This window comes from Sorghum bicolor, chromosome 3, assembly GCF_000003195.3.
Source record: "Sorghum bicolor cultivar BTx623 chromosome 3, Sorghum_bicolor_NCBIv3, whole genome shotgun sequence".
Classification (NCBI taxonomy): domain Eukaryota; kingdom Viridiplantae; phylum Streptophyta; class Magnoliopsida; order Poales; family Poaceae; genus Sorghum; species Sorghum bicolor.
The window spans coordinates 1,290,052-1,565,150 of record NC_012872.2 but is presented as its reverse complement, the minus strand read 5'-3'; the positions used below and the strand labels follow the sequence as shown (position 1 = coordinate 1,565,150).

Genomic DNA, 275,099 nt, shown 5'->3' with positions numbered 1-275,099 from the left:
CTCGTGCAAGCACTATTAAACTCGGGGTGTATAGGTACTGTTGGCATCTGAAAGAGCATGCATGCATGACATGACACATGAGGTCCATCCCTCTATACCCAATCAGTTCATCAGGCTCTCACTCCTAGCTAGCAAAAAAGCTACTTCAAGTGTGGTCTCACAACTCTCATTGCAAGCTGAGCCGATGAGAATACATACGTACGCCTAACAACTGTTGAGTGTTCATATAGCCTACATCTCATCATCTTTGCATTGGCCCACAGTGAGCTCTGACGGCTACTGTGTATGTTAGATTGTTAGGCCATGGCGATCACGAGCTTAGCTCGTCTGCATGAGGTAAATGAAAAGGTAGATATATAGAAAATAAAGGCACACGTTCTTATATATAGACAGTAATAGACTTATTGGTAAATGTTACTGTTAGTACTAGCTAGTACATAAAGAAGAGGCAGAGAGTAGCTAGCTAGCAGTAAACAACAAACAATTAGGCGATATTTTGATAATTGAATAACATATCCTACGTACCGCTGGACGAAGGTGTGGAAGGGAATGAGTTGGACTAGGTTCTTTTTCAGATCCCCAAGGAGCAGTATATAGTAAAATAATACTAATATAATGCGGAGCGCATGCAGGGTTAGCTAGCTGCTGATGATCCCAAAGAATGAGCAAATAAACTAACAATCAGAGTAATTGACAGTGCGTGTGGTCTGCTGCTGCAGATGAGCATCATGCATTGCATGATGTGGTATTGACGATGGATTTAAGTAACCAACAGTCTGGCACTACTGCTGCATCATTATATTGGCTCCTCAACTTGGTGAGCGACCCACATGTGGCGCGGCACTCACTGTATATGCTTACGCATCGAGAGATCAATCGATCGGTCGTCTCGCGTGATTGGAATAGATTAGATTCTCTTGTACATGCACTATTCTAGCTATAACCGTAATTTAGTGGAAATTATATATACGTGGACTCTACTAGCTATGGACCTAAACTATACATCGTCTCCGTCCCTGCTAGCTAGTTGAGGACAAGGAGTAGCGCAAGCCTATTCGTTTGAGTTTATTAGCCGAATCAATCAATCATTAAATAATATATTTTTTTTATAATAAATCAGTCAATAATATTTTCATTACCGGCCCATTGCGTGCGCGCGGGTTGGACACGCGTACAAGCCATGCCATGCCAGGGCCCACAGGGAAGGCGCGCGCCGTGCCTGGCTCACCAGCCAGCCAGGCAGCCAGCTCAGCTATCTCACCTGCAGTGGCGCAGGGTGTGGTGCATGTGTGGACGTGTGGTGTGCGGCTGCATACATGTTCATGTATAAAGACCAGTAGTGTCCATATATATATATATATATACTATTAGTATATAGTACAGTATATAATAATACAGGTTGGGTTGGGCAGGCAGGCCCTGGATTTGTTCCCTTGCATTACGCCGTGCATGGTACGCCCGTGGAGCTAGCTAGCTAGACGAATCATGGCGGCGGTCCCGTCGTCCGGCCCGGACCCCGGACTGGGACTGCTGGACAATGCAAGCGCCGCCCCGGCCGTAGACACAGGCAGCCCCCTCGGCGAGCACCCGGCTGATCCATCCGCCCGGCCGGCACAGCGGCCAGGAAACCGTTGGAGTTGCATTGGCCACGCCCACGCCCACGCGGGTGGATCACAGAGGCACGTACAGGCCACTGTTTCCCTTTTTTTTCGCCGCACAGTTGCGCGCGCGCGCCGCTGCATATGCATGGCGCCATTTCCACTTTTCCAGCCGGCCGCTGCCGCTTCTTCTTCTTCCCGTTCTCTCTCTCTCTCTCTCTCTCTCTCTCTCTGATCTCTCCGATGTTGGCATCACATGTATGACGTCTCCACACCTTATAGTAGTAATAAGGATACGGTTAATTAGTTTGGTTATAGATAGTCAAACTAGACTAAGGCCTTGTTTAGTTCTCAAAAAATTTTACAAAATTTTTTAGATTCTCCGTCACATCGAATCTTTAGACGTATGCATGGAGTATTAAATATAGACGAAAATAAAAAAACTAATTGCACAGTTTGGTCGGAATTGACGAGACAAATCTTTTGAGCCTAGTTAGTCTATGATTTGACAATACTTGTCAAATACAAACGAAAATGCTACAGTGTCGATTTCTCCAAAAAAATTGAAACTAAATAAGGCCTAATATAAAGTTTGTCGAGTTTATGGGAAATAGTAACAACTCTCTAACAACCTACTGTTCGCATCAATTAAAGCTAGTTACTAGTTGGAGCTAAAAATTAGCCTAAATTATCTATAGTTGGCCGGCTAGTAGTTTGTTTGTAGACTTGTCCGGCTAACAAAAATTAAATCACGACTGGTGCAGTGCAGGACGGGGCATTAGCACCGGTCGGGAAGGGCCTGTTGCCCCGGTTCCCGAGCCGGTGCTGCCCTTTAGCACCAGTTTGTAACACGAACCGGTGCTAAAGGGTCTCTGCCCCGACAACACCTGTCAGTAGCCGTTGGGCAGGACCCTTTAGCACCGGTTCGTGTTACAAACCGGTGCTAAAGGGGTCTTTAACCCCGGCCCACAAAAAGGCCGAGGTTTTTGGTCATTTTGGGCATCGACCAATGCCTCATTCTGTAGTAGTGCACTCTCCAATAACTTCCTATCTTAACTTATAATCTTTTCGTACTTGGGAAAATTGATCCGATCGTGCGGAAATATATATACGCGCACCTATCAGACGGCTAATCTAGTTGTGCAAGGACGTGGAAAAGAATAAGGGTGTGTTTGGTTCACATTTAAACTACCTCCTAAAGTTTAGTTACCTCCTGTTTGGTTGGTGGACTAAATTAAAATGACCTTTTATTAGTCCCTTGTAGTCAGGCGTTTCGATCCAAATTGACTAAAAGGTAAGGCAGCTTGACTAAAATGTAGACTTTAGTCCTATTTAGCAATACTTGGATGACTAGTTGGCTAATGCACTTTTTAGTCCCATTTAGTCATAGTGTTTGGGTAAAAGTGACTAAATGAGACTAGATTTAGAAATTGAGTGAGAACCAACCACCCCCTAAGAGTAATGACACCAATCTAAATACACAAGAGAGAAAGAAAGCATACAAATAGTTTGAGTGATTTGAAAATGGTCTAGAATTTTTTTATGCACAATTTTGTGTTCTGTGTCTTTTAAGAGCGAGATTTTAGAAGCGGTTGAAGCAACCCAACAAATATGCTCACAACTTGATTGACTTGTCAATTGTTTATTTAACTACGGGAGAATAGTCCTATGCATCCAACATACTCTATAAGATTCCAAATAGATATCACGAAAATATACTTCATGACAAATCTAATGATATTTCATAAAAATAAGTTAGTCTAACTTAAAGATAATTTGACTTAGTACTTTTTTTAATGAATCGGGGAGAGAGAGAGAGAGTATATACTTATGCAAATATCCATGCTCATTTTCACTGTTTTAGTACACACAGATGAATGTATTTACTCCACCATTTTTCTTTCTCGCCTGGAATTTAGGTGGTGGTATACCATACCGACATGAAATGTGGCCCTGACTTTACCCTTGATCGATCCATCCATCGATTAAGGCCTCGTTTAGTTCTCAAAATTTTGGGTTTTTGGACATTATAGCATTTTTATTTTTATTTGGTAATTATTATCCAATCATAGATTAACTAGGCTCAAAAAATTCATCTCGCGATTTACAGACAAACTATGCAATTAGTTTTTATTTTGTCTATATTTAATATTTCATATATGTGCCACAAGATTCGATGTGACAGAAATCTAATGTTTTTGAAAAAACTTCTTGAAAATTGAACAAGGCCTAAACAAATTGTAAGCTAGGGCCTTGTTTAGTTCTAAATTTTTTTAGGAAATCGATACTGTAGTATTTTCATTTGTATTTGATAAATATTGTCAATCATGGACTAACTAGACTCAAAAGATTCATCTAATCAATTCCGACTAAACTGTGCAATTAGTTTTTATTTTCGTCTATATTTAATACTCTATGCATGCGTTTAAAGATCAATGTGACGAAAAATCTGAAAAATTTTGTAAAATGTTTTGGAAACTAAACAAGGCCGCAAGCCCGCGCGCACTCATGATTTGGCACACTCCAGGCCTTGTTTGGATGTTGTTGGATTCACCTCAATCCACATGTGTTGGAATGGATTGAGGTAGAATTTAGTTCAAGTTTCACTTCAATCCACTCCAACACATGTAGATTGATGCAAATCCGACTACATCCAAGCATGGCGCTGGAAAAAAAATCACAGGGTCCCAGCGGTGGGGGCAGTCGTCCCAATTTTTTATTTTTTGGCCTTTTTTTTTGAAAAAAATTCACGTTTAGCCCCTTCTGGAACTTAAACTCATATTTGGACCCAGTGGTTCGGCGCCCGGACTCGTGGCTCCAAGGTTACACATCTCGGCGCCACAGATCTTGGCTCCGAGGTGGTTAGTCGCGTACAGCCCAGCAACCTATGTGGCGCTGACGTGGCTGGCAGCTCGGAGCCACAGATCTTGGCGCCGAGCTCGGAGCCACAGATCTTGGCGCCGAGCTCGGATTTAAGGCTCACGCCCCAGCTTCCCTGACCGACAGTTCATACTTCTCCTTCTCGGCTTCTTCTCTCCTCTACTCGTCCAATCTTTAGTAATCCATAATTTTAGCCTTGAAAACTTGGATTTGATCCTTAGATCTTTGCTAGCAAGGTAATCTCACTTCCTTCCTTACTTATTACGCATTGATTCGATATATATTACTTGTATTTTGCAACTCTAAATATACTTATTCTTGATGGCGGTTAATTATTTTTGTATTATGTAACGGTAGAATGCCAAGGCGTGGGAAATCTAGTAAGCCAAGGTAATCTCTTATCATCTTACCATCTTGTTTATCTTTTGTTATGATGAATGTGCAACACATGAAACCTAGGTTTATGGTATAATGTTATTTGGTTTTGGTTATTTGAACGAGAAATATTTCAATTGTAGCTATGCCCGGACGACCGGGAGTCCTTACGTCCTAAAGCCGCTCCCTAGCGGTGTTCCAAGACCCATGTGTTTTTGTGGTGATCCTTGCAAGGTAGAAATTTCTGAATATGAGGAAACCTATAAGCAGAGATATTGGATGTGTTCCAATTTTGCATGGGAGCCTACGCCACAACAACGTCGCAGTAATTTTATTGTGAGAAAATTGTATTGTGCATTACGCATATTATGTTATATTCAGTATGATTTATTTCTTTTGTAACATATTTATTTGTTGCAGACCCCTCCACCGTTGTGTGATTTTGAGCAGTGGATTGACAATGAGATCAAGGAATCAGACAAGCGGCTTCTACAAGGCCTGAAGGAGTGGGATGCAGAGCGTGCAGAGATATTAGAGAAGAGACGCAAAGAGGAGGCTCTACAGAAGGAGCATAAGGAAGAGGAGGAAAGGAGACGTATTGCTGCATATAGGGAGGAGAGGGAGAAGAAGCTTGAGCGCGTGCGTCGAGCGAAGGCAGCGATGGAGGAAAACCCCGATGCCCAGAGGAAGGGAAAGTGGCCTCGTTGCACTCAGTAGTTTTCATTACTAGTTCTATGTTTGTTTCATGAATAATATTGTTTACTATCGGACTTTGCAATTTGTTATCATGTAATGCACTTTAGGAATGTGTTGTTTTATTTCCATATAGAATGTTATTGGACCTATCACTTTGGTTAATGGTTTTGTTTTTAGTAATCATTATATTGAGTTAAATATTGAAGAGACAATGAAAAGAGTTGAAGTAGCTGAAATAAAAGTTAACGAACTAACAGACTACATTCAGACGTGATGATTCAATGAAAACCCTAAATTCATTCACTTTTTCTGAAAAGTCTATATTCATGTACAAAATGCCTACGTTCAGGGCTACCAAAAAAGTGAGGCTCCACATCCCAGGCTGCTAGGTAACAACAAAACAAAGATAACTTGGGCGCCAGTTCGAGAAAAAGCAAGGTGAAATGTTGGTTGCACCTAGAAACCAGAGGCTCAACCACAAACTCAACCACAAACAGTTTTCGCCGAAGCATAATGCTGTAAAAAAATTCGATCATGTTTATTTATATATAAGTCTGACAATAAATTTTGAACCAAACCAACAGTAATGCTGTCAAACAACAGCTCCGTGACATCATGTTTTTATTGTCCAACTCCAAGTCAAAACACCACACGCTATGAAAATAGCAAACTTCCGATTGTTGTTAGAAAAAAATTGCACGAGCCTCCCTTGATTTAGGAGCATGTACTTGCCAAGCAAAAATGTACCATCAATGGATAACACCGGACGACAATGCCTGAAGGCCTCAACGCACTGAGGAAAGCACCAAAATGCTCGAAAGAATATCTGCCTCCCATCCTTCCATTCATTCGGCTTTGGGATATACTCATAATGCATGCCTGGATTTGCTACTTTCATTGCATTGAACATTGCTGGCAACTGTTCATACCCCTCCTCCCAGTCCCCATATATCATCTTCCAGACTCGTTGCTTTGCCCTCCATGCCTTACCATACTTTATGTCATACTTGAAAATTTTCCGAGCCATGTCCATAATTGTCCTAACCTTCAAGTTTGGCTGTTCCTTCAAAGTTGTGTACAACGCACTGGCAATGAGGGTAGAGGTCAACTGGCGGTGCTTCTGTTGTAAATCCGTCTGAGCACAAGTGTGTGGACCAACAATTCTGGTGATCTTAAACTGACCTGTGGCCTTTTGTTTGCGAGCACAGACCCTCCAATTGCAATCCGCCATTTCACACACCACCGTGTAACGGCGCTCCACATAGGAGTGCCTCACCTTGAAAGGTCTTTTACGTCTCACAGAATAGTCCTGTAACCACCTCCTTAAAGCGTGCAAGTCCTTGAAGACCATGCCCTTCTGAATCTCCACACTATCGCCTGGCTCAGGAACCTCTACCAACTCATCATCTCTTCCTTGACCATAAGCATTTTGTGAATGACTAAGGGAGCTAAACTCAGGAATGAGTGGATCACGATCAGGACAAAAACGTCTGATGAGCTCCATTTCTTGTTCACTCAAATTTGGAACGGGACGATCATCATCAGAATGAACAGCCCTTGCTGTGCCATAAGGCTCCTCATCATCCACAATCTCAACATCCACGCTGTTAGAGGCTATAAACCCTGGGTCCATGTTGGTTGATGGACGAACAGGGGCACAACCATCATTATCAGGATTGTCTCTTGCATTTAAACCAGAAACATGGCTACCTTTGAGACAAGGAAAGTAATGAAGAATAGGAAAAAACAATGTGTGAAGGCCGCACTTACTAGGATGATTCTGGGTCAAAGGAATCTCCTGAGGGGTAGCAAAACCATCAGCAGCGCCAAATGAGGCACGTACACTAGGACATACACCAACCTCATCCGGAGCAGATTGAGCATCAGGCACCGCAACCACATCTTCCCCATCCACCTCGCGGTTCGGTAATAGAGGCTCAAGGATTGGCAGATTATCTCGTTCTGGCAACAACTCATGAGTGGGTGAACGTCCATTAGGGGATGCATACCCATGAATGGAGAGATTATTGGACAACTTCCGTACTACCAAATCCAAACATTGAAAGTCATTCTTCATCACAGTTTTCACATATTTGTCCCATTGAGCCTCTGATGCAATGGGGACCAACCGCCTAAAAATACGACCCGATTTACCATAGTGAAGTACCCCCTCAACTGAGATGTCATCCTCATTAGCATTGCACTTAAGCTCATCACGAGCACTGCTAAGCACCTCAGAAAATAATGGCCGATCATCGAACATGAGAGGAACCCTTTGCATTCCAACAAAACTAACATTCCAAAACTCATCTCCCTCCACACTTCCTCCATAAAAAAGGTTGACTACGTTGTCCATCTATGGGGTATGCAAAACACCAAAGTTAATACTGGTCTAATACACTAAAATTATTAACTAACCTAACTACATACCTATCTAACTACCTAACTCTACATTACATAATAAGTATATAAATATATGTGCTTACTGCATTTCCTACATATAACACCTAAAAAACTAACTACAAATACCATGAACAAACCGAGGATAATAACCGAGGATTGCAATTTTTATCTTAGTTTGGTTTCTATATTTGTCTATCAATTAAAGCACTATGGATTCCAGATTATGTCATGTCACCGACACAAATATATTTTCAAACCAACTTCCAAAGTAAAAACTGTATTACAAAAAAGTTCCTAAGTATGGCATACTTAAGTTACTAACAAAACTAACTACATTACTAACCTAATAACTACATCTGGTACCTACATTGCACAACTAGCTAAATAAGCTAAATATGTATCTAAATTTGCGAAACATCCTTATATCAATAAATATTTATCTCAATTTGGTAAAACTGCATATAACTAAATATATGCGCTGACTATAAAACTAAATAGCTAAAATTGAATTACCTATATGTATATATACAAATAAAATAATTAGCTACATTCTACAGATACCTACACAGGCGGGAATTGGTTGGAGGGCAGCCGTGGACGCCGGCTAGCAGCGGGGGCCGCCGTGGACGCCGGTTCCACGGGGCGACCGCCGAGACGGAGGAGCGACGGGCGGCGGGGGCGCGACGGGGGCGCGACGCCGGAGCCACGACGCCGGTGGCGCGCCGGGCGCGCGAAAGCGGGCCCGCGACGGCCGAGACGGAGGAGCAACGGGCGCCGGGGGCGCGACGCCGGTGGCGCGACGCGCGGGGCCGCGTCGACGGGAGCGCGACGGACGCGCGAAGGCGTGTCCGCGACGCCGGCGCGCGCGACCGCGGGGGGGGGGGGGGGGGGCACGACGGGGACGACGGCTTGGACAGCAAAATTTCTTTCGGTCACGGGCGCCAGAGAAGGATTCACGGGCGCTGGGGTCTAAGTGGCTCCTAGCTCGGCGCCCAGATCTGTGGCTCCGAGCTCGGCGCCAAGATCTGTGGCGCCGAGCTACCAGCCACGTCAACGCCACGTAGGATGTCAGGTTGTACGCGAGTAACCAACTCGGAGCCAAGATCTGGGGCGCCGAGCTGTGTAACCTCGGAGCCACGAGTCCTGGCGCCGAACCACTGGGTCCAAATATGAGTTTAAGTTCCAGAAGGGGCTAAACGTAAAAAATTTTTCAAAAAAAAAGCCCAAAAAATAAAAAATTAGGGGCAGTCGTGGTAGTGGGACTGACAAAAGCGGAGGCACCCTTCGGTCGTCTGCTGCAGCTGCACCCGCGTGCGTGACGTAGGCTGACGCCACCAAATATTCCCCGCGCACAGGGCTACTCGTACTAGGCTGCTCGACTGCACAGGACACCATCATGTTTCCAGAAAGAGAGTCGCCTCTGCCTCTCTCTCTCCCCTGCCTGCAGACCAAAAAGGCAAAAGCCACCACGCCACTTGGCTTTCTGCCAAAACCAGCACCCTCCTCCCTCCTCGATCTCACAGTCACAACTCACAGTTCCATGCATGCATCTCTGCCACAGCAAGGAGTAGCTGCTGAGATCTGAATGAAATTATGTATCAATGTATGGATAATTATTCTATCATCACGCATCATACTAAGGTCTTGTTTGGATCCCTCTAGTTTTTAGTAAGAAAACTTAGCTTTTGAAAACTAGGTAAGATTCAAACAAGCTAGTTTCTGTATAGTTTGTCGGGGTCAGTTTTTATCATATTCTTAAAAACTAATAAGTTGTTGGTACACAAGTTTTACCAGTTTATTGTGACCCTGTGAGCAATAAATAAAGCTAGATTCTTAAAATCAGTTTTTCTTTTGCTCAGAATTCAAATTTTAGAAAGTAGAGGCAAAACCTGGGCCTTGTTTAGTTCTAAAAAAATTTGGAAAATCGACAATGTAGTATTTTTGTTTGTATTTGACAAATATTGTCCAATCATGGATCAACTAGGCTCAAAAGATTCGTCTCGTTAATTCCGACCAAACTGTGAATTAGTTTTTATTTTCATCTATATTTAATATTTCATACATGGTCTAAAGATTCGATGTGACAAGGAATCTGAAAAATTTTGCAAATTTTTTTGGGAACTAAACAAGGCCCTGGAATTGGAATTTGCCATTCGTTGGAGTTTGCCAAGTCCCTAAACGTTTTGCCAAAGGAAAAATAAGTTCATCTCCAAGTGTTTGGCATTTTTGACTTGGCATATCCCAAAATAGTGGACCCAACTATTTTTGTCCGGGAATCTTTCATCTTCGTGGGAAATTTTCTCGCGCGTCGTGCGGGCTCCCATCGCGCGCAATTCCTTCGCCCGTCGCCGCCAATTCTCTCGCGCGTCGCCGCTTGGTCCACGTCGCCGCTTGGTCCTTGTCGTCGAGATCCGATCGAGGCAACAGTCCCAGGGTGCACCGCGGCATCCAGGTCGCAAGGAAAAAAGGAGGCGGCGCGCAGAAAAAAGGAGACAGCGCACAGGGGAAAGAAAATAGTCACGCACGGGGAGGAGTCGTTTCGCGGGAAACTACCGTGACGTGGGGAGTAAGGGCACAACAAGGAGTCCAAGATTCTCGGAATATCAAAATTGCCAAGCCATTGTGCCTATGCAAAAATGCCAAGTTTGGTCCATCAAATGCCAAGTTTGCCAAAATGCATAAGTCAAATGCAAAACTGTTGGAGAGCAATTTTAAAAATTTTTGGCAAATTTTAAGAATGCAAAGTCCAATTGCATAACCGTTGGAGATGCTCTAAGAATCTAAAACTCATCTAAATAGGCTCTGAAAAACATAAATAATGCAGTTGTTTTTTCTCACTCTCTCTTCAGTCAGTACACACAATAACAGTAATGCATGACACCCTCCATCCATCCAAGAAGTGATGCATGGATATAGATGGGCAAAAAAAGGACCGGGCCGGTCGAATACTCGGATCCTAGTGAGCAGCGACGACACTGGCTGCTGAATTGTTCAGCAAATTAATAAAATCCTCGAGTCTTTTCAGGACGGATCGGTCGCGCCCGCCCACGCATGCTGCTGACATGGGCTACGCCTACTGCGCCCGCGCATGATCCGAATAAAGCCGGGCGATCTGAATTCTTGCTCAAGGGACCTACAAACACGCACCGTGCATGTCACAGAGGCACGAGGGTAATTATCTATCTTAAACTACGAGTGCCATCACATGCATGCATCCTTCCATTCAGTCACTTCTTCAATTCTCGCCTGCCCACTCCATCTCTTTTATATTAGTGTAATAATCACCTACGACTTCAGCCGTTATATATATATATCAGGGTTGTCGTTAAGTTCATGGAATGGAATAGATAACAAAAAACCAGAGCCTTTCTAGGAGCTACAGCTCAAATATGCTATATATGCTCCATGGCCTGTGTGATGACCCTGTCTATCGATCGTTTTATTTGCTGTTTGGATACAAGAAAAGCGTTCCTCGTCCTGCCTTTTGCTTTCGGCCTAGGTACCAAAATTAAATAAATTATATTATTAGCAACGCTCAAACAGATAAAGGGCAGGCCAAGGGGCAGGCCCGCATGCATGTGAATCCCTAGCTATAGCGAGGCATCTGTCTACATATATTTCGGTGCATTTGGATGATAGATAAACTAGGTGCAAGTGCAAGCTGAGGTCGTACGTCGATGATGGTTTTGGTTTGGTTCATCGGTGATGATCAAGTTGAACGTGGTTGTTTAATACTGTTACTGTTAGTTCAGACGACTCCAATTCGATTGGTTTCATTGTGAGAGTATTTCTGTTATAAATAAATGGCCTACTAGCTAGTAACTAGCATTCACATGCATGCATGGTGGTGTTTGATCGATTACAAGCGCTTTCTTCTTCTTTTCTTTTTTCTGGAATTGTTTTGATTACAAGGGGTTTTTCTTTTTCGGTTTTCTACTAGAAAATGGCAGTTTTCCCGCTAATAAAAAAAAAGGATTCAAGTGCCTTCTTGGCCAAGTGCAGCCTTCCAAAAGAGAGGGTGCCATGAAAACTAAGTTAAGAGGTACTCCCTCCGTTCCCAATATAAATTATTTTGACTTTTTTAGTTCTTCTATTTTATTATGTATTTAGACATATTATTATCTCTACTCTCTCTGTTCCATAATACAATGTGTTCTATGATTTTTAAAATAAAACACTGAAATGATACATTTACCCATAAATTATTCTAGTTATAGAGTTTCTCTCCTCATGGCTTCCTTTTTAACAAACCTTGTCAAATCGAAACATTGTCATTATATAGAATGTATTGTATTTTAATACAAATTTTATAAGTCATAATGCACTCTATTTCAAGACGAAAGAGTAAATACATAGTAAAATAGATTTATGAGAAAGTCAAAGCAACTTATAATCTAAAATGGAGGGAGCAACTTGAGTCATCCATTTATGTGTCAAAATGTGCTTGGCTTCAAGGAATGGTTTGTTGGCATTTGGCAACCATCCTATTGTTATTATTTAAAATGACTCTTTAAAAAGAAAGGTATGATTGTCCCTCCCAAATAATTAACGACTAGTAGAATTTTGTAGGAGTCAAGACATGTGAAGCGAGATGTGTTGTTCTATAGTTTTCAAAGGTCGCGAAGCCTTTAGGGTCAGATAAGATGTGAAGTGACTATTGATTGTCCAAGTGCTAGAGTGACATATACATGTTTTATGAGATAAAATTTTAATTCTAGAATGTCAATTTTTTTTAAAACGAAGGCAATACTGAATACCTTTGGTTTACTAATACGAAGTTTTGGACGTGACAAATAGCTCTTTTTTGCGAAGACTAATAGCTTGTTTTGACCATCTCAACACCTACTTTAAGGACTATATATATAGATGATGTATCTGTTGTTAATAACGAGATGTTTGTGATGACTTAATTGATTTTAGAGTAAAGTACATTACCTGTTCCTAAACTTATACTGTCGTGTCATCTCGGTCTCTAAACTTGCAAATCGACCATTTGGATCCTCGAACTTGTTCGTCTGTGTCATCTCGGTCTCTAAACTTGTTAAGCTGTGTCAATTCCGCTCCCTATACTTAGAAATCACTCATTTAAATCTTTAAATTTGTTCACTTGTGTTATCCCGGTCCCTAAACTTAGTTTTGAGTCTCATATGGGTCAAAACAACGCGATCTAAAAACTTTATATCAAAAAATAATTTATAACTTTTTCATAAGAACTCAAATGAAGACAAATTTTATATCAATGATGTAGTCCTCAACGCGATCTACAACTTTATAGTTGAATTTTTTTTATTTGAAGTCGTTTAGTATCACAAAATTTAATTTTAAAATTTAAATTTCAAAAGCTATAAACATATAAAAAAAATATTTTGAGACCCTAAATGATTTTAGTTTAAAAACTTTTCAACTACAAAGTTGTAAATCACATTGATGGCTACAATTTTGATATAAAATTTATCTTTATTTGAGTACATATGAAAAAGTTATGAGTTATTTTTCCATATAGAGTTTTTATATTCGTCTTGTTTTGATCCAGATGAGACTTAAAAACAAGTTTAGGGACCAGGATGACACACTGAATAAGTTTAAGGGCCTATGGGAGATTTTTAAACAGTTTAGGTACCTAAATGGTCATTTTGTGAATTTAGGGACCGAAATGACACACCCAAACAAGTTTAGGGACAGATGATGGACTTTACTCTTGATTTTATAAGATGTTTTTGCTAAACCTTTCAACTACTTTTATCCGGTAGATAGATTGACACCTAGTAGGATATAAGCTGTGTTTGGATCCCTATAGATAGTAGTTATCTACAAATAATCATCTCTTTTGGATCCAAATAAGAATAGATAATAAACTAACTAATTGTTAGTTAGACCTCTAAAATAACAACTATATATCTCATTAGTTAGATCAAATTAGATAATAGCTAGTATTAGTAAGATAACCATTAGCAGATAACAAATCCAAACAAGGCCATAATAAATACTTTTTTAAGACTATTAAAAAAAACTAGAATAGATTCTCCCTTAATCCTAAATTTTCAGACGTTTGACTTTTTTGACATAAAGTTTGATCACTCATCGCATCCAAATTTTTGTGCAAAATATCATTTCTTTTTATCGTAGCTTGATTTATTAATAAAAGTTATTTAAGATGACTTAAATTTAACTATATTTATATATATTTTTTTTGAATAAGATGAGTGATCAAACTTTGGATAAAAAAAAGTCAAACGTCTTGTAACAACTTTTTAATTTAGGATGGAGTTAGCACTAGATAGACCGATCTACTCGGTGGTCTTTTGTCCTGGAAAATCATCCGCTAAACGTGTCAAGTCGTCTCCATGAAAGACCAACATCGCCTGTGAGTCGTTCTCGTTTCCCCCATCCAAAACGTTGGGCAGAGCACGCCGGCGCCGGCTGCCGAAGTGCCGACTGCCGGCACGTAGGGGAAGGAAAACACCGAAAGAGGCAGGCAGGGGCAGCAGGCCACGCGGACGCGGCGTCGGCGTCGGCGTCAGGCGAGGGAACGAACGGAAGAAGCGGGCCTTGTTTCGGGGCAAAGAAAAGAAAGCGCCCAATCAACCCCGGGTCTGCGGCCCGCGTACTGCCGCTGTTTACTGCCGCCGCCGCCGGCGGCCTCGGCCTCGGTCTCGGTCTCGCTTTCTCAGTCGCCGCGGGGAGTTTGCCCGGCCAGGCAGGCTCTCGCGCAACGCAAGGCAGGCAAATCTACCCCGCTGGCTGCTCGGGCTCGGGCGCAGCGGGCCGCCCCACCTCACCTCCCTCGCCGCCTCCTGGCTAGCTAGCCTTCATCATTCCTTGCTTCCTCCCTCCCCTCCCCTCCCCTCCCCTCCCTCGGTCTCCTTCGCCCCTTCCCCTCCCCTTCCCTTCCCCTTCACGAGATCCCCATCCGGGCATCCCCACCTCTGACCGCGACCACCTCCCATGCCGCACTAGCCCGCTCGCCCGCCCACTCCGCACCCAGCCAGCGCCCGCCGCGCAGCGAGATCCAGCGCCGCCGCCGTCCCACGCAGGTGCTCGGCGGAATGTCCCACCGCCCGCCGGCGCCAATGCCGGACACCCTCTCGGACGCCTTCGCCGCCGCGGTGCTCCTCTCCTCCACCGACAAGCCGGACACGCTTCCCCCAGGGAGGCTCTCTCCCGTCTCCCCGCTCCCGCACTCCTCCTCCAAGCACCACCACCCGACCCCGAGCTCCTCCTCTGGCTCCTCCGGCTCCGTCTCCCGGGCCCCGCTCGCGCCCGCCTCCGGCCTCGCCTCGCGCCGGAGCCACTCGGGCGAGATCCCGCTCCCTTCCGACGCGCCGCCACGCGGGGCCGCGCGCCCGGGCCACCGACGCACCGGCTCTGGGCCCCTCATCTTCACATCAGGCGCCAGCGCGTGCTCCAGCTCCGCCACCTCGCCGCTCACCAACGCGCTCCCGGCAGGCAACATCTGCCCCTCCGGTCGCCTCGCCAAGCCGCTCCCTTCCTCCTCGTCCTCCTCCGCCGCCACACCGCCGCCCCCGCCCCCGCCCCGCGCCTCCCGCCATGACGTGCTCGGCTCCGGCACCGCCAACTACGGCCACGGGAGCATCGTCCGCTCCCGCGCTGGCGCCGTCGGCGTCGGTGGCGTCACCGACGATGACGCGGTCCTCAGGCGCGCCATGTCGGCTGCCGACCCCGAGGAGGTCAAGAGGGCTGGGAACGACCAGTACAGGAAAGGCTGCTTCGAGGAGGCTCTCAGGCTCTACGACCGCGCCCTCGCCCTGTGCCCCGACAATGCCGCGTGCCGGGGCAACCGCGCCGCCGCTCTCATTGGCCTCCGCCGCCTTGGCGAGGCCGTCAAGGAGTGCGAGGAGGCGCTCCGGATTGATCCGTCCTACGGCCGCGCGCACCACCGCCTCGCGTCCCTGCATATAAGGTGAATGGATTGCTTGGGCCTTGGGGTGGCTGCCAGTGCCTGGCACAGAGATTGCTTCTCGGATCTGAGGCAACTTCTCTTCTGCACAATGGGCTTTGCTTTGCTGTTTGCTCCGTTGATCTCATCCTCAGCTTAAGAAAATACAGTACTAGAGTGATTTGCCACCATAATGCATCTCGGCCTCGAATCTAAACTTTGCTATTTTTAGCAGACCTTGCAAAAACGGTCATGCTGTATGTTGCTTCAGTATTGGTTTGCTCATGGAGTGAGGACTATTTCCACAATAGGCTCGCTCAATGTTTTTGTTAGTAGGACCATATACTTTAGAGTGCTACTAGTTATCCATGCGGAAACTGGTTCATTTGACTATCGAACACTCCCTTGTCTGTCACTCCAGTTTCCATTCCCTCCATAGTTTGGGATTTTAGCTGCTTTTCTTCTTTTCAGACAACTAGTAATTGCTTGTTTTTGGTACAAAACAACAAATAGTAAACTTATAGACGATCACTACAGTCCTGTTTTCTAGTACCTTTTACTTTTACCTTTTTTTTCTCTCTCTTGTTCAGTATAGACTTTATAGTGTTGGATGTTGATTCTTTTCTGCATTATCATTGATCCTTTGTGTTGTTTTCATGAGTTGGATTGGACTAATATAATAGACTAAGTGATTCTTAAATTATTCACTCGTACCAGTTTTTTTATCTGATCTTACACCCTTACTGAATTGCAGGCTAGGACACATTGAGGATGCTCTGAAGCACCTGTCACTTGCAACCCCACAGCCTGACCTCCTAGAGTTGCACAAATTGCAAACAGTGGAGAAGCACTTGGGGAGATGTCTGGATGCGCGAAAGGCCGGGGACTGGAAGAGTGTGCTAAGGGAAAGTGATGCTGCTATTGCGGCTGGAGCTGACTCCTCTGCTCTGGTTAGATTCTACCCTTCAGGCCTTCACCTATTTCGATATTGGCTAGCTGACTCTAAACTTCAATGGCACACGCTTACCTAATTTACCCTTTCAGATTTTGGCTGCTAGAGCAGAAGCCCTTCTCCGTCTCAATTTACTTGATGAGGCTGATATTGCAATCTCTAGTGCCTCAAAATTGGATTATACATCTTCATGCTCCTCAGACGCCAAATTTTGTGGGTTTCTTGCCAATGCCTACCTCTTTTATGTACATGCCCAAGTTGACATGGCATTAGGAAGGTAATTCAGCAATTTACCATATTTCCTGCAATCCTGTTACATATATACAAATAAGTTTACTGGTCAATATGCTCCTTTTACTGCACTACCAAGTTATGTCATCTGTATGGAATTCTTTCTTTTTAATACATTTTTCCTGCTGTAGCAATGTAGTCAAATAACACTTTTAGTTCCTCTGAGCTTTGCTCTGAGGGTGAACACAGAAGTTCAACAGCCTTAAAAGTATTTTGACTTATCAGTTTCTTGTAGGTTACCTTACCTGCTGTAGCTTGATATCATGACTTGACATTTGTGAACATTTTGCAGGTTTGACCATGCGGTCTCCTCCATAGATAAGGCTAGAATAATAGATCAAGGGAATACTGAAGTGGTAACCATGCATAACAGAGTGAAATCTGTGGCCAGAGCACGCTCTCTAGGGAACGAGCTCTTCAATTCTGGAAAATTTTCAGAAGCTTGCCTTGCTTATGGTGAAGGGCTCAAACAACACCCTGTGAATAAAGTCCTGTACTGTAATAGGGCAGCTTGTAGGTTCAAGCTTGAGCAGTGGGAGAAGTCAATTGAAGACTGTAATGAAGCTCTCAAGATTCATCCCAATTATACCAAGGCTTTGCTCAGGAGAGCAGCATCCTATGGCAAGGTGGCATTTTTTGTTCTTCTACCCTTTCTTTTTTGTTTCTTTTCCCTGATTTAGAGTTTTGCAAACTCAAAAGCAACTTCATTATCGCTCTTTTGGTGGTTAGATGGAGCGATGGGCAGAATCCGTGAAGGATTATGAGATTCTCAGAAAAGAACTTCCAGGTGACACGGAGGTTGCTGAGGCCTATTTCCACGCCCAAGTTGCTCTCAAGTCATCTCGTGGTGAGGAGGTATCCAACTTGAAGTTTGGCGGAGAGGTTGAAGCGATTATAGGAATGGAACAATTCCAGATGGCTACATCTTTGCCGGGTTAGTCTTATAACCAGCCATATTCATTATTTTATAATGTTGATTCATGTTTTCTTTTTTGTTCATACTGCGAGCAAGCAACTTAGAAATCTTATATTGCCTATAGTAGCTCTTGAAAGATCATTTTTCATTACGTGTATATAGATACATTTTCCTAAAACACGTATCCATTCCTTTAGTTCTCATAGCAAAGAAGAATACCAACTTCAAGTAGTACCAATAAAAGCCTTCGATATGGAGAACAGCATTTGAATGAGAGCTTAGCCTTGCATTTGGTGCTCAACTTGTAAACAGCTCACCCAGCTAAATTTTACTAGAATCTAACTGAGTTGATACCTAAGCCCGTGAGTTTCGGCTAATCTCTGGCAGATGCAAAAGACAATGGTCTTTTAGCTAGTCATGGGCAAAGGTCTTTTAGCTAGTCATGGATTCACGATAGGTAATGCAACTGGACCACACAAGCAACCCCCCCCCCCCCCCCCCCCCTCTATTTTGTCCTTGTCTTTTTAGATTTACCTTGAATCCTTAATGCAGATAACATAATCATGTCTTACCACACAAACACCCTCTATTTTGTCCCCCTTTTTTTTTAACGATTTCATTGACGCAGATAACATAATCATATCTTCATTACTCGAGAATAGGCAGTCCCGTTTAACTGTTTTAATTAGCGTGAATTTCCAAATGTTCTGCTTCCTCTGCTGCTTGTTCCTTGCACATGCATCGCTGATGTTGACTTGCAGATGAGTAATAATTGGACAGAACAATAGTACGACGATCTTGACATTTTCTGATGGGCATGAGGTTGTACCACCGGTTGGCAGTACTTGTTACTGTTTTCTGACGTGCAGCAATGTTCACATGGCTTTTGTTTTCCTATCATTTCATTGTACTAATGCTGGTTGGAAGTACATAATTTGGTTACTCTTTTGTCTTTTACTATCTGGTCACTTGCTCTGTCAGTCTTGTGCTCTTGCTGTAATAGTAGTCCTTAGTTTTTCTTTTTTATTTGATGCATCTTATTGGTCTATATGAAACAGGTGTTTCAGTTATCCATTTCATGACGCCTTCAAATCAGCAGTGCTGTAAGATTTCCCCATTTGTGAACACACTGTGTACGAGATACCCATCTGTTAATTTCCTCAAGGTAACTAACACTGTCACATGGCCATCCACGGTCAACCATCCCTTATCTGTCCTTACATTAACATGCCATTTTTGTCTACACTTCAGGTTGATGTGAACGAGAGCCCTGCCGTTGCACGCGCCGAAAATGTGAGGACAATTCCGACATTCAAAATCTACAAAAATGGTATGAGAGTCAAAGAGATGATCTGCCCCAGCCAACAGCTGCTGGAATATTCAGTGAGGCATTATGGGATTTAGGCCATGAAGCCGATGATTTGATGTTTCCTTCTGCCTCCAGCTTCTGGAGCGAGCACAGGCTTAGCCGGAGCAGAATCAGTCAAGTTCATCTTGATAAGGGCAAGCGTGAAAATTGAAATGCGAAGAGCAACTCTTCCCCGGCATTTTCCACCCCCATTCTCCATTTGTTGATTACCTACTCAATTTATTCTTTTAATCTGTCTCGTCCGTACATCATTGTTGAAAATTTCTTTTAGAACAAAAAACATCTCCTGATTCATGTGAAGAATGACTGTAAATTTTTACTTCCATGTTTACCAGACAACTAAGGAAAGAAAGGTATAGATTGCATTTTGTAATCTCTAAAGTCAGTTATGCATACGGAAGCTAGGCTTCCTTTGTTTTTCACGCTCGGGTTCGTGGAAGCACCAACCTTACAATGGCCCAAATTCTAGTAGTACCTCTAAAAAGAATTTAATTCTAGGTTTGGATTATCATAAATTTGATTAGGGTTGTAAAATAGTATCAACATTTGTATCTCTAGATAGATTTATTATAAAATTTATTCCGTGATAAATCTAACAGCATTTATTAAATAATTAGTTTTAGTATATATTTAGATAAACTTTTATGTATTATAAGTATTAGTATTTTGTATATATTTGATAAACACACTATCTGTCAGTCCTGAATTGAGTATATTTCTACATGCTCTCGCAACGCAATTATATGTGATCTTTTCTTTATGGTAATCAGGAACAGAGGATTGACTAAGGCCTTGTTTAGTCCTAAAAAATTTGCAAATTTTTTTTCAGATTCTCCGTCACATCGAATCTTTAGATATATGCATAGAGTATTAAATATAGGCGAAAATAAAAACTAATTGCACAGTTTGGTCGAAATTGACGAGACGAATCTTTTAAGCCTAGTTAGTCCATGATTAGACAATATTTGTCAAATACAGACGAAAGTGCTACAGTGTCGATTTCTCAAAAATTTTTGGAATTAAACAAGGCCTAAACCTGTAAAATGTCCATGCACTGCAACTCCTATGAAACTATTTAAACTTGCAGAAATTACTATACAGGAAACCTTACAAAAAGTTAAGAGTATGAGCCTTCAGACTTCTTGGCCTCTCCTCCAAAGAAAATTATGCTTTTTCCCAAGATTCTGTGAATGGAAGTTTTCGCCTTTTTCTTTGGTTTGTAAATTCCGTTTCTGCAAATGCATTCCCGTTAGAAGAATATACTGGGTTCTGGGATTCCTCCTTTACCTGAGGACTGTTGACCGGTTAGTTCGTTGATCTCTGTACTTTTGGCACCGACACGTGGGCCCGGCATCCATGAGGCCGACATGTCAACGTCGAGACAAGGCCGTGCTGAGACTGGTTGCTTTGGCATTTCCTCTGCCTCCAGATGGAGAGATGGGCATATGCATTTCTGTCCCATCACCATCTCTCCATGCCCACATGCGGACTCGCAGTCCTTTCTTGTAGATCCAGAACAGGCCGCACTTCTTTAGCTGTTCTCTGATGCACCCTCTTGCATACAGCATACTATACTATTATAACAGAAAGGATCAGGGAAAAAAATGGATGCCATGCTGGCCTTTATTTTGTCAGTGATTAGCATTATCTTGCTAATTACTAGTATGTGCTTCCATTAACAATCTAGGGAGACTCCCTAATTTTCCAATTAATTTTTCTAATTCATGCTTTTGTCTATGATTAGGTGCCGAATGGCTGGTAGATTCAGCTCAAACAGACAAGCATAGAGTGCGCAGGCTCAATCAATTGAGTGCAAACAAATCAGGAAGAATGAGTACTACAACGGAATGATTTTACAGTCGTTCAAATCTCTACTATCATGTTTAGATACAAGAACCAATTGATTTCTGTTCAGTGCATGTGTCAACCACAAAGTTCAAAAGTTTGGACTCACAGGATGTGTAAGTTACAAATCAAAATGCACAAGGCATGATCCTAGGAATTAGAAAATGTAGTCTACTCAAGATCGCAAACGAGATTGCAAATGGTTATCCAAGAAGGCGTTCCACATGGTGTGCCACAGATTTTGCAAGACTGTCAGCTTCCACCTGTGTAGACGCCTCTGCATACACCCGTACCACATCTTCTGTACCAGATGGACGCACAAAGCATCGCCCGTTGGTGTAGTTGGCTGCAGTGACATCACAATTTGAATATCAATCACACTAACACAAAGTAAATTATACTTCAAAGAGTGTGATGCAGAACTGTTACACACTGCATGATATAACTAAGTTGGTGCTTACCAGTCTCCTTATCTATTAATTCTTGCAAACTAGAAGGCTGACTAACTTTTGTCTCTGCATCTGTTGTAACAATTACACTTTGATCTTTAACTTTCACCTGAAAAAGAGTGACAAAGTTATATGAAAACTTGGTTATGAGGGGTGAGTACTGAGTGGTTGAATGAAAAAAAAAAGGAGTGCAATATTTATGGTTCCATCATCTTCAGTGAACATAAGGCGAGGAAGTTCAGTCAAGAACTTACTTTTAGCTGTCTACTAGGCAAATCACTGTATAGTTCACACCAACTCTGAAATGACCATCCCTTATACTGTAAAATAGCCTCCACTAAAAGCAAACCACTCAGAGCATCACCTACTGCCTGATTGATCAGCTGACTTGCTAGCAACAATCTCATTACAGCACGATACTGTGCTGAACCTAGGAAGGGCATTAGATCAACCACATCAAACAAAATGTTAACAGGGAGAATAAGGAGATAGAACTTATGGTAAAGAGCTTACCAGTGGCAGCTTGAGAGGCGAGCTCATTGCTTAATGACTCTAGTTGAGAGATGAGGTCCTCTGAGAATACAACAGTCCCATGTCCATTGGCCTCAAAATATATACCAATGTCATACTCCAATGCCCTTTTGTGCAGATATTTCACTCCTGTAGGAGTGAATACCACTTCTAGGCCAAGGCTCTTTAGAAATTGTGTCGATGCCCCATTTGCATAAGCTGTCTGAACTATTCCAAGCCTTGCAGACAATGATTTGTTTGCTTGACCACCATTGTTATTAATAATATCTAGCTGCTCTCTGATAAATAGGGCAAATAGAGATAGTATCTTATCTCCATCAACAAGATCAATCCTATTGTCACTAGCTGATGACAAACGGAAGTAGACGAGTCGATCAGCATCACCATCCAAACTTGCACACCTAAAATGCTAGAAGGAAATGGTAAGTTGACTAAACAAATAATGATTGAAAAGCGTCAAGCATGAGCAACAACAGAAGATCATCTCACCTTACACCAACATCTTCAGGGCTAAACCCATGTGGAGTAACTCGCTCCTTTTGAACAAAGTCTGCACCACACATGTGATTTAGTATCCCTTCTCCTTCCTTGCCCGAATTCCTCACACTAATATCTAGGCCTGAAAGCTCCGCCTTTATTTGTTCGAGCTTCACCCCACCAATGCCATTTGCTCCATCCACAATTAGTTTCTTGGCAGCCTCATCCCCACCTTTATCTTTTGGCACTAATTCCAACATACGCCTGATGAAATTTGAAGCTAGACACTCATCATTAAAGAAATCAGTAGTTCGTGCGAGCCTAAAAGCAGCAGGAGAATGACCAGAAAAATAACCTGAACGATCCGATAAGTTGCATAAAATAATCTGACTCGGAAGCCTTGACACCTCTGTTTTTGCTCCGGACCATCCAATGCAGTTGAGGGGTGGTCAAAATTCCCATGTCAATTGCGCGTGCGCCAACTATAGCATTTATCCCCTAGAGTTTGATGAGCAACTTAGAAGAGCAATCCAATTTAGAATGAATTTTGAAGGAACAGATGGACATGGCATACCTGCAGTGCAGCATCAAGCAGATAAGCTCCTGTGGGTCTGGTATCTCTACCAAGCAGAACTTGCGCTGTGTCTTGGCCCCCCAATGGAATGCCCTCGTCCTTGGCAAACTGAAGCACCAACTGTGGAAGGGAAGAAGAAACGGTGATTTGCATCATTCACAAATGTTTGCTGGCTGCAATTTGGATTTGGATGCTCCCTCCAAGCATCGTTGTTACTTTTTTTACTCCTCCAAACAAGTGCTAGTGCTTATCTGTGTGGCTCAGTTCAGTTTCTGCAACGGATGCTGCATCCTAATTGAGGAGTAGACGAGGACTCATCCGTTACCTGGAGGAGGGCGTCGGGGTCGGGGGCGTTGGCGAGGGCGTCGGCGAAGGGCTCCCAGTGCTGAGCCATCATGCCGCCGTCGGGGTCGGCGATCTTGACGCCGTTGTCGCCGACGGGGTTGTGGGAGGCGGTGATGACGATCCCGACGGCGGCGCCCGCGAGCTTGACGGAGCGGAGCGCGGCGAGGATGCCGGCGCGGCAGACGGCAGGCGCCATGGTGGCGCCGTCGGCGCGGAAGCCCGCCGTGCCATAGGAGAACCTGCAGCCTGCGCCCCCGACCCCATCTCATCACATCCTCCGGTCTGTGCGGATTCGTTGCGTTGGTGGTGACACGGCAGAGTGGGGGGAAGCAGCACGTACCGCTTGGGAGAGGGAAGCGGGTCGCGACGGCGAGAAGGCGGCGGCGCTGCTCCTGCTCCTCCTGATTGGCAGCCATGGCGTCCTCCTGATCGGATCTGACGCGATGTGATGACCACCTGTCGTCAACGTGGGGAAACCGGCTCCACTACGTAAACGAAGCGGTCTGAAACTCCGAATCTGCCAATTCGACGGAATCAGATCAGAGACCAGATGCGCGGTCACAGATTCAGTTCAGTTCAAGCATCTCGGATCGCACTACAATGGAATCGCATTACAGGTGGAGCTGGAATTTTGTGTTCATCCCTCCGGCTACTTCGTCAGTCCACAGTCCACATGCTGAATGGAGAAGATTTTCTGAAAGTTCTAAAGAATATGCTAGCAAGCTGTTGTTGTCGGATTCTGAATTTGCGATGAAGAGGAGGGTTTAAGTAGAAAAGGGGCATCACTGTCACTGCATTATATTAAGAAGAAGAGGTGTGTCCTGATCATTCAGCTCCTTCTTCATACCACATATGCACACAAACTGATCTCACCATCCTTTGACAAGGCCTGACATGGGTGGTGTGGAGAAGATGAAGTACGTGGTGGTGACTAGCGGGGTCGTGAGCGGGCTAGGGAATGGTGTCGCCGCCAGCAGCATCGGTGCCGTCCTCAAGGCCTGCGGTTTGCGAGTCACCTTCATCAAGACAGGCAAGTTCTTCCATGTCTTCCTTATCTGACAGATCACTCACATAGCTCCCATGTCTTGCTTAATCCTGAACGGCAGTTTTCAGTTCACAATATGCATTTGTTCTACTTTCTCTTTTTCACTCCGCTAGTTCTGAACTGTGCTCTCCAAGGAATTAGAACTGTTTTCTCCATTTCCTTTTTCCTTTTTTTTCTTGAATATACAAGAATGTTTGCATATCATAGTATTAAGATAGAAGAGAGTTTTACAAACAGACAGACATGGCTAGTTCCTTTTCTCTTAGGTTTACTTAACCAAAGACATTTGGTTGCACCATATGCATCTTCATTTTACAGTTTCCACAGTTTCAACTTTTGTGTCTATCCTTGGTTGTATGTGCTTTTATTTCACTTTCTTTTCTCTGTAATATGTTGATTATGCCATTTTCACTTAGCTCATGTTGCAGATCCATATTTAAATACTGATTCTAGAACGATGTCTCCTTCTGAAAACGGAGAGGTATTTGTTTTGGACGATGGCAGCGAGGTAAGAAATCTGTGCCTGTGCACTACTTCAGTAGTTTTGTCATTGCACCAGTTGGACAAGGTGCTGTGGTGGAAATATAATTTTTGGATGAATGGTTTTGTGAGTGATGCTGATCCACAAAACATCGATAACAACGAGATTTCCTGTCTTCCAGGCTAATAAATCACGTTATTTTAGGTTGGCATAGATCTTGGAAACTACGAGAGATTCCTAGATGTTGAATTAACCGGAGACAACAACATAACAGCCGGCAAGATCTATCAGGTACTGAACATGTCATTTTCTCTGCAACCTCCAACGTGGGCAAGTTCTTATCCGTTTTCTCGGACGTGGTATGTCCTTGTCCGATTCTTGCAGCATGTGCTGGACAAGGAGCGAAGAGGTGATTATCTAGGGAAAACAGTACAGGTTTGTCAGTACAGTACTGCGGTACCTATTAATAAAAAAATAAAATTGCTGAACTCTCATATATAAAAAAATGCTGAAGGAAGTTATTACATGTATTTTGAAAACCTCCTAAGGTTATACCCCACATTACGGATGCGATTCAAGAATGGATTGAGCGTGTCGCCTTGATCCCTGTCGATGGGAGAGAAGGGCGGCCTGAAGTTTGTATAGTGGAGTTGGGAGGGACTATAGGTTTGGGGATTCAGACACAGTTTTTAGATGATCCTCTTGTGTTTGTTCATTTGAGAAAACGAGAATTTATCCCTAATTGTGCAGGAGATATAGAGTCAAGGCCATTTATGGAAGCTTTGAGCCAGTTTTCATACCGAGCTGGTAACATTCTCTGAATATTTGGTGGTTTGGTGATTTGCTCATAGTTTGATCAGGCTAATTGGTTACCTCTTGTTTTCAGAGCATAATAATTTTTGTTTGGTTCATGTCAGCCTTGTCCCTGTTATAGACATAGTTGGCGAACAGGTAGAACACTATTGAATATTAAATTTTGCCAGTTTCAATATATGACTTGTTTTTACTGAAGGTCAATGATACTGAGTTACTCTATCTGAAAAATGCAGAAAACGAAGCCTACCCAGTGCAGTGTTCAGAGCCTCCGAGAGCTTGGATTGAAGCCAAACCTTCTGGCTTGTCGTAGCACAACAGTAATACTGTTTTCGTTTTTGTTCACGTGTTTCAATTAAACCTTTGCTGGACATTGTAGCATCTAATTTATCAGCTATGATATGCAGCCTCTGAATAAAAATGTCAAAGAGAAACTTTCCCAGTCTTGCCATGTTCCGGTATGAGAAGCTGAAGCATCACAATTCATATTTTTATCTGTGTTTTGTATTGATTCTTCAAAGTATTTATTCAGGATGATTGCATTATTAGTCTCAACAATGTTCCAAACATTTGGCACGTCCCCTCGCTTCTAATAGTATGTTCTACGTTCCATATGCCTTGTACCAAAATCTGATGAAAAAAATACTGATTTTCAGACATCCATTGCTAATAAAATAATCCCATAATTATTGTCAGGATCAAAAGTGTCATGAAGCTATTATGGGAATTCTAGGACTAGCACGGTCAGTTGTTCAAATTCTCCGGAACAGAACCTAATTCCAAAAACCTGTTTCTGTTCTCATTTCTGTTTATATTACGCAGTTTAACAGTGGAACCTAAGTTGGATGCATGGATGAACATAGCTAGAACGTGTGACCAACTGCTTGCTCCTGTATGCTATATCTTATTTCTAGTATTTCTGTCAGTCTTTAGATTATCATGCCAATATATATCATGCTTCTCTCTTTTTTTCCTGTTTGATTGGAGGTCAAATTTATGCAGGTCAGAATAGCAGTAGTAGTTGAAAAATACACCAATGTTTCCAACGCATACCAATCGATCCTCGAGGTGAATGACGAATTTGGGTGACTAGTCTGCAGCATTCTCTTTCACCTTATCTTAGAACATGCTTAGAGTCATCTGGTCTTTTCAGATACTGGATAAGACCATTGATACTGACTGATTCTAGTAATGATGCAGTACTTCTAAGTCTCATTTCTACACAAAAGTTATTGGACAATCTTTTGGCAGGCAAAAATATGTCAGTATACATCAATCCAGGGTATATATATTTTTTATTTCAGGCTATGCTTCATGCATCGGTTGTGTGCCAGAGAAGGCTAGTTGTCGATTGGGTCCCTGCTTCTGACCTGGACGTCGAGACTGCAAATGAGGTTTCAACAAGTTCTGTTATATTCTAACTTTCACTGTCACTAGTGGTGCTGTCATGATCTAATCCTTATGCCTCTCTGAATGTGCTGTCGCAGTCACCTGACCTCCATGAGAAGGCATGGGGCCTACTGAAGGTGACACTCATGAAACTGCAAACTAAATATCACAGTCACACAGCACTGAACGTTGAGATTTCAGAATAACGATGTGTAAGGCACACCAATCACTTTTCTCAGGGTGCAGATGGAGTCCTAGTTCCAGGAGGCTGTGGTCACGGAGGAGTTGGAGGCAAAATTCTCGCTGCTAAATATGCTAGAGAAAATAATGTTCCGTACCTAGGAATATGCCTGGGGATGCAGGTTGCTATCATAGAGTTTGCACGATCTGTTCTTGGCCTGAAGGACGCCAACAGCACAGAGTTTGACGCTGGCACGAGATATCCTTGTCTGATCGAAATGCCTGAGGTAACAGTAGCGGCAGCGTTTCTGTGGACTTTTGCATGCTCTGAATGTATAAATACTGACTCGAAGATGCAGGCGTGCGTAGGATCAAGGAGGACTTTCTTCAGAACGATGGACTGTAAATCTGCTAAACTGTAAGTACCAAGGAACATGCATGCTTTCTTCAGACTTCAGATTAGGCCATCTCTATCTAGTCTCTACAGTCTACACTGTAAGTAGGATTTTTCTTTTGAGTGTGTGTTTTTTCTCTCTCAACAGCTATGGCAGTGTAAATTACACGGATGAACGCCATCGGCGTCGGTATGAGGTGACATAACATGGCCCACGTATGACATGATCCATGCCATGCCAAGAAACCAACTCTAACTCCCATCGTGTAACCTGACGATTTCTAGGTGAACCCTGACATGGTGGGCGAGCTTGAGAGCGCGGGTGTGGAGTTTGTGGGCACGGATGAAACCGGAGACAGAATGGAGGTAACAAAGCATCATGCAGCGACGCACAATCTTTCTCGCGGAATGGATGTTGGCTGTTCCTCAGCACGGAGATCTCACTGCATGCTGGGCACTGAATTTTCTGCAGATACTGGAGCTGCCTTGGCACCCGTATTTTGTGGGCGTCCAGTTCCATCCGGAGTTCAGGTCCAGGCCAGGCAAGCCTTCTCCACTATTCACGGGTAAACGATGAACCAATCTTCGTTTTTGTTTTTTTTGCTGGTGTTCTTGTGCTGTGTTGGTGTGTGCGCTTGTTGCGACTTGCGAGTGTGTTGTTGACAGAGGTCACAGAGTAGTCGTAATCGTCGTCGTAGCTATTGTTGGGTTGTCTTCTTCATCAATAGCCTTGTTTAGTTTGCAAAAATTTTGGTTTTTGGCTACTGTAGTATTTTTGTTTGTTTGTGGCAAACATTATCTAATCATGGAGTAACTGGGCTCAAAAGATTCATATCACAAATTACAGGCAAACTGTGCAATTAGTTTTTATTTTCGTTTATATTTAATGCTCTATACATACGACCAAAGATTCGATCTGACGGAGAATCTTGAAAATTTTTGTGAACTAAACAAGGATTAAGTTGTAGCTCTCATGCCCGATTCACAAGAATATATGGATTGCAACGTGATGACGAGCACACCTGTCGATTTCAGGGCTGATAGCTGCATCGTCAGGGTTACTGGACGCCGGCATGCTGCAGAGCCCTGCTGGCCTTGAGAATGGGAACGGACCTGTCTCCATGAAGGTCGCGTCGGGAGCAAGCGGAGGTGGCTACGCGAACGCGAGTGGCCTCGAGGAAGGCCTCCTGGGCCTGCACGTCTCAGGAGCAGCACTGGCACATTAGCACTGCGTCCTACTCCTTCGTCTTCTTTAGCGGTTGTACTGTCGAGGTTCTTTGCGTGTTTGGCGATTTGAATTTTGAAGCGTGGAAGCTCTAGTCCCTCAACTCTGGTGCTTTATTCGTCTATAATGTACTGAAAGATACGGTATCACGAATCATTTCAGCACTGTGTGATCTTTATCTTTTGAAATACTCTCTCTATCCCAAATTATAAGGCATTCCAAGAACTTTGAAGAGTCAAAGCATTTTAAGTTTGACCAATTTATATGATAATATAATGATATTTATGATATTAACCAAGTATCATTAGATTCTTTATTAATTATATTTTCATAGTATACCTATTTGATGTCATAAATCTTTATAATTTTTTCTATAATTTTGGTCAAACCTAAGATACTTTGACTCCCTAAAATTATTGAAATACTTTATAATTTGGGATGAAGAAAGTATTTGGAAGGAACACAAACATAGGGTCTTTAAAAGCCAATCACGTGGGCATAACAAGTGACATTGTAGGTGAAGGAAGACATTGTGCAGCGTAGAAAAACGTTTAGATTATCCATGTAGCTCGTGTCTCTCTAGAGACGGAGTTAGAGAAAATTCGAGGAGGATGCACTTATCTTGTAATTGCAAATACAATGAAAATTTAGTCTTTATTATTATCATGTCTGGGTCTAGGTCAGTAGCTAACGCTGACTGGTGGTCCAGGCTTGTGGAGGCCGAATTCGCGTCGCCGACAGCCAGGAGACCGGGACAAGAGATAAACCAGGACGACGTGGGTGGGCACTGTGCCATTGATGAACCTCCAGAAATCACTGGAAACGTGGCTGCCACGCAGGAATTGAACAGCTCCGATGGGGCGTCGCAGATCCAGCTGCGTCTCGAATCGGCAGTGTGCCTCCCTCTGCAGAGCCCTCTGCTGCGTTCGGCACCGCGTCTCAGGCGTGCAAGGACACCGGTGTCGGTGGCGTCCCTGCGGCGCAGTGGTCGCCTCGCCGCGCGTTCGCGTGCTGCTAACGCAACTGTGCAAGCGCAGAGGGTGCTGCTAAAAAAGCTGGGCGTCGAGGTTTCTGACAACGACCCGGACATGGACGTCGATAGCAAGCTCGTCCAGGCGTTCCGGGGTGGAATGTCTGATCTGAAGAAGGAAGCTCTACAGAACATACTGGGCAGGCGGGTTCGACCTTTCGGCCTTGAACCTGAACCTGGAGGGCCTTGGAGGCCAGGAGCTGTAAGCGCCTCCAGCCTCGCAGAAGCAAACTCGTTGCTCCAATGACGACGACACCTTCCGGCCTTGTGTGGAACGTGCGCGGTCTAAACGACCGTGCACGACGCTGTGTGATTCGTGACCTGTTGCTGTTGCATCGCCCGTCGTTTGTTTGCTTCCAGGAAACAAAATTAGCCCAAATCTGTAATGCTACTGCGCTTGAAATGCTAGGACCCAACTTTGATTATGATTTCGTTCCGTCGGTGGGGGTTGCCGGAGGAATCCTGCTTGCCTGGTGTACGAGTGCTTGGTCTGTGCTGAGTGTTGTCAAGGGCAGGTTTAGCATCTCGGCCAGAGTCCAGCGGCTCGGCAGCGAGGCGGATTGTTGGTGGCTCACTGGGGTGTACGGACCCAGGTTGAAGAAGAGAAAGTTGAGTTCCTAGAGGAGCTGCTGCTCTTCAGAGGAGCCCACGCTGGGCCTTGGCTGCTGTGCGGGGACTTCAATATGATTTATCGTGCACAGGACAAAAACAACGGGCGCCTCGACAGGCGGGGGATGAGGCGTTTCAAATGCTTCCTTAACAGGGCGCAGGTTGACGAAATACCCCTGCTGGGCCGCTCTTTCACCTGGTCCAACCGTAGGGAGAGGCCGACCCTAGAATTGCTGGACAGGATGTTTGCCTCCGTTGAATGGCTCGGTCTGTTTCCACGACACACGCTGAGACCCCTATCCTCAAACTGCTCAGATCATTGCCCTCTGCTGCTGCTCATACATGCCTTCCAAGGGATCAAAAGGCGTTTCCGGTTCGAATCCTTCTGGGTCAGGATCCCAGGTTTCAAAGATGTCGTCGCCGAAGCCTGGGCATCCGAGCCTTCAGATGCTGACCCATTTAGGGTGCTGGATCAAAAGCTAAGGAAGGTAGCCACCGAGCTGCGCCGCTGGAATGACTCCAGGATTGGCAACGTGAGATTACAGCTTGCAGTGGCCAGGGAGGTTATCCTCAGGTTTGATGAAGAACAAGAGCGGCGAGTGCTGGAGGGCTGGGAGCAGGACCTGCACCGGGCGCTCAAGCTGCGCGTGCTGGGGCTTGCATCGCTCCAGCGAACAATAGCGCGACAGCGGTCAAGGTTGCTATTCTTGAGAGGAGACGCGAACACCAGGTTCTTTAACCTACAGGCTTGCCACCGGAACAGGCAAAACAGAATCGCCGCACTGCGTGTACACGAGGAAACTGTGGTCACTGACCATGCGATGGGCTCGGCGTTGTATGACTATTTCAATGGTCTACTCGGTGTAAACTTTCATCGCTCCAGGCGTTTCAACTTGGAAGTACTTGGACTGCCCACCATGCAGCTTGATGCACTCGAGGTCCTATTCACAGAAGAAGAAATCTGGGCAGTTATCAAGGATCTACCCAATGACAAGGCACCCGGCCCGGACGGGTTCACTGCTTTGTTTTACAAAATGACCTGGGACATCATCAAACCGGATATCATCAATGCTTTCAACGCGTTTTGGTCACAGGACTTCAGGAGCCTACACCACCTCAATGGCGCCTTCATGATCCTTTTAAAGAAAAAAGAACATCCAGAGGAGATCAGAGACTACCGCCCCATTAGTCTAATTCATAGCTTTGGGAAGCTGATATCCAAATGCTTAGTGACAAGGCTGGCTGCGGTGCTGGGAGGGTTGGTTATGCCGAACCAAAGTGCGTTCATCAAGGGGAGGAGCATTCACGACAATTTCAGAGACGTTTATGTTAACTGTAAGCAGATCCACAGACGCCGAACAACCTGTGTACTGCGGAAGATCGACGTGGCAAAAGCGTTTGACACAGTTGCCTGGGTCTTCCTGCTTGAGGTCTTGCAGCACCTGGGTTTTGGCAGACGCTGGCGGAACTGGATCGCTGGCATTCTATCATCGGCAAGTACCAAGATACTTTTAAATGGCCAGCCGGGCAAGAGAATCTGTCATGCCCGGGGATTGCGCCAAGGAGACCTGTTATCCCCTATGCTGTTCGTGCTCGCCATGGACGTACTCAATCGCTTCCTGGTCTGGGTTGAACAAAATGCCTACCTGACACCAGTCGTTGGCCTGACGGGGCCTAGGGCGAGCCTGTATGCAGATGACCTGGTGCTCTTCCTGGTGCCTAACGAGGGCGACTTGCTGGCCATCACAGCTGCCCTGCGGATCTTCGGCTTGGCGTCGGGCCTAGAGTGTAGCCACCCCGATACATTGCTCTGATGAGGATGTTCAGCGTCTTCAGGAGGTCTTGGCCTGCCGGCTGGAGGGGTTCCCCACCCGCTATCTCGGCATACCGCTGTCGGTGCGCAAATTGAAGCGGTCTGATGAACAGGCGCTAGTCGATAAGGTGGCGGCACGCATTCCGGGCTGGAAGGGAAACCTTCTGAACGCGGCGGGGCGTACAGCGTTGGTCAAAGCGACGCTGTCCGCCATCCCGGTGCACACCATGATCGGCTTAGGACTGTCACGATGGGCTGTTAAATCAATTGACAGACTCCGTCGGGCGTTCATCTGGGCAGGATCAGATGAGGTGGGGGGCGGCAGATGCAAGATAGCTTGGGCGAATGTGTGTCGGCCCAAAGAGCTGGGAGGCTTGGGAATTTCTGACCTCACTAGAGTTGGGGTGGCGCTTCGGGTGCGCTGGGTGTGGAGGGATCGAAGAAGAGGTATCGCTTCAGTAGCAGATGAACACCCCGTCAGGGCACTGTTTAGTGCTGCGACTGTCATCAGCCTAGGCAATGGCGAGTCCACCTTATTCTGGACAGATCGCTGGCTTAATGGATCCAGCGTGCAAGACCTTGCGCCGACACTCTACAACGCCGTGCGTCCGAGGAAGAAGAGGGCAACAGTCGCGGAATCGCTGCCGGGAAGTGCTTGGGCACGTCACATTGCCGGCCCAATCTCTCTACAGCTACTCGTAGAACTTGATCACCTCTGTGACAGGCTCCAACAGGTGCAGCTGCAGCAACGCCCGGACACCTTTCAGTGGAACTTAACAGCTGACAGAGAGTACTCGGCTGCATCCGCTTATGGGGCGATGTTCTTCGGATCCACACCAATTCTTGGCGCCAAGATAATCTGGAAGACGGCCGCGCCACCGAAGGTCCGCTTCTTCTTCTGGTTGGCCATCCACGGGCGATGCTGGACAGCGGATCGGCGGTTCCGGCATGGCCTTCAACAGTCCAACACTTGTATTATTTGTGACCAGGCGCCGGAGACGTTGGATCACCTGCTGCGCGGTTGTTGTTTCGCCAGGCAAGCCTGGCACATCTGGGTTACTAGGCTGCATCTGTGTGTTCGCGCGCCGACGGAAGAGGGACCTGCGTTCGAGTGGTGGTTGTCGTCCAGGAAACTGATCCCAAAGGCTCTGCGACAAGGTTTCGACTCTTTCTTCATGCTGTTGGGGTGGCTACTCTGGAAGGAACGAAATGCGAGAACGTTCGATGGCGTGGCGATGAACGTTGTTCAGCTAACGGACGTGGTCGAAGCGGTGGCCTCCCAGTGGTGTCTAGCGGGCAACAGCAGACTTCGATTGTTCTTAGCGAGTTCTTAGTGTGTTTCTCTAGCTTGCTGCTAGACTTGTTCTACTGAGCGTGCTGGTTGTTCTCTCTGTTTAGGGTTCCTTTGGTAACCTTGTTGTTACCAGTTCGTTGGACTTTCCTTCTGCTTAATGAAATACACGTCGTCTGGCGTGCTTTCAAAAAAAGGAACTGAGAAACAAAGGGGGAGAAAAAAAGGGGCCGAGGCTAAAGGGGATAGTTGGCCAGGTACCGAGGGTGCGTCTGCAACCCTCTCCCTAGCCAACCTGGCCTTCTCAACTGGTCCAGGCCTGGCAAAGCCAGATCCAAGTGGTGCAGCTACTCGTGTTTGTGTCGATGTATAAAACGGGCCTGGCTCCAATGAGATTGTGTTTGTCTTCAGTTTAACTGGAGATATGGTTACCTTCACTCACATTTGGTAGCCTTACCACCACATGGTCAACATTCTATTCTCATCGATATTTCATCGAGCACCTGTCCTACTCCACCGCGGCCATGGCCATCGGTGAGCTCCCAGGCGCCTCTGCATCACCTCAACGTCGTGCCGGTTCGAACGTGCCCCATTGCTCGGCGGCGCATGCCACTTGGGCCACCACCGCGGCTCTCGGCTCATCTGCCGCCCCTGCGACCACGAGGTCCACCACGGGGACAACATCTAGCCCCAGCGCGCCGCCGTCCACGACGGGGTGGTCGTGCCCTGGCCAGGCGTGCGTCTCCGGCACCTGCCGCGCCGCATGGAAGTCGAAGTAGCTCGGCTTCGCGGCTAGGGACAGGGTCACCGGCGGAGGCGGTCGGCCACATCAAATCGAATCCACCCACTGCACCACCCCTTCGCCATGGAGTCTCCCAAGCGAGAGCGAGCTTTTCCCCAAGGTTCCACCGCCAACCCTAAACTGCTCGAGAGCGGCGATGCTGGCGGCCTTGTCCACCGCCTGCACCTGGGCCTCCACGCCGGCGTCGCACCGCACCACCAGCCCGGAGCGCCGCCTGCCGCGAGCGGCCACCCTTGCGCAGGAGGAAGAAAGGCTTCTGCTTGGAGCCAAAGGTTATGGGAGGGAGGAGATGCTCGGGGAGAGGAATGACGGCGGCGTTGGGGGCTGCTGCGGAGGTGACTCTATCCGTGTTGTGGGCTACTGCGAGCCGCGTGAGCGCCACAACGAGCATGGCCGCGGAGAAATGCAAAAAAATCTCGTTTCTCGGGGCACGGCTATGACTGCTTTAAATCTCGTGCTGGCCGGGCTGTAAACTTGGGCTAAGAGCAACTCCAGCAGTGGCTCCCAAAACAGGGCCCCTACTTTTTATTTGAGTGCTCTCCCTACTTTTGGGTGCCCAAAATTTTTGCTTCCGCTCCAACAGTACCACCTAAATGAAGGCCCCTAAATCCAAATTGGCAGACAATGACATGTGGGACCCACTTATCATTGCATCAAATATTTCGCTACCGCGTGGCCGCAGGATGGGGAGGCTCGACGCTCGCGACGACCATGGCTAGGGCTGCTCCCGCCCATCGAGGAGGGGCCGCTCTCACCGGAAGGGATGGAGGTGAGGCCCAACGGTGAAGGTCAGAGGTGGAGGGAGGAAGTGCGGTAGTAGAGATCGGCGCTGGAGGGAGGTGGGCGAAGCTGCGTCTGTACGGTGTGAGGAGGTAATGGCCACACCACACAGGATGGGGGCTGGGCTGTTGGGCCAACAGAAATAGGGTCTGCAGGGAAGATTTGGGTGCCCGCCCCAAATTGGGGGCTGTAGTAGAGGCCCTGCTGGAGTGCTGTTTTTAGTCTGGACACCCATATTTAGCTATGGAGGCTCAAGTATGAGCCGTGCTAGAGTTGCTCTAAGTGCACAAACATAACAAGTTGTAGCCCACGGACGCAAAGCTCAACTGAACCACCCTCACAAACACACTCTGAGTGGAGACTGTGTGTGGTTACGAGTTTAGTGGTTTGGGTCTCGAGGACACAACTTAGACACTAAATCGAAGTCGGAATAAAAAACTAAAAAATTGAGGTTTCAGTTCCGTTCGGCTTGGTCTTCTATTTTCGGCTAAACAGTGCCTAGTCTATCTCTATACTACTAAATTGTGAAAATTTCAGTTTGCCGTCAAACCCGAGTCCGCCCAGGCTTCCGTTCGAAAAAAATTTCTGCCGTCAAACCCTAGTCGGCCCGCTTCCGTCCGAAGGCTTCAACGTTGACAGGGAGAAAGAACAGAATAAAAGTTTTTTAAGGTTCCCAATGCAAAATCTGTTTTATACATTACAACACATTGAGAATAAAAAATTATAAGGGCTTAGATGCAAAGTGTTTATCTTATTAGTTTATTTTTCTTTTATTATTTAAATTGATTGATAAATACATAGTAATTCATAGATAAATCTAAAAATTACAAAACAAATTTTGTTCAGCTCCACATATGTAGATCCATGCAGTAAACAAAAAATATCACAAATTTTATTATATTTTCTTTGCTAGAGATGCTTGTCTATGCTTTTTAGTGTAAAATTGATCGGCTGAAAATTGATAAATGCGTAGTAAATCATAGTAGATCAATGCACTAAACAAAAAATATCACAAATTTTAGTATATTTATTTTTTGCTGAAGATGCTTGCCTATGCTTTTTAGTATAAAATTGAAATTGTAGTTATCTTGCTCTAATTATTATAAAAATTTTATGGTAGTCTATTTAATGTGATGCTTGATTTGTGGTAAAAGTTTTAGCATCATTCCTGCATATCTCACTAATTTACTAATTTATCTAAATTTATGCTTGAGGATGCTTACACTACCTTTGCACGATGTGTTGTTATGTCATCTAAACACTTCATAAGCTCATATATTCATAATCTACATACATTTAACTGATATATCATATTTCATAGGAATCTTAACGTAAATAAAAAAAGTTATCAACAAACTTCTCATGTTTGAATATAATACTAAGGTATATTAAGAGATAATATTGGAGTAAGATAAGATTTGACTAATTTCTATTATTATTATTATTATTATTATTATTATTATTATTATTATTATTATTATTATTAAATAAATATGTCTCCAAGCTATATATTATTGTAAATATTAACTATCAATACCATAGATGTCACGGTTATCAATAAAATAAATTACGAACTTTAAATTTTATAAAAAAAGATAAATATAAATAGATATGTAATATTATGTCACCATTTTCTATGACCATTTAATATTTTTCTTTCGTTGCAATGCACGGACATATTTACTAGTCCTATATATATATATATACAGAGTTTATGGACTATTTGTACAGTACTACTTAAAATAGGTTTTGGACCCAGAAATGAAAATTCAAAGTTGGTAAGCCTAATCGAGTAATAAAAGCTTAAAAGTTGCAAATTGTAATCTTTATTATGTAACTGGAGGAAGTAGATAGGATCTCGTGGCTGTACGGAATGGAACAGTAGCTGATCTTTGCATCGGTATCACCACCCTCGCCGCAGGGCGCAAGGCGACTAGCTCGGCGATCGAGTGCACGCACGCAGGTACCACCACGCCGGGGCATACATGAGTGAGACATGACACCAAAGTTTGGGGGACGTGGCCGGGCGTGTGTGTGCTAGTTGGTCCTTGGCCCTGCCAAAGCTCCCTTGTTTGTCACCTAGCCCAAGATGTGCTCCTCCTGCGCGGCCCGCACTCGACACGTCGACGCCCCATTTGACGTTCGTACGTGCCAGTACGTACCGTCCCGGCCGGCCACTGTCGTACGTACCTGCATACGACACGGATATTTTCCCGGCGTGCGTGCGTTGCGCTCGATCGCGCATTGCATGCAGGACATGCACGCTTCGACCGATACTCGCAGCCGCAGACCGCAGCAGCTAGCTAGTATCGTACGTGTAGCAGCCTACTACGTATCTGCACTCCAGAGAGGGGGTATGCATGCTGCAGGGCCAGAGGGGGAACGTGACGTGTACCCTGCTGACACGTCCACTCGCCTGCATCGTCGTCGTCGATCGATCCCTTTGCCTTTTGCACACGAGTGGTACCTATACGTACCTGCAGCGTGGCCACACCATCTGCTACACGTTTTTACTGTAGAGATTCTGATGCGACCAATTAATGCAGTGGGAGTATCTATCTATACAGTATATCTGTACTGGAGTATATATTCTCGGTACAACTGGAAATGTACACGAAGGGCTCTAAAAAATGCATGCATGCACACTGCACCCTCACACAAACAAAGAGCCATGATGAGATCGCTAATCTGTGAATGCCCATGAAGAAATTAGACCCTGTTTGGCACGACTTAAAACAACTAATACTCTTTATTACAAGTGTGTGGAGCGGTTAAAAAGGTGAAGCCAAAAACAATAATATATTTACCAGTTTTAATTCAGTTCATTAATGGGAAAGAAAATATGGCTCATCACGGCCGTGCACGAAGGGAGTTAAAGATAGAGCTGTTTGATGAGGTCTACCAAACGGAGCCATGCATGCATAGTCATTTAATGTTGATGCCCATGAAGAATTTAAACCCTGTTTATCATCAGCAACTTTATTACATAATTAATCTAGGACACACTTCCATTCTAAAATGTACAAGCTCTGACATTAACAGGAGTCTAAGCTCAGTGATAACCCTGCCCAATGATGAAGTCTGTACTCATCGGTTCATCGCCCTCCACAGCGATCTTGGCTATATATGCAACATCAGTCTCCACCGCTATGTTGTTCATCCCTAGCTACACTGCCGCTTTAACACCGGCTAGGCAGCCCAACAACTCCGTGTGAAGAGCATGCATCAAGCAAGAAGGCTTCTTTTCCTACGCTGGCCAATACCATCATGCCTTGATCATCTAATGATGAAGCCTCATCCCCTCGTACCAGTAGCAGGATTGAAGGCATCATCCGAGTTGATTTTAAGTTCTCCTTGCCGCAACTTGTTCCTAGGCCAAAATTTCTTGGAGGGGCTCCATGGCTTGAGCCCTCCTACCCTACCCCCACCCACTGCAAGATCTGCCCATGTCTCTATTATTGGCGTGATGACGTTCGTTCATCAAATCCTTTGACAACATGTATCTATCATTATTGCGTTCAATGTTGAGTTTAATTTTTGGGCGTTGATGTTTGGCGCATCTTCAACTTTTCTGAATGAACCAGTCAACTGGTGGTCATCCACGTCTCTACATAATTACTAGGCCTCCAAATACCCACTTGACCATGACGATCCAATGATCGTGATTTCAATTCTGTGGTCCTAAATAAAAAGTAGAGAATAACTATTGCATGACATTCGCAGTTACCCATCAAAAAAAGATTAAAAATTAGATAACGATGGCTATCCTTCAAATTTGCAAACCCATGTTTTTTTCCTTCTAGAAATACACAATAGACATCTCATATATACCCTAGTGGTAAGCATGTTGTCTACCACTAAAAGAGTACTAGTCATAAATGTGAGTGCCAATCCTATCTAACAGTTCAAATGATTTCTCCTTTTTCTCAAAAAGAATGTGTAGTTCTAACTTCGAACTTGGACAAGGGCTTGACCAGATTCAAAGTTATTTTAGTTTTGGGTGTGTAGGTGGGGGGGGGGGGGGGGGATGGAGAGTGTACACTTGAAATTTGTTAATTAGTTGGTTTGGAATGCCGAAGAAGATTTTTTAAAAAAATTAGGAAAATGTCGCAGAACTAGATTCTTTTTGGGATTATTATTCGTTTGGCACTGTTAGAGATATTGTAACGGGTCACGTGTCTAACCTAATTGATTTAGGATAAGAGTGCACACACATGATTAGCGCATAATAATCGCCTGACGAGACCATGCGACGTAACAGAAATCCAGTCATGACCGGAACGCGTAGCAATCTCTGGGGCGTCCACCGGAACGGAAACCGGGTGGGCAGGGGCAGGCACCGCAGGAGATCGACACGTCAAAGGCGGGGATTGGGAAATTTCTTTTACTGTGCGGGGTAAACGGGCGGGGGTGGGGGCGGGCACGCACGGCGTGTTGTTTGTTTAGTTCCAAAAAATTTTGCAAAATCGACACTGTAGCACTTTCATTTGTATTTGACAAATATTATCCAATCATGGACTAATTAGACTCAAAAGATTCGTCTCGCCAATTTCGACCAAACTGTGTAATTAGTTTTTATTTTTGTCTATATTTAATACTCCATGCATGCGTCTAAAGATTCGATGTGATGGAAAATCTGAAAAATTTTGCAAAATTTTTTTTAACTAAACAAGGCCTAATACCGCGGCGCGGGGTGGGGCGGGCCAGCAAAGTTCTGGCGGGCAGCCAATGGGAACTCGACAGAGGCGCGGGGTGATATGATGGGCCTGATGCCTACGTCCCCGGGTGACAAAAAGGGACCCCCCGCGGGCCCCCTCTTCCGTCCGTCCGTCCTAGGCCTTCTTTAGTTCCAAAAAATTTTATAAAATAGGAATAATTTTACTTTCGTTTGTATTTGACAAATATTATCCAATCATGTACTAACTAGACTCAAAAAATTCGTCTCGTCAATTCCGACCAAACTATGTAATTAGTTTTTATTTTTGTCTATATTTAATATTTCATGCATGCATCTAAAGATTTGATGTGATGGAGAATTTGAAAAATTTTACAAAATTTTTTTGAAAACTAAACAGGGCCCTACTGGAGAGCATCAGCACCCACCAATCCGCTGTCTCGTCAGGCGTCCAAGGCAGCAACTGATGAGCTGAGCTTGAAGTCTTCAGCTCTCTTCGTTTCATGTTTTAGTGAAATAATAATGTTTTTTTCCAAATAAATTAGCATCAGGTTTTTTTTTCCAGCCAGCCAAACAGGATATCTCCCTCTTCAGCCTTCACCTCAGGTTAATTTCTTTTTTTTTTTATAAATTACGGCAGACATGTGGTGTACAACTGCCAATACACTGTATGTGGTGCAGGAGATGAATGGAAATCACTCATTTCAGTCTCACCCAACTAACAGTAACAGCTGCAGTAGTAGTAGTTGGCCAGCTCAGGCCTTGTTTAGTTCGCAAAAATTTTTAAGATTCCTCATCATATCGAATCTTTGGTCGCATGTATGGAGCATTAAATATAAACGAAAAATTGCACAGTTTACCTGTAATTTGTGAGATGAATCTTTTGAGCCTACTTACTTCGTGATTGGACAATGTTTGTCAAATAAAAACGAAATACTACAGTATCCAAAAACAAAAAATTTTGCGAACTAAACAAGGCCTCAATGGAACAGTATCCTCCCTACAGTAGCTAACGTACGTGGAGAGGGCCGGGGTTGTTTGCTTTGGTGGATGGATCTGATGCGCGTGCATGTCTGTCTGGTGGCATGGCAGGCCGGGGCTGTCCTTGGGGTTTCCTAGACGAGCTAGCAAACAGCAGCCAGCTAGCGGAACGGACATGAAATTCCATCGCCTGACGACCGCCCGCTCGGGGTCGGCGGCTTGCATTGGCCTTTCCACCCCCACCCCCACCCCCACCGGGATGGACGCCGGCCGATTCCCCACTCCACTCGCCGCGCACGGCTGCGCGCGCATATCATCGACGACGACGGACGACGACAACTCCATCACCCAGGCCTGTCCAATCACCACCAGCCGCGGGACCAGCACGCCCCCCCCGCCGGCCGGCCCGCCCGGGCCCCATCTGCCCCCGCGCCCGCTCTGCCTGCTAGCTCGATCTCGCTCATCGATCAGTCGCGTGAGCAAATAGCTTGCTGAGCTACCTCGCTCGCCTTCTTCCGGGTTCCGGCGCGCGCCCGGCCGGTCGCCCCCCTCGCTACCTCTCTCTCTATAAAGTAGAAGCATCCGCACCGGCAAGAGAGGTAGCTAGCTCCCCTCCCCCTGGGTCGTGTGGTGCATTAACGACGTGCGCGCGCCGGCCGTGAGCTGGTGGCCGGCCGGGGTGGGGGCCGGTGCGGTCGACGCCTCGTCGGTCGGGACCCATTATTATATTCCTGTGGGCAGCCTGTGCTCTGGTCTGGAGAGGAGGAGGACGACAACGACGACGACGAGACAGCGCGGCAGCAGGGAGCGTCGTCGATCCAGCGATCGAGCGGCGACCATGCAGCGCGGGGACCCGCTGGTGGTGGGGCGCATCATCGGCGACGTGGTCGACCCGTTCGTGCGCCGGGTGCCGCTCCGCGTCGCCTACGCCGCGCGCGAGATCTCCAACGGCTGCGAGCTCAGGCCCTCCGCCATCGCCGACCAGCCGCGCGTCGAGGTCGGCGGACCCGACATGCGCACCTTCTACACCCTCGTACGTACTCCTACTACTGCTGTGCTATCTGTAATCCATTCTTTCACAGCATCGAGAATCAAGATCATCTCTACTGCACGCCCTGCACCTAGCTAGCTAGACAAATACTAAAAGCAGATAGATCGATTCACTGCATCTACTACTACATGCACATTAATTATTCCAAGCCAGCAATTAGCTAGTTTGCTTAACCGCATGCCTAAAAATCTTTTTTCTGATCTGAGATGTGCAGGTGATGGTAGATCCTGATGCGCCAAGCCCCAGCGATCCCAACCTCAGGGAGTACCTGCACTGGTATGCATTCAGTCCACTACTACTGCATGCTTCGTTCCTAGCTTCTCTGCAAGCAGGCCGGAACAACTTGAATCTTTTGTGCACTTGCATATGGTAACCGGCCGTAAGATCACGCTCACGCCATGTGATGAACTTGCGTGCTGTCCGGCCTTTCACCTGTCGCTTTCATGGAAAGGCATTCATACAAACACACGTACTGTCAGGATCTTATGCCTTGTTTAGTTCGCAAAAATTTTCAAGATTTCTCGTCACATCGAATCTTTGGTTGCATGCATGGAGCATTAAATATAGATAAAAATAAAAACTAATTGCACAGTTTATCTGTAATTTATGAGATGAATCTTTTGAGCCTAGTTACTCTATGATTAGATAATGTTTGTCAAATAAAAACGAAAGTGCTACAGTATAAAAAAACCAATTTTTTGCCAACTAAACATTCCAACTCGTACGCTAGTGCTGTGTACTGCATATAATGAATGAATAAACTAATCCAGACTTCCAGAGTCCAGCCTCCCGTCCCAGTTGTATATACTGTACAAGTGTAGATCAAAAAATAAATGCAAACAGGCGGTATACATTTCATTATATACTGTATTTTTAGGGACGATGCACAAGCACACAACGATTTTGTCTTAAGATTATTTATTATTAGGAACCGTCATATACAAAACAGTAATAAATTAACCCCTCACATAATAATTATCTAAAATCATAGTTTTTATGGCATTTGATATATATCTACCTAGAGTATTAAAAACATATCCAAGGGTATATTTGTAAAAATATATTATACCAAGTAATTAAAGACGTTAAACTAATTGCCCTGATCACACTAGAATGTTAGTTTATGCATTTTCAAATATTTGTCCAGAACCGTGGACGATATTGATGCATGCTACTACTGCCACATGATATGATGCATTACTAGCTCAAAAAGCACACAATAAGAATCATGCGTCAATATTTAACATGTCACCTTCTTCTCGGGCAAATTATGTGAGGTGCTAACTCATTCCAGACATCTTTTAGACTAGTGGTAGTTAAGTGCCAATGAAGATAAAGAGTTTGGCAGTGTGCAAGGCTTCCCAAAATCATATCAAATATATATACACCTTGCAAGTGCATTACATTTAGATAGTACTTATAACCATACCATTTGTAGGAAAATAAAGTGGATAATCTACAGATGCCCCAATATCACTAACTTGTCCTCCATCCATAATTCTTCGGAAACATCAAATTCCTAAACCATGAGTAGCCATGTAAACTATTGGTTCAATATATATTTTGTACTCAAGGGAGTTGAGTGGATACAATTATACTTTATATTCCCTTCATCTCAAAAGATGAGGCATGAACACATTTCAAAAGTCAAACTTTATTGTTATCTTGAGTCAACAATTAGCCTAATCATATAAAAGATTTGTAGTATGAAATGGTAACATTAGATTTGTGTTTAGAAAAACATTCTAGTCTTGTAGAGAAACTAATGGTCAAAGTGTGGTCTCGAAGACTGCACCAAGCCAAATCATACCTTCTATGTTTTGAGACAAAAGGAGTATGAAGTAGGATAAAATAATTCCTTCCCTAATTATAAGATTTTAGAGAACAAATAAATGAAATAAAGTAAGTTTATGTAAGAGGGTGGGAAAAGAGTTATACTATTGCTTTGAGGAGAAGTAAGCATAAGACCCCCACTCCCCACCCAAGACAGATACACCCAATAACATATTATGTAACATATCACTACTTAAAAAGGTACATTATGACCCAAAGAAAACACAACTCCTAAAGCAAACATCCAACTGTAAAAAGTCCCTAGCGCCAGTCAAACTCCAAAGATGTGCTTACTCTCTAGCAATAAGTAACAAGTAACGTTGGACATTAGGTGAGGCTCCAGTAAGACAATCATTCCAATGCTTCTAGGTAATCCAAGAGGACAATTAATGAATTCAAACCCTTCTTGAGTGTTTGGTTCATCAAGGAGTCGATCTTGATCTACATTAGGCAATAACTAAACATAACGTCCTCTAAACTTGGGTGCCAATACTTGGAGATCTACTTGCTAAAACATGTAGAACCATACACCTATCTACCTCAAACACACATGAAATGAGAATGTGTTGCATGATGTCCTCTTCTTGATCACATAAGGGCATGTTCTAGCTAGGTGTGGAAGTCCACTACATGTAACTAGGTGGTTCTTTGTCTAGCATCTATTATAGATAGCCAACCACAAATAACCGAGGCAGTTGATGGGCTGGCTGCCCGACCACAAATATCTGAGGCAGGCAACCGGCCCAACACCCTCTACATTTTTTGTGTAGTAGTGGATATTTTTTTAGGGGCTTGGATCTTCTGGATCAGCTTCCAGAATGCAAAGAAAACTGAAACAACAAAGAAGAAGGCCCAATGAGCTAATTTTATGAAGTATTAACTGGAATATGACAACTTCAAGGTTTTAAATCTCCGGCTATACCTATTTGAGGACTTAGCTAAGTTTTTCATGTACAATTTAGCTCTTAGCTGCCACTATAGCCCACTAAGCATGTTTTGGGACATAGATAGTAAAATGTGTTAGCCGACTATTTAAAACATTACAATTTCCATCGGTTGATCATCCCAAGTTCTTCACAAATTTAGCTTGAAAGACACTCTAGATAGAAGGTCCCTAATGTCAAGATGGTTGTACAAAGCACCAGTAGCCAACTAAGACCTCTTACACTGCACTTGTTGTCATGACACTTCAGTACCAAGCAAGACTAGAGCCCAATAGAGGTGAAATTGCCCCCCCCCCCATTGATGGCCAATGCTTCATGACTCCTACCTACTTTAACAAGGGTTGCTAATTGAATATCATAATGTACATATCAAGTATACATCCCATGAAACCATATCACCATACCCATTGTTCATTCATCATCTAGCTAGCCCAACAGCCTAATTAAGAAAACGTGCATGGAATCTAGCTAGGAGCTCACGTATAATTAATTTATCTTTATTTAATTTTACATTACCAATTGACTACCAGAGTATATCATATAATCTCTACATTATATACCAATGATTTGTGGGAAATCTATCCATCATTTTTGAACACCCTCTACATTTGGTCACTCATCTCCATCGGTACAAAGGTAGGGCAGATCTAGAATTTGGAATCACTGATGTCACTAGCATAACTATGATAGAGATGATGTGTCATTGTCTCTCGTGCCCATAGTCTTTCCATTTGAGTTTGCACAAATCATTGTTGTCAGATGACATCATTACTAACATTGTGGATCCGCCCCTAGTACAAGGAAATAAGATGGGCTGCAAGATCCGCAATTGAATTATTGCCAAGCCCCCTAACATTTGTATGTATTTTGGGAATGAAAACATTGTCCAAGGTCTATCTCTAATTACTTTGGGTCATTAGGTTGATCCAAAAACTTGCTCAAATGAACTAGAATGACATTTCTGATTGTGAAAAAACTAGAATGACATTTCATGTCATTTGGGCGAGAGGAGAAATGAGCTAGAATGATATTTGAGCTAACAGTATTCTGTTTTGGGGACATGTACTAATTTCCTGGGTCAGTCCAATTCAAACACGTCAACTTGCAGTTTAGAAAGAAAAACTTCAACTCGACTTCGATTTTGTAGAGAGAGAGAGAGAGAGAGAGAGAGAGATAGAATTGGGAAAACAGCTCATACCTCTCGGGTTAAGTGAGTTTTCATATATAGCCCGAATTATGGCTCGAAAGTAAATAAAAGAATCTGAAACTCATGATACTATGTAGACAGATAGAAAGAATTGGGAAAACACCTCACACCCCTAGTGTTAGGTGTTCTTTTCCAATATATAGCTAGCCGGAGACAGTTTATTTATGATTCTATACATGTTACTACAACACATATACATCTAATAGATTTCTCGAACCTCAGTCATGATCTAAATGATAGTATCCCATATACGAAGATGTGCGCTAAATCAAAATCCTTTTGATCTTATGTTGCAGGTTGGTCACTGATATTCCGGCGACGACTGGAGTTTCTTTTGGTATGTACTGCAGACGAGCTAGGGAACCAGCATACTCTCAGATTGATTCCCATTATTGGTAGTTGCTAATGCCATTGGATATTCTTGCTTGAACAAACAGGGACTGAGGTTGTGTGCTACGAGAGCCCACGGCCGGTGCTGGGAATCCACCGGATGGTGTTTCTGCTCTTCCAACAGCTCGGCCGGCAGACGGTGTACGCCCCAGGGTGGCGGCAGAACTTCAGCACCCGCGACTTCGCCGAGCTCTACAACCTCGGCTTGCCAGTGGCCGCCGTTTACTTCAACTGCCAAAGGGAGTCCGGAACTGGTGGGAGAAGAATGTGAACTCGATCCGGGTGAAATAAGATGATGGGTATATTGTATATAAGTGTGACAACATGGAGAAAATTAAAAAACTGCAATATGTCTGCTTAAAAAAAAACTCCAAGATGAACTATATATTGTCTGATTAGTTCAGTTAGTCCATATGGTAGCCTTTGGTTACATTTGGGTGGAGTGTATCTGATATTATCTGTGGCAGATTGGCGCATTCTGTGGCGCATATATATTTGATAACTATATGCATTTATTTATATATAAAGCAAGCAATATTATGCATAGAGGGCTCAGTCGCATCAGTCAACATGATTACTGTCTCTCCCTCACATTAACATCACAATTCACAAAAGGAGATGTATGTCTCTCCTTTATACTGTGACTACTTATCTAGATCATCTGATGACTACTATATGCTTGCTAGCCATGCATGCAGAGAAATGAACCAACAAATGTCGACGGGTACAAGGGAGATAGCAGCTGCTTCCTCTCACCATTTAAGGCTTGGCTAACCATGTGCTCAGAAGAAGGGTACATGAAATTTGTTGAGTGAGCATTTTACTGTTGTAAGGTAGTCTATGATCTGTCCGCAAAAGTTTAAATTTGTTGAGTCCGTCTTCAGAAATGGCTTGGCTAACCACGTGCCCAGAAAAAAAAAAACTAGCCACTCAATCGAGCAGACAGATAAATCATCTGGAGGACAACAAGGGCAGGGATCAGATGATGGATTGGGGAAGAACACGTGTGTACCTTCTCTTTCCTTTCCTTTTATATATTGGAGGGAAACAAACGACCGTAGTTGCCGCTGTTTTTTTTCTTCGAAAAACTCCACATTACCCCCTAAATTTTCGCGAAAGCCCATTTTTCTCTCTGAACTCCAAACTCGGGCAGAACACCTTCCTCCTTTTAAAATCATTCATCTTACCTTCCTAGTTATAAACGGTTTTGAAGACGGTTTTGTCTTTTTAAGGCGGTTTTGTCTTTTTTTAATTTGTTTTGGCTGAAACTTTGAAAATCGTAGTAAATAACAGAAAGATTATAAAATTAAAATTCCAATTTGGTTGAACTCCAAATGCTTTAGTATAAAGTTTTTGCTGCAGCTTTAGATCTATGTTTTCTGTAATTAGGTAGAATAATTTATAGCTGTAGTTTCTATGGTCCAATTATGGTAAAATGTTTATGGTGGAATAATTATTGTATGCTTAAATTGTAGTAAAAATTTCATACTAATTGGATCATGTATAACTTAGTTGATTTTAGAGTAAAGTCCACTACCGGTCCCTAAACTTGTGCTGTTATGTCATCCCGGTCCCTAAACTCACAAATCGATTGTTTAGGTCCTCAAACTTGTTCATCTGTGTCATCTCGGTCCCTAAACTTATTCAATTGTGTCATCCTGGTCCCTAAACTTAGAAATCATCCGTTTAGATCATCAAAGTTGTTCAGTTGTGTCATCTCGGTCCCTAAGCTTGGTTTTGAATCTCATCTGGGTCAAAACAAAGCGATCTAACAACTCTATATCAAAAAATAATTCATAACTTTTTCGTATGAACTCAAATGAAGACAAGTTTTATACCAAAGTTATAGTCCTCAGCACAATCTACAACTTTGTAGTTGAAAAGTTTTTTTATTTGAAGTCGTTTAGTGTTATAAAATTTAATTTTAAATTTTAAATTTTAAAATTTATAAACTTATAAAAAATATTTTGGGAACCTAAACGATTTTAATTTAAAAACTTTTCAACTGCAAAGTTGTAGATCATGTTGCTGCCTACAATTTTGATATAAAGTTTATCTTCATTTGAGTTCATATGAAAAAGTTATGAATTATTTTTCAATATAGAGTTTTTAGATTCGTCCTGTTTTGACCCAGATAAGACTTAAAAACAAGTTTAGGAACCGGGATGACACAACTGAACAAGTTTGAGGACCTATATGAGAGATTTTTAAGTTTAAGGACCAGGATGACACAATCGAAAAAGTTTAGGTACCTAAACGGTTATTTTGCGAGTTTAAGAACCGGGATGACACATCTAAACAAGTTTAGAGACCGCTGATGGACTTCTCTTGATTTTATATAACCTAATTGGAAGCGGACTTTGATTTGAAGAGAGAACGAGAAGAATGCAGGCCGTAGTTGCACTCGAGACCCCACCCAACGCCTGCTACCGGCCTTTAATCGAACAGCCCATGAGCACGCAAAATTAGGTCCAAGTTACGGCAACTCACGGGGGAGGTCGGCCCAACACACTCCAGAGTATAAGGACTGAAATTCCTACCACAGCTTCATCAAACCAAGAATCGAGTAAAAATCAGAGCAAGACTACATTACTTCTGGAATAAGAGCAAGTTAAGATACAGATCAAAGACTAGTAACACCAAGACCGTAAGTACTTGCATCCGAGTCATGTACATTCTATACTGTTCTCTAAGGTCTGAGTTCACATGGAAAGATGAGCTATCTTATCCTGCAGCCTGGGTCGGCCAGTCGTAGCATGACAACAATTACAATCTTGACGAACAAACTGAAGAGTAACTCCCAAAACAGTCCAACTTCAGCTTGTAGCACTATTGGCGGTACCTGACTCTGAGACAGGTGAGCCATACTTCTGGTTGGGGCCAAATGTTGGACGAAAACTGAGGAAGGGGCAACCCGGGGACAAATACTGAAGTTATCATGAAGGGAATGGAGAAGACTCTTCAAGTGGAAGCTGGTCTGTGGGCTTTAGCTCCCAGCTGCGTAGATTTGTGTCTGTCGAATCAGACTTCGAAATGTACAAGGCCTTGTTGTGGAACTTGTGAAGTGTTTTCCGGTGTCCAATGCTTACGTAAGTAATGCCTGCAGCTTCAATCTGACTGTATAGATGAGCCTGTGGCACAAATAAAACTAATTAGAGTTGACTTCAAAGTAGTTGTGGGTACACAGTACATTAGTCCTTTTCTTCTACTCTGTGATGGGGTGAAAACATTTGCGCCACTCGGTGGGCTACGAATCTAAGCCTACAATATTTCATAATAAGCAAGCAAAATAAAGTATAGCAGCATAACAAGAATTCAGTTACCTCGTTTGCTTCATCAAGTGCGCTTGTCGACTCGTCCAGTAGGACCAAAGTGGGTGTAGCAAGTAACAACCGGGCGAATGCGAGACGCTGCTGCTCCCCCAGTGAAAGAACACTGGCCCAGTCATGCATAGAGTCCAAGCCATTAAAACGAGGCAATATGTAGCCCAACTTAACGACCTCAAGGACTTCGATCAGTTCAGCTGTTGTGGGCACCTCAGATTTGGCACTGACTCCATCTGATGGGAAAACTTCAGACAGAAAAGGAAGACGATCTGCTATTCATTTTGAAAGAAAAAGATTTAGGATAAATGCACATGCATATTTCAAAAAAATCCTGCCATGAGTACTTTTACATGTACCACAAAATAGTTTTTTTCCTGAACACTGAAAGCAGATTTAAGTAGTTTTGTTCGACACCCTACAACTAACAACTTCGAACAACATAAGAAGACCTACCTGAATTTTGAGCATCATTATCTGGTGAGTGATGAACCTCTTCAGTCCATGTAGGATAGAGTAACTGTTGACGAAGTGTTCCCAGAACCATATATGGTCTTTGTGGGACGAAGAATATACCATTATCTCTTCTTTGCTTGGAACTTTGCAACAATTCTTCACCCTCTAAATTCATGTTGGATGGCTCATCAGAACTTGAATTTGTTTTTTGAAGCCGCATAGAACCTCTCACATGGTATATGATTTCCCCAGTACCACTAGTCCAGAGGCCAGCCAAAGCACGTAATAGTGAGGTCTTCCCACTTCCACTAGGTCCCATTACCTAAAGTGAAAATAAGCATAGCACCTCAGTGATCAGTCAAGTGTCAGAGCTAACATTTATTTTACCAAATGTGCAAGTAGTTAAAGAAATGAAATACCAATAGGTGGTCCTTTTCTTTTAGCTCCATAGTGAGGCCAGTAATAAGAACATTTCCACTTCTTGGTGTTAACAATGTCAAGTTACGAATCTCCAGAACCATGCATGGATCAGATTGCGTTAGTGATCCATTAGAACTAAGAACAGAAGGACCACTGCTTTTGAAAACAATGTTGATCCCATCAATGCTATCACGTTGAGATGATACAGATGGCTCATTTCCATCCAATAGATCATCAAATTCACCTATATTACGAAGAATTTATAGTTAACCACATTATACAGAGGGAGGGAGGGAGGAAGGGAGGCAGGGGAGGAGAGAGAAGTCACCTAGACGATCGATAACTGCTGAGAATGCACTAATTGACTGAAATTGGAAAACAATGAGAGAAAAATCACTAAGAATATGATTGAAAGCAGACACCGATTGGTTTATTACTCCAAACTCAATTTTCCCTGAGAAGTACATTGGAGCAACAACTGCAGCTGGCAGAATCTGAATTAAATATCGATAACCATTGGTGAAAAACTCCAGATTCCGAGAAGCTATCAGCAATTCCTGCAACATAAAATAAAATATATAAACTGCCCAGCCTGGAAAATATTTTAACATAGGAACTTATGGCTAAATCTAAAAATACAGAGCAGCTGCATGGTGATAGTTCAATAGTAAAGCACATAAAGAGCCAGTTACTCTTACAGTAAAAAAGAACTCAACCAACCTATAAAGAACTATGTGGCATGTAAATAAGAATAGAATAGGCACCCAAATTCGTGTTGAAGAGGACTCGAACCTGGGTGGTAGGGGTGTAGACCCACACCTCCCCAGGCTCAGTTCCTCACCTGCCACAGTATTGCATTATTAGCAGTTTGTTGGAATATCTTAGAATCAACATCTTGTATTTGATTATTACAAAAGAAAATGTATGGCCCAAGAGGTATGATTTACATGATTAACAGATCTTGTCACGGAGAAAACCATGATATAGAAATACAAGTAATCTGCTTTACTAATGCCAAATATCATTTGGCAAAAGCAAATGACGAAAGATATTTCTGCTAACTCAGCGCTTTTCTCGTATTTGAACAGCCCAAGCAAATTACATAATATTTGTTTCTAGAAAGACAAAGGAAAGACTGAAAACAAGCAAGTCCTATTTGTTCTAATTATGGTCAGTTGCAAGCTTCATAATCTATTCGAACTGCCATTAATATGGCTGCCATCACCGAAAGATAATTAGTTCAGTGTGGTTTCAATGTATTCGAAACTGAAAAAAAAAGGCAATGAAAGAATAACAAACAAGAGTAGATGGCAAAAGTACAGTAATGCTTACACTTAGGTTCTCAAAAGCCCTCCTGAACCGATCCAATAAAAGTTGTAATTCATTTTCCTCGCCACCATAAAAAGCAATTGATTCAGCATTTTCTCTAACACGGACAAGTCCGTAACGAAAATCAGCTTCTTTCTTCTCTTGCATGAAGTTCAAGTTGACCAAATTCTGTTCATGCAAGCATAAGTAACTATTGGTTGTGTTGACATAATTCTATGCAAATTATATATGATTGACAAGTACATACCTTACCAAGGAAGACACTAATAGCAGTACCCCCAAGAGAGTAGACAACAAGAACAATAAACAATGGTGGGTAGATTCCATAGAGGATGTTGCTGAATGATACCAAGTCCACAGCAGCATTGAAAAGTGTGAGAGAGAATGCAAGTGCTGTTCCAGTGAATGCGCTGAGATCATCATTTATCCTTTGGTCTGGATTGTCAATTATTGATTGAGATTGAATCTTGTAAAAAGTTCGGTTTTTAAAGTAACGCTTCATATAATAACTTGTCATCCAAGATCGCCATCTCAAAGAAAGAGTTTCTCTTGCATAGTCTCTCAAGACAAAGAACTGCATAACAGTGAAAGAAATTTTGATACAATGAGTTGAAAAAATATTAGGTTTTTACAAGCAGAGATAGAAGACACTGGAATATTAAACAAAGTAAGTTTGTCTATTAATAGATGCAAATACAAACAGTAAAAATTGCTCATAAAACTGCAAGAAACCACAAATGAAGTTTAAGCATGTGGCAGCTTAGCCATTCAGCGCAGAAATTAGAGCGTTCAGTGCTATGGCTTCTGCATGGACATATTGTGAAAAGGAGGAGATAAGCAGCTGGATTTCAGGAAAGAAAACTGCAAGCAACTTTTTAATGGTGTCTCTGGGACATCTGGGGGGAGAACTAAGCCTTGGGATCTAGACAGCCTAGGCAAAGAAGTGGTTTGGATTTTACAAACGGCTTCCATAAAACAGAAACTGCATATTAAGCCAAATTATTGTTAAGGATGCTTATGCATGATAGAGACAGCTCCTGGTTGAATATGAACCACTTGTGTAAACTGTTAATTGCAGATCTTTGGCCATGTTCCCTTCGAGATATTAGTACACTATTGTGCTACAGAAAAGCTGAGAGACTTGAGAGAATGGGACACACCCAAAGAACTATCTTTGGATAGGATTGCTGAGTGCATGAAAATCAGCAATCCACATGTCCAACCCAAGAGTTAGGCTATCTGTCCCTGTTATTGTTAATACTGGTACTGTTATTACCTCCCTCTCCCTCCCCTGTGGCTTTTGTTGGTAACAACTTGCTTGGGACTGAAAGGCTCTATTGTTGCTGTTGTTGTCATGTTGGTGTTACAAAATAGTCGCTGATAGGGAAATAAAATTTTGCATTATGTAAAATATTACTCAGATGCTAACACTTCGCTATTCCTGCCAAGGTAGTACAAATAATTGTAATGGGCTAACAGCATGAAGAGCAATACCTACAAAAGAGCAGCAATATGCTCACCGGAATTCCTCCAGCAAAAGCACCCAGGTAGTAGAGCAGTTGTGTGGTAAACTTTTCTTGATCCTTATCTTGCAAAAGAAAACACAAAACATGTATAAGCAAAACAACCGAAGAGGCTGTTGTACAACCAATTTGAATAGCACGAAATGAACCTTTAGCTATAAGGAGACTTGTGTTATTGTACAACCAATTTGAATAGCACGAAATGAACCTTTAGCTATAAGGAGACTTGTTTATATGGTCCAAATGAGATAATTTTTTTTTTTATAAAGAATAGTGTCTGTGTGTGTGTGTGTAACAATTTTAACAGAACACCAGACCGTACCAGCAAGGGCATTATAGAAGTCACGGCCGAGGAAGTTAAATCCAACACTAATCCCTGTGGTTCCCAATGTGAGAGCAAACACAGCAGCAAGCCTCAGCCTTGCTTGCGTTTTATCCTCTGACCACCAGTAGGGAGCTGCAACTTTCCAAAATCTTGTAGCCAGTGTCTTGAGGTCTGTACCAGCTCTCTGCAGGTACCAGCAAGACACCAAAAAGGAAAGTTCACATTCATCAGCACTTAACAAATAGCAACGGACCAGAAGTGACTTTTTAACATGATGAGACAAACCAAAAGTGACAGAGATGATCTATGTTTTGACATCTTCCCATCGAAAGAGGGGTGAGCAACCACAGAGAGTTAAAACATAGTCACGAACTAGAAATGTGTTTAAACTACGGTAATGTATCTCAGAGCTTGTAAAGTTTAACAATGATCCAATCAGTTGAAGCATGCTAAGACAACACCACAACAATTATGCATCCAAATTAGAACTTGACTTATTTTTTTTTAAAAAAATGCACAGGCACGAGATTGTGCCAATTTCATTGATAGAGAAGAGTAACTTAGCATAATTAGGTACGGGCATCTATCTACAAAGCATCTAAACAGTCACTTGGTCGCCAAATTTATTCTCATCTAGCACACACTGACACACCTCCAGCCTCCAGCCTCAGACCATACACCAGTCGAACAAGTCCACAGCGAATTCAATCTATCAATGCGGCGGACCAGCGGCACAAACTTGAACAAACCACTACTAGGAAGACTAAAATCGAAGTGAACTAAACAACGCGAAGGCCGAGCCGGTGACGCGCAGATGCCCAGAACCGGGTAAGTAGAGTAGAGAAGCCAGCAGAGCATCACCTTTACCTGGGAATCGGGGGCAGCGACCTCCCCGCCCCCGCCGGCGGCAGCGGCCGGAGGGGGCGCGGCCCTGCGGCGACGACTGCACCGGCGCATGGCGGAGGCCACAGACGGAGGAGGGGGCGGGAGGCCGCCGCGCCGCGCCGCTGAGCCAGGGGCAAGGACGGCCGCGAGGCGGTAGGACGGCCGCGGCAACAGCAGAGGCGGCGGTAGTTGCGGAGGCAGCGCAGTGGTGGAAGGGAAGCGTCTGGGAATGGGAGTAGATAACCGCATCCTTTTAGCCTTGCCTCTTCCCCCCTTTGCTTGTTTGGTAGGGAGGTGGCCTCCGCCCCCCGCCCGTGTCTTGCAGTGCAAGGCTTGTCGCTTGCGTGCTCTCGGCGTGGGGAGCAATGGCGAGTACGCCGGCAGCGGAGGCGGGCAGGGCAACCAGGCCAGGCGGGCCGCGCGGGTGGCGGAGGGAGGTGGCGGGAGGCTACGGTTGCTTGGTCTGTAGAAAGGTGAGTCACTGACGCGTGGGTCCCATACAGAACGGGGCCTCGTGTCGCGACGGGGACGAACGGTGGGGAGGTGGCAGCTACACCACACGTACCCTATCCACGTTCTGCCGGCTCGCACAAGGAGTTTTCTCGGCGGCCGTAACGTGAGGAAGGCCCGTTTGGCTCTGAGTTGTTTGGTCGAAGCCGTTAAAGTTTAATAGTTATGGTAGTATTTCTGTTTTATTTAATAATTAGTGTCTAATTATAAATTAATTATATTTAAAAGACTTATATCGTAAATTACTCTCTAGCTATGTTTTTAGTTTTGTAGATTGTCTACATTTAGTACTTCATATATGTATCTAAATATTCGATGTGATGGATGGTAAACTTTACCGCTCATAATCAAATAGGCTCTTGCCTCTCCCAGAATCATCAACATTATTTTTTAGCTAATTATTAAATAGTTTCTTTTTATAATAAATCAATATGATCAATAGCAGCCGCAGAAACCATCAGCTGAACAGTTTGTATAACTTTTTTTTTGCGAAAATCTATACTTGTACTTTGACATATTATAGATTCCGGTAGCCTTATTTAATAATAATTACATCTTTCAACTAGGAATAATTAAGGCCTTGTTTAGTTCACCCTGAAAGCTAAAAAGTTTTTAAGATTCTCCGTCACATCGAATCTTGTGGCACATGCATGAAACATTAAATATAGACGAAAACAAAAACTAATTACACAGTTTAGCTGTAAATCACGAGACGAATCTTTTGATCCTAGTTAGTACATGATTGAATAATATTTGTCATAAACAAACGAAAGTGCTACAGTACAGAAAACTTTTCACTTTTCGGAACTAAAACAAGGCCTAAGGCCTTGTTTAGTTCCAAAATATTTTGCAAAATTGACACTATAGCTTTTTGTTTGTATTTGACAAATATTGTCCAATCATGGACTAACTAGGCTTAAAAGATCCGTCTCGTCAATTTCGACCAAACTGTGTAATTAGTTTTTATTTGTGTCTATATTTAATACTTCATGCATGTGTCTAAAGATTCGATGTGACGGGGAATCTGAAAAATTTTGCAAAATTTTTTGGAAACTAAACAAGGCCTAAATTGGAAGCCTACCAGACTCACCAGAGCAACTGTTTGACGCATTTGTTTAGCCACTGTTGACGACAGGACACCACGCGCTGATCAAATGTGCCAAAATGCTCAGTGACGGTGGCCCCCTGGGCCTTCGAGCATTAAGAATATATGTACGAGCCGAAGCCCAGTATCGCTTTGCTTGAACAAAGGGCCCAAACGCATCGCTCAGTCCGCCGCTGCCTCCTGTCCTCCTCGCCCGCTCCGCCCTCACTCCTCACCGCCTCGCCTCCTTTTTACACCGCCGGCGGCCTCCTCGAGGTAGAAGTCAGCCGGCCATACGGATGGAGTCGGCGATGGCGGCCGAGCAAACCATCGTCATCGCTCAGGTAAGGTTCTATGTCATCTCTCTCCTCGCCTTCTGATGTTTTCACAGTTTAGTTACATGCTGATGTTTTGACAGATAGATACATATACCTTTTCTGGATAGATATGTACTCAGACTGAGATATAATTATCCTTACAAATGGTAATATAAATGGTGTCTTATGTCACTACAAGATTACGAATCCTTGTTAATTGTTAGTGCACTGCCAATGTAGAAATCATCATAGTTTCTACAGACATAATTGTAGTATCACCAAGCATTTTGCTGATGTGGCAATATAGTTATTGAAGAGAGATAGAGAACAAAAAATCGTAGAAACCGGGTCTAAGTTAGAAACCATGTCTACATGAGATTCAAGACATAAAGTGATATGATTGATTAAGAATAGAAAGAGAATGAATGTGATTGGATAAAAAATTATTCTATAAAAACTATCCATTGTGACCATAGTATATAGCTTGTAGTTTCTATCATTAGGACTGTCCTTAGATGATTCATAATATGGTTCCACTTTTAATTATTGCCTTTTACTGTTCTGTTGTACCACTGTCGGATCATGAAAGAAAGTATTGTCTGATTGCTAATGATTGTTCGACGTCTGCTTGTTTGGCTGATAAGCCATGGTAGAAAATACTGTTGGCTGATTTGTTGTGAGAGAAAAATATTGTTGAATGACTGACAGATTCGACTGATAAGCTCAAGCAAATAGTGTTTCGGTTGTGCAAGAATCATCTTCTGCAAAGATTCCTAGCTGAAATGGTTAGCTAATTTGTATAGACTTTGATCAAGCTGAAATAATTCTTAGGTCCATTCTCCAAGATAATTGAACAAGGCTAAGCGAGCAAGTTAATGTGTAACGCTATTATAAGACCATAGAATTATAGACATATTATGTGACATAAAATCGATATGTAACTAAGTGCAGTTTTGGGGGCCTTTAGCCTAAACTTGGCTTTTGGTCCAAAAGCTGGTTTTTGGCATTGGTTATTTTTTAGCTTTTTTTTTAATATGTTTATTTTTTTCATCAGCGTATCAAAAGCCGAAAAAAGCTCCTTTTAATGTGTTTTCAGTATTCAGTTTATTTTTAAAATATATTATTTTTTACTTTTCAAAAAACAACTTAACTTTTTGTTTAATAAGCCTTCAAAAATCTTAATAAACTAGGTTAATGCCCGTGCGTTGCTACGGGTTCTAAAAATTAGAATAAAGCAATGCAATTAAAAAGCTTTTACATGTTAAGTATCTTTGTCTGATGAATGCCACAACCAAGCAAACTATTCAGTGACTTATATGATCTATGATGGTACACAATTCAATATCAGTTCTGTAAAGCTAGTATTATCACTAAACATTGACCATTACCATGTGGTCAAGCCTTCGACTGTACAAGTGGACCAAGCATGTGGCAGAACCACTAAACTACTCCAGCTTATCCTAATTCAATATAATCAAATCAAAGCTGTAATCATGGGAACTAATCTGGTCCATCAATCCATCACAATATTTATTATCAAAGGCACGATAGTAACAATAATAAAGGTGACTCCTCTAGTACATGCCGGAAAGAAAGATTGGTTACTGGATCCTGCAGAGCTGACCTCAGTAATGTTCCATAAACATACTTAAATAGGACTGCAAACATATACAAATAAAAATAATTATAGATAATACCCTCTGTGAAAGGAATAGGGCTAAGAAATTACTTAGTTCCTTACCAAAGTGAAGAAATTTATCACAATAAAATCTCCACTAATGTTTGGGTCATTTCCAAGAACTTCTTCCACAAAAGATAATCATTGTTTTCTGTGTTCCTTCTGAATGGCCTTTTTCCACATTGAAAAGGACTCATGCTCATGACTTGATTGAATAGAATCTGCTAAGAAAGATGATTGCGTGAATATCTTTTTTTTTCAGGAAATAACTGAACCACATGTCATCTGAATAGTCTCCTGGCAGTGGCACTTGAGATATTCTCTACCTGTTCGGTGGCGAGGACAGGCAGGCTTGACAAAGGCATGTAACATTGCTGGCCGCTAGATGTGCTGGCAAACTCACCAAGTTCATTACATTTTGGCCAATGAAATAAACTGAAGTATGAAAACTGTTCCCCTTTAGCAAGCCTTCTTATCCAGTGCATTGAATAAGCGATGAACACCACAGTATACTCCTATTAGTTACACGAAAAAGTTGTAGCAAGCACTTACATAATGAATGCGGAAGGAATCAAATTGAAAGCACAGCCCTTCCAGCCTCCGAGCCTGTTGAGCTTGTGCACCTTAAAGAACTCTTATTAGATCATAGTTGAGGTAGCTTCAATCTTAAATCATCTAAAAAAAATGAATACCTGAAATACCAGGTTTGGATCGAGCGCCAAGTCAAAAATCATGATCCAAACAAGCAGTAAGAACTACAAAAATATCAATACAAAAAGATTTACAATTCATATGGTCGCAGAAAAAGACGCACAAAAATCTCCATAGCTCAGTCAAATCAAATAAGTAATAGAACAGGTCCCAAATGAGCCACAAGAGGGCTTGCCCAACACTTGCTAGCTGAAAATGATCAAGTATAAAAAACATGTTACTGACAACAGGGGCGTGGTGGATGCGGAGCCTGGGTTTGTTTTCTTTTTTTGAGGGATCAAACCATGGCTGCTCGGGCGTGGTGTGGGGCTGGTACGGGAACGGGAGCGAGCGCGTGGGCGATGCCGGGCGGGCATGCAAGCCAGCTAGGGATCGCCTCGCCTGTGAACAATTATTTTCGACATGTTTTAGAGGTAACTGCTCGTACATTGCAACGAGAATAAAAATAATGTATGACCACCTCAGTAGGCCGACATCATGTTTTAAGGGTGACATATTTATATGATGCTACTAAAGAATCATCTTAACCATTCATGATTATCGATCATGATTCCAATGCCCTTACAAGGGTGATACGAGCATTTTCCCATGGACTGAACATTCAGACAGTACTAATTGATCTATCACTGCATACTGCTAAATCTTTTTTACACAATGCAAAAAATTTTGACCATTTTAGGATCCTAGGGAAGTTTGCATCAATCAAAATTCAGAACGAACCATAAGATGCAACATGAAAATTCAGAGATGCGGCAAAACCCTAACGAATTCCAACTCCTAGGTGGTTTGCAAAGCAAAACAATGCAATTCGGGTAGGCTCGAACATACTACTCCTTGTACTATGACCTCAGATACACCTTTGAATATTCTGAAAGTTAACAGACAACTTTCAACACCAAAAAGATGCATTTGAGTAGAGGCTGGGATTCAGGGATGTAGGCAAATTATTAATTTGGAGAATAATGGGTTATGATATCACCAAATACATAATTCAGGATTAGAGTAGAGATATGTGACTGTATATATAACTCCTTGAAAAATCACATGTGGCTGCTAGGCACCTATTACCTGAAAATAGTGAGATCGTTCTGACTCCTTGAAAAATCTCATGTGGCTGCTAGGCACCTATTGCCATATACTGTACAGGAAATGTGGCATGAGACAAAGAAGAGAAAAAATATAGCATTAGTGCATTGTTTGTCAACACTAAAGTATCTATATGTAACTACAATAAAAATGTGGTAGTACCTGAACTGTTCGTCAGTCATCACCCAAGAGCCAGCAGAGATAACTGAGATTAATCAGAATGATCACCAAGATTAATCAGAATTGAGAGACTGGAAGTCTGGGAGGCATAAGGACTGCAAACAATAAGAATGTATTGTATATAAGCAAACATTCAAATCTGAAAATGTAGGAAAACAGAGTATGCTATTCAGTGTGAGGACTTCAGAAACAATAATGTTTTGTTCCTTTTATGCCACTGGTTACCTAAGGCCAGGTGTTTAACTAAAAGATTATTACTGATTATTATTCATTAGTTCAGCATGAGTATATTGCAAATAAATTGTCTTACGTAGACTGATAGAAATTAGTTCGGCATTCAAGTTCCAGGACATGTAAGAAATACATTTTTCAGATATTGTTTGGCTGCACAGAAAATCAAGATGCCAGTGCTGCATTACTGATTCTACCTTGATGGCATGAATGTTTGTTTCTGGACGTTCAATCCCAACTCCGGAGTGCTCGAGCTCGACTCAAACCAAGGATCTGAAGATTAATTAAAGGAAACACAAAAAGAATTAATTTCAGAAATTACCTCATCTATGAATATGACATCTTAGTATATCACCTCGTCAATGAAGTATTACTTGATTGGCGGCAGTGATATGAGCTATCTAAGTATCCATGAGTATCCGACCTTGGGAGATGCAAGCCAGAAACGATGCAAGGCATGGGAGGACGCAGTCATATGAGCAGGTTCCAATAGCACCTCGTTCACACAGGAACATGATTAAACAAATTTGCATGATCTTAAATATGCATTGATCATCTTATAATAGTGTTTCTCATGCTTATCCGATTAACATGAAATCATTCGCTAAGTAAGAAAATTAAAGAAAAAAAAGTCTATCATCCATAATAGGATGAAATCATAAACCACACCTAATAAAGCAGCTGCAGTCGGCTTGACTTTTAGCATGGCATCATTGAGGGCCTCTTCGCACTCTGCCTCCCGGTGTCCGGCGGTAGGCATTGATGGCCTGGCTGTTGGATGAGGACGACGAAAACAAATCATTGGACCTCTAAATGTCAACTCCCTTAAACTCTGAACCTCGGAATGTTGTACTATCTAAATTGAGGTCTTGAACAGGGAGGTTACCTGGGAAACTGCATGACCAGAAGAGATCTTGCTAACAGGAAGAGAATGGAGGGGAGAACAGAGGGGAACTCACGAGGTGTTGGGGCCACGACAGTCTGGGACACCGATCTCCAAAGATGAGGCGATTGACCTAGGAACCGCCGGGGCTGGGGCAAGGGAGCCGACTGGGACCTTGCCTCTCGCTGTTGATCGTGGAAGGCGTCTCCCCGCCGTGGTCGAGGTGGAAGACCACGGGCGCCGCCTCCACCTCTTCGCTGCTCGATGACGACTTCCAGACGGCATCTCGGTCGTAGATCCAGTGGAGGTACCATGGGTAGGTGTGGCCAGGTCGTTGTCATCCATAGGCGGCAGCTGGCCTAGGGCTCCCACGGCGGGAGGCGCGACGTCGGTGGCCGGCCGCAGGAGGGAGATGGAGGACAGCGAGAGGGGATGCGGCGTGGGAGAGGGGATGCGGCGTGGGAGTTTAGCTGGAGGCCACGACGGTTGCGTGTGGGGGGAGGGCGATGGGTCGCGGGAGGGGGGGCGATTAGCGCGAGCATTAGCGCGAGGGGGGGCGATTAGCGCGTGGGGCTGACGATGACTTGTGAGTCTTTTTAGTTGTAGAGATAAAGAAAATGTCCGTCTCCACGATGGCCTGTGGTCCATTGCCGTAGGAACCGACTAGGACAACCGACTTCTCCTCGGAGGCGCATCAACCTCGTAACCGACCAGAATCCGCGGCAAAAGGCATCGATAACAAATCCCACGCAGCAATTGATTCTGAACATCGATCATCAAATCCCCTTGCCCCAGTCCCGCCGCATCTTCCATCTAGTCTAGTCCACTAAACCCTAGCTAATCCCGCGCCCGCGCCACCGCCCATGGACGCGGTCGACGCGGAGCTCGCGCGCGCGCAGGAGGAGCGGCGCAAGGTGGAGGCGGCGCTGGCGGCAGGCGCGCCCATGGCCGTGTCCTCCGTCACCTTCGACACCGACCTCTACGGCGGCGGGGGCGCCGACCCGCACCGCTTCGCTGGCTACGACACCTCCATCGCGGCCTCCGAGGACGACGACGCAGCAGCGGAGGAGGACGCGGAGGCCGCCGCCAAACCCGCGCCGCGCCGGCTCGCGACCTACACGGGCCACGCCATCGCCGCCGCCGACCTCCCGCGCTCGACCGACGGCGGCGACGGCGACGGGCTGGGGTTGCCCAAGCGGTCCCAGCGCATCATCGACCGCGAGGACGACTACCGCCGCCGCCGCCTCAACCAGATCATCTCGCCGGAGCGCCATGACGCGTTCGCCGTTGGGGAGGCCACCCCGGACCCTGCGGTGCGGACCTACGCTGACGTCATGCGCGATGCGGCGCTGCAGAAGAAGAAGGAGTACCTGCTGAGGGAGATTTCTAAGAAGAAGGAAGAGGAGGAGAAGGTGAAGGAGGAGAGGAAGGCCTTTGCCGCGCCTGAGCAGCTGGCCGCCACGACGACAAAGCGCCGCAACAGGTGGGATCAGTCGCAGGAAGGCGATGCTGCTGCCGGTGCCAAGAAGGCAAAGACATCGTCGGATTGGGATGCTCCTGACGCGACTCCTGGGATTGGGCGTTGGGATGCCACCCCTGGACGTGTTGGAGACGCGACGCCTTCCGTGAGAAGGAACAGATGGGATGAGACACCGACTCCAGGGAGGATGGCTGATGTTGATGCGACGCCTGCAGCTGGCGGTGCGACTCCTTCCGGGGCTTGGGATGCGACCCCAAAGCTGCCGGGTGGTGTCACGCCAACCCCTGGTAAGAAGCAGAGATCAAGGTGGGATGAGACGCCAGCCAGTATGGGGATTGCAACCCCGGGTGGTCTTGGTGGTGCTGCAACTGCAACACCTGCTGGTTATACTCCTGGGCCGACGCCATTTGGTGCTGATAACCTTGCCACGCCAACTCCTAGCCAGATCGCTCGTGGACCTATGACTCTGGACCTGTACAACCAATCCCGGTGGCAGCAAGACATTCAGGAGAGGAACAGGCCTCTCACCGATGAGGAGCTTGATGCCATGTTCCCGCAGGAGGGCTACAAGATTCTTGAGCCCCCGGCTTCGTACCAGCCCATAAGGACCCCGGCAAGGAAGCTGCTTGCCACACCAACACCTCTGGGGACACCACTTTATGCTATTCCAGAGGAGAATCGTGGGCAGCATTTTGATCTGCCCAAGGAGATGACTGGTGGATTACCGCTCATGAAGCCAGAGGATTACCAATACTTTGGAACATTGCTGAATGAGGAAGAGGAACAGCTATCTCCAGAGGAGCAGAAGGAGAGGAAAATCATGAAACTGTTGCTCAAAGTGAAGAATGGCACACCCCCACAGCGTAAAACAGCACTTCGGCAGCTGACAGACAAAGCCCGGGAATTCGGTGCCGGACCACTTTTCAACAAAATCCTTCCCTTACTCATGCAGCCAACACTGGAGGACCAGGAGAGGCACCTTCTGGTGAAGGTTATTGACAGGGTACTGTATAAGCTGGATGAGCTTGTCCGTCCCTTCGTGCACAAGATTCTTGTGGTTATTGAACCGTTGTTGATTGATGAGGACTACTACGCTCGTGTTGAGGGCAGGGAGATTATCTCAAATCTTAGCAAAGCAGCTGGTCTTGCTACTATGATTGCTGCCATGAGACCGGATATTGATAACGTTGATGAGTATGTGAGGAACACCACTGCTAGGGCGTTCAGTGTGGTGGCTTCTGCTTTGGGCATCCCTGCTCTTTTACCATTCTTGAAGGCTGTCTGTCAAAGTAAGAAGTCTTGGCAGGCTCGGCACACTGGTATCAAAATCGTTCAGCAGATTTCTATTCTCATGGGCTGTGCTGTTCTGCCGCATCTCAAGTCACTGGTTGAGATCATTGAGCATGGTCTAAGCGATGAGAACCAGAAAGTCAGGACAATTACTGCACTTTCTCTTGCCGCACTTGCTGAGGCTGCTGCACCATATGGTATAGAAAGTTTTGATACTGTATTGAAGCCTTTGTGGAAGGGTGTCAGATCTCACCGCGGGAAGGTCCTTGCTGCCTTCCTGAAGGCTATTGGTTTCATCATCCCTCTTATGGATGCTGCGTATGCTAGTCTCTACACAAAGGGGGTGATGCAGGTCCTCATTAGGGAGTTCCAGTCTCCAGATGAAGAGATGAAGAAGATTGTCCTCAAGGTTGTGAAACAGTGTGTCAGTACAGAGGGTGTGGAGGCTGATTATATCCGGAATGACATCCTTCCAAAATTCTTCGAGCACTTCTGGGTGAGGAGAATGGCTCTAGATCGCAGGAACTATAAACAGCTTGTGGAAACTACAGTGGAGATGGCAAACAAGGTTGGAGTTCCTGATATTGTTGGGAGGATTGTTGAGGATCTGAAAGACGAAGGCGAGCACTACAGAAGAATGGTGATGGAAACAATTGAGAAGGTGGTGGCCAACTTGGGTGCTTCAGATATTGATGCTCGTCTGGAGGAGCTGCTTATTGACGGTATCTTATATGCTTTCCAAGAGCAGACTAGTGATGATGCAAATGTCATGCTTAATGGTTTTGGAGCTGTGGTTAATGCAATTGGACAGAGAGTTAAGCCTTACCTTCCTCAGATTTGTGGTACCATCAAGTGGCGATTGAACAACAAGAGTGCAAAAGTTAGGCAGCAAGCTGCTGATCTGATCTCCAGGATAGCCATTGTCATGAAGCAGTGCCAGGAGGAGCAGCTTATGGGTCACTTGGGTGTTGTGCTGTATGAGTACTTAGGAGAGGAGTATCCTGAGGTGTTGGGTTCAATTCTTGGAGCCTTGAAGGCTATCGTCAATGTCATTGGTATGACTAAAATGACTCCTCCAATCAAAGATCTTCTTCCTCGTCTGACCCCCATCTTGAAGAACAGGCATGAGAAGGTGCAAGAGAACTGCATTGATCTTGTTGGTAGGATTGCTGATCGTGGAGCAGAATTTGTGCCAGCAAGGGAATGGATGAGGATTTGTTTTGAGCTGCTTGAAATGTTGAAGGCTCATAAGATGGGTATTAGGAGAGCCACTGTGAACACATTTGGTTATATTGCAAAGGCTATAGGGCCACAGGACGTGTTGGCCACCCTGTTGAATAACTTGAAGGTGCAGGAGCGACAGAACCGTGTCTGCACAACTGTAGCAATTGCCATTGTTGCTGAAACTTGCTCACCTTTCACAGTTTTGCCTGCCCTTATGAATGAGTACCGGGTCCCAGAGCTCAATGTGCAAAATGGTGTTCTGAAGTCACTCTCTTTCCTCTTTGAGTATATTGGTGAGATGGGCAAAGATTACATATATGCTGTCTCTCCCTTACTTGAAGATGCTTTAATGGATAGAGATCTGGTTCACCGCCAGACTGCTGCCTCTGCTGTTAAGCACATGGCTCTAGGTGTTGCTGGCTTGGGTTGTGAGGATGCTCTTGTTCATCTGCTTAACTATGTTTGGCCCAACATATTTGAGACATCTCCCCATGTTATAAATGCTGTCATGGAGGCGATTGAGGGGATGAGGGTTGCGCTAGGTCCAGCTATGATTTTGAATTATTGCCTGCAAGGTCTCTTCCATCCAGCAAGGAAAGTACGTGAAGTGTATTGGAAGATATACAACTCTTTGTACATTGGTGCACAGGATGCGCTTGTTGCTTCTTACCCTGCCATGGAAGACAATGGGGATAACATCTTTAGCCGTCCAGAGCTGGTAGTGTTTGTCTGATTAACGTGAGTCTTGCTTACTCCCAAATTTTTGCGCGATGATATTAAAAGATCTGTTTTCAGTTCATTATCATCCTTAGACCATGCAGCTCAAATCTACTTGCATCAATGACTTCTGTATTCTAGTAACCAACCTCATTGTAGTTTTTAGTTTGCCGCTTTGCTTTAAGTGAAGTGATTTCTTATTCTTCTTTAATGAATATATTGGGAGTGGTGTGATGACTTAAAAACACTGATTCCAGTTTTGTCCCGGATTTTCGTAAGGCATCATTTATTATTGTTACGACTTAATGTCAAGGCTCTAGATAATTGCATTGCTAACACTTGTGGCACTTGACTGTTGTCAGTGAGCGGGGCACTTTTTACCATTTGAGCATGCATTATCAGCAGTAGTTTGTCTGTATTATGTTTGTTTTTGCTTTTATTTTTCCTGTATTCTCTGCAAAGGAAGAATCTGATATGCAAACTCATTGACAGGCTGGAGGTTCATGTCCATGTATCATCATCCATATTTTTGTGAAGCTTGAACTAGGTGGTATTTGAGTTAGAGTTTGTATTTAAGTTACTTGGTGACCCCTCTTGTGATGCATGTAACTGAAGTTGCATCTCTTTGTACTTGCAGGATTGTTCCTTTTGAAGGGGTTGCAATGTTTATAGGAAATTTAATTCTGGTTTACTGTAATGCAACTCTAAATTGCTCCCATAATCTGATCAACTAATCATTTCGGAATTGTTTTGCTTTCAGGGTACTTTGTGTTCAAGCTGCTGAAGAGTTCCACCAGATTTAGGATCAATACCAAGGCTGCAGCATATTTAGTTCACTACTGAGTAACCGTTAATCTATCAGGATCATATAGGTTGAAGAAATGACAATCATAGGGTGTTAATACTGTGTTCTTAAACTTTGTATTAGCCGTGGAGTTTGTATAAAGGAGAGAATGGTGTTTTCATATGGTTTGGTCATGTTTTCATGCTTGTTCTCTTTGAGTCTGAGGTTTCTGTTATAATCGGCATACGCTGCTGGATAGTTTTGTACTTGCTTACCTTGATACTGTTTCAAGGCTAAAACCATTACTATTTTGCGACTTTTTAGTTATGTTTGCTGTGATACTGGATGTTCCCAAATGGTGTCATGCATAAAGTAGCATCCTGTTCAATGCAACAAATAAATGTATGTGTTGTGAACATCCTGTGAACCCCACATGGTATCAGGTTTATTAAAACTCCCTCGGCTTTCCTAGCATGAGAGAGTTTGAACTTTGAAGCATCGGTGGCTCCTTCGCGCGAACGCGAGGCCGCTGTGCCTAGGAAACCAACACCGGTGTCTTCAGGCCTCCTACCGTTGCTGAGGGCACGCTGGAGAGTAGCGACAACAACCTGTTCTAGATGCGTACTGTCGAGGACTTGGAGGCCACCATCATCAGGTACGTTCCCCTACCCTCCCATCCCACCTCTCCGTTCTGAACTAGAAAAATGTTGCTGCAGTGTGCACTAAGTGAAATTTCATGGATGAAGCTGCAACTATTTCTCCTTTGGATGCCCAAATGGGTATTCGTTAGGATTTGTTTAATCCCCCTTGCTTTCGTTGCCATGTAATGGCGCACATGTATTCTGTCTCGTGTTAAAAGGCTTCTTTTGGGCTGAGACACAGCACGAGGCATCGCTTATTGGTGTTTTTGTTTTAGTTGTTCCTGTGGTCTCCTTCCTGAACTGAAAACTTTATATGATTATATATGTATGTCCATGTTTGTATTTTCTCAACCAAAATGGAGCTTACAACAATTGAGTTCATGAGTATGATGCATTTAAGGATAAGTGTAAATATTGACAAGTGCAGGTTTAAAAAACTCACAGATTAATCAAACAATGTGCCCCTACTTTAGGATATCCCCTATAAGGTTATAACACCTATATCAGTAGAATGCACTGGCCAGTGTGATGTCAGAGTGCATTTCTGTCAATTATTGTTTGATCCTTTACCACTCAGAACATTCTTGTTTGTATTAAAAACTAGAGTTCAACTTGTTACCATTACCACTAATAAATTTATCATGTGCCAAAATAAATAAAAAACTTACAAGGATGTGGGCTTTCTTTCTGTGTGAAGGCAAGGACAGGTTAATGACTTGGCCCTGCGTACATCTGTGCTATGCTTTTCAATTCTTGATTGTTGGAATATCCTTTTTTTTTGGTAGCTTTGCTTTGCTCCCTGAATTATTTCCCTGCTCTTAAGCCTAATCTTTCTAAGAAATTTAGCCGAATGCCTCTCTGACTTTTTAGTATTTTGTTGTTCTAATGCTTCTTTCTACGGCTTCTTGCAAATGTTTTTTTTTCTTTGGCGGTTTTCCTATTTTCTTCGTTATCTCTTGGTGCCTACTGTTTCCCTTCCTTTATTGACAGTGAATTCAGCTACGAAATGGAAGCACACATATAGCTCTGTTAAATAGCAGACTCTGACTAGCAGCACTATAGAAATTTTTAGTGGCCCCTGAACTGAAACTGAAACTGACAGACCCACAAATTCAGTATGACCAACTAAACCTGAACAATACACATCCAGGCATGAACTTCGGATACAGAACACCTAAATAGCTGTGACCACTCTCTGTATTGCAAATAAGTACAGTAAGTATGGTTTTTTTTTTCTTATTACCTGTTGGAACTTAGCTAAACATTAGTATTACGCTACTAGTTCGTGCTTAATATGGGCGGGGTGGGCGTAAGGGGCACGAAGCCAGCCATCGGCGATGCGGGCCTCTGTGAGGTGCACGCCGTCCGTCCCAGTCCGCGTAGCCGACGGGTCAACGCAGGCGCTCACGCCTGGCATGCTGCATAGGGCGGTAAAGTTGAAGAAGTACCGCCCGCCGCCGCTGCAAGGTTTCAGAGCACCGTCGCCATCAGTGCCGTTGAAGCCGTAGCGATCGGGAGACGTCGCCAAGTCGACGATGGGCGCGTAGAAGTCGGCGTAGATGAGCCTCGCTCCGGGTTGCGCTTGCGCGTCAGGGCCTGACGGAGCTGCCGGTTGTGGTTCTTGGAGAGAAGGTGGTTCAGATGGTCCCTGAGGCACCCCGTGCGTGGCTCCAGCTCTGTCCCGGTCTGGTTCGCCAGGTTCCCCGCTGCGCACCGTACCCCAGCGGCGGGATCCCCCACACCACCACCGTCTTGCCGCCGTCCTTCACCAGTTTCTGCAGCGACGGCGAGGCAGCGGGAGGAGTGTTTTGGTTCAGTCAGTTATCAACATATATATATATATATATATATATATATATATAAGCTCTTGTATGTAGATGTAAGGCACGTCACGTGAGATGCCGCGCCTCGACCGCGCCGGCAGGTCCGGTGGTTTTGAACCATGTGTGTTGCATGAATATTGCCGGAAGGGGACAGCGGCAAGGCTTGCCGATGATGAAGTCGACCGCCAACCTCCCGTCAGAGGAGCGGCCGGTGGGGTGCGCGAAGGAAGGTCATCCCGTACGTCTCGCGGCTTTGCTATCCATACGCTGGGCGTCGCCGGCCCGCCGTAGAGGATGACGAGGTTGCCGGTGTCAGTGTAGGAGTTGCCGAAGCTGAAGATCGAGGTGTCGAATATGACAAAAGCTTGACAGTAACAGAAAGATTTGCATGCAGAGAACTGCTAGGGGAGTAGGGGAGCTCCCAAAAGATCGGAATTGCAGGGTTCTGCTGTCCCTTCCCCTCCAATTTCCAGTCATATTTGCAAGGTTCGTTGGGGTTTATACTTTATTATTTGCATAGAGCCAACGCCCAACGCTCAAAGTACAATCTTAATGTTTTGGCTCACCATTCCTTCAGGGCAGGTTTCATCTGTTATCTGCAATAAGCTAATGTATCTTACATTCTAATTTAATCGGTACGTCCCTTGTTCGAAAAGGAATATAAAATTCTAGCATAATGCTGAGTCAAACTATTTAAAATTTTATTAGTTTTATACCAAGAAACATCATATCAAATAAGTGTTATTAGATTTATCATGAAATATATTTAATTTGTGTTGTAATTGATATTATTTTTTTATAATTCTGATCAAACTTTATTAAACATTTAATTAGAAAGAACTAAAATTGTATCTTTTTTGAACGGACATAATACATACATGATTTTCTACAAAGTCAAACATAATTTCAAAATGCGGCGTGCGTGGAAGAACCTATTTTATGATAAGGTGGGAGCACCATATTTAAGCATTGTTAAAGTGCGTTCAGATTCAACTAACTCTTCACCGGTTGACGAATAATATAGTCATGTTCATGACGTACGAATAACGATAATTTTTTTTTAAAAAAAACGAGAATGACAGATAAATTAGTAGTAGTTTGCAAGGGTTTTTGTTTTTTTTGGAGGAAGTAGTTTGTAAGTATTTACTACATTTAGGCATTTAGCCCGTTCCAGGGATGCTGATGACGCTTTCCATTTCTGCTGATCCGAGTAAAATTCACCTGAGGTGGCTAAACTACCGCACGGCGGTGTCATTTAGATTCCTATAACTTTCAAAATTACAAATGCAAGTCTCTAAACTTGCTAATTTTAGCACACGCTCTAAATTAAAGCCCTGCTAAGAGCAACTCTAAGAGCTTCACTATTCTTGCTATGGAGGCTATTTTAGAATTTGCATAGCAAAACAGTAGGCTCCAGCAGATGTGTTTTCTGGTTTTCTAAAATAAAAAGTTAGCTATCCCTTGATTTTTGATGGCTATATATAGTCAGTCACTGATACAAAACAGCAAGGCTGTTGTGGATTTTTTTTTCTTGTAAAAAAAAGTTTTCTATTTTACAAAATGGTTAAACAATGGAATTTGACTATTAATTTTAGTCAAGCTCTTTGAGCTGCTCTAAGTAGCAAATGCTTGCTGAATTAGAAACCAACGACGATCTATTTTTAAAACACTTTTTTTACTTTCTATTTTTAGGCAAAATACAGGATTATACGCACAACTGTTTTATACATAACATTTAGTGGGACAACTTATTCCACAACTTGACAAAACCTTTTTAGACAACTTATCATGCCAACGTTTCTACATGACTATTGCAATCCAACTTTGTCTATAAGGCCAGGCCCGACGCACCACCGTGGCTTGTAGCCTCGGCTTCCACGTCCGCACCAGACTGCCACCTCAACTCGATTGATGGCCTCGCAGTCGGTGATGGGATCTTGCAGAAGCAGCGTATGCTTCGTCAGGTAAAAGCTGCAGGCAGCTAGCAAGTTTTGCGTTGGATGAACGAGGCACCCAAATACATACTATGAGGAAGTCTGCAACCGAGTAAAAAGCAAAAGCAACTTCTGTGTAGGTGATGAAAGCAGTGGGTCTTCGTTGTATTGCTTTGGATGGGAGTTTTGAAGCCTAGAAATTTCATGTCTACATGGACGGTACCTTTTTGCTGAGGCTAATAAACTTGTTAGCCTCGGTTGGGGAAGCCCTAACTAGCGGACAATTCTTTTATAACAACTTTTCGCCATAACTTTTGTAGCACAACTTTATGCACACTATGTAACTGATGCATATAAGTTTTTGTTGTTTAACGACTTTCAAAAATTTTACATAACTTATACAATACTTTTCAATAAAAAATATTAATTTATCTAAAGTATGTTTCTAGACATGCATTCAAAGTTACTAATATACATCTAGAGACTAGAGGTTCATAACAAGTTAGGCCTTGTTTAATTCGTGAAAATTTTTAGGTTTGGCTACTGTAGCAACTTCATTTGTATTTAGTAATTATTGTCCAACCATAAATTAACTAGACTTAAAAGATTAGTCTTATAAATTATAGATAATTGTGTAATTAGTTATTTTTTAACTATATTTAATGTTCTATATATGTGTTCAAAGATTCGATTTGATGGAAAATCTTGAAAATTTTGAGGACTAAACAAGCAACCACAATGTTCGGAGAAAGTAGTCCATAGGGATTAAAGAAATAGATATCAGGTAGCTGATACATTGTAGCAGCAGTCCATAGCAAAGAAATAGTAAAAGTCACCCATTGCGCTATGGTCAGCCCGTAACAAAATAAAAAAACATTATTTTAACTGTTCATCTGACACAGTGCATTAAACAAAGGAGCCGTTGGCCTCATCTTGACGTGCTTGCTTGCTCCTCTACAAAACTGGAGGGCGTTGGCCTCATCTTCGCTTGCCTGCTTGCTACCTCTGCAAACTCAAACTTGAAGCTTCCTGTTTAATCCCAGCACCTGAGATCTACTCTAGAACACAACCTTCCAATGGAACGCCCCCTCCCCCCCCCCCCCCCCCGGGATTTTTTTAAACCTCCTGAATCAAGGCTCTCGATCCCAATACTCATCAGAGGGTAGTGGTCAGTTCTCACCTCCTACACCCCAATCTCAGTTTTCCTTTGGAACATCCAATATTCTACAAAACTTCAATCCTTTTGGTCCTCGGGGAACCCACCCACCAGGCCACCATATGGCCAATCTGCTCCCAGTTTTCAAGGTGTTCAACGACAAGGGAGTTGGCTTCAGGCACCTCCACCAGGCTTTCAAGGATTTCATCTTCATGAAAGTGTTGATCCTTCAAGTGCAGTTGTAGGCAATAGGCCACTATCAGTCTATCAGTGCTGCAATTCGCCCATCTTGGTGGAGCTGCAGCCAACGCTTCTTCTCACGGATCCGAGTCAAGTTCTCAATGCTCGGATTTGTTGGAGGCAGTGAGATCGGAGAGGGAGACGACGAGGCGGCGGCAGAACGAAGCTTTTCCATCCCCTCGCACGAAGGGATGAGGGAGGTTGAGGAACGAAATTTATTATATCTCACCTGGGACCCACCACTATTGACCGGTTCATCAGTATATAATGTGGCATGTAACATAACAACAGCCACCTGCTGTGGGACCCAGTCCTATGGACTGGTTGAGCAATATACATTGCTGTTGCTCAGTGACAGGTTTGCAGATCACCACTAACAGAAATCAGATCTCATTTTTGTCAGAGAACGCACTGGTACATTTCAAAAGAGGAAAAAAAAAACAGAGTCCACAAGTGCTAGCAGTGGGTGTCGAGGATGGGCGGGTGAGCGTAGGGCCCCCTGAGCCAGCCATCGGCGACGCGGCGGTTCGCCGCCTCGGTGAGGTGGATGCCGTCCCAGTTCACGTACGCCGACGGGTCCGAGCACGCGCTCACGCCGGGCATGCCGCACGCCGCTGTGAGGTTGAAGTTGTACCGCCCGCCGCCGCCGCCGCAGCAAGCGTTCAGGGCGCCGTCGGTGCCGTTGAACCCGTAGCTATCGGGAGACGTCGCGAAGTCCTCGATCGGCGCGTAGAAGTCGGCGTAGATGATCCTGACCCTCACGCCGGAGCGCCTGGCCCTGAGCCGCGCCAGCGCCTGACGGAGCTGCTGGTTGTGCTCCTTGGAGAGAAGGTTCAGGTCGTTGAGGCACCCCGTGGCCGGCTCGTAGTCGGCGGTGGCGTTCTGGCCCGCGAAGAGCACGAGGTTCCCCGTGGCGCACCCCATCGGCGTCAGCCCCGACACCACCACCGTCTTGCCGCCGCCGTCGATTAGTTTCTGCACGCAGCAATGGATCATCAGACTAACACTGACTGTCTTCGTGCATACGAGACCTGCAGATTGATCGGTCGCGTCGTAGTCGTAGTACCTCTGTGGCAGCGCAAATCGCTCCGACGACCTCGGGCACGCGAGACCGCGCTTCGTCAACGCTTTTGCCGGCGAGCAGCATGAAGCCGTAGTCGTTCCACCCGAACTCCCCGACGACGAACAGAGCCTGCGCGAAGTACTCCCGGCACGCTTGGGTGGAATCGCAGAGAGTGGGCTTCATGGCGTCGAACCACCGGAGCTGGTCGCCGACGGAGATGTTGTACGCCGTAACAGCTGTGTCGCCGTCGTTCACGAAGAACGTCCGGTCCAGTGCCGTGGCTCCGGCCACCGCGAAGTTTGCGCCTTGCTTGAAGCTCTGGTTCGCCGCCATCGACGGCAGCAGGAGCGGAAGCCCCAGCGCTTCAGCTACGCGTGCACGTTTACGCGCGTCAAACAAACAAATCCTCTAATCGTCGTCGTCGAGCATCGGTGCTGAAACGAAAGAAGGGAACTTACCGATGAAATCGATGGCTAATCTCCCGTCAGAGATGCGGCCGGTGGGGTGGCCGAAGAAGGTCATCCCGTACGGCGGTTTGGTGATGAGCAGGCCTGGCGTCGTCGGGCCGGCGATGATGGCGAAGTTGCCGGTGTCGGTGAAGGAATCCCCGAAGCTGAAGATCGAGGTGTACGGGGTTTGCGATTGGATGGAAAGGGAGAAGCTGGAGAGTGGCAGCAGCAAGGTCAGCAAGAAGAGGAGAATGGGCTTCATTGCAGTTGCAGCTTCCGTCGAGATAGCAGAATGCTTTTTCCAAAAGAAATGCAGCAGCAGGAGGAGGAGGTCGAGATGAGTACTGGTCTTTGACAACAGACAACAACTTGATTGCCAACTTGTACTGCTTGATTGCCAGCCAAGCCACGTGGGCCTGTTTGGTTCCTCGTTTTTTTTTTAACACCTATCACATATGCAAAGAGTACTAAATATAAATTATTTGTTATAAAAAAAATACAGTTAGAAAATAATTTACGAGACAAATCTTTTAAGACTAATTAATTTATAATTGAACATTAATTATCAGATAAACGGAAAAGCTACGGCTCTGTTTTTAAGCACATGATCTTATAGGTCTAGTCACGAACAATTAAGGCTAGTCCTAGAGGAAGTTTCATCTTATTATTTCCAAGACTCATATATGTTGGAAACAGTAAATTTATTTCGTATCTCTATATCACATCAGGTTATTTAATGCTAATGAAATTCGTTTGAAACCCCTACTAAGACTAGTTTAAGTATACTGGATATAAGAAAAAAAAAAGATAAAGAGAGGTAGAGATAGATATAGGAGTATTGGGGAAAGAGAAAGTTTGTATTGTGAAAAAAGAAAAGTGCACCGAAAGTGAGAAAGTTAAGTATTTGATGAAGACAAAATTAAATCCTTATAATATCATTTATTTATTTATTTATTTATTGAGAGAAATATAATTTATTCTCCTGTGTGCATATGCCCGATGTAATCTTTGGCTCCTGAGCTCGATTGAGCTTAGCTGTGAAAAGCGGTATTTTTTTTTTCGTCGCCCTTCGCTGCTTTGCATCGTTTCTGTTTGTGGTAGTCCATGTTTCGTTTGTGAAAATGGGATGGGCTTCCGACTCGTGATCATCGGGGGCAAAGGTGCGGTTGGGACTTGGAGACAGCCGAACTGCCCAAGAATCGGACTCCGATCAGCAACACGCCGCTATAAATATGGCATCGTTGAAATTGAAACCCCACGTTTGTTCACGGTCTCTTTGGCATCTGCCCTGCCGCGCCTCTAGCTAAAGGATGGCGCCGTTGCGCAGACGTGGCGCCGGGAGCGCCGCCTGTTGGCTATCGCGGAGGCGGAGGTGCCGGACTAGCGGGGTATACGACACAGGCGGAGGCGGAGGCGGAGGCGGAGGCGGAGGCGGAGGCGGGGCGTCCCTCGAGCTCGCGGATGACGTGCTGGCTGCAATCTTCATCCGGCTCCCCAACGCGGCCGACGTAGTTCGCTGCGTCGCCACTTGCAGGCGGTGGGCCAGCGTGGTGGCCAAGGAGGCCGACGCTCTGTCACGAGCCCTCCGCCTTCCGCCTCTCCCTGCCCTTGCCCTCGGCTTCTTCCACCGCAACCAGGATCGACGACAGGACGCCGGCGGCGCCGAGACGACGAACACGCGCAAGCGGAAACGCCGCCACGGCTCCACCGTCGACGAGTGCTCGACGCCACCGTGCTTCGTCCCGACGGCGTCCGGCTCTCGGCTGCTCGGCTTCAACTTGAACCTCCCCTCCGGTACCACAGAAGGCCTCCAGCACCATGGCGTCGACGCCTTGGATCTCTCTCGCCCAATCGCGTCACGCAACGGACGCCTCGTCCTCGAGCTCCACAGCGTCGACGGAAGCCTCAGGCTGTGCGTCTGCAACCCCATGATGGGAGACGACGTGGCCGTGCTGCCTCCTCTGCTCGGCAAAGACAGGCCCAAGGTCTACGCTTGCACACTGCTTACCGGCGCCGACCTCGACCGGCCATCCTCCGCCGACTTGTTCCGCGTGCTCATCGTCTACAACCGCGACAGGTTCACCGCGCTCCGTTCCTACTCGTCGGACACCTGCAGCTGGAGCAAGGAGGCCATGAAGACGTCAGGTCCCAAGCTCACCAACTGGGAACTCGGCAAGCTAGGCCAGGGCATCGTGCTCCACGGCGGCGTCGCCTACTGGCCGCTGAAAAGCTCGGCACTAGCAGTACGCTTCGACACGCCGGCGCCGCCGTCGCTGGTGCGCATGCCGCCGGACGGCGTCCCCAACAAGATCAAGCAGCTCCGCCTGCTCAGCGTCGGGCCCGATGGGAAGCTGTGGTTCCTGGACGCAGCGTCGAACGGCGAAGGATGTGTCAGTGTGCTGTGGACGGTGTTCCACGAGACAAGCACAGGCACAGGCACCGGAGAATGGGTGAGGGGAGGTGCCGTCAGACTGACACGGCTCAAGGTAAAAGGTGCCATGGACATCAACCTGCGTTGGTTCTGCGAGAAGAGTGGCATCCTCTTGTTCACGCTTGGCAGAGGCAGCAGTGATCCTGGAACCTTTGCGATGAACCTAGCAACCAAGCAAGTGGACAAGTTAGATGACTGCAGTTCATGGAGAAACTTCGTGGGATATGAGATGGATGGGGTCACTTATCTCAGGTCCATAGCCCACTGATCATATATATATATATATATATATATTTCCCTTTAATGTATGTAGGATCTTGTATAATGTTATAATGGTTAAAAATAAGGCGATAAGTTTTGCAATCCTCTGTTCCGATTTCCTTGTTCCCTGCTGCCACATGTCACTCTTCTATATATTACTCAAAATATACATACGTGACACAAACTTTGAACTAGTATGAGACCGACAAACTATATGCAAGTTTATACTCCCAAGTTATGTACGGAAGTTTAATATATGTAGCACAAACTTATGGAAAATTTATTTTTATATAAAAACTAATATGGGCCACAATAACAATTCTTATGTGAATCAAAGAACGTTCACTAGATTAGAATTTAAGGAACGATCTGACTAACTCTGCGAGTTTCTCTTTCTTAAAACATTCATTTCTAAACAAGTTTTTATTTTCAAAAGCTACAAAGTTATACTTCTAACTTTTTATACATACCATTTTGCTGGATGGAATTTGTCACCATAATTTATTACCATATGATTTTTGTCAAGACAAACTTGCGTGACAACATTTTAGCATGACGTTGTGTTTTCTTTTGTAATCGAAGGAGAGGGGTCTGTATATTACTCATAAGATACATACCTTAATATATATGACACAAACTTGAAATTAGTTAGTACGAGACAATATGCAAGTTTATACTCACAAGTTATGTACAGAAGTTAACTTAGCACAAACTTATGTAAAATTCATATAAAAACTAATATGGGCACAAAAACAATTCTTACGCGAAACTAAAATATGAGTCCTCTGAGTTTTCACACACACACACACACACACACACACACACAGTGAGTTTGAACTTTGAAGTATACACAACATGAATCATGAATGACAAAAAAAAAGTCGGTAGTACTATACTGTATACATGCCATAGGACAGGAATACAGGATGTTTAACAACAAAGTTATATTAGAAAAAAAAAAAGAAAAGGGTGTCGATAGGAAGCAATTCACAGCTACAGTAACTGATATACGTACAAAAGCTTCCTATTCTCGTGTGTGTAGAATATACGGTACCGGCCGGCCGCACCGTATCCGTATGTGGAGTGTTATAGCCGGCGGCTGTGGAGGCTGCAGCAGAGAGACCTCAAGGGTGGAGGATTGGCGGGTCGGCGAAGGGCCCGTAGAGCCAGCCCTTGGCGATGTGGCCGTAGGCGGCTTCGGTGAGGTGGGCGCCGTCCCAGCTCCAGTGGTTGGAAGGGTCCTGGCACGCGTACGCCCCCGGCTCGCCGCACTTGGACGTCAGGTTGAAGTTGTACTCCCCCACACCTGACGCACCGCAGCACGCTCGCGGCATCTGCTTCAGCATCCCTGCACAATTCCAAAAAAAAAAAAAACGCCCATCAGAGTGAAGCCCAAGTTGCAGAGCAGAGGCGCTGGAGCTGCAGGGTTCGTGTTCGTCATCACCCCCGTCTATTGATTACTCAGTTACATCACCTTTAGTTAAGTGTCAGTGTCACCTTCGATCACCTTCAGCCAACCAATGTATGCAACGGAGGCGAGGCGATCGAGCTCCGTCATGGCGTCATGCCGCCACCGAGGCACCACCAACACCTACCTTACGTACGCGAGAGCGAGACCAGCACGCAGCTGCCGCCGGCGTTCCTCAGTCGTCGTCAGCCGCTGCCGGCCGGTTCAAACACGAAACTTCGCAAACAAGTACGCGCGGAATTGTACTCAACCACCCCTGCGAATGAATTCCGATTTGCTGCTAGCTCGCCAACAAATGCACGCGTCGTCGTCTCTGCCCGCGTCACCCCTGTGGATCCCCTGTCTCCCGGCCCGGGCTGCTAGCCACTGACGTAAGGAACCGAACTTGCAACAGCCTTAGACGCGAACAGCTGCCGTGGCCACGGGGGCACCGCCGGCGCCGGCGCCGGGGAAGAGAGATCGACAAGCTGGAGTACGAGGAGCGAGGGACCAGCAGAGCAGCATGGAACAATTAATATGTAAGCAACTCACCGTACTCCTCGGCGTGGAGGATGAACTGGATAGCCGGCGTGTAGTAGTCAGCGTAGACGATGCGCACGGCGGGGTGCCTGGCGCGGAGCTCCTCCACCTTGCGCTGGAGTGCGGCGTTGTGCACCCACGACAGCGTGTTGAGCTCCTTGACGCACCCGCTCCGGGGACCGTACGCCGCCGCCGGCTTGTCGCTGAACGTGGACAGGAACATGGGGAAGCATCCCGTGGGGAGCAGCCCCGGTACCACCAGGTCCACGGCGCCCTCCGCGATCAGCTCCTCGATGCCCCGCGCGATGGCGCCCACCACGTGCGGCACCAGCGCGTCCACCTCCTCCAGTGGCCGGAACGAGAAGATGGTCGACCCGTAGTCGTTGCCACCGAACTCTCCCACCACGAACAGCGACCGCCGGAACAGCTCCCGGCACTCTGATGATATATATATATATATATATCATGCGTCAGACGCCATGGGTGACGTGAAGGATGTCAAGAATTCATGGAAACCTTGCGGGGAGCTGCAGATGCTGGGCTTCATGTCCCGGAACCACCCGATCTGGGTGTGGAGGGAGCCGGAGCTCCACACGGCGCGCGCCAGCCCGTGCTCCTCGAAGAAGTCCATGCCCAGCGCCGTGGCGCCCGTGATGGCGAAGTTGGCGCCGCGGTGGAACGTCGCGTTCTTCGCCTTGGACGGCGGCAGCAGCGGCAGCCCCAGCTCCTGCGCTGCTCACCACACGCGTGCAGACGACAGACAGACAGACAGACACGGTTCAATCTCCTGCGCTGCTCATGCTCGGAAACGGGGACGGATGCGTGCGTTGCCTACCGATGAAGTCGATGACGACGCGGCCGTCGGAGACGCGCCCCGTGGGGTAGCCGAAGTAGGTCATGCCGTACGGCGAGCGCGCCGTGGCGAGGTAGTCCGGGATGCCGTCCACGCAGAGGTTGCCGGTGTCCGACAGGGAGTCGCCGAAGCTGAACACCGCCGCGTACTCCCGCGCCACGGCCGCCCGCGGCGCCGCCAGCAACGGCACCAGCAGAGCCAGGCACGCCAGCAGCAGTCGGCGCCTCATGGTGCCGCGACGGTGGCTTCAGTCCCGTGTCGACGGCCGCCCTGCTCGCCCGCCTGTTTAAACTCTCGTGTGCGGACCGGGTCGCCGGACGGGGACACGGCAGGCCTGCTCGGTAAAACAAGCATGGATGATGGTTGGATTGGAGGGCAAAGAAGCAAGATTAGTACCAGTTCGTCAGTTTGATCAGGTCCTCTGATGCAGACATGGACACGATGGGGGTTGTTCAGAAAGGTCAAAGGAGTGGTTAAAATACTTTGCTGTCATAGACAAAGGCAGGCAGTCGATAGTATCGAATTGAGTTTTTCTTTTCATTTCAGAAGTCAGCATTCTTATCCTATCTTATTACAGCAATGAAAGAATTTACAATGGATGACTGACTATGGCTGCCCTAATTACAATTCTAAACAAAATGGTTCAAACCTTGGGTAGCCGCGAATTATAAACTTTTGATGAGTAATATAAAACGAGAAACTAACGAAAGAATTTCTGGGAAAATTGGCTGGCTTTTGGCTTCTGTAAGGAGTTAGTCTTAATCCCTGTTTGTGGGATCTGTTTACTCTTCTAGCCTTCTAGTTCATGTATCCACGACAGTTAGGAGCTTTGCACAGGCATGGAACCTTGCAGTCTTCGGATTCGTCAGGGTCAAACAAGTAGTCATAGCTGCACATTCAGAAGCAGCATTAGACGCCATTCAGGGTCTCATGTCAATGAAATTGCAAAAGTTGTGTTAGAAGAAAATGGCAGGGCTGAGGAATTACGTTAGTTCTTCTCCAGCAGAGACATCTCTCTTGGCAATAAGAATGATCTGGTTCCTGTCACCGCTGACAGTCATGATCCTAGCGTAGCAGTTTGGCATACACTGAAAGGACAAAACAAAAATTCAGTTGTCATTGTGGCAGGCTGCTACATCTACATATGGCAAGAAGATGTGAAACTGAGGTATGGAGGTTTACCGAGTGATTAATTAGGCGTGCTATGTTTCCCTTGTCAGTAGCATCGATGACAACATCTTCGCTTATCTTGAACAACTGCACCGCAGAATAAAAGAGACAATGAAACAGGGGGAGCAAAGCAAAATGTTCGGTATCAACCACACATAGGTTATGGCTCTTTCTTATATTACAACAAATTGCATCTGCAGCCTCTTATGTTTTCACCAAAATTCAAGACTACAAGTTTCTATTTTCTTCTATATATATGCTCTTCCTTGAACTTTAACAAGATTTGTATTGTAAGGCCTTGTTTAGTTCCAAAAACTTTTTGGTTTTTGAAACTGTAGCACTTTCGTTTTTATTTGACAAATATTGTCCAACTATGGACTAACTAGATTCAAAAGATTCATCTCGCGATTTACAGGTAAACTGTGCAATTAGTTTTTGTTTTCGCTTATATTTAGTGCTTCATGCATGTGCTACAAGATTTGATGTGACAGGAAATCTTGAAAATTTTTTGGTTTTTGGTTGAACTAAACAAGGCCTAAACCTCAAAACTTGGAGCAAGTATGCAATCAGCAAATTCTAAGTATCTATTTTCCCACTAATAACAGGCATTAGCAATACATGTAAGCACAATAAGTGATAACTCACATAGCAATCCTTTTTTTCTCTATGGTACTGTGCTTCCCTCAAATCAGCAACACACCGCCTAACTTGTTCACCACGATACTCAATAACCTGGCACAAGATAATTAAGTTGTCAGCTCACACATTATTTCTCAAACGAGTAGGAGAACTAGGCACCATTGCATTAGAGAAAGCGGTCAGATGGCACATTAAGGACGAACTCCACACTTGCAATGAATGGAGACCAAACAATTCTAGAAAAAATGGGATACAATTGTACTGTATTGTATGGATATAAATGTTTCCACCGATTATCAGTTGCTGAGACAAATGAGATCTATTTGGGGGGTTTATTAAGCTGAATACTCAACCGAGAAACAAATACTCCCTCCCATGGTTCTTAAAGCATTAAGGCATGGCATAGCAACCCACCATGCTCTTGTCACCTAGGCAGTTAAGGCGTGGCGGGAAGGCAGGCAAGGCGGACGCCAATAGTGCCATACATGCAGATAAGTCAAAAAGGAAAGGAACAATAAACCCCTTGAATAGGCTATAACCACAACAGCAAATGAACCTACTAGCTAAGCCCAACCCGAGCCAGCAGCCCACAAAGACCCATCCCCTCAGACTCCCATCTCACACTCCCTACCTCTGAAGAATAGAGCCCTGCTTGACCCCCCCCCCCCCCCCCCCCAACACACACACACACCCACCCACCCAATCACACAGTTAACACCTGCCTTTTCATATAACAAAGGTTATAAATGGCAGGCATCAAGCCATCAATTAAATGGTGAGGGAGAGGATACATAAATTAGGTAAAAATGCATATATTTGTGGATAAACTATAAATGTTAGGAATGCATACATTTGTGAACAGAGGGAGTAGTAAATTACAGAATCATTTCATTTGGGGCCTGCTTGGGAAGGTCGGATTTCAATCACTATTAAATTTGAAGTGAAGTCCTAAAATTAATGTCAGGAGCAACTTCCCTAATTCAGACACCCCTTGAGGCCTTGTTTGGATGTTGTCGGATTCACCTCAATCCACATGTGTTGAACTGGATTGGGGTGGAATTTAGTTCAAGTTCCACTCCAATCCACCCCAACACATGTGGATTGATGCGAATCCGACTACATCCAAACAAGGCCTGAGAGAGGTATGTCCATCTCTGGATATATATAGATATCATATATCAATGCCAGCAGGCCATCAATATCCATTTGATGGAACACAAGCTCACAGATTACCAACTGCACTCATGTTACCTAGACACATGAAAAGGTTATTGGTGGACACCTAACCCCAATTATTATTATTTAAAAAAAAACTTGTTTTCTTAGATTTTGAGCACACATTAATGCCATATCTGCATGTTCTTCAAATGTCATCATTGATTATTTGATATACCTAATGAACTGACTGGATAAGCTATGCAAATAACTAAACATAATATAGATGATACAAGTCAACATGCTATACCATTTGCCCCTCCTGAATATTCCTTGCAGCAAAGAGCCCCCATCCATGAATTCCAGATCGACCACAAGAGACCCTCAAATTTTCAGTTTTCTGCAACCATCAGTTTGTTTATCAGTGTGCTGGCACAACCTTGTAGTATCTAATGAACAGCAGTTACTCAGAGACTTAACCTGTAAATACCCAAGTCGCTCTTTAAATGTTGAAAAAGATTGATCGTCCTTACGATCCTGTTAACAAGGAACACGAAATAAGGTGAATAAATGAATCTGCATTCAGAAGTTGCTAAGGTGAAGAAAGTGCTAGCACTCAGAATGAAACAATTACCATGCACGCATTAAGGCCATCAATAAAATCCTGGGAGTGGTGTCGAGGTCCCATAATCCGGTGGGCAATAGCCTCTCCTGGTTCTTTCTGAAAAATGGAGATAACTTAGTAATTAGTATTTACTGTTCAGTACAATAGCCCTAAAGGCTGAACAGCAGGAACCAAAAATGAGACCAAGACAAAGATCCATAGGACACAATAACTGGTAATTAATCTGAAACAAGTCGATCACAAGATAACTAGAAACTAGCAGTAATTGCAACAATGCTCAATGATAAGAAAGCATGTGTGATGCATTCATGTTCCTGAACCAGCAAACAAGCCACATAGTTGAACAAAGAAATTATGAGTGAGAGAAAGAATGCAATATACAGAGGATGTGCTAGGAAATAATTAGTAAAAGTAAATGTTTAAAAAAGAATTCAAAATTCACCCATGACAATAAGCACCATCTTTTCTCAAAAATTAGGAATAGAGACAATTAAGAGCAATAAGCAGATGAAAAAAAACAACTACCTTGTATTTCGACATTTCATAGGTCAGGCACTTTGCGACTAGACAGTCAGAAACTATTGAAGGAAGCACTTTCTCCTGGTGATTTTCCTTCCTGACGAGTCTTGCAGCTGTCTGTTTCTCACCATTTTGGAGAAAAAATTTGGTAGAGAAAACACCTTCAGGTGTCTTCACTATCAACACATTGTCTGGGTCAGGAGTACTACAGAGGGGAAACAATTGCATATCAGGTGTCAGCCACGTATATTTGTGGTATTTAATACTTCAGCGTATATTGCCACTTTTACTTGGGATCACTATGAAAAAGACCTGAAAGAACACATCCACATGTGGCCATGACCCTACATTACAGTTTGTTTGTTTGTTTGTGTGTGTGTGTGTGCGCGCGCGCGCAAGTGAACTGAAATGATTTGACCAGAACAAAAGAACTGGGATTGGAAAGAAAGTGTTACCTGTGAAAATCACAGTAGGAAACCATTTTTATAGTGTGCCTGCCACTTCTTTCAGAGCATTGCAACTGCAAGAAAAAAAATAACAGTTCAATGACCTGTCTAAGAATATGGATAGGGAATAAATATTTCATTTTAAACAAATGTACAAGTCATGCTTAATTTACTCTAAAACCTAAGCTGCAATGGAACTATTTAGGAAATAAAAAAACAAAAGTACAAAACACGCAAAAAAAAGGTAGATTTTACACAACAAAATAATGATGGTTAACAATACTACCATACAGTTTGAGACTATGCCTAACAATAACATAATATCAACCTAATAAGCGGACAGGGCTCATCATACGTGAATAACATTTTGCATTAGGGTTAAGCACATGAAACAAGGAAACACAAACAATCTTTTTCATCAAAAATAGCCACTGCAAATTGTGAAGCATTCGACCTCCATGCGATATGCAGCTCTTGATGCACACATTGCATGGTAATACGTAGAGCACTTGTGGCATTGTGTGCAGGCACCATGTATTTGCTTGCATATGACGCAAGTCTGCAGTCAATATGAAAATGCAAATATTAGGTGAAATTTGAATGGAAAGCACAGAAGTTAAGATTTTGGAAGCAAATTGTGAAAATATCAATTAAAAATATCAACCTTCTTAAAGTACTCTACAGGGATGCTCATTATTCCCATAGCTGGCTCCATAGTCTCCTCAACCGGAAAAGAGACTTTAGGCTGAAACCAGGCACATGTAACATGAACCCACAATCCCTCAATATCTGTTGGCTTGAGAGCACCCCCTGTGTTAATGTAAATTTAGTAGTACAAGTTAATAGCTTCAAATAACAATAACAGACAGGACATCTGAAACAAATTTCAAGCAACAATAGAATATATATATCAAATAAGGAACAAAATTTTATCATGGTACGAGTGTCACTAACAAGCATCACTACAATGAGATTATTTGAAGAAAAAAATCTTTAATGGCTGGTGAACATAGTGAAACAGCTGTGTATATGGCTACAAATTCCAATTATAAGCAATACCTTTGACAGGGCATAGGCAGCATTCTCTTTTCTGTTGGGGGAATTCACATGCTCGACAAAGCCATGTTGTAAGATCTTGTACAGCTCGAGCTCCATAGCACTCTTGGTGAACAGCTATTTGGCACCTGAACAAATAGACATCAGAGTGGTAATGCAATCAATTACGAGTCAAACATCAACATGGTCACCTTAAAACATACAGTAAAATATAAAATTAAGGGAGCTATACAAAGCCAGGTCAGCAAGAACACCTGTTGCAAATTATAATTTTGTTGTAGTCCCAATCCTCAACCCATCGACAAACAGCACAGCGTTCAGTTGTCCATTTAGCACAGACAGGACTGTAAGCATTAGCTGCAGACATCAAAGCAATCAATTACATAAGGTCATATCACAACTGCCAGCTACACAACAAACAGAAACTCAAGCTGAAATGCACCTTGCAATTGTAGCAGCTCTTCTTTCTTAATGCCTGGGTTAGAAGACTTCGATGCCCCACAAGGAATATCATCCAGCTGCAGGTAAGTTCAAGAGACCATGTGTCAGTTGGTCTTGATGTTTGCTTGAAAAAAGGTTAATGAAGATCTACAGGGCTTACCAAATTAATGAGTGGCTCCCCTGTGCTCTTTTGTCTAATACTCATCTTCCAATTCTTTTTCCTTGAGCCAGTATGCTTCTCCCACTCATTCAGACTCATCATCCTTTCCTTGCAAGACTTACATTGACATAGTATCCTGCCAGCAATAACTCAACTCAAATCAGCTTACAAATACTAGCATGCAGAATCATTGCAACACACAGACTGCTAGTATTTCTCGGATGCACAGGAGAATGGTGCATCATTATATTAAAGTTGGTTGGGTGTTTCTGGTCTACATAGTCAACATTACACATCACCACTGACCCACTAAATAATCCTTCAAAGTGAGTATTCACATGACACAGAATGTGAGCCTACTTTAGCCTGCTCTCACAAGTCACAACACAGTGAATAATGTTCTAAAATTTGTGTAAATAGTATTGAGCAAAAAATAAGACACGGTAAAATAATGTAGAGTAATGGCAATTAAGAAGATTTAAATTAAAATGCTATGTTAAGATTCGCAGTGAGATACCACCAAAATACAAAATACTTACATGTGCTTCTCAGGTACATACAGTGCCTCCTCGCCGTTGCAGCAAACAGCTATCATTGCGGTCAGTTTTTCCTTTGTAGTGCTAGCACATCTGTGGAGAAATACATTAGGTATGAAGTGCCTATTTACTCAAGTAGCTTTGTATCCATAGGTTAGAGAGCAGTAAACAACTTACTCTGAGCTGTTGGAAGTATTCATTTTTTCTGTTGCTGGAACTGTTTTCCGTTTTGATTTGCAATCTGGACAGTAATAATCTGCCTTTTCCAAATCCTATGACACAATGCCAAGTTAACAAAAGATATTGATAGAATAGTTGGATATAGATATCAAGCAATAAGGACATCAAAATGTCATCATACAAAGGTAAGGAAATAACCTCAACATTGTTGCATGTCAGGTCACATTCAACATGAACCCAAATCTGGCACTCATCACAACAAACCTGGCACAAAGTGCCTTTCAAATCAGTACCCAGAAAATTCAAGAGGATATACAACCAAAGCATGTATTCTTCTAAGCACTTACCCAGTTTCCACCATCTGTGTGGTGCCAAATTTTCTTGCATATGCCACAGTATTGTTTTGACTGCAATAACTGCAGAGTAAATCTTATACACATGAGTCATCGAAAGGAAGAAAGGATGTGTAAAGAATACCAGAGATGAAGCATCTCACAACTGAAAAGGTTAGTCGCATACCTTTTCACAGTGCCTACAAAGCACCTGCTCACCCCCTTGCTTCCTTTTCTTTGAAACCTTGGATGGTAGGCGATTACCACAGCTATCACAAGACAATGCCAATTTGCCAACAACCTGCAATTAGGATTAAATTGAATCAGCGAATTAAATTGCGGCCAGCTAAAGATGTATCAAGCGAAGTAGCTTCACACTGAACTTGTACAATTTCACCGTATCAGGTTACCTGATTATCAGATTGGCACTCTTGCTCGTTATTTGAAGCAGCCTCTTCCTGAAAGCCATTAGGATCAGACTGCTTATTTACAGACTTCCGCGGTGAGCATACCCCATCCATTTCGAGATCAAAAAAACCACGTTCAGCAAGAAAAGCCTCCTCAATCGCTGCACGGAATTTGCTCGGTCTGAGCTTATACAGAGGCTGTCCTTGAAACCTGACAGAACAGAGGATCATCAGATACAGACCAAATTAGGAACACAATGTTCAGCACATTCCAGAATTTTACCTGTCTAGGTAGTCCACAAAGGGAAAGATCATTCCTTGCTTAACCCATCCATAGTCCTGCAAAGGGATGTGGCAGGGTAAGGCGGTAAGGACATGCAAACGACAAAAAAAAATGTTTGGTTTTCCAAGTATATTTAGTACTCCTGTTTCGGTTACATCCTGTGAAGTCAAAACTTTTGTCGGCTTTCGTAAAAAAATCAAAGTTTTATATCTTTGGTGGTATTTAACTATTTATATATATCTTAATAAGTTGCGGGTTCATTATTCGGTAACCAAACAGCCAACAGAAAGCAGCACAAGGAAATGATTAATTACCCTGCCATGCCCGTTAGCGGAATAACCGAAAAACATGACGCAGAGGGCGCCAGGAACGCAGGAGTTGAGCACAACTTCCGGCGCATGCTGCATGGGATCAATCACCAGCGCAGGCCACGTCGGGGACTTCTTCCCAGACCTCGCCCACACAACATCCCCAAGCACAAAATCCTCCGGCCAGTAGAAATCTTCTTTCTTATCACTGGCCTCCCTCTTGGGCTTGCACTCCACCACCACAGGTCTCCCCTCCAGCCCACCATTGCCATCAGCACCACCTTCCAAGGCGGCATTGCTCACTCGAACAGTGGTGCCCTTGCCACCAGCACCACCGTCCGAGGCAGCATTGCTCACTCGAACAGTGGTGCCATTGCCACCAGCACCACCATCCGAGGCGGCATTGCTCACAGACGTGAGCACACTACCACTGGCAGCTCCCCCAAAGCTGCCGCTCTTGCTTATGTTACGGCACGCACGGTACAGGTCGGCATCCGTGGGCGCCGGCCGCGCGGGCGTCCACACCGCGGTCTCCACGGGACCAAAGGAGTCGCCTTTGGGCTCGGCCATTATCACCTCGACGTTGTACACCTCCCCGTCCCTCTTCTCCACCCCCAGCCCGCCGCCCGGCGCGGGCAGCGACACGACCACCGCGCGCTTCTTGGCGGGCGGCGGCATCGAGTCCCTGAACCGCGACGGGACGACGCGGTCGCGGCGGCGCTTGGCGGGCGGCATGCTGACAGTGGGGCCAGGCTCCCCGACCCCCGGGACGGCGGCGGTGCAGCGCTTGAGCGGGATGCGGGACGCGGGCATGGCACCGGCACCACGGGCGGAGGGGGGCTAGGGCATGGGAAACCCTAGAACGTGGAATCGGGCGGGCGAATCGGGGAGGGATCCAGTCCAGCGCTTAGGGTTCCGCCTCCTCCGCGAGCGCCGCGTCGGGATTTAAGCGAGCGCGGTGGGGAGGGGGGTTCGGGGCCGCGAGCAGGGGATTGGGGGATTTGGAGATTTGCGGGGGGCGGCGAGTGGGAGGTGGAGACGGCGCGCCGACGTGGGGGCGAAAATTTGGGTTCCCTCCGCCCCAGTGTCGGAATCCGAGGAATTGGGGGGTTTCGAAAATTTCGAACGCGATGCGGTGGTCGGGGGAGACAGGGAGGGAGCGAGCGAGGCGAAGATGTGGTGGGGGGGAAGACGACTCGGCGGCGCGAGGTGGTGGGTCAGGTGGTGAGTGAGACTTGGGAGTTGGGACTGAAGCGAGGCGCCAGGTGGGGGCCGGAGTCTGGAGGGAAGCAAAAAGTTTTCGCGCGGATCTGGGCCTCGTTTACTTCCAGAAAATTTTCAAAATTTTTCACATTCTCCGTCACATTAAATCTTTAGACGCATACATGAAGTATTAAATATAAACGAAAATAAAAATTAATTGCACAGTTTGGTCGAAATTGACAAGACGAATCTTTTGAGCCTAGTTAGTCTATAATTGGACAATATTTATCAAATACAAACGAAAATGCTACAGTGTCCATTTTCCAAAAAATTTCAGAACTAAACAAGGCCCTGGAATTCTGGGAATGCCGGACTGCGGCGCTACTCTTCCTTCTCGGATAAGGCATTTCTAGGGGGTTTGCTCCAAAGAAAAAATAAGACCATTTTGTACTCTTATTAGATAATCTAAATTCTATTTGAAATCAAGAAAAATTAGAATCAAACTGAATCCAGTTACTATGACAGAGAGATCTGAGAGAGAAACCCAAATGAGAAAAGACAATTGGGATAAGGCATCTTTTTAAGACCACGGCCTTGTTTAGTTCACCCCGAAATTAAAAAAAGTTTTCAAGATTTTCCGTCACATCGAATCTTGCGGCACATGCATGAAACATTAAATATAGACGAAAACAAAAACTAATTACACAGTTTGTCTGTAAATCGCGAGACGAATCTTTTGATCCTAGTTAGTTTATGATTGGACAATATTTGTCAAATAAAAACGAAAGTACTACAGTAGCGAAATCCGAAAATTTTTCGAAACTAAACAAGGCCACGTTCTCGTTTTGAGATACGATATTTTTAGAGTCATGTGCAATCATTACTCTAAAGAGTAACTAAAAAGTAACTAAGTATACTTTTGTTGTCTTATTGATTAGGTCATGTGTAACTATTTTAGTTCTTGTTCTCAAATACGATTTTTTTTAAAGCCACGTGCAACCGTTGCTATAAAGAGTAACTAAGACTACTTTTTTATCGATTCGTTGATTGAAGACTAACGTTACAAGAAATACAATAAAAAAATACTCCATTCCAAATTGTAAGTCATTCCAAGAATCTTGGAGAGTCAAAGTATTTTCATGTTTGACCAAAATTATAGAGTAAAATACTAAGATTTGTAACATAAAGTGAGTAAAATATAAAAATATAATTAAGGAAGAATCTAATGATATTTAGTTGGTATCATAATAATTATTATTTTATCATATAAATTTAGTCAAACTTTGAAAAGTTTGACTCTCCAAGATTCTTAGAATGACTTACTATTTGGGATGGAGGAAGTAGGATATAAGAGCATTGGACAAAGAAGGATTTAAGATATAAAAAACTAGTCTGTGCCTAAAGGCCAAGTGCCATGTGCAATGAAGTAGGTATCTTTAATTTGGGTAAGGTGCAATTAGGAACATGTGCAAACGCTACTTAAAATTCTAAATAGGAATTAGGACCACTTTGCAATCTAAGACTCGGATATAACCATTTATAATGGGAGGAACTAAACTATTGTTAAGATTAGAGCAAATCCAGTCATCGAAGAGAGGATGAGCTAAAAAGGTAATAAAACCAACTGTGAGACAAAAACGAATGAGAAAAATAAAAAAGATGACTTTTGTTGTGGTGGTTTTTGTTTATTGACCTGAGTGACTATCCCTTGTAGTTATGTTGAAAACTAACCAACTGGGAGAAGAATAACAATCTAGTGCCATGATACTTGGTTTCAATGCTAGGTATGTGGCATTAGGAGGCTCTTACGATGTAGGGGTTAGACCTATTATGAGGATTTTCATTGGATTGTGTTGGTCTGTAACTTATCGTTAATATTTTTTCAAGCATGAGAGGGTTTCGATGAGATTATGGTCGAGACCTATATTTAGGTTGTCAAGGGTTTAGGCTCTAATAAGTTTCTCTCCATTGACAGGCTTAGAGGAAAGGTTGGTCATGGTAGGCTGACCTGGTAGAGCGAACCAGAGGGGAACAAGGAGGGAACCTAGGGCCCAAACAATGATATATTGTGATTGGAATGTCTCTCTCTTCCATCACTTCCATCCTAGCGAGGCCACTGCTTCATGCATCGCTCACCACTATTACTCATCACTCGTGCACTCTACTATGGTTAGTTATGTATGATAGATGAAAAGTGACCTAGTGTGTGGATGACATAGAAATGGCGAAAAGATAAACACCAACAATACATTGGCTCCAAGAGTCTATCTAGGTGGAGAAGTATAGACATTGGATGAACCTCGTAAATGGAATTCAAATTTAGATGTTAAGGACATAGGTGGGACTCCCGAAATGGTTCATAAACCCTGTGTAATTTACTCATTTTTGTTCAATTTTAAACTTAAAGTCAAAAAATTGATAGCAAGAGCTACACTTATGACTGTTGGAATGTGTTTCTCCCCATGGTTTATATTGTATCATCAAACATTTTTTTGTATAGTTTAGCGATGATGTGAAGCTTATGGAGCCATTGAGGTAGATCAATGGTGTAGAACAATAGGAAGTGCAAGATAGTGTTGTCCGGTGTACTTGAGGTCCCATCCCAACATATCATTGTCAATAGTTGCCTAAGCTATTTTGATTGCCTCATTTATTTGTTGTTATTACTGGATTCCTTGAGACTGTGTGTTAATAGTTGTATTGTATAGTCTCAACTTCTATGTTATTTTACCCCCTTCATCCATAAATGGTAATATATAGACCAAATAAAAAGTCAAATTGTATAAATTTTGATAGACAATTAGACAACTTATAAGCAACCTTAGAGCATAAAACATGCATCAATAGTTTACGTTCAAAGAGCCTTTGAAATGATATTGATTTTTTAGTATTTGACTACTATTACAAGTTAAGGTTCAGAATATACGTCCGTTGTCAAACTCAAAGCATACATGTGTGTTACTATGGGCATTGCAGATGAGTTAGAATGAAATTAGACTAATTATTTATATAAATAAATAAATTAGTATAAATCAATTAATGGTAATGGATGTCAAACTCTATAAATTTTGATAGACAATTAGCCAAATTATAAGCAATCTTAAAGCATAAAACATGCATCGATAGTTGTGTGTTCAAAGCGTCCTTGAAATAATATTTGATTTTTAGTAATTATCTACTACTATAAGTTAAGATTCAAAATATACTTCCCTTATCAATCTCAAAGCATACCCCACGCGGTGCTATGGGATTGTGGACGAATTAGAATGAAATTAGACTAAGTTACTTATATAAATAAATAAACTATTACAGATTAATTAATGCTAATGGATGGTATGGTATTAAACATATGTGACGGTGGATTGCTGAGGTGGACTGCCTACATGTCGAGGTAGAATGACTAGTGGGGTTTAGGATTATAACATAGATATAGCTCTAGCTATAGATATAGATATAGATATAGATATAGATATAGATAGAGGGATAATAGTTCCAACACATCTATGCATTACAATGGGATGTATTTTTAGAGTAAATAGGATATTATGTATGCATTGTTACCTATACGAGTTGTATCGACGATCACATCATTCGTTCCACTTCATTCGGGATCATTTTCTTCACCATGTATTCTGTTATGTTTTGAAAACTGACTCCGCACTATGACTCAACATACTATTCTAATTTGTATTTGTATGGTCATGAAATAGATTGAGCTTACCTGAATAATAGTTGCGAGTGACGGTGGACGAAAAAAATCTTTATCATTACTATCATGATTACATAAACTAATACTGTCCCCGTTTTATATTATATAAGACATTATTATTATTATTATTATTATTATTATTATTATTATTATTATTATTATTATTATTATTATTATTATTATTATTATTATTATTATTATTATTATTATTATTATTATTATTATTTATTAGTATACATCAGTTTTGCTATATAAGAGCCTATTTGGTTCTCCTTATTACTAAATTTTAATCAGTTAAACTTTAGACATTTTAATAGCTAAACATTCAATATTGACAAAATAAGAATTAAAATAATTTATTTTCATTAGTGAAAAAATAGCTAAAATAATTTTAGCTTACTAAAATTTAGTAAGAGGAGCCAAAACAATTGAGCTATCCTCCCCGTTCATCTTGCTGCGACAAAAGGAATTTTCAAAAATACAGAAAGAACCTCCATAGCAAATGTTCCTTTGACCATTGGTCAAGAGAGTCTCCGTGCCGGTTCTTACCTGCAGCCCAAGAAAGAAAACGGCCCATTAACCCCCGCAACTCCCCAGGTCGAGCAAGGCCAGCAGATCTGCCCCAAAACACCCCACCGCCGCCGCGACCGCGAGCACCTCCGATCGAGCCCGCGCCATGGAGGACGTCATCACCGACGTGCCGCCGCCGTCCCGCTTCTCCCCGGACGACCTCGACAACTTCGCCGCTCCGCCAGCGCAGCCCACCCCCATCCTCGTCGTTTCCCCCAACCCTAGCCCACCGACCCCGCGCCTCCTCATCGTCTTCATCTCCCCCACCTCCCTCGCGCTCCTCGCCTCCCCGCCGCCGCTCCACGCGTCCCTCCTCCTCCCGGACCTGCCCCTGCACCCGCACTCGCACGCGCCCATCCGCGTGTACCTCCACCCCTCCGGCGCGCTCCTCGCCGCCGCGCACGGCGCCGTCCCCGCCCACCGCGCGCGCGCCGCCGCGAAGGCCCTCGTCTCGAGGCTCCAGCCTGAGGAGGTGCTGGTCCTGGACGCGGTCCGGAGCGGGTCGTACCGGGGCCGCCTCGCCGCGGACGAGCCCGTGGAGGGGAAGCTGGAGACCCGCGCGGCGCGCGCGCGCGGAGGCGTGGGCGCGGCCAGGGCCGTCGCGGCGCTGGCCCCGCCTGGCAGCGTGGTGGACGGGCTCGGCGCCGCCGTGCTCGCGGAGTGCGAGATCCGGGGTAAGGCGGCCAGCATGGTGGTGACGTGGCCCGCGGGCGCCAGGCCTGCGGAGTTCGTGGTCACGCGGCGCGTGGCAGAGGAGATCGGCGTCGACACCGGCAAGGCTGCGGCGAGGGTCTCCGGCCGGCCAGAGCTGGATGCGTTGTACACTTGAGATTTCTCTGTTACTGCTTCTGATTTCGTTGCCTGTTGTCTGACGAGTGACGAGTGAGAGCTGGGTTTGAGACAATTTGGGGAGAAATCTGAGATCTGTCAAAAGAGTTGGTTTCGTGTTTGGCGTGATTTGAATATGAATTCTCGATGCCGATGAACAAATTCTGATCTCAGTTGTGTCATCACTGAGCTTCTGTAGTGATCACTGAAGTGGCCTTGCCTTTGCTGCTGCAGCATGCGAATGGATTGCCTTCCTCAGTAGAACGTGTTTCTAGCAAGGTTGTCAAAATCCTATTCTACTTAGCAAGGCATGGACACAAACTTTGGTTTGTCTGAGAACATTCACAATGGCCCTGTTTGGAGGTTAGATAGCGTAGGACTAGCCCTGAACAACCTCTAGCCGAGGTTAGAATGAAAAGAAATGTGGTTATCTAATCATTTGACTCATTTAAACCATCTTTCTATCCGAATTTGATGTGGCAGGCTCTCGTATGGCCTCCTTCCACTCACAAATGACACAAATAAATTATTTTTACAAATCAAGCATCTAAACCATAATGAATTTTAATTTATTCATACAAATGAAATGTCTCACACGAACTTACAAGTCCTCAATAAAGCTAAACAAAAAAATAATTACATTCCATGAAACAAAGCATGAGTAGTCGTCCGAGCCGTCTCTGTCCATTGTGAAGTTCTTCTGCATAGAATGGGCGAATATTAATACTTGCATAGATCGGTTGGTCTCTGTTGTCACGATGATGATGCCTGCCGCCGCTGACATTGACACCGACCACCATGGCGTGATCGGCCAGGTAGGGCGAGCAGGGGGCAGCAGCCATGGAGGGCACGCGGGGAAGGCGAGCAGGAGGACGCGGCCAGCAACTAACCTCGGTGGCGGCGGCGGCACCACAGTCGCTAGGAAGAGGATAAGTCGCGAGTTCGCGACCCCCATGTGTGATGAGGATGATTCCGTGCGGTCTGAGTTGGAAAAAAAAAGAAATTATTGTGGTCCTCATCAGAACTAGCCCAAATAATTACCTCTTTGAGAGAATAGTTTTTTTTGATGAGCTAGTTAAAAAAAAACTAGCTCTAACCTTCTTGTTTGACTACTTTTAGGCTAGTTGAGCGTATACTAGCTCTAGCTCCTGGATCAAACAGACCAACCTTGCTTTGCATATCGCAGTTGGGATTTGCAAATGCAAAATTACTACCTGTTAATTGTCATCCCTCCATGGTGAAGTAATAAAATTATCCGCAGAATGTGAAGGCAAAATACGGAGAAAAACGGAAATCGGGCCGGATTCTGTGACAAAATCCAGTCATGGGCTGTGCTAAACGTAGTGGAGTCCGGCCCAGGAGGTCTTGTCCCACTCCCATCCCATTCCAACTCCCCTCGTCTCGTCACCTACTCACCTCGTTCCCGACCACGCCAGCCATGGACGCCCTGACGCGCCTCCACCGCTCCCTCGTCGGCGGCGACGACGACGAGGATCCGCCGGAGGACTCCATCCTTGCTGACACCGAGGGCCTCTGCTCCCTCTCCCCTCTCCAGGTCAAGCAGCATCCCCCTCTCTGAGACCTCGGAATGCTCCAAGGATTTCATGACTCTAGCTTGCATCGATCTGATCCGGTCTTCCGTTTGCGTTGTTCAGAGGATCTACGCCTTCGCGGCATGCTTGGTGGCCGGACTCGCCCTCATGATCTTGGTACGCTCTTGCAATCCGTCGCCCGTATAGCTGTTAGAGAGTTTGAGCCGCTGCTAGCTTCTCCTGCAGGTGGAGAATTAGCCTTTTAGAGATGCTATATATTCCAGTCACCTGTACTTCATGCCTTTGAGAACTATAGTTGCAGCTGTCCATCTTGTTTTATTTGTTTCGAAACATTTGATTGACATTGTGGCTCAGCGAATTAAGTTTGATGTAGTACTAAATACTTCCGAATTGGTTATGTGGGGATGATAATTTGGGAACAGGAAATTTGGTGTTGGTCACATTAGTCTGTTCTTCATCAGAGTTGCCTGTATAAAGAAGCACATTGTTTAGCTTTTGTTCTAAGAGTGTTGGAAAACTAGTGCTACTGTAGCTCTTAGTTGCCGTGCAGCCAACTCCACATTTGTTTAGGAATCATATCACCAGAAACTCAGGACTTTGTGCTAATCCTTAAACCATGACCTATTGTACACTATTTAAGATAAATATCATGGCAAGATCATCTTCGCATATTTGTTAGGTTCCAGTAATGAATTTAAGCTCCTGATATCATGTGTAGTGCACTGCTTACGTTTAACTCTCTTGCGCAGTCTTTTATTGTCTTCGTGAGACCTATCAAGTTTGCAGTCATGTTTACGTTTGGAAACATATTGGCAGTTGGGAGGTAATAAGACAGTTTCTTCATTTGGAACTTTCTTTGGTTTTGCTTCCATATCAATATTTGTCCAGTTATCTGTACATTAAGTGTGCATGCCGATAAATATGACATCAATTCTTAATATAAAGATACACAATTCTCCTGCGTATTCGAGAAAAGAATAAATATGAGGTCAATACACTTGTTCTCTATTTGTGTTAGTTATTTTTCTTGAATATTTGCCATATGCTGATTTCAACCTTTGTTTGGCAGCACAGCCTTTGTTATGGGGCCACAAAAACAGATAAGGATGATGTTTGATCCAGTTCGTCTGTATGCGACAGCTATTTATGTTGGATGTGTTGTTTTGGCTCTAATCTTTGCTCTTTGGGTTCGTACTATTTGAAATGTCCATTTTCTTCTCACAACCTTATTCTCATAGTAAAAAAGTTGAATAGGAATATCAAAATTCCAAAATAACATGCTTTCTGAATTTGGTTTAACTGTGCAGATTCATGACAAGCTGCTAACGCTGATTGCAATCATATGTGAGATCTGTGCCCTATTTTGGTAAGGTTTCTATCCTTATAAATAATGCTAGTGACCTGTAAGTCATAAAACCACTACTCTACTATTGATGTTGAATGCAAATATGCCTTCCTTAAAGTGACCATGACAAAATAACATTTCGAATGTTACCCTTCCGAATGCCTCACAAAAGCTGCCATTTTTTTAATCTTTCTTATGAGGATAATAAAAAATTGTTATGCCCTCTTCTGTTTTCCATGAATCAACTGCAGCTGTTAGTGTTTGTCTATATTATCCATGACTTCCGCGATCATTTTATATAGTTAGCATGTTCAATCCATGTCAAATAAACAACCAAAGTACTCAGAGGACTTTTCACACCCCGTTGCCACCGGTGAGCACCACCGACGTGAGGAATGCAAGGGGAACGCGAGATCGGAATGACAGAGGAAAGATTCCCCTTGCTGAGTTCTATTTGTCTGAAATGCAATAGTTCCCAGAGTCTTACAGCGGTAGACTTAATACAGACTGGGTTCTGCCCTCAGGGCCCCACAGATGTCGCTTACATAAATGAACGGATACGTAATCATAAATGGAAAAAGCCTTTCAGCTGGTATGCTTCCTTAAGTTAGGCGTCGTCGTGGGCTTGACCGGACTACCTCAAACTTATGTACTATTAGTGGTCTGGGTACTGATAGCAGTAGCACCATTCTTTTGTGCTCTGTTACTCAATGGGTTTGACATGTTTAGAGGGAAAAACGTTAAGGCTAATTTGTATACTTACATAAACATAAACATCTGTAGAGTATTTTATGTGGTACTTTTAAGTGGTAAGTGACAATTGCAATTTGCAGAAGATGCTTCTAGTTTTAATACCAGAAATTTAATGACTAAGCATAGTATGAAAATCAAAGTTTTCTGAACTATCTTCCCAATTCTGGAGTATATGTTAGGTTGGCCACTGTCTGTTCATAAACAGCATGGCTGCCAGCTTACCAAAACTGTTAAGCTGGATTTTATAGAATTATAGATTGTGGCTTGTGACTGGTCATACCTTGTCTTTTTTGAAGAATGGGCACATAATGTGCACAGTGCACCATTTATATATTTATGAAGCAGAAGTTTACACGTAGGCAACCTAAGGAGGCTGCCTACAGGCTACAGGGGCACCAAAGAAAAGAATGAAAACAGAAAAGCAACTGTGCAAAAAACTATACACAAGATAAGGTGTCTTATGCCCCCTGCAACAAAGCTGCCAGTTCTTTTGCCTCAGCCAAACCCCAAATCTTCACTTCTTTGATTTTGCTTCTATGCTCAAATAGAACTGGTATAACAGATATGTACTTCTATTGTGGTTAAATAGAACTGGTATCATCTTCTATGCTGTCATACAATTTCATTTTTGCACAATGGCCATTTGTGGTTCTTAGCGATCACATGTCTTGGAAAACTTCATTGGGAAATTTAGTTTGAATGATTTTCTTACTACGTAGTAATAGCAGCTCTGTAGTTTTGACTGGTTTATCTACTCATTTTTTAATACTATATACATGTGGAATCATTGAATAACATAGGTTGGAAATTAACATCTCTAATGTGCTTCAGTTGGATTTGACCAAATTTAAGCAAATAGACCATTTTTTCCCAGGTGGTGATACTGTGACACTATAAATCTTGATCTTAGCAATTATTTTGCTGTTTGTTTGCATCTTGATCTCCTCTTTTCTTTTCAACTGAATGGCCTATTGTACAGCAAGAGAAAAATTTTCCGAACAAACCAACTTATTGTGCTTGTGTATTCTCCATTTTCTGCGCCCCAGGTACAGTTTGAGCTACATTCCATTCGCGCGAAGGATGGTTTCTGACCTGATGGTGAAGTTATGTGACACTGAACTTTGAGCTGCTGCGGGTAACATAGCACTCTTCGGGGTCTGTGAAATCAGGGAATAGAATGGGTGCTTGGTCCTTTGCCCATTTCCTTTGGGTTTAACATTGTTTCGTAAACTACGAGCTAGCATGGTACTTATTTTGTGTAAAAATGAATGCCACAATGCAGTATTTTGTAAAGCTTTTACTGCATGCTTAAAACAGAGATTTCTGGTCTTGTCTAGAGAATAATTTTAGAAAAAAATAAAACTAGTTTCATATTTTTTGGAGCTAAATCAGTTTCTGTGAATTTGCCAAGGCCACCATCAAAAGTGCTTGATGCAAAACAAGTGTTTTAAAAGTTGAGGGGTAAGGTAGTCGCCGCTCCTAGAGTTGCCCAAAGTTGATACAACCCACGCCGGATGTACATTGCCTGCACTTTCCAAGAGGAGACGGATAGTGGTGCAAAGCATATCACATATTCCGATGTCCAAGCGAGGTGAGGAAACTCAGAATACAAGACTATATCACAAAGTTCAAAATAGTTAATTACATATTATTTTTGGTATTTTGCTGATGTGGCAACATATTTATTGAAGAAAGAGTTAGAAAAAAAAATTCAAGTCTTATTTAGACTCTAAGTCCATATTGTTCGAGGTAATAAATAACTTTAGACTCTATAATAAAGTCTGTATTGTGAGTGCCCTAACCAGCAAAATGTCATCGCCATTAACATAACCCCAGTAATATACAGGTGCTGCGTGAGTTGTTCCCACCGAACAAGCAGAGTTGTTCCCACCGAACAAGTAGTGCCGCTGGCATGGGCCTACTAGCTGGCTCCGCAGATTGTGATAACTATAGTTTTAAATACACTAGGGATGATTCAAACGTGCGATGTACTACTCTTCTAACCACCTAAGATTACTAAATACATTCATCTAAACTGCAAGCCATGTGTGTTGCCGTTGATGTGGATAAAAATTTATTACCCTTGTGTGATCGGAAAAAAAACGAGGGGTTTATAAACCGATTTTAAAAGTTGAGTGTTTTGGGATTTTTTTTCTTCTACTAGCAAAACATGTCCGTGCGTTGCAACAAAAGGAAAAAAAGCTTTTAAACCTTAATGGAAAGGGATCGTAATGATATAATTTCTATTCATAATATAATCTTTCTATAAAACTTGAAATTTATAATTTATTTTACAGTGACTATGATATCCATAATATAACTTAGTGTTTTCATTAATATGAGAATATCTTATTAAATTTGTATCAAATTAAAATATAACCTTGAGATTCTTTTGGTGTCTTGTTCCAAGACAAAAAATAGATTTAAATTAAATATCGAGCTTTCTAACTTTTTTAGGACCCATAAAATGTTTAATTATAGTTCTCAAGGAGTTATTTTGCCGACGTGATAAGAATTGGTTTGTGCGATAATGATTATGACGAGAAATCTCTCTTGAATTTTTACATGGCAGTCTTCATCGATGATTCTAGAAATACATTTTTTTAGACTAGATTAAACAACAAACCACAACAAACTGATTTAGTTCATGGACTAGTGATCGAGTTAGATTTCAATGAAAACAACTTTTTGTAATCAATACTACATCAACAATTTAGTGAAAAAAAATCTTTTGTAGGGAAAATTGATAGTAACTTTTGACGTTTATATCTATACCTAATACTAAAGAGGCAAAAACTGTTTTGAATGGATCTAAAATCTAGATTTGGTTCCATGTATGTCCGGCCTAGAAACTACATAGCGATTTGATACTTTACCTTACGTGACACGGAGAGAGGAGTCCTATTTTTTTTTTCTCAGGTAGAGTCTGATGAGTACATAAGCTAAACATGGTATAATTAGCAAGGGAGGCCAAACCAAAAAAAAATACCAAACCAAAAAATTGGTTGAAATTTTGCCTATTCAACATCTTATTAGTGATAGAAATATTTATTTATTGATAGAATTATGTATAAAAAAAGAAAATACAAAAAAAACACAAAAAAGGGAAGCACGAGACACTATAATCTAGGAGCAGGAATTAATAGCACTTGATCTACCGAACTATAAACGGTAGAAAACGGAAAAGGGAGCGGCGGAGCCCGAGGTGGCGGTGTCCGAGTAGGTCGTTCGGCATAGCAGCGTCGCGGGAGGCAGCACAGTCTCGATCCATGACGAGATGTGCACACGACCTATTGGGACTCATATATATATAGGAACCCTGTGTCGTCGTCAGGTCGCCGCACGCATTGCGATTGCATCTGGTGGAAGGGAAGTGGTAATCGATTCTTGATGGACGACGACACGGCAATGACGGCCGCCGTCGCCCAAGCCCAACCACGGCCGTCGCCACCTCGCGCCGCAGGAAGTGGAAGGGGCTTCTTCGCGTTCCTCAAGGACGGCGTCCTGGTCACCACGCGCAACCGCGGCCTCTTCCTGCGGCTCGCCGCGCTACACGCCGCGCGATGGCTGGCCTGGCTCGCCGTGAGGTTTCTCGCCTACTGGTATCTAGGGCGCACCCTGGGCGGCGCCGCCTACCTCGTCGTGAAAGTGGCGATCATGGTCCTCGGCCTGGCGATCCAGTTAGCCACGTACGGTCTGCGCCGCCGTGGCCTCGTGCTCGGCTGCCTCCATCGACGGCGTCCCTGGCCGCACGACGACGCTAACGTTGGCCTCCTTGCTAGGGGAGGTGAGGCGCAACCTCAGCGGGTACGTGCAGACGTTCGTGTTCGTGCAGGTGGCGGGGTTGGCCTCCTTCGTCGCGTGGATGCTGGTGACGCTGGTGACGCTAGGCGTGTTAGCTGCGGTCGATGCCTACGCGGGCCGAACCCCGGCCGGCCGCATTCGCACTCGTCTTCTTGGCATTGCATCTCCACTTCACAGCGACCCTTGTCGTCTCCATCTACGACTACGCCACGCGCCAGGTGGCCGTGGTCGTGTCGGTGGCGGAGCCTGGCCTGCGTGCCGGGGGCGCGTTGCGGCGCGCGCGCCGGCTCACGCGAGGCGCCAAGAAGGCGGCGCAGGCCACGCTGCACGTGCTGCTGTCGTGGGCGCTAAACAAGGCGGTCTGGAAGATGTACGAGGTCGCCGTGGCGCGGGTGCCGGATAGCATAGCAGACGCAGCGGCGCCTTTCTGGCTTGGCGCCGTCCTTGTCTACATGCTGGTCGGCGCCGTCGAGGTGCTGTACAGGGCCACCGTCACGGCATACTACTTCGATTGCAAGAGGACCGAGGAGAAGACAGCAGCAGGCCACATCCACATGGAGTAGATCCATGCATGGCACGTACGGATGCACATCAATTTTGATTTCATCAGTCTTTTTTTGTAGACAAAACTTTGTAATTTTTTTACAGGAAGTTTTAATTCTGTTGGAAAGAAAAAAAAAAACTGTGTGTGACGATGTCATCGATTGAATTAGCTCTGGATTTGAACAAATCTCTGCTGTTTGGAGCGAATATTAAAATCGTGCACAGAAACTTTGTAAAATTTCTTCAGAACAACAACCGAAATCTGTGAAATTATTATTTTTCTTCAGATCAGGGTAGCTGTGGGCGCCTGCTACTTTACCCAACTCCACTGGGTGTCTTGGTCACTGGGTGGGTTAGTCTTGATTGATAAAATAAAACAAGCCATGTATTTTTGTATAAATGTATGCCATGATGCACTTATATGCAAAATTTTCACTGCAACTGTAAATCAGAATTATGGCCTTTGTTAACTTCTGCTTCTGAGTTGTTACTGGAACATACATTTTGACCACCTAGGTAACTAGGTTGTGTCTACTTATTACTCGATCGTTACATACTGATGATGAAAACAAAAAAATCCTTGAGATTTGTAACCTACAGGTAATCTCATGTCAAAAGAAAACATGCAAATTCCTTTTACTAATTAAGACCTCATTATGCCTTACTCTTTTTTTTTTTTTAAAAAAGGACTTCATCATGCTTTTTCAATCAGAAAGCAAAAATGAATAATACCAATCGTGTATTCGTGTTCAGTACTATACTGACTTGGTGGACCCACAAGTCAGTGTAATCACGATACCCTTCCCTTACCCTGCCGCAAGGCTTCCAGTGGCAGCCATTTCAAAATTTGAAATCCCTGTCGTTCCCCGGCGCTTATATATGCACGCAGTCCTCGCCAGCACGCAGGACTTTGCCCCTCGCCCTCCCACCGCTGCATGGGCAAAGCCATCTCCCTGCTCCGGCCACCGCAACCAGCTCGAGAGGACGAGGCGGAGATGATGGAGCTGAGGAAGCGCCCGAGGCCGCGGCGCGTCGACCCGGACTTCGTCACGTCCCCGCCTCCCCTGCCGCCGAGGAAGCGGGCGCGGAAGCAGGCAGCGGCGCAGAAGCTGGTCGAGGCCGCGGGTGCTCCGAAGCGGCAGCCGCCGAGGAAGGGGGCCAGGTGCGCTGCGGTGGGCATCGGGTGCCCCGTCGCGGGGCTCCATCCGGCGACGTGCAGCCGGCAGCCGCCGCTGCGCACGTCGACGCGCGTCCTCTTCCGCCCGCGCCATCCATTCCAGTGGTACGCTGTGTGTGTTCGGTGCTGAACTGGGTTTAACTTTCCTGGTACTGCGTGCGATCGGAATTGATTTCAGTTCTGACTCTCAGTGCTCTGTTCGATCCCCTGGTTATGATGTGTGTGGCTGTGTGCTTAGCGTAGGGAATTGGCACATACTGACTTGAATTTCTCGAATTTGAAGTATAGTGTTTCCGAATTCGTGATTGCATTTGCGTTTCGAGGGACTTTAATCCTCCTGCTGTGAATCATGCTTGGTTTTGAAAGCGATCGCAATTCAGAGATTAGCAGGTCCCGTATGTGTAAGTAGATTGAAGCTTAGAGATGATTCGTTGTTTATCTAGCTTGCATTGTTTTTTTTACTGAACCTGGCTTGCATTGTTAGAGTTCGAATCCGATCGAAGCCCGCATCTCTGTTTGAATCATGAAATAGAAGTTTGGCTGTTCGATTGGATGAATTGTTGTAGCACTTCCGATTTGTTTGAATTCAAAAGCGTCAGAACAAAGTGCTTATCCGCCAATGCCTGCGAACAGCTTCAGTTTAGCTCGAATTGCCTGCGGTTTCCATGCTTTTGAGAGTTGAAACCTGATATCTCTAGCGGTGGTGATGATACGCATTTCGAATCAGAAAATTTAGTTGAATAACTGTGCTCTGCGTTCAATTGTAAGAATTCGCTGTTCCCTTGTATGGATTTGTGATTTAAAGCTCATTATCTTACGTTTTGAGGATCTGTCAGTAAATGGAAGCTTAGAGATGATTTCGTTTCGTTGCATTTCGTTGTGTATCTGGATTGCATTGTTAGAGATCGAATTCGATCGAAACATGCATCTCTGTTTGAATCGTGAAATGGAAGTTTGGCTGTTCGATTGGATGAATTGTTGTAGCACTCCCCATTTGTTTGAATTCAAAAGCGTCAGAGCAGAGTTCTTATGAGCTTATCCACCAATGCCTGCGAGCATCTGCAGTTTAGTTCAAATTGCTCGTGGTTTCCATGCTTTAGAGAGCTGATTGAAACCTGAAATCTCTAGCGGTAGTGATGAAACGCATTTCGAATTAGAAAATTCAGTTGAGTAACTTTTTGAGGTTCTGCCAGAGTGCTAGTGAATTGTCTGCTCCTTCTGCTAATTTTCCCACAGCATTAACTGCTCACACCAGCATTACAAATCTCGGTCCAATTTTGCCACTGATTTGGTTGAAATCCTGAGCAAGCATTTGTGAATGCAGGTACGAGCCGGACATGTGGACGGAGGTGGCCAAGCACCTCTGCGGCTTCGACCTGCTCCGCCTCTCCTCCACCTGCCGCTGGTTCCGCCGCCTCCTCGCCGACGACTCCATCTGGCGCTACGCCTTCTTCCGCGACCTCAACCTCTTCGACACCAACCCGCGCGCTCATCGCCCGCTCTTCCGCTCCTGGCGCTGCCTCTACTTCGCCGCCTTCGGTAAGCAGAGCACCAAATCCATCCCCCCACCAGTAACCCGCTTCGGTTCTCTCACTGACAGCAGGTCCCGCTTACTGACACGTGTGCCCCTCCTCCTCACAGATGGCTCCCACGCCTTCTCGTTCTGCCAGAACGGCGAGCACCGAAGTAAGCGCAGCGAGTTTGCAGGATTTATTTGCCAATTTCGCCATTGCCTTCCACAATTGCGTTGTGATACAATCGTCAGTCTATGTGTATATTGACGTCGGTGAGATGCAGGTTCGTGGCGGATCGGGTCATTCGTGCAGGACTCGCCGGACATGGTGCTGATCGGGAGGCTGCCGCTGCCGAAGTGGCTGCCGTCGGATCCCGAGGACGCACGGCTCACCATCGCGATACTGGGCGCCTGCAAGCTCCTCAACGTCCGCCCCGGGATCTGGATCACCGGTACGTGGCCATATCCCATGGCCATCTTTGAGCCTTTTGCCGTCTGACCGTCTTCAGCTGGTCTGTCTTGAACTGTCTGATTATCCCTCACCATTGACCATTGTTCTCTGCTCCTGTTGAATGCTGCAGACATGCATGTGATGCGATGCCCCTTGTGCAACCGCAACAGCTGCCGAGGTGAGACTGCCAATACATATCTGTTGATCTGTTTTTGACTTCTTGTCACTGAATTTTGGTGGGGTGGAATTGGTGGTTCACAGGGAACAAGCAGATCCTGGAAGCACGTCACTCTGAGCTGTTCCTGGAGAAGGCGTACTGGGACGAGACCTTGGAGTACGAGAACCTCGGCGAGAACTTCCAGGACGAGGAGGTCGCCGCCGCCTTCTGTGCCGTCGTGAACGCGAAGCAGTTCGCTTCTCCATCCACTGCAAGTACGTACGTCCGGCAACCATCTCATCATTCCAAGTGCTGTTCTCTGCCCAGTCACTGTATTGTTGAATCGTGAATGACATGGTTGGCGTTGGTGTTGCCTTGTTCTTCAGCTGTTCTCAACAGGGCCTGGGCCGGGAAGCGCGATGACCCGATGACCAGGCACTGTGCTTCCGCAACCGCCGCCGCCATCCACACCAACCTCCAGAGCAACGGAGGTATGTTTTGTACGCTCATGGAACATGAGCAATGAGCTGCAGCAGCTAGTAACCATTCCTGGTCCCAGCACAGTGCCAGTTCTGAACTCTGACGTGATGTGTGTTGTGCTTCCGGCTGACAGGCCTGCTATCGACGTTCGAGGCGATGCGGGACACGGGCAGGGACGGACAGATCGTGTCCGTCAGGATCTCCCAGGTGCTCTTCTGATTGTACCCTCCACCCTGAATGTATTAAAGCTGCCTTGGCTGCTGTGATTTATGCTAGAGTAGGCCAGGCGCTCTGTTATTGGCTTATTATTGCTGCATTCCTGTCTATACTGTAGAGAGAAAGTTGAGCAGATTTCCGGCTTAATGTAATGCCGTACGATTTTGTGAACTTCGCGTGCACTGCGGTCCTTATTAGTATTGTATAAGTACTGGAATCTGCTTTTTTTGCTTAAAGGTTATACTCCCTCCGTCCCTTTAAAAGAGTCGTTCAAGGATTCAAATGTTGTTCCAGAAAAAACGTCGCTGAGCTGTGTTACAGGTCCTAGATTGCTTGTACTACTAGTAATACTTTTTACCAGCTATAATAGGCTTTTTACCAGCTATAATAGGGGTATGCAGGTACTTTATCACCTTCCTTGGTACAAGTGCTTTGCTCCCAAACGACAATATTTATGGGACAGAGGGAGTATGTTATACGAGCACGATTCTGCACGAATGGGTTTGTCATTGGACCCATATGCGATTTCTGGAGATGCCGTCGTCTCTGTTAATAAAATTGTTTTCTAAAATTGTTTGTTTTCTGTAGTGTAAGTCTGTGGAGACTCACCAGATATGAAGAAATGTATGTAAATGGCCAGTTACTAATCACGTGGTTTACTATATGTACTTCTAAATACATGAGTTGGGCCAAGTAGCAATAGTACCTGCCACACACACACGTGGTCTTTTATATTAATTGGCAGGCTAAGCAGAGCAGTTGTTATCAACTTGTATTGCTCTTTGCAAGCAGCCTAATCCAAGGTACCCAACTCCAACACAAAAGGCTCCTTGCCTTTGGAGTACATACATGGCTTATAACCATGCAAAATGCAATGGATGGCCTACTCCTTGTACTGATAATATTGGAGTAGTACTTCTCTGAAATGAACCGAAACAAAAGATCAAGGTACGACTGAGTAGGAAAATATATTCTACTCCGGGCTCCGGCCACAAACTAGTGGTACGATTGAGTTGCCTTTGCAGCTCATGCATGCTGCAACCTGCTTTTCTCCCACTTTTCCTGTCGGAATGTAGCGTAGTCATCCATGATCCACGCCACGCGTACGTGCGTGTTCCTGCTCAGAAATCTCCAGCCGACCCCAGCAGCCAGCACTACTGATGCAGCAGTGCCGGCATATGCAGCCACACAGTGGCAAAAATATCACACCATTGGCCGACTTGTTTTCTCATCGTGCCTCTGCCTTGGCATGCATGGACAATCGCTAACTGTCCAGGCACATTTGACCTTAAACTCTTGCGATGTAATCACTCCATTGGGCAGTGCCGGCAACCTAATCCTCTCATAGTTTAAGGCTTTATTAAGCCTTGCAACTGGGGTTATATAAGCACCATTCCTGCCATCGCCGGGGGCATTAGCCATCGTCCAGGCGTCCAGTCCTCTCCCTTTCTTTCCCCAAGCCACCAGCTAGCTCAGCCATACTCTCGGCGAGCCTGAAGCAGCCATAGGAGCACAAGCCGAGCACAAAGCTAAAAATGGGCAACATGCTGCCATGCCTGGTCCAACAAGCAGGCACAACAGGTGCTCTGCCGGCCAGCATGAACCCCAAGCGGAGGCTCATCTCACTCAAGCTCCTCATGAAGGCCATCCACAAGATGAAGAAGAGGCCCGCCGGTCCCGGCAAGGCGGCGGCCAAGATAGATAGCAGCAAATCGTCGTCGTCAGCGGCGGCGGAGGACGGGAAAGGAGGAGAAGTGCTTGATGAGGCGAGAAGCAAGGCCGCCAGCCGCACCAACAATCCCAAGGGTGCCGTGCTGAGGTCCAGGCTCCACGGCCGGAGAGGTGACCTGCAGGTCAAGAAAGGGAATAAGGGCGTCGTGCGAGTGAAGGTGGTCCTGACCAAGGAGGAGGCCGCGCGGCTGCTGTCCCTGACCGTCGGCGGCCAGAAGCACACCGCCGCGCAGATCGTGGCCGAGATGAGGAAGATGGAGGCCCGCCGCGCCGCCGCCAATGCCGCATGGCGCCCGGCGCTGGCCAGCATCCCGGAGGAGTCGTCGTAGGGAAGACCGGCCGATCGATGAGCTCGTTTGTTAACATATACGTAGCTCTATGCATGCTTTCCTAGGCAGTCGTGCTCTGCTCCATGCGTTCATGAAAGCTCAGAAGCGGCCTTGATCTCCGGTGCTGATAGCAGGAGACTGGAGAGCAAGAGAAGGAGCTAGAAGAGACTTGGGTTGAGAGGCGAGGCGACGACGGCGTATCGTACGCTCCCCCTCCCATGCACGCGGCCGGCGCCGCCGGCGTAGATCCTCGATCGCCGTGCCGGTGTACAGCTAGCTTCCTTTTTTTAAAAAAGCTTTTGTGTGTGTTCTCTCTGTTACAGTAATCGTCTCGATCAGAGGCGCCTTTGTAGTGTCACACCACAACTAGCAATGAAAGAAATGGAATGCAAAAGTTCAGCTCTTTCTCATGAAATGTTTGCTATGTACGAATGTAGCAAATCCAACTGCATCAAACGTAAGTACTGAATTGGCTGTTTTCATACGTATAGTACTTTCAGGTTTTCTAAGGGGTGATGTATATATACATGTACGTTTATATAATTCATGAATCATGACTCCTTTAGACGATGCTGGAGTACTACTACACATCACCTTTCCATAGATATCTCTGAAGCTGCAAATGAATCAGTGCGTCTCTGCGCGTCATATACTTCGCAAAAACAAGTGGAAGAACGAAGGGATAAATAACGAAAAGAAGGAGCCGTTTCAATTCAGAGTTTGTTGGCCGAGCCTGATTTGAATACTCGATACAGAAACAAAGCCCGATTTGAGTAACAACGACGCAATGCAATGTGTTTTGTCCTGATTGAATCGATCGCAGCTACTAGCTCCGGATCGGGCAACACTGATTGGGTGCATCCGCATGATAGACGGGCGCCCATGTGCAGTTGTTCTCTTCTTCTGCAATACTATATGATTGCTGCTAGCTGATAAACAATATATGAGGGCTAGCTAGTGGATTAGGACTTGGGAAGCATAGACAAACCCTTGCAAATTGCAGTAAATTAACAAAGGGCTTTACATGCGCTAGTGTTGTGGTTGAGTTGCGGTGGACGGTGGTCTCATCTCGGGGCTCTTCTTTATTGCAAGATATTTTTCACGTTGCCTTTTTTCGCGGATTATATCGTTGCATTTTTTGACAAATTTAAAACGTTGGATCCAGCTAGCTGTACTATGAGAATATATCTAGTTTTTTTTTTCACGATAGGCCGGGATATTGTAGCTAGGTTGCTGAAAATGCATGAATAACATGTTTTCTTTTGGCAAAAATCTGTATCAAATAAAGTTAGCATACTGTATTCTAATGGGCATGAACCAAAACACAGCCTAAATGAACGGGATTGAACTCGTTCACCCTAGCTGTTAGTCCAAGTCCAACCTTACTCCTATTTTAAAACAGACAAGGGAAATAGGTTGAAGTGTTGAACGCTTGGATTTGTTAAAGAAGAGGACGACGGCGAGTACATTTTCTCCTTCTAAAACATATAGTAGCATGCATGCATAGATCGATGCTCACAAACATGGATGTATACTATTATCCCGCCTGTCTAATTTTATCTTTGAAAAGTTGACAAATCTTGAGATTGATAAAGTCATTGGGCTCGCTCTTTGCGTACCATTGAAAGAAATACTAGCACTATGGTCATTAAGTTGAGGGCTTAAAATCTAAATGAGTAGGTTTACCTTAAGGAAACTAACTAGCTAGTTGAGGTATACGCTTCGCTAGCTCCGGCGAGAGTTCAATTCGTTTCCGCCGAGTGCTGCCAAGTATTAATTCCTGGAAATTTAACTATATAGCTGGAGGAGTAATAATAGATCATATAATTAGCTGTACCTAAAAAAAAATAAAACTTGGGCTTCATGTTGCAAAATAAGACACACGATGTAGGCATCAACCAGAACACACGCCCTAAATCAACGGGATTCACGTCTCCACCTCACCATACAGGGATAGGGAGGAAAAAAAACAAACCTGTATGTATTTCCTCCGCCTTGTAAAAGAAATTATTAGGAAGACCTAATTAAGATAACATGCATATATATAACGACGATTCACTACCCGCCAAGTGTCGATACACACATTCTACATACTCTCTTTGTTTTTGATGAGTTCTCAACTAAACCTCTACTAGCTAGCAAGCAGCAGGTCGATGATGGCCGGATCAATTTCAATGGAGTTGACCCGGCCAGTAGTTGTGTGGTATATAGTAAACTGTAGTAGTAGAAGCGACAAGCAGGGCGCAGGGCAACTGAACCGAGACGATGGACGGACAGAAACCGATCGAAGACGACGAGGACTGCAGGCACCCGGCCGGGAAAGCCGACGGTGGTTGGGTGGGTCATGCATGTGTGCGTCTCGCGGGGTGGGCAAATAAAGCCTCTGCTGGGGCCGCGGCCCGGGGGTCGCTACGCTACAGCCAAAACCGATTCGGCGAGCGCATGTGCATGTGCCTGCCGGGGTCGCCCTCGCCCGCGCAGCCCCGGCGCGTGATATCGGGGGTTTTCTCCGGGGCCGACCACCAATGGATTTATTATTCCGGTGGTGCGGTGCAGGTGGCGTCGTCGTCGACCGCGCGAGCGGCAGCTAGCAGTGTGGTTGGTTGCCTGCTTGCCTTCGCCTGCCGCGTGTGGGGGCTGATCGGCCGGGGCCGCGCGCAGCTGCCGATTCGTTTGGCTGCTCTGAATCAATCCTACGTGCCGTGGCATGATGGCGTACGTGGGCGTGCTCCTCCCCCGATCGATCGAATCGAATCCCACCCCTCACCCGGCCGGATCGCTCGGAGTCTCGTCGGCACTGTGTATGGGATGAGGGTGGATTCGGCTTCGCCGAAGGCACGTACATGCGCGGTTCGTTTATTCCCGATCGATCGGGTTCCTAATACAATACCGATCGGGAGGTGGGTACCCGGCCCAGACACGTACGTGTCCTTCTGCGAGGTTACTAACGGTCCGTCGCGACGTGGTATGGGGGCTGGGTTTGGAGCTGTTTACCCTCCGGATCTCTCTACCCGATCGGCCGGTTTCGATCGAGTGCATATATCGTGTCGGACGGGAATCATTCGATCAGTCACGATGCTCCGGACGGCCATGCATGGCATTCGGCGCCCAGACCCAACAATGGATGCATCGCACCTTACTTATATATATAGCTTATCACTATTGCCTGACCTCCTCCGCTAGACTGCTCTATAGTAATTATCGTAACTCAAAGTGACTACAAAATAAGTTATTTTATAGCCAGCTACAGTGTTTTATATATATATATATATATATATATATATATATATATATATATATATATATATATATATATATATATATATATATATATATATATTTGATAGATCAGGTAATGTTTAATTTTTTTCTCAAATGTTTATCATAATCTTCTATTACTTTTTCTAGATTAAAAAATACAGCCATCTACAGAGGCATCTAGAGTGTCAAAATTTCGTGGGTCTTAAGGATGACATGCCATTCCTGAGGTTGACCTCAAACACTGTGATGCTGGCGTTCTAGCCTAGAAATTCTTATAGACAGGTCTCCATCCTAAGACCTAACCTTACCGAATTAAAAAAAATCATGAAAACCACGTGTACAATGAATTAACTCTGGCACTGCACAACGTATGGCAATGCCATCATGGACACCTGTAGCAGCTGCAGGTGTGGAGATCTAGCGTGGTAGTGGGTTGGATATCCAACGACGGCGGTGATGAGATCCATTGGAGAAGAGACTTCACGCGATGGAGGTGGTTGGAGGGTCTCGATGTTTTGGTCGACAATGACATGTAGTGGGGCTCTGGTTTGACCGAATTTGGCCAACTTGTAAATTTTAGCTCTAAGCCAAACTACTTTAATGGCCTCTTTGGTAGGGCTTAGGCTTCTCAAAAATGATGAAGCCAGAAGAAGACACATTTTTTTTACGACTTTAGCTTGTGCCCAAAAAATAGCTTTGACTTTTTTTTGTCTTGGTTTTGCCTTTAGAAGTTGTTCTCGTATGCGCTCATTTGGTATGGCTTTTTTATTGAACGGTTTCGTTCGCAAAAAAAAGAAGGTATAGGTTTGATCAAATTTATAAAGAACATAGTATCATCGGTTCAAAAAAAAAGAACATATAGTATCAAAGTGAAACTAATGTGTGTGTGTGAGAGAGAGAGAGCGCATAAAATACATGGCCCTCTCTTTTAATTTTTCTTGACTTGGCCTTACCAAGCCGCGGGCCCTAAATGGCTCCCAGTGACAAATTAATTATGGGCTGAAGCTAACCTGATAATTCGAACGGGCCGGCTCAGTTTTTGCAGGGCAAGAGGTGCTTGTGCTTTCACCCTGTACTGCACCAGGCCAACCTATGAACTCATATACGGCACGTCTCTCGGTTCTCACTCACGCGTTCTGCCATCCCTAACTGCCCTGCCCAGTGACAACCACCGGGCAAAACCTCACACCGACGACATGGCGAAACAACTCGGCACATGCATGCCACTTGTCACGTACACACCGTACGTATAGTATACATATATATCTCCCATCACCCACGCGACAAGCAGCTAGGTAGCTCGTTAGCCGGGCCGGTCGGCGTCGAAGCTACACGACGTTACGACGTACTACGCTCCCCGGCCGGCTGGCCCCGGCGTGCACGTCGTCCGTCTCCCGATCCTCCAACAATTAATCCGAGACGATGATGAGCGACGCCAGACCATCGTCGGCAGCCGCCCTCGCGGTGCTGCTCGTGGCGGCGGCGCTGGCGGCGGCGGCCTTTTCCGCCCCGCCGTGTGCGTCCGCGGCGACGCTGCAGTGCGCGCAGGTGGCGCAGCTGATGACGCCGTGCATGCCCTACATGACGGGCGCGCCCGGGATGACACCCTACGGCATCTGCTGCAACAGCCTGGGCGTGCTCAACCAGCTCGCCGCCACCCGCGCCGACCGCGTCGCCGCCTGCAGCTGCGTCAAGGCCGCCGCCGCCGGGTTCCCGGCCGTCGACTTCGCGCGCGCCGCTGGGCTTCCCGCCGCCTGCGGCCTCTCCATCAGCTTCACCATCTCCCCCAACATGGACTGCAACCAGTACGTACGCTAGGCCATATATATATATATATCGCCTTTGTTTCCTTGTCGATCGGCTTCATTTCGCTATGCATTTGACGTCGTCGTTGCGTGTTCTCCTGGCAGAGTTACAGAGGAACCATCACACTAACCGGGCACATCACATAGAATACAAGCTGAAGAACCAAGCTGTTCAAGTTGATCGAGTTGCTTCATCTTCCAATCCAAAAAAATAAAATGAAGAAACGCTACGCCCATCTAGTATCTTGCATCTCTTGCTGTTTTATTCCTTCAGGTCTTTTTTCTTTAACCAAACCTATTCATTCAGTTTGATGATGATGTGATCTGCTATCTGGATTTTGTAAACGAGTTTTCGTTCCTGTGGTTCTGAACTGTGTATGATCGTGTGTGCTTTTTAATTCGCCGCATAGTAAGTAAAGTTCAAACATCTATTTTACCGAAAACTCCAAGTCCATGAGAACGAGGTTCCAAGCTCCTACCAAGTTTAATTTCACACCAACCAAATGCACGAACGACATACAACAAACAAGACAGACATGGATATGTAAACTGATCATACATCAGTTGGTTAGGTTCTTTGTGGTGGAACCTGCCCACCCGGGTTAAAGTCCTCGACTTGGCATGACCCGGTTCAAGTCCTCGACTTGGCATGAGTGTTCGCATTTTCCTGGATTTATTTTAAGATTTAATGACGTCATACTTTCAGTGGTAGGAGATGCCCCCCTCGACAACATGGTGTTTGTGATGACTTCGTGATTCTCATATTTAACAACGTTGCGCTACCCCCCCCCCCCGGTGTGCTCCTCGCGAGCGACATCATTGTTCAATTGTTGCATCTATTTAATGGTTGTTGGTGGTGTTTTGGAGAAAATAGGTGTTGCATGGCCTTTGTCTTGGTAGCACAACCAAAATAAAAATGTGGCCCAATAGCACTCGCTAAGGCCCATTATAGTAACTCAAAATGCCCCCCTGCTCCACCACTCTGAGAGACAACCAGATTTTGTCTATGGCACAACTATCAGTCCTCTTGCTCCGCACCTTGACTTGGTTTTGATTCATGACTTTGTTTAGCAGCATCTTCATCACCTTCTATGTTCCCTCTTTGTTGCCTTTGAGCCTGGTATGGATCATGCATAATCCTCTCATCCTTGGCCTCAGCTCTGAGTCTTCTCATCTGCCCCTCACCACTCGTGATACATCAACACAAACTTATGCTTGACCTTCTCCCTTACCATCGACTATCAAGTCTTCCCCAACACATTCCGCACCACACCTTTGGTTAACCATAGCCCATAAGCAAGATCAACTCAACTGAGAGGACTCACCTCACTTGACAATCACTCATTGCCAGAATGCAACCCATCTTGTCATCTCATATAGTTGGTTTGCATCGTCTTTTATTAAAGGCAGTGATTCTTTTTCCTTATAAAAGGCGGTATACACATAGTTTATTTAGAAGTTGGTGCAGCTGATGTTAATTATATATGGGCCCAATTGAGTTATCTTTGAGAAAATAGGGCCCACACCTACAAACCAACTTTTCACCTAACACGACCGGACCTACCGTTAGATTGCATCCAATGGCTTAGAATGATTCCAGTGCCCTATATATATTCTTCTATGTGGTTCTCGTTATTAACCCTAAACCTCAAACATCACCCACTTGGTATTTCGCCGCAGCCACAAAACACACCCTCATCTTGCCATCATTCAACTATATGTGCCCTTCCATGCTATTGCACAACCAAAATGATTTCTGTGACCTCCGACAGGGCTTGAAATTCTTCACAAATTATGTCAGTTCTTATCTTTTAATCATTGTTTCTACTTAATTGGGGTTTTTTTGTATTACAGACTTGGATCTCAATATGCAGTTTTTTTGGATTGCAGACTTGGATCTCAATATGCAAACTCTATTTGGTGACCAGTCACGTGCTTGCAACGCACGATCGAGCAACGCCACCAAAATTAGAGAGGGAGGGAGGGGTGGATGGACTGGCTCACAATTGTGGTGGGGGTTAGGGTTCTGGGTTAGGGATTTGGGGTTCTCAGGGGACCTCCATTGCCAGTGGCCTTAGAAGGTGATGGGTCCTCAGGCGGCAGATGGACCGGTGATGGTATGAGGGGCGGCGAGCAAGGCTGTGGGGCGCTAATGAACGAGCGGTGGAAGAAACCAGTAGGGAAGAGCTTGAGGCTGGGGCGACCAACTGTTCTTCCTCCTTCGATAGAGATTAGTGGAGGGTGGGCGGTGGGTGAGGGGGGCAGCATTGTTGGGTGCGCCACTGGCCAGGGCGGTGGGCAAGGAAGGTTGTTGTGGGGGGGGGGGCCAAAGACGGCACGGTAAGGAAGAGCACTAGGTCACGTGCTTAGTAAAGCACAACGGGTCCTGTATTAACCTCCTCCATCTTAACATCCTACAAATGCTAATTCTATGTTACAGTCGTTTTCACGTGATTAATAGCAAGGAGATGTAGCGGCTTCATCAACTCAATCGTAAAATCATGGTATAAATTTCTCTAATATCTCAGTGTTTCTTGCTAGAACACTGAAAATTTTCAGACTGCCCATTTGATTTTTTTTTGTCTATGCAAATTTATTTTGATTTAGAATCATTTGTCGCTAATCGTTTTACAAATCTGAATTTATACTACATTACTGAGCGGGAGGTACGAGAATGAGACGATATGGCCTCTTTGGTATTATACTGCTGTTCAGGACGACTGCTCATCATTTGTTTACATTCTAACTTACTGAGGAAAAACACAAATCCATGAGCAACATGGTTCCAAGCTCCTACAAAATTTAATTTCACACCAACCAAATGCATGAACTAGCAATGCAGTGCGAGGAATTGGAGAAGAACAGGAAGGAAGGAAGGAGACAAACAGAATTTGGGGATCAGAGGAGGAAAGATTGTATTAGGCCTAGACTTCTCCTGTTCTAGTGTTCTTTCATGTTGTCCACTCTTCTCTCATCTCTCTTAAAGTACTACGGCTATCTGCCACTCGGGCCCCGCGTACTGGCCACTTGTGCAAGTCTGACGAGTGGACCCCTGCTGCTTCTTCAGTTGCCGTTTGGGCTACAGGATCCTGAATGACACTTGGTCCTTCATGATTCAAGGAGGCTTGAGGGTTCAGAGTGCTAACGCACTTGCTGCCTTGCTGGCAGTGGCAGCCTGCGTGTGCCGGATAGCCCAGAAGTCCCTGAAGATGACGATGCCGACGCTGATGTTGTCCCGGCTGCCGGCGTGCACCGCCTTCTTGGCGAGCTCTTTTGCGAGCAGCATCGGCATGTCGTCCGTGTCGGTGATGTGCGTCTCCCACGGCATGATGATCCGCGAGGTCCTCCCCAATCTCTGCCGGACGTGCGCGCACGCCGCAGCCGGCGCCACCTTGTCCCAGAGCGCGGCGCTCCCCAGGATCAGAAACTCGTCGCGCGCCTCCCGTTCCACCACCACCACGTCGACGACGACGCCTGCGGCTGCCGATGCCGGCGCCGGCGCTGAGCTCACCGACGCATCGGTGGCCTGCTTGGACTTGAATCACAAAATCTATTTCAAAATTCAACAGGAAAATAGAACAAAAGCAAGCTTGCGAGTACAACTAGTCCAGGAATTAACCTTTTAATGGAGCAAATGCAAGAAGAAGAGTTAAGTTTCACTTACCATGTGTAGGGACTGGGAATCGGAACTGAGCTCCACGAGCTCGCCGTCCCGGGATAGCACGGCCTTGGAGGCGCCGTGGTTGCCGATGACGAGATACTTCTCGTGTACAAGCGCGACGATGGCCGTGGCGGCGGGCGCGTCCACGCCGTGCTCACCCTGGCTGCAGGCTTCGTGGAAGACTCGGAACGCCTCCCTCAGCGTCGTCGCCCACCACCCGTTGTACGACATCCCGTCAAGGAACAACCGCGGGCTGTCGCTGCACATCAGCTTCAAGTAGACCTGCGTAGCGAGAGCGTCGCGCAGCAGCGCGACTAGGCGCTCGGACTCCTCCTCGCCGCTGGCAGCGGCAGCGGCCGCGCCGAGGCCACGGCCGTCAAGCACGGCGAAGAAGTCTAAGCCCACGGGAGGCGTAAGCAGCGTGAACGACGGCGCAGCCTCCACAGCGTCTGTCAGCACAGGCGGCATCCCTTTCATCGCTACCATACCATAGGATAGGTATAGACGCGGGGGCGTGCCCCATGCCAGCGCCTCCTGCATCATCGCCGCCATCATCTCCTCCTCCGTGATCGGGACGGCGTTGTCGCTCGAGCCCGACATGGGCGATAGATCTAGCTAGTGAATGAACACTACTCGCTACCACTACCAGTTTGCTTGGCAAATGGCAATTTTTTTTTTTAGGAAAACAGATGGCAATTGTGTGTGCGCTAATCGAAAAGATGGAACAAAAGAGACCTAGCTAGCTTGGACCAATGATGCAAATGTTACTCCAATCCTATATATAAGGTTGTCCTGTGCCTTTCGCGGTGACGAATTTACATGCTTGACGATCCAGAGGTCTAAGAGTATTTTGAGATTTGTACAATTTCGCGCATATATAGAAACTGTGTCAGTAGAGAGTTATCTAAAATTAAGATTGTACAAGGATCATCCTGTAATTCGGCCTAAACCACTGTTTCGGGGTAGGTAGGGTAAGGTATAATTTCAGTAGAGTCCTCTTCAAAAGAAAATTCAAATTAGAGGAATTTGCATTGGAAGATCGCCAACGGTCACCATCCTCATTTCAAACGCAAAGAAATGGCAGCCGCTCGATTTGGAAGTTTGCTCCTCAGGACATTTGTTGGACAGGCAAATCACAACTGGAGCATGGTCACCACACCCGCGTAAGAAGATCCCAGGTTAATTGATATGCTGATCAACTCTCTTCCACTCATTAATTGTTTTTTGAAAGAACAGCCACTCATTAATTGTTGGGAGCGCAAACGAAATCTCAAAGATCCAATTCAGATTTCAAAAATAAACTCTTATAAGGTCTATTTATTTGAAACCTGAACTCAATCTCAGGGATTTCATACGGATCAAAAACAGGCTCTAACAATTAATGAATGGAAGAAAATTAATAAGCAAATCAACTAAGCTGGGATTGTCCTAGGGGGATGTGATGTCACACCTATGATGTCATCATGTACAAAGGATCATCCTACAGAGATTTCTATATGCTTGTATTTTGAAATTTCCTGCAGTGCTCATTCAGTAACGTAAAACAAATTCAGATATGTAAATTGACTACAGACACATGAATCCAAGTCCAAATAAAATCTGAATTTGCATATCACGATATCAAATGAGCACCGTGAAATTTTTTAGATGTGTAGCAAGAAACGAGACAAGAATTCTTTGGGCATGGCTAGTACAACTAGAAATATCTAAGAAAACATGTTCCAATAATTTCAAAGAGATCTCTCAAAAGAAAAGTTCAAATAAGATAAATAACTTGCATCGAAAGATCATCAATGGTCGGCATTCTCGTTTTCAAACGCAAAGAAATGGCGGCCGCTCGATTTGGAAGGTTGCTCCTGATGATGAAAAGGCAAATCACAAGTGGAGCATGGTCACCACATCCGCGTAAGAAGATCCCAGGTTAATTGATTTGCTGATCAATTTTTCTCCCACTCATTAATTGTTGAGCTTGTTTGGAGTGCAAACGAAATCTCAAAGATCCAATTCAGATTTCCAAAATAAACTCTCATTGATTAAGGTCTATTTATTTGAAACCTGAATTGAATCTCAGGGATTTCAACTAGATCAAAAATAGGCTCTACAGTAACAATGAACGAATGGAAGAAAATTAATAAGAAAATCAACTAAGCTAGGATCATCCTACGGGGATGTGATGTCACACCTCTGATGTCATCTTCTACGGGGATCACCCTACATAGATTTGTCCAGTGGATTTTTGCCATGTTTTATATATGCATGTGTTTTGAAATTTCCTGCAGTGCCCATTCAATAACGGAGAACAAATTAAGATATGTGAATTGACTGCAGACACATGATACCGAGTCCAAATAAAATCTAAATTTGCAGACCACATATCAAAGGGGCAGTGTGAAATTTTTTGAGATGTGTTAGTTAGCAAGAAATGTGACAATAATTCTTTGGACGTCAAAAGTACAACTAAAAATGTCAATAGCAAAAAAAAAACAATGCTAATTTATTCGTGCATATCACCAAATGTTTATCCTAGATGTATCAACTATCCTAATAACAAAAAAAATTGCAAGACAGAAACTTATACCATGAATTTTGTGGTTGAGTTAACGAAGCCACTACATTTCCTTGCTATTAATAACCTAAAAATAATTCATAAAATAGAATTAGCACACATCAGCTATTGAAGATGTCAAAGTCCTTAGCCCACAAAAACCACAAAAGTACAAACAATGATGAGAACACAAGACATAATCGAAGATGAACCAGCATAGTATGTGAAGAACTTGCCTTATGGAAGGGTATAGAAATAGTCTTGGTTGTGTGATAGCGTGGAGGGACACCTGAGGGTGTGTCCAATGGCGGCGGCGAAATATCGAGAGGACGATGTTTGAGATTTAGGGTTAATAGTAAGAACTACGTAGGAGAATATAAAGGGCAGCGGAATCATTCGCTGACGTTGGATTTGATCCAACGATGAGAGAACACCGTGTTAGTTGCGACCCTATAGGTGGGCCTTATTCTTGAAGAAAATTCACTTGGTCGCGCATATAATTGGCGTCAATTGACTTTGTACTTACTAATTTCCAAATAATTAACCTATGTGTGTGTCATTAAAAAGAAAAATCTCTACGTTCAACATATAACCACACAAATCTACTATAAATCTAATAGTTAGATATGTGGTGGACAAAAATCCTTTGAAAGATTAAATTTGTCATATGGTGTTTTCCAAAGCACTAATCCCATTTGGTTCTAGAACTAGGCTTGGTTTTTGAGGCTGCATTGGATTAATTCAATTTAGTCACTTAGATACAAAATTCAACTTGAATTTCTTTGAAGGACTCATTTTCATGGTAGTAGGAACAATTGACTCGCCCCTCATCATTTCAGAGACTCAAGCTTGCCATGACACTACACAAGACTTGGGTGTTCATTGGCAATGTGTAGTTGAAAGGGTTGAATGGTCCTAAGAGGTGAGGTTCAAATGGGGCTCTAAAAAATTAAAGCATGAACTTCTTATGTAGCAAGATTCTACTTCACAGCGCCATAACAATATTGTCCTTTGGAGCAAAAATAGAACATATGAACTAAGAGCACACCATGAAAGGACCTAGAGGTCACTCAAATGTTACTTGCACACCACACCAAACAAAGAACTAAGCAAGGTCAATACTTGATGCAACAAAAGAGAGGACAAGATAAAACCAAATCCCCCTTAGAATTAGTTGCAAAAATGAATCCACAGTCCACTTTGGAGATCGAACAAGGTATAGAGTAATTGTTCGTAGCGTAAGCGTGGTGCTTAGGCTAGAAATACTCGTAGCTATCCCCTGTCTGGCTGGACCGGTGTGTAGTTGCATGGGACGTGGCAATCCCGTTGTTACCTTAGGAGCCTCCTCCCATCAGAAGGTTTGGTAGGACCTAAGCCCTGGTTAAGCATCCTCTATGGTGTCTCTTTTTCCAATGGTGTGTCCCCTTAGACCAGTAGTTTCAAAGCTTACCATAGGTTAGAATCAGACTATTGTAGTAGTCTTCTCGAATCGCTTATATCTTCACCACCTTGTAGTGTGACCCAGAGGTAATAGTAAGGACTTGGTTAGACATCGCATGCTTTCTCCTTGTGGATAAAACAAATACGATAATCTGGACTTATCTCTCGGGTGAAGTGCTCACCGATATGTAGTTGGTTTGCGTTGTCTTTTATTAAAGCCAGTGATTCTTTTCCTTATAAAAAGTGGCACACAGACAATTTATTTGGAAGTTGGTGAGTGTGAGTATCCTTTCAGTTGATGCTAACAATATATGGTCCCAATTGAGATATCTTCGAGAAAATAGGGCCCAGGCCAACAAACCTACCTTTCACCTAACACAACATCCTCCTACCGTTGGATCGAATCTAGTGGCTAGGAATATTTTTGTTGCCCTATATATTCTCCTGTATGGTTCTCGCTATTAACCCTAAGCCTCAAAGATTGCTCGTTCGATATTTCTCCGCCATCGCAAAACACACCCTCATCTTGCCCTCATTCAACTATACACGGCCTTCCATGCTATTGCACAACCAAATGATTTCTGCGACCTCCGATAGGGCTTGAAATTCATCACAAATTATGTAAGTTCACTTATTTATTGTGTTTTCATCTCTATTTCTACTTAAGTGTTTTTTTGTGGATTACGGACTTGGACATCTTTAATAGCCTCCGGTGCTAACTAATTCTTTGTTACGGTTATTTGCAGGTGATTAATGGTAAGAAAATATAGCGCTTCAACTCAATCACAAAATCATGGTATAAATTTCTTCCTTATATTTTTTGTTATTATTTCTCGAGGATAATTGATCTATCGAAGCGAAGTATTTGGTGATAACGCACGAGGGTAACATGTTTTTCTATGGGTCATATGTTTAGTTGTACTAGCGACCTCCAAAGATTAATTATCGCCATGTTTCTTGCTATGGATTTTTTTCTATTACACGACCGATCACATGACCCATGCACCCGCGCCTGGTGACTTCAGAGAGGAAGAAGAAAGTGGCTAGGGTTCCTGTGAGGAGTTCACCAGCAGTAGGATTCCAACGGGGTTAGGGTTTTATTCCCCTATGTCCTTAGAAGGGGGTTTAGGGGGCGGCTGTGACACAACGATGGAGGCAGGTGAGACGGCTATGAGGCTGGGCGACACGGGACGACGGTTGGCAATGCTGGCAATGGAGATGTCATAGCGAAGCTTGTCAGCACTCTGCCTTGGGTTTAGGGTGGGCGGGGTCAAGGGATGGGGACAGGAGGTGGTTGGCACGACAAGGCGGGGTAGGGGTGAGGGCAAGGATGATGCCAGCAAGCTTCCTTGTCTTTAGGGGAGGACAGGGTCGATAGGCGGCACGGTGAGGCGTCGAGAGCCACCAGCTACTGGTGGTGGAGGAGGAGAGGCGCACAGAGGGAGAACAAGATGGGGAAGAGGGGGTGAGCGCGAGGAAGACGATGGGGCGTGCATTAACGTGTCCTTCTTGCTAACACATTGGAAATTTTCATACTACCATTTGAGTTGTGCTCTATACAAAATCAGATTTCATTTTGATTTATAATCATGCGTCACCAGTCTAGTACATTTACATATATATTACTGATGAGCTGTAAGAACATAGAAATGTCCTTTATTAGAAGAACACCCTGCACGTTGTTGCGGGAAGTACAGATTTGTAATGAAATTTAACTATTCATACAATTCATAGAAAGAGATTAACTATTATAGACTAATATGTTAGTGGATAGCATGCCATACTGACGTGGACAACTAAATGTATGTTAGTGGATAGTGTGTCTTGCTAACATGGATATCATAATTATTTGTGCTAGTGAACTTTAACTGCGAGCGATAGTAGATTGCTAAGGTGGACACCTTGCATGTCAAGAAGAATCGCTAATAGGATTTTGCTTCATAAGAGTATCAGAATTACTGTTTTTTGAAATGAGTCACGGGGAAAACATTATTGCTCACCGGTCACCACGACGTGGCAGGGTGCTTTGTCAGTTCGTTGTTCTATTGTTGTTGCCTCAAAAAGGCTCAGGACATCCTTAGCATTCGAACGCAGTAACGTACCCGCCGTCAGTCTTCTAGTCTCATCATGCGCTCCCCTAGATCCTTCATCCACGCATGTCGAGTCCGAGCGACGTCCCGGACGCGGCGGCCGCCTGGGAGCAGCTGGCGTGGGGCACATCCCCGGGGCCTTAGCTGTCTACGACATGGCGGCGTTCGAGGGCACACGTTCGGCGCTGACTCACGCCGTGGAGGCCACGCACGTCGTCGTTCACGTGCTGTCACCGCCCATAGGCCTGGGCTACTTCACGGTGTTTGACGGCAGCCGCCGCCGCCGAGCCCGATCGAGGAGGAGGCGCGGTCGTCGAGAACGTGCCCGCCGTCGTGGTGGTCATCGCACTGGTGTTTGGAGAAAAAGCAGGTTCGTCGTCGCGAAATACGGCCCCTGCATGGCCGCGATATATCCCGCGACCACGCGTGCGATCGAGCTGGATCCCTATTCCCTGGAGCTCATCTCCGAAGCACATGCTCGTCACTAAGCTCCACAAGCTCGGTCGCCCCCGCGGGATCTCACGGCCATGCAGGCGTCGTCGTTCGCGATGACGAATTAGTTCTCGAGCACCAGCGCGGCGATGGCCGTCGCAGCGGCGGACGGACGGGCGCGTCCTCGCCATCAGTTTGCCATGGCTGCAGGCCGCCACCTCGTCTTGGAGTGCCCGGAATAGCTCCCGCACAGCACCGTCGTCCTCGTCCACCAGCCTACCACGTCGTCGCGTGACGTCCCGGCCGTCACCGAGCTGCGGACTATCGCCAGACAGCTCTATTGTTGGAACCGAACGGCGTTTCGGAGCGTGAACCTGACGACGCTAGACGGCGTTGACCACGGCGAGAGCTAGAAGATGAACTCAAGATAGAACTGTTTAGGCGCTGCCTAACGTAGCAGCTTTTCGGTCTATTATTTATGCTTTTATATACACATTATGCAGATACAATCTTGGCTTACTTGCCAAGGACTCCCCACGCCAGATCACGGTCGTGCGCAACTCCGTTGCACTGCGGAGCGCGCCGCTGGCGCTGGACTCTGACTGACTCAGCCCGGATCACGATCCAGCACGCCACCGATCGTGTCCTAGCCCACTACGACTAATGCATAACCTAAACAATAACTTGAATCAAAGATTACATCCGTTTGCTATCTAGTTTAGCTAACATCTATGTCGACCTGCCCCACGACTGCCGTAGCAGCGCAAGTAGGCGTTTGATCGGGCTCTGCGCCGGTGGCCACGCACGCCGAGGTGGCGGCCGTCCAACATTGAGGGTGGAGTAGTCGAGCCCCATGGGCGGCGAGAGCACCGTGAACGACGTCGCGGCCGCCACAGTATCGGTCAGCGCTGGTCAGATGCCCTTGATCGCCACCATGCCGTACGATAGGTATAGCTCCGGGGACATGCCCGCCTCCGGCCTTCCGGCGCCGCAGCCTCCTCTGGAGTGTTGCTCGTGCTCGACATGCATGGATGATGCATGGATCTGGCGAATTAATGGACGCTCGCTGCCACTACCAGCTTGGCAATTGTGCGCTGAAGAGATCAAACATGCATGTTTTAGTACCTACGGCTCAAATTAATAAAACTCGCCGTTCGATGAAGGAGTGTTGCACGACGTGATTGGGTGGGTGGGAGGTCGGTATATACGGTGATGCAAGATGCGTTCATGACGAGGACGACGCGTCCATGACGAGGTGGTCACCAGCTAGCGTGAACCCAGCGAGGACGACGTGACGGCCCTCGTCGCGTTGGTTCTCGAGAAGTACGTCGTCGTCATCGTGCACAAACGGCGGCGGCTCCAAGGCCGCGTCATCCCGCGACGGCGAGCTCGTCGATCGTGATCCTGGAGCGAGCAAATGGTGAAGCAGCTTAGCTTTCACCGACCCAGCTGCAGTGAGCGACCTCGATCCACGCATACGTGCTCGCGCTTGCGGGATAACACCGGCCGGCTTGGAGGCGCCGTACGTGCAGTGCCTAGTTGCCGACGAGCGACAAGGTACTTCTCGTGCACCAGCGCGACGATGGCCGTCGTGTCCTGGCCGTGTTCAACCTGGCTGACCGCCACCTCATCATGGACGTCGACGACGTACTTCCGCGCATGACGGCTTATTCACTTGTCTTATAATCAGCGAATAATATTTTCAGTCATGATTTTTTTAGACCAGTGAACAGGCTGGCCGTCATCCACCACCCACCCTACCACGTCGTGTGGCATCCCGTCGCCGAACCCCAAGGTTGCTTGTCTTGTCTTGTCGCCGGACGGCTCTTCGATGGGCAATTGTTCTGCTCCATGTCAATGGGCGAGGCGTGTTCAGATTCCCGAAGCTGCAGGCTGCAGCAGCATGCACAGAAGGAAAGCTTGGATGGATCGGTCATCTAGCGGGCCGCACGACAGCCAGTCGACTGGCCCATCTAAGCCCACGACACCACACGTACGCGGGCCAAGTACGCAACTGGTCGCCATGGGCGTTTTTTCTCAAAAAGAAAAAAAACTGGTCGCCATGGCCCATGGGCCAGCCTAGCCTGTCCTTCCCCTCCGCCGCCGCCTTGCTCGTCGCGTGACGTCAGCTCGTGCGTCGGCCTACCTCTCCTCGCTGTTTCGGAGCCCCGGGGCCGGGGGGAAGGCCAACCCGACCGTCCCACCGCGTCGTCTCCCTCCTCGTCTCCTCTCCTCTCCTCTCGCGTCCGCAGCTTCCCTTGCAGGCTAGGGTTTGCAGATGACGACGGCGGCGCGCCCCACCTGGGCGCCGGCCAAGGGCGGCAACGAGCAGGGGGGCACCCGCATCTTCGGCCCCTCCCAGAAGTACTCCTCCCGCGACCTCGCCGCGCACACCTCCCTCAAGCCCAGGTATTCTCCCTACCTTCCATCTGCCTCTCTCAACTTTCCTCGATTTTTGGGGCCAGGATTTTCGATTTGGGGGCCGATTCCCCGATTAGAGCACCTGCCGTCGGTTTGATGCTAGCACGAGATAATCGCCATGGTGTGTCCGCCTCATACGCCGGTGCCCAACCCTAGCCTTTAGATTTTCGCGCTTGCCACGCCAATTGCCCAGTACAGGATGCTTAATCTTGCTTGATAGCCTTTTGTTTTCTGTACCAGGTGTTATCTATTACTCCTTATAAAAAATCGAATTACATTTGGTGCCCGCGTTAAGGCTTCAGAATCAGTTTTTTTTAGTGCTGCAAAGTATATTGAAATATCTATAAGAGGTCGTGGTTTTAATTTCTTCCTGCATCATTTTCTTTTCGTACATCTGTTCGGAGTTGTTTTACTGCTACATTACAGCTACCACTACTTGAATAGATTAAGATGCCATTCAGTACAAAGTAATCTCTACCTGCCGCTATCTGCTGATGTTGAGGCCGTTTGACTATTCATTTCACTGGGAGTGGCATGGTTTTCAGTTCATAAGGGACAAAAAAAAAGTTAAACATGCCATGCTGATATATTAGTTATAATCTTTGTAAGTACACAAGAAACAGTTATTTGCAGAGTCTACCCTGTCTGCTGTTGTTCAGTTGCCATGATCATCTACATATTGCAACCGACATCCAGCAGGACATCTTGCTTCTACAGCATCCACTTTTCACCAGTTTACTGTTAAGATTGTAGTCCGAAAAATGAAGTGATTGAAGAATTTTTGAGAAATAGAACCTGACAGAAATTTCCTTAAACCTAATCCATGTAAACATGTTATATTGTCGGACCCATTTGCCTAATTAGCCATTGACAAACACAAAGCAAATCATTTTAGGGATCCTGACTTGATAACAGGATTCATAGTTAGCTGGCAAGATGCAGGATATGCAGTTCCTAGTTGGTATTTAGGAAAGGTGGATATAGTGTGGTGCATCAGGTATTTCTAAGACTTATCTATTTTTTGCATTCATGAGGTGCACAAATTTAATTCATACTCTCTTTATGCTTGATTTGGTCGAGGGACCTGAAGAAGCGTTCATTATTTTCTTCAACAACCTCTTTTAATATTCGGTTACATGTAGATAGCTGTTCATTTTTAAAGATTCTGGTAAGGCATGCATGTTTTACTACACTGAATTGGTATGGTGTCTCATAGGAGAACTATACAGTGCTTAATCCCGCTTGTTTAGCTTGTCATGCATAGTGTTTTGCGTCGTAAAAATAGTCTCCAACGGAAGATCCATACTAGACATCCATTTTGGATACGAGGCCAGTAGGAACGCAAATATGCGTTTTCTAGAGAGAAGATGCAAATCTCTGCCACACGAGGAATGGAGAAGGTGGATGAAGGAGAGAGCACCGGGTGTTGCCATCGGGCGTGAGCTCGGGAGAGACGCGGCCGCCGCCACGCGCGACCTTGGGGAGCCATCGCCGTCGGGATCTGGGGGCCGCCGTCGCCGGGATCCAGGGGGCCGCTCCCGCATGCGAGCTTGGGGAGCCACCGTCGCCGGGGTCCAAGGGGTGCACGGAGGAGGAGGAGGAGGAGGAGGAGGAGGAGGAGGAGGAGAGGCCGAAGAGAGAAGAGCTTGCCGAAGGAGGCGAGCCGCTGCAGAGGACTGGAGGAGGCGCGAGGCGGGCGGACGAGGTGGAAGAGAAGGGCTCTCTTTTTTATTTTGCGTTGTGTTGTTGGAGAAGTGATTTTATGCATGCCTAACTTCTCTCGTGTGCGTGGCCCAAACCGTGAAATGGATCTCTGATTTGGGTCCGTATTGTTGGAGATAGCCTAAGAAGCGCAAACTTGGAGCATCAGGCCAAGTCAAAGTGCTGATAGAGAGTGGCAATTTTGGAAAGGGAGTCAAAATGCTGATAGAGTGGCAATTTTGGAAAGCAAGTCAAAGTGCTGATCGAGAATAGAAATCTTGGTAAACCAATCAGTGACTTTGACTTCAAGTGAACAAAATTCCACTCAAGAAAACTTCTTGGGTTAGCCTATTCGCTTGAGCTTATCAGCCGAATTTATCAATCATTTAGCAGTGTTTTTTTTCTCATACAATAAATCAGTCATCAATACTTTCTGTCATGGCTTATTAGCCAAATAAACAAAGAGATCAAACCGCTCCAGTCTTTTCAGAATCTCAAATTCCATTATGTTGTAGTTGTAGCATACAATTCATCTTACTATTCCAATTCCAATCACCACACAACTAAACAAGCAACACACTATAGCTGCTGAATGCTTCTATATTAATGGACAATGAGGATGACCGAGATCGTTACTAGCCCCATCACTCGTTGCCCCCTTTTCTTTTGTAAACCTCCATTTCACTCCTTCCACATAATAAACACACACAAAGGGCACTCGCTACTTCGGGTGCCGTATCAGAGGAGCTTGTAGCCGGTGACCCAGACGTCGGCCGGCGGCGCGGCCTGGACGTACACGAACGAGGCGCTCTTGCCGGCGGGCAGCGACGGCAGCCCGCTCGGGAGCACGTAGCCGTACCGCGCCTTGTTGACGCCCCACACCTGGCCGTAGAGCTTGGAGATGCCGATGTGGAGCTCGTGGACGGTCTTGATGAGCGACCTGTTGGTCACCGTCACCGCGTACCGGTGGTACGTCTTGCCCCGCTCCGTCCACGACGCCGTCGCGTTCTGCTCGATCTCAATGGGCGACGCGTGCTCAGGAGCTGCTGCAGCATGCACAGAACGAAGCTCGGATCAGTCATCGCGTCAAGAGAATCTTGAGAACAGCGATGTATAATCAGATGACATGTATGTTCATGCAGTTACTGCATCAAGAAGTAGAAAATTTTGAGTGATTACCCGGAGTAGGAGATGGCAGTGAGGTCCGATTAATGGCCGTGGAGGAAGAAGCTTCTGCAGGCAAATCGGCGGCGACAGAGTGGTGACCAAACCTGCCGCCGCCGTGACCGGCGGCCAACCGAGCGAGCACGCCCATGAGCGGGGCGTTGTTGTAGGTGGTGGCCTCCGTCTGCTCGTAGTTATCCCTCTCGTCGGCGAAGTTGTCGTACTCGTCGGGCCCGCCGACGGTGGCGCCGTCGAGCAGGTTGGGGTTGGCGCTCCGGCGGTGGTACCAGCTGCTGTACCCGGCCTGGCAGCTGACGAACGAAGGGTTGGCCTTGACGGAGACGATGGAGGCGCCGCGGTGGTGCGCCTGCCGCGGGTACGTTGCGCCTAAACCCTAAACCCTAAACCCTAAACCCTAAACCCTAAACCATGTAGCTCGTCGCCCTCGGGTTGCTGCCCAGGATGTAGTCCACCTGGGACCTAGCGAAGGCCAGGAGCTCCGACGGCTGCGCGGACGACCCGCCGGACGGGCACTGCGCGGCCTGCCCCGCTGCGGCGAGGTGGTCGGCGTAGGCGGCGAGGAGGAAGGCGGCGCTGGTCACGAACTGCACGTTGTTCCAGCTCTGGTGGTAGACCATCCCGCCGGGCGTCCGGCGCACGCTGTTGGCGCCGCCCCTGCCGAGGCAGGAGCACGCGAACAGGTCCGCCTTCTGCTTGTACCGCCGCAGCACGTTGGCGTGCGCTCCGGCGTTGCCGCCACGCCGCAGGAGGAACATGGCGGCCAGGACCTGCACGCCGGGGTACTTGACGTCCCAGCCGAACTGGTTGATGGACCAGCCGGTACCGCCCAGCGCGTCGGCGTTGGTGGCCAGGTAGTCCAGGTACCGCGACTCGCCGGTCGCCTCGTGCAGCCACGCCGCCGCCCACAGCAGCTCGGCGCCGTACCCGCTCGACGAGGCGTAGTACTTGCGCGCCACCGTGATGCTGCTGTCGTACCGGCCCCGGTACTTGTCGGCGAAATCGAACAGCTACAAACATATTTCCATCGTGTTCGTCAACAATCTTGGTGAAAGATGCATGCAAGCAATCGTACAATTGGTGCCCGCGTTAAGGCTTCAGAATCAGTTTATTTTTTTTAGTGCTGCAAAGTATATTGAAATATGAATAAGGGGTCGTGGTTTTAATTTCTTTCAGCATCATTTTCTTACATCTGTTCGGAGTTGCTTTACTGCTATATTACAGCTATACAACTACTACAATAGATTAAGATGCCATTCAGTACAAAGTGATGTCTACCCGCCGCTATCTGCTGATGTTGAGGCCGTTTGACTATTCATTTCACTTTACATATTAGTATTTCTATTGGTGGGGTTGGGAGTGGCATGGTTTGCAGTTCATAAGGGACCAAAAAAAAGTTCACATTCATGATTACAAAATATGCCTTGCTGATATATAGTTTTAATCTTTGTAAGTACAACAACAAACAGTTGTTTGCAGAGTCTACCAAAAACCGAAGCAGATGGCTGTCTGCTGTTGTTCAGTTGCCATGATCATCTACATATTGCAACCGACATCCAGCAGGACATCTTGCTTCTAGAGCATCCACTTTTCACCAGTTTACCGTTAAGATTGTAGTCCGAAAAATGAAGTGATTGAAGAATTTTTGAGAAATAGAACCTGACAGAAATTTCCTTAATCCTAATCCATGTAAACATGTTATATTGTCAGATCCATTTGCCTAATTAGCCCTTGACAAACGCAAAGCAAATCATTTTAAGGATCCTGACTTGATAACAGGATTCATAGTTAGCTGGCAAGATGCAGGATATGCAGTTCCTAGTTGGTATTTAGGAAAGGTGGATATAGTGTGGTGCATCGGGCATTTCTAAGACTTATCTATTTTTTGCATTCATGAGGTGCACAAATTTAATTCACACTCTCTTTATGCTTGATTTGGTCAAGGGACCTGAAGAAGTGTTCATTATTTTCTTCAACAACCTCTTTTAATATTCCGTTACATGTAGATAGCTGTTCATTTTTAAAGATTCTGGTAAGGCATGCATGTTTTACTACACTGAATTGGTATGGTGTCATAGGAGAACTATACAGTGCTTACTTTTGCTCCTCCTCCAACGATTGTATGACTGCCACCATGTATGTAATTTGGATTACATATGCAAATCGAAAAGGGCCAGTGAGTTTCTTATGCAAGGTTGAAGATTTCCCAATATCCAGCAAGTAACTTGAGATTCTATATTGTATAGGAAAACAAGGCATAAAATATAGATTTTGCCATTTTGGTTACATGTCTGTTGTATAATGTATTATTGTTTTTTTTACTTTGGAGAGGTGATGATTGTGTCGATGTCAACTGTAGTCATTTACGAATCTTAATCTTTGCCTTTGCTTCATTAAGGCAAAGACAATTCCAGCATCACCAACTTATTGCTTAGAAAGATGTATATGCTCCCTGTTAGTATCTGGGAATCACAACTAGCCCTCTCAGACATGGTTAAGATATATATTTACGCTGGCTGTGAATATGTCAGGCTGAGGTTTGTCCCTTCATAACTCACTATTTTTGCCCATTTATACAGAAAAGATGGTCAACAGACCCAAGAGGAGTTACAGAAGAGGAACCTCAGGGAGGAACTTGAGGAACGCGAGCGCAAGCACTACTCTTCCAAGGATAAGTCCTATTCTGGTACACCTACTTTTTCTGTCTCGCTCTTTTGTTTTCTCCCTTCAGGATAAGTTTCTGACTGGTATGTACAATCAGTAACAATGTGTATCTTCTTGCCTGCAGAAGAAAGAGACCGGCGGAAAAGCTCAAGCCAGCTACTCTTAGAAGGTTGGTGGAACGAACACAGCATCAATATCTGTTTATGTTGTGGCTTAGTGGTGACTGATTCCTTTCTTGTTGTAACTCATAGGTTCAAAGAGAGAGGCAGAGGATAAGATAGTTCCACGAGAAATCGATGCAGATGACTCTGATGTGGAGCCTAAAAGTGATGATGAGAGGTCTGTACCATTGTCCTTCTCAGTGATGAGTATTTTATGAACCCTTTTCTGAAATGCTGCTAGGATTATTCTTTTGTTAGCAGGATGAACTTGACTTGCAACTGCATTAACTATTTTCGAGAATGGTTTCAATTTTTTTTCCTGTGTCACCTTCAATAAAAATTTCGATAGCCACAAGGCTACTCAATTCTGGGGTAGTGGTTCGTATACCCACAAGGCTCTCTGTTGCCCCCCTGCACAGATAAGCAGCTTGCTTACCAGCACACCCACACACTCACTATGGCTAGAGGTAGAACAAGAGGTGAACACAGCACACACACACTCTCTCTCTGTCTCTCTGAAACTCTGAATGTGGCAACTGAACTGCCCTTTTTCATTGCATTTGAGGTAGTATATATACAACTACATGTCCCTCTACCAGGTACACTAAGGTATGGCTGATTATGTCTTACATACTCACTTCTGGAGTAGTGGCTGTTATACATTATTGCGCATTGCCTAGCATAGTGGCACGCTTAGTTTGCTTTGATAAGGCCGCCTTCACTTCAAATTTGCACAGAAGATAAGGCAACATCTTTCTTGACATTGTTTAGGCAAATATCTTATTTCAGTTTACCACTTCACTATGCTTGGTTGCTCTTACACATTGAATGCCAAATTGTGTTCAGTGATGAAGATGATGACGACGACGACGACACTGAAGCTCTAATGGCAGAGCTTGAGAGGATTAAGAAAGAAAGAGCTGAGGAGAAGCTTAGAAAGGTTTGTTATCTTTGCATCTTTGTCGTTGTGTCATGATTTTATGTTTTTGTACATTGGATTATGGAACATAACAAGAATTGTTCCATTCAGGAGCGGCAACAAGCAGAAGAGGAGGCCAAGATGAAGGAGGCTGAACTGATGCGGGGAAACCCTTTGATTAATATCAACAATCCTGGCTCCTTCAGTGTTAAGAGAAGGTGGGACGATGATGTGGTTTTCAAGAACCAAGCACGTGGAGAGACCAAGACACCGAAACGGTTCATCAATGATACCATCAGGAGTGATTTCCACCGTAAATTTCTTCAGAGGTACATGAAGTGATGGTACCGCTGTGTACAACTTACATGTCTCCGCTCCTTGTATGGGAGAGCATTGGTTCAGTTGGGAGCTCTTATCGTTGTTATGTTTGTGTACGAGTGAAAGACCAGCATAGCATTGGTTCAGTTGAGAGCTCTCATCGTGTTAAGTTTGTGTACGAGTGAAAGGCCATTATTGTGTTGCTGTATGAAACAAAAGTATAAACATCTGTCGGCATCTTAACAAAGCTGTACTGAGCAATACATATCTTATCTGAATGTGCCAAGGTCCTATTTTTCTATATTTCATTTGATGGTATTTGATTTAAATCATATTTAAGTATGATGTATAGGAGAATATATGAGTTTGATTTAAATATATTTTTCTATCTTAGTGGTGCGGGCAGATTAATATTGATTTAGACCTCATGTCATACGATTAGTAAGTTTAGGAGCTTTCATGTCCAGTTTACAAGTTTGGGACCTCGATGGCATCCTCAAGTTATTGTGATTTGGACCTCACATTATACGATTAGGAATACAGACTTATTGTTATTTGGACTCACATTATACAATTTGGGACTTTAGAAGTTAAACTTGTGATTTAGACCTCACGTTATGTGATTAGGACTTTTTAAGTTTCAGGACATGAATGACACCCTAAGTCAAGTTCGAAGATAAAAGCAACTTCAGCAATGACTTCACAGCTTCTTCTCTAACGGTCACGCGACGAGGAGAGGAGGCCGCAACACTTCTTTGGTGGCCGCGCTACGAGAGGAAGATGTCGTGCTACGGCTTCAAGCTGGCGAGGAGGTTGGATCTAGCGGCGGCAGGGGAGGCAGCGTGCCCGGGCGAGTAAGCAGCGCACGAGTGGGTTTATCAGTTTGGTCTAGAACCCGAGTTGAGAGGAGGATCTAAGGCCTAAGGGTTCTCAGAGTCCCGTTAGAGTGCACTTTTATTTTGTTGCCTCTGAGCCCTTAAAAAGTATAACTAAGGCTCAGGTAGGACTGGAGCCTCTATAAGGCTGTCTCCAACAACCGATAGCTAAATCGGTGACCCATTCTACGATTTGGGTTCCCTGCACCAGATGGGTCACAGACCTAAAACCGTGCTTCTCCAACAACGACCCCAGCTTCCTGGTGAACTCCGTCTCGCCCCCGTTGTTGTCTTGGGCCCACATCACCGTCGTCGTCGGCTCCCTTGCCGGTGAGCGCCCTCCCCTGCACGGCCTCCTCTCTTCTTCCCTCCCTCCCCTCCCTCCCTCCCTCAAGCGTTTCCTCCCAGCCCAGATCCGGGGAGGCAGCCAAGCCGGCGGCTCCAGAGGTGCTCCCATGGCGCCGCTCGCCTCCCTCCCCACCTCGCCGTCTTTGTTGCCCCCCCTCCTCGTCGGCGAGCTTCCTCCCCTGCGTGGCCTCCTTCCTTCCCGACGAGGCAGCCAAGCCGTGCGGCTCCGGAGGTGCTCCCATGGCGGCGGCGCCTCCCTTGCTGCCTCGCTGTCGTCAGTCCCGCCTCACCGTCGTCTTCAGGCTCTGTCACCGGTGAGCTCCCGCTGTGTTCCCACCTTGCACCCACCACTGCTCCACCTCGACCCCACCACTACGGGCGTCGAAGACTTTGCGTCTTGCAGAAAGACGATGCAAATTTGCGTTGTTGTTGGCCTCCACCCAAAATGACTACTTGCTTTGAGTCTTCTGTTGGCAGCGACGAAGCCAGCAGGGGGGCTAGGGGGGCTCCAGCCCCTCCTACCGCTGCTGGCCCAGTGGAATTTTTAGTGCTATTCTTCTAATTTTAGACACAAATTTATAAGGTAGGGTGGACTGAACACTTTATTTTTTAGATATATTTTGTGAATTTCATCGTTAATCTATATTTACGAAGAGTAATAGTAGAGCTAAGTTGATATATAACTTTTGTTCAGCCCCTCCTAAATTTTTTTTCTGGCTTCGTCCCTGTCTGTTAGAGCCAGTTTTCATCACCTATTTACACTGTGCACTACCTATTTTAGGTTTAGGTCTCCCTTTGCATGAGCTGTTGGAGACAGTCTTAATGCGCAAACTTGGAGCATCAGGCCATCGACGAAGATATCCTTTCAAACTCGATGAACCGTTGGATTTGGAAAGCGAGTCGTGCTGATAGAGAGTGGCAATTTTGGAAAGCGCTGATCGAGAATAGAAATCTTGGTAAACCAATCAGTGACTGTGACTTCAAGTGAACAAAATTCCCACCAGTATGCAAATAGTACAAACTTAGCCACTGAAAAAAACTTCTTGGGTTAGCCTATTCGCTTGAGCTTATCAGCCGAATTTATCAGCCATCCAACAATGATTTTCTCTCATAACAAATCAGTCATCAATATTTTCTGTCATGGCTTATGAGCTAAATGAACAAGACGGTCCAGTTTTTTTAGAACTCAAATTCCATTATGTTGTATTGTAGCATACAATTCATCTTACTATTCCAATTCCAATCACCACACAACTAAACAAGCAACACACTATAGCTGCTGAATGCTTAACTTCTATATTAATGGACAATGAGGATGACCGAGATCGTTACTAGCCCCATCACTCGTTGCCCCCTTTTTTTGTAAACCTCCATTTCACTCCTTCCACATAATAAACACACACACAAAGGGCCACTCGCTACTTCGGGTGCCGTATCAGAGGAGCTTGTAGCCGGTGACCCAGACGTCGGCCGGCGGCGCGGCCTGGACGTACACGAACGAGGCGCTCTTGCCGGCGGGCAGCGACGGCAGCCCGCTCGGGAGCACGTAGCCGTACCGCGCCTTGTCGACGCCCCACACCTGGCCGTAGAGCTTGGAGATGCCGATGTGGAGCTCGTGGACGGTCTTGATGAGCGACCTGTTGGTCACCGTCACCGCGTACCGGTGGTACGTCTTGCCCCGCTCCGTCCACGACGCCGTCGCGTTCTGCTCGATCTCAATGGGCGACGCGTGCTCAGGAGCTGCTGCAGCATGCACATAACGAAGCTCGGATCAGTCATCGCGTCAAGAGAATCTTGAGAACAGCGATGTATAATCAGATGACATGTATGTTCATGCAGTTACTGCATCAAGAAGTAGAAAATTTTGAGTGATTACCCGGAGTAGGAGATGGCAGTGAGGTCCGATTAATGGCCGTGGAGGAAGAAGCTTCTGCAGGCAAATCGGCGGCGACAGAGTGGTGACCAAACCGGCCGCCGCCGTGACCGGCGGCCAACCGAGCGAGCACGCCCATGAGCGGGGCGTTGTTGTAGGTGGTGGCCTCCGTCTGCTCGTAGTTATCCCTCTCGTCGGCGAAGTTGTCGTACTCGTCGGGCCCGCCGACGGTGGCGCCGTCGAGCAGGTTGGGGTTGGCGCTCCGGCGGTGGTACCAGCTGCTGTACCCGGCCTGGCAGCTGACGAACGAGGGGTTGGCCTTGACGGAGACGATGGAGGCGCCGCGGTGGTGCGCCTGCCGCGGGTACGTGGCGCCGTACCCGACCATGTAGCTCGTCGCCCTCGGGTTGCTGCCCAGGATGTAGTCCACCTGGGACCTAGCGAAGGCCAGGAGCTCCGACGGCTGCGCGGACGACCCGCCGGCCGACGGGCACTGCGCGGCCTGCCCCGCCGCGGCGAGGTGGTCGGCGTAGGCGGCGAGGAGGAACGCGGCGCTGGTCACGAACTGCACGTTGTTCCAGCTCTGGTGGTAGACCATCCCGCCGGGCGTCCGCCGCACGCTGTTGGCGCCGCCCCTGCCGAGGCAGGAGCACGCGAACAGGTCCGCCTTCTGCTTGTACCGCCGCAGCACGTCGGCGTGCGCTCCGGCGTTGCCGCCACGCCGCAGGAGGAACATGGCGGCCAGGACCTGCACGCCGGGGTACTTGACGTCCCAGCCGAACTGGTTGATGGACCAGCCGGTCCCGCCCAGCGCGTCGGCGTTGGTGGCCAGGTAGTCCAGGTAGCGCGACTCGCCGGTCGCCTCGTGCAGCCAGGCCGCCGCCCACAGCAGCTCGTCGCCGTACCCGCTCGACGAGGCGTAGTACTTGCGCGCCACCGTGATGCTGCTGTCGTACCGCCCCCGGTACTTGTCCGCGAAATCGAACAGCTACATATAACATATATACATATATGTTTCCATCGTGTTCGTCAATAATCTTGTTGGAGAATATGACATCAAAGTACAATGCATGTCGATCCTGGTCTCCGCCATACGTACCTGCTTGGAGTGCTGGAGTAGAGTGTTGCCGTAGCCGGGGTTGGAGCTGCGGAACACGAGCGACGCCGCCGCCATTGCTGCCGCGGTCTCCCCGGCGAGTTCGGAGCCGGGGTTCTGGGGGTCAAGGCGGTAGGCCTGACGGCTCGTCGTCATGTCCTCCGGCCGCATCCAGCAGTCGTGGTCCGAGTCACCATCGCCGACCTGCATGCATGTGACAGATCATCAGCAGTGTTTTTAGCTTCAGATTATCTGTCAAATCTGTCTCACATTCAACGATGGTTTTCTCCAAATTAGCGAACAGTAGTCATGGTTTATTAGCGAACAGGAAAAAGTTACCCAACGACTAGTGCATGCATGCAGGGTGCAGGTGAATAGGTGATGGAATCATGGAATGGAATGGAATTAAACGGGAGGGTTGACAAAGCAAGCAGAGCGTGACGTGTCAGCCAGGCGGCGCGGCGGGGTGTAGAGGAACCAACCAACACACCTCTCCGTACAGGACGTTGGGCTCCGGGTGCGCCTTGACCAGGTAGTCCGTGCCCCACTTAATGGCCTCGACGGCGTGGCCGAGCTCGCCGGCCGCCGCCATCTGTTTGCCGTACTCGAGAACGCTCCACGACATCATGGTCACCGTGAACGCCATCGGCAGGCCGAACTTGACGTTGTCGCCGGCGTCGTAGTAGCCGCCCACAAGATCCACCTGGACCAAAAAAAAATAACGGCAGGTGTAAATGTAATCCATGGCAATTAAGTGGAACAATGCTGGTTTTAGTATCCATCATATGTAGCCGATCGAGCTATATATAGAAAATGCTGATGATTTGTTTCCAAATTACTAATAAATGCCAAGAAAACAAATGCGCGCGGGACGTGCATGTGCACGCAAAGATGGTAAGTATCCAAGAACAAGGAGAGCAGGTCGGATCCGTGACGCGTACGGCGTACCCCGTTGGCCTTGCCGTCGCGCAGGCCGGAGTCGGCGCGCCAGGAGACCCTCTGGCTGCCGGGGAGCCGCCCGGACCGCTGCGCCTCGAAGTAGAGGATGCTCTTGCTCAGCGCCTGGCGGTAGTCGTGCCCGGCGGCCGACGCCACTTGCGTCGTCGCGGCGGCGAGCGCCATGGCGAGGCCAATAAGCACGACGGCCATGGAGTCCACCACCGCGCCGCGCGATCCCCCGCCTCCTCGTCCTCCTCCCCTGGCCATGGCGGAGGGCGCCCCAGAAACTAGCCGAGAAAGGAAGGAAGGAAGGGACGACGGCGCAATGGGCAGCGATGATCTCCGTTTTGGGTGGAGGCAGTAGATGCAGACGAGGGCGTATTTATAGCACGGAGCGCTGGGGAAGAAGAAGCCGAGAGGGCGACGACGATGAAGCGAGGAAAGGAAAAATTTTGTTGCATCACAAAGGCAAGGCTGATGGTATGTCCGTAAGTATGTGCTTGTGCTCCCGGACTCCTGGTTTCAGGGAGTGAAGTTTGCACCAGTCCCAGCCTCCCAGGCTACTGATGCGCTTGTCATTTGCTTGCTGTGATCCTTCCAAAATCTTTGGCAGACGGTTGGTTGCATTTGTGCGAAAGATGACAACGGCTACTGTGCTGAACTCCTGCGATGATTCGGAAGTCCAGCCAGGCACTCTTTCTGAGGCGAAACTTGGGAGTGAAAGCCACACCACGCCTGACCGCCATTTACGGCCGTAAAATGCGCCATTTGCTCGACTCAATACTAACGTTACCTTTTTTTCAAATCAAATTAAAAAAAAATCCTAACGTTAAAAGCAAAAGATTTTTTTTAAAAAAAACGTTGGGATAGGCCGCCGAGTTAGTTAGCAGTGGCAACGGTAAAAACTTTTTTTTCGCCGGGTAATTAAAAACGTGTTAACGTTAGGGATTACGAATTCTCTACCACTCGTCTGAAGTTAGCTATCGCCGGTTGGAAATACAGTAAGATCTTGCATCGGAACCGGATTTGTGCATTTTTCTGGTTGATCTGTCGGATAAACCTGAGCTCATACGTCTGAACTGAACGTAGCTGATGAGCCTAAAGCTAAGCTAGAAGAGGAATGGAACGGAGTGAGTGATCTTCTTCTGAACTTGTTGGCTCTTTGCCCACTCCCGTCAGGGAAACAAATCCATTTCCGAGAAACTGATGAAACTTGGCTGCTGGCAGCTGCAGATGCAGAGGGGATCAGGAGATCATCAGAAGACAGAAGAGGCCGTACGTTTCTCTGAGCTCTGAAAGACGGAAACGGAAGGAAGAAAGCGACGATCGACGACAGGCCTTTGGTCCACACTTCGCTGCATAATTCCTGTGTCTTCACTCACTGTTGGACGCCCGGCCTGGCGCCAAGAACTAACAACAATTATTCCTGGTGGTCTGGGGATATGGGAGCGTTGAATATGTATGTATGTTGACTCAAGCAGGACTAGATCGTCAGACTATTCTTGGTGGTCTGGGTTGACCACGTTAGCACACTGCTGATATGATTCATTGTCAGGCTCGCTTGAATCGCGCTGCGGACCTGCAGCGATTTATGGTGCGCGGCATGCAGAAGACAGGCGATGGAAACATGCAGAGGAAATCTTGTGGATTCACGGTTACGGGGAGGACGTATTTACGGCGCGTGAGGACGACGCGAGGCGTGCTGCGTGCAGGCCGGCGGACAAGGCCCCGGTAGCGCGCGCTAGCTAGGTCAGTACGCCACGCCAGGTGAAACACAGCCTCGTCTCGCGCTGCAAGTGCCAAGTGCCACTGCCATCCGTTGCGGTTGCGTTGCCGTTGCGTGCTTCGCCTGCCTAGACGGCAGAGTGACACTGACGGCCTATTATAGAAATGATGATGAGAAATGACACTAGCTACTGAGAGCGTCCGGACGTCGGAGAAGGAAGTGCACGTGACCTCTCCCACTCGCTACGTACGTTGCACCGGCGTGCCCGGCCGGTTCACATTTCCTCATTTTTCATTTCACAATCCCGTGCGTCCGCGCGTGTGGTGTCTGGATTGAATTTTTCAACTTTCCGGATGTAGCGCCCGGAAGCAGGCACGCCTGGTTTTCTGGTGCGGCTGCAAGCACGCACGCACTTTGGAGAATTTGCTTGCTTGCTGAGGCATGCATGCAGCTCCTGCTCCTCGCAGAGCAGCTGAGGCCTTGTTCAGTTCGCAAAAACTGGTGAAAAACGGCACTGTAGCACTTTCGTTTTTATTTGACAAACATTGTCCAATTATAGAGTAACTAGGCTCAAAAGATTCATCTCGCGGTTTACAGATGAACTGTGCAAATAGTTTTTGTTTTTATATATATTTAATGCTCCATGCATGTGCCGCAAGATTCGATGTGACGGGGAATCTTGAAAAATTTTGCGAACTAAACAAGGCCTGAATGAAAGGATGTACCGGTGACCACTGAAAAGTGAGATCAACAGTGACGTTTTATTCGTTTAAGCTTATCTGCCAAATCTGTCAGATAAATTAGCGAACAATACTTTCAGTTATGGATTTTTAGCCAAGTGAGCTGCAGGGTGTGAAATATGTATATTGCTGTCATTTCTCATTTGGAGCTGCTAGTGTTGAGTGCCGCGTCAGATGTGGGAGCTGCCTGCCGATGCACCAGTACTGGTGTAGTGTAGGAGTACTGCGCTGTGGCGAGAGCAGGGCTCGCCGGCTCGGACAGGCAAACCAAATCCCCCCTGATTTGGGCGCAAGCTGCCAGCCGAGCCCGCCCAAGGTTCCAGAAACCAAACGGCCGCATCACGCCGCCGCCGCGTCCGGACTCCAGATCGCCCGGAGCCCCGTGGTGGTCGGCCATGATTTCTGCTGCGTCCTGCGGGCTGCGGCGCGCCCCCCGATTCACGCGCCGTAAACGGACGGGACCCGGACGCACGCGATCTGTCCTGTCCCGCCGGACGCCCGGTGCCGTCGATGTAGTCGTGTAGATGATGATCTGGTGTTACAATTAGCGAATAAACACACCCGAGAGGCCTAGCGATGCCATCAGTCACAGGCTTATACTCGCCAGTCGCCACATGTGTCAACTTAAAACCTTCCAACTGATATGTGTTGTGTTCATGTTCCAACCTACCTGAAACAAAATCCCAAAGTACACCAAAAAAGAAAAAACCACGGCGGCTAGCTCATCCAACCATCAGTCGCCAAGAGAGCCCGGCAGCTAGAGAGCACAAACACCAAATCTTTGAAGTACCACTCCATACTCATTTTGCCAACGGTTGCAACACCAGCAAAGTTCAAATTCAGCTCAGACATTGTTTTAAGATACTGAAAACCCTGTCCAAACCAGAAGCTAAACTTTCTACGCTAGACCATTCCTGTGCGACGTACAACTGTGAGAGGCAACACAAGGGAGTGAACCCGTACCAACTGTTTACTTATGCAGAAAATACAAAAAAAGAGTTCCTGTGGTTTCAGAGTCACCAGCTGTGAGCTTTGCATCCAGAAGCATACCTAGCCAGCAACACTACTATCTGGCCATCCCAACTACTTATTCCAAAGAATTAGAGGATTTTAATTAACCACTACAAAATTCTTTAGTGGCAGAGGCCCAATTACTGGATCAACACCGCACAGGGGGCACGCGAGCCAAATACACAGTTAGATTTGCCGCGGCGTTGCAGCAGGCTTACACTACATGAGAGCAGCAAGCTACGCTACATGAGATACCAGGCTCGACAGCCCTGCCTGAACCTGAATGCATGGGGATGGGGGCGTCTACGAAACTATAGCTTAGCTATGATTTCTCTTCATCTGACGGAGACCCGTTGATGGCGTCAGCAAAATATTCGACTGCAGAAAAGAATTGACATGCACGGTGACGATTCAGCAGGGTTGCTACAAGTGTTGAATGAGATAACATACATCGAATGAGAATCGAAGTTACCTATATCATCTTGGTCTGGGGAATCAAGCAAAATGTCTGAATCTGAAGGCAGGAAAGGGGTGCCAGTGTAGTTCTCCAACACGTCCAAATCTGCTGTGAATAGAGCAGATATTTCATTTATCAGAGGGGGATACATGTGTACACACAAAGGAATTGCTACTACCAGTCTACCACAATGCTGATTCTTCTGGGGGAAAAATCATTACTGAAGTATTCAGCACTCTAGATGTGTGGGTTTACGATTCTACCAATAACATATGTACTTCATGAAAACAACAATGCACCTTTATAATATACAAATGCATTTTTCTCAAAACATGGTATACAAATGCATTTCTAAAAGCCTATTTCTGTTTTCTTTCTCTTTTTTTAATGCACAAATGTACAAATGTATTTATTTACCACAATCAGCAGCACTACATTATCCAATCAAGCAGAGTATATAAATCTTTAGATTATGCAATAAGTTAATTTTAATCCCTTAAAGCATGGCTGGAGTCAGCTAACCCCTAATATATGTTTTGATATACTTAACCCCCATCTTTTATTAAACTGGGCCATTTTTGACATTTTGCGCCTAACTTTCTCAGCTTTGCTAACATGGATGTAAGTCTGCATGGTTTTCGCAACAAAATCAACTTGTATCAATGACTGCACTCTTGTATCTGTCCCCCCTTCTACTCACTGTTCCTTGGCTTGAAGTTGTGCTGCAAGGTCAGCAGTCACACAACTTTGTGGATGGTACAACGACCTAGAACAGAAAACAGATACTTGGTGTTCTACATAATTTCAAAAAAAGGAACCTACATGAATTTTAAAACAAGAAAAACCTCTTGTTAGTCTAATCGGGCCAGTTTGGGCCAATATCAATGAACTAATCAGGTGGGGATCCCCCCCCCCCCCCCCAAACCCCTTTCAGGGAAAAAAAGGAAAAAGTCTACGTAACCCCCTCAATTACAAAAAACTAAACCAAAACAAACTTTAGGGGGTTAAGCAGACTCTTGCTGGAGTAAAATGTGCTTCTTCCTTTTAGTTTTGAATCTAATATCAGTAATGTTAACTTCATAAATTCAGTGATTTCAGTGCTGATTAACCAAAAAAACATATGGTAAATTTCTCAACCCAGAAGGTTTACCTCCCAAACTCGTCAAATCTGCTGTTAGATCAGAGAGGCTGAAATTCCAGAGCTGCCCTAAGGATCTAATAGAGTCTCTTGATGAGCCATCTGGTCCTAATTGCAGAGATCCAGGATTCCCCACATCAGATCCAAATGCCGAGTCTAGGGCTGATACATCCATGGTCATGCCTGGTATCTCTGATGGCGTAAAAGGAGCATGGTTGCTTGAAGCCGCTGATGAGGGACTCACAGCCATCTCAGATGACATAGCACTACCGGTAGCAGCAGCATGTGGTGCTTCAGGTGCTCCATTGTCCACAACCATGCTGCAGCAACATAAGAGCACATCATAAGGGTCAATAGTGTGAACAGAGCAGAAAGTATGCCCCCCCCCCCCCCCCCCCCCCCAAAAAAAAAAAAGACAGGGGCAACTTTAGACAATTCGACAAGTGCATGGGCAACAACACCAAAAAAAATCAATCCAGCCCCAGAAAAAAAAATCTCTAGTCCATAAGAAGACATCAAACAGGGGATAGAAAAATAAATAATTAGGAAAATCAGCTTGACATGAAACTGGATGGCAAGGGAAAAACTGACAAGGAAATGGGGTGTCCAAGTCAGGAAACCAGTGGATAGCAACATGTGTCATTCAAAGTGCAAGTGTTGCAGTAAATATGTGTTCTGTATTCTGTAGCAGCCTGATTGTGCAGTACTATCATATCAAGTTAACAACTACCACCCTCTGTTTCAAATTATAGGTTGCTTCGACTTTTCTAGGTACACAGCTTTTGCTATGCACCAAGATAAACGATATGTCTAGACACATAACAAAAGTTGTGTATCTAGAAAAGCAAAATCAACCTATAGATTGGAACGGATGGAGTAACAGACCACTTCTAAAAGTAGGCTTAGAAACTGCATATTGTATTCTAGAATAGAAACAGGCACTGTCAGTGTCGGTTCGTTCAAAAAAGAAAGAAAAATGGTAAATGCAGGATATGCTTTTTCGATTGGCAGAAAAGCCACTCATAAAGCACTATCAGTGTCGGTTCGTTCAAAAAAGAAAGAAAAATGGTAAATGCAGGATATGCTTTTTCGATTGGCAGAAAAGCCACTCGTAAGATACAATAAATTGTACTCAGGATCATGATTAAACAGATATGACATAATAAAAAGTTTAGAATTTAGGAAACAAAAACAGAGATGATAATACTTACTCATTTCCGGAGTTCATGCGCATTGGATGATAACCACCTGCAGGTATTCCATTAACCACATGACCACTGGACAGACCACAGGCCATTGGATCCATGTGAGGCTGGCCAGGAGCAGGCATGATAGGCTGCTGAAGTACTGGATACCCCATTGGTAAATTGCTAACTGCACTGGAACCAGGTTTTCATTAAATAAGAATGATAACAGCACCTTTCTACATACATGTGTAAATTTGTCAAGGATTAAAGCTGCACTTGTTCTGTTACTAAACCATAACGACGTGTTAAACAAGGATTTTTGGTACATAAAATTAGATCGTAATAACACAGCTTACAAAATGGAACAGGGATAAAAAGTATTATTTTGCTAAGCAGGGATGAAAGTATTAATGTGGTGAATTCTACATTAACAACACAGCTTACAAAATGTAACAGGGGTAAAAGTATTATTCTGCTAAACAGGGATAACAGCATGAATCTGTAATGAATATAAATTTAACTATCATACATAAAACAGTGACTAGACAGTAAATGCTTGTCTATCAACAGTGCAAGCCAAATGCATTCCCAGATATAGCATGACAAGTGTCTACATTGTGCCAACATTGCACCAATGAGTGAAACCAAGAAAGAGAAAGAAATTGTCTAACAAAAAATGTGAAGACTTCCAAGTCGTAGGCAAGGGCAGGGGCAGTACATTAAATTTAAGGAAAACATGAAAAATGCAAATCCAAAATAGAAGCCTATTAATTTAGCCATCTTTCCAAGATAGACTTATAAACAGGGACATTACCTGGCATATGATGAATTCCATTTTGTATTGGAGCCAAGGGTATATTTGGAGGTGCTGGATATTTCATCAAATTGTACTGGTGTTGCAATAAATGATTGAACAAGATGATCTGCCTTTTCAATTTCAGCCGTATATAGTAAGCCCTAAAGAACTCAGAGTTCTCTTCTTCAAGTTTCTGCCATACTGAACACAAAGAGAACATTAAACAAAATGAGTAGAATTAAGAGCTTAGATCAGTATCGCAGAGGCTGAGCTCAGAAAGCATATAAAAATGTTTGTTTGTTCTGGGCGGTCATCATAGATCAACAGGAAAATGCATGTACAACCGAAGGAGAAACTGCACGTTAATGTTGAGAAAATTTTTAGTCGCTAATGTGATTGGGCATGGTTATTTAAGACTAAAACAAAAGGTCGATACTTCAAGCAGTAGTGCAGTATTGAAATATTTTCCCTATCCTAAGCTTAAACATGCGAAAATAAAGCAAAGGGTGACATAAATGTCCCACCAAAAGCCCATTTTGGGGGTGGGGGGGGGGGGGGGGGGTAGTGAATACAGAAAACATATAAACATGAACATCGTCACCTAAAGTAGTGAATATAGAAAATATAAACATGAGCACGTCACCTAAAGTAGTGAAGCCAGGTTCTATTCTAGCACGAGTAGAAAGAGTTCTAACAACTTCTCCTTTGTTCATGTATAGCTGTAGACAACGCTCTATCAAATTCTGAACCTGCAACAGGATGTAAAGCTCATTTAGTTGGTCAAAGCATAAAACTGTCAATGTAGAGGGGATGCCGCTAGATAGCTAGAAAGCTTACAAGTTCAATATCTTCGCGAGACACCTTCTTATTGTCATTACTAGCTACAGATAAGGAACCCGAATTTCCTGCAGGAGCATCAGTGGCCATAGGGTTTGGTTGCTGACTTTGCACTTCATTAGTACCTTGTGCTGATGACTGCAACTCTGTCGTGCTCTGAATATCCTGTAGAACAAGTACTTAAGTAACATAATTCAACTGCCTGATGAAGGCAAAAAAAGGGAGCAAAACTGGTAGTATCGAAAGCAGCATCAGTCCATTGTGCGCGTATCAACCAGAAATAAAAACTGGACCCTAGAATTAAAGAGGGAATCATTAGAAAGGGGAAGAAGGGATGAATCGTTTAAGCAAGATTATAGAATTTCATCATCAACACCACAACTGTTAAATACATATTGTCATAGCATAAAGAATGTATTATCTTCAGTGCAACACCAATTTTTTTATATGTAAGTGCAAAATTTGAGTATCAGCTACAGAATATCCCATTGAAAAACTATAGAAAAAAGTAACTGTTTAATACACATTGCATATCACTAGCAGTCTGCTGAAGGAAAAACTGTCCACACTTGCACTGTATAAATCAACCAGCCATCATGTTTATTGTAGATGACAGGAAAAAAAAACAAAAAGTAACCCAACTCAGTAATGAATGAAGGGCTGAAGGCAAAAGCAAGCAAACTCACCTGAGAATCCTTCATTGGAGGTTATACATAAAAAGAACTAGTCGTAGGAACAACCCTTTTCTGACAAGAAAAATATAACAGTGGTTATTCTTGAGTTCATGTAAAATTGTGTAATATTTCAGCAGGGAGAAACATAACCCCATAAAATCCATGTATTTACCCCCCCCCCCCCCCCCCCTCTCTTTCCAAAAAAAACACTTTCTGGCACTAACTGTGAAACAGTCATATCACTATATCAGCTATCCCATTTTTATGTTAGTATACCAACGAATTTCATAATTCTAATCAAACAGAATCAGTATAATAACTTAATAGAGAGAATGCACTATGGCCTACGGGTCCTTTAAGGTCATATGAAATCTACTAGGTTTGGGGGTTTCTTATAAGAAACTAGAATGACTTTTTTGAAGTTTACAAGGTTAAAACTCATGAGCTTTATAATATATAATCATGTTCACCTCACAGTATCATAATATCGGTGGCATCACAAAGATGTAGCAAAAAAAAAAAATAGCAAACCTTATACTAATGGGTAGCAATGCATTGTTGAGTGTGAAAGTTAATTTATTTGTGAAAAACTAGCAGTCTAGCACTGGTGCTCACTAAGGAAATTCAGATTATAACAACACCCCTCATAGGAATTGCCAAGAACTTTGGAAAGGTAAGGAAAGAAACAACAAGGTTTGTTTAGAAAACACAGGGGCCCATGTGACTCAGCCCCCCAAAAAAATGATGAAGGAAAAAAAGATCCTTCCTGCAAGCTTACGGTAAAGTAAGAACCAGTCTTAGAGAAAAGTACAGATTTGCAAAGTAGATTCTTTACGATGATTCAAAAAGAAAGGAATAAGAAACACACTAACAGGGTCGCAGAATCTAAGCCCTAGTAAAGATTTCGACTTTGCAGCAGGGGCTGACAGGTACGTGGCCGCCTTGTACATGAGGAACCCGTACGCCAGCACCAGGAAGGGGGTTCCCGAGCACGGTGGTGGTGCAGGGGAGAAAGCCGTAGGACTGCTCGCACTTCTCCTCGGCCGCCGCCGCCGCCCCCCGCGGCCGGCGGGGAGCCCGAGAGGAGGCGGATCACCGAGAGGAGCGGCGCGGACGGGGCGCCGTCGGAGATGAGGCGGCCGTACGCGGCGGCCGCCAGGAGGGAGAGCAGGAGCCGTAAAAGGAGTAATAAATAATAAATTTAGGGATTGGGTGCTCGGTTTCGCTTAGCGGGAAGGGAAGAGAAGGGGTGGGCATACCTGGTGGGTGCTCGTCGCCGGCGAAGGGCCGTGGGGCACCTAGCGAAATGCGGCGGGGGCAGTCAGTCGCCCAGTCGTCGCCACGAGCGAGAGAGAGAGAGGAAGGGAGGGAGAGCGCGCACGCGAGGTGAACGGGAGAAGATAAAGCAGGTGGTTAAGGCGCCGTTTGGCACTTTGGGCACAGGGTAGCTACTAGCTAGAGAGCTGGCATCCGTCTCTTTTGGTTGGGACTTTGGGATGGAAATTGGAATGGTTGGGGTGTCCAAGGGACCAAGGATGGGTTGCATTTGGAACCCATGAATCTTAAGGGAGCTGTATAATTTCATAGAAATCAGTTTAATGTTATAAACTTATACTTTAAATGGAATCTAAATTGAATTATAGGATAGTCTAATAAAATTAGGCCTTGTTTAGTTCGCAAAAATTTTCAAGATTCCCCGTCACATCGAATCTTTGGTCGCATGTATGGAGCTTTAAATATAGACGAAAATAAAAAATAATTGCACAGTTTACTTGTAATTTGTGAGATGAATCTTTTGAGCCTAGTTACTCTATGATTGGACAATGTTTGTCAAATAAAAACGAAAGTGCTACAGTAGCCAAAAACCCAAAATTTTGCCAACTAAACAAGGCCTTAATGGTGGTATACTCTATAGGGCACCTACTAATATATTTTCAAAAAATCAAGTGTTGCGACTTGCGAGTATGCATAACTACAACCACAAGTCCACAACAAAACACTATTTATACAAGAATAGCTCAAATGCACACCCCACAAAAAAATAAACAAAGAGGAAGTTGCTCGTCGTTCCCATATACATTCACCGACTCTCAAGATATAGACCGACAATGGGCATGCCTATAGACTAATACAAACATCCACGTTTGAGCCATCACCAAATAACTTTTCATCAAGTTTTTTGCGACACTTTTCATCAAGTTATGATAATCAAGACATAGTCCCATGATCTCTGAATCAAACACCAGGAATTGTATAGGTGAAAGTGATCATGTTCATGAGCTTCATTTTTTGTAAGTTTGAGTTTGAAAACCTACATCACAGACAACAATCAAGAGCATGCTCATATTGAGTGTAGCAATTCAAATTGATTGAAACCCCTGTAAAGGTATACAACTTTTCCCACGTGATTACAGAACCAACTGCCGCACGCTGAGCCACATGTAAGTGTTGACTCATGAAATTGACCTTTCACGATTTTTTAGCAAGCCACCTATAGACAGGAGCGGATAGGTGTACTACCATTAGTTACACCTCACCAAATCATCCTAAACCATGTTGAATCCAAGTATACAAAGGTGCTCAAGGATTGTCGCAACAAAAATGTGCTTCTTGATCACCTTAAACATGCTTTATGCCATTTGGATTTAACTCCCAACGTGGCCTTACTACCTGCTAAAGACTCAAGTCATCATTTTTCATTGCCCATATTTTAGCTCGTTCTCAGCGGGAAGTTGTAATGTGTATACATGACAATTCCTAAGAGCTCACGAGTACTGGTGACCTTGCCACTTTTCTACTTCCACTCACAATAAGCAAATGAAGTGAGACACCAAAGACAAACATGTTTAGTAACATGGTAAAGCCTATCAAGGGGAGGATCATGACAAATAGTACTACTCAAGCATATGAATTTAGGCAGAGATAATCTCATGCACAAGCAATTATTGGATTCAACACATTTGATCAAAAGGAATGTCTTGATGTCTTCATGGCATGGCTTGGTATTTGCACTTATTGGTGCCTTGATCCCTATACATGTGCATTTGAAACATAACAAGAAAAATGTAGGAGAGTTCCCATGAGCCATGGCAAAGATGAGTAGAGTGAAGATCCGGTCAAGTTCTTTCAGGATCTCTGATAACTTTTGTCTATTGAGGTGGAAAAAGGGCGAATTGGGGAATTTCTTAGTTTGGTTTCTTATCACTTTACTCCTCTCTTCTTGGGCTTGAGATGGAAAGAGATGGGATAAATAATGGGAGAGTGAGAAAAGGGCTAGGGGAATGGTGATTGTGTGGTGGCGAATTCGGGCTAACATATGGGGGCAAAGGCTAGGGGTGAGTGCCAGACATGTCGATTCTTGTGCTAGCCTTAAGAAATGATCTAATCACAACTAGGTATGGTCCAAACACCAGTGCTTCCATGCCAACATGGTTCAGTTGATAAGACCAAAATTGGCTCGAGTTAGTGGATGTTGGCGTGGCTTCGAATTGACCACTATGGGATCTGATCAGATTGACCAAGGAGTAGAAAACAAGCTTGGTCTAGAAAAAGGTATACTCCTCTACTACTTTGGTTTATTTTGGGTCTAAAGAGTTCTTGCCCGAGGTGATGGTTAGAGTTCACAGGAGAAATTTTGTGATAATAACTTAGTTAGAGTCTAATTAGTGTGGTAGGAAAAGGTTATAGAGAAGATGAAAGATGATGAGGAAGAAAAGGGTAAGACAAAAGGTGATGCAATCAATGAGAGAATATTTAGAAAAAGACGCCCACTGTTTAGTGGACTTATTTTTCTTTAGCTATCAACATGTGTGGCTAAACACTTTTGTAAAAGTTAGATCGTGCCAAGCCTCTGGTCCGTTACAACATGTAACCCATACTCTAACTTGGTGTCCATGGACTGTCCTTTTGGATGATTGGCATTTGGCATGTCATGCCTTTTGTCTCCAGTTCTAGTTTAATCAAGTTGTGTTCCATTATATTGAATGCCTTTAACATCATTCAACCGGAGAGAGGACATGTAGACTCTTAATTCAAAGAAAAAAAATCATGCGTAACCATTCTTTAATAAAATAATAATATAGTCAAGACTATAGAAAGATATCATATCACTATTATAGAAAGGTCTAAAAAAAGACAATAAAGAGTTAAGATAGCTCTACTACCTTTGGTAGTATTTTCATGGTATCAATTTTACACTTTACTTTCATAGTAATAATAATGTTTGTCATATTAGTTGGCATGACCATGTTATCATCTAGCTTGATCTATCTTGACCCTTAATGTTAAGATAGAAAGGTCAAAAAAAGACAATAAAGAGAGTTAAGATAGCTTGACCCTTAACGTTTATCAAGCTTAACTCCATGTTGTAACATGTTCTATTCTCACCTTTTAACTACTGATCTATGGAACCCAGGGCCTAGCGACCTTGGGACTTCGTCCAAGCTCTCCAGCATCCAACCTCCCTAGATGTTATTACTGCGTAGTCCATATATAGAGAAGTTTAGATCTACTTTGCTGCTTAGTCAGCTAAATGCCGGAGGTCCTAAAAACTTTTGGGTCCAGTTCACCCAAGTGGCCATGACAACTTTGCCGTGGATCGACGTAAAGCTAGCTACCAACAACGTACAATGCTGAAACCTAGCCAGGAAAGGAAAAGATTGCCTTTTCATTTGTTGAGCCGCAAGCATGGAGGAGGCATGCCTTTTTTTTTTTCCCCTCCCCTCCAGCTGCATCTGCATGGCATCTACAGCGGCATAATGCTTCCATTCCATGGTTGGGCAGTTGAGCCGAGGAGCGTCCTGCTTGGCTGGTTCATCACGTACAGTACAGAGTACACCGTGGGGAGTCAATCGTCGTCTAACTGACCTCGCTTTCCTCAATCATCAAACCTAAGATAGGAAGCTAAAAACTGCCCGCCGGAAAATCAATAATTATTAAGGCACGTCACGTACTCACGTGTGACGTGTGCACCACACATTTTCCCCTTTCGGCCGACTCTTTTTTCTACCCCAATTTCAGCTGGAATTAATTTGGTAACAGCTCAGTGCCACCAACACAGTCATTATAGAGAAAAACAGCCTTGTGATTGTGAGCGTGACAAACCCCTGTGATTGTAGGTGGAGGTGGACGGACCCGGCCGGATCAGCCGCCTGCACAGTGGTCAGTGGTCACAGCCTGCTGCCCGGGTTCAGAAAACCAGAGGAATCGAATCAGATCGTCTCGCAGCACCAACCAACCACCGCTCTGATCACTGATCAGATCTCCATCATCAGCTGGCTGCTGGCACGTCCCAATGCAACAGAACACTCCACAGCATAGATCGATCAGCAGAGCACACAGAGACGTACGTACACTGACACAGTGCTCCGGCTCTGTGTGTGACCACCGGCCGTTTCGATTCCGTTTGTGACACTGCTCCATACCATGCATCCGGTCGGCGCGAGCAGTGTCAGCGAACGTGGCCGTGACAAAGGTACGCGACGAATGAAGAATCTGCCGGCCTACAGCAGCAGCTGCGGCTCGGTGGTGGCGCCGCCCACCGGATCGAAATCTCAGCGATCGAGTGGCTGCAACGAGTGCCACGACAGTGCGCGAGCGCTTTGCGTGCTTGCCTGGAACACGTACGCCGGCCCGTCGTTCTCGGCGACGGGCACCACCGCGCGCTGCGTCGTCTGCCGCCCTGGATAACTACGGGATTTGGAAGCTGTGATGGGCTCGCCAGACGTCGAGGTCAGTCGCCTCATGGGTTGCTCTCGCCCCGGCCAGCCGACAGAGAGGAAACGCGCAAAAGTCTCGGCGCTAGATGATATTTCCTGATAGCTGACGAGAGTGAGAACGACCAAGAGATGGTGGAATCCATCCATCACTTGGACAGCAACCGCACGGGTTTTATTTTTTTCTGTATACGTATTAGGAAACATAATAACACCTAGTGCTTACTCACTCCATAGTCGTTATTCTCTCCATACCCATGCAACAAGTCGTTTTAGACAACGTTTGGGTTAAACATTGGGATAAATCATGAATAACTTTTAAATGTTGAGTTTGAAAATATGAAAACTATATGAATAGATTTGACTTGAAAAATACTTTCATAAAAATATATCTATACCACTTTTTGATAAATATTTTTTATAAAAACAAAAATCAAAGTTAGAAGACTGTGTCATTGTCCAAAATGATTTGTTTTATGGGTATTGAAGGAGTACTTTGTTTTCCAGAAGCACTAGCAAGGAGGCAGGCCTAAAGAACCTGACACTGAAACTCGGTACTGTATTTATTTTGGTTGTCTGAAGTTTGTTTAGCCCGTTTAATAAACAATTATATAAACGCTAGATATAGGGTGGTATACCGTTTCTGCTTGATTGATTGGCAGTTTAATCAATCTAAATATGGTTTTAGCCCAAAAATACTAAATGTGCTTCCTACCTACTCCCTCCGTCCCAAAAAGAGTGACGTTTTTTACTTTGAGAAATTATGTTTGACCGTTCGTCTTATTCAAAAATTTTATGTAAATTATAAAATAAACAAATCATTAGTAAATTATATCTAATGATAAAATAGGTTTTAACAAAATATATAATATTTATGTAAAAATTTTGAATAAGACGGATGATCATGTCTGAAATTCTAAAACGATACTCTTTTTAGGAGTGAGGGATTACTATTTTAGGGAAAGAGATAAAGAGCTGCCATTTTTAGTATGGCGAGGAGACGGCGGCTGAAAATATAATCAATTAAACATCATTCTAAGCTATAAGGGTGTTTGACTCATACAGCAGCGTTAAAATTTTACACCGCATCTGTGGCAGGAATTGACATTGTGAAAACATGTGGCTGCCGCATGTAATGAACAAACCAAACAACAAGTCTGTATCGTGCCCACAGGTTAAGTGTGGCGTAGTATGGTGGGAAACCAAACACCCCCTCAAGGGCATGTTTAATCTCATATGGCTAACAGTGAGTAGCTGCTAAAAATCACCCGAAACATATTTAGATTCTTAACTAATAAGCCTGGTAGTGTCTTATTTACCACTCACTAACAATTACTAGTTGTTTTTTAGCTAACATAGGCTTAATTTATTTCTCAAAAAATTTTAAGATTTCTCGTCATATTAAATCTTGCAGCACATGTATGGAGTATTAAATATAAAAAAAATAAAAACTAATTAAACAGTTTATCGGTAATTTACGAGATAAATCTTTTAAGTCTAGTTAGTCTATGATTAGATAATAATTATAAAATACAAATAAAAGTGTTAACCAAAATCTAACAATTTTGCCAACTGAACAAGACCTAGCTAATAGTGCATAAAAAGACCCTAAGGCTAAAACAAAGAAATCAGTCAGAGCATTAATGTTACGCTTCCTTAAAAACTATAGCAATAATTCCGCAACAAACCTAGTACCGACAGGGAGATGTACCAGCATGCCTGATTGCTGGCCTGGCAGCACCATCCGGCCGGTCCGGTGAGGCGTGAGCGTGAGCGAGCTGAGTGAGCTAGTGGTCCTGCTACACAATCACATGACGTTCCTCTACGGCTTCAATTATTGGACAAGTACGAGCCACTCAATTGCACAAGTTGTGAACTGAGACAATTTCATTTTGTACTATTTCCTCCTTCAGGAAAAGAATGCATTTCTAGCATGGTACTCTGCCAAATCATTTTTTTTGTTTGATCAAAGTCATAAAAAATATCAATGTCTCTGGTATAATTAAGTGCCATTTGATTCGTCATGATATTTTTTATAGCATATCTATTTTTAGTTATAAATATTGATACTTTCTTATAAATTTAGTTAAAATTAGAAATTTTGATTAAAAATAGAGCTAAAATTGTATTCTTTTCTAATTGGAGACTGTATTTATATAGTATTTAAGAGACAAAGATAGAGGAGGAAAAGATGCGAGACATATCACTGTAGTACTGGATTGGATAGAATATCCTGTTCCTGACCCCCCCCTTTTTTCCCCCTAGTAACTAGTACTTCCTTGTCTAGAAAATAATATAATTCTAGCACGGTATCAAAGTAAAGTATTTCAAGTTTGATTAATTATATATATAAATATTCATATTTATAGTATTAATTTGTTATGAGATATATTTTTATACTATATTTATCTGGTGCTATAAACATCGGTATTTTTATCTATATAATTGGTCCAACTAAAACGTACCTATAATTGCATTTCTTTTCAGAGGTAATACGGTAACTGATTGAATACTCTCTTGTCCAACAAAAAACTTTATGTTTTATGATTTTTAGACTACAAAAAAAAAACCCATGTACCCCTATCTATTTAAGGTCATCCACACGAATTGAGGAAAAACAGCTAATTAAAAGTAATGCATGAAGATATGCATATCCAAGAGCTAAACACATCAAGTCTTTTAGAACAAATTCTAAATCCTAAATAATAAAGTTTTATGGGACTATAGACTCAATCTATGCATGACCCCATTATTCCCTTGTTGAGTTGAGATTTCAGATAAGAGCAGTAGATATTGCGTGTTCCTATCTTCAAATCAGCTTTATTTTTGTGGTAACAAATTCGTGTAATCATACACACATATGTACAGAAAAGTAGCCATACTTTTTAGAGACGAAAGCAGCCAAAAGCTGTGTTCATCATGGGTGTCGCTCAATACGCACAAAACTTTATTTGGAAGCGGAAAAAGCGAGCAATCATGCACGATGATGGCCACTGGCCCAGCAGGGGCTATACACCGTACCTCTCCGGCACACGGGTGGGGATGACGGACGCAGAGCCGCGCCCTCTAAGGCCTTGTTTAGTTCCAAAAAATTTGGAGAAATCGACACTGTAGCAATTTCGTTTTTATTTGACAAATATTGTCCGATCATAGACTAACTATGCTCAAAAGATTCGTCTCGTCAATTTCGACCAAACTGTGTAATTAGTTTTTATTTTCGTCTATATTTAGTACTCCATGCATACGTCTAAAGATTCGATGTGACGGGGAATCTAAAAAATTTTGCAGAATTTTTTGGAACTAAACAAGGCCTAAAGTCAACCGGCGTCACCGGCAAGGGTAGCAGCAGCATGCAGTAGCACACGGCACGCAATGCCATTGCCATGCATGATTTTCCGATCCAGGGCGGCATGGCCTGCGCCGCCCGGAATCAACGTGGCCGGCCGGATGCCCACTGGAGAGAGAGAGAGAGGGAGAAGCGGCGGCAGGATGGATACCGGCCGGGCCATGCGTGCGCGTGGCAGGCCATGGGCAGGCAGAGGCATGTGGTGGTGGCGGCGGCGGCACGCAGAGGACCGGACGACGACGCGCGCCGCGAGCGCGGGATCCGAAATCCGATCCGGCGGAGGGCGACGTGACGTGAGAGCGCAGGGAACCTTGCTCGCCACTGCCACTAGCTGTCCTGGGCGCGGTGGGGCCCTGCACTGCATCTGCATGCAAGCTCCATCGATCGGCATGGGCATGGGCCGAGGGCATCGATCTCATATCCTAGCGGCTGGCAAGCCGCCGCGCCGTCCGTCCTTCCGTCCGTTCACCTCCGATCCCCGGCCGGTGCCCGCAGTGCTCGCGCGCGCGGCGACAAGTACGATATGCCGGCGGCCCTGCCATGCATTTGTCTGTTCATCACGCACGTACAACTGTACTAGCAAGGACTAGTGTGTGTGTATATATAGCGTCGCGCGCGCCGCCTCCAGCGATCGAATTGATCTGCAGCGTCTCACGTCGTCGTAGCTAGGGAAGTAATAAGAGGATCGGACGGCGACGCCGTACGGCCTTGACCGGAGATATTGCTATTGCTAGCTGCTGCTCAGTACAGGCAGAGCTTTCCGTGCCAGCTGAGAGCAGGCGCGAGACAGGGGGACAACAAGGCGCCAAGGCTGCACAGCGACGTACGCGGCCGGGGCGCGGCGACGGATCGTGGCCACCATTGGCGCCACTCGTCCCGGGGACCGGATCCGGCCGGCGTCGGGTGGGGGTCCCGTCCCGTCCCGCCCGGAGATATCAATCGCATGAAAACGGTACGGATATTTTCCGACCGTATTCGAGACCGAATTCGCTGTCCGTATCCGAATCCGAATATTCAATATCCGATACCGTATCCGTATCCGAATACTTAAATCATATATTTGTGATGTCGACATCCAATCATATCTTATCCGACATAATTGATATTATCCGTATTCGAATCCGAATCCGACAAAAAATATGAAAACAAATATGATATCAGTGACATCCGTCCGTATCCGATCCGTTTTCATCCCTAATCATCCTGCTCCGGCCTGCCTGCCGTCCCGCGCGCGGTGCCACAAGACCACCAGAGAAAATCACCGATTCACCGTCACCGCCGGCCCGGCCGGAATGAAGAAAGAGATCGATGCTTTTGTCGGCATCGATTTTGCGGCGTCACCCGTCCATTCTTCTTCTTACTAGCTCGTCGTCTCTGATCCATGGACGATGGCGACGCACACCATCGTTGTTTAGTGCTTACAGGGACTTGTTTGGTTGTTCATCTCTGCACATACTCGTCTGCCGCTCCGAATCCCCGACGTTCGGTTTCCAGCGCCAGGACAAGAAATGCTCGCCTGGCATGATGATAAGAGTAAGTTTAGTTGTCTCAGAGGGAGGCTACAGTCCAAACGAGTTCTTTTTTTTTGGGCAGGGATGGATGCTGAGTCTGCGTGTTCACCCATGTGTGCCTCTATTACATAGTAGCAGTTTTTTAAATACACTTACTTAGCTGACGTCGGATTGATCCCGAATTATTACACTCCACACCAGCGAATGATTAGTACACCATGACGGCTGTAGCTGATCGTTCTTTCAACAGTTTTGCATTTCACTCTGATTTCCTACGTGGAAAGACCAGATCTTCAAGTCAACAGGCACACAGCCCAGACCAGGCCAGGCCAGGCCAGCCCAGCCCAGTTACGCCCATCAACGCCCCAAGGCCCAACAGCCAAACCCCCAACCAAACCTCTGTCGCTTCCCCGACGCCTCCCAAGCCCAGCCCCCAACCAGTTCGGAATCGTCGACGTCGTCGGCGGCGGCGGCAGAGCGGAGCGGAGCGAGCGCGAGGCGCGGGGCCGCATCGAACGGGAGGAGGGAGAACGCCTCGGCTCCTCCCCAACACCACACCTCCTCTTTCCGACAAGCGAAGCGAGATGCCGCTGTACGACTGCATGCTGCTGGTGAAGCCGACGGTGACCAGGGAGGTCGTAGCGGACCTGGTGACCCGGGTGGCGCGCCGCGCCTGCCAGCGCAACGGGGTCGTCACCGACGTCAAGTCCTTCGGCAAGGTCAACCTCGGCTACGGCATCAAGAAGCTCGACGGCCGCCACTTCCAGGTCCGTCCGCCCTCCTTTTGCTCCACCGCTCCACTTCTCCGATTCGCCGCCGTCATGGAGCGGCCCCGCGTGCTCGTGATCCCGGCTAGGTGCGTGTTTTTAATTGTTGGATGGTGTTCGAGGGAAATGCCTAAAGGAACCGTGGCATTGTGGGGTTTCGGACTTGTGACTTGCTGTGGATGTGCCTTCGGCGTGCTCGATGAAATGCCCAAGTAGGTTTTTCCCTAGGGTTCTTTAGTATCTATTGTCATTGGCCTTCGCAGTACCTTCGGAATTGTTCTCTGGCGAAGAGGGTAGTGCTTTTGTGATTGTTCGTTTGCATGGTCGCAAGTCTGAAATCATATGATCGCACTGACGGAGTTTCTTAGATGACATTACACTACTCTACAAATGAATGAACGAAACATAAAATTATGTTCCTGAAGCAATATTACATGTTGGAAAAGATGTTTTTTTTTTCACCTTGGTCATGCTTCCGCAGTCTTGTTTGTAGAATCAATTGCTCACATCTTTGTATCAGAAGAAAGTTATTAAGCTACAGCATTCCAATCTTTTACTTACCTGGATAGAAGTTTTCTCAGTTGCGCAAAGTGCAATATTGAACATGACAAACAATTCATCAGTTCCAAGCGTGTTTATGTTTTTACTTTGCATTAAGAGCTACACTTCTCAGCCAGTAGGGCTTTTTTTTTTCAGACTAAAGGACTAAACTTGGACCTACTTGAAGCCTTGAACTGGAAACTAACAAAATTACTGTTGCAGGCACCAGATTAGGTCTTAGGAAACTCAGAACACTACCCAAAAGCATTGTTTCACAGGACAATAATACCATTTCAACTGAGTTTAATTTCAATCCTCTAGTGCTACCCTTCAGTGCCGTATACCGAAATTGTATATTGCTTTAGCTAGGTACATCAGTTTAGTTATCTATTTCTTTAACAAAGGTTTATGATATTGCACCTTCCTTGTAATTCTCTCTCTGCTAGGTTGACAAAACTGATCAAAGTAGTTGTAGTTTTTGGGATTTTTGTCTGTAGGACACTGATTTGTTAGTTTCCTGCCGACAAAGTTTCTTTAACAGCATTCTGCATGGTCGCATTAACTAGGGTCCTGCAGAGTAATTTTCTTTATATTTTTCTCTTTCAGCTGTGGTATCCTTTTCCACTTCATGCTATGAGTTTTTTTATAGGGACTATTGCTTTGCTACAACATTTTTCTAATTCAGATTAGCATTGTGGTCAAATTTTAAGTATTGCTCCACATTGTGATGAGATTTTGGTTTATCGGTTATAGCATATACTGTATGTAGGTTTCTATCAACATTCCAAGATCAGCTGATTGTTTGTAAGCACTATTATTTTAGTTTTGACAACCCTGCTTTTTTAGCTTGTGAATTTCAACTCGCAGTTTTTTAAAATCTAACTGTAACAATCTAGCACGTGGATTGTTACAATCTGGAACCTGTTTGTTTCAGCTTTCAGGTTTTTGTTTAACAACATGCAAGCTGCGGTCCACAGTTTGCAAGATGATACAAATAGTGCCATAGCGCTATTACTATTATGGTGTGTTGGGATACAGCCCTGGCCTAGGAACGTGTGCCAGGCAGGCGCTCGAAATCGAACGCCTTGGGAGCGATGCCTGGCGCAGGCAGCTTTTCTACACTGCCATGCAAACAGGCCACAGAGTTTCATTTTTCGAAACATGGAGTTTAGGCATTTATTGTGAGATAAGTAGTTGAGTTTACCTTCCAGTGTCTTTTGAAGATTAGAGAAAAAAAAGTGCTGTGCTGCATCATCCTCTAGACACCAGATGTTGTGGCTGTTACTCCAGCTTGTAGCTTGTATGCAACTGTGATGGGTTTCAGTATAAGAAGCCATCGTTGGGTCAAGTATGACTTGCTGGCTTTGTTCTTGGTCCCTGTCATATTTGTATAATGCCATCCTCGGTTGTCCTCTTGGTAACCTTAACTGCCACGATTGAGCCATTCTCGTTAAACACAATATATATGATAGTGATGCTGGAACTTGTTAGCTTGTTCTAATTAGAAAGGGAAACTGCACTGTTATAACTTTAGAGAATGTAAGGGCTGAGTGTTTTTAGATTCAGCAAAGGATGCTCAACTTGTAACTGGCTTGCCTAGGACATAACTATCCCCCAAAAAAACAAAAAAACAAAAAACCAATAAGTAACCAAAACACTTCTAAGAATCATTGGGTGCTAATTTAAGCAGTGTTGACATGCGAATAGAATTTATTAGTGCTTATACTTCATCATGATTAACGAAAGTACTTTGTTATGAGATGATTTACTAGCCAAAAAATGATTTACCTGCTTTAAGGTGAACTTTGGACATTGCTATGGCTTTACCTGCATGGCGTGATTTATCAATTCCTCTTCTAAGGATTGCCAAGCAGCAGAGCAGATGAAGTAGAATGGCAAAAGCAGCTGATAGGGGCACGATGGATGTTTTCAGTTTGTCTGCTAACTGTGAAGCTTAAACCATTGCCAAGTTTTGTTTGAACCTTTTGCCTGGACGAAAAAACGTGATATATCTCGACATAATTCTCTTTTTGACCTGCTCTTGTGTATACCTTAAGAACTTGCTCATGTGTACTTGTCTTAAAGATCGCTTCCCCATTTACAGGGCCAACTTATGCAAATGACCATGATGGTTCCACCTTCGTTCCCACAAGAACTTCACTATCTGAACAAGGAGGACAGGCTGCTTCGCTGGCTGGTCGTCAAGCACAGAGACGCGGTATATGGACTGGAGTTCATCAACGAGGATGACGGGAGGAACGAGCTGAGCGGTTACAGCCAGGCTCATACGAAGGATGACTATGATATCGAGTTTGACTCTGATGATGACCGCTGGGACGACGATGACTCAGACGACGACGACGAGTATGCAATCGAGGAGGAGGAAGAGAAGGAGGAGAAGCAGAAGTAGAACTGCTTCGCCAGGTTTCTGCAGTCTCATCTGTATTGGCAGATGCGTTTTCTTTGAAACCAAGTGTTGTCTTTGTAATATCTCTTGACTTTTTTTATAACGTTGTAGGATAGGATGAGAGGCAGAACCTATCAACTTGATTTTAACACACTTTTGCATTGTCGATCATGCTTGTCATTAGATGTTTCAGGCGTGCTCTGCTTCTTGGTTGGAAGCATGGTGTATAACGTCGTTCTACGGCTGCTGACAGTCACTACCAGGTTCTACAGCAGTTTGAATGTTTGATCCATTCATAGTACAACAGCACAGGTGTATCATTTATTTCATAAATCAATATACAATTTTGTACAAAGAGGTGTTGCTGACAAGGATCGAAGCATCGGAATATGTCTGCCGGCAAAGAGGTGATCCGCCAGCCTCCAGAGCCACCGGAAGATGCCCGTCTTTGTCCTCGTCGTCGGAGTCCGAGTCGCAATCAGATTCGGAAACGGAGTCGTACGGCCGCCGCCTCTCGCCGTCCTCTGCCTTCCCCGACACGGCCGTCCCCGGCCAGCCCCACCCCTGCTCCACCGTCATCGTCACCTCGGAAAATTTTTTGGGAGACACTTTGGAGCACAGAAGAGCCCGCCTCAGTTAATCTAGGTTGGGCTGCCGGCCTCAGTTAATCTAGGTTGGGCTGCCGGCCCGACAACCGCCATAGATAATCAGTTAACCGTGGTGATCACTATAACAAAATCGTCACGGTTAATTTCTTATTAACCGTGGTAGTTGACCTAATTAAACCGCCACGGTTAGTTGTTTAACCATGGCGGTTGCTCTAACAGAAACCGCCACGGTTAATTAGCTATTAACCATGACGATTTTTGTAATGTGCCCGCCACGATTAAGGTTGTGCCTATAAAAGCAGTAACTCATTTTTCTTCTCCGTGACTCCTTCTCCATTTATTAAGGTTTTAACCTCAAAATCCTAATATTTGATATCTTAGAGGAGTAAACGTTTTGCCCTTTTATTTGGTGAAGGGGAGCACCGCAAAGGTGGATTTCTTACTCTCTAACTCTCATTTTCTCTCTTTTGCATTATTTAGGTGGTTTTCAGCTAGATCTAGATCTAGATCCAAATGGAGGAGAGAGAGAAAATTAGATCTAGGGCTACTCACATGTTTTCATATGGCTTTATTTATTTTTCTCCCTTTATGTGTGCAAGGTGGTTACGGTCATTATGGATAGGGAAGAGTGAATGTATAAGACACCAAGGGTCAGCAACAATTTGGCTTTTCTGGGACATGTGGGAAAGTTTGTTGCCGCTGCGAAAAAGCACCATGTGCGTTTGAGTCGAGAACGCATCATTTGTCCATGCAATAGCTGCAAGAACAACCTTCTCCAGGAAGATAACGTGGTGCAGTCTCACTTGATCCGGCATTGGCTTCGTCAAGGACTACACCGTCTGGAAGTATCACGGTGAAGAAGTAGATCCAAGTGCGACTGGTGCATCCGACAGAGGTAACTCGTCAACGGTGAATGATAGGGGACGACAAACATCTGCAGCGGCAGGTGGTGATAGTGTGAACCGTGATTACATCAGCCTACATGATCTGATTGGAGACGATGGCCGTGATGATGATGAGCAGGGTATGAGCAGGGTAATGTTGTCTTGGGTCTGAAGATGTGGAGATTTTTTTAAATGTTGCTAACCGTATGGATCAAGATGACGTCCTCGGAGCTATGGGCTGGACCTCTAATGCTGACACCACCATTGCTCGCCTCCATGCGGCCAGCCGCCGGCGTCCTCCTCCTCGGGCACAGCAAGCGCGGTGGCGCCCTGCTCATCGGCGGCTACCTCAGCGCAGTCTGCGAGAGCCCGCACCGGCTGGGGCAGGGGCTTGCGGTCGACGAGGACGACGGAGTCGGCCACTCTTGCTGGCGGATGGTCCACGGGACGGTGTGCTGGCGCGGTGGCCACAAGTAGGCAGCAGACCACGAGGGCGAGCACGACGGCGGCACGGGCCATTTGGCTAAGCTAGCAGCTAGGAGTGACGAGGACGAGTAGAGCCAACGAGAGAGGGACGGTACGTGTAATGGAGGGGGTCGGCAAGCATGAGATTAGTATCAAGTACGTATAATTTAGGGTCGGTTTGGCCAACTAAATTTTAGTTAGTTAAAGTTCTAAATATATTGATTAAAAAAACTAAAATAGTTTAGTCCTATTAGTCACTCAAGAGTAACTAAAATAATTTTAACTAGCTAAAATTTAGTAGAGGAAACCAAAAAGGACCTTAATGGAGGATTTGGCGCTCGATTAGTCGCTAATGGAGGAAGCTTCCTGTTGATGCAAAGACTGATCTGCAAACACAAAGGGCTAATACCCGATTTAAACGTTAAGGCGTGCCAGCCAATTTGACCTTGCTATCGGCAAAGGTGATAACTCGAATACTTTAGTCCTGACAACAGCGATGCGCCCGGATGTCACGGCTAAGAGGTACTCACGCGGAACTCGAGAATACGCCGAGCTTAAGTCGACGAATTCTTAAGAACTCGTAGTAAAAGAGAAAAAAATATGACGAAGTCGTCGAAAAGTAGATGCTGGAATATGAGTAAAAACGTGTGTTTGATTGATTGATCATTACAAGGCCCTAGGGTTCATATTTATACCCTGCTCAAAGAGCTACAACTAAACACGACTAGAATTCGAATTCCAAATTACACGGAATCCGTATACAAAACGACTTAAATAAATAAGGAAATAACAAAGCTATCATCCGTGACGAACTAAAATTCATTAAACCGATCAGTGGTTTCCGGACTCCTCCTCCATATCATCGGCAGACTCCTTGCCATAGTCATCGGCAGATTTCTGGCCATGGTCATCGGCAGACTTCCCCATTATAGCCATCGACATAAACACATTACTGCTACAGACTTAGTCACATCCGACCTCTCCTTCATCGGCAACCATCCTCATCGGCAATTCATCTTTGTAAATAGTATACTGCCACCTTATCCTGCCATCCTGGACACGTGCTCAAAAACGGTGTCAACACATGCCCCCCAATTTCGGAGTATAAAACTATTAATGCTCCGAAATTCTCTGCAGTAATGATGCCTTTTTCTCGCAATTAATGCTCCTAATCTGGTAACCGACAACCTCAATCTGAACAACTCTGATCCTATTCTCCCACAGATTCCTCGAAATCCCCGACTTCCTAAACGGCTATTTCTCTCTCAACCGTACATCGGCAATAATACCGTTACAAAGATCTGCCGATATACTGACCAGGACGTTTGTTCAAACGGCTACCTCCCCTTTATTCGCCCATCGGCAATATGACCGTTATAGAACGCTGCTAATGGACCGACCAGGAGATCTCGCACAGTAAAATATCTTCAGATAATGACCGCTTCCCGTCAAATCGCCTGCGCAATCCCTTGATTACCGTGCGAACAGTTACCATATCTACCTGAGTACCCTCAGATTTCTCGGAGGCGGCAAAGAGATAAGTCAGATTTGCCCTTTCCCATTTTATCCTATAAATAGTTTCTTCTCGGGTACTCCTTCCCTATCACATCATTCCATCACCCAAGTTTACTTTCCCAGCGGCGGCGCCATTCGAAACTCCAAGACCTCCGACAAGCACTCCTCCTCATCAACTCCGGCGCCCTCAAACGCTCTCTTCGCGGCAAGATGGCCATTGGCTTCGTCGTCCCTGAGGTCAGATCTCCATCTCGTCTCCTGTATTTTTCTTCGTATCCCTGTTCATCCGTAATTCATTTTACTGAATATCTTCCTTTTTCTTTTCTTTGTATTTCTTTTATTCCCCAAAACACTAGGAGTTGTCCAATAAAATTGTCATCCCCACCGATCAACCACACCTCCAATGTCTCGGCCCTCTAGGGGATCCAGATCCAACTAACCTTATCAATGCAGAAACCAACAGGATTCCCTTTAGAGCCGAAAATTTTTCTTTAGATCTGTGGAAAGACACCTTTCGCTCTTGGCCCAGCCCTACTGCAGGGTGGAAAGACTGGTTCTTGAGAGTCAGCAACTCGAATGAAGTCCAGTGGGGTGAAAGGAAACTAGCCCAATGCATCAGGCTATCTATTGCCGATATGCACAAGAACGAGTCATGTTGATAGCTGCGTCTTATTTTTGGTCAGATACCCTTAATGCTTTCGTCTTTGGCCACGGCCCTGTTTCTCCCACTCTTGCCGATGTAGCTATGCTCACTGGTCTAGACGTCTCTTCTGCCGATAGCACCCACTTCTTTGATACCGCCCCTAGTGCCAAAGTGGAGACTCGCGCTATCGGCGGTTGGTCGGGGTACATTCAGAAGTACCGTGGGAAGGGGCCTGTCACCATAAAGGAACAAACCACCTTTCTGAACATGTGGCTGGACAAGTTCGTATTCTGTGGTCGATCGGCAGGACCGACTTCTGTCTATCTATCGGCAGCAGAGAGACTGGCTAACGGTGGCCAATTTCCTCTCGGCCGATACTTGCTTGGCGCTGCTTACCATCTTCTCCATCAGGTAGCTCAGAAACTCCTGCTTGGTCAGTCTATCGGCAACTTGGGAGGTCCCTGGTGGTTTATTAACATGTGGCTTAATCTGCACTTGCATAAGCGCCTTGACTTCAACTTGTTCACACAACATTTCCCAAGAGATATAGCCGAAAATCACGTGTTGGGCGAAGAGGAATCGGCAACACGTGCCCCCCCTGAACTTTGGCGAAGCTGCCATAGTTCTACCTGGTTCAGGGAGTAATCCGGATCAGATTGGCCAGTTTTTCCAGACTCTGTATGAGGGTTTAGCCAGAGATGAACGACCATGGTTGGCTTATGATGACCCAGACAGCATGCTCCCTCTAACCTTCAATCCATTCGATGAAGCCCTTGATAGGGATAATGAGGTGATGATGGCAATTGTGACTCCCAGAGCCATACCAGTGAATTTCTTTGGTAGCACAAAAACCTCTCCCCAAACCTATGAATTTTACAATCCATCGGCCTTAGCCCGTCAGCTAGCTTTCGGCCAGTTGCCGATTGCACTTCCTTATGCCGATGTGATAAAACCCAGGGAGCCCATCGCCAACTTTCTCGAGTGGATCCGAGTAGCCCAGCTACCACCAAATGCTGATACAGATGTAGACTTGTCAGAGTGGGTTCCGGCCGCCTTCATTACCCAGGCGTACAAACTATGGTGGGCAGAATGGAAGGAGCATCTGTTCTGCAAATCAGCCTCCTCGTATCGCGGCATGATTGATCCCGAGTACCAAGTTCCCGATGACGCTGTAAGTATTCCAAACCGATATTCCATTTTTTTTATATATCGGTAACTCACCTTCGTATCCCTTTGCAGGTCGACGACATCCCTCTATCGGTCAGCAGAAGTGGTAAGCCGATTGACCTGTTTCCATCAGGTCCAATTTCCTCAATCGGCCGCAACGCTCCCACTCTGGCTGCCATCGTGCACCGGGGTGTGCGCCTCAAGAAAGTTACCACCAAGAGGACTCAAACATCATCAACGGTAGCCGCTTCCACTTTGGCACAAGCTTTCAAGGCAATTTGTCAACCCATTTTTATTCATACCAATCACTCTTATATCGACTGCATTTATACTCATAAACTTTTCTTGTCATTGCAGCAAACCAGTGCATCGGCAAAAGCCACACGCCAAGGTGCCGATGCCCCCAGTCCAGCCAGCCAAAGAGGAAGGGCGCCAAGAGTACCAGGGCCGAAACGAAACGCCAGAAAGTGGCAACTCCCCCTCCTCCTCCGGTATCTCCAATTCCGGTGGAGTCTTCCCCTTCTTCTCCAGACGTCCAGACACAGCAAGCACCATCTCCCCAACCAATGCAGGAAGCACCACAGATGGAAGAACCCCAGCAGGAAGAACCTCAAACAGAAGGTACATCAGCTGACGTGGGTGAACAAACAACTGGCCCGGCAGGTCCAATTATATCATCGGCGGTTCCTCCGATTCAGACAACTGTTGTTCCTCCTCCAGGTAACATATTTCAAAAATACTTCCGCCGATAAACTTATTCTCATTTAGTCTCATAACCCTTCCTGTCTTCTTTCAATCGATATCGTCCCATCGGCAACCTTAGCCGATCAACCTGCATCTCCATCGGCATCTTTCAGACAAAGGCAGGAAATAGCCTTAAAACAAGTAAGCCACCCAACCTTTACCAGTATTATTTGCCGATTCTCCGAGTATGAACTAACTTTGCTCTCCCTCCCAGGAACAAGATTCTCCCGACAGCCTGTGCTCCTTCGCCATCGATCTCTCTGAGGAAGAAGGCGAAGAGGCAAGCTCTTCTCAGACAGTTGGCATTACATCGGCAGAGATCAGGACCAGACTGGAGGAATTGTCAGCTCTCCTTCACCAAGACACAGCGCAGTTGGTTGACGACTCCGACCCTACCAAGACCCTGTTCAGAACTCTCAGAGGCCAAATCCCAGCCGATGTCGAAGAAACCCTTTTCCAAGCCGCTCATCTGGAGAGTCGCCAGCTGCAGTACCAGAGAGCTTCTCGGCGTCTTGCCGATAGAGCTGCTCAGACTCAACTCTCCGACGAAATGAGGAAAGAGAAGCTCTTGACCGATGAGAAGCACAAGAACATCGGCATCCTGAGATCCTCAGGAGACGCGCTGAAGCAGAAAATATCCGATCTATCGGCAAGAAGAGAATCCTTGTTGGCAGAACTCAAGGAAGTGGAGGACGCCTTATCCCAAGCTCAACAGGAAGAGAGCCAACTGCCAGAGACCATCAAGCTTCTTGAGCACGAGCGAAACGTTCATGGTCGCAAGGCACTTCAACTGAAGAAGAAACTGAAGCCGATAGAGGGTTCTGCCGATGATGACATTAAGGAGATAGAAGCAGCCAACCAAATCCGGCTACGTGCTATATCGGCAATCCAGGCGCTGCTTAACACATAAAGTTTTCATCGGCATCATATCTGTGCTTCCCTGCTTCCTCAGCTTTTAGTCTAGCCGATAGGACTGTTATCGGCATCCTTTGAAACATTAAATCCATCCCCAGATACACTTTAATCCAGCCGATAGGAACGTTATCGGCATTTAAACTTTCATGCATCGACCCATATGCTAGGATGGTACTTCTTTAAATACTTGCCGTTTAATGCTCTGGGAAATTCAACTCCTTCGAGAGTTTCTAGAATATAGGCATTACCAGGAGCCGATCGACTTATCCGATAAGGACCTTCCCAATTAGGAGACCACTTTCCAAACTTCGAACTTTTAGTCCCGACTGGCAAAATTAATTTCCATACCAAATCCCCATCGGCAAACTCCTTAGCCTTCACTTTCTTATCATACCATCTAGCAACTCTCTTCTTATTTTCTTCTATACTCATTAAAGCTTTTAACCGATGCCCTGCTAGATCATCCAATTCATCGGTCATCAAAGTGGCATAATCATCGCCAATTAATTGATCTTGAAAAGATAATCGCCTAGATCCAGCCTTAATTTCCCAAGGCAACACCGCATCATGTCCATACACCAATTGATAGGGTGACACCTTGGTTGATCCATGACAAGCCATCCGATAAGACCACAATGCTTCATTTAATAATGTATGCCACCGCTTAGGATTTTCTTCAATCTTTTGTTTAATAAGCTTGATAATTCCTTTGTTAGACGCCTCGGCCTGCCCATTGGCTTGAGCATAATAAGGAGAAGAATTCAACACTTTAATCCCCATACCGATTGCGAATTCATCAAACTCCCTCGATGTAAACATAGTGCCCTGATCGGTAGTAATCGTTTGAGGGATCCCAAATCGGTAAATAATATGCTCCTTCACAAAATCAATCATATTGGCCGATGTGACTTTCTTCAAAGGAATAGCTTCAACCCACTTAGTGAAATAATCAGTGGCAACCAGAATGAACTTATGCCCTTTGCTAGATGGTGGATAAATCTGGCCGATCAGATCGATAGCCCATCCCCGGAACGGCCAAGGCTTTATTATAGGATTCATAGCCGATGCGGGTGCTCTTTGAATATTACCAAACTTTTGACAACCTTGACACCCCTTGAAATATTTAAAACAATCCTCAAGTATGGTCGGCCAAAAATATCCATTCCTTCGAATCATCCACTTCATCTTAAAAGCTGACTGATGCGCTCCACACACTCCTTCATGGATTTCTCCCATCAAACTTCTAGCTTCATCATTACCCAAGCATCGGAGAAGAATCCCATCAATAGTTCGATAATACAATTCATCTTCAAGGAGCACATATTTGGTTGCTTGAAATCGAACTCGTCTTTCAACTTTCTTGGATGGATCCTTTAGATAATCAATAATTTCCTTCCTCCAATCATCGGCACCGATTGCCGATATTGCATTAATCATAGGCTGATATCCCGAGGCATGCTGAGCTAACCGATTGGCCTCTTCATTATGCAATCGAGGAATATGCTTTAATCGGAAATCTTTGAATTCCTTCAACAGTCGCATGCTTCTCTCGAAATGAGTTATGAGAACTTCACTTCGGCATTCATAGCTCCCGGCCAATTGACTTATAACCAACATAGAATCCCCAAAAATTTCAACAGCATCAGCACGAACTTCTCTTAACAACTCCAATCCCTTGATCAGAGCCTGATACTCAGCCTGATTATTTGTTGACGTAGCAACAATCGGCAAGGAAAACTCATACTTCCTCCCCTTAGGGGAAACTAATACAATGCCGATTCCTGCCCCCCGGTCACAGGTAGATCCATCAAAGAAAAGTGTCCAGGGTACAATTTCCAAGGCTTCCACTACACCGCAATGCTGAGTTACAAAATCGGCCATAATCTGCCCTTTGACTGCCTTGGCCGATTCGTAACGTAGGTCGAACTCCGACAGCGCTAAAATCCATTTACCGATCCTGCCACTCATAATCGGCATGGATAGCATGTACCGGACCACGTCGTCTTTGCAAACAACAGTGCATTCGGCCGATAGCAGGTAATGCCTTAGTTTGATACACGAAAAATACAAGCATAGGCATAGTTTCTCGATGGCCGAATACCTGGTTTCAGCATCAATCAACCTCCTACTCAAGTAATAAATCACCCTCTCTTTTCCTTCAAATTCTTGGACCAAAGCTGAACCGATAACCGTCCCGTCGGTAGATAAATACAATCTGAAGGGCTTTCCTTGTTGAGGTGGAACTAGAACTGGAGGATTTACTAGATATTTCTTGATTTCATCCAAAGCCAACTGCTGCTCTTTTCCCCAAATAAATTCTTGATCGGCTTTCAATTTAAGAAGAGGACTGAAAGCACGAATCTTACCAGACAGATTGGATATAAATCTCCTAATAAAATTTACTTTGCCGATCAAGGATTGGAGCTCAGTCTTGTTAGTAGGGGCCACTATTTTATTGATGGCATCAATCGATCTCCGACTACTTTCAATCCCCCTTTGATGTACCATGAAACCAAGAAACTGCCCTGCCGATACACCAAATGCACACTTATTGGGATTCATCTTCAACCCATGCTTCCTTGTGCACTCTAACACCTTTTGTAAGTCGGCAAGATGCTTTGAGAAATCCCCAGACTTAACCACCACATCATCAATATAGATTTCCACCAGCTTGCCGATGAACTCATGAAATATAAAATTCATGGCCCTTTGATAAGTAGCACCAGCATTCTTCAACCCAAAGGTCATGACTATCCACTCAAATAACCCAACATGACCAGGACACCTAAATGCGGTTTTTGGAATATCTTCCTCTGCCATGAATATTTGATTGTATCCTGCATTGCCGTCCATAAAGCTGATGACCCGATGACCAGCCGCAGCGTCAACCAATAGATCGGCAACAGGCATTGGGTATCCATCCATTGGCGTAGCTTTATTGAGATTCCTGAAATCAATGCACACCCGAAGCTTCCCGTTTTTCTTGTAAACCGGAACAACATTGGAAATCCATTCGGCATACCGACACTGCCGAATAAACTTAGCTTCAATGAGTTTGGTAATTTCGGCCTTAATATCAGGTAGAATGCTAGGATTACATCGGCGAGCTGGTTGCTGATGTGGCCGAAATCCAGACTTGATGGGTAACCGATGTTCAACAATTGATCGGTCTAAACCAGGCATCTCGGTGTAATCACAAGCAAAGCAATCTTTATATTCCTTTAACAAATCAGTTAATTGTTGCTTACACTCAGGATCTAATTTAGCACTAATAAAAGTAGGTCTAGGCTTATCACCACTACCTATATCTACTTCCACCAAATCATCGGCCGATGTGAATCCCTGGCCCAATTTTCCATCATCGGCGAATCTATCCATTAAAAATCGTCGTCAGAACCGACTGCTTGGATCGGTGGAATCTCGTAATCGGCAACTTTGAGAAAATCTTTCTCCCAAACTTCCCCTGAAATGCACCTAGTCCTCTCATAAGTATCTGCCTCTGCCGACGCAATAACATAAGAAGAGTCTCCTGGGACAATCTCAATCTTGTCACCTACTCACTGAACCAAGCATTGGTGCATTGTAGATGGGATGCAACAATTGGCATGAATCCAATCTATCCCCAACAATAAGTTATAAGCACCTTTTCCACTGATCACGAAGAAAGTTGTCGGCAAGGTTTTGCTGCCGATGGTCAACTCTACACATATTGCCCCCTTGACTGGAGACACGTTTCCTTCAAAGTCCTTGAGCATCATATCGGTCTTGGTCAAATCCTGATCTCCTTTCCCAAGCTTCCGATACACTGCATACGGCATAATATTAATAGCAGCCCCACCATCAACTAGGATTTTGGTCATTGGCTGCCCATCAACTCTGCCTTTGACGAACAAAGCTTTGAGATGCTGTCTTTCATCATCAGCAGGTTTCTCAAAGATAGCTGTCATAGGATCCAGAGCCAGCTGAGCTATCTGATCAGAAAACTCTAACTCATCATCACTGGATGGTGCAAGAAACTCCATCGGCAACATAAAGACCATGTTGACTCCTGCCGATGGACCTCCCTTCTTAATGTCTGATGGCTGCTGACTTCCAGAGTCCTCGCCTTTGTTTAACTCCTCTCGCCTTTCACGTTGCAATCTCCTTTTCTGTGTCTTGGTTAACCCTTCAGGACACCATGGAGGGAGTGGTTTTTGCCTTGCCGCCGGGCGTCGGTTCTCCCTTGACTCCATACGATGCGTGTTAGCATCCCTACAAAATATGAACTCATCGGGAACCCGCACATTAGCCATCTCCTCAAGCTCTTCCTGATTCCTGGGAAAATATTGGACACGGTCACCAAGCCTATCGTGCACGCTAAGCCTGCCCCCCAGCCGATCGTGAACTGACGCCCTTCCTCTGATTGGTCCATTAAATCGCCGATCATTGTCATGATAACGCCGATCGGTCCTGTCGTACCGATCATAACCGTTGCACTCAGGGCAATCTCTGGCAGTGGGAAGCTTGATATTTTCCTCCCAACAATGGATGAAGAACGGACAATTCCAATGATCCCGTTGCCGATTCCACTCCTGTCGGCGTCTTTCTTCTTCCCATCGGTAATCTTCTTGCCGGCGCTGATACCGATCTTCTCGTTGCTGCCAGTTCTCTCGAGGCCTTCTATGAGTTATAACGATGCCAGACCGAGGAGGCCTACCTGAATTGGTTCCTTCCTGGACCAAACCTTTACCTTTTGCATCGGCAGTAGTAATCTGATGCTGAGGATCTACCGATGCACTTTTCTCAGCTGCTTCTGATGTTAAAACCTTGGCCTTCCCCTTTGCATCCAACATATTTGTCGGGAAAGGATGTTGGTCAATCTTCATCGGCTTCTGAGTCTTGGAACTATCAAATTTAATTCTCCCAGACTCTATTGCCGATTGCAGCTGTTGTCTGTAAACTTTGCATTCATTAGTGTCATGAGAAGTTGCATTATGCCACTTGCAATATTTCATCCTCTTCAACTCCTCTGCGGATGGGATCACGTGATTAGGAGACAACTTGATCTGACCTTCCTGGAGTAGAAAATCAAATATCTTATCGGCCTTAGCGGTGTCAAAAGCGAACTTCTCCGGTTCTTTCTGCCCAAAAGGGCAAGACATCGGCTTCTTGTTTTTCACCCATTCTGCTAAGCCGATGACTGATTCCTCGTCAGAATCTGAGCTTGACGCTTCATCGACAAATGACACTTTCTTATTCCATGCTCTTTTGGGCTCGAAAGGCTTGATGTCTTGATCAGAAATTCTCTGCACTAGATGACTTAAACTTTCAAACTCCTGAGAGGCATACTTATCCCTGATATGTGGCAATAAACCCTGGAAGGCCAAATCGGCTAGCTGCCGATCATCTAGAACCAGACTGTAACATTTATTCTTAACCTCCTGTATCCTCTGTACGAAACCTTCAACCGATTCATCATTGCGCTGTCTCAATTTGACCAAATCGGTGATCTTTTTCTCGTGAACTCCAGAAAAGAAGTACTTGTGGAATTGTTTCTCTAGATCGGCCCAAGTAATCACTGAATTAGGAGGTAATGATATGAACCAGGTAAAGGCCGATCCAGACAATGATGATGAAAATAAACGAACCCTCAATTCGTTCCTGTTACCAGCCTCTCCACATTGAATGATGAACCTGTTGACATGCTCCATGGTTGACGTGTCATCCTGCCCGGAAAACTTGGTAAAATCCGGTACCTTGTACCGATGTGGAAGCGGGATCAGATCATATGCGGGTGGATACGGTGTCCGATAAGAGTAAGTGTTGACTTTGGGTTTTATCCCAAATTGCTCCCTCATTACTTCAGCGATCTTATCGGCCCAATATGCATCGGCATTCTGCCGATGGGGCGGCTGCGGATCCGGCACCTGGTGGCGAGCCTCCACGTGTCTGTTTGGGGCATGATCTGCACGGAACACTGGGTTGATCACCTGGCCTCCAATCTGCGGACCACCGAACTGCTGTCCACCGATTTGCTGCCCCCCGAGCTGCTGTCCGAAATTCATTGGCTGGTTAGGAATCCCCTGACCTTGGAACCCGGGATAGACCTGTCCTTGCTGGAACCCTGTGGCCTGGTAACTCTGCTGGGGCGATTGTGGAAAGACTTGCTGTCCAAGCCACCCATTATTAGCGTTCATCGGCATAGGCGCTGCCGATGATTGGTAATTGGGTACCATCATCGAATTGACATACCCCGACTGGGCCATAGACCTCTGTTGCATCAGCATCGAATCTGCCGATGCATTAGGCATCTGGAACATTGAATATTGAGGATTCCCAGTGTGAGGCCTTGCAGTAGTAGTTGTAGTATACCGAGGACTCTGGTTCAACGGCGCATTGGGAGGCGCCGATGTCATATGAGCCTTGCCCCTCATGTCGGTTATCTGCGATGTACCTGGCGTCAATTCTGGAGGCATACCATAACCCCACCAATTAGGAGGAAGAGTCAACCCTGACATTGCCGATGCCAACATGTCTGTTGTCAGTTTATTCTGCCCACTTGAAGTCTGTGGGTTGGTTGTCATCGGCACAGATAGTGCACCAGTAGCTCCCGATGTACTTGGAGGGACGGCAGATTGTGCACTTGCAGCCGTCAAAGCAGCCGATGGAGCCGTGACCTCTGGTGCTGTTGGCTGATGATGAGAGGGGCCCACATAATCTGGTGAGATTTGTCCTTCCTTGAAAGTTCTTGCCACGGCATTGAAAACCGTATTAGACAGTACACCGGCTTGGTTGATCAAAGCTCGGTTGATAGCACTGTCAACCATATCTTGAAGCTTGCCAGGATTGGCTTCGAAGGTAACATGACGTGGTGCCGGCAGTGCATCTTTCTGGATCACCTCGCCGCTCCTGCTTATGCTGAAAGACCTCAGGCTTGGAGCTTGAACTCTTCCATGGCTTGGGCAATAGCCTGCTTCTGCTCATCCTTGAGATTGGCCTCCGTCACGGGGATGACGTTCTCCTGATCGAGGTCAGAGATCGACATGTTGATCTTGATCTTGAATCTGGTCCCACCAGGCGTGCCAAAAGATGTGTTGATGCAAAGACTGATCTGCAAACACAAAGGGCTAATACCCGATTTAAACGTTAAGGCGTGCCAGCCGATTTGACCTTGCTATCGGCAAAGGTGATAACTCGAATACTTTAGTCCTGACAACAGCGATGCGCCCGGATGTCATGGCTAAGAGGTACTCACGCGGAACTCGAGAATACGCCGAGCTTAAGTCGACGAATTCTTAAGAACTCGTAGTAAAAGAGAAAAAAATATGACGAAGTCGTCGAAAAGTAGATGCTGGAATATGAGTAAAAACGTGTGTTTGATTGATTGATCATTACAAGGCCCTAGGGTTCATATTTATACCCTGCTCAAAGAGCTACAACTAAATACGACTAGAATTCGAATTCCAAATTACACGGAATCCGTATAAAAAACGACTTAAATAAATAAGAAAATAACAAAGCTATCCTCCGTGACGAACTAAAATTCATTAAACCGATCAGTGGTTTCCGGACTCCTCCTCCATATCATCGGCAGACTCCTTGCCATGGTCATCGGCAGATTTCTGGCCATGGTCATCGGCAGACTTCCCCATTATAGCCATCGACATAAACACATTACTGCTACAGACTTAGTCACATCCGACCTCTCCTTCATCGGCAACCATCCTCATCGGCAATTCATCTTTATAAATAGTATACTGCCACCTTATCCTGCCATCCTGGACACGTGCTCAAAAACGGTGTCAACACTTCTCTCCTCATTTTCGTGTTACGAGAGGGGAGACGACTGCAGACGGAGCAAGCACGCAGGCAGGCAGCGGGGAAGCTCGGCTACTGCCGACGGACCATTGCTATTCTGTTCACAAGTCAGTGACATTTTGGACATGAACATGGTATTTAAATATCACTTTAATTAGTATTTTTGTATGGAATGTCTATAATAATAAAACATAGCAAAAATATTTTTTTTATATAACTAAAAGTCCAAGACAATCGATTTGTATTATTATTCAAACACCCACAATAATCAACACACCAAAAATAACATACTACAAAAGTCTGACATGGTTGACTTAAGGTAACGCCACTTGTTTGTGACCGTGGGGTTGATATGATAGAAAATAATGGTTGAAGCTTGACTTTGAAGATCAAATATAATGGACTGTCCGTGTTTAATCACGTCCTATATTTTTCAAATGAGCCATCTACTTAAGAAATCTGTGATCTGTTAAACATAATGAATTGATATTGCCTTTGTCCTCCTTGCATTTGCAGACGTATAGGAGAGATGATTGACATATTCTTACAGACTTTCAGAGCTTGGGACGACATGGCAATTTTTTTTTCGAAATCGTGCGCTGCACGTACTTCATTAAGAGGATAGGAGTTTTGAAAACAGCAAGACAAAGATCCTTGGCGAGGAGCCAAAGCAAAGCAGTAGCCGCCTGGCTACGGAAAAAGGTCACAGAAACAGAAGAGAAACATCAGCCGAAGGCTCCGTCTGGGGCGAAGACATTTAAGCCGTTGAACCCAGCCGCAACGCATTCACGGATCTCGTCAAGGATGGCGCCGCAGACTTGGACTGTCGTGCGGTCTCGGCCGTTGAACGTCCTGTCGTTGCGTTCCTTCCAGACGTTCCAGGAGACGATGATCACCATGGAGTCGAAGGCGCGACGGAACCTGTGCAGGATCTGCTCTCGCGAGCTGATCCACCAGTCCTGGAGCGCGGAGCCGTGGGTGGGGGTAAGGCGTAGGAGGCCAGCTCGCATGAGAAGGCGAGATCAGACATCCCGCGAGAAGACGCAGGCGATAAGAAGGTGATCAACGGTCTCGTCATGCTGGCTGCACAATGCACAGGCGGCCTCCGTCTGCAGTCCATGGCGTCGCCTACGCTCCGCAGTCCAAAGCCTCCCGTGGAGGGCGAGCCAAAAGAAGAATTTCATCTTCGATGGAACCAAGGCTTTCCAGGCGAACGTCGCGCCCTCCATCTCCACCCGACCCAAGAAGAAGGCTCGGTATGCCGAGGACGCTGAGTACGATCCGTTAGCCGTCCACTTCCAAACAAATCTGTCTGCGTCGTGTGGCGAGAGATGCAGGGCATCCACCAAGTCCCATACTTGAAGGAACTCCAGCAGTACGTTCACGGTGAGCGCCCCAGTGATGTCTCTTGTCCATTGCCTATCCGTGAGTGCGTCCCGCACGGAACGGCATCTGCGCCGCTGGCCAATTGCTTGGAACAGGTTTGGGGCGAAGTTACACAGAGGCCCAGTCTGCAGCCAGGAGTTAGTCCAGAACCTTGCCGATGTACCATCGCCGATCTGGATAGAAACCGAAGCCTGGAACATGGAATGGACCAATGACTCGTTTGTGGGGAAGTAGAGCCCAGGCGACACTCGGGTCCGTGCGCCGTTTCTATTCCCATCTCAGTCGCAATGCAAAGCCAAGGGTTCGCAGGTCCGGTAGACCTAGGCCGCCGAAATCCTTTGGGGAGCAAACCACCGGCCAATTTACTTTGCACTTTCCGCCAGCCACCGATTCTGTGCCCGCCCAGAGGAATGCCCTTCTGCGCTTGTCAATTTCGCCAATGGCCCAGGTGGACAGGCTACAGCAGATCGAGACATGTACCGGTATCGCCGAAAGTGTGGTCTGCGTGAGCGTCGTTCGGCCAGCAGCGTTCAGCAGTCCAGCCTTCCAGCTGGGAATCCTGGCCGAAATCGAGTTGACGATATGCTGTTCTTGGTCGCGGCGCAGTCTGCTGATGGATAGCGGCGCTCCCAGATACTTGGCTGGGAATTCCAGTAGCCTGCAGGGGAATGCCTCCAGGACGTCCTGAATTTGCCCAGCTGTGCAATGGATCGGAGTGATTGTGCATTTGTCCACATTGCAGGATAGTCCCGAAGCTCCGGCGAAGAGGTCGAGGATCTGCCGCATGCAGGCGAAGTCATCGACCTCTGGGGACAAGAAAATGACCAGGTCATCAGCGTACACAGATGCACGGTGTGTGATGACGTTCCCAGGCAGAGGGCGTAGCACTCCACGCCGGTCGGCCTTCGAAATTAGGGCGTTGAGGACGTCCATGACAATGACGAAGAGTAAGGGGGATAACGGATCTCCCTGGCGCAGGCCCTGGCGTGATGGATGCGTCTACCTGGGCGTCCGTTAACGAGCACCCTGGTACTCGCCATGCCGAGGAGTGCCGATATCCAGTCGCGCCATCTTAGCGGGAACCCTATGTACGCGAGGGTCTCCAGCAAGAATGGCCAGGCGACCGTGTCGAACGCTTTGGACAGGTCAACCTTCAGGAGCATCGCCGGGTGGCGAGGCCGTGCAGCCATTTGCAGGTTAGCTGTACTGTGCGGAAGTTCTTGTGAATTTGGCGGCCCCGGATGAATGCCGACTGGTTGGGCTTGACAATGGAAGTCATGAAAGGCGCCAGACTGATGGCAAGGCCTTTCGCGATGAGCTTCCCGACCGAGTGAATCAAGCTGATTGGGCGGTAATCCCCGAGGCTAGCCGGCGAGTCCGTCTTGTGGATCAGGACCATTGCGGCCTCATTCAGATGATTAAAGCTTCTGTGATCCAGTTCCCAGAACGCGTTGAATACGCGCACAACATCGGCCCCGATCACCTCCCAAGCAGCTTTAAAGAAGGCGCCAGTAAACCCATATGGTCCTGGCGCCCTGTCGCTCGGTGTGGCTTTCACAAAGCCCGCTACCTCCTCTGCCGTGAAGGGCTCAACGAGGGTGCTGAGGTCTAAAACCGTTAACTGTAGCTGGGACAGGTCAATGCGGTGCTGCCTGGTGAACGGAGTTCCCAGTAGGCTGTTATAATAATTGAAGACGATGTCGGCTTTGGCTTCATCCTCGCTGAAAGTATGACCATCATGCGACAAAGCGAATAGGTAGTTTTTCCGCCGACGGTGGCAGGCTTGTAGATGAAAATATTTCGTGCAAGCGTCTCCTTCTCTTAGGTGACGTGTTCTTGCCCTTTGCCTTACCATGGTTCGCTCAAGCGAAGAGAGACCAAGCACATTCCCCTTGAGTTGCCGCCTGAGGTCCCGTTCATCCGTGGAAAGAGCGCCTGACTCCTACGCAAGATCGAGCTCAAGGATCACTGCTCTTGCCGCCGCAAGCTGGAGCCTGATGTCCCCTACGCAGGTGTCACGCCAGCTTCTCAAAGCTTTAGCGGTGGCGCACAGCTTCATGTCAACAGCACGGCAGGCATCAACCTGTTCCACGTTGGTGGCCCAAGCCATGCTAAGAACGTCCAGAAACCCTTCAATCCTGGTCCAGAAATTCTCGAAACGAAACCGCGGTCGGGCCCAGGGTGAAGTGTTGAGGACTAGTAGAAGGGGTGCGTGGTCGGTGCAGTCCGAAGAAAGTCCACGAAGATGGTGGCTGGGGTACTGAGTAAACCAGTCTGTCGACGCGAACGCACGGTCCAGGCGTTCCAAGGTTGGGACGTCCCGGCCGTTGTTCCAAGTGAATCGTCGATCGGACAAGTGCACCTTAGCTAGTTCCAGGCCATGTTATTAGGACCGGACCGGACCGGCGGTCCGACCGGTAAAAGACCGAACCAGAGACTATAACGGTTCGGTTCATTTTAAAGACCGCTTATGCAATTGGACCGCTAAAAACCGGGCAGACCGGCCGGTTTTTTATAGAACCGGTGAACCGGCCGGTTCCATTCAAACCGGAGCGGCTCGAAAAAACTGGCGTGCGAAAGCGTGCTCTGGCTGCTGGCGTGCATGCAACTGCGCCTGGCTGCTGGGGAGGGTGGACCATGCATGGCCCGATATCTACTGTTACTCTGCCACCTGGTGATTCACGATTGGATTGGAGATTTGGAGTACTGAACATTTGCATGCATGCGTACTGGACTTGTGGTCTTGGTGGTCCTGCAGCTAACGTGGATGCTTCCTTTTCATTTTCAAAAAAACACTTTTTAATATGAGCTTTGAACTAGTCAAATAATATATTCATCTTAATTATTTCAACGAGCTTGCAATAGTTTAATCTATCTCATCTAAAGATTATTTTTTATAACAATGAATATTTAAATTAATATTCAACATCTAAGATTGTTTTTGTAACAATGAATATTTAAATTACTATTTGAGTTCTTTTTTCACCGATTTGTAAGTTGTAATTTTTACCTATCTTGTAAAACAACTCTAAAGTTAGTTATATAGTTGTGTGTTTTATCATTTTATGTGTGCATTGATTAAATATATGTTGCTAATTATTTGTTGTATATTATTAAATTGCACCGGTTCAAAGTATTTGTGAGCGGTTCAATTCATCCGGTCCAAAGTAATCGAACCGGCGGTTCAACCGGTTCTTAACGGTTGGACCAGTGAACCATTGAACCGAAGCTCTCACCGGTTCGATTTTCGGTCCGGTCCTAATAACTATGGTTCCAGGTCATCTAGGAGACCTTGGAAGCGCCTCATTTCTCCCCGGTGTAGTCTATTGTTGTTCTTGTCTGCGGCTTTGTAGATCATGTTGAAATCACCGCACACAAGCCAAGGGCCAGCGCACGCCGCGTGAGTGGCCCGCAGCTCCTGGAGAAATTCCAATTTTTCCACAGTGTCGGTCGGCCCATAAACATTGGTGAGCCACCAAGGGTCGCCGGGGCCGTTTAGAGGGGTTAGACGGATCGTTACTGAGAAACGGCGGGTGGTGGGCGACGAAGCAGCCCACAGGTCCCTACGCCAGGACAGCACCGCGCCCCCAGCAATCCCAACAGCAGGTAGGGAGACGTAGTCAAAATCGCAGCTTGATACGTCAGTATTCATGGTTACAGTGAAGAGTTCAATCTTGGATACTCCTGTAAGCAAACGATAGAGGCCTGCTGCTCGGCCACTAGGCTACGTACGGCACTGCGGCGCGCCCGACAGTTTAGGCCGCGCGCGTTCCAGACAAGAAGGTGGTTTGCACTCATGATAACAGATTTTCCTCTTTGGCATGGCTGGCTTAGAGAAGCCTAGGCGCGGTCCTCTGACCGCCCGCAGCGAGCCTAGGGAAGAGCTCGTTCATTGCATCTCTTTTGGAGCAAAGAGATGCACCTCGTGGAACTTTGCTGCGATGGAGGCATCAGGCGTCGTTGGACGCGGCTATTGGCGCCATTTGTTGAGAAGGACGCGCCTTGCCTGCTTTTCAGGCTGCGGGTCTCGGAAGATAGACTTCGCCGCGAGTCTGTCACTACGCCGCGGTATCCAGGCTTTGGGAACCTTGGAAACCCGCACGCGCGGCGCGGACAGTAGCGGTGTGGCAATCGGCAGCCTCAGAGAGTCTGCGAAGCTCGTCTTGGCTGTAGGCGGCGTCTCCGGAGGAGGCGATTCGCTCTCACTGTCATCGGCCACCGGCGTTGTTGGGGGCGGTGTGGATGCCTGGTTGCCTTCCTTGCCATTCCCCGAAGTCAGGCTGCAGCCCAGCGTCATTGATTCGGAGACGAATTCTTGGCGCACCAATTCAACCCACCAGTCAACGGGCGCCGGGGGAGTCGGGTCGCTACTGGCGACCAGATCCGGCTCCACAAAGTCAGCCTCCAAGACGTTGGGCACTGTCAGTGTAGTATCTTCAGTACACACAGCTAGTTCCACGTATCTAATTGTCATTGGTTTCGGATTGACTTGTCTTATGTCATCGATTCCTCTACACAGCCCTTGTTCGTTGCGGTTAACGTGTCGTCTGTACATATGATAATTCAAAGCTTTGCCTACACAGCACTGAGCACTTGTTCGTTGTGGTTAACGTGTCATCTGTACATAGGAAAATTGCTGGTTATTCATTAGTAGGAGTAGCATCTTAAAAAGGTCGGATACAGGCAAAGCGGACACACTTTTCCAATGAGGGGAAATTCTATACCAACAAGAGGGGCTACAAATTTCCTAGGAAAAATCTTAGTAAAGATGTATGTACAACAGGTTCTTGAAGCGACGTGAAAAGTCCAATGAATGCTAGACGTTAGCAACCGAAATGTCGAATATAACAATGTTCCTTGCTAGCTATGAGAATATTGTTCCGGAAACATTTATGTTCCCATAGTACAAAAATATGCTTTATGTTCCTGTTTCATTCACTGCTATACAAATGGCTCTACTATCCAGCCACTCCTACAAATCGTAAATCTCCCCTATATCGGATTTTTTTAGAGGCAATTGGTGAACCGCTCCTACATATCCGCGATTTGTAGAAGTGGTTTGGTAGGGACGGTTGGCCAAACTGTCCCTATAAATCACCTGGAGCCGTACCTACAAAAGCTTTACATAGTAGTGATTTTTCATTTCTTTTCAAAAACATGGATACTAAGTACCGCACTGTTTTCTCTTGAATCTTGAGTTGTTTAGCCACAATTGGGTTGCGAGGCCATGAGAAAAAACCTATTATTACTTACCTAGTCAAAAATTTAAAGTCTAGTCTATTATAAATCTACATGCCATCAATATGAAACTTGCATTTTGACTAGTAAATATTTAAAAATATATATACATTGTCAAGAATACTTTTCAACATATATAAAACTTTATATACAATTTTTTAGTGAACTTCAATTGTTGATATCTTTTAACAGGGGGAAGAAATAAAGTAAACTACCGTTGAAGCTAAGGAGGACTATATGTAAACAATTGTTTTTGATGGGAGGTTTACAAGGTCTAGAGTGGGAACTCCTCCAACTCCTCGATCCCTAATTGAACTAGCAATTAGGCCTAACCTGTTAGGATCCATTGTACAACCTCACCAACAATCTTCCTAACCAAGTGACCAGAAAGAGTGAACCATTTAGTCACATGACGTTAGAAGACGCTATCATATGTTTCTTTCCACAACATCCAAGCGGTCGAGAGGTCGATGTTGACATCAATTAGAATCCAAATCCAGATGTACTTACATTTGTGATTGGAAGTGAGGTAACTGATGATGCTGATGATCGAATTTTGAAATGCCAATGGGCCTAATATATGCACTTATTATGTTGACATCAATTAGAGACCAACAGAGAGAATAAAAGAAAATTAGAGAGTTGCTATATTTCAGGTGCTTGAATTTCCATACAACAATATTACATAGACAAATAGTACAACTAGAAACAACTCACAAGAGACAATTTGTAATTTTTTCTATAGGCAAACAAACAATACAATTGTATGTTGTCTGAACAACAATAAAAATATATCAGACACCAATAAGATACATAGTCTTTGTTATACACCGTTAAAAATTGTTGGTCATCGTTTTAGCTTTTTAAGATACATAGTTTTTGTTATATATACACCGCTGTATATAGCAAAAACTAGGCACCTATAAGAGCCACTTGTAATTTGGAGAGGGAGAAGATAGAAGTGTGAGAAAATAAACATATACCCTATTGATCGCCGTGTCACCGTCTAGGCGCCTAACGTGTCGATCAGTAGTAGTGTGATGGACTGTGCTCGGTCTCTATTCATCCAGGAACCCTGTGTCGGCTACAGCTCCGGCAGGTGGCGTATATATATCACATATGTCCATGCATCTACATTGTACTACTGTCTCCTAATCGGGCATTTGTACATTGTCATATTGTGATCTAGGGCCTATACACGCATGCATTCAAAGTAATTAATTTTTGATCGACTGTGTCATGTATGTGTGTGTAGATGTAGAGGTATGTAGTATGTCAGTATGTATAATACACACGGATGACAGTTGGTAAAACAGGTGCCATACATACGCACTAGCTAGTCCATGCACCATCCATCGTCGTCTAGCTCCAATCATATATCCTCCCCAGACAGACACACAACTTTGCATGCATCACGAAGAGAGATGTGCTTTTCCATGCACGCTATTGTTGTAGCTCATCAGTCCAATGCAGAGGCCGGCATCGATAGTTTAGTTTTGGCGCCATGCATGCATATATCAAGACCTCGAAAGCCTTGCAACTGCCAATTAGGAATCATATCTCTGATCTTCTTCTCAAGAGGTTCGCTAGCTCTTCAATTCTTGTCTCGTTTCAACAACAAGGTCAACCGATGCAACGCCTCAAATAAAGCACACGCCATCACATTCTGCCATGCATATGTACCTACATATAGGCACCCAAAGTATCCACATAGCTAGTACATGTATGCATATTATATACATATATACAAAGAAGTTTACACCCAAAATCACACAGTACGTGAGTTCACACTGATGCACATTAATTTGTGGACACTGATTGCTGAAGCCACATGCATGACTGAAGATAGTTACACAGTTATGAGTTTACTTATTAACACAGTACACATATATAGCTTTTGAACAAATCACAGCCATTGCAGTTACAGGTCGATATAGAGTTCAGTATAGTCGTCTCGAAGTCGTCGATCCTCTGATGATGATCATAGCAAGCGAAGAAACTATATTATATATTAGGGTAGTACTTAGTACTACTAGCAGCAGCTAAGTTTGACTAGGGAGTCAACAAAGCCATATGCATGCATGGGAGTTCACACACTCACGCACAACTAATACACCATTGACTAGCTAGCTAGGAACAAGAACAACTCAACGACTCTGCTTTACCTTAGTAAACAACGTACGCTTATATATATAAAGCTTAATTAGCTGCATATATATATAGCCATATAGCTACCAGCTGATGCGTGTCAGAGCATCTATACATAAAAATATAGTCCCATCCGGCCGTTTGACTGAGATGATATCATCATGCGAGCTCCTGGTTCTTCTCCACTACCCTCACCTCCTTGGCCGATCTCAGAACGCTTGCCTGTCGTCATCATGATGTAATAATAAGTTCACAAAACACACATATATAGATATATATATATATGGCTGATCAGAGAATGAAGGTGAAGAGAGGATCCATGCATAATGCATTAATGCTTGTAGGATAGTTTGGATACACCCATTCTCCATATGAGGGTTGAAGAGGATTAATTGAAGGAGCTAGCGGTCATGACCTGATCCTCAGTTATCTCCACGGCGAAGCCGTCGACGATGGCGAGCGACGACCTCTTGCAGTAGGAGTCAGGCTGGAGGAGCTTGGCGAGCAGCTTGTCGTGCTTGTGACTCAGGTACGCGTCCAGCGTGGCCGACCCCTCCTTGGACCTGCAGACGAAACCAGCATATATACATATATATAACAGCATCACATTATATATATGCTAGCTAGCTAGGCCTAGCTAGCTAGAGGACCAAGAACCACTGGAGTTTGGAACTTGGAAGCATGAGGAAACTAGCTAACAGTAATGCAAGAAATTAAGTGGAGTAGACTAGTGTTACCGATCAGCTCTGAGGCGCTCGTACACGGGGTCAAAGTTCATGAACACGAAGTAAACCTCCTGCTGCTGCTTCGCCATTGCTGCTTCTTGAGCTAGCTCGGAATGTGACCTAGCTTGTTCTATCTTGTCTCTGCAGTTTATACTAGCTAATACTGCAGTTACAGTGGAGAGCTAGCTAGCCAGTTGCTTGTGCTCCTAGGGATGATGGAGAGCAATGCAATGCAACTAGCAGTTATGCTTGTTGCTCGCTTGGTTGCATATCATTGCAATGGCCGGGCCGCTATTTATAGCCGGCTGCCGGCAGTGGAAGTGTAAGAGCTGAGGTTTGTTAACGTACCCAGATTAGCCTAGATCTAGCTAAGCTGATGAGTTAACTAATATAAGCACATCACAACAAAAAGCAACTACGACCATTCTCACCAAGGGCTGATTTGGTCAAGGACGCGCCGCGCTGGAAGGAGAGCATCTCGCATAGAATAAGCACACTAGCACATGTGTCCCCCAGTCATCGATCTACCACTACTCTTGTGCCGGCATCAGGCCGAGATGCATATGATCGGTCTGTATGCATGCACAGCAGTCAAGCAAGTCCGTATATATTTTATGCGTCTTGCTGCAGAAGCTTGCTAGCTAGCTAGAGTCAAGAGAGATGCATATGATACGTTGCCAAGATATATATATATATATATATATATATATATATATATATATATATATATATATATATATATATATATATATATATATATATATATATATATATCCTTGTGTTTTTGTTCATTCGTGAGGGAGAGAGGGGATATCCAAAAGAATGTCTTCGATGCAATCAGTACGTCTGGGTATACCATTGCAACGGATGGATAGACGACGGACGATGGAATCTTGCACAGGGCGAGAAGAGGTCAAGGACTCGATATCTCTGCACCCACTACGTACTGCGTCTTCTGGCAAGCTGACCAGATCGACCAGATCAGAGAGAGAGAGGAGGTGACGTGCATGCATGCATGGCGCCCATGACCATGGGCGATGGGATGGGCAGGCGCAGCTGCAGCTGATGCCGCCGGCCGGCCGGTCTCAGGCAGCACGCAGACGACGCAGCAGCTGGCTCCTGGCCCTGGCCATGGCTGCGCATCTGCATCATGGCAGGGCCCGGACGCACGCACGCGATCCGGCGCAAGGAAAGACAGGGGGATCTCTGCCTCTCTCTGCGACCGATATGCCGTGTCGTGCGTGCGTGCATGCGGCGAGCCGGCCTTCACTCCGTTCCATGCATGCACGTACTGGAGATGTACTCAAGTTCTTCTCGCGGTAAAGTATGTGCTAGTGCTGTGTGCGACATGTGCATATTCACAGTCAGCATGTATGTACTGCCACATTGTGACCGCGTACAGTTAACTGAATGCACGGTTTTCTGGGACGGGAGTGAACCAAAACACTGCGTATATATGCATATGTCACGACGACGACGCCATGCATGCATGTCTTTCTCTCTGGCTCTCTGCTTCTGATTCCGCTTCTGGAGAGGTTTTGGATGTACGCGCGCGCGTGTGGACCGACTTATTATGCATGTATTTTTTTGAGACAATAGATTTGTACATCATTACAATTTTTTTAGAGCACGTCTGGGCGCGTATTTCATTAAGCAAGAAGAGTTTTAGAATACAACCACAATTGTGCTAGGTAACCATGGTTACACTAGCCAAGAAAGATCGCTCTCCTCACCCCTCCAACAAATTGGATTACATTTTACCGAATCCGCACCACAGTCTAACCTACACGAGCAGCCAACGCGACGAGGCCCCTGTACCCCGTTGAGCACCACGAGTTTAGCTCTTGATGGATATTATCAGCGAGCCTCGACGCTGTCCTCTGAACCCCTTGAAAGGTTCAAGCGTTCATCTCCTTTCATAGGTTCCAAGCCATCAAGAAAAAAAACGAGTCGAAGCCATCCCTGAAAGCTTTGTCGATGGTCTTCCTTGCCTACAACCACCATCCGATGACGGGCTGCTCTTCGATAAGTAGGTGTCCAAGGTGTAATCTTCACAGCAGAATGTCCAAGACTTCCCGGCTGAAGACACAACCTAGGACCAAGTGATCCATTGTTTCAGAGCTCTGGTCACAGACGATGCAAGCATTGTTGGTCTGCAGCCCGTGACGGAGCCTCCATTCCGCCGTCCAACAGCAGGCATGAAGGATCAGCCAGACAAAGAAACGAACCCTTGGCGGGGCCCTGGTTTTCCACAACTGCTTTGCTCCTATGACTGGTGATGAACCGAGAAACATTGCCATGTACACCGACGCCGCCGAGTACTGACTATTCGCCGTGAGGCTCCACCGGAACGTGTCAGGCTCGGAGGAGAGGGCGATATCTCAATTCGATCAAACAACTGGCTGAGCTCAAGAAGAAGCTATGCGGTGACCGGACCACGAACATGGCGTACCCAGTCATCGTTTTCGAGAGCCTCCGCCACCGTCGCGTTTCTCTTCCTGGGCTTGACGGCCTGGAGCACCGACGACGCAAGATCCTTGATACACTGGCCGTCTAGCAATCTATCTTTTTAGAATAGGGTAGACCTTCCGTTCCCTAGACTCAGCACGGCAGCCGCACGGAAGAGTGCTAGCGCCGCTGGGTCGGCCTGCGCGGACGCACAACCTTCCAGGCGCTCCCGCCATATCAGTGGCGGATCTAGGATTTTAATCATGGGGGTACGAACGAAAACGATATAGTTTATTGATATGAACATAACATAATTAGATTACTAAATGGTGATAAAATAGTTGTGAATATAGAGTGTTAAGGTTGTTATATAAGCTGAGTAGACTAACAATTATGTATAACAATGTATTACATGTATATATTATTAAAGAGTATACATATTAAATATTTTTCAAAAAATTTTGGGGGGACAGCTGTCCCTCCATGCTACTACTCTAGAACCGCCTCTGCGCCATATCCATCTCAACTGCAGCACGACACCAGCACGGCGAAGATCAGAGATTCCCAGTCCGCCTAGCTGCTTGGGACGGCTGCAAGTCGGCCACACCACCTTGCATCGGCCGACACTGACTGGCTCAGTGCCCGTCCATAGGAAGGCCCACCGCACCTTATCAATCGCCTTAACTGCCCAAGGGGACAGGCAAACCGCGATCATCGTGTGCACGGGGACAGCAGACAGCGTTGCAGAGATGAGCGCCGTTCTCCGCGCAGCCACCTTGTCGATGAGCGGCTGCATGTCTGCGTGCTTTAGCTTGTATACAGAGAGGGGGATCCCCAAGTACGTAGCGGCACGGGAACTGCTCGACTCCGAAGGCCAGCACGCTCTGCACTCGCTCCATGTCCTCTGCTGAGCAGTGCATCAACGTAGCAACGCTCTTTTCAAGGTTGGAGAATAGCCCCGAGGCGAGTCCGAAGATGTGCAAAGCTACCTTGATGACCTCTAGGTCTCGCTGCTCTGGTGTCACAAAGAGCACCAGGTCATCCGCGTACAGACTAAGTCTGAAAGAGCCGAGTCCGGGCGTCGGTGAGAGAAAGCCTTGCTCTTGAATCCATTTGAAGAAATGGTTAAGGACGTCCATGGCGATGACGAACAGCTTGGACGACAGCGGATCGCCCTGCCTCAGCCCATGCGCATGGCACACTCTTCTGCCGGCCCTGCCATTTAACAAAATCCTCGTGCTTGCCGACGACAGAGCCGCTGCAACTTCATTACAATTTTTAGACGCGCAATTTGGTCATAGATATTAGGCAGCCCTCAGCAACACTCGCTTAATTGGATAGCTGACGATTCACGAATTATGCATGCATGAATGCCACTGTCTCCATGGATCTTTACTATATGATCGAGTAGCTAGCGATAACTCTGGAACTTGCGTAGCGTGTTGCTTGTCTCTTTGTTCCCTGCCGTGTTGCCCCCCTCTGTGCCTGTATTTTGGCAGCACAATGTGCAAGTGCAGCATGCATTGCTATTTTTAAATTCCTTCTTTTGTTGTATAGCGCGCCAGACGGAGACATATGAATCAAATTAGTATTTGTGATGTGACACTTGTAACTGTTGTTGACGCTGATTTTGGAGCCAAAATGAGGGATAGATATGGATACAAGCTACAACTCACAGCTGTAAATTATTTCATACATGAGCTATTCTTTATTATAAGTGATACTCCCTCCGTTACCATTTATCAGGCGTGAGAGGAGAGTTTCGATTAGCAAGACGCTCCTAGAAATATAGAGCGTGAGAGGTGAGTTTTCAGTTACCAAGATCCTCCTAGAAATATAGGCAGCATACTCCCTCTCTTTTCCTTGTAAAATATGGCAGAACAAGCATGCATGCTGATGCTCTGTGATTATTGAGTAGGCAAAGTAATGACGGTTCCCTCGATACTCTCGTCCGTGTCTGCTATTTTGGCCAAACCAAAAAACGCTTCCACGCCTGCTAAATGGGAACGGAGGGAGTAGATATTTAATAAAGCATACTTATTTTTTTTTATGAAACTTGTCCACATGAGTTCAAATCTTTGCCGGTATATAATTATTATTTCAGTGATAGATGACATTGATGTCTGACAACAACAACGTTGCTAGCTTGCTCCTTTGGTGATTTGTTCAATCTAAAGATATGTAAATCTTTCCTCGCCGCTTGAAGGTGGTCATAGTTGGAGTGTGTGGCGTGGCCCACATGTCATCTTAGAGAGAGTTTAGTGTATACTTTTATATATGTGTTGGACTGTGTTTTAATAACGCACGAGACATACTATACACGGAAAAAAAGCAAGCAAATTAACAAACTGATTGCGTTTTTTCCCCTTTTGCAAAGTAGGATTAGTTTTGCCTTTTATTTGCGACGAAGAATCAGTTGGCTTTTGTGTAGCTGTAGGTTTCCTTTGGCCGTTTTTGTGTCAAAAAAAAAACATGTGGCGGCCCCCGGCCCGGACCCGGAGGCTCTGAGACGACCAGGGTCACATGCATGTGTTGGACACGTAGCACAGCAGCCATCCAATGCAATGTGAGAGCGTCGTCGGAGATGTGGGGGACTGGTTTCCTCCCGGGGAATCACATGCTTGCTTGCTGCTGCTACACCTTCCATTTGGCTGGCGCCAGGCCTCCCCGGTTCCAAACTTTAGGGTCATTTCCAGGGTCCCAATAACTCGACAAGATAGGGTTGCATGGCTCTTAGCTCCATGGACTATATGCATGCGTCCAACCCAACAAAATCTGAGTGGCCATGCAGTGCAGGCAGCATCTAAAAACCCAAAACTTTACAAGATTCCGCATCACATCGAATCTTGCGGCACATGCATGAAACATTAAATATAGATAAAAAAGATAACTAATTGCACAATTTACCTATAAATCACGAGACAAATCTTTTAAGCCTAGTTATTTTATGATTAGACAATGTTTGTCAAATAAAAACGAAAGTGCTACAATGTCAAAATTCAAAAAAAAAATGGATCTAAACAAGGCCATATATGTGCATAGTTATGTTATCTTCTACTAGATCAGCATGGAAATCTCGAGTCGCCAGGAAGGTAACATATATATATTCTTTTTTTAGGCTCTGTGCTTCAGAAATGGGTTCAGGATTATTATATCAAGTCAATATATAATAATGATCTTTTCCTCAAAAAAATATATAATAATGATCTTGAATTAATAAAATATTTTCTTTTCCAAAAATATGGCCAAGCAAAAAAAATTATGGTTCATCTGTATATAATATGTGCTGTTGCTTTTCATTATGTTGAACCAACTTTGACGACTGAAAAGAATCGTTTATTAGACCAGAAATTAATAAGTACTAGTACTGTTTAGTGTTTTGGAGCAGAAATCATCGTTTTTCTTCTTTTTATTATTGGTGAACTCCAGCATCATTTTTCTATTTTTATGTACATTTGCAGAAATTAATAGAAAATTGTAACATTATAAAAAGTACCTTTTCAAGAAAAAATCTAGCTACACATACTATTTATGTTGTCGTATTGCTGTTATGGTGACCATTCAAAAAAAAGGTATTGTTGGGGATTAGTTTAGATAGTGTGACCACAAGATGATTTTCCCTTCAACTATACATTGTGTGTATATTTATATGCATTGTATATATGCACGTGATATAGGAGTATATTGGAAAGGGGTACAGGTAGGGTTTTAGAATCCATTAACTTAGTGTATACGCATGTTAAGATTGAGTATTGAGTTGTGGTGGCTATATGTGTATATTATGCAACTGGGATCCTGTGCCTTGTGGTAGTGGAGTATGCAGGTCATCTCCAGGGATTACCAGAGTTGATTTAATTACTTAAGCTGAGTTGGTCAAGGGGATGAACTTGGTTTAGGTAGATTAACATGGAAGGTCCTCGCACTAACCATATGGAGTAAATGGTAATTGTCATAACCTAATAAGGACTGATAAGTATTTTGTCATAATCTCTAAGTATTTAGTCATATAGTATGAATAAATGAGGAAAAACAATTTTGATTAAAGCACTCAACTTAACCATGAATTTCTAACACTTATGTTTCTTAAAAGTACTAGCCTGTGACGTGGTGTCTAAAAACTAAGAGTTAGTCCTACAATATTCAGGGGTGCATGCATACTTTTCTCTAGCTTATATAAAATTAAAAAAAAAAACATGCTGAACTCTCAAAAGCAATTGCATGCATGCGGTGGTTATTAGAGTTCCAAACTCCAAGTACCGCTGATGTATGCATGCATGTTAAGAATCGAAGAGGATATATATATATGTATGTGCAGCTAGCACGCACTTCGGGTGACAAAGCGATCGATGCAAGTTGGTGGTACGTACGTGGCGGTACATGTAGCGCGAGCACGCCTGGTAGCGACGGGACATTAAAGCCCAATCATGCACACATAAGTGGCCAACGCGTCCACGTGGCCTCTGCAACGGGACGCGGGCCCTGCATGAACAGCAAGCCAGCAGACGACGAGCTCCACCAACACCAGTCCACCATGGGCCACCGTAATGTGCCCGGCCGGCCTAGCAGTAGCAGCCATATATAGCTATCCAGAGAAGTCGTCGTCAGTCAGTCAGTTGAGATTAGAATAGTAGAGACGATGTGCAGTGGTTGCAGTTGCAGAAGCCAATTAACCATGCATGCGGGTGCTCGCTGTTTGCCGACATGCAGGGGAACCACTGGTCACACCCGTTCCAAAACATATCGAAACAGGGTGGTAACTAGCTAGCTATAGAGTATAGTATATATGCACGCATGTATCGTCGAGCATGCAGATTGATGCAGATGCAAGCAGTGTGTGCAACTGTAGCCACACTCTGTAGGTAGTGGATAGATACCTGTGTATTACTGTGCTTGAACCTTGTCTATTGTGGTAATGGCCGGGCTTTGGATACTTTATTCAGGGAGTTTGTTTAGTTGTTGGGGTGAAAAGTTTTTTTTGGTATCGTAACACTTTCGTTTCTATTTGATAATTATTGTCCAATTATAGATTAACTAGACTTAAACGATTTGTCTCGCAAAATTGCAGAATTAATTATTTTTTATCTATATTTAATGTCTCATGCATGTGTCTGAAGATTTAATGTGACGAAGAATCTTGAAAAATTTTCGGGTTTTAGTTGGAACTAAACAAGGCCTCATTCTCTTGACGAGTACGTAGCTAGCTGGACCTTGAATTGTTGAGAGACTGTTGAACGCCATGAACGTTGTACCTACGTAAGTGCTCCAAAGTCCAATCATATCTACGCTCCATCATCAGCTAGTAGTGCCTAGAGCTGTGTGAGGGCACGTGCGCGCGTGCGCAAGGGTCAACAATGGCTGGCAGTGGATGCATGCGCGCGGGAGCGCAGCTATAGCTAGCAATGTCGGCGAGAGCTAGCTAGATAGGCCGGCCGGGGACGACGACGCGACCACACGACGCCGGCCTGCAACCACGAACCGAGACAGGGGGGTACGGTGACACATTGGAAACGAAACGACGACGACGACGAGAGGCGACGGGCCGGGCGGCACCGGCACACACGCATGCTGAGGACCGAGATCGACCGTCCAAGGTGCGCGCGGCGGCCGGGGACCGGGCCGCGGTGCAGTGCAGTGCAGGAACTGGTCTCATGCTCGCCGGCAAGGCGGCCACGCAAGAACCAATGATGGATAGATAGATGGATGGATATGCAATCCGCATGCAAGTCGGCGAATCATGCAGCGATCGAGTGCGGTGTTGGCTAGTAGGCTCCATCAGCCTCAGGTTAGGTATTGCTTGCATTGGTTCCTATACACATATGCAGTGTATATACATGCGGGCATAGTAGAAGAGGTCGAGAGGAGATAATAATGGTAATTCTCCTTCTCGACACTCTTGGGCCTTGTTTACTTCCAAAATTTTTAGCAAAATGAGCACTGTAGCAATTTTGTTTGTATTTGACAAATATTGTTCAATCATAGACTAACTAGGCTCAAAAGATTCATCTCGTCAATTCCGACTAAACTGTGCAATTAGTTTTTATTTTTATCTATATTTAATACTCCATGCATACGTCTAAAGATTCGATGTGACGGGGAATCTGAAAAATTTTGTAAAATTTTTGGGGAACTAAACAAGGCCTTGATGAGCCATAATCTAGATTTGATGTGGCGGCTAATGTGACGACGATAGGCAGCCACATCAGTCGTCGCAGGCTGCAACGGCACCATTTTCCGAGGGCAACTTCATTCTGAGCTTCTGCTACCATTATTTCATTCAGATTCAGAGAAAACACATCAATCTGCATCTGGTTCTGCACCCAGTTATCTCCTGCATCTCTGCATCTGCATGCATGCGCAGGCATGGCTATCACTACTAGGCCTTGTTTAGTTCACCCCGAAATCCAAAAAGTTTTCAAGATTCTCTATCACATCGAATCTTGCGGCACATGCATGAAGCATTAAATATAGACGAAAATAAAAATTAATCATACAGTTTAACTGTAAATTACGAGACGAATCTTTTGATCCTAGTTAGTTTATTATTGGACAATATTTACCGCAAACAAATGAAAGTGCTAAAGTTTCGAAAACTTTTCAGTTTTCGGAACTAAACAAGGCCCTACTTGGCCATGTATCTTCTGATCGGTGTCATGCATGCGTGGGGCTTTTTCACCAGTCTGCACCTCCAGTCGCTTCTCCTGTACGTATACATGTACACAGTACACAGGTGCAGACTGCAGTAGAGCAGCAGCAGAAAGATGCCCTTTCGGTAGCCGATAAACCTTGGGGACTGTACACATCAGATCAACAAAGTAGAAAGAAGAGAGATGTCTCAACGTGTAATCAAAGTCCTCAGTCCTAAAAAGAATATCACTGCACGTAGCTATAATTCTAGATAAATGTTTGTCCAAATTCATAACTAGAATTCCTTTTAGGATGAAGGGTGTAAGTATTAAGTTATGCACGCCGACAAGGGCCCCCCCCCCCCACCCCAAAAAAAAAACTAACTTACAAAAAGATATAGACAATTCACATCTGACTATTAGATATGGCACAAGCATATGCATGATTGAAACATCCCTCCCAAGGTAAACATATATATGACCATCATCCACAAAGTAATGGCCATGTGAAATAATTGACCTTTTCAGACCACTTAACAACTCTATCTTCTACTCTGCGTTGGTATATCAAACGTGCTCCAAACAAGGGGCGTATAATTTTATAAAAAAAAATAATTCAATGGGACAGTTCCTGTAGAGCAGCTTTGGGCATCCAACTTGGATTCACGATACGTATCCATATGTTTGCATCTACATGGGGACTGTTGCTTAAATTTAGAAGAAATAGTTGGAAAGGAAAACTACATCTCTTTCATATGTTGGGGACTGTGTTGCTTAAATTTAGAAGAAATAGTTGGGGATGCACATGCATAAACACGTGTCCTGAATCCACGACACACATCGACACGTGCCCATGACTATTGCATGGGGACCGTTCCTATTTTTTCAATTTTCCTAGAGAGTTTAGAGGGAACGACCTTAGGATCTTTGCGGGTTGATTGTCAGCTTCTTTCTTTGTCCCTCCTTTTTGTTCACACTGGGTTAGGGACATGATGGGAAGGGGTTGTATTTAGGGGTCGTTGAGGTCAAATTGGAGATCCCCATGGTTAAAAGGGATGGTTGGGGTAGCAGTTGGGTTGGAGACGACATTTGCCACTAGCCATAGATGGTGATAGTGGTGGTGGTAGTCAAGTGGAAGATGGCCATAGGGTGTGGGCAGGCGCATGACAGTTAGGCTCACTACACCACAGCCTCAGAATAGCGACGTACGGTCGGTCGTCATAGGTCGCTATAGCGACGTTCCATTGGTCAGTATAGATCTATACCGACACTTAGCTGGAGACGCTGAAAGTGGCGTCGGTATAGCCTATACCGACCGACATGGTTATAGCGACCAACGGTCTGACTCCTTAGGGGTTACATATACCGATACATAGTTTGAGGCTATAAATACTTTTAGCAACTAACAATCCAACGCGATATATATGTTGCTAATCAGCAGTACATAATAACCCAAAACTGATATGTTATCAATGCACACACATTCATTACAAGATATATTAACCATATAGACATGGAATATCATAAAATATATGAGCACAGAAACCATTGATCAATAATTCATTCATATATGGCCAATGTAAGGTCGGTAACATCATAAGTACAAAATAGATTAGAAGCTCGCGAAGTTTGTACATGAGCAAGCCATCAGCATCCCTACATCTACCTCATGTGACCAGAAGTCATACATCCACCACTTGTGACCAAAATCTTAGCTCACTAACACCCAAAGCCACAACTCAAATTTCATTAACAGTGAGCTCATAGTCATATATCTAATAGGCTCAAAATAAACACAACTTCGATGAGCACTTTTAACTTGTGGACACCAGCAGGTACGTTGCCTAGGACCTTGCAGGAGCAGGACAACCTGAAATGTAGTATGAATGTCCACTTAGCGGCAAGCATATAGGAACAAAAGACACATCTGAATTAAATTTACTAACAAAAGAATATATATTTTTTATTTGTTTCAGTGATATAGAGGAGACTGAGTTTATCTACGATTGACTAACTCAGCATCATCAAACAGTTCTTATGAGCTAGTAATTATAGTGTATCACAATCACAAATAGCAGTTTGGTCAAAGTAAAATTCAAGGAAAAACATACCTACAGTAGACTGGGATGAATGTGATGCCGTTGTAAGCTTTAACTATTAGAAATGTCATTAATTAGAAACTTTGTTCACTTGTCACAAAGATGAATAAAAGAAACAAAGCAAGTCTAGTTTCTTACTCTTTTGTATGGCCACTGGACTGGCATTGACATAGCATCAGCCAAAGTCTCAATGTCACCATAAGGGCGAGGTAGCGTTGTATTCCTCTTAATCACAACCTTCACAACAACTTCACAAAATAGCCTTCCAAGAGGCTGGCCTCCTAGTACATTGCTTGGATTTGTTGAAATAACTACTGCCTTAGCCACAACTTCTGGGCGCAACATGGCATATAATGTGACCTCCTTTCCAACCTGAAATGGTTTATGCACTTGTCAGTGAAAATTGAACTAATGTGTGGAGCTGCTAGAACTGAGAGCATGGTTATATTAAGAAAATTACAAGATCATCACGTGAAACATGGGGAGCTTTATTCTACTTTGATGGGGCTACAGTTGGTAGCGTTGTACTCTCGATGAAGATCAATTGATGGAGCACGCTTCGCAGATGGGGCAGGAGCCAGCTGCGTGGATGGGGCAGCAGCAGGCTGCGTGGATGGGGCAGCAGGCTGCGCAGACGGAGCAGGAGCTAGTTGCGCAGATGGGGCATGAGCAGGCTGCACAGACGAGGCAGCAGCACGCACAGATAAGGCAGCAGCACGCGCAGATAGAGCAGCAGCACGCTGCACAGATAGAAAATTAGCATGCTGCTTAGATGGGGCAGCAGTATGAGTAGGAACAAGGAAGTAATTATCTTCATCATAGTCGTTAGAGTTTTCATTAATATCTGCAAAAATAGCATCTTCAAATGGCTCAGCATGTTGTGCCTCATTAATATGTTCTTCAGACCTTGAGCTCTACATAAACAATACAAGAGAGGTAATATGTATTATTCACATGTCACCATATTATCCAACATAGGAAACATAGATTATTTAATCATGAGTTATGTAATTCAAAGTATTGAAGTACTTTACCACATGGTTTCGTGAATTAGAACCATTCTGTGAGGCGATTTCCATATTTCTTCTTTCTTGCATTATCCTTGCCTCATGCAGTTCCTCTTCTAATTTTTGTATGCGTTGTTCTAGAGAAGCTTTGTGACTTTCAACCTTTTTACGAGCTAGAACTTTCATTTGTAGCCTTGTTGGCTTGTAACACTTCAGACCAGGGGTACCAATATCTTGGGGAGTTGGTCCTAGACCCAAAGCACGAACACGCCCTCTTGGCTCCTTTTCTCCACAAGCAGCAGCAAAGACATCACCTTGCTGAATTGATCTTTCTGACAACTCTGGGTGGGCTTCAATAATTGATTTAAGTTTGTTCTTGCAAAATAGAATATGGATTTTTTTATAGATTAGAGAGAAATATTACAAACTAAAATTCTTTTATGGAAAAGAACTTACAATTATTGGCCCTGCTTGTTGGGATGGAACTCCTATTTTTCGTGTATGTGTTTTGATATATATTTCATCTCTTCGAGGCACGCGTCCTAGCTGTACACCCTGAAATTGTTTTAATTAAGTACTAAAACTGCAGCAACATAATGCACTAAAATTTAATGCAAGAGATATTTTCATACCATTTCATGCCTAGAACAAGCAAAGCTCTTGCTTCCTGATGTACGATGTATCCCCAACTTTGCACGATTAGCTTTGGATATTTTCGCTCGAGCCTAGGATAGAAATTGTTAAATTCAGCAAATATAATGAAGTACATAACTCCAAATACGCATATATAAAAATTTTACTCCCTACTTCATATTCAGGAGAGGTCCAATGCTCAATGAGGAACTCCCAGTCAGTATCTTTAACTCTGTCACCATGTTTTCGCTGCAGTTCCTCATTTGTTATTGTTTCATCAAAAAATTGGTCCTTTAAGGTTGCCTTAAATTCCTTCCATTTCTTTGCAGCACTAACCAGAAACCAATCTTTGGCATCCTCATCAACGTCAAAGATTTCCTAATTTTCCGTCGAAAATAACATAGAAGATCAATCCAGAAAATAGTACAGAAATACTCAGCATAAGAATGTGAGAATGGAACAACCCAGTGTCCAAAGAATTGCAGAGGAAAAAATACCTTTAAAGCATCCCACACTTGGTCTTTCTTTTCAACGTCAACAAGCCTCCAGTCCTTTTTTGCAACTGATAATGTCTTTCTCACTAGACAACCAATGGCACTAGAAAACAGTCTAGAATTCTCTCCAATAGGCTGATGATACTCATTGAGTCTTATCTTGATCTTAGGCATGCTTGGTGTTCTTGCAAATAAGTTGTCCATCCTAGTAATGCTTCTTGCTGTCCTCTTCTTTGGCGGACTATTATGAAGATCTATAGAAAACAATTTTAAATAAGAAACATGTAATATAACAAGATAATTGTGAATAAGCAAGTCTCAATCTACAAGACCTTCATCATCGCATAAAACATCTCTAGTTGGCTCATACTCAGGATCTTCTTCAATCTGCTCATTTGCATTTTCAGCATGATTTCTTAGTGACCTGCGCAGATTGTGACCTTCAGTTGCTGCATCACTTGATCGTTGTGTTTGCTACAGAAAAGGCACATGATAGTATTTGTTAAGAAATATTTGTTAAGAAACATGCATGATTGACATAGTAAATAAAAGTATATACAAATACCTTTGCTCTTTTACTAGGTTGAACATTCTGTCCTGAACTGTTCATACGAGGCAGATTTAGAGCATCAAGCCTCTGGTTATTCATTTCAATCTGGTCATTTCTTTGTTGCTCATATGGATTTACATCCTTATTGTTTTTTGTTGGTCTTGGCATGTTTTCTCCTGAGAATGGAAAAACAAATTAGAAATATTCGCAAGAAAATAGTAGACACATTGCTTGACCAGACTTACTTTTTAGAACCTTTTCTAGACTTTTTTCGATCAACAACAATACCATCTATGTATGTTCTAACAGAAGGAACAACCCCATTAAGAATATCCACAGTCACATTGCCATTTAGACTAGGCAGGTACACAACTAGACCATTATCATTATTTATGTGCTCATCCTCCAAATTATCAAAATCAAACACATCTCTTGGGACTGACTGAACAGCAGCAACCCACTCAGTATCAATTGCTTCAGGGACATAGTATACTTGAACTGCCTGTGATGCTAGAATGAAAGGCTCATCAGATATCTTTTCACCTGTATTGAATAAATGCCTAAAATTCACGGTAGTGGTCCCAAATTGATCTGTTTTTACCCATTTGTTTTGCACACTGTTGTCAACCCAATCACACTTGAAAAGCACCACATTTCCTTTGTGGTGATAGTTTAGTTCAAGAATTTCAGTTATAATACCATAATATGCCTTGCTTCCTATTATAATGTTATCATTATTGCCACTATCAAAGATTGATGACTCAGCAACTAGAGCAACCCCACTATTTTGAATAGGTCTACCCACATCATAGGATATTGTATGAAAGTTGAATCCATTTATGCTATAGCTACTATACTTATGTGCAAACATCGCAGGACCCTTTGCTAAAATTTTTATCTCATCCGGTGCTTCCTCTTCCACTTCTTCCACCTGTGATTTTCAAACTACAATTAATATAAATGCCAAATCCATATTAACTAACTTGTATTAAGTTTTATTAATACTTACATGCAACCTAAACCACTCATGAAAGGATTCATGATTCATGCGACTGATATCTCGTCTATTTCGAACACCAATTGATGATAGATAGTCTGCATGCTTGCTGCAAGGTCCACCGTTTTATCACTTTAGTATGCGAAGTAAACCTATCATGTGATGTAAAGTGTGACAATGGGTCTAGATAACTTACTCCAAGTAAGGTTGTATATTGTCATAGTTGAACAAAACATATCTATGGGCTTGCAGCCATGTTTTGTGATCTATATTCACAAGGCACTTTCCAGCCAATCCTCGACCAATGCTATGAAAGAAAGTAGTTGTACTACAATCTTCATTTCTAGATTGACGGCTACTTTGAGTCCCATCATGTAAGTAGCGAGAACAAAGTGTAAGGCATTCAGTAAAATTAGACCACTCCATAATTGAGCCCTCAGGGTGGCTTTTTGTACGAACAGAACCCTTCAATCTCATCAGATACCTATACACATACATAATAGCCAAATCGATAATGTCATAAAACTAGTAAGTACCTAATTTAGTTCAGTGAGCTACGCTATGGCTAACTAAATTACCACTCCACAGGCCACATGCTGCGAAAATGAACTGGTCCAGCTATCTTTGCTTGGGCAGGAAGATGAACCATCAAGTGTACCATGATATCAAAAAAGGAAGGAAGGAATATAGTCTCAAGAAGGCTCAAGGTTTTAGCTATCTCAACCTCTAAACTTTCCATATCACTTATTCAAATGACAGGGGAGGAAAGTTTCTTGAAAAAATTACATATACGAATCACTGCCGCACTCACAGTTTCTGGCAATATTTTTCTCACAGCTAGTGGAAGCAAGTGTTGTAAAATAATGTGGCTCTCATGACTCTTAAGCCCAAATATCTTCCTCTCATTAACATGTACATTATGACGTATATCAGATGCATAACCATCAGGAAACTTCACCCCTTTTAGTACTTGACAAAATAATTTCTTCTCATCAGGACTCATTGAGTATGGTGCTGGTGGTAAATATAGTTGGTCTTCCACTTCAATAGGGTGGAGATCACCTCTAATACCTAGAGCTTGAAGGTCCAAACGAGAATTCAAATTATCCTTGGATTTCCCTTTTGTGCCTATGAATGTATTAACTAAGCTTTCACTCACATTTTCCCTATGTGCATGAAGTCAAAATTATGTCGCAGCATCAAATCTTTCCAATATGACAGTTGAAACCAAATAGATCTCCTTTTCAATATGACTAATGGCTCTCCTTCCTTGCGTTTCTTGCTTGCTGGTTTCTTTCTAGAAGGATCCTTCCCAAAAACTGTATTAAGGTCTTTAGTGTGCTCCAAAATCTCCTCCCCGGAAAGTGGAGTAGGTGCTACCCTAAACTCAGTTTTACCATCAAATTTATGAGCATCAAACCTAAATGGGTGGTTTTCAGGCAAGAATCTACGATGACCCATATAACAAGTCTTTGTACCATTAGCAAGTCTAAGTGAACATGTATAACTATGACAATCAGGACATCCGGCTTCACCAGATGTGACAGACCCAGACACATAGCCTAAACCTGGGAAGTCAGTAATAGTCCATAGTACCGCTGCCTTCAACTGAAAGAACTCACCCTTCGAAGCATCATATGTTCTAACTCCCATGGTAAATAAATCTAACAGATCCTCAACTAGTGGCTGATAATAGACATCCATATCACTACCAGGAGCTTCTTTACCAGGAATCAACAAAGAAAGGATGAAATTTGATTTCTTCATGCACATTGAAGGTGGAAAGTTGTAGGGAATACAAATACCAGGCCAAACACTATAGCTAACATTCATGGTTCTAAATGGATTAAAACCATCAGTGGCAAATGCTAGACGGATATTTCGGCTATCTGCAGCAAATTCTGGATGTTTCTTATCAAAGTCTTGCCATAGTGGTGAATCTGCAGGATGCCTAAGCAGACCATCCTTTTTTCGGTCCTCATCATGCCATCTTACTAGACTTGCTGTTTTAGAGGATAGAAATAACCGTTTTAGACATTTCTTTATTGGAAAGTAGCGAAGAACCTTTTTAGGAACCTTATATACATGTTTTCCATCTAGGCTCTTCCTTACTGATTTCCACCGGGAAGCCTTACATTTTGGACATGAATCCAACCCCTCCTTATCCTTCCAAAACAGAATGCAGTCATTTTCACAAGCATGAATACTAATATATCCGATTCCTATAGAATTCACCAATTTCTTAGCTTCATGAAAGTTTCTAGGCAGTGTCGAACCCTCAGGTAGTGCATCATTAAGTAGATCTAATAGCAGGTTAAAACTCTTATCACTCCACCCTCCAAGGAGTTTGGTGTGGAGTAATCTAATTAGGAAACGCAACTGTGTATATTTCTTGCAATTATGGTATAACTCTTTGCTATTCTCTGCTACTAACTTTTGAATGGCAACTAGCTCCTCGCAGGGCTCTAGGTCTGAATTGTTTTCATCAAAATCCCCTTTATCATCTAAACCAGCAGCTAAGTCTCTAAGCAAATCAGAGATGTTATCATCTTCATCGTCAGTCTCCTCCATAAGTTCAACACCATCATAGTTTCCATGATTCACAGAAGAGCTAACTTCTCCATGTAAGGTCCATGTTCTATATCCTTTTAGAAACCCATCACAAATCAAATGCTCACGTACTTCACTACCCTCTCTCCAAAATGAGTTAACACACTTCCTGCAAGGGCATAATATCTTGCTTCCTACTGCTGAATTCTCAAATGCAAAAGCTATGAAATTGTTCACCCCTTGTTGATATATCTTGGTGTGCCTACATGCAGTTTTTAAGTTAATTCCCATGTTAACTACATATAGAACTTTCAATCTTTGTGAAATAAGTCTGTGTACCTAGCATCATTATCGATCCATGATTTATCCATTCTCCTTCGTGAAAGATCAAGCAGCTTTAGAAATGAACTATAAAATAATAAAGAAAAGACCATAAGCAGCAAAGAAGCTACATACTAGGACAGTCATGCTCATATCCATGAATCCACAGAATGGTTTTAGTTTAAACACGATTGTTGGGTTCATGTCTACAGACAATGTTAAAAAAGATGGCCTACAGAAAGAGGATCGTACCGTTTTGCACAAGAAGAGCAACTACCAATGTTGTGAATATTCTATCTTCAAAAGGTTGCAAGTTCCCACTTTGGCTCTAGGCTGGCATAGATGGTCCTGTGTACATTCTTTCAGCAACACCTCCAACACACTAGTGCAGCTGTAGTGGGAATACACATGACATGTACAAGTATGTTGAGACCTGAATTGCAAAACACTGTGGTCCAGTAAGTAGATTAGGCCAAAAAAATGAGTCTGCATTTCTGTTTTGTATTACTTTGTATGGCAACTCATAGCAAAGGGGGACACATAGATACACACATTAACAACTCATTGTTTGAGTTTGTGCATTGTAGCAGGTTCAGTAGTTGTGGTATGATTCCTTCAGACCATAACTGAATGAAATTTGTTTCTATATTTGTCTGTCCTCACAGCTATGTTACCTGGGCCATCTATTCCAGTGTTGTCACAGGTAACTTGTCTATATATACCACTGGTTCAATTCTGATTACTTCATACGTGAAGCTTTCATTGTGGGAGGCATGAATCATGTATTGCCTACAACTTTACATATAACCCTGTAAATGCTTGTCAAATGGATACTGTTTTCGCAATTTCTGTTTTTAGGATTGGCAGGCAATATAAGAGACTTTGCATGTGCCATTTTAGTTTTTGATGTGGCTGAGAACTTGGCTTTATTAATCTGTCTAATCCTAGAACAATGGCAGCAGTAGAACTTGATTGCCCTCCCTAGGAGGCTCTGATCATAAAAACTCTACCTCTGCTTATCCCTCTTTGCTTAGTAATGGCCGACTCTCACCTAACAGAGTCAGTAACCAAACAGATGCAGATCCTAAACCCAAACACATGCAGATCCTAAACCAAGTGCATGCAGATCTATCGTTTAGCCAGATAATTATGGCTATTTTTAGCCACTAACAGTTGCTGACGCCTTCGTCTTCTTTGCTGACTAGATACCTGAAGTCTAAACAACTCGCCTAAATAGATTCTGATGTCCACTTCTTCAGGGAAGCTCTGAAATCATCTACGACCGAACCCATAAAAATGCATCTTAGACTCTAGATCAAATTCACGAACATGAACAAAAGCCAGTGCCAAAACCAATCTAACAGTTTCCACATCAAACAGGAACAAAGCCAGTGCCAAAACCAATCTCAATGGACTAAACCACCGGCGTTCTCACCTCAGCGTTGGAAGGGTGTGCAGCCAGCTTCTTCACCATGGATAGTTTCTTCTCCTTGGTACCTTCTTCTCAGCCCACACACTCTTGCTGCTCCCGTGGGCAGAGGATTCAGGCAGCCGTCCAGATGAGCTTCTCTCCGGTGAGGGAGTCCTGCAGCGCGTGCAAGGGAGTAGAGAGGCAGCAGGCGATGGGGATTTGGAGTATGGTGACGGGATTTGGTTGGGCGCAGGGGAGTAGAGAGGCAGCAGGCGCTGGGCGGCGGCGCGAGGGAGGTGATTTGGTTGGGCGTGAGTGACAGTGCTAGGGTTTGGGGAGGAGTATTTGGGCCTTACACTTTTCCTATGAACAGGCCCTTTTTCTTTCCTGCACACGCAACGCCCTATGCCGACCGATTGCCTGTCTTCCTATCACTCTTTGTTGTCCGATCGTAGGATGGTAGAGCCAAATATCTATACCGACCAAGAAGTTAACGCTAAACATATATTCAGCGACATTTGATTTGTGGGGAATCTATACCGACCAACGGTTCTATGGTATTAGTATATTTATAGCGACCCACATGTGACGGTATATTAGTGTTGTGGTGTAGTGGCTAGTGGTAGCTTCGGATGAAGTTTGAAGATGTGGGGGATTGGGAGAGAGAATTAGAGATCTATGATAGATTGTTCACACTACTCTCGATGCCAAAGAACACAAGCCTTCTCACCCCTAAAAATGCGTCGGAAAGAAGTCTCAACTCATCCTAGTACTCTTATTTCTTCCTCCCTTCCCTTAGTGCTCCACTCTGTTACCCTCCCCTTCCAAGGATATTGCTAAGTATTCGATGTTGTGTGCCGAGTTGTGGGTCTAGTAGGTTTTAAGATTTGAACTTTATGACACATTATGACATCACAAATGATCATGCACACAACATCAATAAAGAACAAGCAAGGTCAGTCGAAAGACTCAAGTGGATACAACCATGAGGACTGAGAGAAGAATAAGAATGAACCCAAAGATTTTCTAGAAGTGCGAGATAGATGAACAACTTCGTGATAACCTTCTTAGCATATATCTAGTAACTCCATATTGGCAATAGATTTTATCATGTTTTTTCATAAATGAATTTGGTGCATTTGGTCCCTATATATGTCATGGTTTAATATGACATTCCAAAATTATTGTGATATAGAAGGATAGTTATAAGAATGGACAATAAAAAGAGAGATGGAAGAAGAATAATAGGATCTGAGGATTTGGTAATGTTTTTGTTTTTATGAAAAGTTTCGACAACCTGTTTAGAGGAGGTGATCAATGAAAATGAAAAGATGCATTGCAAATGATATGGGGGTCAGCTTATGTTCATTCTTTTATGTGATAAACTTTTTTTCTATTTGTTAATCTATTGGAGATGGACTGAAGGACCCACCGGGCAGGCACCAATTTGGGAGGGGATGGGGGACTTCAGAATCAGTGAAAACACAAGTAGTACGAGCTTCCTCACAAATTAAAGTAGGTACAACCTCCGCACTCCCCCGTTAGGCCACTCTCAATGGGGTTTAATTAGAGTTTCATGTACATTAAATATGCGATGTAACATTATATTAATAAAAAGAGAGAGAATAATAATTTTATGAGAATAGAGAGAGTTTCATCCTCATAAAACTCTCTGCACTGTTTCTAAAATATGGATGTATTGAAAACTGGGTAATAAAACCTCCATTAAGAATGGCATTAGGCCAGTCTCAATGGGATTTTATGGGAGCTTTCATGCACATTTAAGAGAGTGCCACATTAGCAAACTGCATGAAATGAGGAGAGGAGAGAAAGAATTCGTTTCATGGCCACGAAATGAGTGGGGCGGTGTTTCCAATGCCACGAAATGAGGATGAAACCCGCGTTGAGGAGGTCAGGCGTTTCATGGGAGCCGCTCGACTTCATGCGGGAAGAGATGGATGAGAGGAAAGATAAGAATGAGAGAAAAAAAATAGTAAAATAAGCTATGAAACTGTGTAATAAATTTTTACACTGTGAGAGAAACTCATTTTATGTCAACGTTTCATGCGTTGAAAACTTGGAAGGTAAAACTCACCGTTGAGACTGGCTTTAGAGCCCGTTCTCTGTTACATGTGAATGTGGCCAGGAATCATTTCAGGTAAATAAAAGCTTTGTATAAATTACCAAACCTGGCCGGAATTTTTCCTAGTAGCTATTCCCTGGGCATTTGTGACATTACAGCATGGAGGGTCCCTGCTGCGTGGCCGTACAGCCCATGAGCCCTACTTTCTATTAATTCGCCTTGGAGACGGGAAGTCCAGTGAGGTGTTGGCTTGGGCCGTTGGGCTGGGCCGCAGACTGAGGTAAAGAAAGTCACAGGTGATTTTGATTTCAGACATTTTGATTGACCCTACTTGCTTGCATCAGTTGTCTCCTGCGGCTGCACCAGCACGGCCATCGGCACCGCTGCTTTCAGGCCCTTCTCCTCATCAGCGGCGGCGCCATGCACACGCACCTCTGCTTCGGCTGCTGCCCCGTGGTCTCTCCTGTAGATGCAGTACAGCAGCAGCTGAAGCATGCCCATCGGAACGCCGATGAAGTTTGGCGACTGCAAAGGATCAACAAGACAACAACAAGCAAGCAAACGGAAGCGTCAGGCAGGAGTCCGGTGGTTAACTGGGTTCTGTACTTTTGTATGTATATGTTTTTTATTTATCCATGAACATGTGAACTTGACCAGAATCAGATCCAGATGATGTGCTAACCGCGATGAAAAAGTCCCTCCCGAGGAGCCCGTATATCATCCAGAGAGCGCTGGACAGGAAGGAGAACAGCGACAAGTAGAACGGCATGAACTCCACGCTTTTCGTCTCTATGACTCGCTTCTGCAATAATCACAGGTGTTCATTCCAGAAGATCCTTATTGGTTTAGAACACTTTACTGCAGTAGACAAATAGTGTTGTCAAAGTGGAAAACTGAAGATTTTTAGTACGCTGTTGTCTTCATTATATTAGTTTGATTTGGTTTCTGTATTAACTGCCGGTGAATCTGACGTTTATTTACATGACAGGTCGGGTCAGATTCAGAATTTAGCCTTTGTTAATTCATCAGGACAGGGTTTTAGCATGAGCTGGTATTCTGCTAGTAGTTGTGTTCTCCAATTGGACATTTGCTCTATGTTATTCATCAGTGTAAGCCCGTCTGCCCGTGTATAGTACTACTACTGTATATACTTATGACCGATAAATACTCACAGCAGCCACCATTGGAGAGCTGTACATGGATATGGAAGCCACCAGACCAACACTCCCCACAAAAACCTTGCGCATGTGGTGCGTATGCGCCATAAAGCTCGACAAAGCCGCTGTCAAGGCGAACAACGCCAGGACAGGAAGCACAAGCTGCAAGGCAAACCTCTGCAAATCGAAGATACCATCAGGATCAGGCGATATAGCTAGCACACCATTCAGCAGTTCAGGCTCACGTACTCATCAGACAATATGCGTGAATAACGAATGAAAGAAGATATGTATAATGCGTCGTCGGCAGAGCCACTTGCCTTCTTCTCTGCTGGAGCAAACCATATGTATATGCCGATGAATGTGATCTCTAGCAGGATGCCCAGTCCGTTGATGGTAGCGACGGGAAGGTTCTCCCATCCGGAGCTCACTACTGGGAGCCCGTACCAGGTGTATAGGAGGCAGTTGAACAGAGCTAGGATGTATGGCACGCATGAGAATTCCTCCACGTTGCCCTTCTTTATCACCCTTCTGAACGTCAATCTGGTGGAAGTGGAACGACATTTGTTGCATAGCATGTAAAGGTGATAATAAGCAAGACTAATTGTTTCCGATCATGCATAGTAATATAATTCAGGATACATATATATGATGCATACATAGGGGCTGCGTAGAGGAGCATGGAAGCAGCATTTCCTGCAAGAGAGACAGTCAGAAAGAGAGAGATGGGCGTCGGCTTTACAGTATCATATGATTCAAACAGCATGTGGTAGTTGTAGATGTGAACTACTGACCTAGGATTCCTACTGCTACACGAACTGTATTTGGAACCATTCTTGGTTGCTGTCGCTGCGAAAGTTTGCAGTCTCTAAACTGAGCGTGCGAGAACTGATTGTGTCGATGGCTACCTGAGTAGCATGTTTGCCTGAAATGGAGGCAACCAATTTATACTGCCTCAATTGAACAATGAGTGGGTGGGTGTAGCACAAGAAGCAAAAGACCTGGCTGCATGGAACTTCGATGTGTGGCTGCAGTTAGCCTGAGACAACGATGACCGTCGACCTGTCGTCAGTTAAGGTCATTTATTTGTCCAGAAAGATATATAGAGATCCCTGCAGCTGACTAAACAAATTTTTAGCTTTTGTTTCTATGCGTCCTATGCATGTCCAAAGGTAAACTGATTATATATATACTGCAGTCGAAAGAAATCAAGTGATTGTTGCGTGGACGATCACCAGCCGTGGAAACCAACTCCGCCTTGGCACATGGGAAAATAAAGGTCGACGAACTAGGGCCTTGTTCAGTTGGTGAAAATTTTTGGTTTTGGATACTGTAGCACTTCAATTCAATTTGTATTTGATAATTATTGTCCAACTATAGATTAACTAGGCTCAAAAGATTTGTCCCGCGAATTACAGATAAACTATGCAATTAATTATTATTTTTAATCTATATTTAGTGCTCCATGCATATGCTACGAGATTCGATGTGATGGAATCTGGAAATTTTTTGGGCACTAAACAAGGCCTAGGTTGAACACATACACATACATACTATGTGCTTGCTCTGAATCCACATCAGTCCACTTATTCAGCGACGATGAGTCACCAAACAATGCCCAAAAAAGCCGGTCTCTATGTGGATTCAGGATGAGAATGTTTAGTCATCATCGTGATAAAAGCCATGCAGCACTGGAAGGCACATTGCTCCATTGATGTGCATTATGCAGCATTGTTTAGTCATTGCAGGCGCCAAGTGTGTGTAGGATGGCTGCATGTCGTCAGGCTCCGCTCAACGATCACTAAAGCTAGCTGGCTAATGTGCGCGCGCACCATATGAATTCTTAAAGACGCTACCTAGTGTATATGATCGCCTGTCGCTTGCATTAGTTAGTTATGCCCTTGTTTTTAATTTCGGTAATGAGCCTCGCATCACCTGTGCTGTGGCTCCGTACGTTGACCGTTTCATGCATGGACACGTTTTCATGAATGATGAATCTACCGACTACCATAGATTCTCACGACGTCTTCATGGCCTATATCTCTACCTCATTTTCTTCCCCAAAGCAGTGCTGCAGCTGCTCATGGAGATAGTAGCTAGTAACGTTATTTTTCTTTCACTACGAGTAAACATTGTTGCTCTGGAGACTGGAGGGGATGTTTTCTGAGGCCCAAGGATTCCCACAAACATGGGCCGGCACTGCAGCAGCCCACGCACCAGATGGGCCAGCTAGGTATCAACGAATTCCCGTGATTCAACAAAAAAAAAAAAAAAAAAAAAAAAAAAAAAAAAAAAAAACTGCTTCCCGATTCGTAGTCTAACAAGAGGTCGATCGATTCCTAGTCGGTGTAATTAACGAGCGCCGACGGTCTTCAAATACCCACACAGCTACCCCACGAGAAAACAAACAAAACAAGTAGCTTGCCGAACCACAGCAAAATTCCCGACGACGATGTCCGTCGCGTTGATCACGTCGTCGTTAGTGACGCCGATGGCGGCGCCGAGCCCCGGTGCCGGAACGTCATCAACAGCGGCGGCGGAGGCGGCGCTGAGGGAGAGCCTGCTGCAGCGCCCGTCGTCGTCGTCCGCCGGGACGACGCCGACGCCGACGCCGCGCCGCGAGGCCATCCGGAAGCTGTGGGAGCGCGTGGACGCGCTGCGGCGGGAGCTGGACGCGGTGGTGGACAGGACGGAGGCGGCCGAGGCGGCCGCGCGGGACGCGGAGAGGCGTGAGCACGATGCGGCGGCCGAGCTCCAGGCCGCGGCGAGGACCGGCGAGACGCAGTGCGCCAAGCTGCGGGAGCTGGAGCTGGAGCTCAGGGAAAAGGACGGGCGCATCAAGATGCTCGCGGCCATCGTCGACACCATCCTGACCAGGAGGCATAAGTGAGATCACACAACCACAAGACCTGCCTTGCCCTGCCCTCTGCGAGCTTTCTATATATCCATGCATGCATGTGTGTTGCCTTCATTGTTATATATACACACACGTAGAACGTGTCAAGCGCACGTATGTTGCTTGCGTTATTACTTGTGTTTGACGCATGGAGAACCCCAACACCCTTGAATCAATTCATTCAAGGAGATGAGCTAGCAGTCCACAAAACAACATGAAAAAAAAACAATGAGGCCTTGTTTAGTTTGGAAATTTTCTAAAGTGCGTAATTTTGTTTAGGAATTTGAAGACAATATAATCTTATACAACCAGCTCCACCTCCGTCGTAATGTTTATATTACCAAATAAATATCATTATATTCTTCAAGCAACATATAGTTTCATAGTATATTTATTTGGTGTCATAAATGCTAGCAAAATTCTCTACAGATTTGATCAAACCAAAAATAATTTGACTTAGAACAAAACTAAAACGTCATTTTTTTAGGACGGATGAAGTAATTATCTAATAGAGTTAAAAAGACAACTCATATGAGATAATTTTCTATAGCTGAGCAATGACAAAAAAAAATACATGCTGTCTAAATAAACAACAATAAAAAATAAAGCAAGATATAGAAGAAATGAAAAGAAAATACAGTACCATAGTTGCAAATTAAAGGAAATGCAGAAAAATAAAAAAGGAAATTGTCTTAGTGGCACTTTCATGTTTACACGGGCCTCGGTTCTGGGCTTTTTGGCCTGCGTAGTATGTTTTTATAAACCAAATCGATGCCGCAGCAAACACGAGATGCTATGCTAGTAGCAGCTCTGATCCGACTCGATCACTCACGATGTCCTCCACATCGAGTCGGGCGTCGACGACCACTCCGTCACCGGACCTCACGCGCGCCACCGAGCGCCCCAGGCGGCGTGCCGTCGCCAGTGCTGGCACGGGTCCCGACGGCGACATCGTCGGAGCGCGAGACGACGACGACGACCATCAAATTAATCCACGAGCAGCTGAGGGATCACGTGGACGCGCTGCGTTTTGGAGCTCGACGCGGTGGCAGACGCGACCGAGGCGGCCAAGATGGCCACGAGGCGCGCGCAGGAGGCGATGGCGGAGCTCCACTCCACCACCGTCTCGTCATCACGGGGACGAAGAAGCTGCGGGAGCTGGGCGCGAGGAGCTCACGGACAAGGACGAACGGATCAAACTGCTCGAGGCCATCGTCGCCACACTTGCCATTGCCAACACAAGTGAACGCATAATATAATGCAATTTCCGTGTTCGAACCCGCGCGTGTCGTGTACGTGGTAGCCGCCGCCGCATGCACACGATCTTAGCTGATATGGTACTGTACTACTTTCTCCATTCTAAATTATAAAAGTCATTCTAAGAATCTTTAAGAATTAAAATATCTCAAATTTAACTAAAATTATATAATAATATAATAATATTTATAATAACATCTAAGTAATATTAGGTTCGTCATTAATTATATTTTTATAGTAATATCTATTTGATGTCATAAATATTTCTAATTTTTTCTATAATATTGGTCAAACTTGAGATGTTTTTACTCTCTAAAATTTTTAGAATGGCTTATAAATTGGGACGGAGAGAGTACTAGCTATGTTCTTTTCGAATTTATTGCACGAGTTTTGATGATGTCTAAGAAGATGAGGGAATGGAAGACTTAATTCCACGCAACGATGAGTGCACTCCATTGACTACAGCCCATTGAATTGACTAAAAACAATATTAGCTGTTAAAATAAGCTACGTAAATATATAGCTTATTTTGAATTATGCAACACCTAACTTATAAAAAGCTATTATTTGACTCCCTCAAATTATTAAGTATATACATACATATATTTGAAAATATTAAGACAAAAAGTTTAGCTTATAAAAAAAGTTACAACTTATAAAAAGTTTAAGTCGGTACTATATATAACTCAGCCACTTGGCGGAACTCAATGCACATGAGTATGCCTGTTGCTTCCTATGATAGTGAGCTTGCGAGCCAAAACCTTATGTAGCAACAAAGGCGACGATGTGACGTGTCATCTCTGTACTGTAGTGCACACTGCGAAGAGATATGCAGTTGTAGCTTTAGCTCTTGGCAATGCAGCGTCACATAGTACTAATGTAGTGACTCTATTCTACCTTGTCAACATTGTAGCGATGTTGTAGCAAACTTTTCCACCTACTTAAGCACAGAGTCTGATCATACAAAAACACTCTCCTCATGTCCGTAACACTGACTGAGGGAGACTTCTATACACCTGCTATCCTACACGACATAGATAAGTCTCCCAAAAAGAAGTGTCATACAGTTGTAGCGACACTAATTAGTCCCCAATGCCCCGAGCCCCACGTTGCATGGAAAACTACTCACACTTTTCTCTCATTGTGTAACCTTGCTCTCTTAGCAATATAAGAGCAAGGCTAATAGTTAGAGTCGTTGTAAGGCTCTTTGCAGCTTTCTTCCAGCCCACCTAATTATGGCTCACTTATTTCTCTCACAATATTTCTTGGTTCGTGTGCCTAAGCTGTCTATAATCTTACAACCCGCCATTTCTTTTCTCTCTCCTTTCCTCTTTTCATTGCAACATTTAAGTTAAGCAGCTTACAACTTGTTATTATACTTGCTCTAAGGAGCAGAAAATTACTCTTTTTTATGGAACTGGAGAGGCCAGTGGCCTCTACAGAAATTTATTAAGAAAATAAGAAAACACAGTGCTTACAAACCAAAGAAAAAAGAAGCAAAGAAGGCTCAAAGAAAGAAAGGAGAAAAAGGAAGAAGAGAAAAATTACAACAGGTTTTGAATCCAAAGATCAAAAGTAGATGTAAATCTGGTAGTTGCCATTAGAGAGAGAAACTTTAATTCCTTCAGGTACATTTCTTTCACCCATTCAGGACTTCGTTGTAGGCCTTTTTTTTTATGTTTATCGTTGTAGGCCTTTAAAAACAGAAACATTCCTTGCTGCCCAGATTGGCCAACAAAAGAGGATGATGGTCATCGTGAAGAACTGGTGGTGTGCCTCACTTTTGATGTTTTGTATTGCCAAGAAAAAAATTGTCTTGGGGTTGTGCCATAATTCCAATCTTGCTCTAACATTCAGAAGCAAAAGGACAGTTCACAAAAAAGTGTAGCATTGTTTCTTTGGGTCCCTGAAGACATAGAACACATCTACATGATTCCAAATGCATGTTTCTCCTTCTCATTCTGTTTATGGTGCTTAATCTGTCCTTCATTAGTAACCGGAAGAAAACTTTGTGTTTGGGTCGACAGAATGTCTCCCAAAGCTATCTGAACGCTCTGGGCACAGGCTGATTCAAGAATTTATATGCATTTGCAGTTGAAAACTTTCCTCATTGGGTAGTCCAAATATCATGTTGATTGTTAAGAGTCAGGTCATTTGCGAGAGTCTGGACAATCTGCAACTGCCGAAAAGCCTAGACCGAGAGAGGAAAACTGGATATGGCTTGTAAAGACTGTGTCAATGCAAAAACTTTTCCCCTGTGATAGATTTATTAGTGGTAAAGGAGTAAAGCTCAGGGAACTTGAGTTGCAAAGGTTGCTGGTTCCAATTATCTGACCAGAAAGGCATGTTCCACCATTCTGAATTCGTACTGTTGCAAAGGATTTTAGCACTCTAAAAGTTTCAGGTTGTCTCTCTACCAAAACGATCCTTTTCCTAATGTGACTCAGGAGTTTATCATTTGAGTAGTGCTTTTCCCACACAAGTGTTACCCAAGGGATATCTTTTTTATTAAAAAACTTGTCCATATTTTTTAGGAGTAGAGCTTCATTGTGTTTTTTGAGATCAATAATTCGCGGACCTCCTTCCTCCTTAGTTTGGCAAACTAATTTCCATGCTGCTTTTGGTGCTTTTTTTTAATTCAAGTCGGCGCCCCTCCAGAGGGAGTGTTTTCTATATTTGTCAATTTTCTTTATAACTCCTTTAGGTAGAGCAAGAGCACACATGTGGAAGGTTGGTAAGACAGTGAGTACTGCATTAGTGATTTTCAGTCTACCAGCTTGTGATAGAAAGGTAGAAGTAGCAATAAGTCTTCTCTCACATTTCATGATCAAGAAGTGTATTTTTGGCCTAGGAGTGCCAAGAGGTAGGCCAAGGTAGGTCAAAGGTAGAGTCCCCACAACGCAGCCCAGGGTGGTAGCCAAGTGAGAGGCTCTGTTCTTATCAATGTTAATGGGCACTAGGAAGGATTTGTTATAGTTGACCTTCAGTCCTATTGAGTCTGAGAAGGATTGCAGAATGCATTTTAGAAAGACTAGCTGCCTTATTACATCCCCTTCCATGATAATCAAGGTGTCATCAGCATATTGTATGATTGGAAAATTACTCTTTTTCCTCCCAAGACTAGATATACTAATCTCCCTAAAACCCCTCTTTCGTTTTTCCTTGGTTTTATAACTCCTATTATTGTAACAGACAGCGAGCAACAACAATCAAAACCAGCATAAATCCTAATTAAGTCTCTGAATGCTAGGACATGCGAAGCCCACGCGTAACGCTAAAATTTTTATAAAAGGAAAAGACTTTTGTTTATAGCATATTTGTCCACAACAAATTTTCTAATGGTCCGTAACATTTCTCAATATCATCGGATGATATAGAAGGAATATCTGACGTAAGAACGGAGCACAAGACTTGGCCATTCTTTTCTTGACCTAAGGATGGAGCACAAGACTTCAACTGCGGGCATGAGCATGTTTATGACCTGAGTTGGTCTAGTCCTCTTGTTTTTATCTTCCATGTGGACGGCGCAAACAACGCTACGCTAGTCGCTATATAGCTAGGGCTGGACGTGTCAAATGTACTGGAACCTGCCGGATCTTGATGATGAATGTGTTCCATCATCATTCTATAAAAATCCAGGTCAGGAGCTCCAGCCTTTTTACCCAAAAGAAGTGGTGTACGGGGGCAAGATGTCGGGGAAGAAGGCCGGTGAGTTTAGCGTCGAGGAGGTGATCGCCGAGTTCGAACGGCTGACGCTGAACGCCGCCGCCGTCCAGCGGGAGACCCTGCGGCGGATCCTCGACGAGAACGCCGGCGTCGAGTACCTCCAGCGCCATGGCCTCGCCGGCCGCAGCGACCCGGACACCTTCCGGGCCTGCGTGCCCCTCGCCACGCACGACGACCTCGAGCCCTTCATCGTGCGCGTCGCCGACGGCGACACCTCCCCTGTCCTCACCGCCAAGCCCATCACCTCCATCTCCCTCAGGTTCGTGTTATTAATTCGTCGTCGGTTTCAGTATACTGTGTGTGGCTGCTGCTAGCTAGTGCTACGACATACTGTTCAGCTCAAGCTTGGCCTTGCCACAATCCATGTCGATCGTAGCTCCGGCACGACGACGCAGGGGAAGCGCAAGTACCTGCCCTTCAACGACGAGCTTTTCAAGCTGACGATGCATGTGTACCGGACCTCCTTCGCTTTCAGGAACAGGTAAGCATGACTCACACGCACGGCACGGGGCACGGACGCCGGCGCACGGCCGGCCCATCGTCGTCTTTCTGATTGACGCTCCAACGACCGACCGACCGGCCGGCATCCATTCCGATCCGGTCCACCATGCATGCACGATCTCTCTTTCTTCTTTTGGCTCTGGTCTAATCCAGTAGAGCAGTAGTTCGTTGATCACTCCACGACACCTGGTCGACGTACTGTTACTAGCTAGCTAGCTAGCTAGCTACTGCACATCGATCATTTCATCTGATCTCAACGTCGTCCGGCCAGGGCGTTCCCCGTCGAAGGCGGCGGCAAGGCGCTGCAGTTCGTCTACGGCAGCCGGCAGTTCACCACCAAGGGCGGCCTGACGGCGGCCACGGCCACCACCCACCTGTACCGCAACGAGGAGTACAGGGCCGCGGTGCGCGACATCCAGCTCCCGTGCTGCAGCCCCGACGAGGTGGTCTTCGTCGCCGCGGACTTGGCGCAGTCGCTCTACTGCCACCTGCTCTGCGGCCTGCTCTTCGCCGACGAGGTCCGGACGGTGTTCGCCATGTTCGGCCACAACCTCGTGCTCGCGTTCCAGACGCTGGAGCGGGTGTGGGAGGAGCTATGCCACGACATCCGCCACGGTGCCCTGTCGCCGGCGCGGGTCGCCGAGCCGGCGCTCCGGCAGGCCGTGTCCGCGCTCCTCGCGCCGCCGAACCCCGCGCTGGCCGACGAGGTGGCGCGCAGGTGCGCCGAGGCAAGGCTCAACGGCTGGCGCGGGGTGGTCCCGGCGCTGTGGCCCAACGCCAGGTACGTGCACACGATCGTGACGGGGTCCATGGAGCACTACGTCAGGAAGATCCGGCACTACGCCGGTGGCCTGCCGCTCGTCGCCATGGATTACGGCGCGTCGGAGGGGATGGTCGGTGCCAACGTCGAGCCGGAGGTGCCACCGGACTCGGCAACGTTCGCCGTGCTCCCCAACATCGCCTACTTCGAGTTCATCCCTCTCAAGACCAACGACGGCGGCGGCGGAGCGGCCTGCACCGATACCGGCACGAGCTACAACACCGAGGCGGATCCCGTCGGCCTGACGGAGGTCACCGTCGGCGAGCATTACGAGGTCGTCATGACCACCTTCGCAGGGTTGTACCGGTACCGTCTTGGGGACGTGGTGAAGGTGGCCGGCTTCTATAACTCGACGCCCAAGCTCAAGTTCGTGAGCCGGGGATCGATCGGCCCTACGCTGTGCATCAACGTCGACAAGAACACCGAGCAGGACGTGCAGCTCGCCGTCGATGGCGCGGCCGAGATCCTGGCTGCCCGGAACACGTCGTTGGAGGTGGTGGACTACACCAGCCACGCGGACGTATCGTCGGACCCCGGCCACTACGTCGTGTTCTGGGAGCTCAGCGGCGAGGCCGACGTCGACGACGACGTGCTGCAGCGCTGCTGCGACGAGCTTGACCGGCGCTTCGTCGACGCCGGCTACGTGAGCTCGAGAAAGACGCGCGCCATCGGGCCCCTGGAGCTGCGGGTGCTACGGCGGGGCACGTTCCAGAAGGTGCTGCACCACTGCCTCTCCCTCGGCGCTCCGGCGAACCAGTTCAAGTTGCCGAGGTGCGTCGCCCGGTCCAACTCCGGCGTCCTCCAGATCCTCTCGGACAACGCCGTCAAGATCTTCTTCAGCACAGCCTACGACTGAAGACGGCAGAGGCATACGGCGGTGGCGCGGCGAGCCGTGACAACTCAGGCGGTTTGTGAGTGACATAATTTGGCGCGAGAGCGACCGGTTTTCTTTTGACAAGTTGCACTCCCCTGCATGGCTACATGTTTTCTGTGTCTTTTTTTATTGCCATTATTTTAAGCATGTGGCTTGTTTGTAAGGCTATAATGGGCACATCATAATTAAAATACATACAATAGACTTTGTTGATTTGTGAATGCACACTAAAAATCATGTCCTCTGTTTTTTAGAAGCTGCTAGAGATTTGTGTCGTTTTTATCCATTTGAAGAAAACCAAATTACTTTCCCATGTGGCCTATGTCCACGTGATCCCACAATCTAACATTTGATTTGGTTTTCTCCCTCCAACTATTTCAATTGGTCTGATTTAGCTCTTAACAGGATTTGCTTATTTTTGTCTTTCCACATACAAGGTGAACCATAATTTCAGATTTTGTAAGGCTATAATGGACATCATAAATCATTTCAGAATACATTACGAATTTTCTTCATTATATTTCATACAATTTTGTATTTCTAGCATTCACTTATTATTAGATATCGTATCAATGTCAGCTATCATCGCACTCAAATTAGAAATAAAAAAAACAAGTTGAGCATGAAAAAATAATTTAAAAAATCTTTTTAGGGGCAAATTAGACTAATTAAAATAGTTGAGAGGACTAAACAGAATCAAAATGTTAGTTTAGATATATGCCAAACTGAGGGTAGTTGACTAATACTAGTAAAGTATGAAATACATTGTTAAGTAATGATGGTATACTTCCTCTCTGCCAAAATGATACATATTTTGTATAGGAAAAAGTAGACATTGAACACAACTAAATTTATGTACAATTTTAGGACAAAGAATGCCATAAATAGATTTGCATTCAAAGTGCCCACCTATTGGTAGTTCGTTTGTCAAGGAAATACTTTGAACTTTTTTTTGTGTGTGCATGTTTATAACTATATGCCGCTTATGTTTGTTATAAAACTCAATCGCCAAAGCATGCATCAAATAAAACTATACATTGTTTTAAAATTTAAAATAATAATAACCTTTTTTTGGTTGCAGAACCATCACACAAACTGCGCTATTAAATCAGTTTTGCAAACCTACACATGTTTTCTCATTTCATGACAAAAAGAAGTTGTAGTTTTGTGTTATGTATGACAATGTAAGTGCAAAGATGATTCACCACAGTGTCCTTTTAGCCATACACTAAAACTAAAAGTATAGTTTTTGTGAAACTAAAATTTGAAAGTGCAGCCTCTTCGTGATATTTTTCCAGTAGGATTTTCGAAATTTAATTTTAAAAACTATATAATGGGCCATCCTCTTGCAGTGCCCAGTACTCGTTGGCCTTCGTTTTATATAGGAAAAGCATGTCGCCCATGCCCTTGTAAATTTTGGCCCAAACTAAGCCCAAAACCTAGAGACGATGGCGGCTCTTTGCAGTTCCACCAGTCCAATGTCTTCTAGTCCCTTCACCTTCTACTAGCATTACGTCATTCCGTTGAAGTCTTATTACGTTATGCAGTTTTTAAGAGTTTCACGTCATCTTTAAGTATCTAATAAATTGATAAATGAAACAACTTCCCTTTCATTTCACAATTTTTATAGGCTAACCAAAAGCATTTGATTATTTCATCAAGAAAACGCTTGAAGATGAAACAAATTATCTTTAGTGGAGTTTCATTTCAAACTGCTAGTTTCATAGTCTTGGTAACTCCGTCCATCAGGTTTCATTTGATTATTAAAGGTCTACGAAACTATATAATAAATCTCTCTATTAAAAATATATGTTCTATTTTCATTTTATATGATATATAGCTGTACTGAGAAATAATGTTACGAAATTCTCCCACTAAAACTGATTTTATTTTGGGACGGATGGAGCACATGGTATGCCATACAACACCAAACGTCCAAACATGACAACCATGATTTGCTACGAGAGCTGGTTGAATGATCGTCCAGACACTCAGACGATGAATCGTACGTTCCCGTCCATCGGTCCGATCCATATCTATTGAATCCATATTCAGGTGTGTCCGGTGCTCTTCACTCAAATCAGAGACCTCATCAGCACGTGCCGGAGTGCAATGCAAGTGGCTGCACTGCATGCAGCCCCAATGGCAACAGCACATGGTCTATAATAGCTAGCACTGTAACACATGTCTCTCTCGCATTCACGTCCCTGACAACGGGGCATGCAGGAGCAGAGACGAGCTAGAAAGAGGCAAGAACACGTGCCACTGCGTGCGACCGGTCGATCACTGACATTATATTGATCGAGCAGCTTGGTCAGGCAAGTGTTGCATTGCATTTGCACCCTTGGGGCTGCATGCCGGCCGGCCATGCATGTGGCTGCAAATTCAGAGTGCTCTCCCAACTGCAGGCAGAAAGGAGGCCCCGGCCTTGTCCCTTCCGGTTTGCAGGTTGCACTTGCTTCCTGTCCTACCCTATCCAGACGACGTGCACTGTGCAGCTTGTGCTTTTCGTCACATGATGGCATGCAGGTGTCCAAACCGTTGCCTGCTTGTTGCTTGCTTGAAAACGACGATGACATGTGGTCACGCAACTGCCCCCCGATCGATGGATAAACATTCAGAGCTCAGAGCCTCAGGCTCAGAGGGTCAAAGGATATCCATCTTGGAGAAGAAACCATATAAGAGATATTAACAGGTTTATTTCACTCGATTTAACGACGACACTACTACTTGCAGACAGGCTACATGATCACAACAACCACCTGAATCTTCTGCATCAACATTGTATCCTGCATACCTGCAAGTCTGCAAACTACCTGATCTATCACTGCACTGCATGCATGCATGCATGCACGCGCCAGCGGTGTGGCGTCGCTGTAGAGCATGCATGCACGCTCGTCTTCTACCTCTCCTCAGCTCCTTCCTCCATCCTCTCGCGTCGCCGTCCAGGCCGGGAGCGATCGATCAAGCGTCGTCGTCAGTCGTAGGCGGCGCTGAAGAAGACCTTGACGACGTTGGCGGAGAGGATCTGGAGGACGCCGGAGTTGTTCGACCGTCCGACGCACCGCGGCGACTTGAACTGACTCACCGGGGCGCCGAGGGAGAGGTAGTGGCGGAGCACCTTCTGGAACGTCCCGCGCTGCAGCACCCTGAGCTCCAGGGGCCCGATGCCGCTGGCCTTCCGTGACCCGACGTACCCGGGGTCCGTGAAGGCGCGGTCCAGCTCGTCGCAGCAGCTCTGCAGCACGTCGTCGTTGCCGTCGGCGTTGAGCTCCCAGAACACGACGTAGTGGCCCGGGTCGCGCGACACCTCCGCGTGGCTGCTGTAGTCCACCACCTCCAGCTTCTCCGCCGCCAGGATCTTGGCCGCGCTGTCCACGGCCAGCTGCAGGTCCTGCTCGCTGTTCTTGTCGATGTTGATGCTCAGCATCAGGTTCCGCCGGCACACGAACTTGAGCTTCGGCGTCGAGTTGTAGAACCCGGCTACCTTCACCACGTCCCCTAGACGGTACCGGTACAGCCCTGCCCAAAAAAATAGATTTAGTTGAAATGGTTTGAGTCCTTAGAATTTGAGATTTTTCTGATAGAAACTAATATTTTGCACTGTAGGGGTGTAAACACCTCCAGTTTCTCTCAAAAAAACAAAAATGTCGAAAGAGCAACAAGGATGCACAACGCGAGTGTTTCACTTGCAAGCAAATCTTATCCGTTCGTCAGACAGGGTCACAGGACAAATCATGTAGTGTTTGTGTAGGCCCTTTCCCATGACGTGCGTGCCCTGTGTCCATACTCCAAACCCATCTCCATGGAGTCAGAGTTCACGCAGTGAAATAAAGGAAAAGTCTCCAGGCTGCTGCAAGTGCATGCAGCAAAGTCCGCAAACTGTGGCCATGGAAAAACATACAAAATCCTCACAGCCCAAGCCCACAAAGGTGATAGGTGAGGAAGAAAGCGATAGGTTCTTGTCTAGTAGCTGCTTGGACGACTAGTAAAGACACAGACAGACAGACAGCCTGAAAATTCAGCTGCTTCGTTCTGAATAAGATTCATTCAACGAAGAAGCCAGTGTTTGACGGCAGCCGTTGCACTCAGTTGTGAATGCACGCGACCCCTGCGTGCTGGTCAGATTCAGTTAGACTGTGGCTCACTAGGTTCCCAGGCTGCATGCAGAACGGCCAAGAACAATGAACGGCCGGCAAACTGACAAACCACCATGGAAGCAGCTCTTTTGTCTTAACATATTATTCATGGCCGATCCACCAGTTCCACACCTAATCTATATTTTACAGTACATGCCGATATATATAAGTATATTTACTAGGGGTAGATGCTATTACCACTCTACCTCTACATCTACTAGTCTTTGGTCCAATCATGCAGTGCCTTTTTTTCTCTTTTGGAATACAAAACAAAACACACAAAACAATACGGCATCTCACATCAAATGATTAATTTCCATTCAGACTAAAATTGCTGAATATAAGTCGTCTTTGCAGTTGCATCACCCGTGTCACTTGTCATTCAGTCAAGTTTAAATATTCAGGCAGTAGGCAGTAGTGTAGCAGTAGGTTCCAAGAAGAAGAGTACAACTAGCTACTAGCCGCGTATCTTGAGGCGTAAGAAGTTATCTATCTTGTGAGTTTGTGACACTGTGACAGTAACACTGCAACTGACGATGGATGGATGGATGTGCATGGGGAAAAAAATTTCTATTCATTTCTAAACTGCGTTATATATGTGCTCGTAGAAGATTTGCAAACACACGTTTGCGCACCTCTCATATGCGTAGAAAATGGATAGACACATTTGGACTAGAATCTTTTTAAAAAAAACCATTTTTGGATTAGTTTGTGCACTCCTGTTTCTTGCTGATTGTTTTGTTCATGACTACCTACCGACTCCGACACACACTGTTACCGAATCCAGATCTCCAAGATCGTCCATGCATGCATTTCCTGTCCTTTGATGACCTACCAGAGTCCAGATATATACAAATGGACGCACACAAAAGTGCAGATCGGTTGCCAAACGAACAACAATTAACGTCGGTTTCAGACCTCCCTGACGGTTTTTTTCAACTGGGAATAAAATCCATGCTGCGAGTACGACGGTCGTAGCTCACCAAAGAGCCATCTGCTTTCCATGAAAGTGAGATCTCCCTTCTGCCGTGCCTTGTTCAGTTGTTCGAGACCGGCCGGGAGGACGTACTTGATCGATCGCAAAAGCCCAAGGTTCCGACAGCTGCTGAACGGCGACCGCCGGCCGGCCGGATCGACCGCCGGAGTCAATCCCAGCCGGCCCTCTCCTTCGGCGGTCGTCGTCAGACTCAGGTGATCCAAGTCAACAAAGAGGAAAGCGTGAGACGAAGAAACTGATCGAAGCTGTGTGTGTCTAGCTCACAGTGCCCACAGGTTAAGATTAGTACGTCCACTATTGTCCACAGCAGCACAAATTAAAGCAAAGTTTGGTCTCAATCTGGAGTAATTAGGTAGCTGCTGGCATGAAAGTAACAGGCTTCTAGGGCTCTGTACGTTTTTCGTTTTCCCCGCTGTACAAGCAACAACAGCTCGTACCATATATCCAAACCTAAATCTGACGAACATCTAGGCCGGCCCAACCACAGTACTTTTCGTTTCTACAGTGTACAGTTTCTTGAAACTGGCCGGGATTATATTGTTCAATGCAAGCACAGCTGGAACGGTTAAGAGGTGAGTCTAGTGACGATATACGGTAGGTCAGAATTTGGAAGTCTGGTGATGAACAAGCATACAAAACAGTGGTAATTAAGGACCATGCGTCATCGTCGTCGTACGTCGTGTATGAGCGAGAGCAAGGACCAAGCCCCAAGGAGGATGTGTGTAATGTAGTGTTACCTGCGAAGGTGGTGACGACAACCTCGTAGTGCTCGCCGACGGCGACCTCGGTGAGCCCGACGGGCTCGGCCTCGGCGTAGGACGTGTCGTCGTCATCGGCGCCGCCGTGGCAGCAGCTGGTGGCCTTGAGCGGGATGAACTCGAAGTAGGCGATGTTGGGGAGGACGGTGAACGTGACGGACTCCGGCGGCGTCTCGGGCTCGACGTTAGCGCCGACCCATCCCTCGGACGCGCCGTACTCGGCGGCGACGAGTGGCAGCCCGCCCGCGTAGTGGCGGAGCTTCTTGACGTAGTGCTCCATGGATCCCGTCATGATGCCGTGCACGTACCTGGCGTTGGGGAACAGCGCCGGGATGACGCCGTACCAGTTGCTGAGCCCGGCGCACCTGCGCACCACCTCGTCGGCGAGCGCCGGGTTGGGGCCCGTGAGCAACGCCTCGACGGCCCTGCGGACGGCGGGGGCGGTGACGCGCGTCTGGGAGAGGGAGCCTGCGCGGATGTCGGCGCACAGGTCCTCCCAGACGCGCTCGAAGGTCTGGAAGGCGAGGACGAGGCTGTGCGCGAAGGTGGCGGACACGATGCGGACCTCGTCGGCGTACAGCAGGCCGCACAGGAGGTGGCAGTAGAGCGACTGCGCGAAGTCGGCGCCGAAGATGACGGCCTCCGGGCTGCACACCTGCGACTGGATGGCGCGCATCGTGGGCATGAACTCCTCGCTCCGGTACACGTTGGTGGTGGCCGTCGTCGCTGTCAGCCCGCCCGTGGTGGTGAACTGGCGGCTGCCGTAGATGAACTGCAGCGCCTTGCCGTCCTCCACGGGGAACGCCCTGCGTTCATGGTGCTGGTCGTTGGAGCGTCGTCGATCGGTGACGAGGTGGGGTGACTTGACATGCATGTGTGAACGTGTGCGTACCTGTTCCTGAAGGCGTAGGAAGTCCGGTATATCTGCATCGTGGACTTGACGAGCTCCTGGTTGAAGGGCAGGTACTTGCGCTTGCCCTGCGTCGTGCCGGAGCTGAGGGAGATGGAGGTGATGGGGTTGGCGGTGAGCAAGGCGGAGGTGTCGCCGTCGGCGATGCGCGTAATGTAGGGCTCGATGTCGGCGTGCGTAGCGAGCGGCACGCACGCCCGGAAGCTGGCGGCGTCGGTGCGTCCCGCGAGGCCCCGGCACCGGAGGTACTCGGCGGTGGCGTTGTCGCCGAGGATCCGGCGCAGCGTGTCCCGCTGCACGGCGGCGGCGTCCCGCGTCAGGGACTCGAACTCGGCGATCACCGCCTCGCCGCAGAACGCGGCCTGCTGCTGCTGCTGCTGCTGCTGCAGCAGCGTCGTCGTCGTCGTCTTCTTCTCCGGCATGGCGTCGTCGTCCCCCGGGACCGGCCGCGTCCTGCTGCTCCTGTGTCGTCGTCTACCTGCGAGGCGAGACAAAAGGACCGGCACCCGGACAAGGAGTGAGGACGTCACGCCCAGGGACTCGCGCCTCATCGCATCGGTGGCTTGTTGTTGCGTTGTTGTGCGCGGCACGGGCACGCACTGAGCTGTGCTCCACGACGGCCGCCGCGCCCGTCCGTTCGTGCAGCGTTGGCCGGGGAAAAGGAAAATGACGGCAGCAATCTCATGGGGGAGTGCACGCCCCACTTGGCTCGCAACCAATTTGCAGCGAGCGAGAGAGCGAGCGAATGGGATAAAAAAAAAAGTGGAGAAAGAGGAGGCCAGGCCAGGCCACGCGAGACAGCCGGAGCCGGAGAGGACAAACACACGACGAAACGAGAGACACGGCGGCGCGCGCGGCGGCGAAAACGGATCGGAGGCGTACCCTTGGGCTTGGGCTTGGCATGGCATGCATGTCCCCGGCCGTGCCGTGTCCCGTCAGGATCGGAGGCCAATGGCAACTAGGAACCGCGCGCGTACGTGGACGCTCCTCCTCCCTCCCTCCCTCCCTCCCTTCCCCGTGACAAGACGAGTACTCCACACCAGCACTTACACGGCTGCACGTACGGCAGGTCGGCAGCAGAGCACACCTGCGGCGGCAGCCGGTGATCTCGAGAGAAAGCGCCGCCGCCGCCCAGCCGCAAGGGACAAGACCAGCGATAGCGAGGAGGAGGAGGAGGAGGAGGAGAAGACAGAGGCATAGCGCACCTGCGGAACGACGCCGCCGGCCCGGACAACGGCGGCCGCTCCCCTCGCCCTGGCTGCTCTGCTCCGGCGACGAGCGAGCTCGAACTCGAAACGACTGGAGTGGACTGGAGTGCCTGCGCCGCACGAGGCCAGGCCACGCCACGCCACTGCCTGCATATATACACGCGGCCGGGCACCACGCCGTCCGTGCGGCGCGCGCCTGCGACTGCGAGCGTGTCCGTGGAGGCAGTTGGCAGCGGCGCGCGCGCGCTCCGAGCGGAGCCCAGCTGTCAGACAACTAACTGCGTGCTTGGCGCGGTAAATACTAAGTCCACCCTGGGCGTGAACAGCTGCTGATTTCCTGGCAAATTCACTCTAGTCTACTATGGAGGAAAATTAATTAAAAAGGCAAATGGGGGAAAAAAAAAGGTAACTAATCACTCCTGCCTTGATGGGTGGAGATCTGCAAGTGATGACGCATTGGTTAAGTAGGGAAGGAGGAAGACTAGTCACCAGCAACTAGTGGTGACAGCAACGCGCCCAGCTGACAGCGACGCCATCAATATTTGTGCTGATCGAGTGAGTGAGGATAAGGCCAGCAGAACGTTACCCCGATGACAACTACGTCGCCATTTGCTAATCTTGATGTGTACATCTGCTGTATCCACTATCTTTACATTGCGGCTCGGTGGTTTTAATTTCTTTGTTAGACAGTTAGAAGGACGAGAGGGCTGCGATACTACACTTTTTTCCTAAAAAAAAGTTGAATGTTAAATTTATGTAGTGCAAAATCTAGGGAAATAGAGGGGGGGCTCCCCTCTTTTCTAAGCCCATGCTCTTTGTGTATTGCATTCAAGCTATCAATCTTATATACTCCGCTCTAGCAGGGATTTGGTGATTTGAGGAAGCTTGGAGTTTCGTGTATGACGAGACAAGGAAGATGGTTAGACAATGTTGGTTGGACTCATACACCCTTAGCTCAGGCAACACTACATGGCCATCTTTCTCGTGTCCTCACCATGCCGCAATACGGATCATATAGGGCATGTTCGAGATCTCATCCGACCGTCTATTTATCACTATTTGGGAGATTGGATTGGAACGAATCAACCTATTGTCCTTTCATCGGGCATCGCTCGACTTTAGTCCCCTGCATGTGGCTCAACCAGGCTCGTGGGATGCTACAACTGTATGTTTGGTAACATGTGCTCACGTTTGGGCCTAGCTCACGTGGTGCAAAAAGCGACCTTTATCAAGGCTCCGCAGATTCGGGGAAATCAAGCGTTTCTCGGTGGCTAGGCTTGCTTGATTCACGAGGTGCATGCGCATAGGTTGTGTGGGAGCAAAAAAGTGATTGGCTTAGCGAACCAGGCAACCAAACAACGTTGGTCTCCAACCTATTTGGATTGACGAAAGGAACCAAACATTGGGACCTTGCATGCGTTTGGCCTAGCCCTAGAGAGTCTTCTTCCCTACGACGAGCCTGGCTTCAGTGGGCAGTGAACCAAACACGCCCATAGCCATGGTTTGAACTGAACATGACTCAGGACTCACAAAAATCACTCCCAAAAATTTGGCAGTTGAAGAGCCTGAAAACACTCGGTTGTTGTTACTTTTTTTTTCTACGGAATTGATAGCCTCAAAAGGTGAATATGTGAAACAACATGTGTAATGGTCACACGTCCCTCTATTTTTTTTTCCAACTCTTGTGATGTCACCAACCATTCTTCCCCTCCCGGCTTTTCTGAATCCACTAATCGCTTGCCAAAAAGCTTAGTGGAGATGACCAAGCTTGATAGTATATATCTACGCACGCGTTTGCCCATTTGGCATACCAATGCGACCTTATGTACTCGCCCGCTCTTCACGCATGACAATACTGTTGTTAAAAAAACAAAATAAAAACTCTAGTTCTCGATATTTTCAGCTTATTTTCTTACATGCCCTGTTTTCAAGAGAGAGAGAAAAACACCTCGTTTTCTTTTGGTGGATGAAATTAATTGGTTGGAGCAAGTGTTTCAAAGCCTTATTAGATATTTCAAGCATCATATGCTCAATCCCATGCCACCGTTCTCGATCCATCTTCTTAGAGTTTGCTTGATTGGCTGCCACCGTTTTGCCACATCATGGCTTCGACAGCCATATACAAAAAGGAATCGATGTTTTGGTTGTTACCTTAGTTTGGCGAGCCATGCAAAAGAATCTATTGACATCCGTCTGTTTTCTCACTACACCGGTGGAACCGATTTTTGTCATCTCAACTATGGCGCCGCTGCCCTATGGCTTGGCAAGATGTGACTAGCAACCAAGCAGATTCTTAGTTGTAATCCATAGTAGTCAAAACAAAGTTCTTGGTACCAATCACCCAGCGCTGTCTTGCATTGATAGTTCACTCATATGATGATTGGGGTTGCATTTCCCCTCTCCCGTAGACTTTTATATCTCATATAGAATTCTTATTCTTATATTAATAAAAAAAGAAAATATATTCGGACGTCGACGTATTTCCAAAATTAGCGAGAACCATGGTCGGTCTAGCTGTAGCCCCCAATGGAGACAAATCCGTGCGTATCTTACGCTGGACCAGGTCATATTTAAACCCTCTTGTTCCAGGCAGCATCAGCATGGCATGGCATGCAAGGCGAAGCAGAGGGCAGGGGAACCGGGGAGATCTGCCGGCCCTTATTTCGCGCGATCCCGGAACAGGGACAAGCAGCAAGCAGCCCCTGCTCTCGACGTCTAACCAACCAACGCCAACCCGTTGCCTTGCCGCTTTCCAACACAGTTGAAGCCGTGCAAGAGAGACCTGAAAAAGGAATCCGGCCTGCAGCAGGATGGGCTCGTCGCCAGCAACAGCGACGTCGTCCATGTCCCAACCAGGAAAGCACTGGCTGAGGTCCGGCCGCCCGCGCTCCGGTGGGCGGTGACTGCCTGCCTGGCCGGCATGGCATCGTTGCCCGTTAAGGGATGCACGGGAACGGACGGTGATGCGGCCCAGCCACCAGCACCCAGCAGGAGCAAGAGCAACAGCATTACAGCAATGTCCTGCTGTTGCCTGCCAAAACATGGCACTTAGCTAGGCCGGATATGCTATGAGATATTGCTACTTGTTGACGGTGAGAAGGAGTGTGGGTTTTCTGGGCATGCATGGAAAAGGAAGTGCCGGCCGGCCGTGGTCTTGGAAGACGCAGTCGGATGCATGCCGCCGGTTGGGATAGACATGCTGCACATGCCATCAGAGCAGATCAGCAGAGGGCCAACGACAGTGGTGTGAGTACGTGCTTGGGAGCTGGGACTTTGGCATTTCTCTTGGCGCCGTGCTCCGTCCAAGTCCAGAGCACTATCTCATTCTCATCTCATCTCAATCTGATAAGGAGTTGTGTTTGCGTAACAGGCTGTCTTCACGTTCACGGTTCACGGGGCTGGCTGCTGGCTGCTGGCTGCTGGCATGATCTGATGGTCATCAGGTCATGGCCCGGACTCTGGACTCTGAACGTGTGGACAAGGAGAGAAACAAACACGGACACGGACACAGCATGGCCTAGCCAGGAATCTGATGGGGACGAGTAGTGCGGTGCCGGAGTCGGACTGTGCAGTGGTCTACGGAGGAGGACCATCCTAGGGTGGCCGCCGCCGGCTGAGCCGTGGGGATCTCGGAACCGCCAACGGGATAATGGCGGCACGAGCAAGTACAGCGGCAGCGGCTGGACTGGACCGCACGAGAGCCGGCCGGGGGGCGGGGGGTGGAGCCCGAGCCGTGCCGGCCTCGGGGGCCGCCGGTGGACGTGCCGTTTCCAAGGACACGCCCTCGCGGCGCACGACCAGCGCCGGGGATTGGCCAGGCCACCGTCCACCGGTTGGTTGCCCATTGGCGAAGCCGAGGCGTGCGTGTCAGGAGCGTACGGCGCGATGCCCTCTGCTGGGGTGTTGGTGTGTGTGACGCAAGGAGTGGTTACACACCGGTTAGAGCAACTATTATAGCAGGCTGTAAGGGCACTCACAATGCAGACTCTATCATAGAGTCTAAAGTTATTTATTACCTCGAACAATGTGGACTTGGAGTCTAAATAAGACTTGGAGTCTTATTTTTTCTACCTCTTTCTTCAATAAATAAGCTGCCACATCAGCAAAATACCATAAATAATATGTAATTAAGTGTCTTGGACTCTATGATAGAGTCTTGCATTGTGAGTGTCCTAAGCCAGCTAAATGCTGAGGTGGAGGAGAGAGTAAAAGCGGGCTGTAAGCAGCCGACTCAGACACAAAAACCAAAAAATATATGAGACAGACAAGTGGGCCATGTATTAATGGTGATGAGCTAACCATTATATGAGTGGGCTGCAAGAAGACTGTAAAGAAATCTTACAGCCAGCAGCTGGCTGTATTATAATACTTGCTCTTAGGAGTAGATCGCCCAAAGTCGCTACGGACCCAAGAACATAAAGATCAATACTTAAGTGGTGAAGAACAGAGAGATTTACGAACAAACCATTAAAGGATAGGTAGTGGACATTGCTAGGTTGCTCTAGGTCGACCGGTAAGCCTAGGGATCATCTTTGGTTGCCCATTGGAGAGGCCGAGGCGTGGGTGTCAGGGGCGTATGACACGGTGCCCCTACTAGGATGTTGAGTGTGTGTTGACGTAAAGATTGGTCACACACCAGCTACGGCTAGATTGTCTGGGTCGTCATGAGTCAAAAAACACAACAAAGATCACACTTATGTGGTGAAGAACGAAGCAAACCACTAAAGAAAAAGTATCGCACTTACGTTGTGAAAAACGGCTAGTTTATAGGCAAACTAGTAAAGGATAACCAATCGTGCTTGCGTAACGAAGAACGACTAGTTTTCGAGCAAACTAGCAATAGATGGAACCGTCAAAGTTCTAACCGAGGAAGGATCCATAACCGAGGAAGGATCCATAGGGGTAGCCGTATTGCCCTAGGTTGGCCGACAAGCCTAGGATAACATCTTTGGTCGTCTGATCAAAGTGATGAACAATAACATTTGGTTGGAAGAGGACATAAAATAGGTCGTATTTTAATTTTAATTTAATTAATGTAAAACGGCGATTGAATTGTTGGATGTCTTGATCGGCTATATACCCTCTATTTTATAAAGAGTAGAGATAGTCTAATCTCGTTAGAAAATCAAATCTGGTATTATTATTGCGTTGCTTCATAGAGTTTTTTTGTTTAGATTGGACTAAAGCTAATCATGGCCTCCTAAAATTGGTCAGGGCCCAAGTTGAGTGCCGTACGGTCCCCTCGAGCCTCCTTTGGGATTGGGGTTGGGGCATCGCCTGGCTGCTGCCATGTGAGCTACCGCCTACCGAGCTTGGTCCCTGGACACCAGAGTGAAGAGCTATGCCTCTTTCTGTTTGGATTGGATCAGTCATCAGTGCCTACTGCCTAAACATCTGGGGACTGCCCGGCCCATGTCCTTCCTGGCCACCTGGGTGCTCACTCATCGGCACCTAGAGCTGCGTCCTGTACTGTACAATGGTCCTGGTGCAGGTGGGGTAACTGACCTGAGTGCCTGCTCCATGACTTGGTATTATTTACTCCTCCATTCGCATAAATAAAACAAAATAAAAAAAAGGATAATGAAACGCGGCATTTTCCCTTCCTAGCTCTGATCTGAAGCACGACAGTATTGTTGTCATGTGTCCCTCTGACTGACGATGCAGAGCAGATTCATGGCCAACCGGTGGGGTTTCTGGGAGTGATATATAGGTCAACGACGCCATGAATGCTCCCTTGACACATTCTATTCAGCTACAGGTTCTCTCACAGTGTGTGGTGTCCGCAGCGGACAGGGGGCACGAGAGTGACAGCCGGGCTAAGATCTGCCTGTCTTCGCCCCTGCCTGGCCCCATTTGGTGATCTGTTCTGTCCATTGCCTCGTATTCGCGGCAGTTACCTGTCCACAACCCTCCTATTCGCATCAACCAACATTGCACAAACATGTGTTCTGCTTAAAAGATTAAAGTACAAACGCGGAGAGCAACTTGTAACAAACTCAATGTCGGGCACATTAACTGAAAGTCAGTCAGACTTGCCAGATTGGTCCATAATTGCAAATAATCCAACCAATAGTTTCAGTCATACATGTGCAGGAACAAAGTTTCTGCTACGGGTGATGGATCACAGTTCAAAAGTGCAGTACAAGGGAGGAAGAACAACAGTACATTTATACTGTGACTCGTGGATACTCAAAATGGAGTATACGGTGCTCCGGTCTGCTTTTACAGACGTGTAGTGTCCGTCCCAACAAGTCTCAGCTCACCCTGGATACATGAGGCGGAGTGCAGACAGAATGCTGAATAATGGTTTATATTAGGTAAATGTCTAGCTAGTCAGGAAACGAGGGGTGCAGATTAGGCTGGGTCCCTGTGTTTAATACAGATTGCTTTGAAAGGAAACAAACAAGCTGTTCTTGCCAGAATGGTGCCTTTCCCCAACTTCAATATGAAAACGAAACCTACGTTAACAGGCATTGCCATGATAAAACCATAATTGCAGGCCCATACCATCTGAAAAGAATGCATCAGACTCATCGTATTAGCTCTTGGCACAATGGTGCCTTCCCCCCGACATCAATACGAAAAGGAAATCTACATAACAGGCATTAACATGATAAAACATACTTGCAGGCTGCCCATAACTTCTGAAAAGAATGCGCGGACTCCTCGTCATATTCAATATTCAATTGCTGACAAGAGCTCCTCAGTGTTACATATATGTAGCACTAGCACGTGCCCATTTGTTAGTTGTAGTGAATGAGAGAAACAGAATCTACTCTTGTAATTGCTACTGCAGGCACACGGTTACACTGAAAATGGCTACGTACATGCATGTCTTTATCATGGTTTGCACGGAAGGGATTTTGCCACCTGGTTGTGGAGGCATGCGCTAACAACTCCATGTCCTATGTATCTAAATGGGGGATTATGCCTCATATCTGCCAACTTAAATGCTGGCCCCAAGATGCAGGGCCCAATGCCAAAAATATGTGGCCAGGACACAGAGCCTAAGATATGTGGCCAGTTTGCAGGTTCAGTAAATTTCTTGATGTTGCGTGCCTGCTAGAATGCAACAAAAATAACTTCTATAGATTATAAGGGAACATCATGGTGACTTGCTGGCTGGCCAAGATCCCTACACCAGTTATTGCCTAAAGCTACATTTTGGCTACTCTAGCAGAAAATTGTCATGTTATCCATGAGTGAAATCAGTATCAATATGGCCGGTTTCTAGTGAGGTAAATTATGCCCCTTCCATTTACTAACACTGATTTGCATCGAAAGAAACTGCAGAACTCATGAAATTCTACACCTATTAATATCAATATCCTACGCTAAATTTTATCTCTTGTATAAAATGTTGTGATATAAGACCAAAAGCACTTAGGCCTGCTAACATGGCGGGGGGAAATGGGTTCGATGGGTCGTTGCTGACAGGATTCATTTGGCTGGGTGGAAATGGGTTTTAGCAGCTAGTGGTTTGGGGTGGGTTGGGGCGATGAGAAAAGCGGGTTAGGGTGGGTTGGAAGGGGTTGTACGCATCTCAGAAATCATCGCCGATGCTCCAGTCTCATCCCAATTGCCGGATCATGAAGCCGGTCTCATGAGATCCTGCACCGTGGGCGCAAGATTCAGTGGCGGCAGCGGCACCAGTGGGAGATTCAACGGTGGGGGCAAGCGCGAGATTCGGCGTTGACGGCGATAGCGGCTGGGGTGGTGGCTGCACCATGAAATGCGGCGCCACTCCAGGCCAGCGCCCACAGCTGCTACAAGACCGGCTCCGGCACGGCAAGTGGGGCATGGGCAGAGGCAGCACTTGCCAAGGATTGCAGCGTAAGTCCCGAGTATTTGCTTGAGTTTATTTGGTCTCCAGCTTACTCCAGCAACTTGTTAAATTATTCAAGAAAATATTTGCTTGTGGATCAAAGGTGTTGATATGTGGAAAGTATACTTGGAATAATTGGAGTGCCAGGATGTTGGTCGCTGGTTTTCTTAAGTTCAAACTTGACTACTCAGAGAAGAACCTCCCCATATGGGGGCTGTAATCAGCAGCAGCGGGCCTTCCACGGCGCAGCAAGCCAGCACAAGCAGTGGCCAGCAGCAGTGGGTGCAAGTAGCAGCCAGCACAGCAAACGGCGCAAGCAACCTGGGTGCATGGCGACGCAAGCAGTGGCGCTTTGGCCATTTCTGGAGGATGCCTTTTGCTCCTGGAAGGCACATTGAGGTCAGCAGCTGGTCAAGGAGACAGTGGTGCTGCGTGAGGTTCACATCTGGTTTGGGAATGCACCGGCGATTTGCGAGCGCGGGCAGCGGAGCTGGGAGGGTAGGTGGTGCGCCAGCCAAGCGAGCTCATGATGCGATGTGATATTTGCATGTGCTAGGCGCTCAGGTGAGTCAAGAGGCTAAGACAGACAACAAGCTCGCGACTGAGTGGACCCACAAGAGTGGGGCAGGTAGTATTTGATTTTTGGGTGGGGTTGAGTTGGCAGCAGGGCGGATGTGGGGTGGGTCTTACCCCATTTGCAGGCTTAATTGAAGCACTCAGTAAGTGCATGTGTGTCTGGAAGTAACAGTAAATTGGCCACACATCCATTTGCAGAAGAGAAGGATCCATGCCCCAACTCAATAAACAGAGTATCTTAATGATGTATATTAATTATTAAACAGGATTGTAGCACGAGACAAGACCATAACACAAACACCATAAGCACTTGTCTTCCTAAACAACACTCCTATTATACATTATAAGGCCACTACATTCTCCGAAACTACATTTAACAGGTCCTAACTTCTCCAGGAGACCCGACCATTAAACATGTATGTACAAAAGAGTGTAGCAGGCAGTTGGCGAAATACTAAAGGGGACACATACAAGGTCAATGTAAGGTGAGACATTACCAGAGCTATGGATGAAAGTAAGGGTCCTCCTTGTTCTGGTAAATTGCAAAAAGTTGTTTTGAGTAGTGTGAAGCCACCTTGCGACAGAACTCAAAAGCATAATGATCATAATCATCCAAATCTGAGACGGTCTTCTTCACTGGACCAACCCGATCACCATCCAGAAGAAATTCTGCTATGCGAGATCCCCTATATGAACAGTTGAGTACAATCAACTATCAGCAGACTGAGAACACTAAAACTTGCCTTAGTGCTCATCTTTTCATTATACTTTACTCTATAAAATGAGGTACTACAGAGGAGCTAAATATAATACAAGCATATCGTGCAAGTTACTTAGCACTGAAATTTCCTCTCAACCTAAACTGTTTAGCTGAACAAAAATCTTAGCTGTTTTTTTGAGCATTGCGTTCAAGAAACTTAACAAAAAAAACACCTTTTTTGTTAATTAACACTGTCTACAAAATGTTTGTTGATAATCAAGTGCAGAGCTAGTAAACTAATTCAATATTGATTCCTAACAAGAAATGTTGACACATTTAGAAACGAAGAACCTACGGTAACAAATACATGTATACAGGAAAGTTCCTACTATGCTGAAATTCAAGCTGCTTCAAACAGCACTGCCTCACTTTGTATTTGCGAGCAATGAATCTGCTATTAACTCAGCTATACCTTAGTGCAAAAAACCAATGAGATGCATATAAACTTACCTTGGGGCATCTTTGTGGCTAAATCCCTGCTTATTATGAACTAGAGAGGCCTTTTCCACCTGTTCATCCTCAGTTTGCTTCCGGTAGATGGCACAAACAGCCTTCAAGCAAAGCTCAGGATGTTCACCAAATGCTGCTAGCATATCTGCCTCATAATCCCACTCTTTAGCTTTCTTTTTACGACCAATGGAAGCCATTACATCTTTATAATCCACCTCACCATCAGACAATTCTAGTCCTTGAGAGGATTTTTCATTCAGAACAGATGGTACATCTGATTCGTCGCAGGATTCCTCAGCAGAACCAGCATTATCAGAAGAATCATCATTTATGAACTCATTCATGTCATCGTCTTCTTCCATATCATCTTCACTTCCTTCAACATCCTTGGGTGGTTCAACAAAGTGGAAACCCGGACATGCAGCTCTTCGCCCTTTTGACTGATTCTTAACCGATCGAGCAGAACGCCTAGATGCATGAGCGGAATGCCCTTTGGCCACATCAGATTCATTGCTATCCTCACTCACCCTCTCTTTTGGCATCCTCTTAAGTGATTTATAGATAGGAACCATATCCTCCACCTCCTCGTCCCCGCTCTCAGTCTGAGGCGCAGCTATGCCCTCATTGCCATCCTCATCCTCACTGTCACTGACTCCACGAAAGACGTGGTTGGATTTGGACTGATTCTTAGCCAACCGAGCAGAACGCCTCGTTGCGGGAGTGGCATGCCCTTTGGCCTCATCCGATTCATCGTCATCCTCACTCGCCCTCTCTTTTGGCACCCTCTTGAGCAATTCATAGATGGGAACCTCCTTGTGCCCACTCTCAGCCTGAGGCGCAGCTATTCCCTCATTGCCATCCTCATCCTCACTGTCACTGACTCCACGGAACACGTGGTCAGATTTTGACTGATTTTTAACCAACCGAGCAGAACGCCTCGTCGTGGGAGCGGAATGCCCTTTGGCCTCATCCGGCTCATCCTCATCCTCATTAGGAACCCTCTTAACCAACCGAGCAGAACGCCTCGTCGCAGGAGCGGAATGCCCTTTGGCCTCATCTGATTTATCATCATCCTCACTAGGAACCGTCTTAACCAACCGAGCAGAACGCCTCGCCGCAGGAGTGGAATGCCCTTTGTCCTCATCCGATTCATCACCGTCTTCACTAGGCACCCTCTTGAGCAATTCATAGATGGGAACCATATCATGCACATCCTCCTCCCCACTCCCAGCCTGATGCAGAGCTACGCCCCCATCGCCATCCTCATCCTCACTGTCACTGACTCGACGAAAGGCGCGCTTCCTACTGCTCATGAGGCCCTCCTGATCACCGTCGTCATCCTTGCCACTCCCAAGCCCATCCTCATCACCACCATCATCATCATCCTCGCTATCACTGGTGACGACCCGCGTCGCCGCCGCCCCACGGCCACGCTTCTTCCCCCGCGGCGTGACGGAAACATCGTCGTCCTCCAGACCCGCGCTGCTCTCCCCGTTGCTTCCGCCGCCTCCCTCCGCGTCCTCCGCAGCCGGGATGGCACCCACGCCCTCCTCCGGGCTTCCGCTTCCCCCATTGTTGGCACCGACAGCAGCAGCGCCCTCCTCGTCGTCGCTGACCTCAATTGCGTCGCGGGGCATGCCCCCGCCCCCGCCCCGCTTCTCGACCGCCCCGTGCTTGATTCCGCGTAGACCTGCCGCCAATCCACGAGAGATTGGGTCCTCCTCCTCCTCGCCTGTACTGCCCGTTGCTTCTCGCCTCCCCGCCGCCAGGGCCTCCCTCAAGCCCGCGTTCTCGGTTTCGAGGGCCGAGATCCTAGCCTCCAGCTCGGCGACGCGAGAGGACTTGGCGGCGAGCTCGGCGTAGAGGGACGGGAGCTTCGCCGCGGCGTCCATCTCCCGCGGACGCGTCGCCGAAACCCCTTGTTGGGGTTGGGGAGAAGTGGAAGTGGAGGATGTCGGTGGAACGGAACTGGAAGGAAGATGGAGCCGCACTCTGCAGTGCTTCTCGATTGCGACGGGAGGCGACGGGGTTTACATGGGATGGGCCTTGAGCAACAGGCCCACTCTTTGCGCTGACGGGCCATATTTTCCTCAGTTTCTAAAGATTCCAGCAGCCTAGGCCCTCCACGGCCCGAAGAAATCAGTGTACAAGCGAAAAAAGTGCACATTACCTTACTCAACTTTCGCTTCATAAACTACTTTAAAAATGCACCGTTTCAAAAGTTAAGAGAAGTGATTTGCCGGTTTTAGAGTTGATGGAGAAAAACATACTTTCGTGAAAATTGGACTAAGAAAAGTAGATTTTTTTCCTTCTAAAGATTCCGGCAGCGTAGCCTTTGGCCCGAAGAAATCAGTGTAGAAACATGAAAAGTCCACATTATCAGACTCAAGTTTGGCGAAAGTCTATTTTTCTTTTAAGTCTGTTTTTTCCTTTTTAAACTCTAAAACCGATCAAAATACCTCCCTCAACTTTTAAAACTGTTCATCTTACATCCCTAGCTGTTTTGTCTTTTTCTATTTTATTTATTTCAGATAAATCTTTGAAAAATCATGGTAAATCATTAAAAACAACATAAAATAAAATAAAAACCAAATTTGTTGGACTCCACATGAGTAGATCTACACAATAAACATATATGGTATGCTTAGTAAAAAGTTTTTGTTGTGGTTTTAGATCTATGACTTTTTGTAATTAATTGGGATAACTCATAGCCATAGTTTCTATGGTTCAATTGTGATAAAAAATTTTGGTAGGCTAATTATTGTATGATTGAACTATAGTAAAAATTTCATACTCACTATATCATATATACAGCTTAGTTACAGATTTATCTATATTTAACAAGTATAAACCTAAATAAAATATTAGTGATGGAAAACAACATCTCAAATTTGTGTCTGAATGAACATGATGCATATTATATACTAGTGATAGAAAACAAGCATATGTGTCTGAACATTACAAATCATTAGCGACCAGATCGAACGACACTCAATATATAATTAAGCTAAAAGTATATGGAAAATCATGTCGTCCCTCATCTGCATGTTACATATTTCACAAAGGCTTTATTCTCATATTTCATCGATATGCTCATCATCAAGCTCCACCTTCAGGGCGTCCGCAATGACTGACACAGTGCTAGCTAGGAGGGCCAGTGAGCCAATCATACAGAGAGAGAATCAGAGAAATGAACAGTACTAGCGAGATTGGAAGCACTAAAGCTCGCACACCATCCGATGATTTTACTCTCTCTGACTGTTGCTCCCATGCTCTGCAGATTAGAGTATGTTAACTATTTTTTCTTTTTTTCTTTTGTCTGAGCTCCGCGTAGGCTGGCGATTTGGCTTACTTGTTGCGGACGCCCTGAGAGCACGTAGCAAAGTGTGCTCGAACTGTGGCCGTTTATTCGCCTTCTCGTCTTGGGATGGTGGCAACGCGAAGACGAGAGGAGAGAGCAGGCTGGGGCGATAACCTCCGCAGATGCTCCACCGGCTAAACTTCAACCAACAAGAAGACACCGATGGACATGGAGAATCTGGGAGCTCGAGTCGTTGGTCAAACAACAGAGAATCAACGACGTCGTTGGAGGACGGTGAGTGTCCTCCTCTCGTGTTATAACTGTACACAGAGTTTCCAACCCTGTAGCACAAGGTCTGGGTATGGTCAATCCAGACACCCCTCGGCCTGTTGAAGACGAAGGGGCCATCGAGGAAGAAGCTATACCGGAGATCCCAATACAGCTTGTCGTCGTCGTCCTTGCCCTCAATCTCACCAGGCGGCTGCATGACCCAGAACTGGGCCTTAAGGCGAGGCTGGGGATGGAAGCCGACGTTCACGACGAGGCACATCTGCCCGTTCAGATCAAAGCCGTCGGCCACCATCTCCCAACTCTCGTGATAATCACTGTAGTTGTACGGAATACGGTACAATCGGGGCGTCTCCGTGGCCACATCGAGCACAAACATTCGCGCAGCACGAGCGCGTAGATTAGCCGCCGGCACGAATATATTGCCGTCGATGTGTACCGGCGCCGGCGATTTGATTGGGTGAAACCGGGAGCGGTAGGAGCATTGGCGCCAGCCGCCGCCGCCGCCCAGGGTGTACACGGCGATGTAGCTATTTGTCTCATGTCTGGATCCGTGCCATTGTGGGAAGGAGAGCCGGAACATCTTGTATTCCTTGGTCGGTGGGTTGAACCCTAGGACGAAGAGATGCGACAGCTCTTCCCCTGTAGGGAGCGGTGGCGCCTTTGGAAGCTGCAGCGTCTCGCCGGTGGCGGGGTTGCACACGATCGGTGGCGCTTGATCGTGGTTGAGCGCGAAGCACAGGAGGTCGTTGCAGACGCCGGCGAGACGGTATCTGCTTGGGATGGCGACCTGGGACAAAGGCTTTGAACTCGAAAGGTTGAAGACGCTGGCCTCGTCGCTCCTTCCGGGCTCGCGGGTTTCTGTGACAAGAAGGACCTCCGCCGGCTCCGACGACGATGCGGTGGCGGCGGCATGATGGGCCACATGGAGCTTGCGGAAGGAGGGGTCTGCGACGATGCTGCACCACACCTTGCAAACGCAGGATGACCGGACAAAGTCCTTGGTCGGCAGCCTCAGCAAGATGTTCGGTACGATGTCGGTGGGGATTTGCCTGCGGTTTTCAGATTTCTGAGGGTCTTCCATGGCAGCGAGAGATTGTTGGAAACACTAATGTTTTGATGCTGATTGTATATATTGATCCTCGGTAGATACTTATATAGCTAGGGTACGAGCAAGAGGCCAATATTATATATATTTATGTCTAGACTAGAGTCCGTATCTAATATACGGAGTAACAGCTGTGGTCGATGCAAACTCGGATGAGAAGGCTGTTTGAAAATAACGATATAGAAAATGGCAAGGGACTAATTAGCCTAGATACATGTATTACTGTATAAGAAATTTTGTAGTCAGTAGCTCGTGCATGCGTTACAACAAGAGAAAAAAAACTTTCGAACATTCATAGGGAAACGATAGAAACAGTATATACCCGTTCTAATTTACATGTCATTTTGACTTCTCTAGATATATAACTTTTACTATATATCATTATATATATCTGTATGTATAGGAAAAACTATGTACCTAGAAAATCCAAGACGGCCTACAATTTGGGACAGAGGACGGTACTATTTATGTTTTCCATTTATAAAATTTAAAAGCTAAGATTTATTTTGTGATGACGATGACATCAGCATATAAGTTAATGTCCATAGCCCACTATTTATTACACTGTTGTAGTTAATAGTGTTTTTTCTGACGTTTGAGGACCCTAAAATCCTATAATTCTAATATCTGATTAAAGTCAACAAGGAGTTAGTTGATATTATGTTTATAATTGGTCTATCCACTTATGATTATGATGGGAAACTAACTCGAGTTTTCACAAGCTAGCCCTCGTCGATGATTACAGAGATACATTATTTAGACTAGTTGAGAAAAGGGTCTAAACATGGGTTTTTTTGACACTCAGATATATAAATGTGAAATTTTGATAAAATAAAGGACTAATTAGTAAAAAAAAATCAGTGTGTGCGCCCCTTATGTACCGTTAGAAAATTAGCACACCTCGAATGACCGATGATCCCACTTTATATTAAACGAAATCTTTATCGTAGGACTCGCCGGAGTAGATGTAGAAGCTGTCCACGACGATGGGCCTCACGTAATGGCCGCCGGCCTCCACCACCGTCATGGAGTGGTCATCGATCGCGAAGTTGAGCGCCGACAGCGACGTCAGGCTGTCGACGTGGAGGCGGTACGTCTTCCCTGGCACGGCCGTAGATAGCGTCGGCGGCGCACAGCCTGCGGGGTGGGGGACGTTGCGACCGGCGCAGCGCTGCTGCTTGACGAGGCTGTCGTGCCCTGCAATGGTCATGCTCCGGTCCTCAGACATGTCCAGAGCCCGGAGACTGCATTCAGCACAGGACCACGAGTAAGATACCTCAGAGATTAATAGAGGGTGTAGAAAAAATAGCAGTTGCAGTCGTCATGGAATTGTGCTAAACTATTAACTCGTATGTACCACTTCTGTTAGAAGATGGTCATTTTTCTATAATTCTATCCTCTACTAAAAGTAGAACTAGCGCTTGTACATAAACACCCCTTTATCCCTATAAAGGCAGAGCGCCTGTCAAAGCTTTCAAAAAAAAGGGGGGGTTGGAATTAGCAGCAGCTGAAATCTACATATTGAATAGTTCAAATTCAGTGTATGAAGTTGAAAACCACCATTTGACGGCAGGCACCCTAGGTCCATGCAATCTAGTTTTGGAATGAACTGCGAGGGAAACTAAGCTGCCTGGTAACAGCCAATGATAAGCAAGGATGGGCATGTAGGATGGGAAAAAGTACATGAAGTGAACTTTCTCCCGCCGCAGTTAAGCTCATTCACAAAGCTCTCATCGTTCAAAGACCACACCTTCACTGTATCTTCACTGACGGACACCACATATTCGCTAGTGGGATCCCAGCACAAGGAATCAACATCCTTAGTGTGGCTCTGCATTTTCCAAGAAATCAGACTATCAGGGCTGCTTTTAAGTGATCTCTTCTCAATAACAGGGGAACTATAGTGATTAATATAGAAATGAATGCTGACTACAGTTAGCAAGATTCTGAGAACATTACCTTCATCGAAGCCTCTTCTGAAACATCCCTCTGAACAGTAATTTTCATCCTATCCTCATATATCTTTGCAGATAAAGCACTTGCAGCTATATCATTTTGTCACACTGGTGGATCAGCAGCAACAGTACCATTCGGGGCACTAGTTGTAAAATCAGTGTTTTAGCTGCGCGGCTGTTGCTTCTGCTGCCGCCGGTGCTGCTGCTGCTCTTGCGGATACTGTTGTGCATGCCTCTGTAGCAAGAGCCGCTGCTGGATCTGGTGGTGCGATTGTTGCTGCTGCTCCCATGCTTTAATCGACTGTGTGGGCACAAATTTATATGCCATCATATAAAGGAGCACAAGAGTACAAGACAATGCAACTGGCAAAAGAAGTCGTAGTTACTTCCTCTGATCACAGGTATCTATAACTTTGACCTAAGTCATAAATTCTCCCAAGTCAAACTTCTCTAATGTTGACCACCAATATCTTTGAAAACATTACTTCAAATGAAAAGAGTTATGAATTACAAAAGTAGTTTCTATAACGAGTCTAGTCAAGTAGTAATGTCAAACTTATCTTGTTAATCTATATAATTTAGATATTTATAGTCAAAGTTCAAAAGTTTGACTTAGGACAAACCTAGATGGATTTATATCTATGATAGGAAGTACTGCATAATCTTCACAGTAGATGTCTAGCAATAACAAGTAGCCACGGATAATCATCGCACTAGATCATAGCCAGTAGAAAATAAACCAGTACGAGCTAGTAGCCACATGAAGGGAACTAGAATATCGGGCTCTTGGGAGTTGGGACCTTGATTACTATTTTCCAATCAGCTGCAAAGTAAATAACAGCTGTCTAAGACCAATAGCTGGAAGTTGGCGCAAGTACCATCTATCCATGCCAACAGTGGGAATTGGTAAAGGTGCATAATATTTGAGTATTATCCACAAACTTTTACTCAAAAATTAGCAAAACCAGCTATTTTTCTCAGATGACGCAGGAGAGAAAAAATGGTACAAGAGCAAGGAGAAAGAGCCCCATCGGAACACACACCCAATTACCTAGAAAACACACACCTGACTATACGAGAACACGACCAAGGAGACTAAACTGCCAAGCAGAAACTAAGGATCTGTGGCAATCGACCTTAAGAGCAGGTGCTGGAGGACTACACATAGGCTACATTTTAGCAAAACTAGCTGAAAACCCAGGCAGTACAAACTAACCGCAGAGAGAAATGGTATACATCGGCTCCAAAACTTTTTAAACAAGCAAATTCGTGGCATTTACTTGACAGTTACACAGTTGTCTTCTATTTTGCAACATGGGAAAATCTTATGAATGATGTGAAAGCAACCAAACACTATTGCCTAGGTACATTAATTGATCTGTCATCCTTTTCCTCAGCAACTTTCTTGAGCTTTGCTTGTCCAATTAATATGGATGTAATCAGCCCTAGAAATGTATATTCATTGTGCATACATGAGGGACACGTGTGATGAAAACAATTTCAGCATTTCGATTCTAGGTATTGTGTAAGATTATATCAGTTAACCTGCCAAGTGTAGCCTGTGAAGTACAAGCAAGCCCCAATGAGGCAAGTAATAATCAAGATGCATGTTCTATAATAACCACAAGTTACTGTCTCAAGAAAAGAACCTGAAGGTAAGAAGTGGCAGAATCAGAATGCTTCTTGTTCGTCCCTGCAATGAAGATGTCCCAGAAAACCGACCACCATTCAAAGAGAAACCCCCCTGGTGCATCGATCGCTGTTGCAATGTAAAAAGAGGCAATACTATCAATTACAAGGAATTATATTACATTTTTCATAATGACACCACCACCACCACACACACACACAATGACACAAACCGACCAAAAAAAACTCCTACTTTGGTGTCAGTCAAAATACAAACGCCTACCCCAATTTTGTTTGGGACTAAGCTTTATTGTTGCTGTTAGTCAAAACATAAATATGGACCAATACTTCAGTGCTTCGCTTCAAACTAATGCTTCAAGGAATCAAAGTTTGGCCCTTTATGCCAAAAGATAGAAGCTTCGAAACTAAAAGAGCAGCACAACTAGATAGTTTTATAATCTGATCACAGCACTCACAAACAGGAGCGGAGGCACATTGCTTTCGGCTTGGAATGCCTTCGCCGTGTTCTGCAGGTTCCTCTTCAACAGGTAATCATAAATGTAGGAATCCAATCTGCTTCTCAAATAACAAGCATAGCAAGCATTAGAGCAATATTTTTTTTCATTAAATTTTTTTCTAGTTTTCCTTTTAATTCTTTTTTTTGTTACAATTTTTTTTAGCTTTCCTTTTAATTCCTCCTTTTGGTTGAAATAATCACAGTAGTAACCTTTCTTACCACTTGGGAACTCAGCTAAACGCTGTTGATATCAACTCCAATTGTTGTTCTTCATGACGTTCTCTTAGTGCATCCAGTTCATCGTCAAACAGGAATTTATATGTTTGACGATACCCTTCATCCTTCATGTGTTTCGCTAGCCTAATCAACTCTACATTTATTTTTTCCGCTTCAGGGTGTTGCTGTTCCCCAACAACAAACACATTAACTTGGTTGTTAAGCTCAACCCAGCTACACCCTGGATCTTTGCTAACACCTCGGAGTCTCATCAAATGTCTCACCCGCTCAACATCATTCCACTTCCTCTGGGCAGCATAAATGTTTGATAACAATATATAAGCAGATGAGTCCTCAGTACCTAATTCCATCAGTTGTTCACCTGCATATGCTCCAACATCAAAATCTCGTAGACTGCGACATGCCCCTAGGACTATACGCCATAGGCATGTTCCATGGTCAATAGTTATTGATTCTATGAAGTCCTTTGCTTCTTTTAACTGGCCTGCTCGGCTAAGAATATCAACTATGCAAGCATAGTGATCAAGCTTAGGAATTAAACCATAGTCTTTGCTCATTGCCCTAAAATAAAACCAGCCTCTGTCAACTAAGCCCATGTGGCTACAAGCACATAAGACATTAATGAATGTTATATGATCTGGTGCAATTCCCTCTAGCTTCATCTCCTCGAACAGGTCAAGTGCGTCCCTTCCACGCCCATGTTGTGAAAAACCAGAAATAATTGAGTTCCATGAAATAATATCCCTATCAGGCATCCTTCGGAACACAACCATGCTATCTTCAAGGTTTCCACACTTTGAATACATAGTAGACAAAGCTGTTCCAACAGAGCCCCCCAAACCAAATCCACACTTCAAGATTTGTGCATGCAATTGCTTCCCAGGCTCCAGTGCTGCAAGGCACGCACATGCTCTGAGTACACTAGTTACAGTTAAATAACTGGGCATAACACCCTCTTTGTCCATCCTGGAATACAACATCAGCGCTTCCTCATGCTCCCCATTCTGCACATGCCCAGTAATCATCGCTGTCCAAATGACAACATCATCGACATCATACAATTGGTGAAACCCATCTTTCGCATCACCAGTACAGCCACACTTGGCATACATGTCCACCAGTGCACTCTTCACATAAACCTGCCTCTCAAACCCAAGCTTCACCATCAAACCATGTGCCTGCTTCCCAACCACCAATGCGCCCATATCACTGGATGCGTTCAGTATCCCAACAAAGGTGAATTCAGTTGGTGAGAAACCTGCCGAATGCATCTGTAGGAACATCGTAGCTGCACAATCTGCTTCCCCATTCTGAGCATACCCCGTGATCATTGCTGACCATGTGATGGAGTTCCTCTCCTTAGATGAGCCAAACACCGCCATTGCTGCATCCATACACTCAGCCTTGGCATACATTGTGACAAGTGAATTCTCCACGGACACAAATCCCACCAAGCCATCCTTCAATACCAGCCCATGCAACTGCACCCCAATAAGCAAACCCAGTGGCACGCTAACTGCGCTAAGAACAGCTGTGGCGACGAACTCATTTTTCTCCAATGGGCACTCCTGAAGCATCAGCCGGAAGAGCTCAAAAGCCTCCTCAGAACACTTCCCTGTGGCATACCCTGACACCATGGCAGCCCAGGACACCGCATTCCGATGTGGCATTTGATCAAACACCCTCCGGGCATCAGAAATAGCTCCCAGCTTGCAGTACATGTTGAGAAGGGCGGTCGAGACGAAGACGTTATTGGAGCCAGAGGAGGACGGCAGCTTGCACGCGAACGCGTGTGCGACGGCGCCAGCGGACGCGGAGGGCACGCGGGCGGCGGCAGTGAACACGGCGGCGAAGGAGTGCGGCGTGGGGAGGACGGCGTCGGTGGAGGACATCATGGAGCGGAAATGGGAGAGAGCGGCGAGGGGCTGGTGGCGGGAGAGCGGGTTGAGGAGGGAGTTCCACGAGGCGACGTCGCGCAAGCCGGCGGGGATGTCGGCGAAGACGGCAAAGGCTGCGCCGAGTAGGGGCCGCGGGGGGGAGCAGTAGAAGGTGATGAGAGAGTTGGAGACAGGCGTGTGGGAGGCTGCGCCGGACTTGAGCGCCCAGCCGTGGAGAGCGTCGCCGGCGCGACGGGTGCGGACTGACGAGGCCGCACAGCGAAGGTGCTCGATGAATTGCGCGTGCGACATGCGCAGGGCGGGTGGCGCCGCACCAGCCATGGCATGAATTGGTCTGCAATGGGTTCGGGTCGATTTGGGAGTTGGGACGGATGAGGCTCTGCGCGCGGCAGGCTCGCCACCGTCTTGACGAGGACTGCCGGAGGAGGAGCAAACAAGAAGACCTCGCTGGGCGCCGCCGCAGAAAATAAATTGAGGCGCAAAGCAACGATGACCTCGCCACCGCCAGGGCCTTGGGCCTTGAGGAACAGGCCCACTCTTTTTTCACTGTAATGGGCCGTATTTTCCTCGGTTTCCAAAGATTCCAACGGTTTACGTGTTCGCCCACGCTCTCTCTCCGTAGCTATTGGCAATACTAGAGATCAACGGTTACGTTATGTACGATTAATATGAGTTGTTCCCCCACATTCTCAATTATATACAATTGCACTAGTAGTTCACAACTGTCAACGTCAAATAACTTTCTCTAATTTTAACCACATTTTTGGAAAAGTGGATTGTAAAATTTAAATAAATGAACCATGAGCACACATATTTAGAACCTAAGTTAATATTGAATAATTGTTTATACTCTTTCGTAACCAAGAGTGCAATTTAGAACCTAGAATCTTCTTTTCTTGTAAAGATACAGCGGGGAGCTTTGAAAAAAAAAAGTAACATGACTAGCTAGCATTAGAGTTTTAATTCAACATTACATGAAAAATGTATGACTTAATAAGATCAAAATTTGAAAGCCAAAATCTAGATTTATGATGTCAACTTGTCAAGCCACACGGTTGCAATAAGAGTTGACGTAACTTTACATTTGTCCCAAGTCAAACTTCTCTAATTTTATTTTAGATATTTTTTCAAAAAAAATATGTAAGCTCAAATAAATGCACTATGGAAAATATATTTCATGGACAAATTAACAAAAAATAATTTAATGTTGGTTAGTTTTTTCTACAAACTTGTTCAGAATTAGACAATTTATTTCAATATAAAGTGGCCTTCAATTCAGAATTAGGTTCTCATTCAAATGGTACAGGATTATTCGATACATGCAACTTAATTTTAATAGTATTTAAAAACTTTTTAAAAGTGTTTCCTTCTTCCTAATTTTAATGGTGGGTTTATTTAGACTTTTGGAACCTATTTTCAACTCTAGAAAATTATTGAATTCCTTGTGATCTATAAATAGGATTTCCTCTAGAACCTCTGACGATTTTTAATAATTTTTCAAAGCTATCAAGATTATGTTTTCAACTAAAAGTTAGTTTCCAAAACTCAGAAAGGTTGATTTTTTGACCCTAGGGGCAGTGTCCAAACACACTATGATGGCCCACCAAATAGTCAAATGGGGTTAATCTAGACCAGTTTGGTTCCACCCGAAGACTGAGATAGATTCAACATGGACTTAAAAACTTATTTGGAGATATAAATATTACTAATATTTTCTACAACTCTAGTTGAACATAAAAGGTTAGCCCTACATGAATGAATACCATAACGACACTTAAAAAGGAGTAGAGGAAGTACTTGATATGAACTCAGGTAATTTAAGAACTAGATGTGAAACACACAAATTACATTCCATCGTTAAAGGATGATTCACGGGTATATGTGTCTTGTGTGTGTCCCTTATGTACTGTTAGAAAATTATCGCATCTTGAGTTAGTGACGATTCTAATATTTACATCCTTTATTTCGAATTTCTCGCTAACCAAAGTTGGAGAACAAAGATGATTCATTATAGTATGCATAAGATATAGAAAAGTTGTTATAGGATATAAAGATATAGAAAACGATTTTTACTCAAATAAATGACTCTCCAATTGATGATTCAGAAAGTAAACTTTAGAAAGACTCATGAAGATGCTCAAAGAAATCAAAAGAAATCCAAGAGCTTTATTTATCACTTAGTAACAGTACTAGCAGTACAAGATACAGTCTTAAAAATTATTGAAACAAATTGGTTGGCTTATTACAAACTGTACACAAATATAAAGAATTGGTCACGAAAAAATGTTGTCATGTGATGGCGGCGCCCGGTTTACCTAGCTCAAGGCTTTTTTTTTTTAAAAAAAAAAAAAGGGGGGGAAGCTCAAGGCAGGGTCCTGGATCGTCCACAGCCCATGATGGACTTGGGCAAGCGGCCGACCTTGTCCACGCCCTCCTCGAACACCACCCCCATGCCCATGTACACGTGCGCCTCGATGTGACAGTGGAACAGCCACACCCCGGGGTTGTCCGCCACGAACCTCACCGCCGTCCACCCCTTGGGATGCAGCGCCACCGTGTTCTTCATGACGGGGTCCCTCAGGTTGAACCTGGCCGTGTCCGTCTCCGGGTCGAACTTGCCGTCGCCGTAGGCGAGCACCCAGAAGTCGTGCCCGTGGAGGTGCCACGGGTGCGTCTCGCTCTTGTTGTTCAGCGCCACCGTGTTCTGCAGCACCACGTCCACCACCGACCCCAGCGCCAGCCGGTACACGGCGCTGGCCACCGTCCCGTTCGCCGCCGGCGGCCTCCCGATGTCGTAGCTCCTGTAGTCGTACGTCTCCGGCGGGGGTCGCGCGTCGTCGTAGGCGCCCCGCAGGCCGCGCTTCATCGACACCAGGTACGGCGTCGCCGGGAACGCGAGGGAAACGCCATTGATGGCCCACTTGGTGTGGCCGCCGATCCGGTTCTGCGTGTTGAGGAGGAGGAGCGCGCGGTCGGGCCGCGGCGGCACGGGCTGTACGTGGTCCCGGTGCGCGACGGCGAGGGACCTGCTCTGCTCCACCCGGGCCGTCACGTCGTCCCATGCGGGTCCTTCCGGCCGCGGCGTCGGCGGCGCCGCCCGCGGGTCGTTGCTGGCGTAGCTGAGGATGGCCACCGCGCTCGTCGTGTTGCGCTCCCGGGCCACGACGTGGGACGCCGCCCAGTAGTTCCGGGACGGGTCCTGGTCCGCCTCGACCAGCACGGAGTAGGACTCGCCGGAGTAGATGTAGAGGCTGTCGACGACGACGGGCCTCACGTAGTGGCCGTCGGCCTCCACCACCGTCATGGAGTGGCCCTCGATCGCGAAGTTGAGCGCCGACAGCGACGTCAGGCTGCCGACGCGGAGGCGGTACGTCTTCCTCGGCACGGCCGTGAAGAGCGTCGGCGGCGCGCATCCAGCAGGGCGGGGCCTGTTGCAGGCGGCGTCGCCACTGCCGTTGGGAGCGCGCGAGCAGTGGAACGGCTCGAACACTCCTCGGCCATTGATGAGCAGGGACTGAGGCTCGCCGACGAACCTGAGCGGGTCGGACGCGAGCCCGACGGCCTGCTCGTACACGCTCTTGTGCCACCAGTCCATGAGCAGGACGGTGCGCTCCTCGTCGTAGGTGAACGGCTCCGCCGCGACGCCGCCGTCGGGCACCGACGACGACGACACGACAAGCATGCCGTCGAGGCCGGCCACGCGCTGCATCCCGTAGTGGGCGTGGTAGAAGTAGGTGCCGGGCCTGTCGACGACGAACCGGTAGGTGAAGGTGTCGCCGGGGAGGATGGGGCACTGCGTGACGCCCACGGTGCCGTCGGCCCACGGCGAGCCGATCTGCCGGATGCCGTGCCAGTGGATGCCGGTGTTCTCCGTCTCCAGCTTGTTGTGCACGGTGACCACCACGGTGTCGCCCTGCGTGGCGTGGATCGTCGGACCTGGGGACTCGCCGTTGATGGTCACCGCCAGCTTCTCGACGCAGTCGAGGGACTTGTAGTGGTACGCGATGTCCCACGTGTAGTGGTGCACCTTGGCCTCTGCGTACACGGAGAGCGCCGCCAGCGCGCAGAGGACGAGGAGGAGGAGGACGGCGGCGGGCATGCGCAGTGGCCGCCGCGGCGGTGCCATTGTGTCGTACGTCGTCGGTCGTGAGAAACTGATCGAGAACGATGGAAGAGAACGTACTGGTCGAAGAAGCTAGCTACTAGTACTAGCTAGGTGATATTGCTTGGTGTGTGTGTGTGTGTCAGTGTGTGTAGTGTTGAGCCTGGGTGCTGCCACAGGGGCCTTTTATACGTGCTGTGGTGCGAACCGGTCGGGTGCAAGTGTAAAAGCTCTGCACTTCGCATGCGTGCGTGCGTGCATGTGCTCAATTTGGACAAGTGTTTCAAGTCTACCATTTTTGTTTTTTTAAAAAAACTTCAAGTGTACAATTTCAAAAAAGCACACGACGCGGAGAAAAAAGTTGTTAGCCGTCGATCGTTATGCTGAGTTCTCCAACCGCGCGCGACGCGGCCGAACCGAACTAGTAACTCACACCGCCCCTCTCTCGCGAACGAATCAATAATGGAGCGTTGCGTGTCAACAAGGACCGAGTCCAAGCAGCAATGAACACGCGCAGTCGAGTTTGATTAGTGTGTATACATACATACTACATACAGTGAATGGAACAAGAAATAATCAATCATTGGCCGAGTAGTTTTTCTTTAGATCCGGACCAATTAAAAGCTAGCTCGTGCTCGTGTGCGCGCCACCTAAGCCAGGTCTCGATTGATCGTTGACCGTACTTCTACACATGTTAATGGAAAGCTCGTGCTTTGTCTCCAGGACCGGCCTGTGATACCGTTAGACAAACAAACCTTGAGTAACGACCATGAATGAGTGCAAGCAAGGTCCCTACTTAACTTTTTAATATATTGTAATATATTAGTGTAATTGGCAACGTGGTCATAATGAATGCCTCACCTACCGGCACTGTTCATCTAAACAGCCGTTTAGACCGTTTAAACGTCGTTTAAACACTACACAGTGGTACACCGTTTCTGTTTAATTATTTGTTTAATCCGTTTAATTGACTGTCTAGCCTGTTTAATGGACTGTTTAGCCCGAATAATGACTAAACGACAAGTGACCAACTGTTTACCATTTAACGATTAGGAAAGCATTACCTACACAGGGGTGAATCTAGTGGTTCCGGCTTAATTGCCTCATCTGAATGGATGGATCTACCGGAGAGGGCTTGAGCCCCTACTGCTGGCAAGCCCTTAAAAGCCTCCCCCGATAGCTTTAGAATATGGCACAGAAGTTGGAAGGACGTTGCTACCACAAAAAATTCAAATGGCATTAGTTTTGCATCTTAGTACCTTCAACCCCATTTGAACTACAGTCCCCCCTAAACTTTTATTCTGGATCTGCCACTGGCAGTAGCGCCTCCACTCTCTCCTCCTCTGGCCGCCGACGATTGAAATAGTATAGGAGATAGTATGAGGACATCCGTAGCCCACTCTAGTGTGACCTCCTTGTCCCCCGGCGATAACTCCACCACCAACAGCTATAGTTACTAGGACCAGATCGAAAATCAAATTGGCAAGACCATCGGTTCAATGGTTCGTTGGTCCAGCCGTTTAAAACTGGTTGAACCGATGGTTCAATTGTTTTGCACCGGTCAAATCGAACCGGCCACAAATAGTTTGAACCGGTATATATAAATATGATATAATTAAAATTTGAGCATTGAACCTATATAACTATACGATATAATATAATAATTGACAGATTGAACAACATAATTTAATTGCACAGCTGCAATGTGCATACATCATGTAAATAGAATGATATGGTCTCAAATTCAAAATACAAAGTGCGTGATAAACTGATAACATGAGATTCACACTTCACTTCACACACAAATCTGTCTTCTCTTTGATTGCTTCTCCTTAAAGAACACTCTTAATTGTTGGTTGATCCCCTGGTCCAGTTCTAGGCTTGAAATATTTGCCAACGCTAGGAGTAGCCGCTGGTCTTTTTTTTTCCTTTTGTCTAATGCAGCTGCAACACGACGTGATGGTGCTGCATTAGTATTGGGGACTTCAACAACATCTTCTTCTCCAGGTTCTGGCTCATATTGGTTTTCTTCCTCATATTCCTGTTGCATCTTCTTTTTCTTCGTATTCCAATCTTCAATATTTTGATACATTGCATGCTCTACCTCAGGATTAACCTTTTTACATGCAGCTACATTACCAGGGTATTTGGCCAAATGTTCCTTAAAATAATGGATTCCTCCTCCTTGAATGGAATTAAACACCATGCAAAATTTTTAGCAAAAAGGTGACTATTCTCCATTTTAGATTTTGATCTCAAGAGGGGAAAAAAGCCGAAAAAAACCTCAAGAGGCCATCGAGGGCAATATATTCTGCATTTTGGATGGAACTAAACATAACTTTGAAAACTTTAGCATTTTTCATTCCATCATTTCAAATTAGTTGGTATTTTGCATTCCATGAGGAACTAAACATGCCCTAAGCTTTTTTTTCCTTGGCTTAACTTTGTTACAGTGTATATATGTGATTTAATAAACACCAAATAACTGGTGCGTGGTCCTGTGCCGGAAGCACAAAGGAAAGGAGGGCCTCTGCTGTTCGCAAGAGCCTTTCCATTGGCCTGTTTGTTGTGGTGCAACAAGGGCCGGCAAGGCCCTGCCGTCGAGGAATTTGTTGGCCTTGGCCCAAGAAGTCGAATGCTAGAGGCTTGAACGGGGACGACCATGACTGGAGAACCACAAGGCATGCAGTGCAGGCACGGATGCCGACTCCAAGGATGGAGGATGCGACGCGAATCCCTCGTTGATTCGGCCGGTCGGTTAACGATAACAAAAAGTAATTAAAAGCAAGCGCGTGACACACAGGGCAAGTTGGCGGCGGCATGCATGCCCCTTGCTTGCAAATGCAATTGCAAATGCAAATGGATGCGACGACATGCATGCATGGGCGTTGTAGGATCGGAGAGCGCGCCGTGTGCCGTGTACGCGCTGGCACTCGCATGCACACCCCATATGGTCATGTGCGTGCATGGCCGCGCGCGTACGTGGAGTAAGTACGTGTTTAGTTGCGTTTTATTTAACAATTAGTGTCCAATCATATACTAATTAAACTCAAAAGGTTCATCTTATAAGGTCAGTCTCACTAAAGAGTTTTATAGCATTGTTTCCAAGACTATCATGTCATGTGAAATAAAATAAAATTTAGATGAAACTCTCATTTTTAATGGAGAGTTTCATTTTATGAAACGCCCAGAGTTATCTTTTTTTTTTCAAAATCCGTGTAAGACATGCTATTCACCTGTTTGGCAGGGCTCCTCAAGAGGAGCTTCTTTAGAGGAGCCGGAGCCATTTCGGTGAAGCCGCAAATTGTGGCTTCGCCGAAACGGCTCCGACTTCTTTGCTTTTTATTTAAAAATGACTTCTCCAGAAAAACATTTGGTAGGGCTCCTCTGGAGAAGCCAAGGCTGAAGCCGAAGAGAAGCCCTGTCAAATAGATCCTTATTCTTTCGTCTTTAGCTCTAATACCCTTCTGCCCAATAGAAATTTAGGTAGGCTGACGATTTTGGCGCTGTTGGGGACATCATTAAGGTCATCCCATAAGACTTTTAGAAGGACTTGCTCCAACATATCAACAAGCCCTACTAATATACGGGTTATGAAAAATGACTTCTTTAAAACTACAACTAGCGGAGTAGTCTTAGTAGGGTTTCTTGATACTCCTGTATTATGTAGCCAGGGCAGCTTTTTTCACCTAGAGCTGGAGCAAAAGGAAAACAATTCTAATAGCCTGTCCTCTTAAAAACTTTACGAAACAGTTTTGTGAAACCATTTTGTTTACATAGTGTCGACGAAAGCTAGTCGGCAGTCTATCTTGGGGTATACCCACGGTAGTAGTTTATCGGCAGACAGGTGCGCAAGCTACGAACTTGATGGTGACGCAAAACACAGACAAGGTTTTTATCTAGGTTCGGCCGCCGTGTGGGCGTAATACCTACGTCCTGCGTCTGATTGTATTGCTGTGGATTGAATTGAGTTTTTTTCCCTATGGGGGTCCCTTGCCTCTCTTTATATAGTCCAGAGGGCAGGGTTACAGATCTGGAAACTAATCCTAGTCGGTTACAATTGCCATAGATAGCATGATATCAATTCTTATTCTAACCGACTAGAGTCCTGCTTGATCTCCGCGTCTTGTTTCCTTGCGCGAAACTCCGAGCAGTTGGATCAAGCCTCGAACTATCTCGTGATGGGCCAAGTCTCTTGGCCCAAGTCTAGCCGTAAGGGTATAGGGGTTTATACCCCCACACATAGTGCTTCGATTCTACTAGAGAAGCTCCTCCACCATAGAAGCACTAATTTAGAAAGATCTCATGCCAACATGTCCTTAGTTTGATGGTTATATATATTTTCCACGATCAAGCAATTCACCCGTGTTTCATTAAGAGAAAAAAGTGGTACAACAAGAAGTCCCTATCGGCGAGCAGCCATAGCAGACGACAACCAAAGCAAAACCTAGCTACTAGGTCTCTATTGTTAGAGCAACTCCAGCACAGCATGCAAATTGAGCCTCTATTTTTTTCATTTGCATGCTGGGCTGCATATAACAGGGGCCCAAAATTTACTTCAACTCCAGCCCAACAACCTCCTATCTGCTCACATGCTGCACGCACGCCAGCTCCAGCTTCGACTCGCACGCACGCCCCTATCCACGATGCCCCGCCTGCTCGTCGCCGTAACCATCAGTGGCCGCGCTGCGTGGGAGCGGGAGGAGGCGGAGGCGGCGCCTGCGCACGCGCACACGCAGGAGCCCAAGCTCCCATCCAGGTCCATGGTTGGACGGATGGTGGTGGACGGCCGCCGCGGTGGCGGCAGAGGCAGAAGCGTTGCGGCACGCGTTGTGGCCGCCGACGAAGTTGTGCTTGTTGTTGTGCATCCAGATCTTGAAGACGCCCATCTCCTGGCACCACTCGTCGACCAGGGCCTCGTCGCGCTTCTGCAGCCGCCAGCCCAGCCGCTCCGACAGCGCGTGCATCCGTTGCTTTTGCTCCGCGCTGAATTTGTTGCGGAATCGGCGCCCCAGGGAGGCGGGCGGCGGCGGCGGCCTCGGCGCCACCGCAGGGGGTTTGGACGCCCGGGCTCGGCGCACCAGTGCTCAGCCCGAGGAGCATGTGTGGCGCCGGCGCGGCCTGCTGGCGGTAGCCGTGCGACGGCAAGGCTGGCCCCGATAGCGGCGACATCGGGCGGTCCTCGTCGAAATCCGAGCCCTCGTCCGACTCCTCCTCGGTCTCCTCGTCGAAGGCGGCCAGCAGGCGGTCGTCCGGCGTCTCCTCGCCGCGCATCGCGGCAGCTCGGCGAGCCGGCGGTGGAAGTTGCGGTGGCACCTGCACGTGGCGCACCTAAGCGAGCTCCGGTCCGCCGGGTCGGCCTCCAGCGACGGCATGAACTCGCCACACCCGTCCTGCGCCTGGAGAGGAGGGGGTGCTCGCACGGAGGGCAAGGAGGAGGAGGCGGCGGCGGCATAGCGTCGGGGGCATCGAAGGGGAGACCGAAGCCGGCGAGAGGATAGGATCCTCCTATTCCTGCGGGCCTCTGAGTAAAATTTGGGAGTCCTCCTAAAATGAGAGCCCAAGTAGGAGGCCCACTGGAATTGTTTTTTTCACTCAAACTCCTAAAATTTAGAATAGAGACCTGTTTAGGAGGCCCACTGGAGTTGCTCTTACGATTACATTTGCGACCAAAGTGACGCAGCTGCCTCAAGCGGCGAGAAACCCGTTGCTACCCAAACAGTTGCCTCGCTCACAATCTTACTTGGCAGCTCATGCGCCCGGACAGCCAGCCGCTGGAATACTCGATTGTTGCGTTCTTTCCAAAGACTCCAGGTAACAAGCAACACTAAAAAATCGAAAGCCTGTCAAAATTGTGTTACGACTAGAAGGCGTTGCCTTAGCCACCAAGAGGCCAGGTCCTCCGATTCATTGGGCGCTAAGTGTCCCAGGCCGAGCGGCATTAGCAAGGCAAAGCAGACCAACTTTGCAAACGCACATCCAAGAAAAAGGTGCTCTCAACTGTCCGACTCCTGACTACACAACCCGCAAGCATCGTCATCCTGCAGCCCATGGCATTTTCTCCGTTTTGTCGTCCAGACACTTTGATACAGGGTAAGCTAGAAGAAAAACTTAACCCGCGCCGGCGCTTTGGCCTTCTAGAGCTCCTTGGCTCCTGGCATAGCCGTCGCTCCATTGGAAAAAGCACGGTAGGCCGACGATGTGGTGAAGCCACCATCAACCGACCATTGCCAAACGAAAACGGTCTTCCTAGACCGGATCAAGCTGAACCTCTTGTAGGATCCTCCACACACGGATGGTTATATATAGTTGGAGCAACCCGTCTATTATTGTTCGCTCCACTCTACATACATAGTTTGATTTTTAGCGTCGTCTCACATGCTTTGATTGTGGCAAATATTATCATTAGGACTTTACTCCATCCATGTTAATTATCAAAATTGCCTGTGCATGCAGCATCCTACTAGATGAAAACAAGTAGACACCTTTACTAAAAAAACAAAAAACCAAAACAAGTAGACACCCACCAGGAGGTCGTCTGTGTGAGAAATCCTGTATTTGTGATGTCATATGCGACAGGCAGGCAGTTAGGTATACAACGACGACGGTAGCTAACAAGCTCGCACACTTGTGACATCATTTATTTATTTATTTATTTATTTATTTATTTATTTATTTGCCCAATGAGCACCTCCTCACACACACACATTGTACATACCTGATCGAGTAGCTAGTGACTTTACCAACAGAGTGCAGACACGGAAGAAACCGACGGCTACGATCGACAACTCTCTGCTTTGCACGTCTTCTTGTTGGCGGCGTTATGCATGTTCGTTAGTCATATATATGGATGCTTAAAGTACACGATGCATGCATGGATGTGTATAATTAAGTTTTAGTTGCAGTTAGCAGCAACGACGGAAGATAGTTTAATTAAGCGCGTCAATTGAGTTTGCATGATCCGTGTCCGTGACCATGATGATCTAATTAGTCTCTGGTTGGCAACTAGCCATGATGCTAACAAGGCCTTATTTAGTTTCCAAAATATTTTATAAAATTTTTCACATTCCCATCACATCAAATCTTGCGCCACATGCATGAAGCACTAAATATAGATTAAAGAAATAACTAATTACACAGTTTAACTGTAATTTACGAAACGAATCTTTTGAGCCTAGTTAGTTTATAATTGAACAATATTTATCAAATATACAAACAAAAGTGCTATTATTCATATTTTACAAAAAAATTTATAAATAAACAAGGCCCAAATTAAATCGTCTCCTAGTTGACCGTCTGCCGGCCTCGTGGTTCTTGCAGTGGCCGGTGGCTGGCTTGCCGCGCGACGGGCGACCGAAGCATATATATGCATGCAGCCGGGGAGGCAGAGGCAGGCCGACATGCATGCCACTGCCAGCCAGAAGCAGATTATATATGGCAGTGGTCACTAGTTTTTGTGTTAATTAAAATCTCCATGTGTGTGTATATGTTTGCGATGTTTTAACTTTTAAGTAAGCGATCCACGATATATGTATAAATAAAAGATTCTTGTCAGGCAATAATAATAAAAATTAGTCGCCCCCTGCAAGCTAGCAGCTCCCCGCACATATGGAATCTCGATATTTGTGTATAGATAGATGATGATATAATAATATATTAGATAATTTTTTGTTAAGGCCTGTTTAGTGTTCACTTAAAAACTTTTTATTCTATCATATTAAATATTTGAACACATATATAAAACATTAAATATAAATGAAAAAATAACTAACCGTACAGTTTGCATTTACAAAGAGCACGCAAACTGATCCACTAAACTTTTGCATTAGCACATTTTGTGCCTAGATAATTGGGTTCGAGGCCTTATTAATTTTTAGTAGCCAGCCTCACACTCCGTCGCACCGATATCACCGTTAAAAGTGCCTTGGATCTCCTCAGCTTCGGATTCTGCAGGCAGAGACACATCGGCCAAGCCGTTGTCACTATCATCGTGTGTGTCGATGAACTGCTGCTGGGCCCCAACAGCTGAAGCTCAGGCGATGCACATAGCTGCTGCCCCGAAGGCAATGACTTCCCAGGTCCACCAACTCGGCCAAAAAAAAAGTATATTAACACTTGGCTACAACAACAATGAATAGATACACTATCAATAAATGTTTTAAAAACTATAATTAAGTTTGATCCTATACCTGTTGATTTATTTTTCCATTAAGCTGATTGGAGTTAGATCGAGAAACTTAACTTAGGATAGAACGCTAATTAAGATGGTTTATATATGTGTTTTTTTTAAAGGAGGGAGTATATGTTTGTTGCCTTACTTCACGCCTATTTGGATGGTGCAGGGAAAACCTAGCTGAGGGAGCACGCAATTAATTTGACTTTCACTTTTCTTATCCATGACAGTTACTCAAAGGCGCCTACTAGTTTCGTTTGTGGATTAGTGGTCCTCATTACACGACGTTCCTTTCATAGCCGTAACTACCCTGCTTGCGTGCTGAATGCTGACGTACGTTGAAATGTACAGATCAGCTCTAGCCGTGAGCAAAGGTGTGGGATCTTCTATATTTTGCATTAAACAAATGTCATGTATATATATATATATATTCTATTGTGGATCCCGGCCAGTCGATGCTTCATAATGTTTTCTGATATTAATCTAAGTGTTTCATTAATTATTAGCATCGATCATTGATACTGAAGTACTCCCTCCGTTTACAAATACTACTATTTCTAGCAGATTTCAGACAGATTAGTGTGGCAAACAAAAGACCATTCTACCCTCAATTAATTTAGGTTCCACCATTTAATCATGCACGTTAAGCCATGGTTTTCTAGTTCCAACGAGCTACATTTAGTGCTAACTATACAGGCTCAAACAATTACCATACGCCAAAGTACTACTCCCTAGAAGAAATTAAATGAGCTGGTGGACTACGGAAGTTCCGAGGAGAAATTAAATGGGCTGATGGACTGAGTATACTAGTAGAAATAGCAATATTTGTGGATAAAATTTTCTCCTAGAAATAGCAGTATTTAGTGACGGAGGGAGTATATACGAGTGGCATTGGTAGGGATGCAAGCGAGCCATCCTACGAACCATTGGTTGGAGCAGCGCTGACAAGATGACCGGCTAGACAAAGAGCAGCAGAAGAAGTGCCATCAATATCATTTCCTAACTTCTTTTTCTCCGATACGTAAAAAACTTGTGCATCTTTGTAGTTAAGGTAAAAGAGTTTGATACAAACAACATGCTTCTGGCAAGCGCCCTGGCTAGGAGGTCTACACATAGCCAAACCCAATCGTTGCATGATTAGAATTTCACCTCGCTTAAAAACAGGCACACTCGAAAGAGGCTTTGAGCTACAAGACGCTTGTTTTGCAGCGCTGGCACCACCTTTGCAGGGAAGTCGAATGAGCTTCCTCGATCTATTGTCTTTGTTGGATACTGCCTCTTATCCCTCATATGCCTACAACAAGATGAAACCATTTCCTTCTCTATCTTCGACAATAAAATTTTCTTGCCACATCAGGTAGCACTATATAATAATAAATACATATACAAATTCTCCTAGTTTTAGCACCGGGAGTGTACATCGTCCCTGATACTCCCCCTTTGCAACCCTGTAGATACATGCATGCATCTACAAATATCTGTACATATGCATGCATGCATGCATGCATGCATGTATCCCGTGCGTAGATAAAGCAATTAACATGCATGCAATGCACGGCAGCTGCATAGCTAAGCTAGAATCCCAGGATCTTAAAATGGACAAGTGGTTAGTTTCCTTAACGAACTGAGTAGAGTTAGACTACTAGTATAAGGCCCATGAATCACGGGTTGCTAACATGCGTGGGCGGCTCTCTCTGATCAGTAACATCCACACTTGGAGACCAGTATACGTAGCATCATGATGCATGAATTGACTGGTGACCACAGCCAAAAAAAAAAGTCACTGTCAACTGCCAAGAATCGAAATTAAACTAACGGTTCATATTTATTTATATGATGATGATGCAGGCGGGCACGGGGTCCAGCGACGCGACACGATGTGATGCATGCATGTCGCTGCCCGTGCGTACGTTTCACTATAGCTTAGCTTGAAGTAGAAACAACGGGATAGCTATAGCAAAGCCATTATACTTGAGATGAGATGAGAGCCACACACTCGTTGGTGTCTCTCCCTCCTCAACTTGCCACATGCTCGTATTTTTTAAAATTGTTTTTAAAATTTAATAAAATTCTTTTTTCATAACAAGATGTCTGTGATAACTTTATTAACTTTAAAACAGGGTAGGCTCAATCTTTTGAAGGTACATACTAATTAAGATAAGGTCTACGCGTGTTCATACGTTAATATGCATATATGTGTGTGTTTCATGTATTGCATGTACTCGGTGATTCTAGAAAAATAAACGCTCCTTATTAGCACAATCCCAATAATATATACCCACTATTTTTTATAGACACTATATGTACAAATAATGGTCCTAATGCATGGATAGTTTATATAGAATAATTTTTTACTCAATCATATACATTCTCTCTCCATTCTATACAAATCACATCCCTTCATATCTTGGTTCTCGTATAAACATAGTTTCTAAGGGCACTCCCAATGCAGAAACCACCATAGTTTCTATAGATATTAATTCTACCGCCACCTAAGCATTTTGCTGATGTAGCAATGTAATCGAAGAGAGAGCAAAAATCATATAAACCGGGTCTAAGTTAAAAACTGTGTCTACATGAGAACTAAGACATGAAGTGATGTGATTGGTAGACAATGGATAGAGAATGTATGTAAATGAATAAAAAATTGTTTCGCGGAAACTATTCATTCAGACCATGGTTTCTATATGTAGTGTCTATAGAAATTAATAGGTATAGAAACTACATGTAGTTTCTAGCATTGAGAGTGCCCTAACTTAAGCACGGTTTCTATAATTTTTGCTCTATCTTTTTAATAACTACCTTATCACATCAGCAAAACTCTTAGGTGATAGTACAATTAATGTCCATAGAAATTATGGTGATTTTTGCATTGAGAGTACTCTTAGGATATGTGAGCAATTTGTTGTATGTGTGGTATGTGTTACTATAAACACATGAAAGTTTCACGCCCAAGAGACAGCTTAGTTAAGGGAAAATTGTTTAAGACTAGTTTATTACGTGAGTCTATTGATAACGAAGTCAAGCATATAAATGGATTATTATAATAATATACATGACTATGTGGCCCTACATGTAGGTTTTGAATTACTCCCTCTCCATCATACGAAAAGTTTATGCATGTATAGCGATTTTCATGTTGAAAACTTAAACCGATGTTGCTATCCATCGATTTCCAGGTGCATTTTTATGTACGTATATTTCTATGGGTCTCTTTCTAGGATTCATTATTCTTATCTGGTGCTATAATGAGACGTGTAGATCTTGACTTCACCATAAGCTAGCTCCTTAATTTTCATGTGTATTCTATATATGTATGAAAATGGTTATATATGTACATCATGCATCACTTCATCCACAAGCTACGCTCAGGAAATTGATATGATGGGAATTAAGCAATATAGTTAAACTACCTTAGGAATAATATATAATCAACAAAAAGAAAATACCTGTCTCATACAAATGAATTAATTCTGGCCTTAATTAGTTAATTTATGCTATTTAAGATTTGAAAACAAGTATGTTACAATTCCATTCAGTGGTTATATGACCATGCATGTTTCTCCTCTTGTTTTCAAGGTCATACATAATTTTGGTTTTATGTGTAAAGGAAAGAAGAAGAAAAATACTTATATAATTTGAGGTCTGATAGCATCAACCACTTCACATGCACACAGTGGTGGACTCAAAGTTTTTTTTAGAGCTAAGGTAATTTAATAATGGGACTAATTAAACAACGAATCATCAGACCTTGTCTCCTTTATATATTTATTTATGCTACCTAATAATTGGACCTAATATAATGGACATAAACGCTGAGCAGCTCAAATAGAGGCCTAGGGTCGCCAAGCCCTGGATATATATATACATGTAGTGGTCCTTGCTTTGGTAGGGAGCCTATATATATTTGATTGTGTGATGCAAGAACAAATAAATGCCTGAGCATTTTGTGCAACCTTTCTTTATCACACACGATGATGTGTTGGGAGATTAGCAAAAGCAAGGTGTCTAGCTAAGTAGTCAACTACTCTACCTCATATAGGGATGAGTGGATTCAAATTCAGGGATAAAAGATTAGCTAATGGGTCAGCAGTTTATACATAAGATATATATATGCAGCAGGATAAATAAATTATAATAAATGGGAAGAAGGCAAAGTTGTCTCCATCGCCTTAGTTTTGTTTTCTTACTAATTTTTTTGTGGTCACGTTGGCACCGGCCCCATCCCATTTTTCACATAATTATCAAGTGTGCAAGAGGGGTATGACCTGTCTGTTGCGATTCAACTTGATGGCATGGACATGTGTGTGCCTTGACTATTCAAAAGGGTGAGAGTGAGAAAAAACTAATCATAATAAAGGGCCGGTACGGTGGTGATAGTTGTTGTTGATCAGTGAGGTTTGCTATGCAATTTATGTAGTATTATATTGATCACCTTTGGTACTAGATCCAATGATTGGATTATATATAGGTAAATTCATGCAGATTCTTTAGAGCTTCATTTTTTAGAATTTAAGGCTCCAAAGTTTCTTTGACACCAGCTATCAACAAAAATAAATAAATAAATATATATAGCTGTACTGCGATTCGCAAAAGAAACAAAATAAAGGGATGTTTGGCACTGCTCCACAAACTCTGTTCCACAAACTCCACCATGGAGCAGCTCTACAAAAAACTGGAGTTTGTGGAGTACCCCTTTAGGTGCTCTCACAACTCCACTCTTTTTTCTCGAACTCAGTGCGTGGAGCTGAAACCGTTTGACTAATTAAAAAACGTAGAGCAGCTGAAAAACGTGGAACAGAGCAGTCCCAAACACCCCTAAATATTGCAAAGAAGCAACATTATTGTTGTTGTATGTATTTTAATTAGTGGTGGTCGTTATTGTTTTCTTATGGGGCAAATTTAAATACGCTTATATTTTATTTGTTATAGCCAACCTTTTTGGTGAAATTATGGAACCTAATTTCCTCATCTTGTATTTTACATTAGTGTCTAGCGCTCTTAACGCTGCTAACACCCTTGAGTGTGTGATGCCAAATTTGTTTTGGCCTCACTTGGCTGCTACGTCATCGATCAGAACTGACCTACCTCGTCACCTCACTCACTATAATTAGTTATTAGTTCGGCCATATGTACATCTCCAACCCAATAAATTGCATGTCAGCGCAAAAGCTGAAAAGAAAAAAAATATTCATCCGGCATGTGTATATTCTGAGAAGAAAAAACATTCTCGGGAGGATCCACTAATAACGATTTCCCTGGTTATCAAGATCAAAGAATTGAAAATTGTTACTATGCTTTAAATATTTTTGTTATCTCTCTCTCTCTGTCACACACTTTTCATGCTAGGCATCACTAAAAATACAAATAGATGAGTCTCTATCACCGAAAGAATAACATTATTAAATTCTATAATAAGTCCTCACCACAAAGAACTTGATCAGCTAACCGTTGTCAGTTCAGGTCTTGTTTAGTTTCCAAAATTTTTCAAGATTCTCTGTCATATTGAATCTTGCGGCACATACATTAAGCATTAAATATAGACGAAAATAAAAACTAATTACACAGTTTGTCTGTAAATCGCGAGACGGATCTTTTGACTCTAGTTAGTCTATAATTAGACAATATTTACCACAAACAAACGAAAGTGCTACAGTTGCGAAATCGAAAAAATTCACCAACTGAACCAGGCCTCACTCCTTTTTATTTACTGTTCTTCTGCTTATCATAAATCACCATGCTACCATGCTTAAGGGTATGTTGGTGTGTCTTACGCTGGCTCTAGCTCTGGCACCATTGTAGTATTGTAATATTTCGGAGTTAGAGCCCGTGAAATCAAGATTTATGGCTTATCGTCTCTTAATTTCTAGATCATTTTTTCTTTGTTTTACGAAACAACTACTTGTTACATTAGTGAATAGTGTCTCTGTAGTAATTCGGTGGGAGGGGTTGGGGGTGGCCTATAAACCGCACCAGCTTGCTTAAGAAGAGAAGGCTATTAATTTACAATAAAACCAACGAATACCTCTATTTTATTACTGTATCATCTATAATCAACCTTATATAGCCTACCCATGCATAGTACAATACGGTCAGTCTCAATACATGTTTCATGAGAGTGTCATGCATATTAAATAGAGTGCCACGTAAGCAAAATTGTTGACTTGGCAGTGTCATTAAATGAAGGAGTTTCTTCAGATGAGAGAGGAGTTTCATCCCCATGAAACTTCTATGGCTCGGTTACCTAGTTTATAGTCTTGGTAACTGTGCCATGAAACTATGCATTGAGACTGGCCTACTTAGCTATTATCTATGTATATAGACTATACACCATTAATGTCTAGCTTATCTCTCATCTTATTCTCCTCCAAGTTTGTTTGAGCCTTGGCTAGCGTACAAACTAAATCTGATGCAACAATTTCTATAGGCCCTAGGGTTGCTGTGCATTATCTTATAATACTTGGTCTAACCAAGTTTTCTCCAATAAACAGAAGCAATACATAATTTAGGATAGTGCATCACAGATGGTGAGATCTCGTTGGAGGGATAAACAAAGTTGCAGAGAGATAGCTGGGTAGCAATAATTAGAATATAATACTAATGAGGTTATGGATGGAGGGCATGTGCACAGTGCAGGCAGCGTGCACAGCTCCCGCTGGCGGCAATTGCGTGGCCGTCCATTGGCCAAGCCCATATCTTCATGGACCACCTTTTTAACAATGTGCGCAATTTTTTTTATTTGTGACATTCAATTACGACATTGTTGACTTTTAACACGGCCGCAGTCCCAATACCAAAAATTACATATAGTTTTTTTAAGAAAAAAGTTTCCCCAGCTTTATTACTATAAAGCTAACAGTATTTGCAGCTCAAGTTCGGAGTTTAAGTGCAAACAGGCGCAGGGCCACATAGGCCTTGTTTAGTTCCAAAATATTTTGCAAAATAGATACTGTAGCTCTTTTATTTGTATTTGACAAATATTGTCCAATCATGGACTAACTAAGTTCAAAAGATTTGTCTCGTCAATTCCGACCAAACTGTGCAATTAGTTTTTATTTTTATCTATATTTAGTACTTAATGCATGTATCTAAAGATTCGATGTGACAGAGAATCTGAAAAATTTTACAAAAGTTTTTAGGAACTAAACAAGACCATAGTCAACAAAAAAAACCAAACATTCAGGCCAGGAACGAAAACCACACCCTAGCTCACACACTGAACTAGGCCCTATTACACTGACAGGACATCACACTTCCTAAGCCCTCCAAAGGCTGAGCAGTTGATTGAGCCTACCTTGATCAATCCAATCTCCATGTGATCTGCGACACTGATCTTGCTTCGGCTTCCGCTAGACAAACTATCTGCTCCACACTCTCCTGGACCTCCATTGTGAACATTGGCATCCAGCTTCGCAATATCCGTCCTAGCATTGTCGACGAAAGCTAGTCGGCAGTCTACCTTACGTATTATACCCCCACAGCTAGTCCCCGAGCACCATGTATTATACCCCCACAGCTAGTCCCCGAGCACCATTGTCGACGAAATTCCAAAACTGAGATGCATCGCCAGATGCATCGTACCGATGTAGTCCTCGAGCTTGCTGGAAGGCGAAGTATGAGCCTTGTAGCAAGGTCTAAAAAATAAAATTACCCCTCAGTTGTATATGAGTCCAATTCATATGTAACTGAGAAGAACAGTCCCAAGCTGTGATTGGAGAGTGATCGAAGTAAACCCCGAGCACAATGAAGGGAGTGATTGACGAGTCCCCGAGCACGGTTGAGAATGTAGACGTGCTCGGTGGTCGGTACAGTCCCCGAGCACGGCGTAGGGACCGGTGGACAAGTCCCCGAGCGTGGTTGGGAACGTAAACGTGCTCGGTGGTCAGCACGGTCTTTGAGCATAGCATAGAGAGTAGTCGTCAAGTCCCCGAGCGTGGTTGGGAATGTAAACGTGCTCGGTGGTCGGAGCAGTCCCCGGGCACAGCGTAGGGAATAGTCGACGAGTCCCCGAGCGTAGCTTGTCGACTGGGCCAAACTCCTGAAAAATAAATATAGAGAATAGGTAGTACATGATGTATAAATAAACTCTAGATAAAAAATCAGTACTGAGATAAGTTTTATATTTTTTGTTATAAAATTAGCACGAGTAGTTAATTCATCCTAGAGCTTGTACCAGCTCTGGTCTAGCCAACAATCAGCATGAGGTGCAGAACCTAGACATGCATGAGATTGCCAGCCTCGCCAGAGAGCTACTGCCGACCACCCAGAACGCAGAGGGCGGATCTCATGCACGTGTAGGGAGGAGTCGGAGACAGTACCGGCTCTGGAAAACTCGTATAGGAGAAAAAACTAGTCGGCTAACCAAAAAATTGTTTTGAAGGATAATAAAAAATATTATGCCAAAAATAAATAAAATATTAGAATTGTACTTATCTTTGGACGAAAGTCTGGTCGGGAGAGCTGCTTGACTTGTTGTCGTGACGGTGGTCGCGGTTGTCGTAGCGCCGTTCTTCGCGGCGATTATTATTGCGACTCGTGGTCAGAGCAAGTAGGCCAAACAACTTGGTCGATAGCCTGAGCAGGTCGGTGTCGTCGATCTGCCTCCCTTTGTAGCAGAGAAGCGGTTGCTGGTGTGGTCGGAGACGTTGCTGGTGTGGTCGAAACCGTAGCCAGCGTGGTTGGAGCCGCGGCCGACGTCGATGAAGAAGTGATTGGCGCAGATCGGATCTACGCCTCCTCCGTGGTCGTGGCGGTGAAGCTGTTGAAGATGACGATGAACGTGAAGCCACCCGTCATGGCCGCGAAGTCGGAGATAATGGCCATCTGGTTCGTCTGGAGAGCTGTACGCACTGTCGACGAAAGCTAGTCGACAGTCTACCTTAGGGTATACCCACGGTAGTAGTTTATCGGTAGACGGTGCGCAAGCTACGAACCCGATGGTGACGCAAGACACAGACAAGTTTTTTATCCAGGTTCAGCCGCCGTGTGGGCGTAATACCTACGTCTTGCGTCTGATTGTATTGGATTGAGAGAATAATAATATGTCCTAGGGGAGTCCCTTGCCCCTCCTTATATAGTCCGGAGGGCAGGGTTACAGATCTGGAAACTAATCCTAGTCGGTTATAATTGCCATAGATAGTTTGATATCAATCCCTATTCTAACCGACCAGGATCCGGCTTGATCTCCACGTCATGTTTCCTTGCGCGAAACTCTAAGCAGTTGGATCAAGCCTCGGACCATCTTCGTGATGGGCCAAGCCTCCTGGCCCAAGTCTAGCCGTAAGGGTATAGGGGTTTATACCCCCACAAGCATAGCAAACACCATCTTCGTCCCCATCCATGGTACACCCTGAAAGCAAAGAGCATTTCGTAATTTCCAGATCACCCATAAGACAGCATAAGAAACAATAATATTGCGCACCATGAACTTTTTATTCGAGATCCACAATGAAGCAACAGAAATAAAATCATCACCCATAGATCTGTTAAGCCAAAGGGATATAAAATCCCAAACATTAACTACATATAGTTTTAATATTTTATTACTTTTAATTGATATTATATATATATAAATTATAGTCCCAATAGATAGTTTCTACAAAATATTTTTTTTATCTAATTATATACATTCTCTTTCCATTCTCTATCAATCATGTTTCTTCATATTTTGATTCTCATATAGACATGGTTTCTAACTTAGACTCAGTTTCTATGATTTTTATTTTCTCTTATTAATAATTACCTTGTCACATCAGCAAAACACTTAGATAATAGTACAATTAATATCTATAGAAACTATGGTGGTTTCTGCATGGTGAATGCCCTTGGCAATGACTTTTCAATAGTACTTGGCTTTATTTTAGGGTTGTTTTATGCGACATGGTGTGGTTGTCAACGCTAAAATAGTTATTTGCATTCAATAACTTTGGTAGAGCATCTTCAAAAAAAAATGGAGATTTTTCACTCTTACAATGGAATGTGTATATATGCAACTAAAATATGTCTACGTATTTGGAATTTGTATAATATGTTTATTTTAAGAAAGACTAAATAATTTTTTCATGCGACCTAATTAAAATTTAGTTTCCCCTAGAGATAGTTGACTTTCTGATAATCATACAGGCATGCATTTGAATTTTTTATAGTTCATTAAAAGCAACATACTAATTTGCCAAATTGCGGCATGATTTCCAAGGTAATCCATAATTGACTTTATTTTTTGTAGAAAAGTTTAGTTGCACGTAGGATTATTGTTCCGGAGCTAAATCAATTTGGTATGGATTTATGAAGTGTATTTCTTTTAGTGTTGTGCTCCGGTCCATCTCTCACTGCTGTGCTTCGGTTGGAATTACTGTGCCAATTACCTGGACAGTCATAATTGACTCGATAAGGTTAAACTAACAAAGGGAACCTTCATACTTTATCTTATACTCCGTATAAGTCAACTTCACTCCTGGATAAAAGAAACTAATCAACATGAAATGGGACCTCTCGGTAGCCTCCACCCACAAAACAGAGCCCTTGCTACTTGCTGTTCCAGCTCGTATACCTATGACTTGGTACCTAGGAGGATGATTAGTTAATCACTCGACTTTAAAAGGATCATAATCGACTTGAAATCCTAGCATGCAAAAAAGAAAGAAAGAATAGGAACCAAGACATCACTAGAGAAGAGTATGACGTACAAGTGTAAGCTATCGATGGATGCTAATTAATAAGAATGTACATAGAGCTTACAAAGAGGTTTTCATATTTGACATTTAATTCGCAAGTCTTGTAACATTCGATACCCATACCGTGGGGTCAATCTGAGTCGAGTCACTGGTACATGGTTAGGGTGTCAAATCTTGAAAGGCTCACATATCATATCTTTTAAAAAATTTATGAGACTTACAAAGTGTTACGAATTTCTAAATAAACTATTTGAACCTTTTCATAATCATGCCTCGACATGTGTTTCATCAAGAAGAAATACAAGAGTTACAATACAAAGAAGAGTAACCCATTGCTCCAGACAACTAGTGGCGATCCTAGGTAATTAGGTGAACACCTTTGCAAACTCCAAACAATATGCTTACCGCTGACACCCGATGGCTACATGACACTAACCCAAAGAAACAACCATAAAAGCATCATCAACCACTTAGCAAAGACAACAGTGAAGCTAGATGTCTGTTTCCTATACCGAATTCTAGTAGTTGTGGCTAATAGCTTTGACTCACCATGGAAAACCTTGCGTTGTTTCCTATACCGAATTCTAGTAGTTGTGGCTAATAGCTTTGACTCACCATGGAAAACCTTGCGTTGTTTCCCAGTGAACCATGATACCAATAGGACAAAAGAGTCGAAGCCTTTGCATCGATCATTACACAATGCGCTTCTGCCATGCATCCACCATAATAACATTATCCACCAGCACTAGAGTCATTTGATCAATTGGTAGAAGGATCCTGTACCAGACTTCCCTATCCTAAACACATATCACTACACTTATCACAAAAGCACACTGAGCCCTGAGTCCAGTGCCATTTACCTACAGTCTAGAGTCACCCATGTAAAGCTAACCAACAGAAGAAGTATTTGACATGTGATGATGCCATCACAATGCTATAGTTCTATAGTGTAAGCTAAAAAGAAATCCTTTGAAAGAAAGCCATGCCTGCAGAGGCGGAATAAGATAAGGTTCGTTGACGGACCATTTAAACATTTTGAAATTTTTACTAACATTTATGGGACATTGGCTTCGTTTTCTAATAAAATAAAAGTACATACCATTAAACGAGAGTTTGAGAAGAATAGAGTTTATTTAAAGCTCCAAACCTAGCGAGCAAAACAAACGGATCCTAATACTTCTCACTTAAAGATGATTCATCATTGAATAGGTAGCTATTCTGTTTCAAAACATGTGTCACAAAACCACCTCCTCTCACACATGTTGCCAATCTCATTGCCATTTTTTTACATGCTTGCGTCACTATTGCCTAGCCTCCTCACATGTGCCCAAGGACTAACCCAAACAACCAACCACACTAAATCATTTGAAGAAAATTAAACTGAGATGAGACCCCAAAAACAAAACAATGTCTGGTGTTCAAATAGTGTGGTTACTACAGCAAAGACAAACCATGTGCCATATGCGACCGGCTTTGGTTTGAAGAGAAATATAGTTACACGTGTAAAAAGGTAGAGAAATATTATAAAGATAAAAAAAAATCTAAACATGTCATTCCAATATTGTATTAAGCTTTTTAAAAAAGGTAGACACGTAAAACAATTGAAAGGAGAGTATTAGCTAGCAGGTTAGCACGGGGCCTAGTACGTAAGTACGTATGGACCAATCTTGATCACGAACCAAGTAACTAAAAGTGGCAATCACACTAAGTGCCCAAAGTCCAACACAATCAAAAAGGTTGCCACGTTGACGCTTTCATGTTATCCCAAACAGTGAAAGCAACTCGCACTATGCAATCATTTTTTCTGGTTTTATATACTATACTTACCTATAGTCATTTTCTTAATCAATTTCGTCAGCACTTGCAAACTTGTGTGACAACGTTCCCCAAATTTATATACATCCGACCTTTTAACATTTCTGAATTCAAACTGGCAAGTTAATCCAATTGAACAAATGACAATAATTCCCAAAAAAGCGTAAGCACCACAGTTCTGGCTGGTCCACAAACCCACTCGTCACCCCGTGACAGCAGGAAAATAGAAAGCGCATAATCTTCCAAGAAAATTTAATAAAAAAAAACCCTGAAGAAGCCAAGACGGAAGGAAAAAAAAAAGTAGGAAAAAAAAAACTGACACATAAGAAAAGAGCAGCGAGCAAGCTGAAGCCTGAAGGTGAAAGCCTGAGCAGCTCGTCGTCCCCTTCCCCCCACTTCTTCCTCAGATAAGGAGAGGCCCCAGGCCAGAGGGAAAAAAAAAGCATCGATTTTCCCCCCTTAATTGGCCCAAGACCTCAGCCGCCGACCAGCATCAGCAAGAGGTATGATTCTCGCATTGCTTGGCCCCTGCGATTGCACGCGATTTTTGCTGTTTTTTCGAGCTCCTCCTGCGAGTTTTTCTTTGCCGTGTTGGAACCGCAGCTACGCAGCCGAGCTCGGGTACTAGCGTGATTTGGATTTGGTCAGTGGATCCCGTTGGGCTGCTTCTCCCTCGCGGCCGATTCGCGAGAGCTAGCAGGTCCCCGGGAAGCGATCTCATTTTTCGTTATTTTTTTAGTTCCCTACACCAAAGATCAGAATCAGATCCGAGGCTACCCGTTTGCTAGCGAGCAGAAACCTAGCTTTCACCGGCAATCTTGGCCGCCTCGGCAAGGATTTTCCCCGGCCGGAGCTCTGCAACATGGGGGGATCGATGGCTGCAACACTCACGAGCTCCGGTGCCCACGAATCGAAGTCAGCAGCGCCTCCTGGACTGAGGTAGGTGCTTGTTTCGACGTCCAGTTCGACGCTTCTCATCTCGAGAACCCGTGGGGGCCAAATCGAGCTTCCTAAGACCAGGGCACCCAATCGAGCTGCCACAGTCGAGATCCCCATCACCTGAATCGAGGTCCTTTCGACCAGAACCTAAGCTCCCGCCGCCACCGTCGAGATAGCTGTCTCCCAAATCAAGCTTTCCGTCGCTGCCGGACGTTGGAATCGGAGCTTGGGGCCGCATAGCTTGAGCTTGAGCTTGCTACTGTATCAAGCAAGCAAACCAAACGCTGGGGGTCTTGCTTTGCTGCGCTAGCTTAGCCTATCTATCCTTGCTATGAATCACCCGCCTTTTTGGTGATATTTTGACTTGCGAGTGCCTGCTGTCACTGGGGCTGCTTTTCTCTTCTCCTTTTGGAGTTCTGAATGAAACCTATGATGGCGTTGGAAGGAATAGAAAGATATGAAACTTACGCTTGGGTCGGGGAACCCTTACGAAGAAAGTTTTGGCTTAAAGGTGGAAGTTTTTTGAGTTTTTTCCTTGCGAAATAAATGCATTTTTTGATGTTATTGATGGATTTGGTTGGTACTCGGTCAAAAGGTGTTCTTGGTTTGCCCTTTTTATGCTCTGGTTGCTGTTGCAATTGCAATTTCCGTTTCCCTTTGAATTTGGCGCTCTAAAAGTTGGTTCTCTTTGCCTGAAGGATCTCGGTTCTTGTTGCTGACTGGGTTGCTTGGATCTATCTGCAGGCAGACAAGCTAGGTTTTACTGCTTTCCTTGGGCACAAAGATCCGCTGACCTCTTGGTAAAAATCCAACCTTTTTGTACTGTTTTCCCCCTGGGAAAACCTCCTTGTGGTGCATAAACTGCTTAGTACACACTGCCATCTCTGGAGAAGGAAACTGAGAACCACTATCCATATCTGGCACGACCCTTGTCAAGAACCATGGCTGTTCACTTGCCATGAAGCTGCTTGAACTGGAGGCACCTAAATGCTGTGGATTGTTCCTATGCAGATGATTGGATCAGTGGTGTCAGGCTTCGGCGGTTTTGATCAGATGTTGTATGAATAATAAGAGCAGGATTGTTTGAGAGACTATAGTTTGGGTACTGTTTGCTTCTCTATTTACTGGTACGGTTTCCTACTGATCTGCGGCTGCGCAGGGAGGCATTCTCTTTTTTGCCGTACCATGGATGCCACGGATGTTCAACAGAGCATGGGATTTATGGAGTCCAGGGGTGGTATGCCTAAGTTTTTCCATGCCCTTGGACCGGCACTCCTGATTTCAATGGGGTACATTGATCTCGGGAAGTGGGTGGCAGCAGTTGAAGCTGGTTCTCGTTTTGGATTCGACCTGGTGTTACTGGCTCTCCTTTTCAACTTTACTGCCATTGTATGTCAGTACCTTGCTGCTTGCATTGGCACTGTCACAGGGAAGAATCTTGCAGAGGTATCGGCTTACCGATGTTGTTCCTTGGCTTTGCTGGCCTTCTCTTGAGATTTAGTTCAGTAAATATTTATTTCCATTTCACAACACTATATGATGGTTTCATATTGAGTTGGACATGAAGGAACTGTGAAGACTAGGGAGTAGGGAAAGTACATGTGAAGTATTCCATTTATGCATATTGTTGATAAACAAAATGTATCAATTTACTTGCCTTGTTAAATGATTCTTTTCCATCTATAGTTCAATTATAATACTACTGGATGTAGACGGGCTTCTTTTTGTAGGAAAATAAATCTTTATCTCATATTACTTGTTCATAATATTCCTTTGAAGTTGCTAACTTTTTCATGTTTTCACATGAAACAAAGATATGCCACCAAGAGTACAACCAGCCAACATGTATTTTCCTGGGTGTTCAAGCTGGATTGTCCTTGTTGACATCAGAGCTGACTATGGTATTTGCACACTTCCTTGGATGTCTCTCATGTCTTTTGATGTTTAATCTGTGAATTCTCATCCTGTAAGGCAATGTTACATGAAGTAGTTCTGACATGCTAGATTCTGATGGCTATATCTGGAATTTTCAGATTTTTGGCATAGCACTCGGATTCAACCTCCTGTTTGAATATGATGATCTCATCACAGGGATATGCTTTGCAACAGTGGTGCCTAATCTGCTACCATATGCTATATCCCACCTGGTAAGATTACTACTTCAAGAAGCATACTTGCACAGACACTGATACACTAATGAGACTGGAACTTTGTTCCCTTATCTAAAGAAAAACTAATGTACTTTATATTTGCTAGTTACTTACCCATTATGTCTGCTCTAGGGAAAGAAGATGGAAGGGACAGTAAATGCCTGCATAGCAGGATTTGCACTTCTTAGTTATGTGCTTGGCTTATTGGTTAGCCAGCCACAAATTCCTCTCACAATGAATGTAATATTCCCCAAGATCAGTGGTGAGAGTGCTTACTCTCTGATGGCACTTCTTGGTGCAAACATAATGGCACACAACTTCTACATTCATTCATCAGTTGTCCAGGTAAATTGTTTGATTACTGCACTTGGACTTAATATTTAGGGGACAATGGCTTGCCAGAAATACTTCAAAGTTCAAACCATACATTTACATGTATTTCAATTTTGGCTGGTTTTCTGGGGTTTAGAAACTCCTAAGATTCAGCAGCAAGATCATTATATTGAACTTCTGCTCATGCCAGTTGAATATTGGATGAAATAAAACAAGATGTAATTAATCATTGTGGATACACTGCATCGAAATAAAACAAGATGTAATTAATCATGTTTCAATTGTTTGCAAGACTTCATACACGTTTTCACTATAGGATCCACACTTTGTTCATCTGTAGTGTGCTCAGCTTTTGGAAAAAATTGATAGTTCATGAAAATTTGCATCTTATGTTTGGGTTTGTAGCATATTACAAAACATCAAAATTGTACCATTTCTAACTTTTTACATCATGCTCAGTGGATAATATTGGCATGCGCAAAAAGAATGAAAGTAGTGACAGTTTGTGCACTTGCAGTAGTTTGTTTTTGCTGAACTGTCTTCAGTTTCTGTGCTTGCTTATACTTAATCAAGAAACATTGTATTTGCAGGGTCAGAAAAAGTCGTCTGCAGTTGGTCTTGGCGCCTTATTTCACGACCATCTTTTTTCAATATTGTTCATTTTTACTGG

At 45.4% G+C, this 275,099-nt stretch overlaps 31 protein-coding genes, 1 long non-coding RNA gene and 2 pseudogenes across 56 annotated transcripts in view; 14 read left to right on the top strand and 20 right to left on the bottom strand.

Moving 5' to 3' along the window:
- Positions 14,530-19,796, top strand: LOC8079505 (inactive TPR repeat-containing thioredoxin TTL3). Its single transcript, XM_002457082.2, has 7 exons — positions 14,530-15,873; positions 16,604-16,799; positions 16,894-17,078; positions 17,385-17,718; positions 17,822-18,026; positions 19,067-19,173; positions 19,260-19,796. The coding sequence occupies exons 1-7, from the start codon at positions 14,999-15,001 to the stop codon at positions 19,410-19,412; spliced, it is 2,055 nt and encodes a 684-aa protein (XP_002457127.1). The 5' UTR covers positions 14,530-14,998; the 3' UTR covers positions 19,413-19,796.
- LOC8081400 (phosphoacetylglucosamine mutase) lies at positions 21,199-24,348 on the bottom strand. 2 transcript variants are annotated; one of them, XM_021456535.1, is made up of 10 exons: positions 24,214-24,348; positions 23,939-24,115; positions 23,579-23,844; positions 23,254-23,373; positions 23,035-23,177; positions 22,692-22,943; positions 22,185-22,603; positions 21,926-22,101; positions 21,684-21,780; positions 21,199-21,568 (listed from the first exon to the last, which is right to left on the bottom strand). In XM_021456535.1, the coding sequence occupies exons 2-10, from the start codon at positions 24,012-24,014 to the stop codon at positions 21,426-21,428; spliced, it is 1,692 nt and encodes a 563-aa protein (XP_021312210.1). In that variant the 5' UTR covers positions 24,015-24,115; positions 24,214-24,348; the 3' UTR covers positions 21,199-21,425. The 2 variants fall into 2 exon arrangements, with proteins under 2 accessions (XP_021312210.1, XP_002454937.1); XM_002454892.2 differs by having other exon boundaries at positions 23,939-24,256.
- LOC8081399 (CTP synthase) lies at positions 24,301-29,375 on the top strand. 3 transcript variants are annotated; one of them, XM_021456534.1, is made up of 21 exons: positions 24,301-24,412; positions 24,486-24,628; positions 25,072-25,151; positions 25,329-25,415; positions 25,509-25,559; positions 25,673-25,790; positions 25,875-25,931; positions 26,011-26,075; positions 26,174-26,257; positions 26,345-26,395; positions 26,470-26,532; positions 26,634-26,680; positions 26,760-26,829; positions 26,940-27,005; positions 27,242-27,331; positions 27,425-27,463; positions 27,566-27,924; positions 28,049-28,097; positions 28,186-28,266; positions 28,373-28,466; positions 28,936-29,375. In XM_021456534.1, the coding sequence occupies exons 2-21, from the start codon at positions 24,493-24,495 to the stop codon at positions 29,124-29,126; spliced, it is 1,878 nt and encodes a 625-aa protein (XP_021312209.1). In that variant the 5' UTR covers positions 24,301-24,412; positions 24,486-24,492; the 3' UTR covers positions 29,127-29,375. The 3 variants fall into 3 exon arrangements, with proteins under 3 accessions (XP_021312209.1, XP_021312208.1, XP_021312207.1); XM_021456533.1 differs by having other exon boundaries at positions 25,329-25,559; positions 27,566-27,793; positions 27,866-27,924; XM_021456532.1 differs by having other exon boundaries at positions 25,329-25,559.
- Positions 41,343-47,077, top strand: LOC8079504 (protein RICE FLOWERING LOCUS T 1). Its single transcript, XM_021455232.1, has 4 exons — positions 41,343-42,139; positions 42,372-42,433; positions 46,438-46,478; positions 46,579-47,077. The coding sequence occupies exons 1-4, from the start codon at positions 41,945-41,947 to the stop codon at positions 46,800-46,802; spliced, it is 522 nt and encodes a 173-aa protein (XP_021310907.1). The 5' UTR covers positions 41,343-41,944; the 3' UTR covers positions 46,803-47,077.
- LOC8081398 (ABC transporter D family member 2, chloroplastic) lies at positions 49,094-55,242 on the bottom strand. 4 transcript variants are annotated; one of them, XM_021456048.1, is made up of 10 exons: positions 54,769-55,242; positions 53,905-54,091; positions 53,580-53,647; positions 52,307-52,633; positions 52,063-52,227; positions 51,059-51,287; positions 50,730-50,974; positions 50,311-50,632; positions 49,855-50,129; positions 49,094-49,662 (listed from the first exon to the last, which is right to left on the bottom strand). In XM_021456048.1, exons 1-10 carry the CDS (start codon positions 55,039-55,041, stop codon positions 49,468-49,470), a joined length of 2,286 nt encoding a protein of 761 aa, XP_021311723.1. In that variant the 5' UTR covers positions 55,042-55,242; the 3' UTR covers positions 49,094-49,467. The 4 variants fall into 4 exon arrangements, with proteins under 4 accessions (XP_021311723.1, XP_021311724.1, XP_002454936.1 ...); XM_021456049.1 differs by having other exon boundaries at positions 54,775-55,242; XM_002454891.2 differs by having other exon boundaries at positions 49,855-50,126; positions 54,769-55,241.
- LOC110433592 lies at positions 57,895-60,153 on the bottom strand. 4 transcript variants are annotated; one of them, XM_021456052.1, is made up of 6 exons: positions 59,318-60,153; positions 59,074-59,136; positions 58,934-59,004; positions 58,708-58,849; positions 58,445-58,602; positions 57,895-58,361 (listed from the first exon to the last, which is right to left on the bottom strand). In XM_021456052.1, the coding sequence occupies exons 1-5, from the start codon at positions 59,585-59,587 to the stop codon at positions 58,462-58,464; spliced, it is 687 nt and encodes a 228-aa protein (XP_021311727.1). In that variant the 5' UTR covers positions 59,588-60,153; the 3' UTR covers positions 57,895-58,361; positions 58,445-58,461. The 4 variants fall into 4 exon arrangements, with proteins under 4 accessions (XP_021311727.1, XP_021311729.1, XP_021311728.1 ...); XM_021456054.1 differs by having other exon boundaries at positions 58,708-58,771; XM_021456053.1 differs by lacking the exon at positions 58,934-59,004 and having other exon boundaries at positions 58,708-58,896.
- Positions 60,968-62,144, bottom strand: LOC110433593. The gene is made up of 2 exons (XM_021456056.1): positions 61,549-62,144; positions 60,968-61,360 (listed from the first exon to the last, which is right to left on the bottom strand). Exons 1-2 carry the CDS (start codon positions 62,118-62,120, stop codon positions 61,300-61,302), a joined length of 633 nt encoding a protein of 210 aa, XP_021311731.1. The 5' UTR covers positions 62,121-62,144; the 3' UTR covers positions 60,968-61,299.
- On the top strand, positions 62,166-67,319 carry LOC8079503 (annotated as a pseudogene).
- LOC8081397 (GDSL esterase/lipase At5g45910) lies at positions 72,963-74,638 on the bottom strand. The gene is made up of 3 exons (XM_002454888.2): positions 74,283-74,638; positions 73,828-74,192; positions 72,963-73,736 (listed from the first exon to the last, which is right to left on the bottom strand). Exons 1-3 carry the CDS (start codon positions 74,533-74,535, stop codon positions 73,218-73,220), a joined length of 1,137 nt encoding a protein of 378 aa, XP_002454933.1. The 5' UTR covers positions 74,536-74,638; the 3' UTR covers positions 72,963-73,217.
- Positions 75,551-77,222, top strand: LOC8079500. The gene is made up of 2 exons (XM_002457078.2): positions 75,551-76,968; positions 76,996-77,222. Exons 1-2 carry the CDS (start codon positions 75,584-75,586, stop codon positions 77,006-77,008), a joined length of 1,398 nt encoding a protein of 465 aa, XP_002457123.2. The 5' UTR covers positions 75,551-75,583; the 3' UTR covers positions 77,009-77,222.
- On the bottom strand, positions 77,707-80,166 carry LOC8079499 (GDSL esterase/lipase At5g45910). Its single transcript, XM_002454887.2, has 4 exons — positions 79,788-80,166; positions 79,469-79,684; positions 78,965-79,390; positions 77,707-78,313 (listed from the first exon to the last, which is right to left on the bottom strand). The coding sequence occupies exons 1-4, from the start codon at positions 80,032-80,034 to the stop codon at positions 78,090-78,092; spliced, it is 1,113 nt and encodes a 370-aa protein (XP_002454932.1). The 5' UTR covers positions 80,035-80,166; the 3' UTR covers positions 77,707-78,089.
- LOC8081396 (histone-lysine N-methyltransferase ATX4) lies at positions 80,321-89,274 on the bottom strand. The gene is made up of 23 exons (XM_021456047.1): positions 88,069-89,274; positions 87,755-87,810; positions 87,475-87,682; positions 87,252-87,365; positions 87,080-87,148; positions 86,931-86,996; positions 86,730-86,824; positions 86,556-86,645; positions 86,017-86,152; positions 85,858-85,933; positions 85,670-85,772; positions 85,419-85,543; positions 85,024-85,169; positions 84,814-84,918; positions 84,369-84,433; positions 83,920-84,118; positions 83,404-83,490; positions 83,250-83,306; positions 83,080-83,169; positions 81,621-81,707; positions 80,988-81,062; positions 80,793-80,893; positions 80,321-80,694 (listed from the first exon to the last, which is right to left on the bottom strand). The coding sequence occupies exons 1-23, from the start codon at positions 88,873-88,875 to the stop codon at positions 80,604-80,606; spliced, it is 3,048 nt and encodes a 1,015-aa protein (XP_021311722.1). The 5' UTR covers positions 88,876-89,274; the 3' UTR covers positions 80,321-80,603.
- LOC8081395 lies at positions 93,561-94,614 on the top strand. Its single transcript, XM_002457077.2, has one exon. It carries the CDS (start codon positions 93,651-93,653, stop codon positions 94,371-94,373), a length of 723 nt encoding a protein of 240 aa, XP_002457122.2. The 5' UTR covers positions 93,561-93,650; the 3' UTR covers positions 94,374-94,614.
- On the top strand, positions 95,733-99,411 carry LOC8081394 (vesicle transport protein SFT2B). Its single transcript, XM_021457925.1, has 6 exons — positions 95,733-95,927; positions 96,028-96,081; positions 96,675-96,748; positions 97,000-97,112; positions 97,233-97,291; positions 99,070-99,411. The coding sequence occupies exons 1-4, from the start codon at positions 95,811-95,813 to the stop codon at positions 97,040-97,042; spliced, it is 288 nt and encodes a 95-aa protein (XP_021313600.1). The 5' UTR covers positions 95,733-95,810; the 3' UTR covers positions 97,043-97,112; positions 97,233-97,291; positions 99,070-99,411.
- Positions 103,306-106,776, top strand: LOC8081392 (probable F-box protein At5g36000). The gene is made up of 8 exons (XM_002457074.2): positions 103,306-103,652; positions 104,872-105,086; positions 105,189-105,233; positions 105,345-105,512; positions 105,642-105,689; positions 105,773-105,943; positions 106,055-106,159; positions 106,282-106,776. Exons 1-8 carry the CDS (start codon positions 103,306-103,308, stop codon positions 106,365-106,367), a joined length of 1,185 nt encoding a protein of 394 aa, XP_002457119.1. The 3' UTR covers positions 106,368-106,776.
- LOC8081391 lies at positions 107,603-108,834 on the top strand. The gene has a single exon (XM_002457073.2). It carries the CDS (start codon positions 107,900-107,902, stop codon positions 108,422-108,424), a length of 525 nt encoding a protein of 174 aa, XP_002457118.1. The 5' UTR covers positions 107,603-107,899; the 3' UTR covers positions 108,425-108,834.
- LOC8081390 (non-specific lipid-transfer protein 1) lies at positions 112,994-113,933 on the top strand. The gene is made up of 2 exons (XM_002457072.2): positions 112,994-113,490; positions 113,596-113,933. Exons 1-2 carry the CDS (start codon positions 113,108-113,110, stop codon positions 113,618-113,620), a joined length of 408 nt encoding a protein of 135 aa, XP_002457117.1. The 5' UTR covers positions 112,994-113,107; the 3' UTR covers positions 113,621-113,933.
- LOC110434096 (probable protein phosphatase 2C 51) lies at positions 116,262-117,971 on the bottom strand. Its single transcript, XM_021457795.1, has 2 exons — positions 117,155-117,971; positions 116,262-117,025 (listed from the first exon to the last, which is right to left on the bottom strand). The coding sequence occupies exons 1-2, from the start codon at positions 117,749-117,751 to the stop codon at positions 116,624-116,626; spliced, it is 999 nt and encodes a 332-aa protein (XP_021313470.1). The 5' UTR covers positions 117,752-117,971; the 3' UTR covers positions 116,262-116,623.
- LOC8079498 (protein CWC15 homolog) lies at positions 125,781-133,327 on the top strand. The gene is made up of 6 exons (XM_002457071.2): positions 125,781-126,067; positions 131,542-131,648; positions 131,751-131,795; positions 131,878-131,965; positions 132,634-132,727; positions 132,818-133,327. The coding sequence occupies exons 1-6, from the start codon at positions 125,937-125,939 to the stop codon at positions 133,046-133,048; spliced, it is 696 nt and encodes a 231-aa protein (XP_002457116.1). The 5' UTR covers positions 125,781-125,936; the 3' UTR covers positions 133,049-133,327.
- Positions 135,422-138,843, bottom strand: LOC8081389 (endoglucanase 2). 2 transcript variants are annotated; one of them, XM_002454885.2, is made up of 5 exons: positions 138,165-138,843; positions 137,707-137,919; positions 137,220-137,420; positions 136,124-137,108; positions 135,422-135,990 (listed from the first exon to the last, which is right to left on the bottom strand). In XM_002454885.2, exons 1-5 carry the CDS (start codon positions 138,420-138,422, stop codon positions 135,683-135,685), a joined length of 1,965 nt encoding a protein of 654 aa, XP_002454930.1. In that variant the 5' UTR covers positions 138,423-138,843; the 3' UTR covers positions 135,422-135,682. The 2 variants fall into 2 exon arrangements, with proteins under 2 accessions (XP_002454930.1, XP_021311552.1); XM_021455877.1 differs by having other exon boundaries at positions 135,422-135,987.
- On the bottom strand, positions 141,451-148,194 carry LOC110433830. Of its 7 annotated transcripts, none has more exons than XM_021456580.1 (9): positions 147,594-148,194; positions 146,734-146,793; positions 146,048-146,212; positions 145,854-145,959; positions 145,229-145,411; positions 144,439-144,601; positions 143,240-143,547; positions 142,105-142,197; positions 141,451-142,010 (listed from the first exon to the last, which is right to left on the bottom strand). In XM_021456580.1, exons 2-9 carry the CDS (start codon positions 146,746-146,748, stop codon positions 141,955-141,957), a joined length of 1,089 nt encoding a protein of 362 aa, XP_021312255.1. In that variant the 5' UTR covers positions 146,749-146,793; positions 147,594-148,194; the 3' UTR covers positions 141,451-141,954. The 7 variants fall into 7 exon arrangements, with proteins under 7 accessions (XP_021312255.1, XP_021312254.1, XP_021312259.1 ...); XM_021456579.1 differs by having other exon boundaries at positions 147,981-148,194; XM_021456584.1 differs by having other exon boundaries at positions 142,105-142,194; positions 147,981-148,194.
- LOC8079497 (30S ribosomal protein S6) lies at positions 157,691-161,312 on the top strand. Its single transcript, XM_002457070.2, has 2 exons — positions 157,691-158,059; positions 160,704-161,312. The coding sequence occupies exons 1-2, from the start codon at positions 157,877-157,879 to the stop codon at positions 161,007-161,009; spliced, it is 489 nt and encodes a 162-aa protein (XP_002457115.1). The 5' UTR covers positions 157,691-157,876; the 3' UTR covers positions 161,010-161,312.
- On the bottom strand, positions 184,207-185,511 carry LOC8079496. Its single transcript, XM_002454884.2, has 3 exons — positions 185,254-185,511; positions 184,932-185,079; positions 184,207-184,738 (listed from the first exon to the last, which is right to left on the bottom strand). Exons 1-3 carry the CDS (start codon positions 185,328-185,330, stop codon positions 184,676-184,678), a joined length of 288 nt encoding a protein of 95 aa, XP_002454929.1. The 5' UTR covers positions 185,331-185,511; the 3' UTR covers positions 184,207-184,675.
- LOC8079495 lies at positions 195,942-196,777 on the bottom strand. Its single transcript, XR_002450690.1, has 3 exons — positions 196,550-196,777; positions 196,424-196,466; positions 195,942-196,182 (listed from the first exon to the last, which is right to left on the bottom strand). It is a non-coding gene; the product is annotated as an uncharacterized LOC8079495 (long non-coding RNA).
- On the bottom strand, positions 196,882-200,687 carry LOC110434206. Its single transcript, XM_021458019.1, has 11 exons — positions 200,671-200,687; positions 200,452-200,576; positions 199,384-199,638; positions 199,111-199,271; positions 198,878-199,019; positions 198,549-198,799; positions 198,226-198,429; positions 198,051-198,143; positions 197,875-197,973; positions 197,446-197,793; positions 196,882-197,325 (listed from the first exon to the last, which is right to left on the bottom strand). The coding sequence occupies exons 1-11, from the start codon at positions 200,685-200,687 to the stop codon at positions 196,900-196,902; spliced, it is 2,121 nt and encodes a 706-aa protein (XP_021313694.1). The 3' UTR covers positions 196,882-196,899.
- LOC8081388 (bidirectional sugar transporter SWEET3b) lies at positions 206,534-208,569 on the bottom strand. The gene is made up of 6 exons (XM_002454882.2): positions 208,409-208,569; positions 208,274-208,310; positions 207,935-208,157; positions 207,630-207,791; positions 207,140-207,259; positions 206,534-206,982 (listed from the first exon to the last, which is right to left on the bottom strand). Exons 1-6 carry the CDS (start codon positions 208,446-208,448, stop codon positions 206,785-206,787), a joined length of 780 nt encoding a protein of 259 aa, XP_002454927.1. The 5' UTR covers positions 208,449-208,569; the 3' UTR covers positions 206,534-206,784.
- On the top strand, positions 215,380-217,901 carry LOC8079494 (probable indole-3-acetic acid-amido synthetase GH3.12). Its single transcript, XM_002457068.2, has 3 exons — positions 215,380-215,752; positions 215,870-215,974; positions 216,266-217,901. The coding sequence occupies exons 1-3, from the start codon at positions 215,457-215,459 to the stop codon at positions 217,668-217,670; spliced, it is 1,806 nt and encodes a 601-aa protein (XP_002457113.1). The 5' UTR covers positions 215,380-215,456; the 3' UTR covers positions 217,671-217,901.
- Positions 220,343-226,042, bottom strand: LOC8079493 (jasmonic acid-amido synthetase JAR2). The gene is made up of 4 exons (XM_002454881.2): positions 225,698-226,042; positions 224,475-224,970; positions 223,562-224,388; positions 220,343-221,210 (listed from the first exon to the last, which is right to left on the bottom strand). Exons 2-4 carry the CDS (start codon positions 224,912-224,914, stop codon positions 220,666-220,668), a joined length of 1,812 nt encoding a protein of 603 aa, XP_002454926.1. The 5' UTR covers positions 224,915-224,970; positions 225,698-226,042; the 3' UTR covers positions 220,343-220,665.
- On the bottom strand, positions 231,706-237,310 carry LOC8079492 (RNA polymerase-associated protein LEO1). 5 transcript variants are annotated; one of them, XR_002451499.1, is made up of 4 exons: positions 235,312-237,310; positions 234,599-234,787; positions 232,325-232,425; positions 231,706-232,210 (listed from the first exon to the last, which is right to left on the bottom strand). XR_002451499.1 is itself a non-coding variant. In XM_021457653.1 (3 exons), the coding sequence occupies exons 1-2, from the start codon at positions 237,201-237,203 to the stop codon at positions 234,604-234,606; spliced, it is 2,076 nt and encodes a 691-aa protein (XP_021313328.1). In that variant the 5' UTR covers positions 237,204-237,310; the 3' UTR covers positions 231,706-232,210; positions 234,599-234,603. The 5 variants fall into 5 exon arrangements, 3 of the variants coding, with proteins under 3 accessions (XP_021313328.1, XP_021313329.1, XP_002454925.1); XR_002451498.1 differs by having other exon boundaries at positions 232,325-232,389; XM_021457653.1 differs by lacking the exon at positions 232,325-232,425.
- Positions 238,347-240,128, bottom strand: LOC110434160 (F-box protein At5g65850-like). Its single transcript, XM_021457941.1, has one exon. The coding sequence runs from the start codon at positions 239,982-239,984 to the stop codon at positions 238,593-238,595; it is 1,392 nt and encodes a 463-aa protein (XP_021313616.1). The 5' UTR covers positions 239,985-240,128; the 3' UTR covers positions 238,347-238,592.
- Positions 240,670-246,694, bottom strand: LOC8079490 (pentatricopeptide repeat-containing protein At2g33680). 4 transcript variants are annotated; one of them, XM_021455349.1, is made up of 6 exons: positions 244,329-246,694; positions 244,069-244,168; positions 243,613-243,722; positions 241,968-242,264; positions 241,692-241,839; positions 240,670-241,252 (listed from the first exon to the last, which is right to left on the bottom strand). In XM_021455349.1, the coding sequence occupies exon 1, from the start codon at positions 246,563-246,565 to the stop codon at positions 244,340-244,342; it is 2,226 nt and encodes a 741-aa protein (XP_021311024.1). In that variant the 5' UTR covers positions 246,566-246,694; the 3' UTR covers positions 240,670-241,252; positions 241,692-241,839; positions 241,968-242,264; positions 243,613-243,722; positions 244,069-244,168; positions 244,329-244,339. The 4 variants fall into 4 exon arrangements, with proteins under 4 accessions (XP_021311024.1, XP_021311025.1, XP_002454923.1 ...); XM_021455350.1 differs by having other exon boundaries at positions 241,968-242,326; positions 244,069-244,165; XM_002454878.2 differs by having other exon boundaries at positions 244,069-244,165.
- LOC8079489 (L-ascorbate oxidase) lies at positions 248,388-250,492 on the bottom strand. The gene has a single exon (XM_002454877.2). It carries the CDS (start codon positions 250,368-250,370, stop codon positions 248,607-248,609), a length of 1,764 nt encoding a protein of 587 aa, XP_002454922.1. The 5' UTR covers positions 250,371-250,492; the 3' UTR covers positions 248,388-248,606.
- On the bottom strand, positions 254,984-256,101 carry LOC8081386 (annotated as a pseudogene).
- The window catches only part of LOC8081385 (protein ETHYLENE-INSENSITIVE 2), a 7,728-nt gene continuing 3,946 nt past the window's right edge, over positions 271,318-275,099 (top strand). Inside the window, exons 1-7 of one of the 2 annotated variants that reach the window (XM_021455969.1) lie at positions 271,318-271,510; positions 272,691-272,746; positions 272,958-273,392; positions 273,761-273,847; positions 273,980-274,093; positions 274,229-274,441; positions 275,020-275,099. The exon at positions 275,020-275,099 is cut by the window's right edge and continues 100 nt beyond it. In XM_021455969.1, the coding sequence (XP_021311644.1) occupies positions 273,132-273,392; positions 273,761-273,847; positions 273,980-274,093; positions 274,229-274,441; positions 275,020-275,099 (755 nt within the window). In that variant the 5' untranslated portion in view covers positions 271,318-271,510; positions 272,691-272,746; positions 272,958-273,131. Of the gene's footprint in view, positions 271,511-272,690; positions 273,393-273,760; positions 273,848-273,979; positions 274,094-274,228; positions 274,442-275,019 lie in introns of both variants that reach the window. The other variant, XM_002457067.2, reaches the window with a different exon arrangement.

What these genes read in the sequence shown, in the direction of transcription:
- LOC8079505 (XM_002457082.2), top strand. Translation starts at nt 14,999, where the DNA reads ATGTCCCACCGCCCGCCGGCGCCAATGCCGGACACCCTCTCGGACGCC. An exon ending in GTTGACATGGCATTAGGAAG is followed by an intron (nt 17,079 to 17,384) that starts GTAATTCAGCAA and finishes AACATTTTGCAG; the next exon opens with GTTTGACCATGCGGTCTCCT. An exon ending in CATCTGTTAATTTCCTCAAG is followed by an intron (nt 19,174 to 19,259) that starts GTAACTAACACT and finishes TCTACACTTCAG; the next exon opens with GTTGATGTGAACGAGAGCCC.
- LOC8081400 (XM_021456535.1), bottom strand. Translation starts at nt 24,014, where the DNA reads ATGGCTGCCAATCAGGAGGAGCAGGAGCAGCGCCGCCGCCTTCTCGCC. An exon ending in CCGCTTCCCTCTCCCAAGCG is followed by an intron (nt 23,845 to 23,938) that starts GTACGTGCTGCT and finishes TCGGGGGCGCAG; the next exon opens with GCTGCAGGTTCTCCTATGGC. An exon ending in TGCTTGATGCTGCACTGCAG is followed by an intron (nt 23,178 to 23,253) that starts GTATGCCATGTC and finishes ATCAAACTCTAG; the next exon opens with GGGATAAATGCTATAGTTGG.
- LOC8081399 (XM_021456532.1), top strand. Translation starts at nt 24,493, where the DNA reads ATGGGTGGTGTGGAGAAGATGAAGTACGTGGTGGTGACTAGCGGGGTC. An exon ending in TTTTGGACGATGGCAGCGAG is followed by an intron (nt 25,152 to 25,328) that starts GTAAGAAATCTG and finishes ACGTTATTTTAG; the next exon opens with GTTGGCATAGATCTTGGAAA. An exon ending in CCAGTTTTCATACCGAGCTG is followed by an intron (nt 25,932 to 26,010) that starts GTAACATTCTCT and finishes TCTTGTTTTCAG; the next exon opens with AGCATAATAATTTTTGTTTG.
- LOC8079504 (XM_021455232.1), top strand. Translation starts at nt 41,945, where the DNA reads ATGCAGCGCGGGGACCCGCTGGTGGTGGGGCGCATCATCGGCGACGTG. An exon ending in TGCGCACCTTCTACACCCTC is followed by an intron (nt 42,140 to 42,371) that starts GTACGTACTCCT and finishes TGAGATGTGCAG; the next exon opens with GTGATGGTAGATCCTGATGC. An exon ending in CTCAGGGAGTACCTGCACTG is followed by an intron (nt 42,434 to 46,437) that starts GTATGCATTCAG and finishes CTTATGTTGCAG; the next exon opens with GTTGGTCACTGATATTCCGG.
- LOC8081398 (XM_021456048.1), bottom strand. Translation starts at nt 55,041, where the DNA reads ATGCGGTTATCTACTCCCATTCCCAGACGCTTCCCTTCCACCACTGCG. An exon ending in CCCCCGATTCCCAGGTAAAG is followed by an intron (nt 54,092 to 54,768) that starts GTGATGCTCTGC and finishes TGGTACCTGCAG; the next exon opens with AGAGCTGGTACAGACCTCAA. An exon ending in AGCAGTTATCGATCGTCTAG is followed by an intron (nt 50,975 to 51,058) that starts GTGACTTCTCTC and finishes TTCGTAATATAG; the next exon opens with GTGAATTTGATGATCTATTG.
- LOC110433592 (XM_021456052.1), bottom strand. Translation starts at nt 59,587, where the DNA reads ATGTCACCCTTAAAACATGATGTCGGCCTACTGAGGTGGTCATACATT. An exon ending in GCATCCACCACGCCCCTGTT is followed by an intron (nt 59,137 to 59,317) that starts GTCAGTAACATG and finishes ATATTTTTGTAG; the next exon opens with TTCTTACTGCTTGTTTGGAT. An exon ending in CTGTCCTCGCCACCGAACAG is followed by an intron (nt 58,603 to 58,707) that starts GTAGAGAATATC and finishes CTTTCTTAGCAG; the next exon opens with ATTCTATTCAATCAAGTCAT.
- LOC110433593 (XM_021456056.1), bottom strand. Translation starts at nt 62,120, where the DNA reads ATGGACCACAGGCCATCGTGGAGACGGACATTTTCTTTATCTCTACAA. An exon ending in TGTCGTGGCCCCAACACCTC is followed by an intron (nt 61,361 to 61,548) that starts GTGAGTTCCCCT and finishes CTCATCCAACAG; the next exon opens with CCAGGCCATCAATGCCTACC.
- LOC8081397 (XM_002454888.2), bottom strand. Translation starts at nt 74,535, where the DNA reads ATGAAGCCCATTCTCCTCTTCTTGCTGACCTTGCTGCTGCCACTCTCC. An exon ending in ATTAGCCATCGATTTCATCG is followed by an intron (nt 74,193 to 74,282) that starts GTAAGTTCCCTT and finishes GTGCACGCGTAG; the next exon opens with CTGAAGCGCTGGGGCTTCCG. An exon ending in CGATTTGCGCTGCCACAGAG is followed by an intron (nt 73,737 to 73,827) that starts GTACTACGACTA and finishes TGCTGCGTGCAG; the next exon opens with AAACTAATCGACGGCGGCGG.
- LOC8079500 (XM_002457078.2), top strand. Translation starts at nt 75,584, where the DNA reads ATGGCGCCGTTGCGCAGACGTGGCGCCGGGAGCGCCGCCTGTTGGCTA.
- LOC8079499 (XM_002454887.2), bottom strand. Translation starts at nt 80,034, where the DNA reads ATGAGGCGCCGACTGCTGCTGGCGTGCCTGGCTCTGCTGGTGCCGTTG. An exon ending in CATCTGCAGCTCCCCGCAAG is followed by an intron (nt 79,391 to 79,468) that starts GTTTCCATGAAT and finishes ATATATCATCAG; the next exon opens with AGTGCCGGGAGCTGTTCCGG. An exon ending in CCTCCACGCCGAGGAGTACG is followed by an intron (nt 78,314 to 78,964) that starts GTGAGTTGCTTA and finishes GGAATTGTGCAG; the next exon opens with GGATGCTGAAGCAGATGCCG.
- LOC8081396 (XM_021456047.1), bottom strand. Translation starts at nt 88,875, where the DNA reads ATGCCCGCGTCCCGCATCCCGCTCAAGCGCTGCACCGCCGCCGTCCCG. An exon ending in TTTGTGGACTACCTAGACAG is followed by an intron (nt 87,683 to 87,754) that starts GTAAAATTCTGG and finishes CTGTTCTGTCAG; the next exon opens with GTTTCAAGGACAGCCTCTGT. An exon ending in CTGTAGAGTACTTTAAGAAG is followed by an intron (nt 84,919 to 85,023) that starts GTTGATATTTTT and finishes TATTGACTGCAG; the next exon opens with ACTTGCGTCATATGCAAGCA.
- LOC8081395 (XM_002457077.2), top strand. Translation starts at nt 93,651, where the DNA reads ATGGAGGACGTCATCACCGACGTGCCGCCGCCGTCCCGCTTCTCCCCG.
- LOC8081394 (XM_021457925.1), top strand. Translation starts at nt 95,811, where the DNA reads ATGGACGCCCTGACGCGCCTCCACCGCTCCCTCGTCGGCGGCGACGAC. An exon ending in GCTCCCTCTCCCCTCTCCAG is followed by an intron (nt 95,928 to 96,027) that starts GTCAAGCAGCAT and finishes TGCGTTGTTCAG; the next exon opens with AGGATCTACGCCTTCGCGGC. An exon ending in GACTCGCCCTCATGATCTTG is followed by an intron (nt 96,082 to 96,674) that starts GTACGCTCTTGC and finishes TCTCTTGCGCAG; the next exon opens with TCTTTTATTGTCTTCGTGAG.
- LOC8081392 (XM_002457074.2), top strand. Translation starts at nt 103,306, where the DNA reads ATGGGCAAAGCCATCTCCCTGCTCCGGCCACCGCAACCAGCTCGAGAG. An exon ending in CCGCGCCATCCATTCCAGTG is followed by an intron (nt 103,653 to 104,871) that starts GTACGCTGTGTG and finishes TTGTGAATGCAG; the next exon opens with GTACGAGCCGGACATGTGGA. An exon ending in CGCTTCTCCATCCACTGCAA is followed by an intron (nt 105,944 to 106,054) that starts GTACGTACGTCC and finishes CTTGTTCTTCAG; the next exon opens with CTGTTCTCAACAGGGCCTGG.
- LOC8081391 (XM_002457073.2), top strand. Translation starts at nt 107,900, where the DNA reads ATGGGCAACATGCTGCCATGCCTGGTCCAACAAGCAGGCACAACAGGT.
- LOC8081390 (XM_002457072.2), top strand. Translation starts at nt 113,108, where the DNA reads ATGATGAGCGACGCCAGACCATCGTCGGCAGCCGCCCTCGCGGTGCTG. An exon ending in CCCAACATGGACTGCAACCA is followed by an intron (nt 113,491 to 113,595) that starts GTACGTACGCTA and finishes TTCTCCTGGCAG; the next exon opens with AGTTACAGAGGAACCATCAC.
- LOC110434096 (XM_021457795.1), bottom strand. Translation starts at nt 117,751, where the DNA reads ATGTCGGGCTCGAGCGACAACGCCGTCCCGATCACGGAGGAGGAGATG. An exon ending in ATTCCCAGTCCCTACACATG is followed by an intron (nt 117,026 to 117,154) that starts GTAAGTGAAACT and finishes TTGTGATTCAAG; the next exon opens with TCCAAGCAGGCCACCGATGC.
- LOC8079498 (XM_002457071.2), top strand. Translation starts at nt 125,937, where the DNA reads ATGACGACGGCGGCGCGCCCCACCTGGGCGCCGGCCAAGGGCGGCAAC. An exon ending in CACACCTCCCTCAAGCCCAG is followed by an intron (nt 126,068 to 131,541) that starts GTATTCTCCCTA and finishes CCATTTATACAG; the next exon opens with AAAAGATGGTCAACAGACCC. An exon ending in AAGCCAGCTACTCTTAGAAG is followed by an intron (nt 131,796 to 131,877) that starts GTTGGTGGAACG and finishes TGTAACTCATAG; the next exon opens with GTTCAAAGAGAGAGGCAGAG.
- LOC8081389 (XM_002454885.2), bottom strand. Translation starts at nt 138,422, where the DNA reads ATGGCCAGGGGAGGAGGACGAGGAGGCGGGGGATCGCGCGGCGCGGTG. An exon ending in GCGACGGCAAGGCCAACGGG is followed by an intron (nt 137,920 to 138,164) that starts GTACGCCGTACG and finishes TTTTTGGTCCAG; the next exon opens with GTGGATCTTGTGGGCGGCTA. An exon ending in TACTCCAGCACTCCAAGCAG is followed by an intron (nt 137,109 to 137,219) that starts GTACGTATGGCG and finishes TGTTATATGTAG; the next exon opens with CTGTTCGATTTCGCGGACAA.
- LOC110433830 (XM_021456580.1), bottom strand. An exon ending in ACCTGGCTTCACTACTTTAG is followed by an intron (nt 145,412 to 145,853) that starts GTGACGTGCTCA and finishes CTTTGTGTTCAG; the next exon opens with TATGGCAGAAACTTGAAGAA. An exon ending in CCCAGACCAAGATGATATAG is followed by an intron (nt 142,011 to 142,104) that starts GTAACTTCGATT and finishes TCTTTTCTGCAG; the next exon opens with TCGAATATTTTGCTGACGCC.
- LOC8079497 (XM_002457070.2), top strand. Translation starts at nt 157,877, where the DNA reads ATGCCGCTGTACGACTGCATGCTGCTGGTGAAGCCGACGGTGACCAGG. An exon ending in TCGACGGCCGCCACTTCCAG is followed by an intron (nt 158,060 to 160,703) that starts GTCCGTCCGCCC and finishes CCCCATTTACAG; the next exon opens with GGCCAACTTATGCAAATGAC.
- LOC8079496 (XM_002454884.2), bottom strand. Translation starts at nt 185,330, where the DNA reads ATGGCGAAGCAGCAGCAGGAGGTTTACTTCGTGTTCATGAACTTTGAC. An exon ending in GAGCGCCTCAGAGCTGATCG is followed by an intron (nt 185,080 to 185,253) that starts GTAACACTAGTC and finishes TTTCGTCTGCAG; the next exon opens with GTCCAAGGAGGGGTCGGCCA. An exon ending in TGGAGATAACTGAGGATCAG is followed by an intron (nt 184,739 to 184,931) that starts GTCATGACCGCT and finishes TGATGACGACAG; the next exon opens with GCAAGCGTTCTGAGATCGGC.
- LOC110434206 (XM_021458019.1), bottom strand. An exon ending in GGACCTCTCCTGAATATGAA is followed by an intron (nt 198,144 to 198,225) that starts GTAGGGAGTAAA and finishes TTTCTATCCTAG; the next exon opens with GCTCGAGCGAAAATATCCAA. An exon ending in CTAATTCACGAAACCATGTG is followed by an intron (nt 197,326 to 197,445) that starts GTAAAGTACTTC and finishes TTGTTTATGTAG; the next exon opens with AGCTCAAGGTCTGAAGAACA.
- LOC8081388 (XM_002454882.2), bottom strand. Translation starts at nt 208,448, where the DNA reads ATGGTTCCAAATACAGTTCGTGTAGCAGTAGGAATCCTAG. An exon ending in TTGCTCCAGCAGAGAAGAAG is followed by an intron (nt 207,792 to 207,934) that starts GCAAGTGGCTCT and finishes TTCGATTTGCAG; the next exon opens with AGGTTTGCCTTGCAGCTTGT. An exon ending in GCTCTCCAATGGTGGCTGCT is followed by an intron (nt 207,260 to 207,629) that starts GTGAGTATTTAT and finishes TGATTATTGCAG; the next exon opens with AAGCGAGTCATAGAGACGAA.
- LOC8079494 (XM_002457068.2), top strand. Translation starts at nt 215,457, where the DNA reads ATGTCGGGGAAGAAGGCCGGTGAGTTTAGCGTCGAGGAGGTGATCGCC. An exon ending in ATCACCTCCATCTCCCTCAG is followed by an intron (nt 215,753 to 215,869) that starts GTTCGTGTTATT and finishes TGTCGATCGTAG; the next exon opens with CTCCGGCACGACGACGCAGG. An exon ending in TCCTTCGCTTTCAGGAACAG is followed by an intron (nt 215,975 to 216,265) that starts GTAAGCATGACT and finishes TCGTCCGGCCAG; the next exon opens with GGCGTTCCCCGTCGAAGGCG.
- LOC8079493 (XM_002454881.2), bottom strand. Translation starts at nt 224,914, where the DNA reads ATGCCGGAGAAGAAGACGACGACGACGACGCTGCTGCAGCAGCAGCAG. An exon ending in TCCTACGCCTTCAGGAACAG is followed by an intron (nt 224,389 to 224,474) that starts GTACGCACACGT and finishes CCATGAACGCAG; the next exon opens with GGCGTTCCCCGTGGAGGACG. An exon ending in TGTCGTCACCACCTTCGCAG is followed by an intron (nt 221,211 to 223,561) that starts GTAACACTACAT and finishes TTTTTTGGGCAG; the next exon opens with GGCTGTACCGGTACCGTCTA.
- LOC8079492 (XM_021457653.1), bottom strand. Translation starts at nt 237,203, where the DNA reads ATGGACGCCGCGGCGAAGCTCCCGTCCCTCTACGCCGAGCTCGCCGCC. An exon ending in AGCCACAAAGATGCCCCAAG is followed by an intron (nt 234,788 to 235,311) that starts GTAAGTTTATAT and finishes CTGTTCATATAG; the next exon opens with GGGATCTCGCATAGCAGAAT.
- LOC110434160 (XM_021457941.1), bottom strand. Translation starts at nt 239,984, where the DNA reads ATGGAAGACCCTCAGAAATCTGAAAACCGCAGGCAAATCCCCACCGAC.
- LOC8079490 (XM_021455349.1), bottom strand. Translation starts at nt 246,565, where the DNA reads ATGGCTGGTGCGGCGCCACCCGCCCTGCGCATGTCGCACGCGCAATTC.
- LOC8079489 (XM_002454877.2), bottom strand. Translation starts at nt 250,370, where the DNA reads ATGGCACCGCCGCGGCGGCCACTGCGCATGCCCGCCGCCGTCCTCCTC.